This window comes from Carcharhinus amblyrhynchos, chromosome 15, assembly GCF_965287045.1.
Source record: "Carcharhinus amblyrhynchos chromosome 15, sCarAmb.v2.hapA, whole genome shotgun sequence".
NCBI lineage: Eukaryota > Metazoa > Chordata > Chondrichthyes > Carcharhiniformes > Carcharhinidae > Carcharhinus > Carcharhinus amblyrhynchos.
The window spans coordinates 72240519-72465237 of NC_137338.1; the positions used below are offsets into that span (position 1 = coordinate 72240519).

Below are 224719 nucleotides of genomic sequence, written 5' to 3' on the forward strand. Positions count from 1 at the left end.
ATTTGACCGTCACCCTCCACTCCAAAAAGCAAGCATTTGCCATGACTCATTGCTTTCGGTCCTTGAGTCAGTTTTTTTTATCCGATTGCACGCTAGCCTTCCTATTTCATTAGCCTCAGTTTTATTAATCAGTCGTTTATTTAGTATTTTGTCAAAAGCTTTTTAAAAAATCCATCCAGACACTATCCACCAGCTTCCCTTCTCTGTTACTTCACCAAAAAATCCAATTAGATTTATCAAGCATGATCTGCCTTTTACAAACCCTTATTGGCTCTCCAAATGCCTGTTGATTCTTTTTTCCCCCAATTAAGGATTCCCAAACCTTGTGTAATCTTGTAAAGTGAATTTTAAAAGAATTCCTAGCCTCTGACCTATTCGTGTAGCCACAGTACTTAAATGGCTAGTCCATTTCAATTTCTGGTCAATGGTAACCCCCAGGATGCTGACTTAATTGTAATGCCATTGAATATCAAAGGAAGATGATTGGGTTCTCTTTTGTTGGAGATGGCCATTACTTGACACTGGTGAAGTGTGAATGTTACTTTCCATTGATCAGCCCAACCTTGAATGTTCTGCTGTTCTCATTGCCTATGGACATGGACTGCTTCAGTATCTGGAGAGTTGTGAATGGCATTGAAGATTCAGCAAACATCCCCACTTCTGCCTTTATGAGAGGCTGCCGCTGATGAAGCAGTTGAAGATGGTTGGGCCTATATCGGACACTGCTGAGCAATATGTGTCCTCTTCAGGCTGTAAGAGGGAGTTTCGAATAACCTGGGACAAAGAAATAACAGATCAGAGTGAATAGAGTATAGAAGAAGTCACAAATATGGAATATGGGTTATAAAGATGCTGTTTATGTAGAGACACATTTAGATATGTATTTTTGAATATTCTGTATTAAAGCATATACCTTGGTCAATAGCACAATGGTTTAAGGCATGATGAGACATAGTCAAGTAAAAGGAACCACATTCCTTGGAACAATACAGCTATTGAGTGAAGGAAAAGGCAATTCTTATTCTTCAGATGGCCCTAATAGAATATTCACTGGCCTAGGACAGTGCTAGAGATCTCAGGCAGTTCGAATGAATAGGTCAGGTCAGAAAGACTAGAGACTGTGAGAGACACTCAAAAGTCCACAACTAACATATTCCCTTGCTATCAGAGGGTAAATGTTATTGGCCAAAGTAAATAATCCATATTAATAATTGCCTCATACCTGGCTGATGTGAGCAAAGGACTGGGCAAATAGCTTTTGAAAATTGTACAATTGTAACAAGCTGAAATTACATTACTTTGTGATTTAGAACTGCCCTAAATCTCTCTCCTTTCGTGGACCAAACTTAGGAAATAAAGAAACATGTTTAGCCACAATGCTGTTTCCGTGAGTCTGTTAGCCGAGCCATAATTAAAAGGGGGAATCGCTCAAGTGAAAGCCAGCTCCATACTAAGTCTCTGAAAAAGCTCCCACACAAACTCGTCTTGCCAATGAGACATGCCTCCTCTTCCCTCCTACCAAACTGCAATCCAAGAACTTCACTGTTCCCATGTTAGGTGATATTGATAATGGTTCTCTTTCCTCAGTCACCATCCCTCTTCTCCAAATAAGTTAACGTCACCTGCTTTTAATATATTCTAATCCATTTTCCAGCACTTGGCCTGTAGACTTGATTGCTATGGCTTTTCAAATGCTCATCTAAATGCTTCTTAAATGTTGTGATTTCAGGCAGTGACTTTCAGATCCTATCAAGGTTTTTCTCAAATCTTGTGCCCCTTGGTTATTGACTCCTCTACCAAGGGAAAAGGCTTATTCCTATCCATGTCCCTTGTGATTTTGTATACCTCAATCAGGACTCCCCTCAGCTTTCTCTGCTGGTAGGCGTTTGGCCCTTGACTCACAATAGAAAACCTGGATCATATGTGATGATGTGGAGATGCCAGCATTGGACTGAGGTAAGCACAGGTTAAAGTCCAACAGGTATTTTTGATACCACAAGCTTTCAGAGCACTGCCCCTTCATCAGGTGAGTGGAAGTTGTGTTCACAAATGGGGCATATAGACACAAACTCAACTTACAAGATAATGGTTGGAATGCAGGTCTTTACAGGTAATCATGTCTTAAAAGTATAGACAGTGTGAATGGAGAGAGAGCCAAGCACAGGTTAAAGAGATGTGTATTTCTCCAGCCAGGACAGTTAATGAGATTTTGCAAGCCCAGGCAAGTCGTGGGGGTTACAGATAGTGTGACATGAGCCCAAGATCCTGGTTGAGGCTGTCCTTGTGTGCGGAACTTGGCTATCAGTCTGTGCTCAGAGATCCTGCGTTGTCATGAAGGCCACCTTGGAGAACGCTGACCCGAAGATCAGAGGCTGAATGCCCATGACTACTGAAGTATCCCCCGACAGGAAGAACGTAAGAACTAGGAGCAGGAGTAGGCCATCAGGCCCCTTGAGCTTGCTCTATCATTCAATAAGATCATGGCTGATCTTTTTGTGGACTTTCAGTTCCACTTACCCACCCACTCGCCATAACCCTTAATTCCTTTACTGTTCAAAAAATTATTTACCCTTGCCTTAAAATCATTTAATGAGGTAGCCTCAACTGCTTCACTGGGCAGGGAATTGCACAGATTCACAACCTTTTGTGTGAAGAAATTCCTCTTCAACTCAGTCCTAAATCTGCTCCCCCTATTTTGAGGCTATGCCCCCTAGTTCTAGTCTCACTTGCCAGTGGAAACAACTTTCCAGCTTCTATTGTTCTCTTCTTAATCTTATGTTTTTATAAGATCTTCCCTTGTTCTTCTGAATTCCAATGAGTATAGCCCCAGTCTACTCAGTCTTTCCTCATAAGCCAACACCCTCAACTCTGGAATCAACCTGGTGAATCTCTTCTGCACCCCCTCCAGTGCCAGTATATCCTTTCTCAAAAAGGAATCCAAAACTGCACACAGGTGTGGCCTCATCAGCACCTTATACAGCTGCAACATAATCTTGCTGTTTTTAAACTCTATCCCTCTAGCAATGAAGGACAAAATTCCATTTGCCTTCTTAATTACCTGCTGCACCTGCAAACCAACTCCTTGGAAGGAAACATTCTTGCCTGGTGATTGTCAAGTGGTGTTCATTCATCCGTTGTTGTAGTGTTTGCATAGCCTCCCCAGTGTACCATGTCTTGGGACATCCTTTCCTGCAGCGCATCAGGTAGACAACATTGGCCGCACAAACAACTGCACAACCTCAACAGACCATTGTCCACAGCAAACGACCCAGCCTTCATGAGAACAGTGACCACGACACACACAACTCTGCCACAGCAACCTCTGCAAGATGTGCCAGATCATTGACACAGAGGTCACCATCTCATGTAAGAACACCATTTATCAAGTACACGGTATATACTCTTGCAACTCAGCCAACATTTTCTACTCGATATGCGGCAGGAAACAATTTCCTGAGACATAGTCCATTGGGGAGACCATGCAGACTCTGACAACAGATGAATGAACACCGCTCAATAATCACCAGGCAGGAGTGTTCCCTTTCTGTCGGGGAACATTTCAGCAGTCACGAGCATTCAGCCTCTGATCTTCGGATAAGCATTCTTCAAGGCAGTCTTCACAACACGACAACGCAGGATCGCTGAGCAGAAGCTGATAGCCAAGTTCCACACACGTGAGGATGGCTTCAACCAGGATCTTGGGTTCTTGTCACACTATTTGTAACCCCCACGACTTGCCTGGGCTTGTAAAATCTCACTAACTGTCCTGGCTGGAGACAATACACATCTCTTTAACCTGTGCTTGGCCCTCTCTCCACCCACATTGTCTGTACCTTTTAAGACTTGATTACCTATAAAGACTTGCATTCCAACCATTATCTTGTAAATTGAATTTGTGTCTTTATATGTCCTGTTTGTGAACATAATTCCCACTCACCTGATGAAGCTGCAATGCTCTGAAAGTTTGTGGTTCCAAGTAAATCTATTGGACTTTCACTTGGTGTTGTGAGACTTCTTACTTGCCTGGGATGCCCACAGCATTAGTAGCAATCACAACGTTGCTTAGAGCAGTAATAGGAGATGCTGCTTTTACCCACACCATAGCATGGAATACTGAGGTCACTGGTGTCATGGGCAGATAACCCACTTTGTCCACAGAGACTGGAACCGAATTTGGGTCCCTGGCACTGTGAGGCAGCCATGCTAATTACTGTGCTGCCCACCCACTTAGATCATTAAGTAATGGCCCCCAAGCATAGTGTGGATGGAGCAGTGGAGTACCTGTAGTACCATTGATTCACCACGTTTTATTTTGAATGCTCTGTGTTGTACAGTAAAAAGTCTGACAACACCAGGTTTTAGTCCAACCGATTTATTTGATAGTAAACGCACAAGCTTTCGAGGTTTCCCTCTTCGTCAGGTGAATGGAGAGTTCTGGCCTCAGACAGAGCATATAAAGCACAGACAGTTTAGAGATTACTGATTAGAATGCGAATCTTTACACCTAACCTGCTGTTCAAGTCCTAAAGTGGCTGACAATGTGTGTGGAAGGAGCACTGATCACAGGATAAAGAGATGTGTATTGTCTCCAGACAGCACAGTGGGTGAGGTTTTGCAAACCCAGGCAAGTCACGGGGGTTACAGATAGTGTGACATGAACCCAAGATCCCTGTTGAGACCGTCCTCATGTGTGTGGAACTTGGCTATCAGTCTCTGCTCAGCGACTCTGCGCTGTCGTGTGTTGTGAAGGCCGCCTTGGAGACTATGAAGAGAGACTAAATAGACTGGGTCTGTACTCATTGGAGTTTAGAAGGATGAAGGGGGATCTTATAGCGACGTATAAGATAATGAAAGGGATGGATAGGATAGAGGTAGAGAGATTCTTCCCGCTCAGAAAGGACAGCAGGACTAGAGGGCACAGCCTCAAGATAAGGGGGGGGGAGCAGTTTAGAACGGAGTTGAGGAGGAACTTCTTCACTCAAAGGGTGGTGAATCTCTGGAATTCTCTGCCCGTTGAAGTGGTGGAGGCTACCTTGCTAAATATATTTAAGACACGGGTAGATAGGTTTTTGACAGACAAGGGAATTAAGGGTTATGGGGAGAAAGCGGGAAAGTGGAACTGAGCCACTTCAGATCAGCCATGATCTTATTGAATGGCGGGGCAGGCTCGAAGGGCTAGATGGCCTACTCCTGCTCCTATTTCTTATGTTCTAAGTTCGCGTCTACAGTCAGGACCTGGGAAAATCACAAATGCCATCTTCATTAAGTCTCCTTGTCTTATCATTGTTATGAAAATTAAACCTTAAAGCCATCATTAATGCACACTATTTAAGATATTCAAAAAATGGCAACAGCTAGAGGCTTTACCTCTCACCAGCCCATTTTTGAGTTAAAAGGTTGTTGGTTCAAATCCTAATCCAGAGATTTAAGAACATAACCCAAACTGACACTCCAGTGCAGTACTGTGGGGGTGTTGCACTGTCAGAGGTGCGATCTGGATGAGGCAGCAAACTGAGTCTCTGTCTACCATCTCAGATGGACACAAAAGACCCCAGGCCTACATTAACCCCTCCATAACACTCAAAACAGCTGATCTGCTCATATCTCATTGTATGTGATACATTTCAGTTCTGTTTGCTTTATTATGATATTGCCTGCACTTAAAGTATTACATTGGCACTAAGGCACTGTGCAAGTTACTTCTGAGGTCGTGAAGCATGTTACATAAATGCAAGTACATTTTTCAAATACTTTCTAAAGAAGTAAAATCCCTGTCAGCTTTTGAAATTTTTCTCTATTTCACTATATGTGCACCTTTGTCTAATTTTCTTTTTACTAAAATTGGTTCATAGCCATAAAAATGATACAGGGCAGAAAGAGACCATTCAGCCCATCTTGCCCGTGCCAGTCCATAGTCTTGCAGCTTACAGGACTTAAGGTGCAGGTCCAGATACTTTTTAAATGAGTTTAACGTCTCTGTCCACACCACCAACTCAGGCAATGAATTCCAGCCACCCACCACGCTCTGCATTTAAAATGTTTTTCCTCATATTCCCTCTAATCCTTCTACTATTTAGTTTGAATCTATGACCCTTGGTTTTTGAACTTTCCGCCAAGGGAAAAATGTCTACTCCATCTCTGCCCCTCACACTTATGTATGTCTCAATCAACTATAGTCTCTGCTGGGAATTTGGATTAGAATTCAGGCAAAGCATCTGTCAAGATTGATTGATTTAGAGAATAGAAATTCACATTTTAAAAATTAATTATCAGCTTGGTGAAAGACGCTCTTTGGTTAGCCTGAAACTTGGTGGTCTTCCAGTACAAGTTGTCCCTGATCAAGTGTTGCAGACATACTGAGGAACACACTGGAGGGGGGCAGCTGCAGCTTTGACGCAGTGGGAGAAGGTCCCTGTCTTAAGACCATTCAGCTACAGTGAACTGAGGGGAGTGGAATTGTATAGAACCACCATAGACTGCGTGACACATAGTAAATCATGGTGGCAGGGTGGTTAGCATTGCTGCCTCACAGCGCCAGGGACTCGGGTTTAATTCCGGCCTTGGGTAACTGTCTTTGCAGAGTTTGCACATTCTCCCCAAGTCTGCATGGGTTTTCTCCGGATGCTCCAGTTTCGTCCCACGCTCCAAAAATGTGCAAGTTAGGTTGATTGACCGTGCTAAATTGCCCCTTAGTGTCGGGGACATGGCAGGGTAAATACATGGGGTTACAGGATAGGGCCTGGATGCGATTGTTATTGATACAGGTTCAATGGGCTGAATGGCCTCCTTCTGCACTGTAGGCATTCTATGATAAATATTACATGTATCACAATTGTATTGAAAGACCTCAGAGTGAAACTTGATTTATGTAGACAACTTTAATACCTTTGCACCCCTTGTAATGACTATTTTGAAATATCTGTAACATTTCTTTTACTATATTGAAGCATCTGAGTGCAACATGAGCTATGTAGAGAACCTGGATATTATTCCATTCTGTGTGATGGCCATTTTGAAATGTTTGTAAAGTTCTTTCAGATATTTTATGAATAAAATATCTTGCCACACAATCACCTGAGGGCCAGGACTGAACCCATGTCCCTGGTGCTGTGAGTGGCAGTGTCACCCGATGGGTGGGATGGTCCATTCTTTTGGCCAGGGTAGTGACAGCTGTAGAGGAACCCTCACCTAGGAGGGCCCTAACTGGCCAATACGAAGAGATGCAAAAGGGTCGGAGGTGAAGCCCTTAGCTTTTAGTTGAGCTGTGAGTTAAGGGAAAACAGCACCACATTTCCAAGGACACAAACAGGTTAGGGCTCACACAAAAACAAGACCTGGAGGCAGTGGGACCGGCAGCTCAAGTATTTGGTAGTCAGAAGAGTGCATTGAGGCAGCTAATAGGAACAGTTTGGCACACTTTACTTTTTGTGTTATGGGGTGTGTTATGAAAACAAATTGAAGTCTGATTTAGTATAAACAGTATTTTGTTTGTTTACTTAGTGTTTGTACAATAAGTCACCTTGATGGTCTATGCTTGACTTCCTCTCTCCTGAGCGCTGATCAGATTGACTCTTACATGATAGGGCGGCGAATGAGATTTGTGGGATTACAGTGTCCAATTCGTATAATAAGATATTTTATAGTTACGGAATAGGTAACAAAATTAAATGATATATTGGGTAACCCAAGTTAATTCCTGGTCATTGGAGATGTGAGGTCCACTTTCAGGAGAGAACAAGGATGTTGAAACTTGGAAAGTATCTTTGCAGGTCATTCATTTGTAAGTCTCCCAAACATGCTAATTCTCTCTTTTGAGTTTGGCTCACTTTGATCTAAAGGCACAGGCAGTTTGATGCGGGAGTGACTGTAGGACAACCTTACATGTAAACATCCATCCCTCTCATTTATTCTCCTGTCTTCCTCCTTCCTCTTAGGAAGGTTGTCTTCCTCTGAGGAAAGTTGTCTGTGAGAATATCCCTGGGGAGATTGTACTTAACCACATAGAGGGAGGTGATGGCCTAGTGGTGTTATCACTAGACTATTAATCCAGAAACTCAGCTAATGTTCTGGGGATCAATGTTCAAATCCCACCACAGCAGAATATGGAACCTGAATTCAATAAAAATATCTGGAATTAAGAATCTGCTGATGACCATTATCGATTGTCAGAAAAACCCAACTGGTTCACTAACATCCTTTAGGGAAGGAAATCTGCCATCCTGACCTAGTCTGGCCTACTTGTGACTCCAGAACCACAGCAATGTTGTTGACTCTCAAATGGCCTAGCAAGCCATTCATTTCAAGTGCAATAAATGCTGGCCAGCCAGCGATGCCTGTGTCCCACAAACGTATCTTAAAAAAAGGACATCAAGAAATCGGCCAAGGAAATACCAGGACTGATCTGTGTGCCCCTTTCATTTTTCAATGTGAACAAATTTCAAGTGGGTTTGATTTTGGTGCCACATTCCCAAGGGGAACTTGCAAAATGGACCATGTTTTGTCATGAAAAGTGGCATCAGGTTTTAATGGACTTGCAGTTACTCAGAGACTTCCCATGGAGTTGTGTGCTGCAAATTGCTGTCAATGAGATATCCAAACAGCACATTGCCCTTTACAGGGCGTCTGGAATGTGTATGAACTGGGCAAGCATTTTTGTACTCTTCTGAACCAATCAGATTGAAGAATCATTACTGAGCAGCATAGAGACTGAATCACGAAATATGAGTTAGAGTATGGAATTCCAAGTCAAATCTGACAGAGAAAATAAAATTGAGGGTAAATGCAAGATCTGATTGAGAGCTAAAGTGATGAAGAAAAAATCTTTACAGTGTTTAAAATTTGTAGCCATAATTAAAATCTGAAGGAATGAGATTCCACATTTGCAAAAGCTAATTCTCATTGCCAGAGGAGTTGTCTAGCAGTAATTAAGACGTAGTATTTAAGTAAGGTTAAAACAATGGAAAAACCCTAACTTCCCTTGGAGTTTAGTCTGTATCAATGATGTCAGTACAGAAATGTCATGTATGTGAACAAGTCAAGATGTCATTTTCTTTATTCTTACGGTTCATCGCAGACAGCAACTTCCAATATTCTTGTTTAACATATGTGTTTAATTCCTCCTAGATTGTACATGAAGGATCTGAAATCTGAACGTGACAAGTGACTAAGCCAAGGAGAATGGAAGAGGAAAAGCTGAGACTAGATGTACGAATGGTCAATTTTAGTATTTGACTGAACATTTAAATTTGGCATGCAAGCTGCAGGACATAAAATGAAGCAGGGGAGACAATGGCCTAGTGGTATTATCACTAAGTTATTAATACAGAAACTCAGCTGTTCTGAGGACCCAGGTTCAAATCCCACAATAGCAAATGGTGGAATTTGAATTCAGTGAAAAGAAAATCTGTAATTAAGAACCTACTGATGACCATTAAACTGTTGTCAATTATATGGTTCACTCATGTCCTTTAGGAAAGGAAATATGCTGTCCTTATCTGGTCTGGCCTACATGTGACTCCAGAGCCACAGCATTGCGGTTGACCCTCAACTGCCCTCGGACATCTAGGGATGGGCAATAAACGCTGGCCAGCCAGCAATGCCCATGTCCCATGAATGTATTTTTAAAAAAAGCTCATTTGAGGCTACAAGATCAGCCTGGGGAAATGACCAGAAAGGTAAATGGAGTAGGAGAGTGGGAGCAGATGCTAACTAGTGGGGTTCCTCAGGGGCAGTGGCCCAGGTTATTTTTTTGTTATCCCTGCTCCTCCAGACCTACAAGAACATTTCAACTCTTAGCTTTGACTGAAGCTCTTTGGTTTTGTCGTGCATGGAACCGGTCATAGAGCATGGAGCAGGATCTGACCAGTTCTGACCTAAAATGGCAATTACTATCCTAATTACGTGATGAGACCCTATGTTGCATACAGAAGGGGGCACATTGTCTGGAACATATGGGTGCTTTGACACTCAAGAGTTGGGCCTCCTTTAAAATGATGCCAGCCACAATGCCCCTGATAACAGGGCAGTGAAGTGACCAACTCCATTTTAATGCCATTGTGTCCCCTGAAAACCAGGCATAGGGTGGTGAACAGCAACTACGGAGCATCTGAAATAATTGGTGTCACCTTTCTTCCCCCCAGCCCCCCTCAAGTGATGCATTTTCTGGCGACAGAGTTGACTCGCTATTGGCTGCTGGCAGGATCTTCCAATCCTGCTGATGTCTGCAACACCTTGTGTAGTTCACCCATCCCACTGATGGGGAACCTGCTGTGGAGGGTGGAAAGGGTGTCGCTTTTGGCAGAACTGGAACATCCCAGTTGGACTGGAACATCCAGGGTGGAGGGCAGGGAAGGGCTGGAAAACCCCACCAGTTTGTTGTACGTCTGCTTGAGATTCAGGTAATTTGTGGGTTGACTTTCTCCGTAGTAAAGAACAGTCGGCCATTACGTTGTCGGAAGATCTTCTGTAAATTTTGCCTTCTAAGTTGACACAATCTCTATTTCTCACAGGACTCATGCAGCTGGATTAGCTCACAGAGTGCATTTTTTAAGAGACAGATCAGCATTTCTGCAGCTGCCTCTGGGTTGTCACTGTTGTGAATTACTTTCGGCATGTCCAGCAAGTACAGTTGTGCATTTTTGTGACTGCACGAAAAAGAAACCCCAAGTTCATGTGCAGTAGACTGAGGGGGGATTTTAATCTCAGTGGTTAATTGTCTTGCGGTGGAATTATACGAAGCACCACAGAATGACTTATGTTTGTCAGGTTAATAGCTAGGTGGGATCAATGGACTGAATGGCCTCCTTTTGCACTGTGGGGTCTATGATTCTATTCTAATCCTCCATTTCCCAAATTCCCCGGCGTAGTAAGACCGTGTCAATCAAAACACCAAGTGTTAAACACAAAAGATTTCTCTGCTTAAATTGCAGGATCTATGATGTCGAGCAAGTCACCCTCATGTTTGAATGACACATTTCCTGAGGTCAATGAGGTATTCACTCATGTTGAATCTATAGGGATCACTGAACACCTCTAGCCTCTTGAGCAACACAATTTCATTGCCCACCTCTGGCATTCACGCCATTAGCTTCCTGGACCTCAAGCTCTGGAATTTCATCACGAAACATCTCCACCTTTTTTCATTTCCATCCTCCTTAAGATGCTCCATTGTCCATGCCAGCCTGATGACATCCAGGTTTCTAATCCCACCTCCCTGCACCTGACCCATAGCCCTGCAGCTTACAGCACTTCAGGTGCAGTCCAGGTACTTTTTAAAATAATTTAGGGTCTCTGCCTCCACCACCAACCCTGGCAACGAATTTCAGACACACACATTACTCTGCGTAAAAAAAAACATTCTCCCTCATGTCCTTTCTACACTTTCTTCCACTTATCTTGAATCTATTACCCCTGGTTCTAGGATTCTCGATGTGGATATGCCGGCGTTGGACTGGGGTAAACACAGTAAAAAGTCTGACAACACCAGGTGTAAGTCCAACCGATTTATTTGATAGTAAACTCACTAGCTTTCGAGGTTTCCCTCTTCTTCAGGTGAATGGAGAGTTCTGGCCTCAGACAGAGCATATAAAGCACAGACAGTTTACAGATTACTGATTAGAATGCGAATCTTAAAGATTCAGATTTAAAGTTGTCAGACTTTTTACTCTAGGATTCTCCCCCAAGGGAAACAATTTTATCCCGTCTACTCCATATCTTTCCCTCACAATTTTGTACATCGCAATCAAATCACCTCTCAGCTGCCTTTGTTCCAAGGAAAATGACTGCAACCTATCCAGTCTCTCCTCTTAGCTACATTTTTCGAGCTTTGGCAACATTCTTGTAAACCTCCTCTGCAGAGCAATTACATCCTTCCTGTAACAGTGACCAGAATTGCAAACAATACTCCAGTTGTGGTCTCACCAGTATTTTATATAATTCCAACATTAGATTCTTACTTTTGTATTCTAGGTTTCTGCCAATGAAGGAGATTATTTCATGTGCCTTCATTACAACCTTATCTACTTGAACTGCTGCCTTTAGGGACTAGCTTACTTGTACACCAAGATCTCTCACTTTATCTATCCTTCAAAGTATTTATTCCTATTTATTGTGTATTCCCTATAACTGTTTGACCTTCCTATATGTATTACCACACATATCTGTTTTAAAATCCATCTGTCACTTTACTACCCAATCCATCTACCCATCTATAGCTTTTTGGAGATCATAGCTATCCTCTACAGTATCCACTACTCGGCCGATTTTTGTGACATCTGCAAATTTCCCAATCGTGCCTGCCAAGTTCATGTCCAAGTCGTTAATATATAACACAAACAATATGGGTTCCAACACTCAGCCCTGTGGAACACCACTTGAAATAACTTTCCATTCGCAAGGGCATCCGCCAACAATCACTCTTTGTTTCCTGTTACTAAGCCAACCTTTTAATCAGTTTGCCACCTTACCATGTATTCCATGAACTTATACTTTTCTGATCAATCTGCCATGTGGGACCTTGTCAAACGGCTTGCTAAAATCCATGTGCACAACATCCTGTCCACTATCTTCATAATAATATTCTCTGAAAGCATATCTTAAATTTCTAAGGCGAGATCTAGGGTGGATTTGAAATGGCACTTCAGTTGAATGGGAGTACATGATCACTGGGAGTGTTGTTGCTAACTGGGGAATCTGCCCCATTGTCAGTCATAGGAACTTGGAAGTTGCTCAACAATAAAATCTCGTTCACCTCTTGTCCTAATAATAGCATGATACAAGGATAATGGAGTTGTTTGTTCATCACAGCAACCATAATCATAGCAAATAATCTCTACCAGGTAATCTAAAATAAACACAAACATGGCATGATGTAAACCCCAGCAGTGGAGAACAATGGGAACCACACATCCAAGCACTGTACTCTTACCCTAGAGTCCCAACATGAAAAGAGGCCTTGCAGCTCATCATAACTGTACTGGCTCTTTGAAAGAACTGTCCAATTAGTTCTACCGCCAACTATTTCTCCCAATGCCTTGCAAATGTTTTTGTTTACGTTATAAAAGTTGAATTTTCTTTGTATATTCCAGTTAAATCTGCTTCCACCATTCTTTCAGGTATTGCATTTCAGATCATCATAACTCACTGTGTAAAATGGAAAGGTTTCTTCATGTTGCCTCTGGTTCTTTGGCCGATCATTTTAAATCACCCACTGGTTTCTGTCCCTTCTGCCATTGGAAACCGTTTCTCCTCATTTACTCCATAAAAACTTTTTGTGATTTTGAACACCTCGAACACCTTGGGACAACTCCAATTTCTCCATTCTTTCAAAGTAACTGGAGTCCCTCATCACAGGCACTGAGGCTGTGACATCCTTCCTGAAGTGTGGTGTCCAGAATTGAACAATTCTCCTTCAGGGGCCTTAACCAATGTTTAGTAAAGGTTTAGCATAATGTCATATCTTTGTGCTTTATTTATAAAGCCAAGGATCCCTATGCATTTTTTAAAACCTCTAACTGTCTTGCTATCTTCAAAGACTTGCAAATGTATACTGCAGGTCTCTATATTGCTGCACCCTCTTTGTACAATTTATTTTATATTGCCTCTTCTCATTCAAATGTATCCATAAAACCATAGAATCTGCAGAGTGCAGCAAGAGGCCATCCGACCTCTCGTGTCTGCACCACCTCTCCAAAAGAGCATCCCACCCAGGCCCTCCCCTCCTTCCTATCTTGTAACTCCCCACATTTACCATGTCTAATCCACCTAAACTACACATCTTTGGACATCAAGGGACAACTTAGCATGGCCAACTTAACTAGCATGCACATCTTCAGACTGGGTGAACAGCCAGAGAAACCTGAGAACATGCAAACTCCACACAGACAGTTACCCAGGGTCAGAATCAATCCCAGGTCCTTGGCACTGTCAGGCAGCAGTAATAACCACTATGCCACCTACTTCACACTTTGCTGTATTACCTTTCATCCGTTCTGTGTCTGCCCAGTTCACCAGCCTGCTGTGTCCGACTGAAGTCTACAACAATCCTCCAGCTAAATTCTGTCATTTTGCAAATGATTTCAGGGAAAATGTTAAAAGGAAGATAATCAAAGCTTCAGATTGGGTACAATTTATTATACTAAAACATAAAGGACCAGATGTTGTCATGGTAATGAACTGTAACGATCCCTGTTGAGACAGATAACTTTTTTTTGCGGAGATAATTTTGCTGGTGACCAGCAGAAATAACCACAGGCCTAGATTTCACATTTTAAGATTTTCACTATGTATAAAAAAAATCAACATGAATCAAACATTATGCAACAGACAACTAATGCATCAACCTAAAGAAAAGATATTTACTTATTAACTAATTAACTCAACCAAAATTATTCTTTCAATTATTTTTGCTGTTCACCACACTCCTAGCAAATGGTTAGCAATGTCTCCTTTAATTTAAGGTGAAGCAGGATGTACTGAATGGGGTGGTGGTAATTATAGAACTCTGCTCACAAAAAGCCCAATGTAATCCAAATTAAACATCAAGTGACGGTGTTCACACCTTGAGACAGAAAGAGGGACAGCTGCCTTTTGGTTTTTGTTTAACAGCTAAGCAGAATGCTTGTAAAAGTTCGTTTTCTTTTGAAAGGAAGAGAACAGAACTGATGGGATCTTTCAAGATTAAAGGAGCAAGGAGTTGCCAAGGTGTTTCAAGATGGTTATTCAGCTGGCTTACCTCTTCCTGCTATGCCAGGTTGATTCTTTTGATGTCATAGGAAAATCATTCCACTTATTTGGAATATCCCAGCACCAGCTTTCACCAGCAAGGCTCACCTTGGCAACTCCTTGTTCCTTTAATCTTGAAATATCCCATCAGTTCTGTTCTCTTCTTTTCAAAAAGAAAACGAACTTTTACAAGCATTCTGCTTAGCTGTTAAACAAAAACCAAAAGGCAGCTGTCCCTCTTTCTGTCTCAAGGTGTGAACACCGTCACTTGATGTTTAATTTGGATTACATTGGGCTTTTTGTGAGCAGAGTTCTATAATTACCACCATCCCATTCAGTACATTCTGCTTCACCTTAAATTAGAGGAGACATTTTAATACATAACCGTCTTGAAAAGTTCCACATTCATAACAGCCATAAAAGTAACATTTACCATCATTCCACCACTGAAATTGACAGAAAGTTCAGAAGTCTGCACATGCAAAGAATAATCTGGAAATTCGGAGATTGTTGTTGGGGATCCAACATTTCTCCAGAGGAGGTGCTGTTGAGGACTACCTAAACAAGCAGTGAACTCATGAAAACTTTCACTTGTAAGCTGTTAGTCTTGCTGTAAAATTGAAAAAATTACTGCTTTCTGCATGTTTTTAATCACAGATTGACACCATAGTTACAATGAAATACCTTCAGTGACCTCAGAAAGCTAATTTTATGGGCAGAACTCTGGCTATTTGCTAGTGATAGATTCGCTCATACCATTAGTAGTGCCCCCACTGCCATTGGTTTCCAGTGGTGTGGAGTGGCTACAATGAGAAATCCCATTGACAGCGGTGAGATCAGAAGATATCCCATCCCACCGCTAGCAAACGCCCCGCTGCCAAGAAACCCACTGATTGGGGGGCAAAGAGAATTCTGGCCTATATTTTCTAAAATGTTCATTTCTACATGGTGATGCAATAAACATATTTTATATACATTTTTAAAGGCTGTTTATATTATTCTAAATCCAAACATAATAACTTGTTTTGCTCTCTGAAAATGTAAAGTAAAAGTGAAGGATAAACTTTCTACCTCTTTGTGAGGATAGTTCAGTATGATTGGCTGCTGGATGCTTGGAGCTCCTTTGATTTGGTGCCAAATTTAAATTGCTGTTGGGAATTGGAAAATCAAAGTCTAACAGATTGCAGTTTAAGAGCTGCTTTATTTGGGGAGGTGATGGCCTAGTGGTATTATAAGAACATAAGAAATAGGAGCAGGAGTAGGCCATCTAGCCCTTTGAGCCTGCCCCACCATTCAATAAGATCATGGCTGATCTGAAGTGGATCAGTTCCACTTTCCTGCTCTCTCCCCATAACCCTTAATTCCCTTGTCTGTCAAAAACCTATCTACCCATGACTTAAATATATTTAGTGAGGTAGCCTCCAATACTTCAACGGGCAGAGAATTCCAGAGATTCACCACCCTTTGAGTGAAGAAGTTCCTCCTCAACTCCGATCTAAACTGCCCCCCCACCTTATCTTGAGGCTGTGTCCTCTAGTCCTGCTATCCTTTCTAAGCGGGAAGAATCTCTCTACCTCTACCCTTTCCATCCCTTCCATTATCTTATACGTCTCTATAAGATCCCCCCTCAACCTTCTAAACTCTAACGAGTACAGACCCAGTCTATTTAGTCTCTCTTCATAGTCCAACCCCCTCATCTCCGGTATCAGCCTAGTGAACTCCTCTGCACTCCCTCCAAGGCCAATATAACCTTGCACAAGTGCGGCGACCAAAACTGCACACAGTACTCCAGCTGCGGCCTCGCCAGTACCCTGTACAGTTGCAGTTATTGCTAGACAATTAATCCAGAAATTCAGCTAATATTCTGAGGACCCAGGTTCAAATCCTGCTACGTCAGATGATGGAATTTGAATTCAATAAAAAAAACCTGGAATTAAGAATCTACTGATGACCATGAAACCATTATTGGAAAAACCCATCTTGTTCACTAATGTCCTTTAGGGAAAGAAATCTGCTGTCCTTATCTTGTCTGGCCCACATAAACTCCAGAGCCACAGCAGTGTGGTTAACTCTCAACTGCCCTCCAAGGGCAGTTAGGAATGGACAATAAATGCAGGCCAGCCAGCGATGCCTATGTCCCACAAATAAAAAAAAAGCAGCAAGAGCCATTCCTTCACCAGTCATTGCAAAATCTAGACCATCGTGTGAACGTTGTAATCAACTTTGAACTTCTTGTTCAGCAAGAGATTGTGTGTCACTGACTATATTCCTTGTAATTACCTTCTGGGACCATACTACTGGAGGGGTTGAGTTTCATCCACCTTGGGGCTGAGAACATATCAGAAGCGTCCTCCACTGGTTCAGTTTCAGGGCGCAGAGTATATTGCCTTTGTTTGAATCTGTGACTTTGAGAGGCTAGGGCAATGAGATGGTGCCTGTGATCACTGTGACATTCTGCTGGTTTGCAGCCAATACCTATTGTGTTGCTGACTGTATCTGCTGATGTATCACTCAAGCTGAATGTTTCCACCAATTTGTTGGAGGACCGATCAAATGACATCCATCACCTTTGCAAACCTTCTTTTACTGGATGCCAGCAGTCTTGCTGCAGGACCGCTCAGCAAACTGACCCTATCTCAGATTGCAACAAGAGTTTGGAAACATCACCCCCACTAGATGGGTTACATTTCTCATGCAGAAATTGACTCTTTTGCGGTGCCTTTTGTTCCCCACTTTAAAAATGATGGGAGGGACCGGAGTCTAGTATTCTTGCCCATTCCCAGTGACAGCAGTTTACATCAGCGTGGGATGAGGACGTAGGTCAGGAGCATATATGCTACTGTAGCCAGATGTAGCCAGAACCAGTGAGAAATGGGCAGTTCTGAACTTCCACAGCTTTGACCGAGTCAGGTCAGTTTTGAGGGCAACATGATTCACATCAGTGCAGAGGCCTCATTGTGGTTCAGAATGGGAATTCATGTGAAAGGTAAGTTCAAAAGGTGCTGCCAGGTTCACTGGCCATGATGAAATTCTACATCATAAGTTATATGTGATTCTAATACAGTGGCTGATGATAAAGCTATGTTTTGAAAAGGAAAGTGACCATTAAATATTGTGGCTGTCAGGTGTCACTTCTGACATCTCGTAAGCTGTCAAGGGACTGAAGAGCATTATAAAAATGGAAAAGTGCTGTAGAGTACATTATCAACTAGATGAAATTTTTTTTGCATTATACAATAGTCAAATTCAGAGATGGTGTGAAATACCCCCAAAAATCTTTATTCCCTTGGTGTTCAGCTCAGCCATCTTTTTGGCTGTTCCAAGGTTTTGACAGATGGCTATATTTTCAAAGTCTTTGAAAGTCATTTCAGCCACTGAAGGCTTTAATGGATTACATTTGTTGACTCAGTTGTTCAGTGGCATGTCATTATGAATGCTGGGTGAATGATTTTTAGGGGAACTTCCAGGTGATGGTGCTCCCAGGCCCTTGTCTTTCTAGGTTATAGCACTTGCAAATTTGGAAGGTGATGTTGAAGAAGCCTTGGTAAGTTGCTGCAATGCATTTTGTAGACGGTGCACATGATTGCCACTATATGTCGGTGATGGAGGGAGTGAAGGTGATAGATAGGTTGCCAATTAAGCAGGGCTACTTTGTCCTCGATGGTGTTGAGCTTCTTGAATGTTGTTAGACTGTGCTCATTCAGGCAAATGGAGAGTATTCCATTACACACCTGACATGTCCCTTGTAGATGGTGGACAGGATTTGGAGAGTCAGGAAGGGAGTTACTGCAGAATTCTCAGTCTTTGACATGCTTTGGTAGTCACAGTATTGATATGGCTAGTCCCATTCAGTTTCAGGTCAGTGGTAACCATCAAGATGTTGGTAGTGGGGATTCAGCACTGGTAATGTCATTGAATATCAAGCAGTAATGGTTAGATTCTCTCTTTTTGGAGATGGTCGTTGCATGGCACTTGTGTAGCATGAATGGTGCTTGCAACTTATCATCCCAAATCGGACTGTTGTCCAGCTCATGCTGCAAATGAACGCACATTCCTTCAGTATCTGACGAACTGTGAATGGTGAACATTGCACAATCATCAGCAAACATTCCTACTTCTGACCTGCTGATGGAGGGAAAGTAAATCACATTGTTCCACTGAACATATTTTTTTAATATGTGGGTGTCACTGGATAAGCTAGCATTTATTACTAATCCCTCATTTAACCTTTGAGAAAGTGATGGTGAGCTGGCTTCTTAAACCACTGCAGTCCATATGGTGTAGTTTCACCACAATGCTGTTTGGAAGGGAATTCCAAGATTTTGATCCAGCAACAGTGAACAATGATATCTCCAAATCAGGACATAGTGGTCTTTATCTAATTAATAACATAGAATATACCATTGTATAATCATATTAAAATTACATCCATATTTTTAAAACCACAGAACTTAGACCCCTCAAATAAAAGAGATAACCATAAGATTGCTGGAATTCTTGGCCTGGATCAGGAATGCATTTATCTGCAACATTCAGAGTTACACTGGTCTTTATCTTTTCTTTGAGTGGTCTAGGAACACACACAGTGTCTTTATTAACATCTTAAACAATGGTTTCCAACCATGGTCCATCTTGCAACAGCACAGAAGGAAAGGATCTGTGTTCTTGCAAAAGCAAAAGCACAGAAATCATTTAGAAGTCCATGTGCAAAACATTAGAACTGTGACATTATTAAACAACGGTTGCAGTTAATTACAAAACTGCAGTCACAAAACCATCTAATAGAATCTTCTCTTGTGGGTTGGCAAGAATGCTGACTTGGCTTGTATAGCAACTTATTGCAATATTTTAAATGAACACAATGGAAACAGACAGAATCCTTTTGCCTGTAGATTCTGTTTTCAAGTATTATCTGTAATGTTCAGCAAAAAGAACAGTAGTATGGAAACATGGAACTCAAGGGCAGAGGTTCAACTATGTGCGAGCAGAGATCCAATGCGGAGGGTGTCAGAAAATTCAGATGGAGGAGTCTTGCCTCTGCCACGTTTTCAGAGGTCCAGGTTTAGCCTTGGTAATACTCTTACCTTGAAGTCAGGATGTCATAGGTTCACTTCCTTCTCCAGAGATTTGAGCACAAAATCTAGGCTGACATTCAAGGGCAGTACTGAGGTGAGCGTAGCACTCTCGGAAATATCACCTTTTGCATGAGGTGTTAAATCAGATGGATGTAATGGATGCCACGGCTCTATTCAAAGGAAAACAAAGACATCCTCCCTGGTGTTCTGACCGATAATCTCCCAAACAACATAAGATAGATTCTCAATGTCTGTATGTGGAACCTTGCTGTACTTGGGCCTGTACTCATTGGAGTTTAGAAGGCTGAGGGGGGATCTTTGGAGACTTACAAGATGATGATGGGGCCAGATAGGGTAGAGATAGAGAGATTCTTTCCACTTAGAAAGGAAACCAGAACTAGAGGGCACAGCCTCAAAATAAGTCGGAGGTGGGGACAGTTTAGAACAGAGTTGAGGAGGAACTTATTCTCTCAGAGGGTGGTGAATCTCTGGAATTCTGTGCCCATTGAAGTGGTGGAGGCTACCTTGTTGAATATGTTTAAGTGACCGGTAGATAGATTTCTGATCGATAAGGGAATTAAGGGTTATGGGGAGCAGGCAGTTAAGTGGAACTCATCCACTACAGATCAGCCATGATCTTATTGAATGGCGGCGCAGGCTCAAAGGGCTGGATGGCCTACTCCTGCTCCTATTTCTTATGTTCTCATGCTGTATTAAACTGGCTTCGCCCATTCTAATCTATCCAGTCGTAACCAGAGAATATCTTGCAATGGTTTCCCTTCCTGTAGTGTTACTGTGGGAATCCATCCATGAACACCTAATACTTTCTAATCACATTGTCATTCTATGACATCCAAAAACATGTCAGATCCTACATGAACGTTGATGACACCCAACTCAACCTCACTCTCAACCCCTGCACTGCATCGGATTTGTCAAGCTGGTTGTTCAATATCCCAGCATTGAATGAGCCAATATGTCCTCCAATGGTCAGGTTGAAGCGATTGCATTAATCTCTCATGACAAACCCTGTTCCCTAGCCACCAACTCCATCCCCCTAATCAGGCCTGTGTCTCAGCCTGAGCCAGATTATTCCCAACCTCAACATTGTATTTGACTGAGCTCAGCTTCCAAATCAATTTCCAATCATTACAGAGGTCACCTCCATAATATAACCCATTTTAGTCCCTGCTTCAGCTCATCTCTTTCTGAAACCCTTATCCATTTAGTTGTTACCTCCACACTTGACCATTCCAATGTCCTCCACTTCCACCTGCCATAAACTTGGGTACATCTGAAACTTTGCTGCCCCTATCCTGACTTACACCAAACCCTGTTCACCTATTATTCCTGATCCCGTGAACTGAGATTGACATACTCAGTTCAGTATAATTTACTTCTTTGTTTTAAAACCTGTTCACGCCTTCACCTCTCACTATCTCTGTAACCATCGTCAGCCTTACAACGCTCTGAGAATGCCACACTCCTCCATTTTTTTTTGTACATCCCTACTTTACATCACCCCAGTATTGTTGACTGTGTCTTCACGTGTCAGGGCTCAAAACCCTAATTCTTGCTCCAAAACTCTCTGCGTGGATCCCTCTCTCTCCTCCATGTCAAAATTTAACAAGACCTGTACAATGTCCAAGTTTGGACTGACAACTGGCATATAACATTGCCTGGCACTTGTGTGGCATGAATGAGCATCTCCAATAACAGAGGATCTAACCATCGCCCCTTGACATTCAATGGCATTACCATTACTGGAATCCCCAAAAGTTTCTATGTTTCTCTTGAGGCCAAGATGTCTGATTTCAAGAAGAAATTTTCTATAGCGCCAGGGGCTAAAGAGATCAAGAAATGTAATGCGAAGGAGGGAATCAGGATATTGAATTCAATGATCAGCCATGATCAAAATGAGTGGCGGAGCAGGCACGAAGGGCAGAATGGCTTACTTCTGTTTCTATGTTTCTATCAACATGCTGGGGGTTACCACTGACCAGAAACTGACTAACCATATAAATACTATGGCTACAAGAGCAGGTTAGAGGCCAGGAATCCTGTGGCATTTAACTCACCTCCTGTCTCCCCAAGTTTGTCCACCATCTACAAGGCACAAATCAGCAATGTGATGGAATGTTCTCCACTTGTCTGGAAGAATGCAGTTCCTACAACACTCAGGAAGCTTAACACCATCCAGTGCAAAGCAGCCTGCTTGATTGGTATCCCTTCCACAAGCATTCACTCCCTCCACCACTGACACACAGTGGCAACAGTGTGTACCTTCTACAAGATGCACTGCAGGAACTCACCAAGTTTCCTTAGACAGCACCTTTCAAAGGGAATAGATACTTGGGAACACTACCACTTGACAATTTCCCTCCAAGCCACTCCTAACTTCAAAATATGTCACTGTCCCTGGTCAAAATCCTAGAACTCCCTCCGTAACAGCACTGTGGGTGTGCCTACACCAGTTAAAGTTTATGTATTAGTCACAAGTAAGGCTTACATTAACACTGCAATGAAGTCACTGTGAAACTTCCCTAGTCACTACAGTCCGGCACCTGTTCAGGCTCAATGCATCTAACCAGCACGTCTTTCAGAATGTGGGAGGAAACTGGAGGACCCAAAGGAAACCCGGGCAGACAATGCAGACTCCACACAGACAGTGACCAAAGCCAGGAATTGAACCCAGGTCCCTGGCATTGTGAAACAGCAGTGCTAACTACTGTGCTACCGTGCCGCCACATGGACTTGCAGCAGTTCAAAATGGTAGCTCACTACTACTTTCTCAAAGGCAATTAGAGATGGGTAATAAATGCTGGCCCCTAGCAGTGGTGTCCACATCCCCGTGAATGAAAAGAATAAATATTAAGATGCTCAGGAAAACCTTTTTGACCCAGCATTTAGTCACTTGTCCTAATAACTCCTTATGTGGCTTGTGGTCGAAATCTGTCTGTGAAAGGCTTTGAGAGGGTTTACTACATTAAAGGCCATACATAAATGCGAATGCTGTGGTCCCTAATTTACAATATTGACTACACTTCAAAAAGTATTTGATTGGCAGTGAAGTATTTTAGTGATTCCTATTGTGCAATGCAAACAAAAGTCTTTCTTCCTTTAGATAATGAGCCAATCACCACACCAGATGTGATTCCTGGGGCAAACTTCCTTGCAAAAACTTCCAAATATTCTCTGCCCCCATTTGTAAATACATCCTTGATCCTGAGCTTTCTAAATAGTGGCATTGGATATAAAAGCAAGGAGGTTATACTGAATTTTTATGAAACACTGTTTAGGGGTTAGAGGAAACTTACTAGAATTGAACCAGGAATGCGGGACTTTGCTTATGTGTAGGAATTGGAGAGGCTGGGTTTGTTCTCTTTGGAACAGAGAAGATTAATGGGAGATTTAATAGTGGTATTCAGAATTATAAAGGGCTTTGATGCAGTAGATGGGAAGAAAGTGTTTCCACTGCCAGGAATGTCAATGATTAGAGAATACAGATTTAAGATAAGTGGCACATGAACTGGTGGCAACATGAAAAACCATTCTTTGGCACAGTGGAGTTAAGATGCTTTGGAATGGACTACCTGAAAAAGTGGTGGAAACAGATTCAATAGTAACGCAGATTAGTTTGCAGATTAGTAGAAGGGGATTAGAGTTATAATTCAAAAGGAAAACATTGGAACATTCGGGAAAAGGAGAATAGATTTAACTGGTTTGCTTTTTCAAAAAGCCATCACAGGCACCTTGGGCTGAATGGCCTCCAACGTTTCTTTGATTCTCAGCTGTCCATCCAACCTTCTTGGCCTGGGATAGGAAAGAGGGGCAATAAAACAGGCATGAGTGCCTACCAAGGAAGGTTACAGCTAAAAGAAAATGTCAGTTTGTGCAATTATAATTTCCCTTCCATATTTCTATTTTCAGTGTGGTCACAGCTTCACACAAAGCTCAACTTTTCACAAAGGGTGGTTAACTATATAAACTGAACATATTGTTTGCGAGGAGACTTTTTTCCTGCAACGGCGTTAGGTGATAAAATGCAGATAGGAACATAAATTTCAGCACGGTTTTATGGGCGCGGATATAAATCACATTTTACGGCCAATAAGGTGCTTTTTGAAGAATTTTGGGATGCCCTGAGGTTGTGAAAGGAGTCACATAAATACAAGTCTGTCTTCCTTTCTCTAGATGATAAAGCCTAGCACCAAACCAATGGTGTGGCTGGGCCAAGCATTCTTGCTTGAAACCAGCTTGATGCCAGTGGACAATTCTTCGCTGAGCTTTTTGACATGGGTAAGTCAGAAACACTAAGAAGCTGGAGCTTCTTCATTAACCCAAGTGTGGTAGTGATCTCTCTGTGCAATGAGTACAAACTGGATGCAAAGCCGCTATAAAAATGGCATCGGTATTCCAACCAAAACATTTACACCAGTACTCCAAACATTTGATCTCAGAAATATTTCCTGCCGTGTGAACTTGGAAGAGGCCTTTCTACTTTAAATATATTGAGCTGTGTAATTGTGTTGTCTTGACAGTTATCTAAATTACCTCAGACAAATAAGTCAACATGGACCTCTGGAGAGTTGGGTCAGGTTCTTGCTAATTTATGTAGCTCTGGCAAACATGGAAATGTAACTGAGATTTTACGTTTAGACCAGTAAGGTGTGTCTCTTTCACTTGCAGAAATCTAACAGTGAGTCACAGGGTATGGGAGAAGAGTTACAAATTGACTATAAAACATAAGTGGGTCATAATATGTCATCCTTCACGCTGCTGGTCAGTGACTGGTAGAGTCTGAGAGAATTCAGTTAAAAGGCTGTCCAGGGATTTAGCATTTGGTCAGATGGATGGAGATTGCAGTATTAAATCTAGCCAGGCTGTGACAGGTAAATAACTGGGGAAAAGTGTCATAATTAAAGAAGGGTGGACTGTCAGAACCTGAAACAATCTCGAGCTCCAATGAAGAATTGCTGGAGAGAGTACACAGTTGGCGTCGTGAAGCTAAATTCTGAGGTAGTTTGGCTCCACTAACACGAAGGTCATTGCAAAATGGTTTCTGCTCCACAACTACTCTGGGAGTTGTAAGACTCTGAGCCACATTGCTTGGCAGCTTATGGGAGATAAGAATACAATGCCAAACCTAGTTCTAAAAGCGTAAGTGCTCGAGGGCTGATCCTTAAATTTGTTTGTGACGCATTGAAATGTTTGGAGAGTGCAGATGTTCACGTACACATTGTTGAAATAAAGATTGTCCCTTCCTTATGCCATTTCTCAACAACTGGAGCCATGGACTATAAACAAGGGAACTACATGACTTGAATTAATACTATAGCTGTTCATTTCAGATCAATAGCTGCATCATTGGTATACTACATTCAAACTTGGTCTCATTATGTTGAATCAGCACTTTGCTAAAAAAAAGACTAATTTATTCAATTAGATACTTTATGAAGCTGGCTAGAAAGTAGATTTCATGATGTGTGATTATTTGTACCTATTAACACCATAGACATGGATTCAGCACAAATCATCTGGCTTGTGCTCGGACCTAAGCAGACATCCCAAAAATTTCTGGCTGCAGTGATTTGGCTGAAGGGTTTAAATGGCCACCTCAAACTTTCACTCTTCTGGTATGTGTTGGCTTTAAGCACAAGTCTATGTAACAGGACACCAAGAAAAGCAAATTCCATTCAGTATCACAATGCAGATTTGCGCAGCTGAGCATTAAGTACAAAAGTTAAATGTTAATTTCTGTCTTTGACACATTTGCAACCATTGTCCTAAAATGAAATAATAGAGGAAGCAGCTTCACATTGCACTCAGTCTCCATCATTCTGTACCTTCTGTCAACATTTCTTTTTGTTGTATGATTGCCTGGTTTATTCTGTTGTCCCTTCTTGAAAAGAACTACTCTACTAGCTATTGTCTAATCCCCATATTATCAATGTGTATATTGTGGGAAGGTAATCTGGTGTTGGTGCCGTTTGCTCCCTGAGTTTTTCAGTTTGATTCCCTGTTTGGATCACTGTCGCTGTGGAGATTGCGCATTCTCCCCGTCTGTGTGGGTTTCCTCCGGATGCTCCAGTTTCCTCCCACATTCTGAAAGATACACTGATTAGGTGCACTGACCTGAACAGGTGCCAGACTGTGGTGACTAGGGCAATTTCACCGTATTGCAGTGTTAATGAAAGGCTTACTTCTGACTAATAAATAAACTTTTACTTTAACAGTCTCAGGTAAGTGCCATCAGGGCCCAATGCTAATTGACACACAGTAACAAGCACATCATAGCATTGCTTCATAGCAGAATAAGATTCTTGGGCCACAAATAAGTGCATATTGGGACCCCAAGAGTTACATGGTATAAAAATCACCTGGGAAACTTTAAGCTTGATCAATTCCAGCTAGAACGGTTAACAAATGGCCATCACCTGCTATGATGCAAGTTACCTCGGTAACTATCCAACATGGGTCAGATCCAGAGCAGAGTTCAAAACACAGCTGTGATATACCCAAGCTGCAACTTCACTTTTACAAGTGTTTGTAGGTGATGATGCTTGAGCTTCCTTTAAAGCTTATTTACCCAGACCTGTGCAAATGAGACTCACCTTGAACTGTGTTCAAAATCCTTCTCAGTTACCTGGGGAAAAGATGCTATTTTGTCAAGATGCCTTGAACATTAAATAATTATGCTTTATTCTGTGTTTGGACCCACAAAAGCCCCACCAAGTAGATAGTACAAACTGCAGCCATGGGGCACAGGTATTGGAGGAGTTGGTATGACAGTATAGTAACCAGGATGATAATTAAACTTTTTTCCCTCTTACGCCATACTCTAGCTATACAATGATTATCTTTCAGTAACCAGCCCTTCGGCTTTGCTCGAATCAATAAAAATAGACTTCATTTACAGGGCAGTAGGCAATACCAGAGACATAATTGAACATAAATTCAATGCTCTGCAATTTTCTACCCTGATGAGCAAAGTTCAGGATGTTCTTGAACATACAGCAAGAAATAACAACAAAGGGAGGAGGCAGGGCGGAGGGAATCAATCATTCTTAGAATTGGAAGAAATGACCCAAAAGAAGTTTACTCAAACTCTGATATGATCTCCATTTAGCCAAGATTGAATAAACCATTGAAATAATCTAGCTGCCACATCAAGAAATTCCATTTTTGGCATCAGGCTCACTAGAACTTCTGTATTTTTATGCAACAGGAGAAAAAGTGAACTCTGCACCCTGGGTTTTGATGCTCCAATCAAAGTTGTAATGGGCTCAAAAGAAACATATGAATTGAGAAGCCGATGACTTGGATGTATTTTTCTTCTGGAATATAAATGACACAAGAAGCCACTGCCTTCAGAGGGGTTCTGTAAATGGTCAAATGGTTTCTGCTGCTGTATACAAACACAAGATATCTGTAACAAGTAGCACTTCATAACATCACTTCTAAAAATCAGCTTTGCCTGAATCACTTTCAAAAAGAGGAAGATCTTAAATCAAGGATTAAATCGATAACAGGGTCTTATCAGGTAAATAGGCTGGGGGTGGGGGGGGGTCAGAGAAGCAAAAGGCCACTAACATCTTCATTGGGCTTGAATTTTGTCATCATCCCACTGTGGTCTCCCACTATTACTCCCAGTCTGTCCTGTTAATATTGCACCAAATGATTTGACCCTTAAAATGATAATGGGTATATCTCAGTTACAGCAGCTGTCAATGCAAGAGGCAAGAGTGGCTTGCATCTTAAGAAAAGCAGAAGAATCTCTCGGCATTACAGTGGACACGTGGAATATTGTCACAGTGACCTCCTGAGAGCTGGATCCCAAGATAAAACAAAATGGACAAATTTGGACAGGTATTAAGCACCGCAACTAAGCCAACTGTGAAAAATATGCACTGAAAATGTCATGGGGAATTCTCCTTTAAGGCCACAGTAAATTAGGCAAGATCCCCCTCAGTTTCTTTTTCATACATGAATGTGACTTAAATGGAAAATACAGATATTCTACTCAAGACTCAACAGTTCATGATCTCTCCAATCTACATTGGACACTGATTTCAATCACTGCTACTCAAACTTCAGTCTTACCAAGAATTCAACTGATTGTGCTTTTTACTTGCACCTTCCTGAATCTTTCAGCATGTAGTCATATTGGCTAATAATTAGGGTTTGTCTTTAGCAAAAATTGCACAAACATCTCTCTCAAGTTTTTCAATGCTGCTGCACTTGGTTCAGTTCTACACCCAGAGTCTAAGCACTTTAGTGATGTCTTATAACAATCGCGAAACAGCAGAAGATGAGGAAGATTATTAGAACCAATTTCTAATTTTGGATAAATCACTCAACTTCTCACAATGTCACGTTTAGATTTGTTCCTTCCCGCAGAGTTCGGGAAGTCGCAGACTTTAACTGGAGAGGGGAAAATATTTGCAGGCTCTAACATGGAAATGATGTGAGCTGCTGGACTACCTGACCTATGAACCATCAGACCAGGAGGCAGCTCATTGGAAAGTGGGCAAAAAGAAACAATTGCAAAATACCGAGGAGGGTCAAAATCTGAAATAAAAATCAGAAATTCTCAGCAGCTCTGGCAGCATCAATGGAGAGAAAAAGAGAGCTAACATTTCAGTTCAGTAACCATTCAGCATTTCAGTACAGTAACTGTTCATCCATCTCCACAGACCTGCTGAGACACAGCTTGAAAACATGTCCTGTACCACTTGGTAAGCATGCATTTCAGCTCCAGGGTGAAAGGGAAGCTTTTAATATTTGGAACCAAATTTTGGCAGCGTGCACATTTTTAAATAATTTCAAATTAGGCATGAGGTTGTGGGGGGAGAGGCGAAAGGCTGAGTGCTAACAAGAAGCTCTCTGAATGTAGTTTGATTGGGCATGGGTGAAGGGTCCCTGCCCTTTAGCATAAAATTCTAACTGGGTTTCCCCAACCACTTTGCTACTCTCAACACCATTGTTTAGGGTGTATGGGGGAGAAAGGGTATGTGTATGGGGTGTTGGTGTGTATGTGGGGGGTGGGAGGGGAGGTTTGTGTGTGTGTGTGTGTGTGTGGGGGTGGTGAATGGGGGTTGGTGTGTGTATGTGTGCGTGCGCGCATGGGGTTGGGAAGGTTGTATGTGTGTGGGGGGCGCGGGGGGATGTTGGTGTGTGTTTAGGGGATGGGAGGTTGTGAGAGTGTTTTGGGGGGGGGGCTGGTGTGTGTGTGTGTGTGTGTCAGAGTGTGAGAGAGAGAGAGGTGGGAGTGGGCAGGCGTCATGTCCAATAGCTGCTTCTCTCCTGACGTTATTCTGTGCATTGTTCACAGGAATCGACAAAAAGATGATTTTGACACCAAAGAAATATTAAACTTCACACTTTCATAAAATGAACAATAAAAGAGAGAGATTGCACTCAAAACATTAATCACTTAAAAATGTCAACTGCTTCCCTATACCAAACTTTGTGTACATTTCGAAGAAGTTGACAAGTAAACGATTTGACACCAGATGGCCACAAAAAATTTGCCAGTTTCATTTATTAGAAATAAATCCATTCTTTTCCATTCATTTAAAATTTTGAGAAATATTGCAAGTCTACAATGATTCATACAATTATCTCGTTTCTGCCAGGATTTTTTTCCCCAAGTGTCCACGTTTGGCTTGATCATCTTTCTTCGCACATAGCTTGTGGTAACTCCCAAATTTCATCATCCACAACAGGCAGTGCCGTTTGAGGCCCCTCTGCTGCCCAAACTGATTCTGTGTTTGCCGGGGATGTTGTGGGTCCTCCAACAATCTCTTCAGCTTCAGGGTTGTCAACAGTGTGTACTTCGAGTTCAGGTGCCTGTATTTCAAGTCCGTGTGTCTCACTGCATTCTGCAGTTTGTGTGTGTGCATGCTCTGCCCCTTCACATGAAATGACTCTAGGGGCAGGGGTGGCTGCAGTTCCATTTTGTTCAAGGCCCAGAAACTTGTTTTCTATGATGTACCGAACGCACTGCAAGATTACATTTCTTTCATGTCGTATGTCACGGGCCAGCAACTGTAACAAAAGAAAAAGATTGCAAACAGTGGTGCTTCACCAAAAATACCCCATTTTAAAAAAGATATATTAAAGGGTTAGCAAAATGATAAATCTCCAATAAGCTAAAGTCCTCTGGTGTCTGGTACTTCTCCCTGAAACTGCTTTCTGACACTACAATGGGTGTTATTTTAAATACCCACCCCTCTATTTTAATATTTACATAAGATATGTGGAAGATGTCAGCATTGGAGAAGGGAACAGACCACCACTTTTGACACATCATCAATCATTGTAAAGCAATTCAGAATTTTGTCCCCACCACATATATTAAAGCCTACTCCAGCCTGCATTGGTGTGCGTTGTTACAGTTAGTTATCTTTGCTGCAGGCCCATTCAGCCAGTAAACTGTAGTTGTTAGACAGTGTTATAATAAACATCTTCCTATTTGAATGTATATACTGATGTCTTTAGTGGGTACGAGCATGTGCAAGTGATGTTATTGGTAGCATGGGCTTTTGCGGGTCTAGTTTTGCCACGAGGGACCTGTGTAACTTACTGCTCCAGTTTTGAGTCCATGTTGTGCTGTATTTCAATATTTCTGTCAATAAAGATTGAATATCACACACTTTCAACTATTTTTTGTGACCAAGTGACTACAGCAGGTAACTGCCCCTAATTACACACAGCTTTGGACTGTAGGCTAATAGCCACTGAATTGAGATTGCCAAAGCTTATTTGACTTGGGAGCATAATAGGCATATATCACTCTCAGGTAGATGCAACACCAATCTACAGATGAACGGACTATGTTTTAATCCATTGAACCATCCACATTGGAATCTTTTGAAGGTTTCTGAATGAAATATTTTCTGTGCAATATTAGCTCCAACTGTCCTATCTAATATATACAAATGTATCAAAAATGTGTCTAAATTTGCACTGTATTAATCTACCCTCGCCAATCCAATATTTCACTCTCAGATGTGGTCTAAGGTCACGTTTTCATTTTTTTTAAATACAAGTCTCAAGGAAGATGAAACAATCTCCGAAACTCACTACATCAACAGGTACAGTCGCTGAGTGACGGCTAAAGATGGTGAAGTTTTTGGGGAGCGCAGATCTATGCATGTATCTGAACAAACACTTCGTTACCAGGAGAACCACATGCCCCACTCGACAACAAATGGTTTCACTTTCCCCCGACTGGAGAGTTCGGACTAGACACCTCTTGTACTCCATCAATAGGCATCCTTCTACCAATGCACTTTCCAGCTTACTGCCCATCCTGAAACAACTAACGCAAAAGGACTTCTCTATGGATGTGTAAATTTGGTTAGTAACAAATGAGTCGCTCAATGAATGGTATGGAGATAACAGATCAAGAGTTTTGAGCCCAATCTGTAAGAGTTAACTGACCTCAGGTGAGACTGCTCAAACAGCCTCTGGGTTAAGGGAGGGGGAAAAAAAAAATCAGTAAAAAGAGGGAAAGAGAAAAATGGAATGAAAAAAAATTGCCAAAATATTTTGCAGCACTTTCACACACAGTTAACGTGATCTTTTAATAGTTTTGTTCAGTGAATTGCTTTAAAACTTCTATCAAATGAAGAACATACAAAATTTATTTTAAATATAACTATGAGGAATCAGAAAGCAGTAAACACAGAAAGGCTCTCACCATTTCAAGCAGGGTTGGCCGACGTATTAATGGCTGTTGGAAAGTTCTCCTTCCTTGTGTGTCACGACCTCTGCCTTGACCTCTTCTTCCACCCCTGGGACTGAACTGGTTATGTGATTTTGAGTTCAGAATTCTGCCTGCACATTCTTTAATTTCCTGCTCATTTGAACTCCTCGGGGCAGATCCCAGTAAGACTCTGTTTTCTTCCACAGCTTTGCTAACAGCCTGGATGGGAATTTCTAACAGAAATAAAGCAAATATTAGGTGCCAAGTTCTAACATTGCATCATTTTGATAGTGTGAAAAAAGGTAACGATTTTAAACCTCAAAACATTGCAATGCTGTGAAGCTGAGGGCCATAGGCTTGACAGGTACAGTATTCCAATATTAAGAACCATTCAAGTATCCATTCAGTCTCCAGCTTTGGCACTCAAGTACCACATTTCTCTTTTTTTTTTGTTTTTATCCCAATTCAATCAAATCAAGTTCAATTCAGAGTCTCAACAAGTTGAGACATTCCCGATCCAAGCTGATTGGAGTAGGCATAGCTCCTCCTCCAAAGGCTTGATCTTATTTACATCTTAGCCAAAAGGCTGAGATGCCGTTCTTAAAAAATTGCTTCAAACAAAGCTGAAATGTAACCTAATGACTTTAATCAAACACAGCATGTCAATACTATACTAGATCTTAGCCAAAAGACCAAGAAGCGATTCACTAGGTAGGGCTCAACTGACCTTCAGTGAAGTGTTCTCTGTTTTTACAGAGATCATAAAGACTGTGAAACCCACACAACTACCTGCTTCAGATAGGAATTGGATAACGTGAGGCAACTGCAAGCAATTCTATCTCAGCCGATATGGCTTTATCCTAACAATTTGACACAGTTCAGCAGCTTACAAAAGCCAAAATTGTGAATCTCTGAGGAAAATGTCCTCAGCCAAGGGATACCCATGTGAAACTTGTGGGTTATCAAAGACAAAGAAGGATCACAAGTCATATTTCTGGACGGCAGTAAGAATTGTAATTTCCATACATAACCATCAGGCTGTCAGTCTGAGCTGGGTGGACAGCCAGATGAAAAGATGAAAGAACACTGTGCTAACCTAGAGTGACATTGTCATTATGGAGTTAGTTCAAAGAAATGAAATCTACATAGATGCATCTACTCTTAAATCTGACAATTTCATTTAACATGATGACAGATCTTAAAAAAAAAACAAAGCTGGAGCTTTCTTCCCGAGGAGAAGAAAAAATGCCATTTATTCAGATTTACCCTCTGGCCGCTGGTCGCTTTCACTGTCAGACGAGCTGCTGTAATTGGCCATCAGTGAGCTCAGGCCTGATGTTATCTGCTTTGGCACAACGATGATTTTTGCTTGTTCAGCGTCAACTTGGCCCTCGTCTTTGTCAGACTCTGCAAGGCCAAACACAACCTTTCATCACTTTCACATTTTGAGCCAAAATCCAACTCCAGGCAGGCAGTTCCCCCAACAGGGGGTTGTGCAAGCTGACAGCCAGAGAACTGTACATAATTGATCCAGTCAGTCTGGCAAAGAACTCTTTCCAAAATGACTCCTCACAACATGAATTAATTCAAAGACCCTTAACTCAGTGGACTGATAGTTTCTCTTTCCCACATGCAAGACATTCAGTAAATACTAAACAGAGAAGATTTGAAAACAGCGTTGGGCCTTGGTAACTGGAGCCTGACAGATTGCCCAGGCTGCTATGATCCCTTTAGCCAGAGAGCTGAATCGCACCACATCTGAAGTTCCAGATACTGCTGACTTGGTGAGTGGTGAGAGGAAACCACAAAACACAAAATCAGGGTATTCCATTCTTCAATGTGAACTCACTGGCAGTTCAATCATCTTGAGCAATATTGCAATGGGTGGGGAGGTCCACAACTGACTTCAGCGTCCCTGTGGTTCCCAAAGAATGGGGAGGGTTGTATTTTATATGTTCACTGAAGTACCAGGGTATGGGGAAGGAGGACCTGACTTGTCTATGGTTCTCCCTCACCGCCCCTCCAACCCCACTCATAGTCCACAGGCATAAGGAAACTAGTAATAAAAGGCTTCTAGCACCAGGAAAACTCTGCCCCAAGCGTACCAACATCTTTAAAAGGTGGGGGGAGAGAATTAATAACCCAGAACTCCTAACATAGGAGACATTATTTACAACACAAAACTGCATTGTAAATCCATGAATAATTCATCCAAACATATGAATAATTTGTTAAAAAGAATGGTATGCAGGAACATCACCTGACCAAATTATGTTTTATTAGCAAACGAAAAGGATCTGACACTGAAGTAGCTTCAAAAGAGGAAAAGCTGGGTTACATGTTGAAATCTCAGCACAGAAACCACTGGTCAATGTCGATGTTGTCCATGAGCCTCCTCCCACCCTGCTTCATCTCAACCCTCTCAGCCAAGAAAATACCAGAAACATGTAATAGGTCAGCATCTCGGAACAGAAAAGGACAAATTAACGTTTCAGACATTGGATAAAGGGCCCACCCAAGAAACGTTAGCTTGCCACCTTTCTTCAAAGGCACTGACTGACCCATTTCCAACATTTTGTATCTTTTTTAAAAAATTCCCATCACACATGAAGTGGACAATGGGAAGGAATTCTCCTCTGAAAGTACAAAAAGAAAAGCAATTCCCGACAAAACAGCTAAACTGTAAAATCATTCACAGCTGGGATGCCAAGGCTGCTCTGTAGGAGGCCTAATGGAGATGCAGAAACACTGGCAAGCATCCTGGACTCTTCAGCCGCCAGCTGACTTGCCATTCGGATCACGTCTTGCCACTGGTTCCCTTGTTGAGCTGACAGCAAAAGCATGTTTATTTTAAATATAATCGCATTTCCTGCACAACCTATCGCTGTTAACATAAAGCGCCAAGATGATGCCGGGCACAGTTAGCTGCCATTACCACAGAGAACTATCTTAAATTGGCCACTTGCTCAGGTTTCACAGAAGGCTGAACTTTTCATATAAAAGGATAAATATCAAATTATCAAATATTCCTCTTGACATCTACAAAACTAAAATGATGACACTACTATTTTTCCTACAGGATGACCCAAGTAGATAACAGATTTTTAAAATATTAAATACAAGTAACACTTGTGGTTAAATTTGTAATTGTAATTACAAGGTGCTGCTATGGTTACAAGACAGTTTGCCTTTATCCAGGTCCATGCCCTTGCAATTTATGTCAAAACGGCAACAAACGCAACAGCCAAATTTGTAAACTGCAAAGTCCCACAAGCAGCTAATGAGATGAATGCCCACACCAATCTGTCATGGTGCTGTTGGCTGGTGAATGAACGAAGCTGTTGTCACCTCCAAATGCCAGACTGTTTCAATGCTTTCCTGAACAGCTTACCGTCTTACACAGTGTCTGGAAACATCACTCACCCAATATTCTGCTGCCTGTAACCTACCCAGTGAACAATGAAAAAGATTGAATTGGGTACAGAAGTTGGCAAATTCAGCTTTCCACCTTTAATCAGATCATGGCTGATCTCTCCCTGGTTTCAAATCCATCTCCCCACCTATTCCCCATATCCTCTTATCCTTTTTTAAAATTAGAAATATATCTATCTCCTTCTTGAAACCATTCAACGACTCAGACTCCAATGTGCTATAGGGCAGCGAGTTTCACAAATTCACCACCCTCTGACAAAACAGAACTTTGTAAGAAGTCTCACAACACCAAGTTAAAGTCCAACAGGTTTATTTAGTAGCACAAGCCACTAGTTTGTGAACTGAAATCCCACTCACCTGATGAAGGGGAGTGCTCCGAAAGCTGCGGCTTGTGCTACCAAGTAAACCTGTTGGACTTTAACCTGGTGTTGTGAGACTTCTTCCTGTGTTTACCTCAGTCCAACGCCGGCATCTCCACATAAGAGAACTCAGCAGAAGTAGTTCCTCCTCTTCTCAGTTTCAAATCTACCTTCTCTCAACCTATACCTGTGACCTCCTCCTTGAGGTTGCCCCATAAAAGAAAACTTTTGGTCTACATTATCAATTCCTTTTAAAATTTTATAAACCTCGATCAGATCCCCTCTCATCCTTCTAAACTCCAGCCAGCATAAGCCCAAACTGTTTAATCTCTCCTCGTACGTCAACCCTTTCATCCCCGAAGACAAATTTTGATAGCTAGGAAATATGTTAACATCAGACGAAAAGTGCGACCAAGAAATGAGACGAAGGATTGGAATGGCCAAAGATGCATTTCTGAAAATGGAAAGGATAACAAACACCACAACATTAGTCATGAAATCAAAGCTGAAAATCCTGGAATGCTACTTTGTACTATTTGTGACATACAGAAGTGAGTGGTAGATGACCAATGAAGCAATGAGGCAGTTGAGTTGTAGTGTTTGAGACGAGTAACGAAGATATATTGGACAGGTCAGGCCACCAATGAAGAAGTGCTGTAGAGATTAAAAGACCTCTGCTGACTAAAGTTGGGAAAAGACAGTTGGAATTTCTTGGGCACGTAATAAAGAATCGTGACTTAGAAAGTCTGATGCTGATGGGAAAGATCGATAGTAAATGAGATTGGAATAGAGAAAGAATAATCTTTCTAAAAAGCCTTGCAAACTGGATGAATGTACTGCCAGAAAAGATGGTCCATGGCTCTAAGGTAAGGTTAACATGGACTCCATGATTGCCAATGCCCTCTTTGAGCATGGTACCTGAAGGGAGAGTTCCAAACCTATAGCTAGTCCTGCTCACGCATACTTAAGGACCTACGTTGTGCCGATACCTTTTGTAGAAACGCTCTTTATGCTCCTGGTAAAATTCACACATTTGGTCTCATGATATTCTGGTGGCAACTGAGCACAGACCAGGTCACAAACCTTGCTATAGTTGCCATTAATGGTACTGACCCTTGCTGGCTTTCCTCATCTTTTCAATCACATTAAAATTTGGTCAGAATCAGGATTCTTTAACATCCTGATAAAGAACCAGTAGGATCAGCGGTCTTGGTTGTGATTTGAACCTAAGCCCCAACGAATGATGGTGGTGCATAAAAATTGAGTGTAACCCAGCTGACTGCCATGTCGTTAGTGGCTTTATTGAGGCACTGAAGAAAACACAAGTCAGTGAAGTGACTGACATTACATTCAAAACGCTTATTTATTAGATTTAAAACTAAAATATTCTAATCAGGTTTGATACGGCTGCTAACACCAGGGAGTCAGAAAGACAGTACACATTCTATCCAAAGATCTTCAAAATGATGTAATTTAAAGATCAGTAGGGGCCAATATTTATCCTTCAACCAATATTACAAAAATAATTTATCTGGTTAATTTATCTCATTGCCATTTGTGGGACCTTGTTGTGCTTGAAATTGGCTAGGGTGTTCCTTGCAGTGATCACAATTCAAAAATACTTAATTAGTGGCAAACCATTTTGGGATGTCATTGGGCTTTGTGATGGATGCTATATAAATTTAATTCTATCCTGAAAATGTCCCACAATTACCACAGATAAACACATTCAGGAGTCTCAAACTCATACCTGCATCATTTTGTGCCAATATGCCGAGAGGGTCCACGTCTTTCCCACAAGCTTCCTGCTTTTCTGCTCCTTTATTGCATGTCCCGTTGGGCTGGGTGGGATGAGCCTGCTCCCTTGCATTTTGTTCTTCCTGCGGGCCACCAGGCCTTCCAATGTGACCTTCTTGTTCTACTTCAAACTTCCTGCAAAAACTTCTTCTGTGCCTTTTCCATTTTCCCTTCATTTTGCTGGCAAGAAAGGATTACTAGAAACAAGCTATCACTGCCCTGTAATCCATAATTCAACAACAAAAAGAAAACACCACACCAGTCTACAGCTGCAGAGCAAAGACCAGAGCTTGCCAAGTTCAACACACTTAAACCCCTAACTGTGGCTTGAAAGATAAAAGAAGAATATGACACTTCACTGTAATTAAAAAGGTCACCCAAGAAACCAAAGAAAATTGTACTAAAGATCACCTCTGAACAATTTTCTTTAACATATAGATAGATACTTGCCGGATAACACATTGTAATTCGCCACATATATGTTGATCTGTGACCTAGCTTAATTGCACACAAGCAATTGTTAAAAAAAATACAACCCCTGACCCTCTTGGAATGCTCTGTGAAATATTACTAATGAGACCAGCACGTCCAAGGTACACACCATCATTGTATATTTAATGCTACTGCTCCATCATTTGTCAAAATCCTGGAACTCCCTCCTTAATAGCACTGTGGGAGCCTTTGCAGCCCATGGACACAACAGTTCAAGGTGGTAGCTCATTAATACCATCCCAAGGGCAACCATGGGTGGGCTACAAATACCAACTTTGCCAGCTGCAATCACATCCCAAGAATGAATTAAAAGTGATATCTAAATATACATTGAGTTAATCAAAACAAGTCCGTGTGTGTAATATTGCAACTGACACATCTTACTCTGACTATTCAATAACATTCACTTATCTCTTGGAACTCAGTATTCAATCTCAACCAGAACAGCAGGGGTGCCCACAATGAACAAACATGATGTTTGCTGCAGTACTGCACAAGATATAACAGCCAATTGCATCTGTAAACTCAAGTACAATGGAACGCTTGATGGGTCTTGGTATTACTTGCAGTGGAAATACAACTACAAAATTCTAATGTAATTTCACTTGCACTTTTGGGAAAATGGCAGTGTAATTAGTCACTGAGATTCAGCACTTTATCTCAAGGTTACACAGTGGGGTGAAAACCCATCAGCCAAGGCTCTTGCTCCTGATCACTCCAAAGTTAGTGCAATGGCATCCAGTGAGACAGTTTAGGCACACTGTGATGGCTTCCATGGCCCAACCGGCTGAACACACTCAGCACCAAGGCTCAGCATCAGCCACATGTGCGAACCCCAGTACGGCAGGCAGGTAAGTAGGATTTTCTACATTCAGCAAGACTCAGAAGGGGGAAAGAAAGCCCAGAATGGACACTTACTCAAACTGCTGTGTTTGCAGCACCTCTCCTCGTTGCATTTTGTCTTGACACATTTTCCTCTTTCTTGCTATATTTTCCAAAGTTGGAAAGTTCCTGAAAGATAATAACACCACAATTGCCTTAACAGCCATTTAATAAAAGATCCATGTTCAGCCTTTCAACCGGTTTCGCTGCAACTCCACAATCACACTGCGACACTAAAAATTCAACCGTCACTCACGCCAGAAAGTTAAGAGACTGCTCCACTCGGATACTGGAGTGTGCTGATCATAAAGCAGAAACTACACTAGAGTAGCATAAAGTGTCACATCTTCCTCTCTAGTTGAAAAGGCCTTTCTTGACATCAAGCTGATATGAACCTGTGCCCAGGTGAAGAAACCTTCAGCTGAAATCCTGGGAGAACATTACCTGTCGAGGTCATATAAATCTGAAATGAATGTAATTCATTCATGTAGATACTGTACCTGTGGTTCAGTGCGGTGGGTATCACTGCCCCACTCCAGAGACTTGAGCACAAAATCTAGGTTGACTCTCCCAATACAGTGCTGAAGGACTGCAGCATTGTCAGAAGCTGTGTCTTTTGGTTGAGAGGTGCACATGGCATTATTTTGAATATGACCATTGAAGTTCTCCTGTGATCCTGGCTGATATTTACTCCTCAGCCTACATTTAAAAAGAGATTATCGTATTGCTGCTTGTGCAATCTGAGTGTGTGCAAATTGGCTGTCACTTTTCTCGTCACATCAGTGCTTACACTTTAAAAACTGGTTATGAATCACTTTAGCAAATCCTGAGTTTACCATAGCTCTTTCTAAATGCATGTCTAAGAGAACTCTAGAAAAATCAAGATTTTCCTATCAATTTAAACAGTAATAATTGCAGTATTTACATGATGGCACTGCGGCACAGTGATTAGCACTGTTGCCCCACAGCGCCAGGGACCCAGGTTCAATTCCAGTCTTAGGTGACTGTGTGGAGTCTGCACTTTCTCCCATGTCTGAGTAGGTTTCTTCTGGGTTTTTTTTGTTTCCTCCCAGGGCCCAAAGATACGCAGGTTAGGTGGACTGGCCATACTAAATTGCTCCCTAGTGTCCAAACATGTGTAGGTTAGGTGGATTAGCTATGATAAATGTGTGGAGTTATGGGGATAAGGCGAGGGAAAAGGTCCTGGGTAAGATATTCTGTCGCAGAGTTGGTGCAGACCCGAGTTGGGCCAAATGGCCTCCATCTGCACTGTAGGATTCTATGATTCTAAAATAGATTGTGATATCTCAGGATCAGAGTTAAGGAAGGTTCCAAACTGCCCCCTTAAATTCACTGAACTGTATCTTTTGATAGCCAGCTGCTGGAAAACTGTCCCATGCAATCCACTCTGGCATTTTGACGAAGAGTCCATTCGGCCCAGCTAACTCATCCTTTTACAGAAAAATTTAATATTCTCCATTCATCTCGATTGACTCAAAAGAGTTTAGAAGTGAGGGGGTGGGGCCTGGTGTCAAGGTGTCAACCTGGTTTCCATCTTGGTAACACCTCCACATTTCTCAAACTCTGGTCTCCTGGCTTGCATCCGCTGAAGCTATTTACATAGCAGCACCTGGGCATTGCGAATCAGGCTCATGAGTCTAAAAATAGCTTTGCGTAATGTGTTCAAACCAAATTATACACGCAGTGAAAACTAGTTGTGTGCATAAACACAGGTAGCAACAAAGCAGTGCGCAAAACTGTGCTTTTTAAAAACTTCAGTCACTGCTTCTTTAATATGTCCTCTTCGGGATATTTTTCCAAAAAGGCACATCTTGGAAGGGCTCCAAGAATTAAACTAAGAAAGTCTAAGCAAGACGAAGGGATCCCGCTTTCCAATTACAGTAAAAGTTCAATTGATACAACATAGACAACAATTGTTACCTTTATTAATTATCTAATAATAAGAGTACTGGAGAGAGCTCAGTCGGAGCTTGAAAGTGCCACTCGCTATATTTTCACATATAAATTGATGTCACGGGTGATATTCCAAATGGTTTATGGGACTATGCATTAATAATGATTTGTAAAGATCACATCAACTGATGGTCGAATTCCTGGCTTATATGAGGTGACACTATAATTGATCTTAAAGTCATCAGGTTGGAAGAGGGAATGAAGTCAGGAAGGGCTTCCAATTTCAATCACTATTGTGACCCTGTCCAGAAATTGAACACACATGCGCATATAAAAATTACAGGTTAATTGCTCACTGTGATACCTCCTCTTTTGCTAAATATCCCATTGATATGCAGAATTTAGGCTAAAACAAGAAGAATGATGTTTGAGCAAGGTGGTGGTATTGCATCGTGACATAAAAGCCGATGTTGAGTTGGTGAGGAGGAAATAGTGAACAAAATAACTATAAGTCTATGGCTACAGAGCATGGGGTTTACCACTGAGGTGGGCATGGATTATGCTGGCGCCAGTATATAATCTAAATGATTTAAAAACAAAGAGATCACATGTCAGAATAATCAGGCTTCCATTTGCCAATATAAGTGTGGCATTGGTTCAATAACTTTTGAGCCACATATAGAACAGGACAAAATTCAGTCCACACTGGAAGCCAATAATCTGGCAGTTGAACAAACTAACCGAAGTTATCATGAAGAGATGACCACTTGAAAAGGAGTTAGTACAATTCAGAAAGAGACAAATTTGGAAAATGATTCCACTTGTACTCGCAATAGAATTACATCACGGGAGGCGGCATTTAGGTCCATCTCCAGAACCAGTTCTTCTATTGGTGCTGTCAAATCTAATTCCATTTCCCTGCCCATCTTTTATATATTTTTTTTAAATACCTCAATTTCTGTATCGGGTGATTTGGTCTCCACTTCACTTGCCATGTCTCAATTATTCTCTCTGTGTAAAAAAAATTTTCCCACTTTGCCCACTTAGTTCTGAGCCTCTTAGGAAGATTGTTTTACAGACAGCTTGTAGTCACGCACTGCCTGATCCCCTACTAGGTTTGATATGAGACCTCTCTCATGGACAAACAGCATGATGTTATTTTTCAATAAGTAGTAACAGAACAGAACACTTCACAACAAGATGTCACGAGGGATGACACTGATGGAAGAATGCACACAATTTGACAAGTCCTTCCCAATCACAAATTAATAACTTCTTTTAATGGGTAATTTTTGGGGAAGCAATGAGCTCAGGCACATTCCACTAGCTTGTCAGGTCGCTCTGGCAAACAAAGAGAACAAAACCAGGTGTGTAACACATTCCTTGAGGTTTCATGAGGGAACAATCGAGTAGAGGGTACAGTCCTATGCACATCACTCTTTGCAAGGTGCTCCAAAATTGAGACTGCTTTTTAGAGAGTGATTTGAAGTTAACAGAAAATCTGCATGCTCCCTCAAGTGCTCACCGTGTGTAAGTATCAAAATCATTTAAACCATGCTGGCTGAAAGCAGGCAGTTCAACACAAACTGAGCACACACACATACCCAAAGCACAAAAAAAAAGATTCTCAGTTGCAACACTTTTGGTTCTGAGCTGGGAGGTCAGGTTTCAAGCCTCGCTCCAAGTCTGTTGAGCTTTGTTGGCAGTGTGTATGAGATGCTACCTTTTGGAGGAAATGATCCCAAAGGGGTTATTCGAAAAGAAGTGTGCTCCTCAAGTGGCTCAGCGAAAATTATTTTTTCAACCAACCCTCACCAAAACAGAATAAGTAGTTATATCTTTACACTTTGTGGGATTTTGGTGTGTACAAATTGGCTGCGTTATAATAGTGACTTCACTTCAAAACTATCTTATTTTATGTGCAGCACATGGGAATGTCTCAAGAACACGATAAAATACTATTAAAATAGAGCAGCTGTTACAGAACCTAATTAGAAACTAGGCACTGGTCTTTAGTGCAACATAACCAAGTCTAAGGTGAAGATATGACGGACAGAAGGGCTTTCATACTTTCTTCTAGATTGAAATGTGTAAACAATCAGGATCTAACAAGATCTGACTGTTACGTTATGGTGCACCAGGGCATTGTGGCTTTTGTCTCCATTCTTTGGTCTAGCAGGACCTGGAGAAGAATCTGGAGATCATAGCAAACATTCAAATAAGGCTGACCGCAGAACACCCATCAGGGTCAGAGTGCAAATGGCGGGTGGGTATGCCGTCACTAAGTTATTGTTCCTCCAAACTCTGCTTGCTTGACCCTTCCAAATTACAAGTACCCAATCTGGCACATTCCTCCTCCTGCCTACGTCCCAGTGCCTTCAGCTCAACTCTCCTACTCAAAACGCATTCTTTTCAACAATAACAAAGGGACTTTACAAAACTGTGGAAACTCCTCACTTCAGTCAGTCTTCCCAACCTCACGCAGTCAGCACATTTTTCAAGCTCAAACATAAACTCTTTCATCAAGCCAGAAAATCTAGACCTAAGCCTGTTTCTTCCAATGATGATATTCACTGAAGAAAGCCTTGCTTACAGCACAGGCAGTGCACCTTAATTTCTGATGTTAAGGCACAAAGTCACATGAACAACAGCTCACCTCTTTCTCTCCTCACGCCATTTGGTAATTTCCTCTGGTGTATCTAGCTGAATTTTTCTTGCTCCTGGCCCGTGTGCCTGTGCACAAAAAGTAAACAAAGAATAGACTACATTTTATAACAAGTATCCAAGTTACTCTCTCAGAACAACGCAACAGATTGAAAAACACCAAAATTGAGTGCAAGTTCTCAAACATTTCCATCTGTGGACCACTTAGGCAGGGATAAAGATCCCAGGAAGCCCGGTCCAACCTCATCTGCTTTCGTTTGCAACTGCAAAAGAACAATCAAAATTGATGGAAGAATGGAACTGCTTTTAATGAGAGGTCAATGAGGTGACATCTGGTTCCAAACTGCAGACCGTCAGTCTCATTAAAGCTAAATAGTGCACATGCTGGAAATCTGAAATAAAAACCAAAAAATACTGAGGAAACTCAGCCGGTCTGGCAGCATCTGTGGTGAAAGAAACAGAGTTAACATTTCGAGTCAGTGTGACTTCTTCAAAGCTTCAGTCCTATTTTGGGTTCTATATTCAGCCAGTTTGTCCTCTTTATTTTTAGCCATACTGTGTTCAAAATCTGAGCTTGCAGTTTTATGTTGCAACAGTATCATAAATCTTGTTTATAAGACTACATTGTTATTGCTCACACTTGTGACAATTTGGGCCACATATGAGGGAGCTGGTCTAGGTAATGTAGTGTTGTGCGGATGGTGGGAGTGAGAGTTCTGGCTTGCTCTCTTTTACGGCTTTGATCGCGATATTGCACGTCAGTGACTTGTGCATTGGACCAGCCCGTGGGCAGCCAGGGTCACCATGGGCTGCACTTTGAGGACCACTGCAATAAACCACTGTTTTAACCCTTCAAGCAACACATCATTTAATAGTTTAACCACAACTGGGACTAGCTTAATGGTAAAAACTGGGTTGCATGGACAAGTTGGGCCAGAGGACCTGTTTCCACGCTATAAACTTTGATATCTCTAATAGATTAAGCACAACACTTACATTTCTCACGTGAATCCGAACCAGCTTCTCATGGGCACTGAAATTGCAGTCCTTCACTTTGCACTGGCAGAAACAGACAGAAAAATCTGAGTTAATAACATTCAACCTCATCAACTGTCATTCCTATCCACTAAGGTCATGCTGCTGTGCCCTCGATACTAAAACCACAAGATGGATTCACTCTCCTTTTCATTTAATAAAACTAGTATTTTCCCCTTTATTGTCTATTTACTGCTGTTAAAGTATCTCCAATCAAAATCACCAAACCAAGCAGGGGACTTCTCAGAGGTCCTGGCAATGTATCCCTCACCCAACATTATTGGGATTGATTTCTGGTCATTTAGCTGACTCGCTGTTTCAGGAAGTGTGCAATTTCCAAACTGGCTATTGCATTTCCCTACATTACAACAGTGTCCACAAATCAAGAGCTAGCAAGTTACAATTAACTCCTTGGTTATGTTTCCACATTGTTCATTGAAGTTCAACACAGGAATTGGTCCAAATGCTGCTATTTGTATTTTCACAATACAGTCAGATTGAGATTTTAGAAGAATGAGGGGGGGATCTTATAGAAACGTATAAAATTATGAAGGGAATAAATAAGATAGAAGCAGGGAGGTTGTTTCCACTGGAAATCAGAAGTAGGGGGCATAGCCTCAAAATAAGGAGAAGCAGATTTGGGGCTGAATTCAGGAGGAACTTCTTCACCCAAAGGGTTGTGAATCTGTGGAATTCCCTGCCAGTGAAGCAGGGTCAAAGACAGATAAATTTTTGAACAGTAAAGGAATTAAGGGTTATGATGAGAGGGTGGGTAAGTGGAGCTCAATCCACAAAAAGATCAGCCATAATCTTATTGAATGGCTGAGCTGGCTCGAGGGGCCAGATGGCCTACTCCTGCTCTAGTTCTTAAGTAGACCAAGATTATGAGTAATAAAATATCAGAAATGCATCAATTTAAAATTCAGCTGACATTTGCATTTCAATAACTAAATGCAGCAGAGGCAGTAATGCTGTACCAGGACTCTTGAACAGAGCTCATTACAGAAAGATTCCATAGCGTTTCTAAAAGCAATCACGCTAGGTTTAAAAAAGCTTATATCCTTACATTCACAGTCTATAATCAATGAATAGGATGTGGGTCCAAATGCAATATTTCCAAGTTTGCCAACATGAATGCGAGTTGCAAGGAGGATACAAAGAGGTTTCAAGAGGACTCAGACAAAGTGAGCGGGCAGGAACATAACACATGGAATAGGGTGTGGAAAAATGTGAAGTCGCCCTTTAGGGTAGAAAAACCAAGAGAGCTGTTCTTAAATAGTGAGAGTTTAGAAAGTGTTGGTGTCCAAAGGGATCTGGGGGCCCTTGTTCACAAGTCACTGAAAGTTAACATGCAGGTGTAACAAGCAACCAGGAATGGTAGGTTGATCTTTATTGTAAGAGGATTTGAGTGCAGAGGTAAAGATGTCCTGCAGTTGTATAGAGCTTTGCTGAGATGCACCTGCTGTATCGTGTAGTTTGAGCCTTCTTAACCAAGGAAGGACATACTTGCCACAGAGGGAATGCAACAAAAGTTCATAATACTGAATCCTGGGGATAGTGGGATTGTCCTGTGAGGAGAGATTAAGGAGAGTGTGCCTTAATGCTCTGAAGTTTACAAGAAAGACGGCAATCTCACTGAAACTTACAAAATTCTTAGAGTTTGACAAGGTAGATGCAGGAAGGATGTTTCCCCTAGCTGGTGGTCTAGGGTACACAGGTTCAGAATAAGAGGCAGGCCGCTTAGGGAAAGATGAGAAGGAATTTCTTCACTGAAGGTGGTATATCTTTGAAATTCTCTACTCCAGGCAGCCGTGGAAGCTCAATCATTATGTACAAGACAGGAGATTGATAGATTTATAGATATTAAAGACATCAAGGGATATGAGGATAGTGCAGGAAAATGGCATTAAAGATCAGCCTTGATCTGTTTGACTGGTGGAATGATCTACTCCTATTTTTAAAAAAAATCTCATGATTTTACTGGAAACAACGCATGCTTATTGCATTTGGCTCATGTCAGTCAATACAAGAGATATGTGCCATGACAGTAATGCTCTCATCTCTGGTTCAGAAGATCAAGAGTTAAAATCCTACTCCAGGGCTTTGAGCACATGATCTCAGCCTCCTACCACTGAGAATGTACTGCATTGTCAGATGAGTCTAAACCTCTGCAGATTAAAAAGATCTTATACGCTATTCTGATAAGAGCAGGGGAGTTCTCAATGATATCCTGGCAAATATTTATCCTTCACTGAAAATGATTTCCTGGTCATTTATCTCAATAGCTGTTTTAGAAAGTATGCTGTATCCAAACTGGCTGCTGCATTTCCCTACATTACAACAGTGTCTACACATCAAAGGACTTCATTGCCAACAAAGAGCTTTAAAGCACCCTGCAGTCACGGAAGTTACTGTATAAATCAGAGTTTGTTTGCGATATCAATGCTCTTGATTGTTGAAACCGCTGATTCAGCAACGCTAAAATTTGTCTTCAACCCAATCCTCTCTAAAAGTTGTCACAAACTTTCAAATGAGATCATCCTGCGTGACGTCACTGCCCTTTAGATACTCCATTTACATGATGCTTTTGGAATTTAACCAAACCATTGAGGGCTGTAATAACATGACAAAGTCCTTAACCAAGGCATCCCTACAGCAGCTACTCCACGGAATCACTCACATAGCTTCCAAATTGGAAACACGAGGGAAACGAAATGTGTCATTTATTTCCAACAAGGAGCTCTTACTTTCAAAACTTATGAACAAATTTGATACTCATTATTACAGAGGTTTACAGCATAGAAACAGGCCCTTTGGCCCAACTTGTCCATGCCACCCTTTTTTTTTTTTAAAACCCCTAAACTAATCCCAATTGCCCACATTTGGTCCATATCCCTCTATACCCATCGTACCCATGTAACTATCTAAATGTTTAAAAGACAAAGTTGTACCCGCCTCCACTACTACCTACTTGTTCCAGACACTCACCACCATGTGTGAAAAAAATTGCCCCTCTGGACACTTTTGTATCTCTCCTCTCTCACCTTAAACCTATGCCCTCTAGTTTTAGACTCCCCTACCTTTGGGAAAAGATATTGACTATCTAGCTGATCTATGCCCCTCATTATTTTATAGACCTCTATAAGATCACCCCTCTGGAGTCTACACTCCAGAGAAAAAAGTCCCAGTCTATCCAGCTTCTCCTTATAACTCAATCCATCAAGTCCCAGTAGCATCTTAGTAAATCTTTTCTGCACTCTTTCTAGTTTAATAATATCCTTTCTATAATAGGATGTCCAGAATTGCACATAGTATTCCAAGTGTGGCCTTACCAACGTATTGTACAACTTCAACAAGACATTCCAACTCCTGCATTCAACGTCTGACCCTTGAAACCAAGCGTGCCGAATGCCTTCTTCACCACTCTGTCCACCTGTGTCCACTTTCAAGGAGCTATGAATATGCACTCCTAGATATCTTTGTTCCGTAACTCTCCCTAACACATTACCATTAACTGGGTAAGTCTTGCCCTGGTTCAATCTATGAAAATGCATCACCTCGCATTCGTCTAAATTAAACTCCATCTGCCAATTGTCAGCCCACTGGCCCAATTGATCAAGATCCCATTGCAATTGGAGATAATGTTACATACTATTACAGCGTCCCCGATTGAAACACATTCCAATATGCCTCCAGAAGCATTTTATAACTTCCAGGTTGCAGTTGACAAGCAGTGGATATGAATTATTATTCAGACAAAACTGCAATACTTCCATTTAATATACAGGCACATTATGCACACAATTTGGAACATTTTCAGTTAATGTACAGGTATTTTACCATGACACCTGGTAGATTTCTTTAAAGCACAAAGATTTTTTCGTGCAACGTGTACTGCATTAAAAGGCCAAATTGTGGACTATATTTTCTTGGGCAGGGATGATACTGTCCTTTGAGTCCGCATTGGTATTGTAACTGAATGTGGAGATGCCGGCGTTGGACTGGGGTAAACACAGTAAGAAGTCTCACAACACTAGGTTAAAGTCCAACCAGTTTATTTGGTAGCAAAAGCCACTAGCTTTCGGAGCGCTGCTCCTTCCTCAGGTAAGTGGGAGTTCTGTTCACAAACACAATTTACAAAATAATGGACAATGGTTCCTGAAGGTTGGGTAGTTTGCTGAGGACAATGGTCTGCAGCAAACTACCCAGCCTTCAGGAGAACAGTGACCACGACACCACACAACCCTGCCACAGCAACCTCTGCAAGACGTGCCAGATCATCGACACAGATGCCATCATCTCACATGAGAACATGATCCTCCAGGTACACAGTACACACACCTGCAACTCGGCCAACATTGTCTACCTGATACGCTGCAGGAAAGGATGTCCCGAGGCATGGTACACTGGGGAGACCATGCAGACACGACGACAACGGATGAATGAATACCACTCAACAATCACCAGACAAGACTGTTCTCTTCCTGTTGGGGAATACTTCAGCGGTCACGGGCATTCGGCCTCTGAACTTCAGGTAAGCATTCTCCAAGGCGGCCTTCACGACACACAACGCAGAGTCGCTGAGCAGAGACTGATAGCCAAGTTTCGCACACGTGAGGACAGCCTCAACCAGGATCTTGGGTTCATGTCACGCTATCTTTTACCCCCACGACTTGCCTGGACTTGCAAAATCCCACTAACTGTCCTGGCTGGAGACAATACACATCTCTTTAACCTGTGCTTAATGCTCTCTCCACTCACACTGTCTGTACCTTTAAAACATGATTATCTGTAAAGACTCACATTCCAACCATTATTTTGTAAATTGAATTTGTGTCTTTATATGCCCTGTTTGTGAAGAGAACTCCCACTTACCTGACAAAGGAGCAGCGCTCCAAAAGCTTGTGGCTTTTGCTAACAAAACCTGTTGGACTTTAACCTGGTGTTGTGAGACTTCTTACTGTAACTGAAAGCATACCAAAACACGGTTTTGTGCAGAATTTACAGCTGAGAAACAGGCCATTTGGCCCCACTGACCTATGCCAGTGTTTATGCTCCTCCAACCTCATGACAGTAACTCTCCATTCTTTTTTCCCATCACAATTTTGCTTTATTTTCATCATCAACCTCAGCGCTGAATGTTAATGATCCTTCAATTCTGAGACATCGAAGTAGATTCTACTACTACAACTACTACAACAGGAAAAACACATGAAATTGTCACTCGGGTCAATAGATTAACAATAGTCAAACTATTTGGAGGGCAAATGGATGCGTTTCCACACAATTGTGAATAGATCTGAAAACTTCTATTTAACCTGTGATCTTTGAACAAACCTTGTGACTAGCACAAAAATGGCTGAGATCCCAGCTCCACCTTCAGCTGGAATACATTATGTTTTGATTTTCACACAAAGACAACATTTATTTGTAAATAAGGATGTAAAGATTAGACAGACTGGCCATGGTAAATGCGCAGAGTTATGGGGATAGGACACAGGGGAGAGTGTGGGTGGGATGCTGTTTCAGAGAGTTGGTGCAGACTCAATAGGCTGAATGGTCTCTTTTTGCACTGTAGGGATTCTATTGTAGAATATGGACGAATAGGAGGACTAGGGACTGGCCCACAAATCATTCCACAATGTAGAAATGGTCACACAGTGAGATCAGTCACACTGGGGCAACAACACTGCCTCAGTGTCAGGGACCCAGGTTTGATGCCCAGCTTGGGTCACTATTTTGCGGAGTCTTCACATTCTCCCTGTGTCTGTGTGGGTTTCCTTTGGACACTCCGGTTTCTTCTCTCAGTCCAAACATGTGCGGGTTAGGTGGACTGGCCATGCTAAATTGCCCCCTAGTGTCAGTGAGACTAGCTAGGGTAAATGCATGGGGTTAAGTGGATGGAGCCTGGATGGGATTGTGGTCAGTGCAGATTCGATGGGCCGAATGGCCTCCTTCTGTACTGTATGATTTTGTGAGGGCAGCCTTGTTGGCAGAGCTGGACAGGGTTTGAAGCTGTGAGTGGAGGTGCGAGTATAACTACAGCAAGTAACTTTGTCCTTTAGGCGTCATGAGTGGAGCCACCATCTCAAACTGAGAAACATTCTCTCAGAATATAACTGATTGGATATTCTCAGCTCAGTTCAACGTACAAGAAATAGCAGGAATCAGCCATTTGATCCTTCCAACCTGCTCCAACATTCAGTGTGATCATGGTTGGTCTGACTGCGGCCTCAACTCCACTTTACTGCCTCTCTCCATAACCCTCATTTCCCTTGTAGATTAGTCATCTGTGTAATAATTGGTACATGCAGCAAACCTCCACAAGCACATTTTTTATGTGCAAGTAAAATCAATCGATTTAAAAAACAAGTTTCCAAATCAATGGTTCACGTGTGAAGCTGGAACACAGTTTTATGCATTTAGCTCCTCTTTTTAAAACTATTGCATTTACATAACCAGGTAGTTCTCATAACATGGTAAAAATATCTGGCCAGCGGGAGCCTGTCCGTCTTTTCCTGCTAAGCTGTCTTTTATTTCAATGTTCTTTATGGCAGCTTTTTGTCCTATAGGTGACATAGTGGTTAGCACTGCTGCCTCACAGCTCTATTTGATTCTTGGCTTGAGTCGCTGCGTGTGTGGAGTTTGCACATTTTCCCCTACCTGCGTGGGTTTCCTCCAGATGCTCTGGTTTCCTCCCACATTCTGAAAGACGTGTTGGTTAGGTGTATTAAATCATACTAAATTGTCCCTCAGAGTATACAAACAGGTGCTGGAGTGTGACGACTAGGGGATTTTTACAGTAACTTCATTACAGTGTTAATGTAATCCTACTTCTGACACAAATAAATAAACTTTAAAAACTTTATTGTATACCCTCTATGATATATTACTGAAGTATCTTGTTGTACCTATGTCACTCTTAATTACAGACAAATTTATTCTGAAAAAAATGAGTATTGGAACTACTGTGACAGTCAAGTGAGTTGGAGACATGGTGAGGCTCACAGTAAACAGACTATTTTACAGCAAAGTCTACGTACCCAGCGCACACAACATATTTAGACAGTCACTCAAATAAAAGCAGAATACTGCGGATGACAGAAATCTGAAATGTGAAAGGAAAATGCTGGATAAATTCAGCAGGTCTGGCAGCATCTGTGGAATGATTTAGAGTTAATATTTCAAGACCAAATGACCCTTCTACAGAACAGTTCTGTCAAAGGCTCATTTAGATCTGAAACGTTAACTCTGTTTCTCTCCACAGGTGCTGTCAGACCTACTGACTTTATTCAGCATTTCCTTTTTCACTTCTTTTTAAATAGTCTCCAGGAATGGATCGAGCAGAACTCGAGTGAAAACAAAGGCAAGTCTCCTGATAAGAGCAAGATTATTCCTCCAGCAAAACACAGTGGGTGGAAGAGAGTTTATAATATAAACAACGTGATGGGGGCCTATCCACTCATTTCCATTGTGGCAACACTTATATAAAGCCTTGGGCCTTGGCAAAGTTATTCTATAAACCTGCCTACGACACTCTTGCCAAACGAATGGCTCCCAGACTTCACTTTCACAGCAGATCACAAAGAAATAAGTGAAAAGTAACCGAAGCTGGGTGTAAACGTGGGAAAGCTTAAAATGAAACAATGATCATGCAGTTAGCTTTCTCTCTTACAGACACAATGCAAGCTTAAATTGCTGTGTCTCATCTCTTTCTCACTCTGTCTATAATTGACTTGTCAATTAAACAAAGTTGTAGTTCTCAGCTGCAAACTGAAACCAGCATTCATTTCAAGAGCCCAAGAGAATGACATCATGTAACCTAAAAAAACATAGATCAATGTTATATTTTACCTTTCAGGGTTTCTGGCCTTATAAAACAGTGCATGCTCTAACTTGTCACAAGTAATAATAGAGGAATTCACTAATGAAAGCCTTGCACTCATAGGCAGATCACCCTAGCTTTGGATGATAGCATAAAATGTTATCTTGAATCATCCATAGACAGTGCAGCAGGTTGGTTAGATTAAACTTGGCAACACATCCCCATTGCCACTTCCTTGTCAAAGCAAGTGCCATGAAGCTGTTCTCCTTCAGAAATTCCCAGGTAGAGATGTATGGGCCAGCACACTAGGCAACTGCGGACAGTCTGCTTTGGACATCTCGTCATTCACCGTTCTTCATTTCTCATCTTTTAATTAACTCCTCCATGTACAAAAGTGAAGGGAAACAACAAAGAACAGAGAAGGCATTTGGGTAACGATTTAGGAAGGGGCAGAACATACAACTGTAAGATTGCACCACCAGATGAAGCCAAAAAAGATTAAAAAGAAAAGCTGAAGGCCCTATATCTGAGTGTACATAATATTGATAACAAAAGGAATGAATCATTGGCACAGATAGAAATAAGTCTGTATGACTTAAGGCATTACAGAAATATGGGTGAAAGATGACCAAGGATGGCACCTGAATATTGAAGGTTTTTTGGCATATTGAAACCACAGGAAGCTAGCAAAAGGTGGCAGGACTATTCTGTTAATTAATTAATGCTATTAGATCAACACTGAGAGAAGACCTTAGCTTGAAAGAGCAAGATGAAGAAACAGTTTGGGTAAAATAGTTAAGGCTAGAAAATCACTTGTGGAGTAGCTTATAGGCCCCTCAGTAGTAGTTACATTGTAGGACAGAGCATACATGAAGAAATAAATGGGGTTTGTAAGAAAGGGGTGCTTACAAGTGGTGATGTGTCCATGAGCTTGCTCTTATACACATGGTTGCTATTGATTTAGGTGCTTGTTCAAATGAGTTTTGACAAATTGCTGCAGTGCATCTTGTAGATGGTACTGTGGCTTAGTGTCAGGTTTTGTTTTATAATTCCATTGTGAAATGCCTTAGGATGTTTTATTACATTCAACATAGAATATAAATATTTGTAGGGGTTGACAGGCAGCAGTTCATCTTCCTAGTTATCTACTCAGTGTATGTCATGTGTGGGGCCTATACTTCAACATTTCAATTAAAACACAAGCTGCACAAGCGCAGTTCCAGAATTTTTTCCTGGGAATGGACTGTATCATGTGGAATTTTGTCCTTACAAAAGGAGTAGTGAGAGACTAGACTTACAGCCAGTGTGCACTGCTGATGGATAAAGTGCATGTTTAAGATAGTGGATGCAATGCTAATCAAGCGGGCTGCTTGCCCTGCATGGATCAAGCTAATTAACTTTGGACTTGATGGGAATCCTTTGGAGGCCTCACAATCAAATAGTGAAACTGAGAATACAGCACTTTTGGTTATCGTGGACTTGCCCAGGTAGATCTGACAGGTCTGGCACATCAGAAATAATCACTATCAAACTTTGTTGCCATGCAAGAAAGAGCGATTTGTGCAATTATTCTGTCGCTGAACTTTGCAATATGCTGTCAGTTTCAAGACGCCACAATTCAGCATTAATAACCTTCTAGCCCTCCCCAAATTGTACGTTTTATCTCTTGGAAGGAGGTCCGTGCCTGTAATTTATCTTAGCGAAGTGTAGTTCTCTCTTTTCAGGCATTCAGTGCCAGAGTCAAACACTCCCAACACAAAGGATTAATCAGCCAGATACAGAGCGAAGCATTCTGCACTCCAGGTCAAAACTGTAGTTCAACCTTAACTTCAGAAAAGCTCTCTCTTTCTGCACAAGTGCAGCATGTTTCCTCTAATTTCCACACCAATGTTGAAGCAGGTCTGAAAGACATTATACCCATTTTGCACTATTTGCCAAGCTTGTGTAATCCTTAAAAGAGCCCCCCCCAAGCTTGTGTAATCGGCCTATATCCACTTGGATCGGGATTGAAGTTTCCCAAATGGCAGCAGGCAGAGGAGGATAGTTTCATCCCATCAGCCTGTGCAGTCGGGTCCCTGAGGTGAAAGATCAGTGTCCAACCCTGCCCTCAGAACCTAAATCAGGGGAAACTGAAAACTTGAGTACTTGAAACGTTTCTGGTTCAGGTGACTACAGCTTGTCTTACAAGGTCATTTGGACAAAACCCCCATATTCCATCGTGCAGGGCACTGTACAGGTACCTGTGGACACCTGGCCCAACCTGATACACTCTCACCTGGGTGTGCTGAGACAAGTGCTCGTTGTATTTCTCCTGGTTTTTGAATCCTCGGTCACAGGTGTCGCAGTAGTGCATGTACACTGGCTCCTTTTTCATTTTCTGTCATTGGAAATCAAATCAGAAAAATAAACGAGTTCAGTGCCTCACTCCATAATACAACATGATGACAACAAATCATTGCAGAGTTTGTCAGTTCAACCTCATGGCTCGTATTAGTCCTCCCATAAATGGGTAATGAAAATCACTGCTAATTACTGGAAAATTAAACAACCAAAGTAAAGCTACAGACTCTGGAATCCTGAACACTATAATAATTTACAGCAATGTTATTTTGTGTACTATACATCCCCTCACGTTAAAACGGACAACAGGGGGAGATGATCACCTCGAAATTTAGTTTCCCCCCCGCCACCCTTTTTACCTTCAGGCTACTCAGCTAACCACGGGGAAGGGGCAACAAACCTCCTTGCAATACTGAAAGCAACTCATGCTTGATTTAGTTGGTAGTAATTGCATATCTCAGAGTCAAACAGTTGAATGTTAAAAGCCCCACTTAAACAAAAGAATTAACACCTCAGTGAAAGCCTAAGGCTGCTGCACCATCACAGATGCAATCATGCAGATGTTAAACCAAAATCCATCTCCCTGTTAGTACACAATCCTCAATTCAAAGAGGAAGAGATGAGTGTTCCTGGTCAACATAACTCTTGCCACTAACAAGGCCAAAAACATTTTAGCTGCTAATTCATGTTTGTGGGACCTTTGCTTTGGCTGTCACAGCAGCCTACGTAGAAACAGAGAGTGCACTGCAAAGGTAATTCACTGAGAAAGGTCCTGAGGATGTGAAAATCACCAAACAAATGCAAGTTCTTCCTTATTTACTGTCCTGTATTGTTTTGGCCAATTGGATGGGCTTCAAGGCAAATCCAAACACACAAGGAAGAAAGGCATCACTCATTCCTAAAAACAAATAACCTACGCAAACATGCTGCAGGGTATAGCAAAGTTGAGATGTGAAATATCAATATTACCTTGTGTTTTCTGAAATCATACTGGTTGGTATTTGGAGACCATTGGGTTGAAGCTTGCTGGTTAGGCCACTTCTGATCATGGTTACCTGGTTTGATTTACAAATAGGTGGGATGGGGAGGTGAGGGGGGGGGGGAGTGGTATTGGGGGTCAAAGAGATAATAAAAATAGTTAGGCCCCTATATTGGTATGAACACAGCTGTAATAAATCCAAAACTCAAGCCAACCATGATAATGGATTCTTCAATAAAGTATGATGTGAAGACGCCAATGTTGGACTGGGGTGGATACAGTAAGAGATTCACCTGACGAAGGAGCACTGCTCCAAAAGTTTCCAAATAGACCTGTTGGACTTTAGTCTGGTGTTGTGAGACTTCTTACTGTCTTCAATAAAGCAGCTTGGTTAATAGGATCCACTGCACACAGAGTAGAAATCACGAACTTATTGTTGGAGGTTCAATCACATCTACTCTGAATCTTTAAATAAATATTCTCGTGGACAAAAGTGGAGGAGGGGTTTTATGATTTTTGAGAGTTGCTTGTTTCATGTTTTATCATTTCTGCACACCCAGGCCAGGAGCTATCAATCATTCCTCACTTTGTGGTGGTCAAAATTTGCACCTGACAGTATTGGCTCAGAAGATTTTGGATTTAAAGATTTTGGAACAATCCATGTGCTCGTTCAACTGCGTAAATGATTTGAAACCGTGCAGGTGCGTTTTATTACTGCCACAGTTGTGACAAGACACGAAAACCATTACCCGTTAAAACCAAGTGACAAATGCTTGGACGCTCCTGTTATGTTGCCCATTTGACAGTGTTGTGCACATACAGCTTGTGTACACTTCACTTTTACATCATTCGCACCTCACCAATCACATTCACTGCATCCAATAGATCACAAAGAAGAATGTTTATTTTCAAAGCCACATTATTGAAGAAATATGTGCAGATCTGTGGCATTGCTCAGTCAGAGGAGAGAAAGAGGGAAAGTGACAAAAAGAGCACATATGAAAAAATATGCTTTTTACGCAAGATATATACTTCAGATAGAGCTTCTATAACAACAAAATACTGTGGATGCTGGAAATTAGAAATAAAGAGAGAAAATGCTGGATGGACTCAGGAGATCAGACAGCATCTGTGGAGAAAGAAATGGAATTAATGCTTTGGGTCCTTATGACTCTTCTTTAGAGCTGCTCAGACAGCATTAAAGGATGCATGGGGGGGTGAAAACACTACGGTAACTAAGCATGATGCTACAGGAAGTGTACACTCTCAGCAAAACATCTACAGAATCAAATGTAGATTAGATGTGTGTCAATCTATTACATACGGGTTGATATACTTCATTGTGAACAACAAATAACTACCTAACCCAGTAACTGGAAGAAGCACTCTGATCCAAGGGCTGTTAATATTTAGAAACAACTTATTCAAACGTCCCTTGTCCCTTTTAATGCAAGAACAGCAGCTTTAATTGTGGAGAGTTTCCATTAATCTACTGAATTATAATCAAAAATTAGCCACTATTAAATAAACATTCCTGAGTCCAGGATCTGAAGGATCCCTGTGCAGAGACTGTAATTGCTTGCTCCAATTTAAAGGCACTGGTTTATGGAGAGGTGACTATTGAGTGCAGTGTGAATCAGTTGATTCGAAGCCTTCTGTGACCAGTGGGAGTCAGAATGGATAGACTGCCTTTTAAAGACAGTTTTAATGACTATTATTTGGAATTCTTGCTTCCAGGTGTTATTTTGCTTAGGCTGTCCATTCAGCATTCAGCCTTTGGTGGTGTCCTCCCTCTGTGGGACATGGATAGTCTGTGTAGTTTCTAGTCTAAACAAGAAATTTCTAGTCTAAACAAGAAACATTTACATCTTAACACCAGCACACAAACTCCATCCAGCAGATAGAATAACTTGGGTCCAGATGTTACCACCTGCTTAAGTGCAACACATGTGGCACTTGCATAGGATGAGCTCCTGACAAGGCTGATCTTGGTCCTGACTTAGCCCCACAAGCACAGCTGCCTTTGACCACAGGCCCATGTGTGGTTTTATTTATAAGTGCCTGGTTGATCAGGGAATTACACCACCTGGGGTCAACTAACACGCTCGTGCATGCACAGACACTTCAGTCACAGAATGGTTTTTTGCAAACAACATTGTTTACAAAAGCAAAGAAAAGCTAATCCTACACAAATATATTTCTTCAACATACTGGACATAATTTCCAACTGCAACCTAACTAAAGGGTGTGCATATGTTTAGCGTAACCACGTTGCTTTTGTACTCAAATACTCTTTTACAAAATCTAGGATCAAATATATGCTTTTAAAGGGAAGAGTTTCATTAATTTATCACGTGAACTCCTGTATCTGAACTTGCAAGATTCACTGCTGCTTTAACATTTTAGCTTTTAGTCAGTGTTCTCTCCAATATGCAAACTTTGTCCCCTTCTATCAGACCTATCCACTAAATCATGCGCCTGTTCGGGTACACCGAGGGAGAATTTAGCTTGGCTGATGCATCTAACCAGCATGTTTTTCGGACTGTGGGAGGAAACTCACACAGACACAGGAAAAAAGTGCAGACTCTACAGATATTGATCCAAGCTGGGAATCAAACCTGGGTCCCTGGCAGCCGTGTTAACCACTTTGCCGTCATGCTGCCTCATTTCATTTGGCTGGGGAAGCAGTGCAAAGTTTAACAATTGATTCAAAGGCTTCAATTGACTCAGCATAGTCATGATGCCACCAGAACGGATCTCAGTGCAGAAGTTCGGCATGTGAGCAATGGTCTGATTTGGATGGTCTCATCATAATTTGTTCCTCATGTTCCATTTGTGGAGTAACTGGCCACATCTGCCTGGCTCGTCTTCAAGCGGTTGAAGGATGTCCAGATTTTCCATGGAACGTTGAAATCTGGCACTTCACCACTCGGGTCAGTTAGCAGATTGCAGTTTATGAGCTTTGTACTCAAACAGCAGGTGTGCCATCACGAATTGAGGTTGTCATCAGTTTGCAGGGTCGTTGTGTGTGTCCCTGCAGGAGCCAAGGGATTGCAAACAGGTGAGAGAATCTTTTGACAGTGTTTCATTAACTGTTAGCCTGATACAGAAGTTTTTTAAAAAATTCAAGGCTTGATATCAGCATCACTGGAAAAGTCAGCATTAATTGCCCATTCCTAACCAGCCTCAAGGAATTGGTGGTGAGCCTCCCTGAAAACAACTGACTGGCTTGCTGGGTCACTTCAGAGGACAACCTGGTATCATTTACATTGCGGCATTGGAGTCACGTACAAGCCAGACTGGGGAAGAATGACAGATTTCCTTCCCCAAAGAACATTAGTGAACCAGATGAGATTTTGCAACAGTCCAGTAGTTGTATGGTCATTATTACTGAAATTAGCTTTTAAATCCAGATTCAATTTAAATTCCCCAGCTGCTGTGTGAGGTTTGCACTCAGTCAGGAAGAGTGATCCAGATACTCGAGATTACTAGTCTGGTAATTTGACCACTTTGATACTGTATCCCTAAATCCAGATCATGTATACAAGAGAGCAATGAGTCCTGGAGGACGTCATTGTTGATGTGGAAACCAAGATAGAGTCCATATTCTCAACTTGCGCTAAGGACGCAGACCAGCTGCAAAACTCTGCCAAGCAGATGAGACAAAGGAACTACACCATCTACCTGCACACCAAGAACAGAAAACTTGAGAAACTCAGCATCACCACCAGCAGCAACCAAACCTCCCCCGGTACCACAGTAGAAAACAGTACCACAGCAGGGAAGTCCATCGTCAACTTGTTGTACTACACACTTCAATCAGATGAAATTGAAGAAGTTCTCAGCCGAGGGCTCAATTTCTGGCCCACCACCAAAATAGACCCCATCAGTCTCACAGCAGACACAGAGGAATTCATTAGGCAAATAAGGCTGCAGGAGTCCTTCCACAAACCCCAAGAGGCCAACAGCGAACACAATGAGACAGCCAATGAATCGGAACAGCCGACAGAGGAGATCCACTGTGCAGCAATCGAAGAGGAAAGAGTCGAATTGGACTCCTCTGGAAGGCTGCTGCCCTCGACTCGACACGTATGCCCTAGCCATCAGGATGTGCGTCAACACCAAATTCATCAGCCGAGCTCACAAGACATCCCCGAGCATCGCACAATGCAAAGCCATCCATGCTCTCAAGACCAACCGCAACATTGTCATCAAACCAGCAGACAAAGGAGGGGCCATCGTCATACTGAACAGAACGGATTACTGTAAAGAAGTATACCGTCAACTGAACAACGGGGAACACTACAGACAGTCACCTGAAGATCCGACCAAAGAACACACCCATCAACTCAACAGACTGATCAAGACCTTTGATCCGGACCTTCAGAGCACCCTCCATACTCTTATTCCACGTACTCCCCACATTGGAGATTTCTACTGCCTCCCGAAGATACACAAGTTCAGTGGGACCCTGTGTGAGAACCTCTCCAACTACGTTGAGGGCATCCTGAAACCCATTGTACAAAGAATCCCCAGCTTTTGTCGCAACACTACGGACTTCCTACAGAAACTCAGCACACATGGAGCAGTTGAACCCGGAGCGCTCCTTGTCATAATGGATGTCTCGGCACTCTGCAGCAGCATCCCCCATTGACTATGGTATTGCTTCAACTGCCTCAAGTCAACGCCGACAATTGCCAGTTTCCACATGCAATTTTACAACTCATCCTCTTCATCCTGGACCACAATGTCTTCACCTTAAACAACCAGTTCTTCATCTAGACACACAGAACAGCCATGGGAACCAAATTCGCACCTCAGTATGCCAACATCTTCATGCACAGGTTCGAACAAGACCTCTTCACCACACAGGACCTTCAACCGATGCTATATACTCGATACATCTATGACATTGTTCACCATGAGTCCAATGGAAGAAAGTCACTGAAACAAATATATGATGACATCAACAAGCTCCATCCCACCATCAGACTCACCATGGACTACTTTCCGGAATCGGTTGCATTCTTGGACACACGCTTCTCCATCAAGGACGGTCACCTCAGCACTCCACTGTACCACAAGCCCATGGATAACCTCACAATGCTCCACTTTTTCAGCTTCCACCCTAAAGACATTAAAGAAGCCATCTCCTACGGACACACAGGATCTGCTCAGGTCACCGCCAGATGCTGAAAGATGCCCTCGTAAGAACAGGATATGGCGCTCGACTCATCGATCGACAGTTTTGATGTGCTATAGTGAAAAATTGCACAACTTCCTCAGAAGACAAACACAGGATATGGCGGACAAAGTACCCTTTGTTGTCCAGTAGTTCCGCAGAGTGGAGAAGCAATGACATCTTCTCCAGAGCCTTCAACATGTCATTGATGAAGACGAACATCTCGTCAAGGCCATTCCCACACCCCACTTCTTGCCTTCAAACAACTGCACAACCTCAAATAGATCACTGTTCACAGCAAACTACCCAGCCTTCAGGAGAGCAGTGACCACAGCACCATACAACCCTGCTATAGCTGGATCATCGACACGGATGCCATCATCTCATGTTCAGAACATTATCCACCACGTGCACAGTACATACGCTTGCAACACAGCCAATGTTGTCCATCTGATACGCTGCAGGAAAGGATGTTGCGAGGCATGGTACATTGGGGAGACTGTGCAGATGCTACGACAAATGGATGACTGAACACCGCTCAACAATCACCAAGCAAGAGTGTTCTCTTCCAGTTGGGGAACATTTCAGCAGTCACGGGCATTCGGCCTCTGATCTTTGGGTATGCATTCTACAAGGCGGCCTTCATGATACACGACAATGCAGAGTCTCTGAGCAGAGACTGATAGCCAAGCTCCGCACACATGAGGACGGCCTCAACCAGGATCTTGGGTTCATGTCACGCTATCTGTAACCCTCACGATTTGCCTGGGCTTGCAAAATCTTACTAACTGCCCTGTCTGGAGACAATACACAGCTCCTTAACCTTTGCTCAATGCTCTCTCCATTCACATTGTCTGTATATTTAAGACTTAATTACCTGTAAAGACTTGCATTCCAACCATTATTTTGTAAATGGAGTTTGTACAAAGAACAAAAACAGCCTGGGAAACAGGCCCTTCAGCCCAATGAGCCCGCGCCGCCATTTTAATATTACCAGTCCCCCCCTCCACCCATGACCCCTATCTACTGTTTTTATTGGCAATCCACATTGAGAGAAACTAACTTAGGGACAATTCATTCCTATCAGCCTAATAGCACATCTTTGGGGTATGGGAGGAAACCGGAGCACCCAGAGAAAACCCACGCAAGCACAGGGAGAATGCGCAAACTCCCACAGACACTGGCCCAAATCCACATGTCTGCACAGCAAACAGTGATAGTCACTGAGCTGTCATGTTGCCCAGCATCTGGTCCAGTTTAAGCACACACTAACGACATGAAGCACTAGGCCAATCTCGAACATTCAAGAGCAGCCCCAAGTACGACCCATTGTGTGTATGCCCCTCGTTGGACAACATGGCGGACTGACTTAAAACCTGTGAATTAAAAGAGAAAAAACCTTATTATCATCCCAAATCCTTTTCCATTACCAGGGTCGTCCCACTGTTTATGAACTTTATTTAAAACAATCTCCTATATCCTCCCATCTCCAACCCACTCATGTGCCTAAGTTACTCTTAAACAAATCTAGCGTGCCTGCCTCCACCACCTTACTTGGCAGAGCATTCCATACCCCCACTACCCTCTGTGTGAAAAACCTCCCTCTAATATCTGTTATACCTCTCCCCCCTCAAATCCTTATCCTTATATGCCCTGTTTGTGAGCAGAACTCTCAATTACCTGACAAAGGAGCAGCGCTCCAAAAGCTAGTGGCTTTTGCTACCAAATAAACCTGTTGGACTTTAACCTGGTGTTCAGACTTATTACAATGTCATTGTTGACAGTATTGCACCTGGGATATAATTGTCTCCTGTGGTTCCCAGCACACTTTTCTAAACTACCATGAGTGTCAAACTTTTCTGCAATAAAATAATGGATGTTAACTGTGGAAGTACAGGTGGGTGGAGGTGTGAGAAGGTTACTGGTGACCATAAGGGCAGGAATGGGCAGGGGGATGGTTTGAAGCAAGACTTCCAATTTACCTTGTTGGAATCATATAGAATGCCTACAGTACAGAAGGAGGCCATTTGGCCCATCAGGTCTGCACTGACTGTCCAACAGAACATCTTATCGGGCCAAGCCCCTCCCCCACCCTATCGTCATAATCCCATGTATTTACTTTGTTAATCCCCCTAATTTACACATCTTGGGACACAAAAGGCAAATTTGGCCAATCCACTTAACCTGCAAGCCTTTGGAATGTGGGAGGAAACCAAGCACCTGGAGGAAACCCACTCAGAGACGGGGAGAACGTGCAACTCAACACAGTCACCCAAAGCTGAAATCAAACCCAAGTCCCAGACGCTGTGGGGCAGCAGTGCTAATCATTGTGCCACCGTGCTGCTCAGTTGCAGAATCACAACATTGTCATCTCTCAACTGGGCAGCTCATAAACACGCAGTCCCATTCAAACTTGCTCGTGCTGTCCAAAAATTACGGGGACCCCTTAAGGGATGAGGGACAGTCATTGATAACACGGGAGATTTGGTCAGACACATATATCTCTTTCTCACAGAAACATAACTCCAATTCATATGTTACCCTGGGGGTGGCTGATGTGCTGCCAGGCCTGTAACCAGGATGAGTGCTGCTGCTGCTGCTGCTGTTGTTGCTGTTGCTGGGCCCCCATCCCCCAGGGCGGCCGCCACCAGGGCGTCGCACCCCCATTCCACAGAGGTGGCTGCCATGTCACAGGCGGTGGCGGCGGCAAGAAAACCGGAGGCCGCAGCGCTTGAAAGGGAGGGTTGAAAACTGGTGGCGGGTAATATCCCTGCTGATCCATCCTGACCCAAGCCAGCGAGCTGTTCAAAGTTACCGTCGCGCCAACCCTTCAGCCATGTGCCGGCGCTTTCTTTAGGCGTCACGCCGCGCCCGCATCGCCAGCCTCCCAGGCGTAGGGGGCGCAGCACTGGGAGGACCAGGGCGTAGACTTAGGTGCACACCATCTTGCGGCTCGCCGACGGTCATTGTTGTGAGTGAAGCAGAAGTGAAGCTGTCAGCGTCTCCGAGCCGATGTCGGTTTTAAACGAGAATCCAATAAGTACTGATTTTATTGTCTGTTAAATTGTAAATGTCGTTGGCGGTTGGTGACACTTCAGCGGCCGCGGCTCGGAGGGGGAGGGCAGAGGGGAGTGCGGGAAGCTGCAGTGCGCCATGTCGGAGGAGGAGGCGCCGATGATCGGGCCCGCGCTGCCGCCCGGCTACCGGACAGCGCGAGGACACCAGGAGCTCGGGGACAGGCGGCCCCCCGCGGCCCTGGACCACACAGGTGGGCGCGCATTCCCCCCGCCTCCCCCCTCATCCCGGCGCCGCAGCGTTCTGACCGGGAGCCCCCCCTCCCCCCCCCCCCCCCCCCCAGCCACCCCCAGCCATCCCTCCCCCACCCCCAGCCATCCCTCCGGGCCCCCCCCACCGCACCGCGAAACCTCGAGGATCCCCCACCCCCCATCCCGGAACCCCGAGGATCCCCCACCCCGGAGCCCCGAGGATCCCCCACCCCGGAACCCCCAGGATCCCCCACCCCGGAACCCCGAGGATCCCCCACCCCGGAACCCCGAGGATCCCCCACCCCGGAACCCCGAGGATCCCCCACCCCCCGGAACCCCGAGGATCCCCCACCCCCCGGAACCCCGAGGATCCCCCACCCCCCGGAACCCCGAGGATCCCCCACCCCCCGGAACCCCGAGGATCCCCCACCCCCCGGAACCCCGAGGATCCCCCACCCCCCGGAACCCCGAGGATCCCCCACCCCCCGGAACCCCGAGGATCCCCCACCCCCCGGAACCCCGAGGATCCCCCACCCCCCGGAACCCCGAGGATCCCCCACCCCCCGGAACCCCGAGGATCCCCCACCCCCCGGAACCCCGAGGATCCCCCACCCCCCGGAACCCCGAGGATCCCCCACCCCCCGGAACCCCGAGGATCCCCCACCCCCCGGAACCCCCAGGATCCCCCACCCCCCGGAACCCCGAGGATCCCCCACCCCCCGGAACCCCGAGGATCCCCCACCCCCCGGAACCCCGAGGATCCCCCACCCCCCGGAACCCCGAGGATCCCCCACCCCCCGGAACCCCGAGGATCCCCCACCCCCCGGAACCCCGAGGATCCCCCACCCCCCGGAACCCCGAGGATCCCCCACCCCCCGGAACCCCGAGGATCCCCCACCCCCCGGAACCCCGAGGATCCCCCACCCCCCGGAACCCCGAGGATCCCCCACCCCCCGGAACCCCGAGGATCCCCCACCCCCCGGAACCCCCAGGATCCCCCACCCCCCGGAACCCCGAGGATCCCCCACCCCCCGGAACCCCCAGGATCCCCCACCCCCCGGAACCCCCAGGATCCCCCACCCCCCGGAACCCCCAGGATCCCCCACCCCCCGGAACCCCGAGGATCCCCCACCCCCCGGAACCCCGAGGATCCCCCACCCCCCGGAACCCCGAGGATCCCCCACCCCCCGGAACCCCGAGGATCCCCCACCCCCCGGAACCCCGAGGATCCCCCACCCCCCGGAACCCCGAGGATCCCCCACCCCCCGGAACCCCGAGGATCCCCCACCCCCCGGAACCCCGAGGATCCCCCACCCCCCGGAACCCCGAGGATCCCCCACCCCCCGGAACCCCGAGGATCCCCCACCCCCCGGAACCCCGAGGATCCCCCACCCCCCGGAACCCCGAGGATCCCCCACCCCCCGGAACCCCGAGGATCCCCCACCCCCCGGAACCCCGAGGATCCCCCACCCCCCGGAACCCCCAGGATCCCCCACCCCCCGGAACCCCGAGGATCCCCCACCCCCCGGAACCCCGAGGATCCCCCACCCCCCGGAACCCCGAGGATCCCCCACCCCCCGGAACCCCGAGGATCCCCCACCCCCCGGAACCCCGAGGATCCCCCACCCCCCGGAACCCCGAGGATCCCCCACCCCCCGGAACCCCGAGGATCCCCCACCCCCCGGAACCCCGAGGATCCCCCACCCCCCGGAACCCCGAGGATCCCCCACCCCCCGGAACCCCGAGGATCCCCCACCCCCCGGAACCCCGAGGATCCCCCACCCCCCGGAACCCCGAGGATCCCCCACCCCCCGGAACCCCGAGGATCCCCCACCCCCCGGAACCCCGAGGATCCCCCACCCCCCGGAACCCCGAGGATCCCCCACCCCCCGGAACCCCGAGGATCCCCCACCCCCCGGAACCCCGAGGATCCCCCACCCCCCGGAACCCCGAGGATCCCCCACCCCCCGGAACCCCGAGGATCCCCCACCCCCCGGAACCCCGAGGATCCCCCACCCCCCGGAACCCCGAGGATCCCCCACCCCCCGGAACCCCGAGGATCCCCCACCCCCCGGAACCCCGAGGATCCCCCACCCCCCGGAACCCCGAGGATCCCCCACCCCCCGGAACCCCCAGGACCCCCCCCCCCCCCCCCATCTCTAGAACCTTGAGTATCCCGTTATTGTCTTATCTACCAGTTCCCTTTCGAATGTTATTGTTCAATCCAGCATCTTTTCAGACAGAAGATTGTGTTCTTTGGTTACAGGCCCTCCAGTGAGTGGAAGCAGTTGAGTTATACAGTACAGAAGCGGCCCTTCAGCCCATCAAGTCTGCACTGACAAAGCTACACTAAATCCACATCAATCCCACTTTGCAGCACTTGGCCCATCGTGTTGAGTGTTACGACATTTCAAATGTTCAGCTCCAGGCAACATCCTGGTGAATCTCCTCTCCAGTGCAGTTGCATTTTTTCTATAGTGAGGCGACCAGACCTGCACATGGTACTCCAGTTGTGGCCTCACCAAAGTTTCTCCCTATCTGTTCAGCCCTTACAGGTGTTAATCCTGGGCGTAACCCTGTATATTTCCTAATAGGTGGGTATTAGGCACCAAGGCAATGTTGAATGAAGACATCAATTTTCTTTGCCGAACAAACTTTAAAGATTTCAGTAGATTATAACAACAATCTGACAGCCTTGTGAGTCATTTCTATTTCTACTGACTTTCTATTTTCAGGACCTTAAACTTATATGATCAAATGATATTTGAACATGAGTTCTTTGAATTATTGACATAGTCATTCCACTACCAAACCCTGTTAAGCCCTAGTAAATAGCCTTTGATAAAGAAAATTTGCTCATCCATTTTATCTTTTCTTCTGGGTTCTTTTTCCTGTTAGGCTGCTAGAAAAGTCAGGTAAGTTGCTGGTCACAAGTATAGGTGCGAGGTTTGAACCTCCAACTTTAGGAGTAAGAACTCTGGGGTCACTGATGGCTATACTTAATTACAATATTTTATCCTGGTATATGAGGGTATTCTTTGTTTCAACATTATGTTTCAACAGTTGCAGGACCAGCATTGCCGCCAGGATTTCAGGCAAGCAAGAGCTCAGACGGTTCGGGTGATGAGGAAGGCAGTATTCACTGCACTGACGAGAGGCAGCAAAGCTCACCGCTGGAATTGAGGAAATCTGTTGACTCATCTATTGAGGAATGTAATGGCAAGGCAGGAGTCAGGTAAACATGTGCTGATTGATCAAGAGATCTGACTATGTTGGTTGTGCATGCTTATTCATAGCAGACTCCATTGAGTTTGTGGCAATGGTGCTGTTGCCTATGTTGATTGTATGGTTATGGCCCTTCGCAGTGGCAATGCCGATTGTGTAGTGGGTTTTTTGTTCATTCGTGGATTGTGGACTTTTCCAGTAAGGCCATGCCTAGAGAAGATGGTGAGCTACCTTTTTTAATCACTCCAGTACAAGTTCCAGGATTTTGACCCAGTGACAGTGAAGGAACAGCAATATTGTTCCATGTCAAGATGGTGTATGGCTTAGAGGGGAATATGCAAATGGTGGTGTTCCCATCCTGCTGCTCTTGTCTTTCTAAGTGATAAAGGTTGCAGGTTTGGAAGGTGCTGTTGAAGCAGACTCAGTGAGTTACAGCAATGGATGTAATGTAGATGATAAAAACTGCTGCCGCTGTGTGCTGATGGTGGATGGGAAGACCGGTCATGTGGACTGTTTTGTCCTCGATGGTGTTGAGCTTCCTGTGTTTTTGGAATTGCATTCATACAGGCAAGTGGAGAATATTCCGTCGCATTCCTGACTTGTGCCTTGTAGGTGGATGCAGTTTGGGGAATTAGGGGCTGCTCTTTGCAGAATCACCAGCCTCTGACCTGCTGTTGTAGCCACAGTATTTATATGGCTGGTCCTGTTGCTTTCTGGTTAATTCCCCCAAAATTTCATTGTAAGGGGTTCAGCATTTGTAATGCCATTAAATGTCAAGGAGAAATGGTTAGATTCTCCCTTTTCGGAGATGGTCATTGCCTGTCTGTTGTGTGGTGCGAATGTTACCACTTGCTATTTGTCAGCCCAAGCCTGGATTGTCCAGGTTTTGCTGCATATGATATCTGAACAGCTTCATCACCTGGAAAGTTGCAAATTAAACTGAACATTGCGCAACCAGTATCCCCGCCTCTAAGCTTATGTTAGAAGGAAGATCATTGATAAAGCAGCTAAAGATGGTTGGGCTTAGGGCACTTCCCTGAGGAACTCCTGGCACTGAACTGATTGATCTCTAGAAGCCAATTTCTGTTAGTATGACTCATAACAGTGGAGTGTTTTGCCCCTGATTCCCACCGACTCCAGTTTTCTGAGGGCTCATTAATGCCCCACTTGGTCAAATATTCCCTTTTATGTCAAGGCAGTCATCCTCAACTCATCTCTTGTGTTCAGCTCTTTGGTTCAAATATGAACAAAAGGCTGTAATGAGATTGGGGCCTGGTGGTCTTGGTAGAACCCAATCTGAGCTTCGGTGTTCAGAACCATAAAATCCCTACAATGCAGAAGACAGCCATTTGGCCCATTGAGGCTATACTGACAACAATCCCACCCAGTCCCTATCCCCATAACCCCAAGTATTTACTTTGCTAATCCCCCTAACACTAAGGGGCACTTTATCATGGCCAATCAACCTAACCCGCACATCTTTGGGCTTGTGAGAGGAAATCAGAGCACTTGGAGGAAACCCACATAGACATGGGGAGAGGATGCAAACTCTGCATAGACAATGACCCAAACCGGAAATTGAACCTGAATCCTGGCACTGTGAGACAGCAGTGCTATGCACTTTGCCATTGTGTTGCTGTACTGTTGTCAGCTGTCCCTCAGTTTGAGGATAACATTGACTCGGGGTCATGAGTTTTTGCCATGGATCTTCAAGTACTGAACAGGCTGAATCTTGACCTGCAGATCTTTGGACACATGGAGCAGTATATCCTGCAAGGTAGTGGGCTCTGGATGCAGGATTTGCTTCCTTTTTCTTTCCTTCCCTCCTGCTGCTGTGCACCATTATTTAAGGCACTTGAACTCTAAGAGTGATGCAACTTGATGAACTAGTTGTTGGTAGCACAGTGAATGTCATTTCCATCACTTGATTATCGAGAATAAACAGATGGGAGTTGGACTTGTTCTGCTTTTTGTGTACAGGTAATTTTCCACATTGGTGGGTAGATACCAGTGTTGTAGATGTTGAAACAGCTTGGCTAGTGCCTCAGCAAGTTCTGGAGCATGAGTCTTCAGTACTATTCCCTCACTATTGACAGGGCTCATAACCTGTGCGGTATCCAGTGCCTTTAGCTGTTTATTGATTTCTGTGGAGTGAGTTGAATTGGCTGAAGACTGACATCTGTGATGCTGAGGACCTCTGGAGGAGGCCAAGCTGAATCATCCGCTTGGTTGCAAATACCCTTGTCTTTTGTACTGATGTGTTGGGCCCCACTATCATTGAGGATGGGGATCTTCCTCCAGTGAGTTGTTGAATTTTCCATCACCATTCACAACTGGATGAGCAGAGCTTAGATTTGATCTGTGCATTGTGGGATTGCAGAGTTCTGTCCAAAGCATGTTCTTTCTACTATTTAACATATAGTCTTGTGTGGTAGGTTCATCAGTTTGGTATCTCTTTTCCAAATAAGTCTGGTGCTGCTCCTGGCGTGTTCTGCTACATTATTCAATCCCTTGGCTTGGTGACAATAGTGGAGTGAGGAATATGCTGGATATTGAGGTCACAGGTTGTGTGATGGAATAATTTCTCCTTCAGCCAATGGCTCAGTGTGCCTGGTGGATGCACAATTTTGAGTTGCTGGATCTGTTCAAAGTCCGTCCTGTTTAGCACGGCAGTAGTGCCACACAGCACAATGGAAGATGCCCTCCGGAGGGAAAAAAAGAACGATTTATATAGGACCACTGGATGTCTCAAAGCTCTTCATAGCCAAGGGGGACCTTTGGAAGCCTAGTCACAGTTGTAATGTTGGAAATAGGTTCGCCAAATTATGCTGAGCAAGCTCTCACAAACAACAGTGTAGTGAGCACTTAATCTGTATTTATGTGATATTAAGGGATAAATGTAAAAGGGATAACTCCCACCCTTCTTTGAAATACTACCTTGAGATCTCACCGAACAAGCAAATGGGCCCATGGTTTAATATCACATCTGGAATGCAGCGCCTCCGACAATGTAGCTCTTCCTCGGCACTGTGCTCGAGTGTCAATGTAAATTTTTGTGCTGAAGTCTGGAGAGGAACATGAATCTGCAACCTTAGAGTTCAGAGGCAAGAGTGCTATTCACTGAACCATGGCTGACACACAAAACTACTGTTCTTGGTCCTTACTAAGACCACCATGGATAGTTGCATCTGCTATAAGTAGATAGGTCTAGTTGGTATTTCCCTACTTGTTGGTTCTCTCACTACTTGTCACGGGCGTAGTCTAGCAAATATGTTCCTCAGGGCTTGCGCAGCTTGGTCAGTTACAGTGATATTGTCAGTGGCAATAGATGTGGAAGATGGTAATCAGCAAGAGATTTGCTTGCCAATGTTTGACCTGGCTGATCATACCGTCTGCAGGGAGATGGGTTGAGCGTGTGGGGCTGACGGCTCTTTGGGGCCGGAAGCGCTTTGGGGCTGTGGGTGTGCGGGGCTGACGGTTCTGCGTGTGTTATGTGGCTGATTTCATGGTGATGTTGTCTTTTTTCTCTTAATCAGCAAGCAACCTGCTGTTCCCCAGGACGAAGATGATGATGATGGGGACGATGGATTTTTTGGTCCTGCTCTTCCCCCAGGTTTTCCAAAACGAGAGCAATCGCCTGAACGGTAATCATAGAATCATAGAATCTATAATATAATATAATAGGTAAAAGGGATATAATGTGCCTGTATATTAAATGGAAGTATTGCAGTTGTTGTCTGAATAATAATTCATATCCACTGCTTGTCAACCGCAACCTGGAAGTTATAAAATGCTTCTGGAGGCATATTGGAATGTGTTTCAATCGGGGACACTGTAATAGTACATAATGTTATCTCCAATCGCAATGGGATCTTGATCATTTGGGCCAGTGGGCTGACGAATGGCAGATGGAGTTTAATTTAGACAAATGTGAGGTGATGCATTTTCATAGATTGAACCAGGGCAAGACTTACTCAGTTAATGGTAATGTGTTAGGGAGAGTTACAGAACAAAGATATCTAGTGGTACATGTTCATAGCTCCTTGAAAGTGGAGTCACAGGTGGACAGAGTGGCGAAGAAGGCATTCGGCATGCTTGGTTTCAAGGGTCAAACATTGAATACAGGAGTTGGAATGTCTTGTTGAAGTTGTACAAGACGTTGGTAAGGCCACACTTGGAATACTATGTGCAATTCTGGTCATCCTATTATAGAAAGGATATTATTAAACTAGAAAGAGTGCAGAAAAGATTTACTAAGATACTACTGGAACTTGATGGATTGAGTTATAAGGAGAGGCTGGATAGACTGGGACTTTCTTCTCTGGAGTGTAGGAGGCTGAGGGGTGATGTTATGGAGGTCTATAAAATAATGAGAGGCATAGATCAGCTATCATAGAACCCTACAGTGCAGAAAGAGGCCCTTCGGCCCATCGAGTTTGCACCGAACACAATCCCACCCAGGCCCTACCCCCATATCCCTACATATTAAACCCACTAATCCCTCTAACTTACGCATCCCTGGAAACTGAGGGGCAATTTCTTAGCATGGCCAATCAACCTAACCCCCACATCTTTGGACTGTGGGAGGAAACCTGAGTACCCGGAGGAAACCCCCAAGCAGACACGAGGAGAATGTGCAAACTGCACACAGACAGTGACCCGAGCCGGGAATCGAACCCAGGACCCTGGAGCTGTGAAGCAGCAGTGCTGCTGTGCCGCTTAGATAGTCAATATCTTTTCCCAAAGATAGGGGAGTCTAAAACTAGAGGGCATAGGTTTAAGGTGAGAGAGGAGAGATACAAAAGTGTCCAGAGGGGCAATCTTTTCACACATGGTGGTGAGTGTCTGGAATAAGTAGGTAGTAGTAGAGGCGGGTACAATTTTGTCTTTTAAACATTTAGATAGTTACATGGGTACGATGGGCATAGAGGGATATGGGCCAAATGTGGGCAATTGGGATTAGCTTAGGGGTTTTAAAAAAAAGGTGGCATAGACAAGTTGGGCCAAAGGGCCTGTTTCTATGCTGTAAACCTCTATATATCATTAAAGAAGCTGTTATTTTGCTCTTGTTTTTCAGATTCAGTTCATTATCTCTCAGACACTGCAATCTTTCTGCCACCAGAGGCCCCCAACACCAACTTTCTTGTATTTCCACGAGCTTCCAGATCCAAATCTGACAGGCTGGAAGGTTGAATCTTTTTGGGTCATTTCTGACTCTGGTGTATCAACATTCATATCACAAAGCAGGCAATGATTTTAAAAATGGCCTATCCTAACTCAGGATCTGTGTCTCAGATTGAAAGAAAAACAGTCTTTGATTCAAATAACAGCTTTCTAAACTTGGGACACCTCAAAGCACTTCTTTGCATTGAATATTATCTGTCACTGATCTACCCAATCTCCCAACATGTTTATATCCTTTTGAAGTTCAAGACTATTCTTATCACACTTAACAATGTTTCCGATCTTTGTATCATTCGCAAGTTTTAAAATCATGCCCTGCACGCCACAGTCTAAGTTATAAAGATATATCAGGGAGAGCAAAGGTCCCATCACTGGCCCCTTGGAGAACTCCGTTTCAAATCTTCCTCCAATCTGAAAAACAACCATTTATCACTGCTCTTTGTTTCCTCTCATTTAGCTAATTTCTTATCTGAGTATTTATTTCCCTTTTATTCTTTCAGCTAGAATTTTTCTCACATGTTGCAAATTTTTTTTAACTTTAGGCCTTTTATAGGCCCTGCACTACCACCTGGATTCAATCGGTCAGAAAAAGAAAGAGAAGCAGCTATCCCCTCAAATATGAGCATATTGGTAAGTAGGATTTAAGAAACCTGTCCCTCTTGGATATTTTTAATGTTGCTGCTGGTTTGATATTACTTGTCACCAACCGAATTACAGGAATCTCCTATTGCATTTAATACGTTACTACGCTCTCCGAGCAAATCGTTCTTGCTTTTCCTTAGATCTACTTTACTATAGTTTCTTCTGAAGAAACTTTAAGCAGATTGGTGAAAGTGAGGAGAGAGCAAGGGGCAGTAAGGGGAATTCATTTCTCTCTGATTTCCACCCATCCTGCTTTGTGTGGAGTGGAGGTTGACCTTGTACAGAGGGAAAAACAGTGTTTGTCTGGAGCTGATCCCATGCTATCTTTGTAGCAATGTCAGAGACTTAGGATGGAGGCTGAGATGCAGTGGAGATGTGAGACCAAATTGGAGAAAATTATGAAACCTGTGAAAGCAGGTGAGAATGTAAATTAAGACTCAATTCCTGTATTCTCTTTCCTTTCTTATTAAGCCCAATTGGGTATGACTGAGAGAAAACCTTCTAATACTGTGCCAGAAAGAGTATTCTGAATGATAATTGCAGACTAGCTGTCCAACCACACAGGCCTCACCTCTGTTCAATCCCGTGGTCATTGGCTGTCCATGTACATGCTTTTTCCAGCAGAAATCAGTTGACGGTGACCATTATAAAAAAGTCTCATTGTAAGGCTTCGTTGATGCTGAGGTTTGATTGGGACAGCACTCTCCTGATGCATAGCAAAGGGTGTAAGCAAAACGCTAGCTTTGGACTGTTGTGGTACAAAGTTGGTTAGGAGTTCAGCTGGCACTGTCGCACTTTGTTTTGCTTGGAATAGGTATTGAAATTTACATAGCATCTTAACATGATACTTGTGGTCTGCTTTCATCAAAGAAAATCTGCATGTACCTCAGTTCCTGCATTTTGGGAATATAATGGGACACATGCATCTCTGTTGGGTAGACTAGCGAGCACAAGATCACTTTTTTTTCCCCCTTTAAAATTTTTTTCTCACCATCTGCCACAGGTCCAGATGGCAGTTGTGGCTTCAGGGCTCAGTCAGTAGTGGTGCTGTGGTGCCACTCTTGGTGTGGGGCATTGAAGACCCCATGCAGAGTACAAAGCTCTTGCTATTCTTGCGTCTGCCAAATATGTTCAATGTGGTAACATCAGCTGAGGGACTACAAAGGTTCGTAATTAGCAGGAGGTTCCCTTATCCATGAGGCATCATGGGATCCAGAATCAAATTGATTCTGCATAAGGCTTCAAAGCAAACCACCCTCACCACCCCTTTCGTCAATACCCTGTCACTTGTTATCAACAGAAACATGTATGTAACAACCTAACTTTGTGTCTTCCCACATCTTGGTGTTTTACAGTGTGAAAAAGAGGACAGTGATGAGGAGGCCCTGATCGGTCCGATGCCCTCAACAGGCGTGGTTGAAAACAATGTAGCAGCAGATATTGAACGCAGAGCGAACAGAATGAAAGAAAAGCTGATCTCTGGTGATTTGGTAAGAGAACAACTGCTTCCCACAGTTACTGCATGGGCCATAGATATTTGTTTCCCATAAACTGTGTCATTTCATGTTGCATGCTGCATAACAAAAAACAGCATTTCTTCTGGCAACCTCCTTGGCTGGCACAGTGGTTAACACTGTTGCCTCACAGCACCAGGGACCCGGGTTCGATTCTGGCTTCGGGTGACTGTGTGGAGTTTGCACGTTCTCTCTGGATCAGCGTGGGTTTCCTTCCACACTTCAAAGATGTGCAGTTTAGGTGGATTGGCCATGCTAAATTGCCCCTTAGTGTCCAAAAATGTGCAGGTTCGATGAATTAGGGAAATGTATAGGGTTACAGGGTTAGGGCGAGGAGAGGGCCTGGGTAAGCTCCTGCATCAGAGAGTCAGTGCAGAATGGCCTCTGCGCTGTAGGGATTCTGTGATTCCCTGGGATCAGTGAATTCTGCTGGTACAGAACCAGACCTGAGAACTTGGTAAAATTGTATTTAAAAGTAAGATGTGCTTTGATTGGAGAATTCAGCTGTCTAAAACTAACCTTTCCACATTTCATTAGCATGGAGAAATTTCTTATTTCATTCTGCCCTGTTCTGGTCTCAATGTGTGTTGGACAAGGCTTTGCATTTCTGTCTTCAGGTGGAGATCATTTGCTTCATCCAAGTTCTAAGATTTTCCTCCATCTTTTCTCACTATTTTTATCTGTCAGGATGATGCACAGAAACAGGTCAGAGAATGCTGGATGACTGAGCTTCCACCAGTCTTACAAAACATCGGCTTGGGTGCCAGAACGTTTAAGAGACGTGCAAACGGAGAGTCATCTGACCGCTCCATATGGACGGATACTCCAGCTGACAAAGAACGGAAAGCTCAGGTAAAGCCACAGTGTATTCAATTGCTGGCTTGCTCATGCTAGATTTGAATGGCTCTGTCAGTAGCATTGGATTCCTGAGTTCACAACAACAACAGGCAGTCCCAACAGAATGTTACAAAGAGAGCCTCACAGGAAATAATACTTTGATGCTGAGAGGAAACGAATGCAATTTTTAAGTATTTTACAGGAACCTGTTTTCAATTTCAGAAAATGGCCAAACCTCAACTCTATTACCAACAGCAAAGACCTTGCTGTTAATTTTGAGTCAGCAAATGTTGCAAAATTGGGCAGAGTAATTGTAAATTGGGAAGTAGGAAGTTAGAATTTGGTGCAAAATTGTAAAATGCAAGTACGTAGAGAACCCAAACTGAAACATTTATATTGAAAGGCCAAGCAGCAGTTTTTACCAAGACAACAGGCTTTTTAATTTAGCCAATCAATTTGAATCAGACACTTAGATAGCAAAAACCTATTAAATTTAAATCTGATTGTTTTGACAACCTAGGACCAATCCTGTTGTGGGAAATATTGATATGTCATCACAGGTATAAAAGTTGGAGGCAGTGGGACAAAGAGAGTAGAGCAACTGCCAACTGCCAGAGCTAATAGCTCACAGCTCTCAGTTTTCACCTCTCTCTCTCTGTCTCCCACAAGAGAGAGGGAGAATTGTTGGCTCTCATAGCTTCATCTATATCTTAGAGAAAGCACCATCTAGATAGCAAAGGTACCAAAGAAGAAAGAAGCTCCAGACACAAGAATCAACAGGGAAAGCCCAGAATATTCCACAAGACACAAAACCTAGTTGTAATTTAGAGAATGACTAAACTCTGTTTTTGTTAATGAGTGGGATTTGTATTTATTAGAATCTTGTTTTATTTGGGAATAGTTAATAGTTAGAAGAGATTTATTTGGTTTGTTAATACTTTAGTTAATTTTCTCACTGTTAGTTAGATAAATACATTGTTACATGTTGATTTTAGAGAGTGTCAGGGATTTATTTTTATTTAACCACTAGGATTTGCTGAAGAGCAGGTCAGACCACTTCTTACAGATTATAGGGCAAGGTATTCCTTTGTGGGTGTTTTGATGTTAATTCTCAGAGGGGGGGATAGCTTCTGCTTTATAACATAGGATTCTCCTGGGAGCTATTAGTTATAGCTAACTATGTAAACCAGGATGGCAGCAATTTATTATATTGTAGGATGATGGGATGGCGTGCGGGTGCTTCAGTCATTGATTCACCTGCCTGTCCTGATTGAAATGAAATTTATTTTCAAAGTAAAATGGAATGCAGCTGAATAGCAATGTTCAGAAAATCCAGTGTTCAGCAAAGCTGATTCAGTAATAACTTTCAAAGGGGAAGTTTTGGGATGTGTAGGGCAATAGGATCAATTGGATGGTTCCATGCAAGAGCCCTCAGAGTGACTGAATGGCCTCCTGTATTGTATCAGTCATTGGAGCACGTGACAGCAAAAACTTGAAGTTGCTGGAGAATTGAATCCATGCCCACTTCACATATGTAGTGATGGTATTACTTTGATACTACTCCACATTGCATTAATGGAAATTGTGAGATTGTTCCAAAATTGTATATTGATATTCTCCTGTGCAATCCACAAACATATGTTAGTTGAATGCGGTTTGCTGTAAGCTGGAGTGAAGTGAGGTATATCTGTGTACATCTTGTCCCCTGAGGAAGCAAAGTGACAAGCTCATAAGGCAGCTTCTTATTCACTGTACTAAGAGATCCAGCTAGATGACCCAAGCTGAGCTGCAGACCATAAAAGACCTTGCAACTTCAGATACTGTGCTGAGGTTGTATACAAGATCTGATCTCAATATAGAGGGAGGGTGCACATGAAAGACAGAATGAGAGGAGGGGTGGGCAAGGACGACAGTGCGCAAAGGGAGGGAGCCCAAGAACAGCAGTGTGCAGGGGGAGGGGGCCCAAGAACAGCAGTGTGTATTGGGAGGGGGCCCAAGAACTGCAGCGCGCGAGGGGAGGGGGTGCAAGAACAGCAGTGTGCAGGGGGAGGGGGTGCAAGAACAGCAGTGTGCAGGGGGAAGGGGCCCAAGAACTGCAGCGCGAGAGGAGTGGGTGCAAGAACAGCAGCGTGCAGGGGGAGGGGGTCCAAGAACAGCAGTGTGCAAGGAGAGAGTGGGCATGAACAGCAGGGGATGGGGCGCAAGAACTGAACAACATGAGAGGACAGGATTGGTGACCCTGATCTAGGGTTGGCATTGAGTGTCTGCATGAACTGGGTCAAATTTTCAAGGGAAAGTTGCCTCTGTCAGTGGGTGGAACACAGTGCAAATTTTAGAACTTCCAATGAGTTACACTGTTAGACGAAACCAGAGCTGACTGTGTCATTGCCATCGAAGATCTCTTTAACATGCCTGGGCCTGCATTATCAAATGGAGCCACAGGTGCTAGAAAGACACTTGTGGTGGTGGCGGTGGGTGCATGTGGACTCCGGGCAGGGCAGACTCAATATGGCACTATTGTGAGAGTAGGTGGTGCCCAGGGGTAATGTCCCTCACTAAGAAGAGGGGAACGAAAAATAAATCAAATCATCCTTGTGATGAAACAAGGAGAGCCCTGGAGAGATGTTGGATTACATTTCTTTCCCTGTTTGTTTTAAAGGCAGCTGGCATTAAATGAGGACTAATTTTAGATTCAGGTCTGCAGCTTTTTGGTGTGAATATTGGGGTAAGACTAATACAAGAGGTTTTTTCAGAGTTTGCACTTCATAGCTTATTCACTCAGGAGCTTGAGGGTCATCCTAGCTGCTGGTGCAAGGTAACATGCTTTGACTGAAGTGAGTATTTGACAGCATTTGTGAGCAATGAGTTAAAGGCAGAGCAGGTCATATTGCAAACGGTCTATTTACTCAACAGAGCCTATTTAAATAAAGGTTCCGTAAAGTGCAACAAACCAAACACACAACCAAAACCTCAGATATTAGCAGGATTATTTCTCCAGCAAGATGCAGAGTGGCGGTTAATTACTTAACAGTACTTTCGTTAGCAGTTCAGCTGTGATTGAAAAGGGAATCATCCTCCCATTTCCATTCTGGTTGGAAGTTTTGGTGTCCTGATGCAGAGCCACATCTGATTGTTTTTAGCTTTTCATTGTGATCTTTTTTAAACTGTTTCCTCTGAGGAGATTATTGCCTGTGTAATTGGTGTCACCTGTATTTGCTTTCTCAGGAAACATCGAAAGCCAAAGACTCCCCTTCAAAAGAAGCTGAGCGGCCCAGTCTCTCTGAAAGAGATAAACGGATGGCCAAAGAAGTGGCATCATACAATGTAGGCAGTTTGTTTTACATCTAAAAATAATGCTATATGTGCAAAATCGTTGAAGATTATAACAGTTTTTTTTTTAAACTCTGCCTCCCATTCAAATAATGTGGCCCAAAACAGAACTGCTACTTCTGAGGAAATTCAATTATAAGTTCTATTTTTTAACTTCATTCTGAAGAGGAAAGGTTTGGAGTGAATTATACTTTCAAGAATAGTTAGGGCACTCATGTCATTGACTTGCATGAGAGTAGATTGATGGGTGACTCAGGGATATTCTAAGAATCAGTTCATTGATTGCTATTGACACTCGGTGAAATGGACTGCGGGGGGAGGCTGACAAAATCATTTCTTCAACTTTTAGTCTTTCCTCCAAATCATTGCACCATTCTTGGTATAGCCTGAGTCCATGTTCTGGTAGGATGTTTCCCCTCAGATTAGTCCTTTCATTTTGAGCAAGGTGTAAACACATAGTAAAGCTACGACCACCGTTGGTATGAATTCCTCGCCTGGTGGGGCATCAAAGCACCACCCTTTAGTGGTGCTTTAATGCCCCACCACTCAAAGCACCACTAAAGAGGCTTTGAGTGGTGGGGCATCTTGGTTTCCTTCATCAGCAGTCCCAGTGGCTAGAATGTCTATGGTAAGAAGGACTGTGCTCATGTGTCAGGAATAGCAACTAATCTTGTTGTTGTGATCCCAAGGAATCTAGACGATCGGAGTCCCTCCTCGATATGCATAGCAAAAAGTTGAAGAGAAAAGCAGAAGCTGAGAAGGACAAACATCAGGAACGACGGGCATTTGACCGTGAGCAGGATCTGCAAGTTCACCGGTTTGATGAAGCCCAGAAGAAAGCCTTAATCAAGAAGTCGAAGGAGCTGAACACCAGATTTTCACATGGAAAAAGCAACATGTTTCTGTAAAAATAGAAAAAGGATAACTGTCAAATTGCAGATTCAGAGCAACTGCAGTCAGTCTATAGTTTAACTCTGCTGTAATATTTCTGTATTGTAACTACAATAATTCAAACTGATGTGTTGTATGAATAGCAGGTCTCTTGTTATAAAATATTCTTTGTTTAATTTTGATTAATTTGAATAAAGGTGGAACAGTTTTATTTATGTTTTGTAGGAAGTTCTTCTTCGCCACTTTGTTTTTGTTCTGTGGTTAAGGCTGGATACAAAGTCAAAAGGTGAAACTTGCAGCAGGGTACTTCCTCAGCCAGCAAGCCCATCCCAATGATGTGCAAACTGAGTGCATGTGCAGTGATACTGTCAGAGGAACAGAAGTAGGCCCCTCAGGCCTGTGGCACGAATCACTTAGATCCTAGTTGATCTGCACCTCAATTCCATTTACCTGACAACTCCATGTTCCTCCACAACCTTACCTAATAAATTTCTCCTTTCAATCTCCAATAGTCTAGCATCTTCAGTCTTTGGGGAGAACGTCACAATTTTTTCAATGGTAGAATACACCTGCTGGAGTTGACATTCAGTACAGTTTGCCAGTCCCTTAGTATGGGGCAGAATAACTGCAATGGATGAAACCATGTTAATGATGGCCTGTCCACCTGGGTTTTTCTGATGTCCATGGCTTGAATGAATTTACCCCTTTGTCCTCCCAGATTTTGGAGGTGCAACAGTAGCACTGGCACTGAAGCTGTATCAGAACTACCCTCCTGATGAAAAACAAGACTTCCGGAGCTCAGACTGCTGGTCACAGCCACCTTTTGAAGGCAGGTCTCAGAAATACTGACAGTGCCATGTAGGTGGGAAAAGAGAGATAGAGGCTTACAGCATGTAAACAGGCCCTTCAGCTCAACTTGTCCATGCCGCCCTTTTTTAAAACCCCTAAGCTAATCCCAATTGCCCACATTTGGCCCATATCTATCTATACCCATTGTACCCATGTAACAAAATGCTTTTTAAAAGATAAAATTGAACCCGCCTCTGCTACTACCTCCAGCAGCTCGTTCCAGACACTCATTGCCGTTCTCAACACTTTTGTATCTTTCTCCTCTCATCTTAAACCTGTGCCTTCTAGTTTAGACTCCCCTATCTTTGGGAAAAGATATTGATTATCTACCTTGTCTATGCCCCTCATTATTTTATAGAACTCTATAAGATCACCCCTCAGCCTCCTACGCTCCAGAGAAAGAAGTCCCAGTCTACTCAGGCTCTCCTTATAACTCAATCCATCAATCCCGGTAGCATTCTAATCTTTTCTGCACTCATTCTAGTTTAATAATATCCTTTCTATAATAGGGTGACCAGAATTGCACACAGTATTCCAAGTGTTGCCTTACCAATGTCTTGTACAACTTCAACAAGACGTCCCAATTCCTGTATTCAATGTTCTGACCGATGAAACCGAGCATTCCGAATGCCTTCTTCACCACTCTGTCCACCTGTGACTCTACTTTCAAGGAGCTATGAACATGTACCCCGAGATCGCTTTGTTCTGTAACTCTCCCTAATACTGTACCATTAACTAAGTAAGTCCTGCCCTGGTTCAATCTACCAAAATGCATCACCTCACATTTGTCTAAATTAAACTCCATCTGCCACTCATCAGCCCACTGGTCTAATTGATCAACATCCCGTTGCAACTGGAGATAACTTTCTTCACTGTCCACTATGCCACCAATCTTGGTAGCATCTACAAACTTATTATCCATGCCCTCTACATTCTCATCCAAATCATTAGTATAAATGACAAGTAACAGTGGGCCCAGCACTGATCCCTGAGGCACACTGCTAGTCACAGGCCCCCAGTTTGAAAAACAATTCTCTACAGCCACCCTCTGGTTTCTGTCAAGAAGCCAATTTTGTATCCATTTAGATAGCTCATCCTGAATCCTGTGAGATTTAACTTTATGCCACAATCTGCTGTGTGTTACCTTGTCAAAGGCCTTGCTAAAGTCCATGTCGACAACATCAACTGCACTGCTTTCATCTACCTTGTTACCCCTTCAAAAAACTCAGTTAAATTTGTGAGTCATGATTTTCCACTCACAAAGCCAAGCTGACAGTCCTTAGTCAGTCTTTGCATTTCTAAATGCTTGTAGATCCTGTTTCTCAAAATACCTTCCAACAATTTATCCACTACAGATGTGAGGTTCACTGGCCTGTAGATCCCAGACTTTTTCCTGCAGCCCTTTTTAAACACAAGCACAGCATTTGCCACTCTCCAATCTTCCGGCACCTCACCTGTGACTTTTGATGATTCAAATATCTCGGCTAGGGAACCTCCAATTTCCTCCCTAATCTCCCACAATGTCCTGGGATATACCTTATCAAGTCCCGCAGATTTATCGAACTTGGTACACTTTAAGACTTCCAGACAGATACTAAGGCTGCTACTAATGGGAAAACTGAGCAACTAGACTATGTTTTCTGTGTTGTGGTCCCTAATGTTTCTGTGGAAAAAGTCCCCCCAACACCATATACATACACACGCACACGCACAAACATGTTATAGTGAATAAACACACTGATGTGGAATCAGATCTTCAGCCTGTGCTGAATTAGCTAATGGCTACTCAGAGTGGCTTGGAGTAGGAAAGGTGCCATCTAATGTTGAATAGCTTTCCAACACACTAGGCTCACGCAAGATTGCCACATCAAAATAGGGCTTCATCTATTATGGCACCGATGGTCAACTGCTTCAGGAGGGAAAAGCAGAATAATGTGGATGCTGGAAATCTGAAATAAAACAGAAAATGTTGGAAATAATTAGCAGATTCCAGCAGCATTCGTGGAGAAGGAAACAGTTTGCATTTTAGATCTGTGAAGCAACTGTGGAAAGTGGTAACGTCACCAACTTGAAACATTAACTCTGTTTCTCTCCACAAATGCTGCCATAACCAGCTGAGTATTTTCAACATTTTTTATTTTTGCTTCAAGAGGGGTTGGACAAGAGAAAAGAAGAAAATAGTATATCCTGATAGTTATAATATCAGATGAGTGTCCCAGAATTCATGAGTTCTCCAGGGCAATTTGGTTGAGCAACAAATGCGGATCTCTGATATCTCATGAGAAGAAAAGTAGCTCAAGTGCCACCATGACAAGTTGTTAAAATTGAAATCAAAACTAATAGGTTGTGAGTTGGCCAGATTCTTCTCAATATCTAACCAGTTCAGTGATGCTGTTTAGAAAAGTGATTCTGCCTCCTCTATGATTATATGTTGTGATACCAAAACCCCCAAAGCAACAAGGCTATAAACTCTCACAAATATCACTCTTACTCCACTACAGATGCAAATAAAAATATAGAGGAGAGCAAATGAATGTTCTAAGGTGCTTAACAAGGAAGAATCAAATAAAATTCAGTTAAAAAAGGAGTTAGGACAGATGATGGCTAACTATAGGCTGGCTAGCTTAACTTCTGTAGTCGGAAAAATGCTTGAATCAATCATCAAGGAAGAAATAGTGAGACATCTGGATATAAATTTTCACATTGGGAAGACACAGCATGGGTTCATAAAGGACAGGTCCTGTTTGACTAATTTGGTGGAATTCTTTAAGAACATTATGTGTACAGTGGACAATGGGGAATCTGTGGATGTGATGTATCTGGATTTTCAGAAGACATTTGACAAGGTGCCACACCAAAGGCTGTTGCATAAGATAAAGGTGCATGATGTTACGGGTAAAGTATTAGCATGGATAGAGGATTAGTTAACTAACAGAAAGCAAAGAATGGGGGTAGGATGGGTGTTTTTCTGATTGGTGATCAGTGACTAATGATGTGTCTCAGGGATCAGTATTGGGACCACAATTGTTTACAATTTATGTAGATGATTTGGAATTGGGAAACAAGTGTAGTGTGTCAAAATTTGCAGATGACACTAAGATGAGTGGCAGAGCAAAGTATTCAGAGGACACTAAAAGTCCGCAAAGGGACATAGATAGTTTAAGGGTCTGGCATTTGGAGTGCAATGTTGGTAAATGTGAGGTCATCCATTTTGGTAGGAATAACTGCAAAATGGACTATTGGTTAAATGTTAAAAAATTGCAGCGTGCTGCTGTGTAGAGGGACAGCGGTGTCCTTGTAGCATGAATCACAAGAAGTTGGTTTGTAGGTACAGCAGGTAATTAAGAAGCAAATGGAATGTTGTCCTTCATTGCTAGAGGGATAGAGTTTAAAAACAGTGAGGTTATGTTGCAGCTATATAAAGTGCTGGTGAGGCCATACCTGGAGCACTATGTACAGTTTTGGTCTCCTTACTTGAGAAAGGATATAATTGCACTGGAGGGGATACAGAGGAGATCCACTAGGTTGATTCTGGAGTTGAGATGGTTGGCTTATGAGGAGAGACTGAGTAGATTGGGGCTATACTCATTGGAATTCAGAAGAATGAGGGGAGATCTTATAGAAACATATAAAATTATGAAGGGAATAGATAAAATAGAAGAAGAGAAGTTGTTTTCATTGATGCAACTAGAACTAGGCCTCAAAGTAAGGTGGAGCAGATTTAGGACTGAGTTGAGGAGGAATTTCTTCATACAAAGGGTTGTGAATCTGTGGAATTCTCTGCCCAGTGAAGCAATTGAGGCTACGTCATTGGGTGTTTTTAAGGCAAGGATAGATACATTTTTGAACAGTTAAAAAATTAAGGGTTATGATGAGTCGGTGGGCAAATGGAGCGGAGTCCATGAAAATATCAACCATGATCTTATTGAATAGCGGGGCAGGCTTGAGATGCCAGATGGCCTATTCCTGCTCCTAGTTCTTTTGTTCCTATGTGACCTAAAGTTTGGTTAAAGAGACATGTCTTACCACAGAATCCCTTCATGCAGAAAGAAGCTGTTCAGTCCATTTGGTACGCATTTACTCTCTGAAAAAGAATCCCTTCCAGCCACTTGCCTGCCCCTCCCCTCCCAGCCCTTTCCTCCACCCTATCCCTGTAACTCCAAGCATTTACCATGGCTGATCCACCTACCTGACACATCTTGGGACATTAAAGGGTAATTTAGCATGGCTAATTCATTTAACCTGCACACCTTTGAGCTGTGGAAGGCAAACTGAAGCACAAGGAGGAAACCCACGCAGTCACGGGCAGAAAGTGCAAACTCCACATAGTCACCCAAGGCTGGAATCAAATCCAGGTCCCTGGTGCTGTGAGGCAGCAATGCTAACCACTGTTCGGTGTCCACAGGAACATGTTAAAGTAGGAGATTCGGGAAGGGAATTCCAGAACCTAAGAATTTGCACTTTTGTTGTGTTGGTATCATAGACTTATTCAGCCAACATTTATATGGGCAGTTATGATAGGTGGTGTTGGATACGCTAGGCATGACCTGTTGAAATGGCAGATCCAGGCAGCTTGAAAGCTTCAGAGCAGTTACTTATTATAATAACGTCATGGAGGTTGGTGTAACTAGTACTAGTGATGAGGATGGAGTGTGTAGGTGAGTGTGTGTCTGCCCCAGTGGCAGGATGGCACATTTTGAGAAAGGCGTTGCTGCGATTGGTCCCCGCGGCCACCGTGCTGCAGAGGCTGCTGGGTAGCGGCGCGAGCGGCGATGAGCGAGCGCGGGGAGCTGGATCTGACCGGAGTCAAACTCAACACCGGCGTCTGGCTGGTCAAGGTGCGTCAGCAGGCCCAGGCCGCCGAGACCCCGACCCCGACCCGGGATCCCGACACCCCCCCACCCGGAACCGGGACCCCGACACCCCCCCCCCCCACCCGGACCGGGACCCCGACCCCAGCCCCCACCCGGAACCGGGACCCCGACACCCCCCCCCCTCAGCCCGGGATCCCGACACCCCCACGCCCCAATCCGGGACCCTGACCCCCCCTCCCCAGCCTGGGACCCCGACCCCCCCCCCAAACCCCCATACTCCCACCCAGCCTGGGACCCTGACCCTGCCCCTAACCCAATCCGCCCGGGGACCCCGAACCCAACCCACCCGGGACCCCAACCCCAACCCCAACCCACCCAGGACCCCAACCCCAACCCAATTGGGGACCCCAACCCCAACCCAATTGGGGACCCCAACCCCAATGCCCAACCCACCTGGGGACCCCAGAGAGGGGACCAGTGAGAGAGAGAGGGTGAAGAGGGATCCCTATGGGCAGGGCAGGGAGAGATAGTGGGGGTGGGATGGTGGAGGGTTGAATAGGGTGAGGGGTCGTCCCCATCTCTCCAGTGGGATGAGGTGTTGGTGGCACTATGTGGGGAGTTCGGGAATGCGCCGAGGGTTGAATCGTGTGCTGCCGGTTCAAGGCGAAGCTGTGGGGTGATGCAGGGGGCTGGATTAATGGCTGGTGTCCCAGTAAGGGTAGAGGTTGAGCTCCAATAGAGTAGGACGGTTGGATGAAGGTCAAGTAGGGATAGGTGTTCGTGGGGCTCCAATAGGATATAGGGGTTGAAGCTGGTGGGCTTTGGGAGCCTTGTCGGTAGGCTTGGGGTTTGATGGGGCATATGGGGGTTAGGGTGGGTGTATGGCAGTGTGAGAAGAGGCTGGTTGGTTGATTGATGGGTGGGACTCCAATAGAGCGAATGGATGGGGGCATTTGGGAGAGTGGTTAGGGACTTTTTGGACAATTGGATGGTTAGGAATAAGAATTTGGTTGTAGCTTTTAGGGGATGCTTTGGACCCAGGTAGGCTGCAGGGGTCATGAGGGTTAGTCAAGCTTCCAATATGGCAAAAGGGTTTGTGGGCCTAGGGGACAGAGACTCTGTGGGTGTTTGCATAGGTAAGAGATAGGTAGCAGGGTATGGGGCTCAGTGGGAAGGGGGTGGGGACAGTGTTGAGGTACCTTGGGGTTGGGCCCTCCAATTGAGGGAAGGGGTGGAGGTTAGACCATCCAGTAAGCAGGGGAGAGGGTTTTCAGATATCCCAAAGGTGGACGTGAGCTGCCCAGTAGGGATTGGGCTGTGGATTGGCTGGGGCCCCAACAAGCATTAGGTGTTGGGCTCCAATTGCAGAGGAGATAGGGGACCGTCAGTATGGGGAGTGGTTGGGGTACATAGTGGAAAGGGTAGGGGTTGGAGAGGAACCCGTGGGGAGAGGTGTTAGGGAATGCAGTTTGCAGGGGTGGGTGCGTGGCTGGGTGTGGGGGGTGCAATAGATGCTAGGGGTTACATGTGTGCCCATAATAGGGCACAAAGCTTAGGCCCACGTGTATAGTTGGGGAGCTGGCTTGTGTAGGAGTGAGGGTAGGTAGGTGTGGGTGCCCCCATTGTGGGAAGGGGTTACAGGGAAGACCTTGGGATGGGGCAGGGAATCAGGGGACAATGTGGGGGAGGCTTCATTGGGAGAAATCATGAGGATGAGGAGAAGGGGACCATAGGTGAATGAGGGAGGGGGGTTTGGAGAGGAAGCATTGCCGATTGCAGGTAAATGAGAACTACATAGAGATGGAACATGGAAACACCATGTTTCTGATCAGTCCATATTAGTGCGTACCCTCCACTTGAGCAGCAATCCGAACTCCTCGACTTCCAATCAATTATCAAACCAATCCTTAAGCAGTGAGATGTGCTGTTGTTCAGTTGCTGATTTTGGTATCACATTGCACAAACTCAATGATCTGTGTAAAAATTTTTCTTCAACTCTCTTCCATTTCATCTTGTATCTACCTTTTCATGTTATTGACGTTTTTGTCCTTTCCGGTTATTCTGTCCCATACGTTCATAATTTGAAACATCAAAGGCCTATGTAGCTCCATAATGTTCTCTGTTCCAAGAACAATTACCCCAAATCTTCAGGAACAATCAACTGAGTCTGTTGAGGCTGCCCCACAATTATGATGGCTGGGGGACCATGACCAGATAATTCCTATTCCGCTTTACCAATCCTCTCAGCATCCAGCTTGGAAGAGACAAAAAACAAAATAAAAACTCTAGTGTCAGAAGGGATGTGGAAAATTCCTTTCTGACTCTTGAAGGTGATCAAAACCAGTCAACATAAGCTGTTCAATGTGATGTTAACTTAAATCACTTGTGTTCCATAAGATGCAATTTCTGCCCCATTTTGGAACCATCCAGCTGCCTTATGAAAGGGATCCAGAAAGTGCACAAGCCAGTGCACTCTGGTGAAAGTGGAACGACCTAACACCTGAAATGAACAGAAAACACTGGAAATATTCAGCAATCTCTGTGGACATTGAAACAAAGTTAATGTTTCAAGTCTGTGACCTCACAGCAAAATTAATATTATAACATTCAGCCCGTTTCTATTTTTGCAACTTTTGCATTGATAATTCTGGTCCTTCTGCCATCTGTAAAAGTGAAATAATTTATGATTGGGTACACGATCTGGCCCACTTATTTTATAAATCTTTTTCATATATCCTCAATGGGACCGGGCACTGAAACTAACATTGAGACCAAGGTGAAAGATCTGCGGATGACCATTCCTCTTCTGATGGCTTTGGCTGTAGTATCCTTCCTTTGGCTTGTCCACTTTTATGAAAATTGAATTTCCAACCTAAGCGAACAATTCCTGACTTTATGGAGTTATTGAAGATAGGCTGAGTGACTCACAGACACCTGCGCCATCTCTTTAACAGCTCTTGGGTCAGTGTCATCTGACTTGGAATCCAATCCATTTTGAGATTTACCTTTTTTTAGATGACATCCTTATTTATGTAATGAGATACTATTTCTAATTTATCTGCTGTACATCCCACAGCATGAACTGAAACACATATGTGGGAATCACTGAAATCATTTAATGGCGTGGCACAGAGTTTTTCAATCTGTCCTGAACTGATTTTCAGTGGTATTATAACATCATTAACTCTTGAGATAACTGGGAAGGCTTTTTATTTGTGCACAACTTTCTTTTCCAAAGATCTTAATTTTTCCAGTGGAGATATTTATCCGTGTTCTCCTACGAACTATGTTCCTTAAGTCTGTAAATTGCTTCCTGCTCAAGCCTAATTTGCCTGTCTGTATTTCTCGGTCTTTTTAAAGGTGGGACCGAATTCTTTTCCTTTTAAGATCATGCGTACTTTATTTTATCTTAGACTGTTTTTGAAAACATGCCATCCATTTATAATAATAAAAGCAAACTACTGCAGATGCCAGAAATTTGAAATAGAAACAGAAAGTGCTGGATAAACTCGGCAACCCTGGCAGCATCTGTGGAGAGAGCAACAGAGTTAACATTTTGAGTCCATTTAACTCTTCAGAACATGCATTTGGCCAAACAGGTTGATTATCAGCCTGTAAGTCTGATGATAGCTCTGAAGAAGAAGCATAGCGACTTGAAACATTTTTGCTTTGCATCTTAGAACATAGAGCAGTACAGCACAGTACAGGCCCTTCGGCCCTCAATGTTGTATAATAAATTATACCATATCTTGCATAATAAATTATTGAGTTGGGCCCAGCTAACTTATATGTGGAGAATATGGGAGCATATACCGCAGCTTCATGGAGCAAGATGGGCTTGTGCCCTATTGACAGTCTGTCAGGTCAGACTTGAGTTATCCCATCACCTTCTGTAGCTGTTAGGGGAGGGATGTGTCTACCTGTGATTGGCCCCCAAGCTGATAATCTGTGTTTAGTCAGAGGGTGACATTTTGCTCAAGATGTGACATTTTGCTGCATACAGTTGGAAAATAACAGTAGCAGTCTTTTCTGCTGTGATGCTGTTTGAATGCTTTAACATCACTCTACCTTTATCATTGGAGTTCAAAACAAACATAGATTTCTGGAGGTTTTATAAGAAACATGGCCAGGTACTGACGACTTGCCATCTCTGCAGTGTATGGGAAATGCTTTCATGCAGACAGCTCCCTGCTGTACTGCACGACAGCAATCAATTTTTTCTCTGCCAAGACTACGGTCTATGTTATAACTGGTAGCTCCTCTTTGTGGATCTGTTGGGTAGCTGTCTCTGAATGCTTGTTCTTTTGTCAGGAACACTTAAAAGATCTTGAGAACCTGTCCTCTAGGAACATCTGAGAGGAAGACTGGCCTTGCTCAGGCTGCTCCTTTTCCAATCCTATTTTGTCACATTTGCTGCTTAATACTTAATGTTATGGATAGGAGAGGGATTAATTTAAATATCAGTAATTTCTCCTCTCATTACCATCTGTAAATGAAAGCTGCTTTGATTTATTTCCCTCTATAAGTGGTAGTGTACCCCCTAGGGTTTTGTGTGATCCAATTTTTTATTAATAACCCCACAGCAAACTTGAGATAGGATGAACTCAATTTCAAGTTTACGGATGACACAACTTGGAAATATTGTAAACTGTGAAGAGAACAGTGTAGAACTTCAAAAGGACAATATCAAGTTGGCAGTTTGAGCAGATAGGTGGCAGATAAGTTCAGTGTGGACAAATGTAAGGTGATGCATTTTGATTATAAAAAACTCAACAAGAGGGCACAGATTTTAAGTGACAGGTTCAATCAAGGCATTCAAGAAGGCATAGATGATTACTCAAATTGAAAAATTGTGCAGGGATACAGGGGAATGGCAGTAAGTCATGATGCCCATTTGGAGAGCTGGTGCAGACACAATAAATAGGCCAAATTGTCGTCATCTGCGTGGCAGCAATTTTGTGATTGAAAGGATTAGTTTATTTGCACATACTCAAAATGCGGAAAGAAGGTTGCATTATGGCCTCCACGCTTGGACAGTAAAGAGAGAGATAGACAAAAGTATAGACACCAATATGAAAATAATGGTTTGACTTGATTTATTATTGTCACATATATATTAGCATACAGAAAAAAGCATGTTTTTTGCGCATTTCCTGACAAAGCATACTGCACTTAGAGAAGGAAGGGAGAGAGTGCATAACTAGTGTTACAGTCATAGCTAGGGTATAGAGAAAGATCAGCTTAATATAAGGTAGCTTCATTCAAAAGTCTGGCAGCAAGAAAGAAGCTGTTTTTGAGTTGGTTGATACATGATCTCGGACTTTTGTATCGTTTTCCTGATGGAAGAGAATATGTCTGGAGTACATGGGATCCTTGATTATGCTGGCTGCTTTTCCGAGGCAGCTGGAATTGTAGATTGAGTCCATGGATGGGAGGCTTGTTGTGTGATGGGACTGGGCTATGTTCACAAACATTTGTAATTTCTTGGGGTCTTGATCAGAGCAGGAACCATACCAAGCTGTTATACATCTGAAAAGTATACTTTCAATGGTGCATCTGTAAAACTTGGTGAGAGTCGTAGCGGACTTTTGTCTGAGAAAGTAGTGGTATTGAATGGCTTTCTTAAATATAGCATCGGCGTATGGAGGGACCAGGACAGGTTGTTAGTGATCTGGACACCTAGAAGCTTGAAGCTGTCAACCATTTCCACTTCATCCCTGTTGATGTAGACAGAAGCATGTCCGCCATTACGCTTCCTGAAGTTGATGACTATCTCCTTCATTTTACTGACATTCAGGGAGAAATTATTGCCGTTGCACCATTGCACCCGATGAGCTTTTCTCTGTACTCTGTCTCATCGTTGTTCGAAGTCCAACCCAGTGTGGTGGTGTCATCAGCAAAAATTGAGTTGCAGTGGACTTTGGCCACATAGTCAAAGGTCTATCAGGAGTGTAGTAAGGGGCTGAAGACACAGCTTTGTGGGGCACTGGTGTTGAGGATAATTGTGGCAGAGGTGTCATTGCCTATCCTTACTGATTGTGCGGTCTGTGGGTTAGGAAGTGTAGGATCCAGTCATAGAGGGAGGAGCTGAGCCCTAGGCTATGGAGTCTAGAGATGAGTTTGGTAGAAATAATGGTGTTGAGGGCTGAGCAGTAGTCGATAAGTAGGAGTTTTTGTTATCCAGGTGTTCTAGGGTTGAGTGTAGGGTCAGTGAGATGGTGCCTGCTGTGGACCTGTTGTGCCAGTAGGCAAACTGTCATTGATCCAGGCAATCTGGGAGGCCGGAGTTGATCCATGCCATGACTAACCTTTCAAAGCTGTTAAAATGTCAGAACCACTGTGTGATAGTCATTAAGACATGCTGCCTGGCTTTTCTTTGGTACAGGGATGATTCAAATCCAGAATCAAAGTCCAATGACTTGTTCACAGAGGTCAGTGAAAACCAATATGATAGAATTCTCATGTTGAGATGGGCATGAAGTTTTGTAGGCAATGGTGCCAGAACTTCCTAGAGAACCCCAGTGTAGATGGGGCCAGATGTTCCATCTGTCTCCTTGTTTGTGAGGCTGCTGAACACATGATTTTTATCATGTGCTGAGTTGAATAGGTCAGTCTGTTTTCTTGAGCTATTCAGCTCAGTAAGGCAATATTAACGTGTTCAACAAACCAGAGGCCTATGTCACATGACCTTGCACATCCAGCCTCCCTCAAAGGATGTGTATCCATCGTTTGGAACGTGGCTGGGTATCAAAGATTGCTAAATGTCAGCCGTTGTGAATTGAAAGAAAGGTTGCAAGGCCTTTTGTCTCAGCAGACTATCAATTTCTTGGCCAACTTGGGTTATTAAATGCAGGTTGCCTTTGTATAGCTCTCTTTGAAGTCCACAGTTGGTTGTTGGTGGCTCCTCAGAGATAACAAAGAGTTTCTTTGAAACTGCAACATGACTACTTTTGTTCAGGGGTCATAGACAGACATAGGTTCAGCCATTTTAAGAATCTTCTGTTTTAAAATTTACAATGGGGATCTCCCTCTGGTTCTCAGAATCATCCAACTTGGGGGACATTATTGATTCAATATTGACAGAAATACCAAACATCATCTATTTCTTGGATTTGTCCATTCTGCCACTGTTAGGTGATGAAATACATGGAGAGGCCTACAATTAAGGCAGTTAAAGAGTTTTGCAACTTTCAGAAGTTCATGGCATGCAGCGTTATTTTGTACACACTCTGCTGCTGTCCATCTTCTAATATAATGTTTTAGTTCTTAAAACTTGGGTTATGAATACTTATGAACCAATTAAATATTTCTTCTATCTGTAAATGATAAATTACTTTAGTGGCTGCTTTCTGAAATTGTTGGGGGCGTGAAGTGGAGGAGTACACAAAGTGCAGTTGTTTTCTAATGTGTACCTGTTTTGACACACTGTGCTTGTTCTGTGATGAACAGCAATCTATTTACTGCCAGCTCTGTAACTGAGAATACAACTCTTTTGAAATAGTTTTAAGATTTTTGATCATGTGATATATAGCAACTTGATTAAATTCCTTCCTGGTAGCTGTACTTCTGGATTGTGCAAGATCAGCCATGTACAATCCAGTATATTTAAGATCACAGGACAAAGTATCTTGGTGAGCATATACTTTTATCATTTCCCTTAATTGCAAATACCTTACTTGACTCAACTACTTCATGTGATAGTGAGTTCTATATTCAAACCATTTTCTGGGTAAGTAATTTATTTTATCTTTCCTAATGGATTTATCAGTATTTATGGCCCCTAGTTTTGAACTTGCCAAAAATGGAAATATCTTTTCAGCATCTACCCTTTTAAACCCCTTCGTAATTTTAAAGATCTCCATCAGGTTACCTTTCTAGAGAAAAGATCCACAACTTGATCAATCTGGCCTGCTATGTAAATTTTCCTTTGATATCATCCTTGTAAACCTTTTTACACCTTCTCAAATGCCTCTTGATCCTCTTTGTAATACCAAGACCAGATCTGTATTTCTAAACATGGTCTTACGAAAGTAAATTTAACCTAACTGTTTATAAATTCTAATTTTCTAGAAATAAATCCCAGTACTTTGCAGTCTTCAAAACTTCGCTGGGAGCTTTTAATGACCTGGAGGCTAGCGTATGCAGCCGAAAGCCACCTCACATTTATTTGTTTTGTTAGCCATTCTCCATTTAAATAGGCTTGGGGTTTCTGTAGTGCTTTCTGAAGAAGTGAGACACTGTTGAATGAAATTTGTTTATTCCCATCTAATTTTTGTCTCCATGTCACATCTTAGTTATTTGAGGCTTTCCACATCTTTATCTTTAGCTGTCTTTCCATGATGCCATTTTTTACAGTGGAGAAAGTAGAATAGGCAGGCCCCAAGAACTACCTCAGTGAGTAAAGGGACTGAACCTGCACGGTGTAAATCAGTAGCATCGATGTAAACTATCACACTCTTAACCATCTGGACAGTGCCATCTATCCTTGGCCTATTAAAATAAAGATGCTGAAGCAAAATTAAAATTTGTTTAACTATATGAAACAAAATGTAAATGCTGGAATGTAGATGTTTTAACACATTTTCATCTTATTGGGGATGCCAGCATAGTACAATGCAACAAAGGATTCAACCACATTAACTGAAGTGTTGAAGCATAGAATTGCAAAAACTGGCCGTGTGTCCCAAGACATTTGGGAACGTTTTGCCTCAAATGAGCCGTTTTGTCTTGTTCTTTTTCTTTGTAGTAGAGCCCCACAGGGCACTTCCTTTCAGTGGTATGTTGCACAGCAAATCAAGAATTATCTGATTAAACCAAAACCTTCCTATAAAATGGTTCTCGTAGGTTCCATCCAGAGACTGATTTGCATTAAAGCCATGCCTTTTATTTCAATGATTTGGCTTTTTTCTGATTAGGAACTCCATTTTTGACTTTATTCAGTTGCTTCAGTTCCTTATTGGGTAATGTCTTTACCTTGACGCCAGGCTGAGTCATCTACCAGTAGTATTGTCCCTCTCCATACAGTGGCGCTGGTTGAATGATTACTGGAAAGGAATCCAGAAATGAGTTTTATTTTGTGTGTTAGAAATACTGCTGGGTGAATGAAGATGAGGGAATTATAGACTACACCATAACAATTAAACTATAAAACTCATCATGCCTGTTTTACAGCATTCTGGAGTGTTTTGGAACTCAAGCCACTTTTACTGAGATGCCTGGGGCTAGTGTGTAGCTTCCGCGTTATGCTACAGGTGTTCTTATAGCCCGTAGAGCCAATTTCATTTGTCTATGTATCTGACTGCTAACTTGCAGTCAGAGAATTTACGGCATTAATGTTTTATCAGCTGTCCTTTTGTATTTTTTCATTTTTCTTTATTTCAATCTTTTAACAGTTATTACAAGCTCGGTTTCTATTTGTCTGACACTGTGTTTTAATAATCCATAGCTTTGGAATACCAGGTACACCATTGGGCTTGCTTGGCTATCCTTTGCCTGTACGTGGTCTGCCTGGATCTGATGTTATTTTACCTTGTATTTTGTTCTATTTAATATTTATTAAGGTACCAGCAAATCTCTTTGGTTGCTCATAGTGAGTTTTATCTTGTTATACACAATATATTTTCAGGACCACTGATTAAATTATGTGGTCTATGAATTAGAAGCTGGGAGATTAAGGTGCAAAAAGATCCAATGATGATTGGCACTTGGGTAAAGCTTGAATGTTTCTTAATTATGTATCTTGTGCACACAACACAGACATTACATATAATGTATTCACTTTATAAATATAGAACCATAGAATCCCTACAGCGCAGAAAGAGGCCATTTGGCCCATTGACTTTCCACTGACTTTCCAACAGAGCGTCTTTCCCAGGCCTTCACCCATCCCCATAACCCTGCTAATTCCCTTAACCTGCATATCTTTGGATTGTGGGAGGAAACCCATGCAGACACAGGAAGAACTTGCAAACTCCAAACAGTCACCTAAGGCTGGAATCGATCCCGAGCACTGGCACTGTGAGGCAACAGTACTGTACTAATGTATAAATATTTTTGTTTATATATAATTCAGTATCTAATTGTTCATCTATTTATAAATGTATATAATTATATCTATTTTGATTCTTATCCACACCACTTGCTATCTCTACTTACAAAGCATCATATCCTCAAATTATCATGTGCAGTGCAATGGGTGATTGGTAACAGCTTTGTTATACAACACCCTTACTGTCAGGAGATGTGTCAATGTGCCTCAGATGTAAAGAGAATAAGCGCTATGTCATGAGGCATGACCAACATCTTGGTCAAAAAGCTGGGTTTTAATGAGGTCTGAGGGGGGAGTGAGATAGAGGGGCTCATGGAAGGTATTCATAGTATTGGCGCCACCATGTGGCTGATGGCATAGCTGCCCACTGTGAGGAGAAAGGAATGGGTGTGCAGAGGTCAGAAAAGCAGATAATCTGGAGTAGGTTGTAAGAATGGAGGAGTGTAGAGTTATGGAGGTCAAAGGCTATGGTAATCACAAGATTGAAAACTTTAAATTTCAGACAGTCTATGCCCACTAGCCAATGTATATAAGTGAAAATGGGTGTGATGAAAAGTGGAACTTGGTGTGGCATGTTACACAGGCATTTTAGCTGAGCTTAAGTTGAGGCAGAGACCAGACAGGAGCACAGTGCAATGACTGAGCCTGGAGGGGGTGAAAAGGAAAGAAGTGTTTGTGTCATGACCTGTGGCAGGGAGAAAAGCAGGATTTGAGGTAGAATTGAGGACCATCCAACTCCAACCAGTGTGCCGTGTTTGTGAATAGCCAGTTTAACAAGACAGTCGCCCGGAAAGTGGACCATTTTGGTGATGAGGGTACAGATGTATACTCTGCAGCAGTCATTGCTGTGCACACTCTTCTTAGTCATACTAGATGAGATTCTTTCAAATTTCTGTCATATTTCAACTTCAGTAGTTCTAATTTTGTATTCACAACAGGTATACACTATACCAATCAACCCATAGTTGCCAGGAATGAAAATCAATCTGTTCAGGGGAGCCATAAAATATATGTAGATAGTCAATGCAATAATCATAAAATGAAATAAGAAAAGCAAAATAATAAAATAGCTCAAAATACTTTTTGGAGATCTTCTACTGCTCGGCCTTCCAGCTCAAAATATTGCATCAAATTTTAAAGAAAGTGAACTTATATTTATTTTCCATAACATGATTGATATTGTCTGTTCCTGAGAACATTCATTAAATTTCTACTTGGAAGGCACAGCCTTGAATTTGCCATCAATATTATCCGACAGAGCTATTAGTTTGTCGGCTGTGGGAATTTATCAACTAGTCAGGGGCTGCAACCCTCGGGATATCACAATGCATATCAAGATGCATTAATGTGGCAGTAGGCAGACTGTGCCTTCCCAGAGTAGTAACAGGGTTTCTTCAGCTTTGTTTTTTGCAAATGATTTGAAACTATTGCTTAATTTTTAATGATGTGGAGATGCCGGCGTTGGGCTGGGGTAAACACAGTAAGAAGTCTCGCAATACCAGGTTAAAGTCGCAAACGCCACTAGCTTCTGAAGCGCTGTTCCTTCATCAAGTGACTGGAATTTCAGTTCACAAACAGGGCATATAAATACACAAACTCAATTTACAAAATAATGGTTGGAATATGAGCCTTTACAGGTAATCAAGTCTTAAAGATACAGACAATGTGAGTGGAGAGAGGTTAAGCACAGGTTAAAGAGGCGTGTATTGTCTCCAGCCAGGACAGTTAGTGAGATTTTGCAAGCCCAGGCAAGTCGTGGGAGTTACAGATGGTGTGACATGAACCCAAGATCCCAGTCGAGGCCGTCCTCATGTATGTGGAACTTGGCTATCAGTCTCTGCTCAGCGACTCTGCGTTGTCATGTGTCATGAAGGCCGCCTTGTAGAACGCTTACCTGAAGATCAAAGGCTGAATGCCCATGACCGCTGAAGTGTTCCCCAACAGGAAGAGAACACAGTTGCCTAGTGATTGTTGAGCCATGTTCGTTCATCCATTGTCGTGTCATCTGCATGGTCTCCCCAATGTACTATGCCTCAGGACATTCTTTCCTGCAGTGTATCAGGTAGACAACGTTGGCCGAGTTGCCAGTATATGTACCGTGTGCTGGTGGATGGTACTCTCACGTGAGATGATGGCATCCATGTCGATGATTTGGCACGTCCTGCATAGGTTGCTATGGTAGGGTTGTGTGGTGTTGTGGTCACTGTTCCCCTGAAGGCTGGGTAGTTTGCTGCGGACAGTGGTCTGTTTGAGGTTGTGCAGTTGTTTGAAGGCAAGAAGTGGGGATGTAGGGATGGCCTTGGCGAGATGTTCATCTTCATTAATGACACCTTGAAGGCTCTAGAGAAGATGTCGTAGCTTCTCCACTCCAGGGGAGTACTGGACGACAAAGGGTACTCTGTCCACCGTGTCCCGTGTTTGTCTTCTGAGGAGGTCGGTGTGGTTATTCGCTGTGGCGTGCCAGAACTGTCGATCGATGAGTCGAGCACCATATCCTGTTCTTATGAGGGCATCTTTCAGTGTCTGGAAGTGTCTGTTGTGATCCTCTTCATCTGAGCAGATCCTGTGTATACGGAGGGCTTGTCTGTCAGGGATGGCTTCTTTAATGTGTTTAGGGTGGAAGCTGGGGAAGTGGAGCATCGTGAGGTTGTCTGTGGGCTTTTGGTACAGTGAAGTGCTGAGGTGACCGTCCTTGATGGAGATACGTGTGTCCAAGAATGCAACCGATTCTGGACAGTAGTCCATGGTGAGTCTGATGGTGGGATGGAACGTTGACATCATCATATAGTTGTTTTACTGATTGTTCACTATGAGTCCAAAGGAAGAAAATGTCATCAATGTATGTAGTGTATAGCATTGTTGAAGGTCCTGTGTGGTGAAGAGGTCTTGTTTGAACCTGTGCATGAAGATGTTGGCATGTTGAGGTGTGAATTTGGTCCACATGGCTGTTCTGTGCGTCTGGACGAAGAACTGGTTGTTGAAGTTGAAGACATTGTGGTCCAGGATGAAGCGGATGAATTGTAAAATTGCATCTGGAAGCTGGCAGTTGTCGGCGTTGAGTGCTAAGGCAGTTGCAGCAACACCATAGTCGTGGGGGATGCTGGTGTAGAGTGCAGAGACATCCATTGTGACGAGGAGTGCTCCTGGTTCAACTGCTCCTTGTGTGCTGAGTTTCTGTAGGAAGTCCGTAGTGTCACGACAAAAGCTGGGGATTCTTTGTACAATGAGTTTCAGGATGCCCACAGCGTAGTTGGAGAAGTTCTCACACACGGCCCCATTACTCCATAAGATGGGATGGCCTGGTGTATTTGCCTTGTGTATCTTCAGGCGGCAGTAGAGAGCTCCAACGTGGGGAGTAAGTGGGAAGAGAGCATGGAGGGTACTCTGAAGGTCCAGATCAAAGGTCTTGATCAGTCTGTTGAGTTGATGGGTGTGTTCTTTGGTCGGATCTGCGGGTAACAGTCTGTAGTGTTCCTTGTTGTTCAGTTGTCAGTACACTTCTTTGCAGTAATCCGTTCTGTTCAGTATGATGAAGGCCCCTCCTTTGTCTGCTGGTTTGATGACAGTGTTGCAGTTGGTCTTGAGACCAATGTTGTGTTGTGCTTGGGTGATGTTCGGGGCTGTCTTGTGAGTGCAGCTGATCAATCTGGCATTGACATGCCTCCTGACGGCTTGAGCATACATGGCAAGTTGAGGGCAGTGACCTTCCAGTTGCTGCACTGCAGATCTCTCTGTCAGCTATTCTGGTTCATTGGTTGTCTCGTTGTGTTCAGTGTTGGGCTCTTGGGGTTTGTGGAAGAACTCCTGCAGCCTCATTTGTCTGATGAATTCCTCTACATCTGTTGCGAGACTGATGGGGTCTATTTTGGTGGTGGGGCAGAAATTGAGCCCTTGGCTAAGAACTTCGATTTCATCTGGTTGAAGTGTGTAATCCGACAAGTTGACAATGGATTTCCCTGCAGTGATACTGTTTTCTAGTGTGGTTCCAGGGTAGGCACGTGCCACAGCAAAAAACTGCACTGACCTCCTCAGACGTGGTGGACAGAGTACTCTTCGTTATCCGGTGCATCCCTGGAGCAGAGAAGCTACGACATCTTCTTCAGAGCCTTCAACATGTCATTGATGAAAACGAACATCTCGCCTAAGGCCACCCCCACTTCTTGCCTTCAAACAACCACACAACCTCAAACAGACCATTGTCCGCAGCAAACTACAAAGCCTTCAGGAGAGCAGTGAACACGACACCATACAACTCTGCCACGGCGACCTCTGCAAAACCTGCCGGCTCATCAACACGGATGCCATCAGCTCATGTGAGAACACCGTCCGCCAGGCACACGGTACTTACACTTGCAACTCAGCCAATGTTGTCTACCTGATATGCTGCAGGAAAGTATGTCCCGAGGCAGGGTACATTGGGAAGACCATGGAGACGCTGTGACAACGGATGAATGACCACTGCTTGATAATCACCAGGCAAGAATGTTCTCTTCCTATTGGGGAACACTTCAGAGGTCACAGGCATTCGGCCTTTGATCTTTGGGTAAGTGTTCTCCAAGGTGGCCATCATTACACACGACAGCGCAGAGTCGCTGAGCAGAGACTGATAGCCATGTTCTGCACAGCCTCAACCGGGATCTTGGGCTCATGTCACACTATCTGTAACCCTCAACTTGCCTGGACTTGCAAAATCTCTCTAACTGTCCTGGCTGGAGACAGTACATATCTCTTTAACCTGTGCTTAACCCTCTCTCCAATCACATTGTCTGTACCTGTAAGACTTGATTACTTGTAAAGACTTGCATTCCCAATCATTATTTTGTAAATTAAGTTTGTATCTTTATATGCCCTGTTTGTGAACTGAAGTCCCACTCACTTGATGAAGGAGCAGCACTTCGAAAGCTAGTGGCTTTTGCTACCAAATAAACCTGTTGGTGTTGTGCAACTTACTTAATTTTTAATCACAGGACAAGGCAAGTAGATGATTAGAAAATCTATGCTTCTGTTTATTTTGAGAACTTTGACCATGGAGAAATTGAATTATGTGTTTGCTCATTATATAATGGTTGGTTATTTTTTGTCGTAAATGATTTGAAAAACTGAATGTATTTTAGATTTCTTGAGCTGAAGGTTAGTGCGAAAGATGTAACTTTTTTTATTTTAGAAAATCTGACTCCGAGAGACTAGCAAATAGAATAGCAGCTCTGAAGAAAAGCCAAGTGGACTTGAAACATTAACTGTTTCTCTCTCCACAGATGCTGCCAGACCTGCTGAATTTTTCCAGCATTTTCTGTTCTTGTTCTAGCAGGACTTTATTTTTATTTAGATTAAAATGTTTTTTCGCAAACACTAAGGGCGCAATCTTACGACCTCCTCCTGCCCATCATTCAGAGGCACGAGGTGATATAATTGGCGCAGAGGTGGAAAATCAGAAACGTGCCCGGTTTCTTCCTTTCTCCAATCGTACTGCACCAGTAAAATGGATGCAAAGCCAATTTCAATATTAATAAAATTATTCACATGTCATTGGTGAGAATCAGACGCTATTTTCTAGGCTCACCTGCATTTACCTCCTCGCCAGTTGAGCTTCTCAATGACGAGAATCACAACTGGTCTCCACCAGTGGAGATCAGATGTAATGGCCTCACCAGGGAGACCTGAGGCCATTGAAGTCCTCCAGTGGTCGGGACAGGGCTGGGTAGTGCCACCCTGGCAGTGCCTGCCGGGCACCAAAACTGCCATGGCAGTGCTGAGGGGTGGGGCTATGATGGGATGAGAGTAGGGAAGTTCGGCAAACTGGAGGATGATTGGTGGGGGGAAAGGGGGAACTCTGCTGATGGCGGGGTGGGGGGTGATCGGTGGGGGGTAGGTGAATCTCTGCAGGGGTTGTGATTGGCAATAGGAGTGGTGATTCTGTGGGGATCAGTGGGGTGGGAGAGGGATTGATATCCATGGGTTGGTTTGCTGGGGAGGTGGAGCAGGAGATCTCCCAGATCACTAGAGATTGGGTTGCCTGTGCAGTGACGCTCCAAGAAGTCTGCAGCCGGCTTCACCGGCATGCTTAAACTTCCGGGAAACCCCCCCCTTCTTGTTCAAATGTCCACCATCTTTCACTTACCCCTGCATCTGCATGATAATAATGAAAAACATGGTTTGATTTTAATTTAACAAAAATTTGTACACGTATGTTGCTATGTGTTTATTTACTGTTAATGTTTAATGCACAAACTTATTTTCCAAGAATGAAATAAAAACGTTTCTTTCACTGTTTTGTGGAAATGTCTCTCAAATTTATTTAAAATTGTCTCAGATTGGGATCCCTTCCACATTTCCTAATACTAACCGGTATGATTCTTAATGAGATGTCACTGAATGCAGGAATCCTGTGATAGCTCTGCATCCCCCACCCACCTCTGTGCTGAAAAGACAAGAGCACAACCTCCACCAATGGGACCCCTATTTGGATCTGCTGGATCTCAGGGTCGCCCACCAAGACTGCCTAATCTTAGGATACCCCTCTTTTGTTGCTAACTACTGGCATCTCTTTCCCCACATCCTATCCCACCCCTCCCAACCTATGTTTGCATAATTCTCAGACCCACTTCAATGCTGCCAAACTCCCAGGATTCTCATTGCATCATGTAAAACCCTGGAGCTATTATCTCAATGTTACCAAAACCGAGAACCCAGTCCATTACTGTCTGATTTGCCCCCCGCCGTGTGGCTAGAAATCAGACTTCTGCCAGCAGCATGAAACATCCTGCCTGCTGTCTTGTTGCTTGAAAACAAATGAGAGAAAATGGTGTGCATGTGTACATAGGTAGATGTTCACGAGCACTGATTTAAAGTTTTTGTGGAAATACGGGCTGAACCATGGAGTTCAAATTCCAAAAGTAAAAATTGCAGAATAACATATAATAGGAATGTAATCAATCGTTGTAAACAAATTGGGCACGATCTTACCAACCTGCTGCGTTGGTCAGTTGGCTTGGCAAGCCAAGAAGCAGCCAGGCACCAAACGCCATCTCCCCTGCCCTGTTTTGCCAGCAGGATTGGCTTTGCGCCCAGAAAGGGTGCAAAGTCAATTTAAATACTAATGTCATGATTAGCATGATGTCACATCCAGCACAGCAGTTTCCGGCCTCATGGGTGCTTACCCAGAATCACTCGTGGCCCCTATCAGCGGAGACTAGGAACTGTGGCCACACTGGAGGGATCGGAGGCCATTGAAACCCAGGTGGTGGAGGGTGCGTAGCTGGGCAGTGCCAGCCTGGCTGTGCTCACCAGGCACCTGGGCTGTGCCCACCAGGATATGGGCAATGCCAAGGCTATGCAGCCTGAGGGTGGTGTGGGGCTCTGACCCTGGGGAGCTCTGTGGGGGCGGAGGGGGTAGTATGCAAAGGGTTGATTGGCAAATGGAAACTGGCAGATGGGGGTTAATCAGCATGGGGGGTAGGCATGGAGATGTCATGACATGGTTGGTGCCGGCAATCTGTTTTGCTGTGGGGGAGGGGGCTGTCATGGGTCTTGGTGCTGGCAATCTGTTTTGTGGTGGGGATGGGGGTGGTTTGGGGTGATGTGAGCTCTACCAGGAAACTGGGAGATTGGGGCACCCTGCACAGTAGTGCCCAAGTGCTCTGAAGACAGCTTCATTAGCTACAACTCTCTGCTACTGGCATGTATCTGCTGTCAAAAAGTTGACAGTGTGGGATGATTGCACTGCCAAATTCACTGAAAAAACCGGAGTGAAACACTCTGGTACGCAAACTTTATGACACACAGAATTTTTTGGTGAAATTGCACCCATTATTTTTCACGTGGCGTAACATCCCCCCTTTTTATAAAACAGTGTGTTCATAGTATGGCAGTTGCAAACTTAGTTCTTACAGTCAATTGTGTTTTGAACACCTTGCATTGTTCATTTCCGTTTGTTTCTTATTTTCATCGTGGATTGATAGTGCACGCAGTATTAACTTACTAAACTCATATGCTTTGAAAATTAGATGTGACTTGACTGATTAATTATCTGATCTGTTTGGATTTTGGTCATAACTAATAAAACTGGTCAGTAACTAGTTGCTTTTTTAAGATAGGTTTGTATTATCCAAAATATTACCTGAGATACCTTCAGTTCACTTAACTATTGGGGAAAAAAATATATGGATGTGTTATGATCCAGAAAAATCCACAGTATGTTAGATGCAAATGCAAGTTCTCAAACATCTTTTTTCAAATAATATTCAATGATAAGGCCCTAAAACGGAGTTATGCACAGTCGTTGGAGGAAAAAAGTTAGCTTTTCATTTTAAAACAACTGTTATTTTGCAAATCACTTTTTGTCTTTTAAAATAACTCTTTACATGATGGTTGACCTGATGTTTTTGAAATTTGGCTTTTCTTACTCGTATTGACTCCCTCAGCATTCATGCTCTTAGTTGTCCTCTTAATTACCTTCCAGCATCTTGCTACCTCCTTCGATTTCAGTTTTTCACCTTGTTGTGCTCTGTAACAGATTTTAATTCTCTGCCTCTGAAGAGGAAGTTAACTAAAACAATAATCATATATACAACCCACAGTGCAGAAAGAGGCCCTTCGGCCCATCGAGTCTACACCAAACACAATCCCACCCAGGCCCTACCCCTATATCCCTACATATTATACCCACTAATCCCTCTAATCTACTCATCCCTGGACACTAAGGGGCAATTTCTTAACATGGCCAATCAACCTAACCCGCACATCTTTGGAGTGTGGGAGGAAACTGAAGCGCCTGGAGGAAACCCACGATAATGTTCAAATCACCTGGCTAGCACCAGTCAGAAATATAGAAACGTACTCAAACGTTGTTTTATGTGTTTTACCTTTCTATTAAAATTGATGGTCAGTGACTGTTTGTATTTCACATTTCTTTAGGTCCCTAAATACCTTTCTCAGCAATGGGCTAAGGCAACTGGAAGAGGTGAAGTAGGAAAGATAAGGATAGCCAAGTAAGTGAGCTTTGTCTTGTTGCAATATAGCTTTCCGAGAATGATAAATGTATATTTCTAAAATGATAAACTGATGAGCATTAACTCATCTGTTTCCTCTCTCTCTGTCTCTCTAACAGGAATCAAGGGAAAACAGAGGTAAGAAAATGCAATGAAGCAAATAGCATGATGGGAATAAACCTAGGGTTCTTGTATTGAGTCTGAATGGCAATTAAATTTAGAAATGCATACACCCCCAATGTTTACTTAATAACAATTAAAAATTTGTGGTCTTAAACCTTCACCTGAATAGAATAATAATGTACAATTCATGAAATGCCCCTAACAGCATGACATTCTAACTTGCCATGAGTAATGCTATGAGATAAACATCTGGCAGTATATACTATTTCATCTAGTAATTAAATGTCTTACAGTACAAATATGAGCATCATTATGACTCTCTGATTCTCATGACTGATATGGAAATACTAATCATAAACCTCTCCATTATATCTAAATGCCAGAGTTAGAGATTAAGTTTCTTAATCTTTTTTTTAGTTTTTGTGGGAAAAAAACCCATGAAATTGTTGCTGACAACTTTTTTTTTCAAACATGCTCAAGTGGAAATTGGTAGAATTTGCTTCATACATTCAGATGTTGTTTGATACTGAGGTAGTAGAGTTGAGAAGATTTCCTTCACAGGACAGGCTGGGCTGTTCTCTTTAGCAAAGAGAAGCCCTCATTGATGTCTTCAGAATTATGAATGGGTTGGGCTGTAGAGAGAATGTTTCCACTTGTGGGAGAATCTGAAACTAGGAGCCATAAATACACAGTAGAAACTAATAAGCACAATGGGGAAATCAACAGAATTATCTTTACTCAGAGTGGTTAGAATGTGGAACTCACCACCACAGGAAGTGGTTGAAGTAAATAGCTTTCAACAGAAAATTAGAAGAGTAAATTAGAGAAGGGGAAATAAATAACTGAAAGGGTGAGATGAGGGAGATGGTATTGGAGGAGCCTCCTGTGGAGTATAAATACCAACAGAAGCTTATTTTTTTTTCATTAGTGTGACAAGTAGGCTTATATTAACACTGCAATGAAGTTACTGTGAAAATCCCCAAGTTGACACACTCCGACGCCTGTTTGGATACACTGAGGGAGAATTTAGCATGGCCAGTGCACCGAACCAGCGTGTCTTTTGGACTGTGGAAGGAAAGTGAAGCATCCAGAGGAAACTCACGCAGACTCAGGGAGAATGTGCAGACTCCACACAGACAGTGACCCAAGCTGGGAATTGAACCCAGGTCCTGGCACTGTGAGGCAGCAGTGCTAACACCACTGTGCCACCCATTAATTAGGCCGAATAACCTCTTCTGTGTTGCAAATTCCATTTAATAGCTAATTCTGCTTTTTAACCGTTATTGTTGGAGATTGCCTTGTAACTTATTTTAAAAATACACATTTTAAGAATGATTCAGAATGGGTTATCATACTGTTTCTTCCTGTAAGCCTATTCTCCATTTCAGCCAGTTTCTGGGCTGCAGAAGTGCAATTTTGTTGCAGTTTTTAACATGCAGGTGATGTGGCTATGCTTTGCTTCAGAACCAAAGGCGGGTAGGGTCTTTATAGTGGATACCGTAAAAGAAACAAAGTTATCTTGTCACGCCTAATTTCACAATGCTTCGCAAAGTGAAGACTAAAACACAGACCACAGTAATGAAAGAATAATTAGAGGAGGGAGTCCTTCCAGCCATACTGATGTGCACGTTGGTAGCTGGCTCCGGAGCAGTGGGATTGGTTGACAAGGGAGTTGATCAACACTTTAAAAATTATTGAATTTATAACTTGCATCTTGTATTTTACAGGGTTAACACATAGGGCCACACACAAAAGTTCAGAATAGATAAATTGTCATGTAGGGATTCCACAACATACTGGATCCTTAGCCCCACAAAATAGTTGTCTGAAGTGTAAACTTTTATTCACCCTGCAGCTATTGCCTTGGGTCATGCACATCCTTTCCATTGTCAAAATATGTCTATATGGTGACTGATTGTATGTAGTTAAATGAAAGATAGCTGCTTACTGCTTATGTTTTTAGATAGCTGCTGGGATGGTCGCAATATACCTTTGCGTAAATGGAGGGATACGCCTCAACTTGAATGACAGATTCAATTGACAGCCAGATTTGAGATCTCAGAGAAGGAAATGATCCCTTTTTTGGCTGGTGATCTGTTATGATAACTTGGAGGTCAGAGGCATGCCTATACAGAGTTATATAAATTGTATTTCAGCCAAAGTCCTGCTACTCGCAACAAGTCCACCACCCCTGACTCCTAGAGTCCACATTCTCCTGTTTTAAAATTCTCATCCTCATGTTTAAATCCCTTTGAGGACTTGATGGCTCAATGGTTAGCATTGCTGCCTCACAGCACCAGGGACCCAGGTTCAATTCCAACCTTGGATGACTGTGTCAGTGTGGAGTTTGTATGTTCTCCCTGTGCCTACATGGGTTTCCTCTGGGTGCACCAATTTCCTCCCACAGTCCAAAGATGTGCAGTTTAGGTGCATTGTCCGTGCTAAGTTGTCCCTTAGCATGCAAAGATGTGTAAGTTAGGGGGAGTAGCGGGGTAAAGACGTGGGGTTTCTGGGATAGGGGCTGGGTAGGATACTCTGTTGGAGAGTCAGTGCAGACTCGATGGCTGAATGGCATTGTAGCAATTCCAAGCTTCTATAACTCATCGCTCCCTAACTTGAACCCCCTCCAGCCCTTACAACATTGCAAGATCTTTGTGTTGCTCAAATTCTATGCATTCTCACCCGCTTCAACCCACCATTGGCGACCCTCCATAAACCTCTCTGTCTTTCCACCTCTCTCCTTCATTAAGTCCACTCTTGAAAACTTACCTCACCAATACTTTTGCTCATTATCAGTGTTTGATTATTTCTCTGAACTACTTGGGATGTTTAACTATATTAAAGCTACTACGTGAATACATGAATATTTCACGCAGCAGCAGAATTTCTACAGCTAGTGTTTGAGTATCTTGATTGTTTTTAAATTTTATGCCAGGCCAACCCTGAGAGGATTAACCAGATTGAGACTGTAGAGGGTAAACTTCTCTTTAAAATTTCAGGCATAGAAGTAAATGGCCAATATTAGCCAGATGGTAGAGGAATATCATAGAATCCCTATAGTGCAGAAGGAGACCATTTGGCCCATCAAGCCTGCATTAACCGCAATCCTACCGAGGCCTATACCCATAATCCCCCCTTATTTACTCTGCTAATCCCCATACTACTAGGGTTAATTTAACATGGCCAATCAACCTAACCTGCACATCTTTGGACTGTGGCAGGAAACCGGAGCACTTGAAGGAACCCATGCAGACAAGGGGAGAGCATGCAAACTTCACACAGACATCCACCAAAGGCCGGAATTGAACCCGCGTCCCTGGTGCTGTGAGGCATCAGTGCTTGCCACCGTGTGCGCCGGGATATATTTTTCACTTTTGTAAACAGTTTCCTATTCATTCACCTAATTTATGTAAATAAAACCAGTTTTTAGTCTGGAGACTGAATTTTGGTCCAGCAGGTCTGTGTATTCAGTTTACCTTTTAGCATAGAAATGAATCTCTTGGCAATCTGTAATATATTTCCACAACTGGCAAGAGGGGACATATTGATGCAGTGTATTATAATTGGACTTGTAATCCAGAGACTCGAGGTAATGCAGATGCTGAAATTTCAATTCAATGAAGAGTCTAATGACCATGAAACCATTGTCAATCATTGTAAAAACTCATCTGGTTCATTGATGCCCTTTAGGGAAGGCAATCTGCCATCTTTACCCTGATCCGTGATGCCAGACCCACAACAATGCAGTTGACTCTTAAATGCCCTCTGAAATGTTATAGCAAGCCACTTAGTTCAAGGATAATAGGGATGGACAATAAATGCATAGCTCTGATTTCCACAACTCCACAATAGGTTGTTGTAGTGTCAGCTTCCTGGCCCTAAGCTCTAAATTCCCTTCTGAAGCCTCTTCATCTCTCCTCATAAAATCTACTTTGACCAAGTTTTTGGCTACTTATCCCACATAGTTCACTGTTAAATTGTGTTTGTTATTCACTCCTGTGAAGCACCCTAGAGTGTTCTGTTGCATTAAAATCTCTATATAAATGCAATTTGGTGTTAGTTGCTGGTTCAGCTTGTGGCAGAAACCCTGAGCGATACTGAATCTAAGGAGGCATTTTCCATTGAAACGCAAATTGTCGCCTGCTCATTCTCTCTATTAGAAAGATGACAGAAAGTCTGAAAAAAAGTCAAAGCCCTTAAAAGCAGAAGAAAATTAATGTCATCTGTTCATCCACAATGTTGTAGCATGATTCACTGATTCCAAACTTGAAAGTTGGCACAGATTTTAAAACTAAAGGTTAAATAGTCAAAACAAGGGAAACTCTCTTCTTTTTGACCAGCCTGAATAGCCCAGTCGAAGCTATTTTCTATGTCTTGCAGCACCATTTATGTATAACTTCCAAAAAAATCTGGTGTAACATCTGCTAAAACCAATCTTAGTAGCATGAGCTGTCCAGTTTAATTATCATTTATGCATTTTTAATGGCTAAATGAACTGTATAAATTCAAATTCTTTGAATTTTGGTTTGATGTGCTTTAATTTCCCAAATGCAGTGAGCACACTTTGTTTTAGGATTTAAATTGTCTATCAGCAAAATGTAAGAAATTATTAATCCCCTTGCAAGAAGAATATGAAAAAAAAAGTCTGGGTTGCTTTAGCCCTCAGCATCAGTAACTCTAAACGGACATTTGAGGTCAAGCAGCATTGGCCAAAGATTTAGCTGTGCTGCTCCCAGTTTGAAATAACAGAATAGGATTGAAAACCATCCACAAAATCAGGGCATTAATGTGGAGAGCGATAAAAGCTGTCTTACTCTCTTAATGTAATAATGCTGCATACATCATTTAACTTTCCTCTCTTATAAACCTTAAAATAGCTCCAAGCTGGTGTCAAGTCCAGCTTTATTGGATGAAGCTTTTCCAAAACCATGCCTAATGCGACATATGAACAAGGAGCAGGAGTAGACTACTTGGCCCCTTGAGCCTGCTCTGCCATTTTGTAAGATCATAGCTGATTTGATAGTAACTGCAAATCTATATCCTTAATAACCTATCATCCCCTTGCTTACCAAGAATCTAACCACCTCTGCCTTAAAATTGTTCAAAAACTCTCTTTCCATCACCTTGTCGAGAAGAGCTCCAGAGACTCATGACCCTCAGAGAAAGAGATTTCACCTCATCTCTGTTTTAAATGGATGGCCTCTTATTTATAAACAGTGAATCCCAACTTCTGAATTTTCCCACAAGAAGAAACATCCTCTCCACATTCACACGATCAAGACCCTTCAGGATGTTAACTATTTCAATCAAGTTGCCTCTTACTCTTGTAAACTCCAGTGGGTACAAGCCTAACCTGTCCAACCTTTCCTCATAAGTCAACCCTTGCCCATTCCAGGTATTAGCCTGGTAAATCTTCTCTGAACTGCTTCCAAAGCATTTACATCTCCTTAAATAAGGAGACCAGTTCTATACATAGTACTCCAGATGTGGTCTCACTAGTGTTCTATATAAATTAAGCACTTTGGTATTCAGTTCCACTTGCAATAAATTATAGCATTCTATTAGCTTTCCTAATTACTTGCTGGTGATCAGGAAATTACCAGCTGCATGCTAGCCTTTTGCGATTCATGCACTAAGACACCTAGATTGAACTGTACCCAGAGCTCTGCAATCTCATCATTTAGATAATATGCTTCTCCTTTAATCTTCCTGCCAAAATAGATAATTTTATATTTTCCTACATTACATTCCATTTGCCATATCTTTGCCCACCCACTTAATCTATTTCCTTTTGTAACCTCCTTATGAACTCTCCACAGCTTACTTTTCTACCTATCTTTCTTTGTGCTATCAGCAAATTTGGCAACCATCCCATCCATCTCCTCACCAAATTATTGATATAAATTGTAACAGTTAAGGCCCCAGCACAGATCGCTATGGCACACCACTTGTTACATCTTGCCAACCTGAAAACCAACAATTTATGTCCACTTTCTGCTTCCTGTTCGCCAGCCAATTTTCTCTTCATGCCAATGTGTTACCCAATGACCATGAACTTTTAATTTTCTGCAATAACCTTTTCTTTGTGGTACTTTATCAAACGCCTTCTCGAAATCTAAGTATGTCACATTTGATGGTTCCCCTTTGTCCACTGCACACATTACTTACTTAAAGAACTCCAATAAGTTGGTTAAATGTGATTTCCCTTTCGCAAAACCATGTTGACTCTGTCTGATTGTCTTGAACATATCCAAGTGCCTTGCTATAATTTCTTCAATAATGGCTTTTAACATTTTCCCTCTGGCAAATGTGAAGCTGACTGGCTTGTAGTTTCCTTCTTTCTGTTTCCTTCCTTTTTTGAAGATTGGAATTACCATTTGCTATCTTCAAATCTAATGGGATCTTCAAATCTAATGGGACCTTCACTGAATCTAGTATGTTTCAGAAAATTAAAACCAATGTATCAAATATCTCATTAGCGACTTCTTTCAAGACCGTAGGATGAAGTCCAAAAGGACCCTGGTACTTGTCAGCCCACAGCTCCAACAATTTACTCAGTACCACTTCTGTGGTGATTTTCTGTGGTGACTTTAATTTTCTTCAGTCTTCCCTCCTTCTACTTGCTGTTTTATCACTATTTTTGAATTCCTATTCTATGGTTTTACTTATGGAGCTATTTCTATGGTGAAGATTTGCAAAATACATGTTAAATTCACCTGCTATCTCCTTGTTTTCCATTATTAATTATTCAGACTCATTTCTATAGGACCAACACTCACTTTGCCAACTTTGTTTCTTTTAAAAATACTTTTGAAAACTCTTATGTTTTCTTTTTATATTTCTGGGTAGCTTTCTCTTGTGCTCTCATTTTTCCCTCCTTATTAATCTTTCAATCATCCTTTACTATTCCTTATATACCATCCAACCTTTTGACCTTCCACCTGTCTTTGTAATGTCTCCATGCTTTCTGATGACTAAAAGAACCACTTCCAATTAGGAATACTCTGTTGCCAGATCTGAACTAAGGTTAAATTATGTTTGAAGATAAAATGGCAAATTAGTAGTCTGTAAGTAAAATGGTACAGTCTTGTAATATTTTATGATTTAATTGAACGGCTTTGTCATGGGTTAATAATGATTAAAAGAGATCTTCCAGTACATCTTAGTTTATCCAACTGGAAAGAGCCTGAAGCCTCTCCTTTGGAACATCCAAAACTTTCGGATGATTCAAGGGTTTTCATACCACTGCTCCATCCTGAGTCTATCCAGGATCTGTGTTCAAAGAAAAGTTTCCTGATATGAATCCAAAAGTTATCTTTTAATGCTTTGAACTTGTGCTCCTTGTCCCATTTTGGTAATTATATTTTAAATAATCTTCTGCATTTACGTTTTCCATATTGTTAAGTACCACCTTCAGCTCTAAGGTCATCTCTCTGATGCTTCCTGTCCAGAAGGAATCAGGAAAACACAGAATGATGTGGCACAAAAGACAGTCATTTGTCTTGTTACGTTTCTGCCAACTCTGAAAAGGTTATCCAATTAGTCCCATTGCCCTTTCCTTTCCCCCTGCCATTTTTTCCCTTCCAAGTATTTAATAATTCCTCCTTGGAAGTTCTTGTACCACTCTTTCAGATAGTGCATTCCAGATCATCATGACTTGCTGTGTTTAAAAAAAAATCTCTCTGGTCCAAATTTATCTAGAGTTAGTTCATAACTTAAGCCTTCAAAGGGGATTAGTTCCATTCAATACAGCCTGTCTTTAAATGGCAAAAGAAGTTTTTCGGCACAGCACTATGTTTGTCATCACACCAACTTTTAAGGTTTTTATTTTAATTCAAAGTAAGGCAATGTTATGATGGTTTTGCGAAATCTCACAGTTGCCAGGATTTTGCATGTGGAAAATATAAAAGAACAACATATGGCAGCCAAATTGTATTTTCCACATGGAACTATGGAAAGAAAAGAAACCAAACTGCTATGCTCCATGACCATACTTAGGATTATATGATTCTGTCTTGGCTTTCAGTAAAGAGACAGAGCTTACATTCATCTTGTTTATAGCTCGCTGTACACTGATTTTCACAATTGCCATTTTGTATCGTCTGCAAGATAGCTTCTGAATTCATTTACTAATTTGTCAGTGTTTTTCACCATATGATGGAGATATAATCCATTGAATTCCATCATGAATTAATAGGCTGGGAAAAAGTGCTTGAATAAATCCTGAACAGCATGACAAATAGCTTAGTTGTACCCAAGATACTGGATTGAGGATATGGCTGAGAGAGAGATTAATTATCAAGACTGCAGTTAGAAAACGGACTGTCGAGTAGAATTAGCATGAGGAAATCCTGATTTATGCAAAGAATATGCATAAATTATTATATGCCTTTTCTTTCTTGTCACTATTGTGCTATTTGCTTCACCTTGTCTATTCCGATTCCTTTACTACTTTTTTTTGTTAATGTCTCTTAAATTCTCTATCAGCATCTGTTCACTTGTGTGTGCACTTTGAAGTTGCATACCAAGCAGTCAGCTGCATTTTAAAATGTAGCACCCACATATCAGGCCTGATTGCATTCAGCCCCTCACACCAACACTAGTTGGTTTATCCAGAATTTGCTAAACCCATTGCGAAACTTGTGGCTTTCTTTGTTTGGTGACCAGTGCTTCTCGGCCTTTTGGCTAAGATCAAGTGTAGTATCAACATGCTGCACTTGGTTGAAGTCATTAGGTTACATTTCAACTTCATTTGAAACAATTTTTTAAAACGGTATCTCGGCCTTTTGGCTAAGATGCAAATTAGATCAAGCCGTGGAGGAGGAGCTACACCTACTCTAATCAGCTTGGATCATGTAGATCAAGCCCAAGACTGGAGGTGAGAGCTTGGATTGGGAATGTCCCAACTTGTTGGAACTCTAAATTGGCTTTAATTTGACTTGATTGGATTGGAATAAAGTAAACAACAAAAAAAATGTAGTATTGACATGCTGTGCTTGGTTGAAGTCATTAGGTTACATTTTAATTTGAAGCAATTTTTCAAAGCGGCATCTCGACCTTTTGGCTAAGATGCAAATGAGATCATGCCTTGGAGGAGGAGCAATGCCTACTCCAATCAGTTTGGATCATGTAGATCAAGCCCAAGACAGCGTGGATCAGGAATGTCTTAACTTGTTGAGACACTGAATTGGACTTGATCTGATTGAATTGGAATAAAAATAAAAAAAAATTGGTATTAAAAGCAGATATTTTACAGGGAATTAAGTTTCCAATTACATTGTCAAAATATTAATGGATCATAAAAGCAACAACCTGAGGTATATTTTAAATTCAATCGTTACACTATGATAAAGATAAACTTCCAACTTCATATCAAAATAAGAAAATCTTTTTTTTAAACTCCATGTGGCCTTTCTGTTTGCTGGCGTTGTTCATTCCTTCATTTTTGCATCACCCAATCTAAATTCAGCCTCTCCTGCTCATTCCCAGCCTCCTTGAATATTCAATTTAGATTCATGTTTTGTGGTTAGAATTCCAGATTCTAACCACCCTCTATGTAAAGATTTTTTTCTAAAAACACCTTTAATTTTTTTATGGTCGCAAGTTTGTAGCTTCTAGCTACAATCTTGCAGACAGTGGAAACAACCTATTCCATTTACCTCAGAGACCTTGATAATCAAGATCTCTGTTGCGTGTATGCCTTAATCTTTTCATCTACTGAAAGAAGCCCTAACTTAAGGTTTTCTACATATCAGTAGGCAGACTGGTTAAAATATTAAAAGCTAGCAAATTAGTCATTGTTTTAGTCAGCTTTATGTGCAAGACTGGCTTCTATGCTACAAGTAGCTTGCATGGCTGTGTGTCTGGAGTTTTTGGGTGCAGAAGCCAAAGATATATTTTATGTAAGGCAAGGAAGCAGATAGGTCCCCCTGAGTCACCATCTTGTTTCTGTGCCTTCTATGGGTGAAGTATAATGCCACACATTTTATACATTCCCAGCTCCATTTCTGATGAGCATGTTGCAAAGGGGTGTCTGGTAGTTATTTAAAGCACATGTTAGGGTGTGGAACTCTCACCTCAAGTAACTGCTTAACTCTGGGTGTACATTTGCAAGATTAAGTTATCTTATTCTTGTTGGTCACTCACTTGCATGTGAGATCTGGTGCATATTGCATTTTGAATAATCAGGTTGAAAAAAGGGACGTTAGTGTAACTTTGAACTGAGCAATGTGGAAATCAATTTGCATTTGTCCAAACTAAAGACAACAGACCATTGGAGTGTCACCTACCTCTGTCATGTTTAAAAATTAAACATGCAACATTGAATTGAAGGGATACAGAAGAACATCATTTTCTCAGTAATTGCTGTAGCGGAATGCTGATCCTCATCATTCAATTACAATTTTGGTTCCAATTACTTGCAACCTTGTTTTTTTTTGGCTGTAATATTGAAATATTAAGAAAAAGTCATAAACTGTTCTGCTGTTTGCCTGTGCAGTTCCCAACTCTGTATTGGCTTTCATACCTTATTTGGTCTGCTAATGGGACACCTCAGTCTAGAGCCATAGCAGCATTGAAGGTGTTTCCCTACTCTTTCATATCTGTTGCATTGTGTCCTTGCAACAGTTTTGCTTCCGATAGTATTTGATACCTAGATGATTGGAAAATGTTTCTCTGCGACTTGTCTTTATTTTTGGCTTTGGAATATTTTCCTTACTTTTCCTTAGCGAATGTTTTATTCAATACAATCAATTGTGCCCACAGTTGGTACCTTTTAAACAGCTATTAAAGGCTGACACTTTTAATGAAAGGTACAGAGTGATTTTAAAATGTTGCTTTCTTACCAGTTTATTGAAACAGTGCAGACAATTGTGATTTCCTATGTCAAATGCTAACCATTGTTTGAATCATGTGGCTCCATTTGCGCAGTGCTGCGGGACCTGTGAAATTGTAGCAGCTGACTTGGCTATTTTTATCCCCCAGGTTTCCTTTACTTTAAACGAGGAGCTTGCAAGCATCCAAAATGCCAGTGGAAAAGGTGCACCAATTAGTGCACCCAGGGAGCACCCGTTCACAATGCAGAGTGTTGGAGGACAGACATTGTCTGTTTTTACAGAAGGGCCATCAGGTGAGCACTAAAATATGGAAATATATCAGATGATTTATTTGTATTGTTAATGTTGGCTGATGAAGCCCCACTTCTCATTAATGAGCTAAATAAAAGCTGTAGCAGAGTTTGTGACTGTGACCTGGGAACAAAGTTCTTACTGTTTTAATTATGTACAGTAAACACTTCTAAGAACTTGATGCTGATTCCTTGTTGGGAACACCATGGGGACACCACCTTGGGTCGCAATCTTTCTGTTTTTATCTGAAGGAGAAAAAAGTTGAACTCCAATTTTAATGTGCAATGCAAGCACGGCAAAATCCAGAAATTACTTGGACAGTTGTGAGAATAGAACAGTGCTAGCTTTTGGTTTAAATGTGGACAGATTCAGATTTTACAGATTATTATAATGACTTCAATAAAGGGGCTTTCGGGTGATAGATTTATGGTTTAAACAGAAAAGTTGTGGAGTGGCAAAATCAGCAGAAGAAACAGAATTGTGAATCTGTCTTCCTTGCCCAATTTTCTGATCTTCAGGCCTACATTACTTGTTCTTTTCCATGTTCCAGATAGCACAGTTGAACTTTGCATCACGTGTTCCAATTTCAATGTAACAAATGCTCATCTCCATTTAGAGCATTTATATTCCCCTGCAGAATAATGAAGGGGCTAATTTGTAAAGGATATCTGATAATACTGCCATTGTTTGATGGGGATGGGAAGTCCTGGACAATTCCAGAGATTGGGAGCATTCTTGAATATCTTGAGGAAAGTCGAGACCAAATGCAGTTTTGAAGTGAAATGGGGTTGGAGTCCAGGCAGTAATTAGACTTTGGTGGAACTAAATAATCCTGCCCCCTTAAAAAGGACAGAGGATACAACTTCAAAAATATAATAAAAGCAAAATACTATAAAGGCTGGAAGTCAGAAATAAAAACGGAAATGCTGGAAAAACTCAGCAGATCTAGCAGATTCTGTGGAGAAGGAATGTTTCAAATCAAAATGTTGACTCTGTTTTCCTCTCTCTCCACAGAATCTGTGTTTCTCCAGAATTTTCTGTTTTTATTTTATAAATATAATTCCATTATAAATTCTTACATCCACATTCAAAACAGAATTTCCTACATAAACTTGTTATGCTATCAGTACATTGCCTTTCCATTAAGACAAAGATGTACAAGTTAGCTAAGACCAGCAGTGACAGATAGTTTTCATTTGGTTGCCTTATGAGGAAAGGTTGGACAAGCTGGCCTGTTTCTCCTGGAGCTTAGAAGACTGAGGGGTGACTTGATTGAAGTATATAAGATCCTGAATGGTCTTGACAAGGTGGACGTGAAAAGGATGTTTCCCTTGTGTGTTAGTCAATAACTAGCGGTCACTGTTTTAAAATTAGGGGTTGCCCTTTTCTCTGAGGATTGTGCAACTTTGGAATTCTGCGTTAGAAGGCAGTGGAAGTGGGGTCACTGAATATTTTTTAAGGCAGAGATAGGTAGATTCTAGTTCAGGAGTCACAGAAGTTGATGGAAATGTGGAACTCCAAACACAAACTGATCAGCCCTGATCTCAACAAATGGTGGAGAAGGCTCGCGGGGCCAAATGACCTACTTCTCCTCTTTCAAACATTAGTATTTCAAACATGGACATAGGCATTTGTAACAAGCAAAGTTAGTTGTAAGTGCATGCAGATGTAAGTTTTTTTTGAGCTATTACTCAGCTTTGCACATATTGCAGAGATGAAAGTTGTTGTGGTGGAGGTGATGAGAGATCAGGAGCCTAGTTCAGAGCTGGATGGGAATGCTGGTGTTGCAAGAACTCTAATTTAGCCTGAGGCCATGATCAGGAATAGAGATGGTGAAGGAACAGTATTGGTAGTGGGGGCAGAAGATAATGGCTTCCATTATCCCAGTGATTAATGGAGATTAACATGAGCTATCTGACAGTAGATTTAGTGGAAACATCAGGACAAGGGGAGAGAGGGCACAGAATGCACCCTTGAGTAAGGGTCTTCAATATCCATCACCAAGAGTGGTGAGGGAACCAGTAAGGGGGGGGTGGAATGTATTTTACCTCAACCTGCTTGCCGCAAATGCATCTGTCCATGATAGTATTTGTAGGAGTGACTACCGTGTCGTCCTTGTGGAGTCAAAGTCCCATCTTCACATGGACAATACCACCATTGTGTTGTGTGGTACTACCACCGTGCTAAGAACATAAGAAATAGAAGCAGGAGTAGGCCATGTAGCCCTTCGAGCCTGCCCCGCCATTCAATAAGATCATGGCTGATCTGAAGTGGCTCAGTTACACTTTCCCGCTTTCTCCCCATAACCCTTAATTCCCTTGCCTACCAAAAACCTATCTACCTGTGTCTTAAATATATTTAGCAAGGTAGCCTCTACCACATCAACAGGCAGAGAATTCCAGAGATTCACCACCCTTTGAGTGAAGAAGTTCCTCTTCAACTCCGTTCTAAACTGCCTCCCCCTTATCTTGAGGCTGTGCCCTCTAGTCCTGCTGTCCTTTCTGAGCGGGAAGAATCTCTCTACCTCTACCCTATCCATCCCCTTCATTATCTTATACGTCTCTATAAGATCCCCCCTCATCCTTCTAAATTCCAACGAGTACAAACCCAGTCTATTCAGCCTCTCTTCATAGTTCAACCCCCTCATCTCCGGTATCAGCCTAGTGAACCTCCTCTGCACTCCCTCCAAGGCCAAAATATCCTTGCGCAAGTGCGGCGACCAAAACTGCACACAGTACTCCAGCTGCGGCCTCACCAGTGCCCTGTACAGTTGCAGCAAGACCTCCCTGCTTTTATATTCAATCCCCTCGCTATAAAGGCCAGCATCCCATCTGCCTTCCTAATCACCTGCTGCACCCACAGGCTGTGTTTTTGCAACTCATGCACAAGGACCCCCAGGTCCCTCTGCACCGTAGTATGCTGCAGCTTTTCGCCCTTTAAATAGTAGCCCCTCCTACTATTATTCTTGCCAAAGTGGATAACCTCACACTTGCTAACATTGTACTCCATCTGCCAGGTCCTCGCCCACATGCTTAGCCGATCTAGATTCCTCTGCAGACTTCCCACACCCTCCGCACAATTTGCTTTTCCAATTATCTTTGTGTCATCAGCAAATTTCGACACCCTACACTCAGCCCCCTCCTCCAAGTCATCTATATAAATGGTAAATAGCTGAGGCCCCAGCACCAATCCCTGGGGCACTCCACTAGTCACCAACCGCCAATCCAAATAGCACCCATTGATACCAACGAAGTGGGATAGAGTTCAGACTGATCCAGCAACACAAGTCTGGCATCCATAAGATAATGTAGGCCATCAGCAGCAGCAGAATTGTATACAACCACAATCTGTAACCTCATGGCCCAGCATATCCATTACCACCAAGCAGGGGATAAAGAATTCCAGGGCATGGCAGGAGCAACACCAGGCACACCTAAGAATGAGTTATCAATGAAGTTACAGCACAGGACTATTTGCATGCCAAACAGCATAAGCAGCCAGTGATGGACAGAGTTAAATGATGCCATACCGAATGGATCAGATCCAAGCTGTACAGTCCTGCCAAATGCAGGTGAATGGTGTTGGACAATTTAACAACTCACTAGAGGAGGAGGCTCCATAAATATCTCCATCCTCAGTGATAGAGGAACCCAGAATATCAGTTCAAAAGATAAGGCTGAAGCATTTTCAGCCATCTTCAGTCAGAGTGCTGAGTGGATGATCTATCTTGGCCTCTTCTGAAGATCCCCAGCATCACAGATGTCAGTCTTCAACCAATTTGATGCACCCCACATGACATCAAGAAATGATTAAAGGATATTGCAACGGTTACGAGCCCTGACAATATTCAGACAATAGTACTGAAGATGTATGTTCTAGAACATGCCTAGTCAAGCTGTTCCAGTACAGCTACAACACTGGCATCTACCCGGCAATGTAGAAAATTGCCTAGGTATGTTGTGTAAACAAAGCAGGACAAATCCAGCAGACTAGTTATCACCCTGTCAGCCTATTCTCACTCAGTAAAGTAATGGAAGGGGTCGTCAACATTTCTATCAAGCGACACTTACTTACCAATAATCTGCTCACTGACACTCAGTTAATGTTCTGCCAAGGCCACTCAGCTGCTGACTTCATTAGTTTTGCTTCAATTATGGACCAAAGAGCCGAATTCCAGAATTGAGGTGACAGTGACTATTTGGCACCCCATCCAGAAACATTCACTCCCCTCATCACCAACACAGTGGCGGTAGTGTGTGTCATCTATATGATGTATTGTAGGAACTCACCAAGCTGCCTCAGACAGCATCTTCCAAATCCATGACCAGTACTATTTAAAAGGACAAGGGGAGCAGACATATGGGAACATCAACACCTGGAAGTTCCCCTCCAAACCACCCACCATCCTGATTTGATAACATTTTGCCATGCCTTCAGTGTCGCTGGGTCAAGAAGGCAGCTCACCATCACCTTCTTGATGGTAGTTAAGGATGGGCAATAAATGCTGGCCCATCCAGCAATGCCCACATCCCAAGAATGATTTAAAAGTAATTGAACTTGGAGGAATAATCCTTACCTCATTCTTACTTCATGTCCTGAAATCTCTTTGTGTCTCCTTATTATTCTATCTCTTTGTTTCTGTCCCTTTCCCTTTTTCCTTGCTTGACTGCTCTGGCTCTCTCTCCTTCTGTTTCACACTTGTTCTTTTTTATATCAGTCAAAAATATTTGTCAAATGGTTTTCCGGGAGGTTTACATGATAGCTCTTTCCCCCACCTCCCCACTGTAGTCACTACCTCTATTCCTTCACAATGAATATGGCCTTTTATCCACAACAGTCCAGTCAGGCCAAATCCTACATGGTTTAGGTCTTGGGTCCCAGCAGAGAAATAACAGCATTCCATGATATACGTCGATCTGTCTGACTAATGAATTTATGAAGTTTATAGTTCAATTCCTGCCAATGTCCTACTACTCATTTGAAGAATTATCCAAGTATAACCTAATTTGTCTTTTGAAAGGGGCATCTGAACATAGGAGCAAGAGTAGGCCGTACAATCCCTGGAGCCTGCTCCACCATTCAACTAGATCATGGCTGATTATCTACCTCAACACCATTTTCCTGCATGATGCCCATTTTGTGTGATGTCATTAGTATCTAGGGATTTATCAATCAATCTCTTGTCTTGAACATACTTAATGATGAAGCCTCCACAGCCCTCTAAGGGTAGAGAATCACTGTCTTCTGAATGAAGAAATTCCTCCTCATCTCAGTCCTAAATAACTTGCCCCTGATTTTGGGATTGTCTCCTTTGGTTCCAAACTCCTGACTGTGTGTTCTTGGTTGCCTTTGAAGATTATCAACAAATAGATAGGAGTAAAACAGTGCTGTGCAGCAGCCCTGGACAGGCACCAGAATGTGGTGACTAGAGGATTTTCACAGTAACCTCATTGCAGTGTTAACGTAAGCCTACTTGTGATACCAATACTTAAACTTAAAATCTTCATTGCCTTGGCTCATGATTTTATGCTGTCCTGCCTTGACTGATTGACAAAAGAGAAATACTGAGACGTTCTAACGCAGTCTGGTCTGGTCACATGTCTGCTTGGTTAATGTACCAAACCAATGGCGAACTTGATTTCTGTATACAGATATCTTTCTTCCCATGCATTTTCTTTCACTCGTATTCAAATGTAGTGGAGGAGGAGGTTGAAATAATGAATGTTGGAAAAGACGATGAATTGATTGTAAGAATTCTAGGAACATTGAGGACCGTGAACAGGATTCACCTATTATGTCCAAGCTGCCTTCATCACAACTCTAGGACCCAGACTTGCCGCTGAGCTGCTGTTAGGCCTGCTTGTGGATCTGTACCCAATATGTATCAGTTTGTCCAAAATTGAATGCAAACCAATCCTTTTACAATACCAATCATATTCAGAGTCCTGTGTACACATTGCAAAATAAGACTGATACATCAGGAATTATCATGTGTTGTTCTCTGGAAATATTCTAAGTTTCTGAACAATTTAGTGCTGGCAGAAATGTCTGAACTGCAGCCTATTTGTCGATTTCTTTCTTGCTGATATGTTCTGTTTGAATTTGGGGCTCTAAGTTTGAAAAATACTGTTCTTAGAGCTTTGGGATTAATGGTGGCGAAATCTTGAATTAACACATCAAGATTTGTTAGCATTACATAAGAACATAAGAAATAGGAGCAGGAGTAGGCCACCTAGCCCTTCGAGCCTGCCGCGCCTTCAATAAGATCATGGCTGATCTGTCGTGGCTCAGTTCCACATTCCCGCCCTCTCCCCATAACCCTTAATCCCCTCGCTTATCAAAAACCCATCAACTCGCGTCTTAAAAATATTTAGCGAGGCAGCCTCCACCACTTCAACGGGCAGAGAATTCCAGAGGTTCACCACCCTTTGAGTGAAGAAGTTCCTCCTCAACTCCGTTCTAAACCGCGCCCCCCCCCCTTTATCTTGAGGCTGTGCCCCCTAGTCCTACTGTCCTTTCTGAGCAGGAAGAGTCTCTCCACCTCTATCCTATCCATCCCATTCATCATCTTATATGTCTCAATGAGATCTCCCCTCATTCTTCTCAACTCTAACGAGTACAAGCCTAGTTTATTCAGCCTCTCCTCATAGTTCAACCCCCTCAACTCCGGTATCAGCCTAGTAAACCTCCTCTGCACTCCCTCCAAGGCCAAAATATCCTTGCGTAAGTGTGGCGACCAAAACTGCACACAGTACTCCAGCTGTGGCCTCACCAATGCCCTATACAGCTGCAGCAAGACCTCCCTACTTTTATATTCAATCCCCCTCGCTATGAAGGCCAGCATCCCATTTGCCTTCCTGACCACCTGCTGCACCTGCAAGCTGGGTTTTTGCGACTCATGCACAAGGACCCCAAAGTCCCTCTGCACCGTCGCCTGCTGCAGTTTTTCGTCACGTAAGTAATAGTCCTTCCTACCATTATTCCTACCAAAGTGGACCACCTCACACTTGCCAACATTAAATTCCATTTGCCATTTCTTGGCCCATTCGCCCAGCCTATCTAGATCCTTCTGCAGACTCTCCACACCCTCCGCGCAATTTGCCGTTCCACCAATCTTGGTGTCATCAGCAAATTTCGACACCATACACTCGGTTCCCTCCTCCAGATCATCTATATAAATGGTAAATAGCTGAGGCCCCAGCACCGACCCCTGGGGCACTCCACTAGTCACCAACTGCCAATCCGAATAGCACCCATTAACCCCCACTCTCTGCCTCCTATTTGACAACCAATCCTCTATCCACGCTAACACCCTACCCCCAACTCCATGCCCCCTTACCTTCTGCAATAACCTCTTGTGAGGTACCTTGTCAAATTACAATGGGAAGTATATATAAACTAAAAGGAACAAGGGTTAAAATTTATATAAGCTCCCCCTCCTCCTTGATTCCATGATATTCAACTTTGCAACCCATTAAAAACAAGAAATGCGCCTGTGCCATTGAATTGTAAGTGGTTGCCAAAATGACGCAGCAGTGTTAACATTTGCTTGGGTATGAGGCTGGAAATTGACGGTAGCAACTCTGGCTGTGTTTCTTAAGTTTTGCTCCATTGGTGGTATTGCCTGCCAGTTTTGTCCTTATGACATCAATGAATGTGCTTCAGAAATAATCCATTAGTTGTAAGTCACTTTGGGGTGTCCTGAGGACTTGAGGTGCTATATAAATTCATGTTGTTAATTTGAATAATAATATGCTTTAATAGACACACAATCTCTTATCAACAGATGAAAAAGTGAATGTATTCGCACCCATTCTGCATGATGATTTTTTTTGTTTTGTAATGAATTTGAGCTTTTATTTGTTTGTTTGTTGGTTAGGACATGTAAATTGAAGTTATTCTGTTGCTGATTTACAACTTCTACACTGTTTTGCTTTCTTTGATTTTTAAGGCTCAGTGCTTAAGATGCTGAAGCTATTTACTAAAATGACTAAATAAACTTCAGACATTGGTGAAAATGTTTTCAAATAATTAAAAATATATTTTAAAGGGTCTTTGCATTTCCTAGTTAAACACCACAGCCTCCTTCATATCTCTCCTTCCCACTTGATCTTTGTCTTTTGATGTAACAGGAATACATCAGGGTGAAGCTGATGAATTTCTAACAGTGTGCATTTAATTTAGCATTGCTGTTTCTGTTTGTTGTGAATTGCTATTTTATAGACCTATCCAGTCTCTCTCCCATTTCTTCATTGGAACTGATGTGTGCCAGCCCTGGTCTGCAAGGTGTAATAATGAGCATTTGCAGAAGGCAGATGAAGGCGTTGAGCCAAGGTGAATGCTTAGCAGGGCTTGAAATGGAGCTGTCAATGTGAATATTGTTAAACACTTAGAACTGAGGAAACCAGAACTAATATGTTGTTACAATTGCATTGCCCTTGTTTGTGGAAATACAGAAAATAGGACCACGAGTAGGCCATTCAACCCCTTAGCCTGCTCTGTCATTCAATATGAACATGGTGGATCCTCTATCTTAACGCCATATACCCTCTTTCTCCCCATACCCCTTGATACCTTTAGTGTATAGAGCTCGGTGAGGTGCTGAACGAATACTTTTTTTGTGTTTTCTAAGGAGAGAGGCCATGTTTTTGAGGATGAGAGCGTGATATAGGCTGATAGGATGGAGGAGGTAAATGTTCTGAGGGAAGATGTATTAGCAATTTTGAAAAACCTGAGGGTTGATAAGTCCCCTGGGCCAGATGGGATACATCCGATGATACGTTGGGTGGCAAGGGTTGAGATTGCGGAGCCTTTAGCTTTGATCTTTGGTTCCTCACTGTCCATGGGTATTGTGCCAGAGGACTGAAGAGTGGCGAATGTTGTTCCTCTCTTCACGAAAGGAAAGAGGAATTATAGGCCAGTTAGTCTTACTTCGATGGCTGGTAAATTAATGGAAAGGGTCCTGAGAGATAGGATTTATGACCATTTGGAAAGATGCAGCTTAATCCGGGATAATCAACATGGTTTCGTGAGGGGTAAGTCCTGTCTCTTAAATTTGATTGAATTCTTTGAAGAAGTAACTAAGTATGTAGATGAAGGTAGAGCAGTTGATGTTGTATACATGGATTTTAGTAAGGCATTTGATAAGGTTCCCCATGGTAGGCTCACAAGGAGGTGTGGGATAGAAGGAAATTAGGCCGATTGGATAAGTAGCTGGCTGTCTCGTAGAAGACAGAGGGTGGTGGTGGAAGGAAAATGTTCAGACTGGAGGCCAGTTACCAGCATTGTACCACAGGGGTGGTCCTCTGCTTTTTGTGATTTTTACCAATGACTTGGAAGAGGGAGCTGAAGGGTGGGTTTTGCAGATGACACCAAGATTGGTGGAGTAGTGGATAAGGCAGGCTGCAAAGAGACATTGATAGGGTGCAGAGCTGGGCTGAAAAGTGGCAGATGGAGTTTAACCCTGATGAGTGTGAGGTGATTTGTTTTGGTAGGACAAACTTGAATGCGGATTACAGAGTCAACGGCAGGGTTCTGAGGAATGTGGAGGAACAGAGAGATCTTGGGGTTCATATCCATAGATCTCTGAGGGTTGTCACTCAAGTGAATAGAACCGTGAAGGAGGCTTATATTGTGTTAGCGTTTATTAACAGGGCGTTTTGAGTTTAAGAGCCGTGGGGTTATGCTGCAACTATACTGGATGTTGGTGAGATCGCATTTGGAATATTGTGTTCAGTTCTGGTCACTTCACTATAAGAAAGATGTGGAAGTATTGGAGAGAGTGCAGAGGAGATTTACCAGGATACTGCCTGGTTTGGAGGTAGGTCTTATGAGGAAAGGTTGAGGGAGCTGGGGCTTTTCTGTTTAGAGCAGAGGAGGATGAGGGGTGACTTAGAGGTTTATAAGATGATGAGGGGGATTGATAGAGTAGACGTGCAGAGACTATTTCTTCAGATGGATGTAGCTGTTGCTAGGGGGCATAACTATAAGATTCATGGTGGGAGATACAGGAGGGATGTCGGAGGTAGATTCTTCACTCAGAGAGTGGTTGGGGTGTGGAATAGACTGCCTGCTGTGATAGTGGAGTTGGACACTTTATGAACTTTCAAGTGGTTATTGGATAGGCACATGGAGCACGCCAGAATTATAGGGAGTGGGATAGCTTGATCTTGGGATTGGACATAGCTCAGCACAACATTGAGGGCCGAAGGGCCTGCACTGTGCTGTAATGTTCTATGTTCTATTTTCTATGTCTAGAATTATCTATTTCTTTCTTAAATGTATTCAGTGACTTGACCTGCACAGCCTTCTGTGGTAGAGAATTCCCCTCATCTTAGCCTTAAATGGCCTATCCTGTATCCTAAGACTGTGACCCCTTATTCCTAGGCCTCTCCAGCTAGAGGAAACGTCATTTCTGCATCCAGTCTGTCCAGGCTTGTCAGAATTTTATGTTTCAATTAGATCCCCTCTCATTCTTCTAAACTCCAGCGAATACTGGCCTAGTTGACCTAATCTCGCCTCATAATGCCATCCCAGAAATCAGGCTGGTGAGCCTTCACTGCACTTCCATTGTGGCAAATATGCCCTTTTCTTGGGCATATTTGCCACAATAATGCTCTATTGTGCGCATATTATTCCTGGTGTGGTCTCAGTAAGACCTTGTACAGCTACAGTAAGACATCCTTTTTCCTGTACTTAAGTCCTTTTGCAATGAAGGTCAAGTAAGCATTTTCTTCCTAATTGCTGACTACACTGCAAGCCTGCTTTCAGCACTAGTATATAAGGACATGCAAGTTCTTTTGTATGCCAACTTTCCCCAATCTATCACCATTTAAATAATGCTTCACCATTCTGCTTATCTTACCAAAGTAGCTAACTTCACACTTGCCTTCTATTGCATCCGCCATGTATTTACCCACTCACTCAACTTGTCTAAATCGCCTTGAAGCTCTTTACAGCTCCCTTACCACTCTCACTCCCACCAGTTTAGTGTTGACAGCAAATGTGCATGTATCAATTTCTTACATTTTAAAAAATTGCTTCTCAAGACTCCTTTGACATTGTCTGCATTCCTCTGATGCTGCAGATCTAAATATTGAATTCAAATGCTTGGAATTATAAAATCGTGGTTATCTGTTTAAATGAACTAGTTAATAGAGAGCTCTGTGCATGTGTTGTGCCCGGTATCTAAAATAACAGCGCTAAACAATGATGTCATGTGAAAATGTTAGTTTATGATCTGTGTATTAGATGCAGAGTGTAACTTTGACTCACTCTGATAACACTGTAGTGCCAAGTTCCTGATAATTCCTATACAAATGAAAAATTAGTGCAAATTGTGGAAGTGCCACATCCAATACAAGTTAAATTGGAAAAAAACCCACAATTAGGACCTAATACTGTTTTTACCTGTTGTAGTGCCTGATGTAGCCTTGTTCTTCACTGTAGCCAGGTTGCATTCCATTTGCCAATGCTCTGCCCACTGAACCATTGATATCCTCCTGCAGTCCACGACTGAACACAGCTCAACAATCACCAGGCAAGATTGTTCCCTTCCTGTTGGCGAACACTTCAGTGGTTACGGGCATTCGGCCTCTGATCTTGGGGTAAACATTCTCCAAGATGACCTTCATGACATACGACAGTGCAGAGTCGCTGAGCGGAAACATAGCCAAGTTCCGCACATGAGAATGGCCTCAACCGGGATCTTGGGTTCATGTCACACCATCTGTAACCCCCATGACTTGCCTGGGCTTGCAACATCGCACTTACTGTCCTGTCTGGAGACAATACACATCGCTTTAACCTATGCTTAATGTTATCATTAAGCATAGGTTAAAGGTAGGCATAAGGCAGGGAATTATAGGCCGGTTAGTTTAACGTCTGTTGTAGGAAAAATGCTTGAATCCGTCATCAAAGAGGAAATAGCGAGGCATCTTGAGAAGAATTGAGAAGACACAGCACGGATTCGTTAAGGGGAAGTCGTGTCTGACAAATTTATTAGAATTCTATGAGGATGTGTCTAGTGCAGTGGATAGAGGGGAACCGGTGGATGTGGTCTTTCTTGATTTTCAGAAGGTGTTTGATAAGGTGCCGCACAAAAGGTTGTTACAGAAGGTTAGGGGGCACGGAGTTGGGGGTAAGGTGTTAGCGTGGATAGGGGATTGGCTGTCAAATAGGAGGCAGAGAGTGGGTGTCAATGGGTGCTATTCGGATTGGCGGTTGGTGACTAGTGGAGTGCCCCAGGGATCGGTGCTGGGGCCTCAGCTGTTTACCATTTATATAGATGATCTGGAGGAGGGAGCCGAGTGTAAGGTGTCGAAATTTGCTGATGACACAAAGATAAGTGGAACAGCAAATTGTGCGGAGGGTGTAGAAAGTCTGCAGAGGGATCTAGATAGGCTGAGCGAGTGGGCGAGGACCTGGCAGATGGAATACAATGTTGGCAAGTGTGAGGTTATCCACTTTGATAGGAATAATAGTAGGAAGGACTTCTACTTACAGGGAGAAAAGCTGCAGCATGCTACGGTGCAGAGGGACCTCGGGGGTCCTTGTGCATGAGTCGCAAAAACCCAGCCTACAGGTGCAGCAGGTGGTCAGGAAGGCAAATGGGATGCTGGCCTTCATAGCAAGGGGGATTGGATATAAAAGTAGGGAGGCCTTGCTGCAACTGTATAGGGCACTAGTGAGGCCGCAGCTGGAGTACTGTGTGCGGTTTTGGTCGCCGCACTTGCGCAAGGATATTTTGGCCTTAGAGGGAGTGCAGCGGAGGTTCACTAGACTGATACCGGAGTTGAGGGGGTTGTGCTATGAAGAGAGGCTGAATAGACTGGGCTTGTACTCATTAGAGTTTAGAAGGATGAGGGGGGATCTTATTGAGACGTATAAGATGATAAAAAGGATGGATAGGGTGGAGGTGGAGAGGCTCTTCCCGCTCAGTAAGGACAGCAGGACTAGAGGGCACAGCCTCAAGATAAGTGGGGGGGCAGTTTAGAACAGAATTGAGGAGGAACTTCTTCACTCAAAGGGTGGTGAATCTCTGGAATTCTCTGCCCGTTGATGTGGTGGAGGCTACCTCGCTAAATACATTTAAGACACAGGTAGATAGGTTTTTGGTAGGCGAGGGGATTAAGGGTTATGGGGAGAAAGCGGGAAAGTGGAACTGAGCCACTTCAGATCAGCCATGATCTTATTGAATGGCGGGGCAGGCTCGAAGGGCTAGATGGCCTACTCCTGCTCCTATTTCTTATGTTCTTATCACCACTCACATTGTCTACACCTTTAAGACTTGGTTAGGTGTAAAGACTTGCATTCTAATCAGTATTCTGTAAACTGCGTGTGCCTTTATATGCTCTGTTTGTGATCAGAACTCCCCACTCACCTGACAAAGGAGCAGCTTTCCAAAAGCTAGTGGCGTTTACTACCAAATAAACCTGTTGGACTTTAACCTGGTGTTGTGAGACTTCTTACTGTCTTTACTCCAGTTCAATGCTGGCATCTCTACATCATGAACCCCACTGGAAGCAGACTTCCAGACATAGAGACATTCCTCTGTCATCACCTTCCTGCTTTCTTGCCTCTCAGTTATGGATTCAATGTGCCACTGAGCCTTGGATCCCATGGGCCTTTACTTTCTTGATGATATGACATAACAATTTTATTTGCTCGAATACCATGTTTTTGGAAGGTGTGCCTGGGGAATACAAAATGCTGTTTTTGTGTATTGGCAATGTACCATCTGCTGGCCAGACCCCATGAACAGCTTTGGCACCCGAGGGTGAATAGTTGTGCACAGAGGAGGTTGATTATAACTGGAAGAAGGGAACATGATGTGCAACAGAATGTGATCACAAATGAAGAGCTCTTGCTGACATTGACGTTGTATAAATTGTTTTGACAATGGTAGTTTGGACCTGATGGCATTAAAGCAAAGAGAAGTGAAAATCCCTGAAACCGAGTCAAATAATTTGGACTTTATTTCCCGTTTAGAGTGTACAAGTCTTGTGTCTGACATTGAAACCATTTTGCAGCAACATTAACCTTCTAGTTTGAATGGACCATTAAATACTTCCTTTTGGTGCTGTTTGTGTATTAAACATAATTAATTGATCTTAACTGATGGAGTTTTGGACCTCAAGTTTAGGCCAAGAGTATATAAGAAGAGTCAAGTATAGGGGAATAAAGGCATGGATAAGAAATTTTTAAGACGCGGGTTGATGGGTTTTTGATAAGAGAGGGGATTAAGGGTTATGGCGAGAGGGCGGGAAAGTGGAACTGAGCCACGACAGATCAGCCATGATCTTATTGAATGGCGGGGCAGGCTCGAAGGGCTAGATGGCCTACTCCTGCTCCTATTTCTTATGTTCTTAAAGTGGGAATGCTATGAAGGGCAGTTAGGGATGGGTAACAAATACTCTTCTTGCCAGCAACGCCCAAACCTCATGAAAGAGAAAAGTAGAAATAGACCGTTTTGGCCATGGTGCAAATCTGTGATTAAAAGCTTGGCTCAGATTTGTTATTGACGTTGCAAACTGTCTTATTTGTGCTCAGACAGTTGCCAATCGAGAAGGTTGGATTCCGTGTCTAGGGAATAGATTTTTTGGTGGAGTCAAAAGATGATGGCTTTAGTCTTCCCAGTATTTAGGTGGAGGGAATTGCTGTTCATTCATTATTGCATGTTGGACAAGCAGTCTGACAATTTCAAGATGCTGAAGGATTTGAGAGAGGTGGTGGCGAGGTAGAGCTGGTATGCAGTCGCTAGTCCATATGGAAACTAAAATATTTTAAGATGATGTTGCCATGAGGTACATGTAGACGGGGAATAGGAGGCAAAGATAGAACTGGACAAACAATCCAGGAGTCTTCAAGAACAAGGGAGGTTATACTTCTGCCCGATCTGAAGTACTGTGTACAATATTGTTGGTCTGACTTAAGGAAAAATGTCGTTGTCTTAGAAGTAGTTCTGAGAAGGCTGACTAGATGAATACCTGGAGTAGGCGAGAGTTTAGAAGAATAAGAGGCAACTTGATTGCAATACAGAAGATCCTGAGGGGTACTTACAGGGTGGACGTGGAGAGAATGTTTCCTCTTGTGGGAGAATCTAGAACTAGGGGGTCACTGTTTAAAAATAAGGTTTTGCCTATTTAAAATAGATGCAAAGAATTTCTTTTCCCTGAAGATTATGGGTCTTTGGAACTCTCTTCTCCAAAAGGAGGTGAAGGCAGAGCCTTTGAATAGTTTTAAGGCAGAGCTGGATATTTTCTTTCTAAGCAAGGTGTTGGCAGGAATGTGAAGTTGAGGTTAATATCAGATCATCCAAGATTATTTGGAATGGTGGAGTAGGCTTGAAAGGCCAAATGGCCTACTCCTCCGAATTTGTATGTTTGTATGGACTCATTCTCTGGATGGCAAAGTTCAAATCCCAACACTGAAGTACAGGATCTTAAATTCAATTGGTTAATAAATCTGGAATAAAATGATAATGAAATTGTCATAAAATACCACTTGGCAGAAAATCTGTCAGCCTTACCTCATCTGGCCCACACATGTCTCCAGATCCACAGCAGTGCGGGTGATTCTTAGCTGCTTCTGTAATGGCCAAGCAGGCCACTTAGTTGTATCATCCTGCTACAAAAAAGGAATTGTGCATGTACCTACACCACATGGGCAGCAAGGAACTTGGAGGAAGTTTGATGCTGTGGGTTAAAGGAAGGGAGGGAAATGGCAGAGGCAGCGGATAAGATTGCCTCAGTCTCGATGACAAGGAAATCCATGAACTCCTCGCACTGGTTGAAGGAGGAAGTAGTGGAGTGGAGGTCAAGAAGGCAGTTTGCAGTAGAGAAGAGAAACCAGAAGTTAACTTTGCATTCCAGGATGACCTTAGAATGTGAACAATTTTAGCAGATGAGAACTGGACCCAACAGTGCTTTCTGATGGTCAGTTTTCCTCATTATCCACTTAAGAATGTTTCCCTTAGATTTAAGGAATTGGGGATGAGATTTGAGGAACAGCCAGGTTGAGAGAATATAATGGTTTTAATCAGGACCAGGGCATCAAAGATAGCGGTGAGGGTGCAGTTGAGCAGATACCTAGCTGCAGGAATGACACAATGAACAGAAGACCAAAGGCTGGACAGCTGGGATTTTGAAAGAGTAGTTCTAAGTGAACTCAGGGAGTTGCTTTCCTAAAGAGATACAGCAGGAAGTAGGGCTTGGAAGGGAAGTGGGATGTAGGTGATGTAATGACGTAATTAGAAATAACTTTACCTGTGATTGGCTCTATGATGTGTGATGAGAAGCTCAAGGGGATGACTGTGAATATGGTTCAGGAGTTTACATGGAGGAGGGGGGAAGAAGACAGAGACCAAATTTTGCCAGGGCCTGAGTCTTGACAATTGAAACTAGCAGTTAACTAAATGAAGGAGAAGGTGCACCCAGTTTTAGAAATGGGGACATGTCAATGTGATCAGTTGAAGAATATATCTATCTGTGCAGGACTGAGCTCCCTAAGAAGCTGACAGAGTAGGAACCATCTTGAAAACTTCAGTATCAAATGTTTCCTTAGTTACTGAAGCAGTCTATGAAGCAAGACCTGACTAGTAGCCATACTTGGGCTGATAAATAGTAAGAATTGTTTGTGCTACACATGGGCCAGGCAATGATCATCTCCAACAAGAGACTGTCAAAACTCCCACTATTAACATCTTGAAACCACCATTGTCCAGAAACTTAACTCAGATAGCCACATAAGTTCTGTGGCTACTGGAGTAGGTCAAGAACTAGATATTTTGCAGCAAATGGACTCACCTCTAGTTCCCCGAGATGCCTGTCCACCACCTACAAGTTAAGAGTTTGATAGAACATTCTCCACTTGTCTGGATGGTTACAGCTGCTACAACACTCAAGAAACTCAGCATCATCAAATAATCCACTTTATATCCACCCTTCCACTATCTCGAATATCCATTCCCTCCACCAACTGTGGACCATGGCTGCAGTGTGAATTATCAACAGGAAGTACTGTGTCAGGTCGTTGAGGCTTCTTGAACAGCATTTCCCAATCCTGTAACTCCCACTATCTCTACCTTCTCCACCAAGTCACACATCATCCCTACAAGGACATGTACCAGTGTTTCTTCATAGCTGTGTCAAATCCAGTGAATCCCTACCATAACAGCACCTTAGGTGTACCTGCATCACATGAAGCAGTTCAAGAAGGCAGCTCATCATCATCTATCTGCTCAAGGAAAACAAACGATCAATAAATGTTGACCTCACTAGTGACAGTCATCCTGATAAAGCAAATATCTTAAAAATGAAATGCTCTGGACCTTTTGCTGCATCAGTGTTCAGCAGAAATTGGGGTCAAGTTTCTGACAGTCCAAATATTGCTTTTAGAGAAGACAGGTTATATTTGTGGAAAATATTGCACTTGATATTTTAACCATTATTCTTTCTATGTGGTCAGACTAAATCTGCAGAGTTTACAAAGTGGTTATGATCAGAATTGGTAATGTTTATGTAGATTGGGTATATTTTCCTTTATGGAACTTTTTTATTTTATATTTTTTCAGTCATCACAGAAATACTTTTCTTTTATCTTGCATAGGACAGTCAGAAGAGAAATCTGATGGCAACAGTGGTAAGTGTAATATTTACATTTTCATCACTTTCACTTAGTGGCTGAAACCAAAAACAATTAATGAAAACATTTTAATTTGTGGTTTAGTTTTTCATTTTTGTAAGTTTTGTTAATAAGAGATTGAATAAGGGTTGAATAAATGGGGTCAATTCCATGCAAAATACAGTTGATCTTGTTTCTTTGAATTAATTGTATTGGACTCTGTCTGAGAACAAAATTCATAAAATGGTGCCCTAGGAAGGGCAATTCTGGTCCATCAAGATGCTTTACAACAAACTCGCCGGAGTTCATAATTGTGGTTGCAGTACACTGGCATCTGTTGGGTTGGAAGACAGTAGTGAGATTGAGACTTGCTGGAATCACTTTTGTGGGCTCACTAGTGGTCAGCTCGAATCCCTTTGAAAGGGCTTGCAGATCGCTCGCCCAACCTTTTAGTAAGGTGAACACAAGGGAAAAGCAATCATGAGAAGCCAAAGCTTGCAATTCATAGAATGCCTAGAGTACAGAATGAGACCATTTGGCCCATAAAGTTTGCACCAACTCTCTGACATAGTATCTTAACCAGGCCCTATCCCCGTAACCCCACTAATCCCCCTAACTTACACATCTTAGGACACTAAGGGGCAATTTAACATGGCCAATTCACCAAACCTGTACATCCGTAGACTGTGGGAGGAAACCCACACAGACAAGGAGAGAATGTGCAAACTCCACACAGTCACCCAAGGGCCGGAATTGAACCCAGGTTCCTGGCACTGTGGGGTAGCAGTGCTAATCGCTGTGTCACCCACAATTGACAAGTACGTTTGCTTATTGCTTGAATTCAACTCTAGAAGTTGGGTTTCAGTGTTAAACAGAACTTGCGCTTCAGTTATAAGGATCCTGTTTGGAAAGCTTGAGCACTTTCAGACTGAATCTTATTTTACGTGTGTGGAGTTGACATGTGAGCTTATTATTGGGGGCATAGTTTTTTTTTAAAGAGATTAATTTATATAGCACCTTAGCAAATGTTGCAAATGTTTCAATGTGCAATTAATTCATTTTGATATAGAGTGACTATTATGTGATAAAGATGGAACTCAATTTGCAAAATCCGCAAAATCAAACTAAACCGATCAGCTAATATGTTTTGGTGATGGCTTGGGGGAGTTTTACTCTTCAATCCATTGTAGAGTACCTGACCTGAGATGTCTGCTTCTGTTAAATGGAAAGATATTTAATTATCCAGCTCTGAATTTCTTCACTTTAATGAGGCATAAAATTAAAAGAAAGAGTAACCACTTCTACTACTCACGTTTGTCACAATTATCCTGTTTAATGATGATTACAGTTGAGTTACTGAAGGTATCACAGTATTTTACACCATATCCACTTGCATTAATATAGCAGATTTAAGGTAATGAAACACTCCAAAGCACTTCACAGACACAAATGAATAGATGCCAAGCTAACAAGAGAGGAAAATTTTTGTTGAATAATGGGTTTTAAACAGATGTTTAATAATGGAACAGTGGAGTTGTCTGGGGAGAAATTTCTGCGTAGGAATAGACTGGAGCACCTGTTGGCTTCACCAAGAGTGGTGGTGGGGGGGGAGGGGGGGGGGCAAGGGGGCAGGGGAGAGGGGAGAGGGGAGGAGGGGGTGGAGGGGGGAGGGCGGGCGGGGTGGGTGCGTGGAATTGGGAGAAGGGAACACTGATGTAGGTAGACAGAGATGTACGATTGGAGGGACTTGCTTGGAGCTAGGATAGGATGAGGCCATAAGGCTGTTGATGGACAAAGATAAGAATTTTAAATTTGTGTTCATATGTGTGTAGGTGGTGAAAGTCACTGAGGAGAGGTGAGCAGGCATTTGGGGCAATATCTAAGCAGCATAGTTTTGAACAAGTTGGATTTTATGGAGAGAAGCAAATGGGAGGCCAGCAAGAACACCATATGAGAAGTCCAGTCTGGAAGTGACAGAGTTCCTTTTGTGACAGGGTGAAGTAAGTAATGTTGTAGAGGGGGAAGTAAACGAACTAGGTATAGTTGCACTGTGGTGTGCAAATATCAGTCCTCAGCCAAATGGGAATGTGGGGATGTGAATGATCTATTTGAGCTTGAGTAATGGCAGGACCAGCAGTTTGTAATGGGAGGCAAAAAGCGATAGCGTTGGTCTTTCTAATGTTGAACTGGAGAAAATTATACCATCCAAGACTCGCTGTCAGATAAACCGTGTGACAGGACAGCGTGCTTGTGGCAAAACATGTATTATAGAATTATAATTGTACAGTTCACTTCCTCAGAGTTAGGAAACATTGAAGTTGAAGGAACAAGGGTCTTGGCTAATTTCCTTTTTTAAAAAATGCTCAAATTCCAGATTAAACTTTACCTGATTTTACTGAATGTGCAATATGTTTGTGCCTTTACATATGTAATTTCTGTTCATCGATGCACATCAAAATGACAGAAATGTAGAGAGAAAGCAAGTGTGTAGCAGGCAGATTTCTAAATTATTCACTCTTATAAAGGAACCTTCTCAAAAAATGTGGGATAAGCCATAGCAATCTGCAAATACTTCCCTGCTAGGACTTTGCGTAAGTTGATTGAAGCAATGGGTAAAATGTACATGCAATAATTAAAGAATAAAGGAAACGTATTAACACTGCAGAGGATCAATTGGAGAAAAATGGAATCTGGAATACATTAGAAGCTGAAACTATTATATGACTGGTAATTGTATTGAGAATTGCATTAATGTTTTAGAGTGAATGGAATTCACAATCAAACTGATCTACAATCCTCCAGAGTGACATTCTGGTATTTTAGAAAATTAATGTCTATTCCTTTGGCATCTTTACTGACGCTATCCTGCTGATAGATTCGCTGTGTTCCAACTGCTGACCCTAGCAAATTCTTGCCCTTTCAATGCTCGCCCTCCTGATATTTATCTCCTCCCTGTTTATATGTTCACTTTCCTGGCCTCACCATTTACTTTTTCTCCTGTTTTGGTTTCCTCTGTCCTTACTGCTCGTTCTCCTGGTTCCTGCCAAGAGTGAAAATGAAGTACTCAGGATATTATGTATGAAGAAATAATTCAATACTGGAGAAACTAATGGGACTTCAAGTTGTCAAAACCTCTGGACTTGACATCCTGCATCCTAGTGTTTTAAGAGGCACAATGATAGTGGATGTATTGTTTTTCGAGCAGTGTCTCTGAATTTGAAGGTAGGAAAACAGCAGTCAAGAGAGGAAGGAAAAAATGGGGAACCGTGGCTAATTAGCTTGACATCAATAGTAGCGAAAATGGGGACGTGATAACTGAGGCCTTAACAAATATTATGTGACTGGGAGAGTCAACATGTCTTCATGAAAGGAAAATGTTTGTGAAAAATTTGTGTTTTCACTTCACCAGATCATCACCTCACTTTTTGATATCAGCTTGGTGACCACAAGACTTAGGGGCAGAAATAGGCCGTTCGGCCCATCAAGTCTGCTCCCCCATTCAATGAGATCATAAGCATCAACTCCACTTTTTCACCGTATCCCCACAACCCTCGATTCCCTTACTGATTAAAAATTTATCTCTCGCAGTCTTGAATATACTTAGTGCCCGGTCTCCACAGCTCTCTGCGGTGAAGAATTTCACAAATGATGATCCTGAATGATTCATACCATGCAGGATATGCTGAGTCACAAAGTTACAGATAATGATGAAATATAATTTTGTTACAGCTGATGACCCACAGTGCCTCAACAATATCCAGATTTGAGCTGCTAGCTCTGTCCCCTTAAGCACAATAGTATTGCCACTGTTGAGGGTGTCCTCAGTGTGATGACACGACTTGGTTTCTATAATGAGTGTGCATTGGTCATTCATACCAAAATTGTCATAGACAATCTGTAAGAGGTAGATTGGTCAAGTAGGTTTTTCCGTCTTGTTGATAACCCCACCATCTACTTCAGGCCTAGTCTGACAGATTTGTTTTTAGGATTCAGCCATCTCGATTACTGGTGGTCCTATTGACAATCAAGTCCCTAACCCAGAGTACATTCTGTACCTTTGCTACCCTCTGTGCTTCATCCAAGTGGTGTTCAAAATGGAGGACCACTTGTTCATCAGCCAAGCGGGCATGGTAGGTGGTAATGTGCAGGGGGTTTTCTTGCCCATGTTTTACCTAATGCCATGAGGCTTCATGCAGTCTGGAGTCAATGTAGAAAAATCCAGTTGCCACTCCTTCCTGACTGTGTTATCATCTCTGGTGAATCTATCCTGCCGATGGAACAGGACATACCAAGAATGGTGATGTAGGAGTCTGGGACTTCGGCTGTTAAGGTATGATTTGATTAATATGACTATGTCAGGCTATTGCTTTACTAGTGTGGATCACGTTAATGGACAGAAAACAGAATATGAATAAATGAATAACTTTGTGTTGGTAAACTGGAACAAGCAAGTTTCAGTACATGAGCCTCAGTTATTTACAATCTAAATCATTAACTTAGATGTGGGAACCAAGTGTAAGTTTGCTAACAATACAAAGTGAGGTGGAAAAGTAAACAGTGGGAGAACGCAGGGACTGCAGTAGAATATAAACAGGTTGGGTAAGTGGACTTATCTCCAGTGTATAGCAAATGGAATATAAAAGAGGATGAGTGTTAAGTTACGTGGAGTATTGTGTGCAACTTTGATGTCCTTACTTCTTTGGAAGGAATGCTCAAAAGTGCACTGTACTGTTTCTGTTTTAGCATTAGACTAAATTCCGGGATGAGGGGATTGTCCTATAAGGTGAACTTGAGCGGACTGTTAAATTCCATAAAACTTGTTGAAGGGTAGAACTAGAATCAATCTTCGCATGATTTTGTAAGCATTTATTTACAGGATTCCATATTACAAGCAAGCACCTCCTAACCCAACAACGACAGTTTCATAAGCAAAATACTGCGATTGCTGAAATCTGAAGCAAAAACAGAAAATGCTGGACATACTCAGCAGGCCTGGCATCATCTGTGGAGAGAGAACCAGAGTTAATGTTTCAGAGCCATGGATTCCCCACAGTGCAGAAAGAGGCCATCTGGCCCATCAAATCTGCACAGATTCTCCAAAAGAGCACATCACCCAGCCTCTCCCCTCCGCCCTATCTCTGTAACTCCACACCTTTACCACCTAACCTATGCACCTTTGGGAACTAAGGGGCAATTTATTATGGCCAGTCCACCTTACCTGCACATCTTCCTGTGAGAGGAAGCTAGAGCATCCAGAGCAAACCCACATAGACATGGAGAGAATGTACAAACTCGACATACAGTCAGCCAAAGCCAGAATTGAACCCGGGTCCCTGGCGCTGTGAGGCAGCAGAGCTAACCACTGTGTCGCCGCCGAACAGTGACCATACATCAGACTAGGAAAGGTTAGAGATATAATAGATTTTAAGTAGATGAAATGGGAGAACATGGAAGAAGAACCAAGGAGGGAGATCAGTGACAGAATCAAAATGAGTTGTAATGGGACAAGTAAAGAAATAAAAGATATGGAAGGAGGTGGGAATGGCAGAACCATGAACAGCTGCTGTCCTGAAAGCCAACTAAAAGATAAACGAGATTAAGACCAAAACATGCAAAGAAAATGAACTAAAATAGAGGCAGAGGTTATGATCTGAAACTTCTGAACTTGAGATCAGAAGGTGTAAAGTGCAGAATCAGAAGATGAGGTGCTGTACCATAAATTTGCATTGAGCATCATTGGGATACTACATTAGGCCAAGGACAGAGATGCAAAGTGGAGAATTAAAGTGGCAAGTCACCAGAAGCTGAGGATCACCCTTGCACACGGAATGGAAGTATTCCACAAAGTGGTCACCTAATCTGCTCTTGGTATCCCCAGTGTATGCAGAGTGCATTATGAGCGATGAATACAATATACCAAATTGAATGAAGTACACACAAATCACTATTTCATCTGAAAGGTGTCCTTGGGGCCTTTCGGCACCACTATTTCAGTCTGCCACTATTTATGGAGGCAGAAACGAATCCTCAGTTAATGTCCATAACCTGCAATCAATTAAACTCAGTGAATGTGCGATTCTCATAGAATAGACCTATTTTTCCCAGAATTTAGAGAGGCTTTTCATACTAGGGCAGATGCTGAGAGGATGTTTCTCCTCGATTCAGAGTTGAGAACAGGACATCCCCAGTCTTGGAATAAGGGGGCAGCCATTTAGGATATTTTGGACTGAGAGATTTCTTCACTCAAAGCATTTTGATTCTTTGGAATTCAGTGCACAGAGGAGTATGGATGCTCAGTTGTTGACTATATTCAAGACAAGTTTGTTTTGGTGCAGGATTAAAGGATGATTGACCTTGTTGTGCTCTTATTTCTTGTGTTCTTTTGTAATGCTGTCTCTTCTGGCTTCTGTCTCCCGTTACTCTCTCTCTTTCTCTCTCAACCTCCATCACTGCCCCTCATTTCTCTTCCTGCTGTGTGCCCCATCGAGCCATGATTTCTTAGACTTTGTCTCTGCTCTTGATCCTGATTCCTGTTCCTGCCAATGCTCCCCTTCAATCTCTGCTGAATTCTTTATGCAGTAGCTGCACAACCTCCCAGGTTCTGTCTCATGCTAATGCCTCTGTCACTGCCGTTCCTGATATTTGCCACAACCTTCATCCCCAGTTTCAATGATACCCACATTTTCTTCCAGTTCCCTGCTCATGTAGATGGTATAAGATGTGGGGCAGCATGAATAGAAAGCTGGATGACAAATGGGAAGCAAAGAGTTAGGGGAAATGTGTGTTGCTCAGAGGCCAGCAGGATTGGGACACAATAGCATTTGTTTCTTTCTCAGTGCAAGTATAAATGATTCGCCTTGGGCATAAAAAGTATGACCTCAATATTCTGACACCACGAAAATAAGAGAGTTGACAAACTGAGGACGACTATAAAAGACTTTTGAGGAATACATTAGATACATTTTATTGTGGTTAAAAGCGGGGGAATGTACTTTAGGAATATGCATTAAACAGGGAGGGTTTGGTTGGTTAAGACAAAAAATCTACCACTGTTTTGGGTTTTATTAAGAGGAGTATTGAACACAAGAGGATTGAAGTAATGATAAATTTGTGCAAAACACTGATTAGGTGATAGGTTACTGTGTGATGGTTTGATTGCACCATTTTCAAAAGGACATTTAAGTCACTGATAGTTTAGGACATAATTCCACAAGGCCTAAAACTATAGTTACAGGACGGATTTGAAGTGCTGGAATAGATCCACTTTTGGAGCTGAGAAGGATGAGAACGATTTAATAATTTTCTGAAAATTGGCGTATTTTGAAGGGGAAATACCTTCTTCTCTGGTTGGAGAATCATACAGTTCAGATTGAGTGTGTTTCGGACAGGTCATTACACACAGGTTTGTTGGATAATGGAATTCTTTTCACACTGTAGTTTAGGCAGAGACCATTGTATCCTTTAAGGGAAAATTGTATGATTATTTAAAGCAGGGAAGCTTCAGGATAATGGGGAGAGAGCTATTCTGTGGAATTAGTTTTGGAATGATGTGGTAAAGAGCTGGCACAAATGCAATGAGTTAAGTGAGTGAATGCTGGAACCTTCTATGGGTCTGTGGTGTTTACTGATCCTTATGGTTCCTCTTGGATCTCTACTCCCACTGACATTTGTTTTTTAGTCCAAATGCTTACTTTCACTGACACTTACTGTTCCTTCTGGATCCCTACTCCCACTGATGTTTGTTCTCTAACCCAAACACCCACTTTCACTGACACTGTTCTTCCTGGGTCTCCACTCCCACTAATACTTGCTTTTCTCCTTTCTTTGGAATGCTGAACCTCCTAATACAGCAAGATATTAAAATTCTGATTCAACAAGCCATAAAGCTTGACATGCTAATGTTCGACAAAATGAATTACATAAACTCATGTTTCATTTTAAAAGCAAACAGCATTTAATAGATTGTATCATAATGCTGTATGAACAATAACTGGGTACTGTTTTATAACATTTATGTGGGCAGTAACAACAAATGTGAAATACTGTCCCTGCTTTAATGTCATAATGTTTATGTGACTCTTTAACCTGACTTGTTTTTTGCCATTAATGTTATGATGTACTACATAAAGAATACTGATAGATTGAAACTTTTTTGAAGTATTTGAAAGTTTGATACAGTTAGTGCCGTAGAGTCATAGAATTTTATAGCATGGAAACAGGCCCTTTGGCCCAACTTGTCCATACTGCCCTTTTTTTTAAAACCTCTAAACTCGCCCCCATTGCCCGTGTTTGGCCCATGTCCCTCTATACCAACCTTATCAGTGTAACTATCTAAATGCTTTCTAAAAGACAAAGTTGTATCTGTTTCTACTACTACCTCTGATAGCTTGTTCCAGTAAGAAGTCTCACAACACCAGGTTAAAGTCCAACAGGTTCATTTGGTAGCAAAAGCCACTAGTTTTTGGAGCATTGCTCCTTTGCCAGGTAAGTGGGAGTTCTGTTCAGAAACAGGGCATATAAAGACACAAACTCAAATTACAAAATAATGGTTTGAATGCTTGTTGCAGACCGGAGATGTGCAGGTTAGATGGACTGGCCGTGCTGAATTTCCCTTAGTGGCAGAGGGACTATCTAGGGTAAATGCATGGGGTTATGGGGATAGGGCCCAGGTGGGATTGTTGTCGGTGCAAACACGATAGGCTGAATGGCCTCCTTCTGCACTGTAAGATTCTATGATCAGACACTCACCACATTCTGTGTGAAAAAGTTGCCCCTCTGGACCCTTTTGTATCTCTCCCCTATGCCCTTTAGTTTTATACTCTCCTACTTTTGGAAAATGGTGTTGACTATCTATTTATCTATGCCCTTCATTATTTTATAGACCTCTATAAGGTCACCCCTAAGCCTCCTACGCTACAGGGGAAAAAATCCCAGTCTATCCAGCCAGTCCTTATAATCCAAACCATCAAATCCCAGTAGCATCCTAGTAAATCTTATCTGCACTCTTTTTAATTTAATAATATATTTTCTATAATAGGGCTGAGAACTGTACTAGTGTGGCCGTACTAATATCTTGTACAACTTCAACAAGCGTTCCAACTCATGTGTTCAATGTTCTGATCAATGAAACCAAACATGCTGAATGCCTTCTTCACCATCCTATCCACCTGTGACTCAATTTCAAGGAGCTGTGAACCTGTACCCCTAAATCTGCTTGTTCTGTAACTCTCTGAATGCACTACCATTAGCTGAGTAAGCCCTGCCCTGGTTTGCTCTACCAAAATGCATCACCTTGCCTTTATCTAAATTAACCTCCAATCATCAGCCCACTGGCCCAATTGATCAAGATCCTGTTGTAATCCTAAATAACCTTCTTCACTGTCCACTACGCCACCAATCTTGGTGTTATCTGCAACCCTTCTAACCATGCCTCCTAAGCTCTTAGACAGTTACATGGGTAAGATGTCTAAGAATGAATGCAGAAACTTAACTCTTCCGCTGATTTCCAGAGCATAACCACACTACTCACTGTACTCCTGGGTAAAACAAATCATTTTGTTTTCATTTTGAAAAGTGCTGCAGTGGCAGTGGTGTGACTCAAAGATTTACCCAGTCTCCAGCTTGGGAATCATAGATTTTAAATAATGTGATTTTAGTTTCCCGGCTAGAAATGACAAATGCCAGGAAACCTGCTGAGAGATTCCAGGAAAGAATAAAATCTGGTGAGGCTGTGAAAAATGCACTAATTTTATTTTTGTAGGGCAAGCCTAACTTGTTGAGGGGCATGGTAATTTACACTTTTTTTAACTTGGGTCTTATGTGCGATAACTTAGAGATTGACTAGTATGCGGCTTGTGCAGAAACATCTGGATTACTGTGTGGCTTAGAGTGAACACTGATTGAGAGTCAGGATTATAACATTTCTGAGATGGGGAGGGCAGAAGAAGGCAATAGTTGAAAGAGGTTATTCCTCTGTGTGTTGCTAATTGGTTGGGCGGTAGGAGATGGAGAATAGGATAAATGGCTTATTCTTGGGTTGCTGGGATATGGTGTCATGTTCCCTAGCGATCAGCCCTGGAACTTCAGTTTTTCTTATCAATGATGGATACTTGAATAAAATATTGTGCGACCAGATTTGCTGACAACAGTTGGGGTTAGGAGGCACAGTGAGTTGTGTGACTAGGAGGAAGACATTACAAGGAAACTTGGATTGAGTAGCAAAACTATGGTAAATGGCAGCCCGTATGGACAGATGTCAAGTCGTCCACTTTGTATTTGAGAAAGAAAAATCCAAAATACTTAGTTTATGGTGGAAAGAGCGTTGGAGGAGTGAAGAAATTATGGTGTCCATGTACCCTAAAACTAATATACAACCTTTGTCTCAAGATGTTAGAACACAAAACTTGAGTTAACAATGTTTTGCTCAGACCCCATTGGCAACATTATGTTTTGTCTTTGGATCCTGGATATCAGAAAGGATATCTTGGTCCTGGATGAGATGCAGTGTAAATTCATCAGAATCATACTTGCTCTTAGGTGGACCTAACAGTGCTGTTAGGCAGGGATTAAATTATGAAGCCAAATTGCATAAATATGGCCTGCATTCCCTTGAGTTTAGAAAGAAAGAACTGGTGTTTATAAAAAAAAACTTTTCACAACGATAGGATATATCAAAGTGCTTTAGAATTAACAATGTATTTTTGAAGTGGAAAAATATTTTGAACTGTCGTACCGTACGTGTTTCTTAATTCATTCATGGGAGGCTAAATTATTGAATAAATGCATTTCTAGATTCTAAAGATGTCAAAGGGTATGAGGAGAATGTTAGAGTATGCCAGTGAGATGCCAGGATCAATCATAGTCATATTAAATAGTGGAGAAAGCTTGAAGGGCTGTGCATATTTTTGCTGTGGCTGTTGCTGACTTTACTAGCATTTATTGCCCATTCCTAATTGCCTTTGAGGAGATGGTGATGAGCTGCCATCTTGAACCACTGTACTCCATGTGACGTAGGTGCCCCCACAGTGCTGTTAGGCAGGGAGTTCTAAGATTTTGATCCAGCAACAGTGAAAAAATGGCTGGGTGTTGAGTGGATAGGAGGGGAACTTCCTGGAGGTGGTGGTCTTCCTGTGTGCACAGCAGTGAGATAGGCCCAAGATAATCTATTTTAGTGATATTGTTTGAGGGATAAATATTGTCCAGAACACTTGGGAGAACTCTCCTGCTTTTCGTCGAAATTGTGACGTGATTTATTTTTAAAGCCTATCTGAGTGGGCAGAAACGTTGGTTTAATATCTCATCCAAAAGGCAGCATCTCGGGTCATGCAGCACTCCCTGAATACTGCATTGGAGTGTGAGTCTAGATAACACAATAAGTCTCTAGATTTGAACTGGAAGCCAAACTACTGATTCTGAATTGAGAGCCACTGAGCTATGCTTGACACCATAAGGTTCAGGTGGTTATCCAGCTGAGATACTAGAACAAGTGAAGTATCCAGCCAAGTAACCTACTGTAAGGAAAAGCTACTTCCTTTTGGCGTGGTGATCCAAACTGGGGGCCGTAATCTTAAAATGTGCACATCTGAAAATGTCACCAATGACACTGATTGTATGATACTTATTTAAATGGAAATACGTCTTTTAAAAAAATGATACGAGATAAGCAGAACATCAGCAGAAGTTTAAAAATCAAAACAAGGGTAACATAGGAAACGAACTAGCAAAGACACCAAGATCTTTATAAATTTTATCCCTGTAAATTAAGGCAACTATAGCCTTTGTTTTAAAGAAAAAAATTATAGAATCAACTTAAGAGACCAAATGGCGCGTTATAGAAAATTACCCAGTCAAATTGTTTAAACAAAGCACATTACTAGTTGATTTAATGCATTATCTTTCTCCTTAGTTTCTAAATTTTTTCCTTCTTGAAAACAATTTAAAAGCAACAGAATATTTGGTTTTAAAATCTTTATTGCTTTATACTCATTAAATACATGGCATGCTGAACACAACTGCTTAAATACCTTAGTTGCATTTGACAATATGGTCTTATTTTTGCAATTATAAATATATAATTCATAGATGTAGGTTACAATTTATCATATTTCCTACCAGAAAGTCTCATTACCAAGACCAAAAGAACAAAGGATAAAACTGTTAAATACAGGTTATTTTTCTGTCTTTAGAATTGTTTATATCTAAGCTATTGTCTCCCCTCCATCTTCTCCCCAGTAAAAAGACATATGGGAAACTTGCTGTTGACTTGTCACCAAGCTGTTTTATAAGGAATTGTTGGCAAATACATAGAGATGGCTTCTTCTGGCATGTTTTCCTTCCTTATGTTGAATGATCTGACCTGTGTTAGGTGCTTCCCCATAGTGACATGACTGGGATTTGACATTCAGTGTTGACAATTGAAGATGCTCCTCAGCATTCTGTGGCACCATATGTGAAAAATGCATTGATGGGGAGGGGGCATTTGAAATCATTCCAGAGTAACAGGAGATGGTTTGGTGATCATTTAAATTTGGGAATGCACCATACAAATGTATATCAGTCAACCTGAACCAAACCATTTTAAAATGAGCTTGCACACATTGCAATTATTTCATGATCATTTAATAGCTCCCAAAGTTAGCAGCTTGCAATGAATTCAGCCTCATGCCAATAGAAAGAATTTGAATGCATGACTGATGATGGATCATGGCAATTAAACAATAACATTCTGATGCACAAATTTACATTTGGTCGTTTGTTTTGTTTTAAATTCAGCATGGATTCTTTTCTGTCGAGATTTAAACATCCACAGGCATATCAGCCTATTGTGGCTGTGCCAGCAATCCAGAACTAATTTTGCTTTCTCCATCTATATAATCTGTAACTGATGAAAGTGTTTCGCATTTTAGGTGCTTTGTTGTGTGTTGTTACTCAGAACCTTATAGGGTAGAGCTGTGTAGTATGGTATTAACTTGCATACATATCAAAAATGAATACATTGTCTAAGAATTTCATGCTAGAGAAAGAAAGAAACCTATGTTAAAGGAAATTACTATACATATTCCAAGATTGAGACTATGGAACAGTTTTAAAATTGTTTTATTTTCCTGTACAGAATATTACAATAATACACAAGGATCTAAATAACTTACTCATTGTAAATTCATAATCAGCAAAGCAAGTAAATTACAAATGGAATTGATATGATGAACAAGATGCTTATAGGCAGATTGAAGAGATTATAATGTAATCAGGTGATTAAATTCTCTTTTATGATTTAGTGATGCATAGCACATATCATTATATTAATCTACCAAGCAGCCTATTTTGCTGTTTCATTTTTGTGATATGATAGTTGCAAAACCGTCCTTTGTAACTCAAGTGTTTATTATTGTGGTGTGCAGCTCACTTCTGTATCACTTGTAAAGCAAGATTTACTTTAGAAAATGAAGTGCATCACTTTGAACAATTGACCCTTTGGAGCTGTCCAAGCTGGTTAGTAACTTGAAGTCGCTCTTTAATGCCATCATGACAGTCTCAAACTTTAGGGTCTCCAGAGTGCATATAAAGGTGTTGTCTTCCTTCAGAACAAGCCGTGCACCACTTTCTGACTTAATGAAATACTTAAACTGGATGGCATGTGATGACAGTACAAATTCCTCAGGAAATCCATCTAGACGGCTTTTTGACACTTGAATAATGCGTGATTTGATCCTTGTTATGAAATCTGAAGAATTGCAGTAGATTCGGAGGCCGTGAGAGCGGTCATGGCTGTCAGTGATTTCTAAGAATGTGGCTTCAGAGCCCTCCCGCACAGTTGCAGACTTGGTTTTCAGAGCATCTGTCAGAGGTTTTATTTGGTAGAATTCAGCTTCCCGTGCCAAAAGTTGAATTTCTTGAAATCCTTCTGGTAAGAGAAGTTCACCGTTTCGTAGGAAGTTAAGGACATGCCTGAACAGTGAGCCATCACGATCTATGAAGCAGTTTCCATCAGCGTCAACAGTACTCTGAATTTTGCCATTTATCAAAGCTTCTGGTAAGGAATCTGCATACTTGGTTAAAGTGCGTCTCTGTGTTGTATAGAGGTGCCCACCAACATTAATGGTGATCACAGCTGCTTTGCAGTTCTTGCCTTTTTGAAAGCCTTCTGTAATGTTGCATTTTCCATCACAGTCGGTTTCTTTTTTATTGATCTTCCCTTCCATTCCACAAGTCTTGATATTAATTAGGCTGTGCGGGGTTGCATTTGCTGGTCGTTAAGATCACCTGTATACAGTGCAGTAGGAATAATGAAACAGTAATGTTGGCAGGATTTCATAAAATGTCAGCACTATTTCACAGTAAACGGCATTTCAACTTCGCACAAAGTGAGTTTGCAGCAATTTAATTTGATACCAAAATTTGCCCTCCGCTCTCTCAAAGTAGAAGTGGAGTTACTACTTGAATTAAAGCTGAGTGACTTTTTTTTCAAACATAAGCATGAGGTTTTATCAGAATTGAATTTGCTTGGAAGGTGTTCTGCAGTCTGTCATGAGATTTGCTGTTCACTGGGAAGGAATTAATGTTGATGTAGATGTTATTTGTGTGCGCAAGTCACTGACCTGTATTTTTCTTACACATTAGTTGCTGACTATGTGATTTTCCAATAGCTTGGGCTACAAAATGGAGCGAATCTCACTCATTAATGCAGACAAATTGTTTTAAAATGATTCACTTACGAAGCAACAATTTTGTTTTTGTGGAAGGCCTCCAATGCCTCTAAAGTATCTGAAAAATTAAATAGTTAGACGCTATAGTTTTAGCATGAGTCATTTGTCGATCAGTTTCCATGAGCCTTGGGAAGAACTAGAGTTCATATGAATAAATTGAAAACTCTGATCACCTTTTTGGTTTTCAAATGAGGAAATACATACTTCGCAACAGTCGTTCCATTTTATTTGTCCCAGTCTACATAAGTGAAACTGGTTTAATTATTGAATTGAATATACTGTTTTTGTGACTGCAACTTCCATTTATTTAGCAGTTAACATCCTGTACAAGTGGTACTTTTTGTTCTAAAATGGCTGGCAACAATTTATTATTCTCTTGGTGCACAAAGTTATGAACAGGATAAAATATTTTGATCCAATGATTTCAGAAGTGTTTGTACCATTTAAGATATTCTAATCTGTTCCCGGAACTGCAGTCTTGTTTAAAAGCTTTGCTTGCAGTATTTTCTATAATGCCTGCAAACTGGATTATTGACTAATTTAGCTACTCCTCCAAAGAATTTAAATCAACTTATGACATGTCACTTAATTTGTTCTAAATTGATCCTGACATCTTGCTGCCTCTAAGTGCTTCACATTTCTCTTTCTGCCAACTGGTCTATAATTCTTTTAGAATCATAAAATCGTAGAATTCCTTTACTCATGTCTTGTTGCTTTTTCACTGGCTGTTGGAAAATCTGAAATTAAGATTACACTGACGTGGTGTGTGGGTAACCCCCAATAAGGTACTGGCACAAAAGATGTCAACCAGAGCACTGATGCTGTGAAAGCAGCATCCATTTACATCAGGGATTTGAAAGGCAGGAAGCACTCATTTTCCAAATATCCAATAATTCCAGAATTTGTGGGGATTCATCCCTTACTTCAATATTTTCATAAGTAAGAGAGCGGATACATTTCATAGATTATGAACCAACAGCACCCAAGAGTTAACTTGATACTAGGGCCCAAATTTTCAGGGAGTAGTGGAGACCCCACGACTCAGCCAAAGTGGTAATAGGACTGTGGATCCAGAAGAGCTGCCTCTGGTAGACTCTATTTTTGCCATTAGGGAAAAGGGAATGGGATGTGATTCTCACACAGCCTGCTGTGTGTTTGGTTGGAAAGAATCGGTGCTTGCAATTTCAACTGCTGTTTACATTATAGCATTATATACATTATAGCATTAGTCCTGCTGGACCTGTTTGACTGCTTCCAACTCACATTATTATCACAGTTTGGTAGGGGTGGGGCGGGGAGGGGGAGGGGTGCTGTAAGTTTGCATTTTGATAGGTCCAAGAGGTTATTAAAGGATTAGCTGGTTTTGAATACAGGGCAGGCAGGGCAATGAATACAAATGTTTGTTTTTATAAGGGATTAAAAATTAAAGGAGATTTAAATGTATTGAACGGGCTATTATCAATGACAGTTTTATGTAGTGAAGTCTGTATTAGTTACTTCGAACTTTATCTTAGCACGTCCCCTGAGGTTTGCCATGATGAATATTGAGTGAGTTAGCATAGAGAGTGTAAGTACCACTTGTACAGGATGGTGTGTTTTGGGAAATTGGTTTGGTATATGTTGGCATTGAAGCTGTTAGAGGACCATAGAAATGTGCAAGAATTCCTGGGTTGATAAGTTGGTAAAGGGACTACAAGTGGAAGTCCATGAGTGGAAGGGTCATTGGTTGACCTGAGTTGGCATGAAATTAATGTAAGGGTGCTTTGTGACCATGGAGAATTGGTGGAGAAGCATAGAATAGCAGGGTTGATATGAGGGTCCATGGAAGAGTGGATAGAGAGGCATAAGTTTGCATAGAAGGCATGAAAGGCCAGTGGGAGGTGAGTAGAGGGGCATAAATTTGCACTGAAGCAATGTGAGGCGGGGTTAGATCATGGGGTGAATAGGGGACTGGAGTTGACCTGGTGGGTATGAAGGACCATAGGTTGGCCTGGAGGGTATAAAGGGCCATGGGGCTGGGTGGAAGGGGGCGTGCATTAACATGGGTGGAAAGTGGGTCTGTTTCTTTCAAGGAAAGTGATGATCCAGGTATTTTCTTGACTCTGAAAATCTGGATCTCGTTCTTTCACTGGATAAGTCAAAAGGGGCATGTTGAAAAAGCCTATGATAGCTGCTGTTTTCCCACAAATGATAAGCTGATATCAGAAACACATGGGATGGAAGCATACAGCCAAGAATTTTAATGGACAGGAATGCACAAACAGAAACCCCAGATCAGATGGTGATGGGTGACTAGCTTTAAAATAACTTATTTATGTTAGAACAGTGAACCAAGATTTCATCAGGCATTTGCCACCTGTCGTGGTTGATAAAAATTTGAGACATATGGGTACTGACCATACATGTAATGTATTTCAATGCAGACAGGAAGAATTTGGTGCAAATAATCATTTATAAAGATGATCTTGAATAGTTTTTGTGGACATTCAATTTTAATTAATTTTTTGGAGGGAGTGCTTTAGTCTTGATAAACTTGAAGAACCATTTGGAAAAATAGGAGTCAGTTTAATGTTTGTGACTGCGTTCAAGTTTGGTTCATTTAGTCAACAAGCAGCCTTGGTGGTTTTGAGTACCTTTGAAACAGTGTAACCCAGCAGTTGCTCAATAATGTAAGTTAGGGAAGGATGGCCTATTATGACATACAACACATTATATGGGAGGTAGAAAATGGCCACTGGAAAAGGAAGATTAAAAATGTGCACCACAAGCCCGAACTAGCACAGTGTAGAGGAAAATAGAGTTGCTTTGATGTGGCAGATATACTGTTTGTATTTTGTTCCATTCTAAGAACATTGATGTTGCTAGCAATGCCAGATATTATTGCTTGTTTCCCTTATTTCCATTGAGAAGGTTGTAGTGAACTGCCTGCCTTCTTGAGTCATTGAATCCATATGGCGAAGGTCCTCCCACAGTGATAGTTAGGTAGGGAGTTCCATGATTTTGACCTAGCATTCATGAAAGACTAATGATATTGATGTCTAACTAGATTTAGAGAACATCACAGAATTACAGACTTATTATAGTGAAGAAGGAAGCCATCTAGCCCATCCTGTCTGCACTGGCTCTCCCAATAAGCAATCTTGCTTTTGCCCCATAATCCTGCAGATTCTTCCTTTTCAGATAACTATCAAATTTCCTTTTGAATATGCAGTCCCTTGTTTATTCTTGACATTTTTGAAAATAAAAAAATTCTGCAGAATTGTTTCTGCGACTGTTTTGACATGCACAAATGGAATATAAAATGAATTGACATTTGATTAATGCATTTAAAATATTGGTTGATGGTGCTTTAGTGGCAATCAGAGAATTTCTTTAATGCCAGTGGAATTGTTGTGCTTTTTTCTTTACAGAAGAGAAGACTTTGAGGTGACCTGATAGAGATCTTTAAAGTTATGGTGGGGTTGCATAAATGTAAATAGAATGTTTCCCTTTGTGGAAGGCTCCTAAACTAAGGACCTTTAAATGTAAGGTAGTCAGTAACGGATCAAATTGGGAATTGAGGAGAAATTTCTTTACTCAGAACGCAAGAAATAGGAGCCATTTGAGTCTGATCTGCCTCAACAGTATTTTCCCAGAAAGTGGAGCTTGTCACCACAGGAAATAATTGCGGTAAACAGATTTTATGTTTTCAAAACAAAACTAGGCATTATAAAAAAATAATTATGTGGTGGAAAGCTTAAATGAGTTAGATAAATGGGGGGAGATTCTTGTACAAACACCAGCATGATATAATACGTATTCCATCCCATGCTTGACTTCCTCCTTCTAGAAGGTGGAGAGGCTTCGGGGAGTCAGACGATGAGCCTTCCACCACAGAATACCCAGCTTTTGACCTTCTCTCGTAGTCAGGGCTTTTTCGTGGCTCTTGCGGTTAAATTTCTGATCAATGACCTCCCCCAGACAATAGTGAGGGATTCAATGATGACAGCATCATTGACTTTCAGGTTGAAGATAGTGATTGTCTGTTGTGGCACAAATGTTTCTTGCTGTTTGCAAATTGGCTGCCGTGTTTATCTCCATTATAGCAGCAACTAAACTTTAAAAGCTCTCTTTTGCCTGTAAATAACGTCGAGACATCCTGAGGATGTGAAAGCACGTGCTCTTTTCTTGCCTCTGGGATGAGATGAAAATTGAGTCATTTTTAATTGGTGCCCTACTTGATCCCTGCTAATGGCCTGACTGAATCTTTGTAATTGGTTAGATTTATGTAAAATGCCTTGTACCAAATTACATATCACAAAGTAAAGAAAATGCTAAACGGTGCCGATATCACAATTATTTTTCCTAACCTCCAATAAATCAACTAAGGTATGGTTCAGTGAATATGAGTATGTCTGGCTGTTGTCGCTTGACTATTAAGTGGACTGCTTTCCCAATCTAGGTTCAAGTCATAGAATTGGCAAATGAAGCATGCAGATTTGGCAATCACCTTATTTGATCTTGTTACTCATTGATATCTTGTATGTACAATCCTATGCATGTTTCACCCTTGACTTGTTGTAACCTATAATTTACCGGAGACTTGGTTCCAGAACAGTGCACAGGCAACCTTTTCCAGCCCTCTTTTAATCGTCTAATTCTGAAGGTTAGCTTTCCTCATAAATACAAAATGCTCCTTAGATAGCACAAACATCAGAGTAATTCTGGTTACTAACTTATATTAGGACCAGGAACCTCAAGGTATTATTATGAAGTCAGACCCCGACAATTGTTCTATTTAGGCATAAATGTAAGGACAGGATGTTTCACTCCAGGTACAGTTTTATTGAGAAACCAGGGAGCTTTAATTTATGAGGAAAGCTAACCTTCAGAATTTTATTGACAAACCAGGGAGCTTTAATCAAACCAAATTTTATTTAGCAACATGTATTAGTGATAACAAATTAATTAGCTTAACTTTGTCAGTCGAACATTACTTAAACATGACAAGATACAATCCTAAACTGCTAACCTACAAAGTTGTCCTCATAAATAAATGGGGACCGTTAATTAAAAGGTCAGTCAAAGGAACACAAGTTCAAGGTGAGGAGCAGGAGATTCAGGGGAATGAGAGGAAAAACCTTTTTACCCAGAGGGTGGTGACGGTCTGGAATGCACTGCCTGGAAGAGTGGTAGCGGCAAGTTGCCTCACATCCTTTAAAAAGTACCTGCATGAGCACTTGACATGTTTAACAAGGCTGTTGACCTCTGCTGGTAAATGGGATCCGGTAGGTAGGTTAGGTGTTTCTGAGGTGTCCATGCAGACTCAATAGTCCGAAGGACCTCATCTACACTGAGAGATTCTGCAACTTGAACTTATATTGGGAAAGCTGTCCACTTAATAGTCAAGTGACAACAATATGACGTATTCATATTCATTGAATTGTACCTTTTAGCTGACGTTTCAGACCAGCAATGTCCTGTTCCATTGGCAGCATAGACTCAGCAGAGGTGGCAGTGGCACAAAACATAAGGTCAAATGTAGGCAAGTAAACTTCCTATGATTACCACCTATCACCCTTCCTCACCTGATAAGTCCATGCTCCTCCATGTTGAACACTACTAGGCAGAGGTTAACGAGGGCACAGAATTTACTCTGGGTGGTGGCTTGATAGCATCACTATTGACTGAACTGGTTGAGTTCTGAAGGACAAAATTGCCACACTGGGCCTGCAAGCAGGTTGGTGAGAAAACCAACAAAAGGAAAAAACCTATTTGACCTCATCCACACTAATCTGGTTACTGCAGATGCACCTTGCCGTGTTAGTATCGGTAGGAATAACCATCACACAATCCTTGTGAAAATGAAGTCTCAAAGATACTCTCCATCATGTAGTATTGCACTATCATGTTAAATAGAAAAGATTCAGAACATATTTAGTAGCTGAAAACTGAGCATCAGTGAGGCATTGCAGTAGAATTGTATTCAGCTACGATCTGTAAACTCATGGCCCACCACATCCCTCAGCTGACCATTACCATCAAGCTAGGAGATCAACCTGAAGTGCAGAAAAACATGTCAGGAACAGTTATATGTAAAACTGAGGTACCAACCTGGTCATACTACAGCACAGGACTGCATACATACTGAGACAGAGCTAAGCAATCCTGAGAACCAGTGAATCACATCAAAGCTCTTCTGTCCTGTCACAGCCAGTCAAAAATGCTGGTGGACAATTGCCAAAGAGGGCACTTGGTGAATGGTGCTGTCCTCACTGATGGTAAAGGCAGCATTTGAATGCAAGAGACAAAACTAAAACATTTGAAAACCCCTTCAGTCAAAAGTGCCAAATAGATGATCCATTCAGCCTCCTCCTAAGAACTCCACCATCATGGAAATTGATCTTCAGCCAGTTCCATTCCCTTAAGAAGCAGCTGAATACACTGCATACAGTGATGGCTATATGGAAATTGCCAACATCCTGGCTGAAGAATTGTTCTCCAGAAATAGCCACACGTCTCGTTTACTGTTCTATTAGAGCAACAACACTGGCATCTACCCGACAATGTGGAATATTATTAGCGATGGCCTATACATAAAAACCAGGAAGCATTCAAACCAGATCATTGCTGTTCTATCATTCCACTCTTGCTCATCAGCAGAACGATGTAAGGTTTCGCCGATAATGCTATAATGTTTAACCTGCTCACCAATGCTAAGTTTAAGTTCTACCTTTGACACTTCATTCCAGTCTTTGTTGCAGCCTTGGTTTAAACATGGATGATGAGAGACTGAATACAGAGGGAAGGTGAGAATAATTTCCTTGACATCAAGGCAACATTTGACAGAATGTGGCATCAAGGAACCTGAGCTAAATAAAAGTCAGTGGTAATCGGGGAAATCTCTCAAGAACTGGAGTCATACTTAGCACAAAGAAAGATGATTGTGATTGCTTGGAGGCCAATCCTTTCAGTACTAGGTCAGATTCCTCAGGGCAGTAGCCTAACATTCAAGAAGGTGAACACAATCCAGGGCAAAGCAGCCAGTTTGATCAGGACCCATTCAACTTTCTACCCACACATTCTTCATCATCGGTGTACCTCAAACAACACACTAAGTTTTCTTCAGCACTACCTCCCAAACCGGCAATCATTTACCACTAGAAGGGCATTAGCAGCAGGTGCATGAGAACACTACCAGATGCAAATTCTCTTCTAATTCCTACCAAACAGCACTATGGGATATCTACACCACATGCACTACAGCGATTCAAGAAGGCGGCTTCACCACAGTTTTGTCAAGCTCTGTTCGTCATCTAATGGCAATGTAGGGTGTCTGGCCAGAACAAAATAGATAATGATGTGATGCTCACACAGTTGTATAACCTGTCCACACCTGATGTAAATGTTCATGGTTTGTGGTATCAGGGATTGCCTGCAGAAGTGAACCAAGCCAGGGTTTGAGCCTGGAAGGAAAATATTTGGAGGTGAGCTGAGATGTGAATTAAATAAGAAGGATCAATAAAGGAATCGGTTTCAGTCTACTTGTGAAATACAATGTAGTAATTTTTACAATGCTGCTTAAAGATATCTATGTTGGGCATTATCAGGAGACGGAACTTCTCTCAGCTTTTTCCATTCTTCCATTTGATTAATATTTTGCTTGCAGCCTTTGACAAATCAGTGTAAGTGGTTTTCGTGCTAATATTTTCTTGTGGGCATTTCTGAAGAAAACTGAGAGAATTTGGTTAAATTTGTTTTATGGATTAAAGCCTACATATCTTTTCAGCTCCTGGGTTTTGCAATTTTGTAGATTTGTTTCTCGCATTTTGTGAAGTGCCAACGAAAATCAGTATTCAAAGATTCTTTGGAGACAATTGGCTTACAGCTGCTCATGTTTATTTAGTAGCTATTCTGAACTGATTTTGTGATATTTAATGCTTGGTTACGGGGTCTTTTTATATTGCTGTGGTATTTCATTTGAAGATGGGAAAAGAGAATCTTTCTGTTTTACACCTTTTCAACTGTAATAAATCAGTTTTTTTGAGAGGGAGAGTCTCGTTGCAAGCTCACCTTTCATTCCTTACATTTCCCCAACCTCTGTTCTACCAATTGTTACTCATCATTGCGTTGATAATCTGGTTGAAATTTCCATTTGATAAACATTCTGCTCTAGTCTAAAGGGAATATACTTTAAAGTCTCTGTCTGCATTTCCAGATGGCTGAGACATATTCAGCAATTCCCCACTTTGCCTTGAACCAGGCAGGCAAAGAACAGTGACTGCTCTCTTGTAATAGAGTGCAAAGTTAGATTTAAGTCACCCAACCCATTACCAAAGCATTGGATTAAAGGAATGGAGGATAATTGTTCCCCGTCAGCTTATTGCTTCTGGTTTTGAAAAGGAGCTTTTGTTAAAGAAGGCTGTGTCGTTTCATACATCCTGATGGTAATCTGGGACCTGTGAAGTTCTGATGTTCTGAATTTTAGCGATGTTCTTCAATGCTGTGTGTGATTCTTCAGTGCTCATTTTTATTTTCCTTTCTTCCATCTCAAGAAAAGCTAACGTTTGAAGGAGTTGTGGTTCAGCGTGCAGAATGTAGACCAGCTGTCAATGAATCTTACATGAGGTTAAAAAGGTCAGTAGTAACTTTGGTAGCAAAGCAACATTTTGTTTAAATTCGCTGTTTGACACCCTACAGTCCCCAGTACATTAAGTGGTTCTGACTTGATGCAGACCCAGTCATACATTGCTTATGTCGTGAAATTGTAAACTAATTTATCGTCTGTGTATCTATATTAGCCTTTCACCAAAATACTGTGATGTGCTACTTGTGACTCCCTACTTTTACAGAGAAAAAAACAGTTTTCACCCTGACATCATTTTTCAAAGGCATTGTGTGATTATTAAGCGATGATCCTCCAATGGAAACTGCCACTGACTCCCTTTATCTTGAATGCTTTCAAATAAGTTGCCAAAAAGGGGAAGGACTGACATTGTACCTGAGGAAAAGATCAGGGTTAGTTTGGTCACTCCAGTGACCCACCTGAATAACATGGCAACATCCTGAGCATTCATTGAGTTGAAAAGCTAACTCTCTGGGGCCAGTTTTCAGCTGTTCGGGCAGGAGTTTTTAATTGTATGGGTCTCACGTCCACAATGGCGTGTTTGTGACTGGTAGGTTGACTTGACTCTAACTTTCAAACAAATGAAGTACAGAAAAGTTCAAATTATCTCAATTAATGTAACATGATTGAAAAGACAGAATGGAAACCAAGTAAGCATGAGGGAATAGGGGAATACAGAAAGTGCAAGATTGTGTTTACTACGATGATGTTTGTACTCCGATATCTCCTTGTTCAGAGGTGGAATGGTCTTGTTGGGAGGAAGATTAAAACAACATTGAAAGTTATCCTTTTATTGTCTATGGTGTCATTAATGGGTTATTATTATATAGAAAATAGGAACATTGCTTTGTTGTGTATTTCTGTTCAGATATCCCTCTTTGCAAACAAGGTGAATTTAAATCTCAGTATCTTTAAGGGGGAGGCTGTTTTTAAAATGAGAAATGATTAAAGTTAATGATGTTTCATTGCATAGTGTTCCGATGTCCCTGTAATGACATTGGCCGGGGAGGAAAGAAGGTGAGGGAGAGAAGAGAGTGTTGAGCAGAGGCAAGGGATATTATGCTGAGCAAAGGAATACTGAATTACACAGACTGAGATTTGTCATTTTTAACTGCCACGCTGGAACCCTATGGGAGAAAACCTGTCATCTTGGCACCATTAAAGGTGTGGAGAAAATCAACTAGGTGGAAGATATTGAAATTCATTTTCACAATTTGTGTTTCCACATGCTGCTCCTGATCATTATCAGATGGATATTGTCCTTCACTTCCAAGTGAAAACGTCAAAAGTCTGCTGAACAGCGTGCTTCCTTAAGCATTTTACTGCTAAACCTCCACCTGGACTGAGCCATACAGACATCATAGCAATGGTAAAGCAGGCTGGAATATACCTGTCACGTGCTCCTGGTTTAAGCGATTTTAAGTAATCGCATGTTAAACAGAACTGTGGCAAACTCACCCTTTTCATGTTCGAGATACTCGATTAAAGAATACTACCTCTGTATATGTTAATGTTCAGCTTTTCTTTTAACATTATATAATTCTTTCCAATCCCTGCATTCTTCCCACAAGGTTCACTCATAGATTACTCTTGGATCCAACTCTCTAAAGCCGTTGATGATACAATAGGTTAAATTGCTCAATAACACTATTTACTCACTAAAGAGATAAAACTGCCAGTAAGTGAAAAATATTGCATGTAGAAAAAGTGGTGTATGGTGTTAAATGAGAAGGGATCTCATCAAAACATGTATGATTCTGAGATGATTCAACAGGGTTGATGCAGAGAGGCTGTCTCCCCTTACTGAAGCCACACGCTTGAGATATAGGCACAGTCTCAGGGTAAGAGCTATCCTAATTCATACTGAGATGAGGAGAGGTTTCTTCAGTCAGAAGGTTGTGAATCTTTAGAATTCTTAGAGTAATTCAAGACATGAGTTGATAAATCATTTGAGCTTTATGGGAATTGTGGATATGGAGGTAGTACAGAAAAGTGGAATTGATGTTGAAGATTAGCCATGGTCTTATTGAATAGTGGAACAACTTCAAGGGACCAAATGGCCTATTCCTTACCCTATTTCCAACGTTTTTTATTGTATGAGGTGTCAAAATGGCTAAGGATGGAGCTAAAACGACTAAACCCAGCACTGCACAACCAATGCAGAACAACAAACCACTCAGACAGAACAATGAAATATTGTGCAACAACAGCTACTTTTGTTCACTGAAATATGGATGGCATTCTCCTCAGCACTGTGCCCTAAGAGACACTTTAACCTCATGATCTTTGTTGAGCTAGCTGACTTCAATCTTGGTTTCAGTTGCAGTCCAATAATCGCCTATTGTGTTGAATGAAGGGGGAGAGATTTTTAAAAATCAGCCATGGTTGCTAGACCTTCGCTGTAAACTGTGCATGTATGGACATCTTGTCACATTCAGACAATCTGCTGATTTTGGAGTGGTGTCACACAAGAAAAATGCTCTCTCGAGTGAGGCAGTGTGCATCAGCCAAAATAAGTGATTTAACAGATGGGGAGAAAACTGGAAGAAATAACCTTATTGTCGAAGAATGTATTGATTTTAAGGCTTGTGAAAATTAGAATGCACAAATTGTCTATTCCTCAGTGGAAGTGCGTGACTACTGGTGCATGTTTTTTTATTGTGAAAATCGTGAAATGTGCCTGGCACGGACAGGCTTGATTGATGAAATTACCCAGCTAAAGCATTTAAGAACGTAGTCTCTTTATAAAAGATAACCTTATCCACACCAACAAACTCCCCAGAGTGCTGACCTTTGCAGGCAAAGGTTCCTGAATGTTAATTATTCAGCATTATTAACGTTAATTATTCTATGTTTTTAAATGCACCCTATAGCTGCCAAAAGCTCAAAAATGATTTTTGTCATTACTGTCAGAATGATAAGCAGCTTTAATAAAGGGTTGGATATTCTCCTATTGTAAAAGCACCGTGATGCTTTTCCAATCCCTTCAATGCTCAGCTGAATCCTGCGAATCCAGGTAAAATATATATGGAATTAATACAAGTTCTGACTGACTCATTTGTAATGATGAATTCAAAACAGTACACCGGGTGATGGGGATGATCTTTGTATCAAGGCTTTTTCACCCTTGCATTGAATGTAACAGCAGGCAGACTGGTTAATAGCTTATTTTTATTTTCGATTTTAGATCTCAATTGCCTGTAAAATTTAACTGGAATTGCTCCGATGTCTGGCATTAACTGTTTCTTTCTGTAACGTTACAGTTTGGTGAATAACTTTCTCTTTCTCTACTATTCTAAAAGTAAGCAGAACCACATGTGTCAGACACGAATCTTAACAGATAATCATTTAGTAATGTGACCCTGGTGTTTGCAGTAGAACTGAGGCAGAGATGCCGAATGCTTAAGATGGCTGCAGTTCAAGTGCTGCTGTCAACATCCAATTCCTTTCAGATAAATAGGAGGAATTGCTGTTCAGTTTCAACAATTTGATATTCAGTGCTGACTTTCAGTTGATTTATAAATATCTGTGCAGGTTGTTTTGTTTGAATTACTCTGCCGGGGGAGAGAAGTTGGTGAACGAGACGGTTGCTATTGAGCTGCATTAACTACTGGTTAGCGATTCCATCTGTGCTGCAATGAATTGAGTTCCCTGCCATGGTTGAGCTCAGTAACTCCTCCAAGCGAGTACACACTGCACCATCAAAACAAAAAATAAAGAGCACAGGGCAAGAAATAAAGGATGCTGACATTAATAACTCACTTTTTAAAGAAGTGATACCGGCGGTGGAAGTGACTCTCTTGAAGCATATAGCAGAAATCAAGATGTGATCATGCACCGTAGAGCCACATTTATAAACAGAATATATCGGCCCAAAAACCACTGCAAGCAGATTGTACAGAGATTGGTAATTTTTGGAGCTTTAGTAAATACTTCAGTATCAAATGAGCAGAAGGATTAGATCCCAGTTATGCTCAGCAGTTAATAATTGATAGTGGGCCAAATAGGTTGCTTAACTTTAAGTCCCTGCTTCTCCAATTTCTAGTAAGCAACATTAGTTGTGAAATTCAGGAGCGGAGATTGAACGAAGCAGTTTTTTCAGAACCTACCTACCTCTGTTTCTTTAACTTTCATTCACACAGGATAACAGGTTTTTCCCCAACAATCTTCTAAATTCAGTGAGCTACTTATTTTTGGCTGCAAAATGTAACTCTCCAATTCGGAAAAAAATCTGTCATCCGAATTCTTGAATCATGAAAAATGATACTGTGCCAACTTCAATCTACAAGTTGCCCAGCGTTTTGAAATAGTTTCCGTTACTGGCCTGTGTAACCCTGAGAGAATTTAAAAGGTTATAAAATCGACTCAACTGTTCACTATAACTCACTGGTGTCATTTGCAGTAGGTTAGGAGCTCAGTGTTCAAAATACCTCCATGTTAGCATTTTAACAAAAAGAGCAGAATTGTACTGAGAGACACGATACCATTGAATTTTATTTGATAGACTTTAGTAAAATATTCAGTACGTCAATGACTGATGAAAGAGGCAAAATATATTTTAAATGTCCTTACCTTTTGGAGCAGAGATCAGTTCTGTTACAACCGATAGTGGTTTGTAGTTTAAGTGGTTGTGCCTTACCAAGGCAGGGCTGTACAGTGAAGAAAAGGAAATGAAGGCTGAGGAGCTGCTGATTGTTGCAGAAGTGTGGTGGCAGTGACTCAGTGTGTCCAGGAGTTGGGTAACTATAAATTATAATCATGAACCCTAGCTACTGAGCACCTACATCAGATCATGGCTGGGGGAAATTAAACTCATTATATATTACTCATTCAAAAATAAAAAAAAAGTGGCAGACTGGAGATGGTATTCAGGAGCTGTTTATCAGCGTGTTCAGTTTAACTCTTGAGTGGCAGGGCTCTAACCACATGATTGAGGAGATGAAGTGTTAGGTTGGGCTCACTGTAGCAGCTTATTACATCTGCCTCCCTCCTCACCATGGCTATAATGTAATCCTTTGGGACTTTTCATGTTAGTTCTTAACCCCAGCATCTCCCCTCCCTTCCTGCAGGCAGTGAGTTTTGTTTTGCTTATGGTCCCTCGAGTGTGAACTCCTTCTATACTTTGCACGAATAGCTCCTTTTTTTGTATGAATTTGGATGGCGGGTATACAAAGGCTGTTTGGCTAGGAAAGACATCACAGCCAATCTTGATTTTTACCCAGTGATCCCTGTCATCATTATTTGTGAAAATACTTCTGGAATTGAATTTTGTTAAGAAATTGTTTCCAATTATAGCTTTCCCCCACTTCACTGCTCCAACTTCTTCATCTCAGCCATTCCAAAAGGAATGAAGGGAGAGAAACTTCAAGTGAATGAACAAAGAGCAGTACAGCACAGGAAACATACTCTTCGGTCCTCCAAGCCTGTGCCGCTCATTGGTCCAACTAGACCATTCGTTTGTATCCCTCCATTCCCAGTCTGCTCATGTGACTATCCAGGTAAGTTTTAAATGATCCCAGTATGTCCACCTCCACCACCCTACTTGGCAGTGCATTCCAGGCCCCTACCGTCCTCTGTGTAAAAAAACGTCCCTCTGATATCTGAGTTATACCTCGCCCCTCTCATCTTGAGCCTGTGACTCCTCATGATCGTCACCTCTGACCTGGGAAAAAGGTTTCCCACTGTTCACCCTATCTATACCCTTCATAATTTTGTACCCTCTATTAGATCTACCCTCATTCTCCGTCTTTCCAGGGAGAACAACCCCAGTTTACCCAATCTCTCCTCATAGCTAAGACCCTCCATGTCAGGCAACATCCTGGTAAACCTCCTCTGCACTCTCTCCAAAGCCTCCATGTCCTTCTGGTAGTGTGGTGACCAGAACTGGACACAGTACTCCAAATGTGGCCTCACCAACGCTCTGTACAGCTGCAACATCAGACTCTAGTTTTTATACTCTATAGCCCGTCCTATAAAGGCAAGCATGCCATGTGCCTTTTTCACCACCTTCTCCACCTGTGCTGCCACCTTCAAGGATTTGTGGACTTGCACATCTAGGTCCCTTTGTGTTTCTATACTGTTGATGGTTCTGCCATTTATTGTATAACTCCCCCCTACATTAGTTCTACCAAAATGCAACACTGTGCATTTATCTGGATTAAATTCCGTCTGCCATTTCTCCACCCAATTTTCAGCCTATCTATATCCTGCTGTATTATCCGACAATGTTCATCGCTAATGAATCTGTCCTTTTTCGGCACACCTGAATTTGGCATTGGCAGAGATCAGGAATAGTGTTATGCACCTCTGACTGCAGTGAGCCACAAAAGGCAATAATTTGAAAAATAAACAGACTGTAGGAATGCATTCAGTCAGTCATTCTCTTTATTTACTGTGTCATCTATAATTCAAAACATCTGATTTGTTTTACCAACATATATACTATGCTGAAATTTCAAAGGAGGTGTTCAAAGCACTGAAATGCAAGAGTAAGCAGATTAAATATTAAATCATTTTCTCAGCTCCTTTCCTCTTCCTCTCCACATTTGTAATGTAATCCATTGGCTTTTTGTTATTTCTTACCTCTGTGCCCCTCCCTTCCAATTATATAGACTAGTTTCTTTAGATTTTAAAAGTCTCATTCTTCTTACCAATTTTCTACTGCATTCACAACAATGTGGGTGTCACTGACAGGGGCAGTATCTATTGCCCATTTTGATTGTCTTTATGTAGATTGTGGTGAGTCGTCTTCCTGAACTGCTGCAGTCCTTGTGTTGTATGTATACCCATAGTACAGTTATAGTTAGGTGTAGGAGTTGATGAATGGTGGTATACTTGCACTTTGCAGGGTTGATTAGGCTGGGTATGTCTTTTGTTGTGATTGATACTGAGGTCATTGCCGGGTTGTCCATCCATTTTTTATTCTTGTCATTCCTCCATAGCAGTTTGATACAGCTGAGAGGCTTGCTAAGCCATTTCACAGGGAGCTTAAGACTCAGCCACATTGCTGTGGGTCTGATCAGATAACAAGGGCAGATTTCCTTCCTTAAAGGACACAAGTGAAGCAGATAAGATTTAATGATGAGCTGAGAGTTTCATAGTCACCATCACAGATACAAGGGGGATTCCATGTTTATTTAGTTAACTGGATTTAAAATCACCAGCTGTTGTGATGAGATCCTGATTATTAGGCTAGTAACATAATTACTACACCACTCTCATAACATTCCATGGCCACATCTCTTCCTATAACCTCATCCAGCCACAAACATCTGATTTTCTCCATTTCTAATCTGTTGTGTATTGCTGATTTTCAACACTCTGGCATTGGTGGCTATGCCTTCAGCTGCCTGAGCTCTGTAATTCCCTTCTAAACTCTCAGCTTCCTTTTCCTTCTTCAAAACATCTGTTAAAATTTGCTTATTGAGACATGGTATCCTAATATCTTCTTTACATGGTTCCATGTCAGATTATTCTTACAAAACTCATCTCCAAACTCTATGGCCTTGGGCTCAGCTCCTTGCACTGTAACTGAATCCTGAACTTTCTAACCCACAGACTGCAATCATTAAGGTTAGGCAGCAACTCTTCCTGCACGATCACCCTCAACACCGGTGCCCTGCAAGGCTTACTACACTCCTTACATAAGTGGCCAAATTCCGCTCCAACTTGATTTTCAGGTTTGCTGATGACACTGCTGTAGTGGGTCGGATCCCAAACAGTGATGAGACAGAGTACAGAAATGAGATAGAAAATCTGATGAAATGGTGCGACGACAATAATCTCTCCCTGAATGTCAATAAAACAAAGGAGATAGTCATCAACTTCAGGAAACATAGTGGAGAACATGCCCCTGTCTACTTCACTGGGAATGAAGTGGAAATGGTCGAGAGCTTCAAGTTTTTAGGTGTCCAGATCACCAACAATCTGTCTTGGTCCCTCACACCAATACTATAGTTAAGAAAGCTCGCCAACGCCTCTACTTTCTCAGGAGATTAAGGAAATTCAGCATGTCTGTTATGACTCTATAATTTTTACAGATTCACCATAGAAAGTATCCTTTCTGGATGCATCATTGCTTGGCATGGCTGCTGCTCTGACCAAAACTGCATGAAACTACAAAGGGTTGTGAATGAAGCCCAGTCCATCATGCAAACCAGCCTCCCATTCATTGACTCTATCTAACTTCATGCTGCCTTGGAAAAGCAGTCAGCATAATCAAGGACCCCGCGCACCCTGGACATACTCTCTTCCACCTTCTTCTGTCAGGAAAAAGATTGAAAAGTCTGAGAACACATACCAACTGATTCAAAAACAGCTTCTTCCCTGTTGCCATGAGACTTTTGAATGGATTTATCTCATATTAAGTTGAAATTCCTCTACTCTCTAGTTATGACCATAACACTATATTCTGAACCCTCTTCTTTCACTCTCCCCTATATACCCTTTGTATGGTATGCTTTGCCTGGATAGTGCGCAAGAAACATTACTTTTCACTATATAACCAATACACATGATAAAATAATAAATCAAATCAAAGATATAGTTTAACTGCACTCTGTTCCACCCTGTTAACAAGAACTGTGTAACTACAGGTTAGGCAGCATATGATGCAAGACCATCAATCTAGAATGTTAATTCTGTTTCTTTCCCCATAGAGGCTGCCAGATCTGCTGAGCTTTTCTAGCATTTCCTGTTTTTATTTGATTTTCAGTATCTGCAGGTACATGTGTTTGTTTATTGATTACGAATAACTAATGCACTGATTTTATCCCCCCCGCCCCCAAAAACCAGGCAGCAAATTGAAGAATCTTCCAAACCATTCCGTCTCTCTCTACAACTGGATAAGGCTGTTACAACAAATTACAAGCCCGTAGCAAACCATCAGTACAACGTAAGTCTGACTTGTTTACTAACTGCATTGAAACATGTTATCATCCCATCAATACCAACAAAAACAAATTTATCATCATTTTTCAAGCGTGAGATTTTTAGCAGAGGAGGTTATTACTGAACAGTGTAGGCTGGTAGGAGGTGTATATTTGTGTGTGGGGAGTTGTACAGTTTACAACAGTGGTGTCTTATCAAAACATGCAATTTTCAATCTCTTGGGTTATGAAGATTGCCTTTGTCTTAACATTAATCTGTTCTATTATATTTTATTAGATCGCCTTTCTACCTGAATGTTAATATAAAGCTGTGGTCTTAAAAGATATTAGAAATATTTATCCTTGTGCAGTCAAAGCAGTTGAAATTGGATTGCTTTACAGTTGGTGTTAGGATAAGCTTGAATAAGGACGGAGAACCCAAAACCGAAGTACACTTTCTCTAGACAGCCCAGAACAGAAAATTTGTCATAAAATAAATAAAAGCAAATTACTACGGATGCTGGAATCCATCAGCTTTGACAAAGGGTCGCCTGGTCTTGAGATGTCAGCTCTTTTCTCTCCTTGCAGATGCTGCCAGATCTGCTGAGATTTCGCAGCATTTTCAGAAAATTTGTCATTCTCGATTTCTCTGAAAGGGTGAGACTGTTTGACTCTTGGAGCATCCTATGCGGGACAGGGTGCCCAGAAATCTGCTCACGGTTGAATAGCCTAATCTCTCACCCTACTGAACTTCTGCCACTGCAGTTTCTGTCCTCTCATCAGGCCCCCTCCAAGCACACCTTGTGCATGAGGTCCATGCCCTGCTCCCTTAACCCTATCCTCACCAAATGCTGCCTACACAACCTCCCTTTCCTGGTCTTGTTTACTGTTGGAAATCAAAATGGGATCCTCATCTTCAGATGTTCAAAATTATCATTGTCAGCCAGTCCTGGAAACAGTACAGCTTTGATCCTTCTGTTGTTGCAAACTTTTGCTCCACTTTCTATCTCCCATTACCCATGCTGTCTTTAAACATACTGTCAGATCAATTTAAATCCTCCACCCTCCCAGACTGCTGCACTACAATCTCTGAGCATGTCCTGTTTACCACCAATAAGACAGACCAACTATAGGTGGTGGCATAGTGATAAACAAAGGGGAGGAAGATGACTTGGAAGTCCTCAACATTGACTCTGGACCCCATGAAGTCTCATCAGGTTAAACATGGGCAAGGACGCTTTCTGTTGAATCAAACCTAATATCCTCCCTCAACTGATGAATTGGTATTCCTTCATGTTGATCACCACTTAGGTAGCAAAGGCACAGAATGTATTCCTGTTGTGGGAAAGGCTTTGTGCGCATCACCACGAGTGGCTCTGTAGCATCTCAAGAAATGGCACAGGTCAAAACCTGAAAGACATATTTGCCAAACTGCACCTGCATCAGGTGATGAAGGAAGCAACAAGAAGGAAAAACCTACTTGACATCATCCTCACCAGTCTACCTGTTGCATGGTATCTATCCATGACCGTATTGGTCGGGGTGGACCACTGCACAATCCATGCTCACACTGAGTCATGTTGAGTGACAATGTCACTGTGCTAAATAGGATAGATTCCAACCTGACCTAACAAATCAAAATGGCATCAGCAGCAGCAGAATTATATTCAAATGCAGTCTATAACCTCATGGCCTGACATATCCCCACTCAACCATAGAATCCTTACATTGCAGAAGGAGGCCATTCGGCCCATCTAGTTTGCACCAACTCTCTAACCGACCATCTTATGCAAGGTCACCGCCCTCCCTTGTCCCCATAACCCCGCGCATTTACCATGGCTAATCCACTTAACCTGTACGTCTTTGGATTGTGGAGGAAACTGGAGTACCTGGAGGAAATCCATGCAGATATGGGAACAATGTGCCAAACCTCACCAAGACAATCACCCAAGGGCAGAATCGAACCTGGATCTCTGGCACTGTGAAGCAGGAGTGCTAACCACTGTGCCACTGTGCTGCACTAATCATTCCCATTGAGAACATAAGAAATAGGAGCAGGAGTAGGCCATCCAGCCCTTCGAGCCTGCCCCGCCATTCAATAAGATCATGGCTGATCTGTCGTGTCTCAGTTCCACGTTCCCGCCCTCTCCCCATAACCCTTAATCCCCTTGCTTATCAAAAACCCATCAACCCGCGTCTTAAAAATATTTAGCGAGGCAGCCTCCACCACCTCAACGGGCAGAGAATTCCAGAGATTCACCACCCTTTGAGTGAAGAAGTTCCTCCTCAACTCCGTTCTAAACCGCCCCCTCCTTTATCTTGAGGCTGTGCCCCCTAGTCCTGCTGTCCTTTCTGAGCGGGAAGAGCCTCTCCACCTCTATCCTATCCATCCCACTCATCATCTTATACGTCTCAATGAGATCTCCCCTCATTCTTCTAAACTCTAACGAGTACAAGCCTAGTTTATTCAGCCTCTCCTCATAGCTCAACCCCCTCAACTCCGGAATCAGCCTAGTAAACCTCCTCTGCACTCCCTCCAAGGCCAAAATATCCTTGCGTAAGTGCGGCGACCAAAACTGCACACAGTACTCCAGCTGTGGCCTCACCAATGCCCTATACAGCTGCAGCAAGACCTCCCTACTTTTATATTCAATCCCCCTCACTATGAAGGCCAGCATCCTATTCGCCTTCCTGACCACCTGCTGCACCTGTAGGCTGGGTTTTTGCGACTCATGCACAAGGACCCCGAGGTCCCTCTGCACCGTCGCCTGCTGCAGTTTTTCGCCCCGTAAGTAATAGTCCTTCCTACCATTATTCCTACCAAAGTGGACCACCTTGCACTTGCCAACATTAAATTCCATTTGCCATTTCCTGGCCCATTCGCCCAGCCTATCTAGATCCTGCTGCAGACTCTCCACACCCTCCACGCTATTTGCCGTTCCACCAATCTTAGTGTCATCAGTAAATTTCGACACCATACACTCGGTTCCCTCCTCCAGATCATCTATATAAATGGTAAATAGCTGAGGCCCCAGCACCGACCCCTGGGGCACTCCACTAGTCACCAACCGCCAATCCGAATAGCACCCATTAACCCCCACTCTCTGCCTCCTATTTGACAACCAATCCTCTATCCACGCTAACACCCTACCCCCAACTCCATGCCCCCTTACCTTCTGCAATAACCTCTTGTGAGGTACCTTGTCAAACGCCTTCTGAAAATCAAGAAAGACTACATCCACCAGCTCTCCTCTATCCACCGCCCTAGACACATCCTCATAGAACTCCAATAAATTTGTCAGACACGACTTCACCTTAACGAAACCGTGCTGCGTCTGCTCTATCAAGCAATTCCCCTCAAGATGCCTCGCTATTTCCTCCTTGATGATGGATTCTAACATTTTACCTACAACAGACGTTAAACTAACCAGCCTATAATTCCCTGCCTTTTGCCTGGCACCCTTCTTAAACAACGGCGTAACATTAGCCGCTTTCCAATCTTCCGGCACTTCCCCGGAATCCAGCGACGTCTGGAAAATAACCACCAAGGCATCCACTATCACCTCCGCCATTTCTTTCAGAACCCTCGGATGCATTCCATCCGGTCCTGGTGACTTGTCCACAATCAGTCCCTCCAATCTGTCGAGCACCATCTCTCTAGTAACAATAATGTCACTGAGACCCTCCAGTCCTACCACCTTTCCATCGCTAACACCCGGCAAATTATTCACGTCTTCCTCCGTGAAGACCGAAACAAAAAAGTTAATCAAGACCTCAGCCATTTCCCCATCCCCTACCACTAAGTCCCCCCTCTCATCCTCTAAGGAGCTGGGGGAACAACCCTGGTTCAATGAGGAGTGCAAGAAGGCATGCCAAGAACAGCACCAGGCATACCTAAAAATGCAATCCAACTAGGTGAGGCTACAAAATAGAACAACGTGCATTTTGAACAGTGGAAGCACCATGCAGTAGACAGAGTTAAGTGACCACACGACCAACAGATCAGACTAAAGTTCTACATTCCAGTTACGTCCAGTTGTGAATGATGGTTAGTTAAACAACTAACTGGAGAAGCTCCATAAACGTCACCATGCTCAGTGATGGAGGAGCCCAGCATATCAGAGCAAAAGACAAGGCTGAAGCATTTGCGGCTACCTTCAGCCAGCAGTGCCAAATGGATGATCCATCTCAACTTCCTCCTAATCTCTCCAACAACACAGTTGTCAGTCTTTAGCCAATTCTGTTCACTCCATGTGACATCAAGAAATGGCTGAAGGTGTTAGATAATGCATGACCCTTGACAATATCCTGGCAATGGTACCAAAGAGTTTTGCTCCAGAACTAGTCATGTCCTAGTCAAGCTGTTCCAGTTTGGCTACAATACTGGCATCTGCCTGGCAATGTGGAAAATTGTCCAGGTATGCCCTATCCACAAAAAGCAGGACAAAGCCAACCTGGTCAACTATTGCTAGTATCAATCATATTGATGGAAGACGTTGTCAACAGTGCTGTCAGGTGGCACTTAAACAGCACTAACTTGTTCACCAATGTTCAGTTTAGATTCAAGAGGGCTACTTGGCCCCTGATCCCATTATAGCTTCAGTCCAAGTGTAGGCTAAAGAGCTGAATTCAGTGTGAAGTGAAGGTGATTTCCCTTGACACCACAGCAGCATTTGATTAAGGAGGCCAAGTTAAAAAGAAGTCAGTGGGAATAAGGGGCAACATTTGGCATTGGGTGGAGTCATACGTTGCACAAAGGAAGACAATTATAGTTGTTGGAGGCCAGTCAGCTTATTCATAAGGGCATTACTGCCGGATTTCTCAGGATACTGTCCTAGGCCCAACCAACTTCAGTTGCTTCACCAATGTCCTTCTCTCCATCGTAATGTCAGATGGATATCTGATGATGATTGCTCTATGTTCAATACCACTCGCAATTCCTTGGTCACTGAAGCAGTCCATGTCTGTATGCAGCAAGATCTGGGCAATGTTCAAGCTTAGACAGATAATTGGCAACATGCATGCCACGTAAGTGCTAGGTGACCATCTGCAGGAAGAGAAAATCAAACCATCTTCCTTTGACATTCAATGGCATTACAATCATTGAATCCCCCCAGTGGGGCTACCATTTAAACACTGGGGCTACAGGAGCAAGTCAGGGGCTGGGAATTCTGTAGTTTGTATTTGACTGGTGAAAATGCGATGGGCTAGGGGCCTTTTTCTGTGCTGTGGACCACTGTGATTCAATTGCTCTAGGAAATACACAAATCACCATAAGTAGCAACATAGGTTAATAAGACCATTAAAAGCAGCAAATCATGAATAAGAACATAAGAACATAAGAATTAGGAGCAGGAGTAGGCCAACTAGCCCTTCGAGCCTGCCCCGCCATTCAATAAGATCATGGCTGATCTGTCGTGGCTCAGATCCACATTCCCGCCCTCTCCCCATAACCCTTAATCCCCTCTCTCATCAAAAACCCATCAACCCACGTCTTAAAAATATTTAGCGAGGCAGCCTCCACCACTTCAACGGGCAGAGAATTCCAGAGATTCACCACCCTTTGAGTGAAGAAGTTCCTCCTCAACTCCGTTCTAAACCGCCCCCCCTTTATCTTGAGGCTGTGCCCCCTAGTCCTACTATCCTTTCTGAGCAGGAAGAGTCTCTCCACCTCTATCCTATCCATCCCATTCATCATCTTATACGTCTCGGTGAGATCTCCCCTCATTCTTCTAAACTCTAACGAGTACAAGCCTAATCTATTCAGCCTCTCCTCATAGCTCAACTCCCTCAACTCCGGCATCAGCCTAGTAAACCTCCTCTGCACTCCCTCCAAGGCTAAAATATCCTTGCGTAAGTACGGCGCCCAAAACTGCACACAGTACTCCAGCTGCGGCCTCACCAATGCCCTATACAGCTGCAGCAAGACCTCCCTACTTTTATATTCAATCCCCCTTGCGATGAAGGCCAGCATCCCATTCGCCTTCCTCACCACCTGCTGCACCTGCAAGCTGGGTTTTTGTGACTCATGCACAAGGACCCCGAGGTCCCTCTGCACCGTCGCCTGCTGCAGTTTTTCTCCACATAAGTAATAATCCTTCCTACCATTATTCCTACCAAAGTGGACCACCTCGCACTTTAGGGCTTTTTCTGGCGGGATGGAAGTGAAAAGTTGCTAAACTTGTATCCACCTTGGTATTTTTTGTGCAGTTCTAGGCGTCATATTCTAAAACGGATAAATAAAGAAGCACTTGAGGGTACAAAAAAAGTAGTGAAAGCAGGGCTGTAAGGTTAAACCTGTCATAGCGAGCAGGCATGGTCTCATTTCTCTGGAAGAGGAAGTTGAGGGGTGAACTAACAAGGATCTTTACTTCTACATAAAGCCTGTACATCATCTACAAGACACAAGTCAGGAGTGTTATGGCATATTCTTTACTTGCCTGGATGAGTACAGTTCCTGTAACTCTCCAGAAGCTTGGCACCAACCAGGACAAAACAGCCTGCTTGATTGGCATCCATTCACCACTTTAAGCATTCATTCCCTTCAGCACAATATATAGTGGGAGCAGTTTGTACCATCTACAAGATACACTGCAGCAATTCACCAAGGTTGCTTCAATAATACCTTCAAGCCTGTGAACTCTACCACCTAGAAGGATAAGAACAGCAGGTGGATGGGAACATCTCCACCTGGAGGTTCCTCTCCAAGCCACTCACCATTCTGAGTTGAAATTATACTGCTGTTCCTTCAGTGTCACAGGGTCAAAATCCTGGAATTCTCTCCCTAACAGTGCTGTGGGTATATATACACTACGGGTGCTCCAGTGGTTCAAGATGGCAGCTCACCACCGCTGCCACCTTAAGGGAAATTAGGGATGGGCAACAAATGCTGGCCTCATCACAGATGTTCACATCATGTGGAAGAATATGGTCAAATTGCATATTCTCACCACTGTCTGAATGAAGGAAGCCTTTTCTGAAATCCCTATTTGGCTTCTTGGTGACTCTTTTAAATTAATGGCCTCATGCTTTGTCCCTCCCCATAAGTGGAAACCTTCTCTGTGTCTAATATCAAAGTTTTTCATAACTTTTAGGATCCTTGTTAGTCCACCCTTCAACTGCAGTGTATCTTGTAGATGGTACAAACTGCTCCCACTATATATTGTGCTGAAGGGAATGAATGCTTAAAGTGGTGAATGGATGCCAATCAAGCAGGCTGTTTTGTCCTGGTTGGTGCCAAGCTTCTGGAGAGTTACAGGAACTGTACTCATCCAGGCAAGTAAAGAATATGCCATAACACTCCTGACTTGTGTCTTGTAGATGATGTACAGGCTTTATGTAGAAGTAAAGATCCTTGTTGGAATGCTGCCGGGATAGTTTCCTGGAACAGTGTGTGTTGGAGCCGACGAGGGAGCGAGCTATCTTGGATCTGGTGCTATGTAATGAGGCGGGTAGAATTAGGGACCTTGAGGTGAAGGATCCTCTTGGAGAGAGTGATCATTGTGTGGTGGAGTTTCTGTTGCAGATGGAGGAGGAGAAAGTGGGTTCCCGGACACGTGTCCTTTGTTTGAATAGAGAGGAGTATGGTAGGATGAGAGAAGAATTGGCGAATGTGGACTGGGGGAGTGCGTTGGAAGGTAGGTCTGCTGAGGAGCAGTGGAGGATCTTTAAGGAGATCTTTCTTGGTGCTCAGCAGAAATTTATTCCGATGGTTAAAAAGGACAGTAGGAAGAGAGGTAATAAGCCGTGGATAACGAAGGAGGTGAAGGAAAGTGTTAAATTAAAAGCGGAGGAATTTAGAGTAGCTAAGAGCAGTGGGCGAGAAGAGGATTGGGAAAGGTTTAAATGTCAACAAAGATTGACAAAAAAGTTGATAAAGGAGGGTAGAAGAAGCTATGAAGCTGGGCTAGCGCTTAATATAAAAAAGGATAGCAAGAGTTTTTATAAATATATAAAAAGGAAGAGGCTGGCTAGGGTGAACGTTGGTCCCTTAGCGGATGAGAAAGGGGACCTAGTGGTAGGGGATGGGGATATGGCTAAGGTCTTGAATAACTTTTTTGTTTCTGTCTTCACGGAGGAGGACGTGAATAATTTGCCGGGTGTTAGCGATGGAAAGGTGGTAGGACTGGAGGGTCTTAATGACATTACTGTTACTCGAGAGGTGGTGCGCGACAGACTGGAGGGGCTGATTGTGGACAAGTCCCCAGGACCGGATGGAATGCATCCGAGGGTTCTGAAAGAAATGGCGGAGGTGATAGTGGATGCCTTGGTGGTTATTTTCCAGACGTCGCTGGATTCCGGGGAAGTGCCGGAGGATTGGAAAACGGCTAATGTTACGCCGTTGTTTAAGAAGGGTGCCAGGCAAAAGGCGGGGAATTACAGGCCGGTTAGTTTAACGTCTGTGGTAGGTAAAATGTTAGAATCCGTCATTAAGGAGGAAATTGCGAGGCATCTTGAAGGGAATTGCTTGATAGGGCAGACGCAACACGGTTTCATTAAAGGGAAGTCGTGTCTGACAAATTTACTGGAGTTCTATGAGGATGTGTCTAGGGCGGTGGATAGAGGAGAGCCGGTGGATGTGGTCTTTCTGGATTTTCAGAAGGCGTTTGATAAGGTACCTCACAAGAGGTTACTGCAGAAGGTCAGAGGACATGGAGTTGGGGGTAGGGTGTTAGCGTGGATAGAGGATTGGTTGTCAAATAGGAGGCAGAGAGTGGGGGTCAATGGGTGCTATTCGGATTGGCGGTTGGTGACTAGTGGGGTGCCCCAGGGGTCGGTGCTGGGGCCTCAGCTATTTACCATTTATATAGATGATCTGGAGGAGGGAACCGAGTGTAGGGTGTCGAAATTTGCTGATGACACCAAGATTGGGGGAAAGGCAAATTGTGCGGAGGGTGTGGAGAGTCTGCAGAAGGATCTAGATAGGCTGGGCGAATGGGCCAGGAAATGGCAAATGGAATTTAATGTTGGCAAGTGTGAGGTGGTCCACTTTGGTAGGAAGAATGGTAGGAAGGACTATTACTTACGTGGCGAAAAACTGCAGCAGGCGACGGTGCAGAGGGACCTCGGGGTCCTTGTGCATGAGTCGCAAAAACCCAGCCTGCAAGTGCAGCAGGTGGTCAGGAAGGCGAATGGGATGCTGGCCTTCATAGCGAGGGGGATTGAATATAAAAGTAGGGAGGTCTTGCTGCAGCTGTATAGGGCATTGGTGAGGCCGCAGCTGGAGTACTGTGTGCAGTTTTGGGCGCCGCACCTGCGCAAGGATATTTTGGCCCTGGAGGGAGTGCAGAGGAGGTTTACTAGGCTGATACCGGAGTTGAGGGGGTTGAGCTATGAGGAGAGGCTGAATAAACTAGGCTTGTACTCGTTAGAGTTTAGAAGAATGAGGGGAGATCTCATTGAGACGTATAAGATGATGAATGGGATGGATAGGATAGAGGTGGAAAGACTCTTCCCGCTCAAAAAAGACAGTAGGACTAGGGGGCACAGCCTCAAGATAAAGGGGGGGCGGTTCAGAACGGAGTTGAGGAGGAACTTCTTCACTCAAAGGGTGGTGAATCTCTGGAATTCTCTGCCCGTTGAAGTGGTGAAGGCTGCCTCGCTAAATATTTTTAAGAAGCGGGTTGATGGGTTTTTGATAAGAGAGGGGATTAAGGGTTATGGGGAGAGGGCGGGAAAGTGGAACTGAGCCACGACAGATCAGCCATGATCTTATTGAATGGCGGGGCAGGCTCGAAGGGCCAGATGGCCTACTCCTGCTCCTATTTCTTATGTTCTTATGTTCTTAGTTCACCCCTCAACTTCCTCTTCCAGAGAAATGAGACCATGCCTGTTCACTATGATAGGTTTAACCTTACAGCCCTGCATTCATTATTTTTTTGTACCCTCAAGTGCTTCTTTATTTATCCTTTTTATAATATGATGCCTAGAACCGCATAGAAAAAACCAAGGTGGACACAAGCTTAACAATTTTCACTTCTATCCCTCTAGAAAAAGCCCTATTCATGATTTGCTGTTTTTAATGATCTTACTAACCTATGTTGCTATTTATGGTGATTTGTATATTTCCTTCAGCAATTGAAAAAGGTCCCTTGGCCCATCGCGTCTGCGCGAGTCAAGTACAAACCATCCAAATATTCTAATCCAATTTTCCAGCACTTGGTCCATGGCTTTGTGTGCCTTGGCATTGCAAATGCACATCTAAGTATTGCTTAAATGCTGTGAGGGTTTCTACCTTTTAGACAGCGAGTTCCAGACTCCCTCCACCCTCTACGTGAAAAAGTTTTTTGTCACATCCCCTCGAAACCATCAAGTTACCCCCCCAGTCTTCCTTGCCCCAAGGAAAACAACCCTAGTCTATCCAATCTTTCTTCAAACTTTCCAGCCCAGGCAACATCCTGGTAAATCTCCTCTATTTGTAATCTCAGACTACTTTGCTCCTGTACCACATTTAGATTCTTCTTTTCTAATTAATATGTGATCTTTTGATTTATCTTTCTATACATGCAGTTGTTGATGTATGCAGTCCAGGCTCAAACATTAAAATGTCAAGATGATTGAAGGATAATGGTGTGCACTGATATCCAGAGAAGCAGAAGCACAGCATGTGTCTTTGGTTGATGAATGAGACCTAATACAGAAAAGAGAGGGAGATTATGTTAGTGTCTGTTTTAAGTTTATTAAGTTGCTTGATTTGCCTGTCTAAGGTATCTTGCATCTTGTCCATACACATTGGATCCGCGCTTACAGAGAAATATTTTAATATATTGTAAGACGTTGGTGCCATCTTGCTGCTGCTTGTTCAAGGAGGATGTTGGGACCCTCATGTGAAGGAATGATGACTATGACTTGGTTGATGGATGGTTATGAGATGCAAGACACTTCTGCATCCAGCAAACCTCAAGCATCAGATTGGTAGATATGGTGAGAGAATGACAACAAGAGGTTTGAATAATAACAAAGGTTGCGGCTCTTTAGACTGCAGATTCCATGTTAGAGGAAAGAGAGGCATGGACAGGGGTGTTTAGGGAACAACTGTTCCCCTTAGTTCCAGGGTCAGTTACGAAGGGACACAAGTTAAAAGTGAGGGGTGGGAGGTTTGGGGAGATTTGAGGGAAAACGTTTTTACTCAGAGGGTGGAATGCGCTGCCTGGAATGTGGTGGAGGCGGGATGCGTCACATCCTTTAAAAAGTACCTGGATGAGTACTTGGCACACCATAACATTCAAGGCTATGGGCCAAATGCTGGCAAGTGGGATTAGGTGGGCAGGTCAGGGCATTTCATGCGTTGGTGCGGACTCAATGGACCGAACAGCCTCTTCTGCACTGTAGTATTCTGTGAAGAGGCAAGCAGTTCAATGAGTTCCAGGACTGCTGCCAAATGCATTAGAGGTGGTCCATCTGAACTATGCACACACTGTCTTCTTACTACTGCAGGCCTTCCACTATCAAGGAAACCTTGGCTGAAAATTTTTAAATATTTGAGTTTAATTTAGCTGATTCCCTCAGTTGAGAGTCAGCTTTTGGATCTCGCTGTCTCTGTCTGTCCCTCAGAAATTGATGCTCTTGTCCTCTCCAATCCTTTATTTGCTAAAATGGGGAGAACCAACAGGGTTTTGAGTATGGAGATGTTACAACTGGGGCATGGTCCTCTTGCACCTAATAATCCAAGTTTCAGTTGGGGTAACTAGGCAGCAATTCCTCATATACTTTCCTGTTACCTCACAATTCAGTTTTTTGCCAGTTGAACTTCTTTCTTCCAACTTCCATCAACTACAAACGTGTTGGTATACCACAGCCTGTGCTCTCACCTTCACTCGATGCTGATCCCCCTTGTTTTCAACTCCTGGCATGTTTTCCTGCTTCTGCAGTCTCCCCAAAGCTCTATGTCCTTGTGGAAACCCTCAGTTTTGCAATGCTTCAATTTCTGCTCCACATTACTGGCTAATTCTTTGGCCTCCTTGCTCTCTGGAACTTGCTTTCTCAGCATCTATCATTTACTGTTTCCCTTTCTATCTTCTGAAGACCTTCCTATGCGGCTCCTTTTCACTCCTTCAGACTTCTCTGTTCCTTCTCCAAAGGACTGGAAGCATGTTAAAGCAACATATTGTAAATCGGAAACTGTTTTGCCATGAAGGTAATCAACAGAGGAGTTTGTTTACCCTTTCACCTGTTTCCCACCATTCAGTTGGCTTAACTCCATTTACCTGCTATTGCCTCGTGTCCCTAATAACCTTGGTTAACAGAAAACTGCTAATCTCAGAATTAACAAGTAACCCAGCAAAAGCTGTCATTAGTGGAAGAGAGCTTCAGATATCTTCTTTTGTGTGTTGAAGTGTTTCCTAGTATCACTCATCCTAGATCTAATTTTTAGATTCTTTTAAAAGAAGTAGATGAGAATCATAATGATACCCTAACTATAACTTTCTAAAGCTCTCCTGACTTGATAACTGTTTCCATAGATTGGAAAATTATTCATATCACTCTGTTATTTGCGAAAGAGAGAGAAAGCCATGGAATTATAGACCAGTTAACCGAGCATTTATTGTCAAGGAATTGCTACCTGTCCAATTAAGGATGGAATGACAGAGAATCGTCAGCTGGTCAGAGAGAGCCAGCAGGGATTCCTAAAGGATAGGTCACGCCTGATAAACGTCACCACATTTTTTTGAGGAAGTAATTGAAGTAGTGGGCAGGAAATGTCTAAAAATGTTATTTGTATGGGCTTCCAAGGTATTCTCAAAAGTGACTCTGAGCTAAAAATGGGGAAGTGGCGGTGTAGTGGTAATGCTATTGAACTAATAATTCAAAGACCCACGCTGATGATCTGGAGACTTAGTTTCAAATCCCACAGTGGCAGCAGATGGAATTATAAAAGTTTCTTTTTATACATCCTTTTGTAGCACTTACTATCTGTTTTGTCACCCCTTGTTGTCCTTTCCTACTTTTTGCATGCATGCAAAAGGGCTTGAGTGGGATTGTGGTCAGTACAGACTCGGGTTGAATGGCCTCCTTCTATACTGTACTGATTCTATGAAATAAGTCACTATGCCTTCACTATATACTTGTCTCATCACCGCATTTATGCAATCATCCACTTCACTGCTTGTATGCATTTTCTTTCCATTTTATCTTGTCTCTTGCCTGTACAGTGACTACATGTCTGTCAAAGCTCTTGCTCCTTCGAGGTGTAAACTGGTGATGTATCACAATTTTAATTTGCATACGTCCTGCTGATTATCTGCAATGGCGATCATGAAACTATCATTGATTGTGAAAACCCACGTGGGTCACTAAGGTACTTTAGTAAAGGAACTCTGCCACCCTTACTGGGTCGAGCCTACATGTGACTCCAGACCCACAGCAATATGGTTATCTCTTAACTGCCCTCTGAAATAACCCAGCAAGCCCCAATTTGAAGCAATTAGTGATGCCCACAAATGAATAAAGAAAGAAACATGAGTGCAACTTATTGACTTGGATCGGAAATTGACTGAGTGACAGGAGGCAGTAGGGATAATGGACAGGGGCTTTAATTGGCAGAATGTGGCTAGAGGTATGTCATAAGAACCTAATATCTGATTATTAACTTCTGTGGAAAGTCTGACACGCGTCAGTCATGGTTCAGTTGGTCGACCTTGAGTCACAAAGTTGCAAGTTTAAGTCTCACTCCAAGACTTGAGCAGAAAATTCAAGATTCACATTCAGCTGCATCACTGAGCAAGCGCTGCACCCTAAGGTGCCATTCCTTCAGATGAGATGTAAATCGAGGCCCCATCTGCTCTGCCAGGTGGATGTAAAGGGTCCTGATGCCCTATTTCAAAGAAGAGCAGGGGTCTTAGTCATGATGTCCTAGCTAATATTCTTCCTTAATTAACTGCTCCAGAACAGACTGTCTGGGCGTTATGGCATTGCTGTCTGAGTGTGCTGCCATGTTTCCTACATCATAACAATGACTATATTTCCAAAAGTACTTCACTGGCTTGAAAAGGTTTTGAGCCCTCTGGTGATCGTGAAAGGTGCTATATAAATGTAAATTTCTTTTCATGCTGATCTTGTCATCCAATGTAAAACTGACACAAAGTAATTAATCAGCATGTCACCATTTCCTTGACAACATCACCATTATCAGTTTTTTGGATGCCCATATTGCTCCTGATCTCACACTTTTTCGTAATGTAATTGTAATTTATTTTTGTTGATTCAGCATTCCTTTCAAATTTCTTTTAGTGCATTCTTCTGCAGCGCTTACTTTCTGTTTTGTCATCTCTTTCCTACTTTTTGCACTTTTGTGTGCTTTTTCTTTCAATTTTATGTTGTCTTTTGCCTGTATAGTGACTACATGGCTGTCAAGGCTGTTGCTCCTTTGAGGTACAAACTGGTGATGTATCACTGATTCTTTTGTGAACACCTCCTGCTGATTATCTGGCATTTTATCCATTATGTGGGTATGCCGGCATTGGACTGGCGTAAACACAGTAAAAAGTCTGACAACACCAGGTTTTAGTCCAACCTATTTATTAAATCCACTTTTTACTGATTTTATCCATTAACAGATTTGCTCAGTTGACTGTCTCTGTCACATCCCGATGACGTTAAGCAGCCTTACATAAATCTAGAATCTTAGCAGCTGCTTCACATTTCTTCCTTTGATCAATGTTAAATGTGATCACATTATGATCACCATTAAATAAATGTTCACACAACATTGGGGCGGCACGGTAGAACAGTGGTTAGCACCGCTGCCTCATAGCGCCTGTGTTCAATTCCAGCCTCGGGTCACTGTCAATGTGGAGTTTGCACATTCCTACCACGTCTGTGTGGGTTTCCTCCACGTGCTCCAGTTTCCTCCCACAGTCCAGAGATATACGGGTTAGGTTGATTGGCCATTCCAAATTGACCCTTAGTGTCAGGGAGATCAGGGTCAATATGTAGGGTTATGAGAATAGGGCTTGAGTGGGATTGTGGTCAGTACAGACTCGGGTCGAATGGCCTCCTTCTATACTGTACGGATTCTATGAAATAAGTCACTATGCCTTCACTATATACTTGTCTCATCACCGCATTTATGCAATCATCCACTTCACTGCTTATACATAACTCCTGCTGCAGTCTTAAATATTTGTATATCTGAATTCAACCCGCAAGTTGCCATTGCATGTTAAGTTCTTGTTAATCTTCTCTCATCAGCAAAGTCATTTCATTCGTAATCACTAAGGCTGCTCCTCCCCTCTACCATTTTTCCTGTCTTTCCTTTGGACTTGTAACTTGGCACAGTTAGTTTCCAGGCCTGACAAACCTGCAGCCATAAAGGTAAAATCACCACTGTCCCAGAGGGATAGAGCTCCCTGGTGGTGATTTAACCTGAAGATCACCACACCTCAGATAAGAAGCAAGGTTGAGAAGGCAGGCCTTCATAGAAACATAGAAATTAAAAACAGGAATAGGCCATTTGGCCCTTCAAGCCTACTCCACCATTCATCTTGATGATGGCTGATCATCGAATTGAATATCCTGACTTCCTCCCCCACCTGCCCCCATATCCCTTGATCCATTTAGCCCCAAGAGCTATATCTAATTTTGTCTTGAAATCAGATGGCATTTTGGCCATAACTATTTTCTGTGGTAGTGAATTCCTCACATTCACTACCCTCTGGGTGAAGAAATTTCTCTTCGCCTCAGTTCTAAGAAGTTTACCCCTTATCCTCAAACTATGATAACCTCAGCCTACTTGAGCAATGGCTACCATGTCAGTATCCTCCGAGTTGAACTTGCACCTGCCATTTACTTAATGTATTCCTCATACATGTGTGCGTTTCTGTCAAGAAAGCTTATTTGGGTCACATATCCTAACCTCCTCTTCTGCTGTAATGTTTTACTGACATACGTCTTATTTCTCACAACTTATTTCACTACTTCACATCTTTTAGTTCTCTCTGTGCCTGTTATGTAGCAGGATTTGACCACAGAACACTACAATAGAGTAGGATTGAAAAACTGGCTTAAGAGTAGCAAAATTAGATGGAGAGACATCAATTCTGAATCATGTTTGGACAATGGACACTATCGAAGAGGTTGAATAAACTATAGCCGGTCAAGCGAGCCGGATTTAATTTTTGTAGAATTCATTTTGTGTCTTTCTCATGATTTTGCAGAATTGATTAATTCGGAAACTTGTAACCTTGGCAAATTGAAAAATGGACCAACATGTGGGTGGCTTTCTTCATGCAGATCAAGTCTCCTTCCTTGGCGCTTATTACCAGTTGGTCAAGACTGATGTGTTTGAACACATTTGTCAAGTAAAAAAACTATAGAAATGTTCCTAAAAGTAAGTCAGTAATCATGCAGGCAGCAAGGTCCAAGTTCCTACTACAATGACAGTAAGGTCATTGCATTTGGCTTCACTGAACCTAACTTGGGGAAGGTGCCTCTCACTCCTTATCACTTATCCTGACAGGGTTGGTGCAGAGCATATCTACGGATATTAGATAAGGACAAGAATTGAATCAGCTGCCTGGCACGGACTGACCACAAGTGAAAAGTAACCAGTTAAGCAAGATATCAGAGAGTGACCAACAACCATAGACAATAATTCTTAGCTTAGTCACATTCTTGGAGATAAAAATAATGGAGGAAAATGAGGTTTAAGAAAACAAAATAAATCTGTTCAAAGTGTGATGGCTTAGGCTCTGCTCAGAGTAGTCTAGTAAAAAGTCTCTCAACACCAGGTTAAAGTCCAATAGGTTTATTTGGTAGCACAAGCCACAAGCTTTCAGAGCGCTCCTCCTTGTGTTACCAAATAAACCTGTTGGACTTCTTACTGTGCTTACCCCAGTCCAACACCAACATTTCCACATCAGAGTAGTCTATCCAAGGTTGTCAATATTGCATTGTTTTGTTGAGCCTGGTTGGAAATTTGCTTTTTCAGCCCTTCATTTGTGGAAAATATATATTTGTGATGGTGCGATTCCTGTCTCATTGTCTGTGTGTTTCCAGCAGCTTGAAAGGCAAGTATCCTGCTTCTGGACGTAGGTGGGGAGGGGAAGATTAGAAGAGTCTCCTTGAAGACCTCATGCATAGTGGTAGTGTGATTGCAGGCCAGTGGGTCATTGGCCAACTGGTCTACTGGTGCAACACTGGAGAATGAATGGATCTGCGTGAATGTGCTGTAAATGTTCAACAGCTTCCTATCATCATCTCATCCAGTTCACTGTTACAACACACGGAAGCAGTAAATCGCTGTTGGTTTCTCTTGTGTTTTACAATGTGTGCAAGCACTCATTCTCGAATATTGTGCTTTTTGTAGATTGAATACGAAAGGAAGAAGAAGGAAGACGGGAAACGTGCCCGCGCAGATCGACAACAAGTACTGGATATGCTGTTTTCGGCCTTTGAGAAACATCAGTACTACAACATCAAGGATCTAGTGGACATCACCAAGCAGCCAGTTGTAAGTATAAGAGAATGCAGCTTAAAGTCCACCAGTGCCATCTGCTGGTTTAAAGCTTATGGCTATTTTGAAGCTTCTTCAGGTGATATTGAGGAAATGAGCTGGAATTAAATCAGGCTTTGATTTAAATGTAATTTGTGTCTTTGCAAATGTGCCAAAAATGTCACTGTGCTGTACACTATTTTAATGATTATAACCTGAAAATTGGGTTTACATTTGTGATAATCTCTTGGGCTATTGAAAGTGCAATTGCAAAGCTGCATGATTTGGAAATGTCCTCAGATTGAGCACTTCAGTCTCTGGGAGACCACAGTAAGCCTTTCCGTGTTTCCTTGGAGAGGTACATGACATTGTAATGTAATGCTGGCTGTCAGAGCGTTAACTACCTTAGTCCTATTTCCTAATCAGCATGAATCCTAACGATGAATTGAAGTTACCAAGTGAGGCGTTGAATTTTGTTCAGGCATGTGAAGCTGCCAGCACTCTACTCTCTTGCATGAATTAACAGCGCAAACACAGGGAGATAACTCTCAATCTTATTTTTCCCATCATTAACCTTTTAGAATAAATACCTACTAAATTTGATTGGTGTTGGGGCTGTGCAGAAATGAAATTAAATGACAACTACTAACAGAGAACTGAATTTGCCACCCAATTTATGGGTCTGAATTTACTTCCTAAAACTTTCCAGCTCATTTCCTCAATATCCAGATTTGTGCAGTTGAAATGGTATCCATCAACTTCACTATTAGGGACCAAAGATTATCCAAAAACAAATAATGTTATATACCACACACTTCATAAGAAAGATTCAACTCCAGCAACTGATTTAAATTGTAATTTTACCAGTATCTGGTGGAAGGTTCCTGCTCCAGTCAATGGCGAAGATCAGTACAACAGGACCCAAGTATCTGAGATGAAAATAGCAACAATAACTTGCATTTATACTATGTCTTCAATATAGATGAATCATACAGTAGAGAAAGAAGCCGTTTGGCTCATCAAATTTGTGCTGGCTCTTTTGAAAGAGCAATCCAATCTTTCCCCAGATCTCTGCAATTTCTTCAAGCATTTATTCACTTACATCTTAGAATGCGTGTGGGTAGGTGGAAAACAGAGGTTGAGCCAAGGAAAGAAATTTTGGGAGGGAGAAGAAGATTGGTCACAGAGGGAGGGCCTTAAAAGATGGAGTGGTTTAGAAAGGGCATTTCAGAGCCTAGCCCTAGGCAACTGAAAGCACAGTCGGCAAAAGAATAGGGTCTGCAAAAATGCGGAGATTTGTGAAACAGTGGGCAGGTGGAAAGAAGTGGGTGAATAAAAGGATGAGGAGGTAAAGATCATGAAAGGAATTAATACAGTCAGGATCATTTGACATTTGAGGAAGAAAGGGAGAAACAATGTGCAGGGATACAGGGAAAAGGCAGAAAAATGGCATAAAGTCGTAATGTTCAATTTAGGAGAGTTGGTGCAGGCACAATGGACCAAATGAATTCCTCCCATGCCATCACGATTCTGTGAGACCTGAAGCCAATGTCAGGGCAGGAGCAATGGTGTGGGATAATACATGGCTTAATCCTAATGGATTTAATCTTTAAAGTTAAGAATTCCTGTGTCTCGGGCACTTAAGGACGTTGTTATTTTGTCCATGTTGCATCATACCAGAAAATGTAGGATAAACTACAACTTATCCCTAATATTTGGCTGCAATATATGCACTATTAATCTAAAGGCACTTCAATTCCACTTGGTTGTGTTATTTATATTAACTCATTCAGATGTTTAGTGGAAATAATTTAGAATTATTGGGAACAAACATGTTCTTTGATTCTGTATAATCACAGTATAATTATTTTAAAGTGGAGTCCAAAGCATACATAGAGAGTCCACCAGAATGATTTTCATTCAATGAGTACTAGTGTTTCTAGCACTGAGTCGCAGCCTAGCCTTGGAAGTATCCCTGAATTAATTTGCCACAGCATCTCATTTAGAAGTTAAAAATAAAATGCCTATTATATTGTGTACTGTAGTAGTCATAGTTTTGATTTGTCCTTAAAAATGCTAGTGCTAGTCTAATTTGTTCTTCATGCCTCGCCTTTGTGATGTGAATCACAGCTCAGAGGAAGCCTTCATTCTCATGCGATCTTAGCTCTTCAAGTGGAGCCATTTACTCAAATCCCACTTACCCCTCGCCCCCATATTGTTTTATATTGTATGTCAAATACCAATCCAATTTTTTATATAGTCTGATTTAATAGCTATTAGTAGTGTTGTGTTCCATTTTCCAGTGATCCTTTGTGTGAAAAATCCTGCAAACGTGCCTTTTCCTGGTGATTATCCTGTGTCTATTTCCCACTTGTCGCTCATCTGACAACCAATCAAAATGGTCTTTGTATTCACCCAAATCTTTCTTAATTTTGATGCTGTAACCTGTAATCTGTTTAACCTGTGGTGAAAAAGTCACAGTATTGCAAGCTTTTCTTTATCATTATTAACTGTGATTCCAGATTGCTGTATCTTTTTGGCAGCTCTAGCATGTTTATGATCATGATCTCCATGGCTCATCTTCCTTATCACTGTAACCTCCTCGACCCCCACTTTCTGCATTTCACTGTCTCTTACCTTCTTTGCCCCAGCATTTGAAAGTTACACCTTCTTCCCCTTGCTATGTAATCCTTCCCCTAAGCGATGAGCAACAAAGCTGATCTAGCCAATGACACCAACACTGCATGAAAGAAGTAGTTTTTAAAAAAACCCCTCTCCTTAAAGGTTCTTCTCAAGTCAAGCTTTTGCCAATCCTCTTGATGTCTCATTTGGCTTAACATTTGTTTGTTTTAAAGTTTTTGATCTGTGACTTGGGGTGTTTACCAGTGCAAAAGGTGCTATATAAATGCAAGTTGTAAAATGAAATGCTCAGAACTGCACTCAGTGCTCTCAACTGTGGCCCAAGCAATGTATTGTACAAATTAAGCATAACTTTGCTTTTATTTTTGATGACCCTATATATGAATCCCAGATTCCCACTTGCCATTTCTGATTCAACTAGCATCTTTAAAAGTCTATGCATCTCTCTTTCCTTCCACTCTAAGAAACCAATCATTTAGGATTCACTTTCTTTCATACTTCTATTCCTAAAATGTACTACTACATGTTTCTCTGCATTCAAAAGTAGTGAGACTATTTCTAGATATAGCAGAGCAAGACAAATATAGTGCATGCTGCTGGGTACAATTTATGTTGTGCAGAGGGGTCTAGAGAGCTGGGTTACGGATGGTCTGGACAGATCAGTAAACTCCAGATTGAACCAGTTATCTGACAGTATTCACTCCGCGTGGAATGTAATGTACCTGTTGCTGTGCATTTGGTATTTGATGCTTCGAACCAAAGTTTAGCAGGTAGATGTACCTCTTGATGTAGCTGAATCATACAAACTACTAATGTCTGAGGTTCGATGTCTAATCTTAAGGCATTTTCTTAACTAATTTACCAAATCGTGGCCTTGGCGGCAATAAAGGTGCCATAAATGGTTTTAGTTGGTTTGGTTCCAACTATACTATTTTATGGGAGCTGGGGGGAATGGGAGCTTCCTAAACCTTGACATGTGCCAAACTGCTAAGTTCTTTGAACTTAGATGAGTGGGTGTGCCCGGGTGAGAGGGAGTGTTAATGATTTGATTTCCTTCTGCATCAAATATCCTGCTACCTCTGGGGGTAGGTGAGGTTGGAAGGTTTGCTAATATTAGACCACTACATTGTAGAATTCACAACTTTGGATACACAAGTTAACTGTTTTCCATTCTCCTCCCTTACCCGCAGACCTATCTGAAGGAGATTCTGAGAGAGATCGGTATCTATAATGTAAAAGGGACCCACAAGAATACATGGGAATTAAAACCGGAGTATCGACATTATCAGAGCGAAGACAAGAGTGAATAGAGTAACATGGTGGTAAATACTGCCAAATAAATTATCCAACAGGGGATTTCAAGCAAGTAAGATGTTCCAATGTATCGTTTTGGCCAGTGGTCATTGGGAACTGAGCAAGGCCATATTTGTTTTATTTATCCTTTTCAAAGGCCAGAATATTTTCTGTGGCAACCTGTTTTTAAAGTTGAAGACAAAAACATCCAAAACTAGTTTATGTTTCTACTTGAAAGCAAGCAAATGCTTTGTACCTTTCAAGTATTTTGATGTAGAAAGTTGAATACAGTGGGGAAAAATTTGTACTGTCAATAAAGTGTTGTGATGAAACAATTGAGAAATATTTTAGTGGGTGGTGCTGTTTGATATGTAAGTTGCTGATTTCTTTTCACTAAGCGATAAAAGTAACAAAAGAGCCCTTTCAGGGATTTTTCTCTTTGCTCAAGCGAAGAATAGTATGAGCTTTTGATTTATAGTACAACCAGACATTGTTACAGGAGGTTATGTGCAGTAAAATAAAATTACGTACAGTAAATAATATTGGAACCAGCAAATGGTATCTCAATTTACACTACATGCAACGAGAAACATTTGATATTTTTGCTACTTGATAATTCTAACTTAAAATGCATCAATCACAACGTCTAGGAGTGTATTCTTCTCCCCTCAATAGCTATTTTAATTCCAAATTGACTTGTCACATTCTCTTCTTCCTGTACTCACTGTTGCAAAGTTGGGTAGTGTCATTGTAGAACGGGAGAAAGGAAGTCAGAATTTGGTGTAAAATAGTAAAATGCTGAAGGGGGAAGGGGGGAAGCATTGCATGGTTCCTTTAAAACGTGGTGCCTTTTCTGTTCTTAGTGATTTTTTTAAAAATGCAAGTAAGTAGGCACCCCCAAAACTGATACATTTGCAGTTTTTACCAAGACAGTAGATTTTTGAATTTAGCCAATCAATTTGAATCAGGCACTTAGATACCAAAAACCTATTAAATTTAAGTCTGATGGTTTTGACAACTTAGGAACAATCCTATTGTGAGAAATATTGGTATGTCATCATGGATATAAAGGAAGGGAGCAGTGGGCCAAACAGAAAACAGCTCACAGGTCTCAACTCTCTCGCTCTGTCTCTCTCTCTCTCTCTCTCTCTCTCTTGCTGTCTCTCTCGTTACCTCTCTCCATCTCGCTCTGTGTCTTGCTCTATCTGTCAATTTCGTTCTCTATCTATAGAGAGAGAGAGAAAGATTCATTGGCTCGCACAGATTCATCTGTGTCTTAGAAAAAATACCATCTACATAACAAACGTACCAAAGAAGAAAAAAGTTCCAGGCAGAAGAATCACAGAGAAGGTCCAGAATATTCCAGAAGACCCAAAACCTGGTTGTAATTTGGAGAGTGACTAAATTGTATTTATGTTAATGAGTGGGAATTGTATTTATTGGAACAGCATATCATTAGAATCTTGATTTATTTGGGAATAGTTAACAGAAAGGATTTATTTGGTTTGTTAATAACTTAGTTAATTTGTTCACTGTTAGATAAATAAATTGTTACTTTAGAGTCAGTATCAGGGATTTATTTTTATTTAACCACTAAATTGCTGAAGCGCAGGTCACAACACTTTTTACAGATTATAGGGCGAGGTACTCCTCTTTGAGTGATTCGGTGTTAGTTCTCAGAGGGGGGATCAACCTGCGCTTTATAACACCCACTTCTTGCTGTTTCACCACTGCCTGGCCAGCTTGCAACTCTTGGGTGTCTGAAACAAGAAAGGCACTAGGGTAAGATTGTGGTGAGGGGTGGGGGGAGGAGGTGAAGCTGCATGCTTACATTTCTGCAGCTTGTAACTCAAAGGAATCTGGTGTGAGAGCTAAGTGGGAGGAGGAGGATTGGGTATGAGAGTGCTGTCCTCTTCAGTGGTTGCAATCCCAACACTGGTCATAGCCTCATTCATGACCCCTTAATGATGGTGAGCACCATCTCTTCCCTGGGCTGAGGAAATGCAGCCATGTCTGCTACCTGCTGGTTAGCTGCAGCTGCCTTGCATTATACCCTGTCCACTAAGGACAAGAGAGGGAAGTGCATCAGTGATTGTGTACAATATGGTTAGATGATTATGGTTCTCGTGGTTGAATAACTGCCTACACTGTCATAATAATGAAGGAAAAACACAGAACTATGTCCAGAAATATTGACCTTTAAGGATTTTAAATTTAAAAAGAAATAGACCTAAGCGCATGTGCATACATGTTTACACCGGTGCTGGGGTGATGGAACGTGCGTGACACTGAAGATGAGGCCAACCAGCAGCAGCACCCTTGCAAAAGCTTTTTGTAAGTATTTTTCTCTTGCTCCCTCTCCGCCAAACTCACTGGAATTCCATAACCGGCAATGCACCTGCTCAAGTCAGCGCTACTGTAATCTTGAACTGATGCTGCAGTCAATATTACTGGAAACTTAAATTGCAACAGCAGCAACACTCATCTGTTCCTCTCCAGTCAAGAATTGTTTTGTATACTTTTTAAAACTTACTTTGGAATGAATTCTCCCTTCTAATCTGTATGAATGTATATGCATGTGTTTTACCATTTTCTTTCCTTTCATGGTGAATAAACTCAGCTCGAAGCCTGGTTAAATTAGCTCCTTTTAAAATATATTTATTGGGACATGGAAAAAGTATCCTCAAATTGAGGGATCCTTTTTAGATTAATCTTGTTGCGACCAGCAGACAGGGGTTGAATAAAGAAAGGGAACCCATTCATCTCTCCTCACCCGGGATATAATAAAATGGGGGTATCCCAGCCAGACAGTGATAAGTTACAGGATCATTTGAGGAACCTCCCCTGGGAACTGATTTTAACCAACAGTGAAGGCTGTGAGCTAGGTGTGTGTGAGGCCTGAAAGCAGTGAGATTGATGTGAGTGAAGCAGGGCTGATGAATTGAGCAGTGACTCACGGTAGTCTTTCAGGTGTAAAGTTATGACACATGAAGGTAAATTCACTGACTGTCACAGTGCATGTGAGATCAATGAACATTATGCAGCACTGCATCCTGGTCTTGCTGCAGCTGTATAGGGCATTGGTGAGGCCGCAACTGGAGTACTGTGTGCATTTTTGGGCGCCGCACCTGCGCAAAGATATTTTGGCCTTGGAGGGAGTGCAGAGGAGGTTTACTAGGCTGATACCGGAGTTGAGGGGGTTGAGCTATGAGGAGAGGCTGAATAAACTGGGCTTGTACTCGTTAGAGTTTAGAAGAATGAGAGGAGATCTCATTGAGACGTATAAGATGATGAATGGGATGGATAGGATAGAGGTGGAAAGACTCTTCCCGCTCAAAAAAGACAATAGGACTAGGGGGCACAGCCTCAAGATAAAAGGGGGGCAGTTTAGAACGGAGTTGAGGAGGAACTTCTTCACTCAAAGGGTGGTGAATCTCTGGAATTCTCTGCCCGTTGAAGTGGTGGAGGCTGCCTCGCTAAATATTTTTAAGAAGCGGGTTGATGGGTTTTTGATAGGAGAGGGGATTAAGGGTTATGGGGAGAGGGCGGGAAAGTGGAACTGAGCAGCGACAGATCAGCCATGATCTTATTAAATGGCGGGGCAGGCTCAAAGGGCTGGATGGCCTACTCCTGCTCCTATTTCTTATGTTCTTATGTTCCTTGTGGCAATTCTGGTGACATTGACAGCTATGGTTAACTGCTCAAATCATTTTCTGAGAGTTTGAATGCTAAGCTGCTGTTTCAGAAAGTCAATACGGACTTGATGGGCCAAATGACTTCCTTCTGCATTGTAGGGATTCTGTGGTTTTAAGTTCATTGATTATTGAGAGAGAAATCTTGGCGAGAACACGCGATGAGCTATCCCTTTTACAAAGAGCGTTGCAGGATTTTTTTTGCACCCTTCTCAGTAACAAGATGGGACCTTAGATTAACATTGTTTCCAAAAGGCACTGCCTCTGTCAGTGCTGCACTCCCTCAGTACAGTACAGAATCAACCTAGTTCAATGTTCTGGAGTGAACTTCCAAGCAAATATCAGGGAAACTCTAGGAGTCACAAATACATTAAGTTAATAAAAATAATGTGAAATTAGGAAACATTCTTGATTCCATGAATTGCGAAAATGTGTTCCTTGCATTACGAGGTTAAAGTAGATAGCATGGATGCATTTAAGGGGAAACGAGAAATATGTAGGGCAAAAATATACAGAAGGTATGCTGATATGGTGCAATGTAATATGGTAGAGGAGGCTTGTATGGAGCATAAGCACAGCATAGACCAGTTGGGCCAAATGCTCTGATGCTGTGTAAATTTTATGTAAAACTTTGACAATACAATTGTCAAATATTTTTATTTCAGATATGCTGGTATGTGACAATGGACAACCCTTACTTATGTATCTGCAAAGTACCGCTCCATCTCTAATTGCCCTTTTTCTGGGCTGTGCATGACTGGGGTGTCTTATTATCCCATTAATTACATTTTAGTTTAATATTTTAGGTTTCATTTGTGATTAGTTTTTGTTTAAAACAGTTCCCCTTTAAGGGGCTGCCCCTTTTACTTTGTCCCTCAATTTGTTTCATTCAGTTTGTTTTTCAACAAGAGCTGAAATGTCACCTTCCCATCTTTCCAAAACCATTCAAATCCTTCAATCAGCACTTGATAAATCACTGAAATTATTCTTATCAAATCTCAAATTATGCCCTGTGTGACCGTGACAACAGTAAAACAATCCCACCATGTTTTGTCTGAAATCTTTGACACTGTTGATTACATTATCCACCTCAAAGACTCTCCACCAGCAACAGCTGGGTAATATGGCATTTGCCTGGCTCCATTCTCTCATGATGTGGGGATGCCAGCGTTGGACTGGGGTTAGCACAGTAAGAAGTCTCACAACACCAAGTTAAAGTCCAAAAGGTCTATTTGGCAGCATAAGCTTTCAGAGCGCTGCTTCTTCATCAGGGGAGTGGGGAGCTGTGTTCACAAACAGGGCATATATATACACAAACTCAATTCACAAAATAATGGTTGGAATGTGAGTCTTTGCAGGTAATCAAGGCTTAAAGGTACAGACAACGTGAGTGGAGAAAGGGTTAAGCACAGGTTAAAGAGATGTATATTATCTCCAACCAGGACAGTTAGTGAAATTTTGCAAGCCCAGCCAAGTCATGAGGGTTACAGTTAGCGTGACATAAGCCGAAGATCCCAGTTGAGGCCATCCTCGTGTGTGGAACTTGACTATCATTTTCTGCTCAGCAATTCAGGGTTGTGTGTCATGAAGGTTGACTTGGAGAATGCTAACCCGAAGATCAGAGGCTGAATACCTGTGACCACTGAAGTGTTCCCCAACAGAAAGAGGACATTCTTGCCTGGTGATTGTTGAGATGTTCATTCATCCATTATTGTAACATCTTAATGATCTCCTCAATATACCATGCTTTGGGACATGCTTTCCTACGGCGCATCAGGTAGACAATGTTGGTCGAGTGCAAGAGTATGTACCATGTACCATGTACCTGGTTGATGGTGTTCTCACATGAGATGATGGCATCCATGTCAATGATCTGGCACATCATGCAGAGGTTGCTGTGGCAGGGTTGTGTGGTGTCGTAGTCATTGTTCTCCTGAAGGCTGGGTAGTTTGCTGCAGAGAATGGCCTGTTTGAGGTTGTGTGGTTGAAGGCAAGAAGTGGGGGTATGGGGATGGCTCTGGAAAAGATGTTGTTCCTTCTCCGCTCTGGGGAAGTACTGAACGACGAAGGGTACTCTGTACGCCGTGTCCCGTGCTTCTGAGGAGGTCTGTGCGGTTTTTTGCTGTGGCGCGTCGGAACTGACTATCAATGAGTTGAGCGCCATATCCTATTCTTATGAGGGTGTCTTTCAGCATCTATAGTATCTGTTGCGATCCTCCTCACCTGAGCAGATCCTGTATATATGGAGGGCTTGTCTGTACGGGATGGCTTCTTTAATGATTGACAGTTGCGATGCGCCACAGCGAAAAACTGCACTGACCTCCTCAGAAGACAAACACAGAACATGGGAAATGGCAGAGTAGCCTTCATTGTCCAGTACTTCCCTGGGGTGGAGAAGCTACGACATCTCTGGAACCTTCAACATGTCATCAATGAAGACGAACATCTTGCCAAGACCATCCCCACACCCCCACTTCTTGCATTTGAACAACTGCACAACCTCAAACAGACCATTGTCTGCAGCAAACTACCCAGCCTTCAGGAGAATATTGACCACGACACCACACGACCCTGCCACAGCAACCTCGGCAAGACATGCTAGATTACCAACATGGATACCATCATCTCACGTGAGAACACCATCCACCAGGTATAAGGTGCGTATTCTTGTGACTCGGCCAACGTTGTCTACCTGACACACTGCAGGAAAGGATGTCCCAAGATATTGGGGAGACCATGCAGACACCACGACAATGGATGAATGAACGCTGCTCAACAATCAGTAGACAGGAATGTTCTCTTCTTGTCGGGGAAAAACTTCAACAGTCTGGGCACTCAGCCTCTGACCTTCAGGTAAGTGTTCTCCAAGGCGGCCTTCACAACACACGACGACGCAGAGTCGCTGAGCAGAGACTGATAGCCAAGTTCCACACACCTGAGGATGGCCTCAACCGGGATCTTGGGTTCACATCACACTGTTTGTAACTCCCACGTCTTGCCTGGGCTTGCAAAATCTCACTAATTGTCTGTCTGGAGATAATACACACCTCCTTAACCTGTGCTTAACGGTCTCTCCACTCAAATTGTCTTTACCTTTAAGACTTGATTAGCTGTAAAGACTCACATCCCAACGAGTTGTAAATTGAGTTTTTATCTATATATGCCCTGCTTGTGAACACAGCTCCTCACTCACCTGATGAAGAAGCGGTGCCGTGAAAGCTTGTGCTACCAACGAAACCTGTTGGACTTTAACCTGGTGTTGTGAGATTGGACTTTAACCTGGTGTTGTGAGACTTCTTACTGTCCATTCTTTCAGTCAGAGTATCACCTGTGATTGGCTTCTTGCCCTCTTTCTGTGTCTCCAAGGATCCATCCTTAGCCTCCCCCAGTTTCTCATCCATATACTGTCCCTTGGCAACATCATCTGAAAACATCGGATGAGTTTGCACATGTGCCATGAAAATGTCCAGCTCTACCCCTCTCTACCTCTCCACTGCCACTGAATACTTAGACTGCTTGCCTGACAATTAAATGACGAGAAGCTTCCGCCTGGCTGTGATTACTGCTGCATAGGAACAATTGCACTTGACGCCCACCCCATCTGCCAACTTATGCCACTTCTCCTACCACTGACATTGTGCAGCCATTGTCCATCTCGGTTGATGCCCGTTTGCTCACTCATTGAAGCTCCTTGTTGCCACTCTCCTGACCCCTTGCAACACTGCTCACCATCTGACTTCTGAGCTCTCACCACCACAGCATGGGAGCTCGCTCTCTCTCTCTCAAGGTATGGAAATGAAATTGTCAGTCAGTTGCAGCTTAAAAGGAAGCCTTTTGGCCTATCGAGTATTTAGACTGATCTTCTAATGTATAATGCGGAATTCTCATTCCCCACAAATTTTATTTTGTTCACTCGTCCATTGAATTTCTTTTTGGAATCATTGATTCATCTCTCCTTCCATTACCCTTGAGAGTTGGGGGTTCCAGAACAGGAATGGGCCATTTGGTTCTTCAATCCTGTTCTGCCGTTTTCTAAAATCGTGGCTGATTTGTAGTCTTCACTTCTCTGCCTGCTACCGCCGCCCCCCCGCCCCCCCCGCCGCCATATACCCGAGATTACCTTGTCCATCAAAAAATCCATCCAGCTCATCCTTAAATAAATTCAATGACCAAACCTCCGCTGCGTTCTAGTAAGAAGTCTCACAACATCTGGTTAAAGTTCAAAGAGTTTATTTGGTATAATAAGCTTTCGAGTGACTCACCTGAGTCACTCGAAAACTTGTGATACCAAATACATCTGTTGGACTTTAACCTGGTGTTGAGAGACTACTCACTGTGCCCACCCCAGTCCAATGCCAGCATCTCCATTACTTTCTCGGGAAGAGAATATCAGATGCTAACGACCCTCTACATACTTCTCTCTGAATTAAAAAGGAGACACCTGCACCATAGGTCACGTAATCCCCGAGGCCTTTGGGGTCAAGCACCTACTTATCCACTCCCTTCATAACCATCTAGGGTTTGTGAAGTCTCAGGAGCAGTCAGTGCCAAACCTGCCAATCACCCATAACATTGTATTTCACCAATTCATCCTGGGAGCCCTCCTCCCAGGTCTTGGGGTCTCAGAATTAGAAAAGGCTATTATTAATATTTCCACTATCATGGAAATAATTAAAACAGCACCATGGATACCTTCTAGGATCTACAGTCGGAAATTCAGTCCCTTTTTAAGCTGGTGCGACAGAACCCCATGGCCCTAGATCTCTCATTAGCAGCGCAGGGGGGAGTGTGCGCCGCAGTGAATGAGACATGCTGTTTCTATGGCAATGAGGATCATAGGATTGAGATAGATAGATATACCATTCAGCAGCAGGTGAATCTTTTGCACTCAGTTGCTCAGGAAAAGCCCTTTGACTGGTCGGCTGGCTCTCTAACCTTGGTGGGTGGTTTGGAGATTTTTTTTAAGACCTTTTCAAGTACTTTATTAGGGGCCTGGCCTTGCTTATCATCTTGTACATGGTTATTCAGCTTGTCACTTGCTGCAACTCTTCTATCTGCTGCCCTTGTGATTTTGTCCGGAGCCCAGCCCCCCATCTCCTTCTGCTCCTCCCAGTCTATGACCGAGGAAGCTGATGCGCATAGATGTAGAAATCATGGAGGACTCATCAGGTTGTCCTTAGAGGACAAAAAGGAAGGAAGTGTGGAAGTTAAAATGTTCAGATTGAAGTTACATAGTTTGGAAGTTAAATTGCACGGAAGTTAAAGTGTTCAAATTAAAGTTTCATGTCTTCTCAGTACAGTAGTGGAAAATGTTTATCAGTTTACTGACCTTCAAAAAGAGTCAATCTGTGCTATTCAACACGAACAGACTAATCTTTATCTGCGCAGGCCCCATAACATTCTGCTTTTCGGCCTTCTCCAGAGGGTGAGTAAGACCAGATTTGTTCATAACAAATACCAAAGGCAAGATATGGGGATATGTAATGCAAATGAAGGATTAGTAGAAGTCAGTTTTTAATCGAATGAGAAAGGGCAAAAAGCCAGGATTTAATTGGCAAATATGTATGCAAATGAAGGATTAGTAAAATTGCTTGTTTCTGATTTGCTATAATTGATTATAATTGCCAAGTTATTTGTTTGTAACTTCAGAAACACTTGCAGGACAACTGCAAGCTGGCTTCTCTTTGTGCACAAATCATTAAAGGCCTTGCATTGCATGCATGGCATCTAGTGCTAATTGTACTCAAGTCGACTAAGACTGCCTAAGGTTGCTGGTACCCAGGATCTCTGACAACCCCTTCATCCAAGAAAGTTGTGAACCTTCTCTGAACTACCTGTGATGCAATTATATCCTTTTTCAAACTTTCTTACGCATCTTTGAAAAACTCCAGCAGAGTCTTTTGCAGATGATACCAAAGACACAGGTCTCTGAAAAACTCCAATAGAGTCTCTTGCTGATGATACCAGAGACCTGTGTACTATGCTGGCTTTCAAATGAGAGATTTCTCTTTATTAATTACAGCTCAACAAATACAAAGAACTTACAGAGATGGGCATTCAGGTTGAAGACGCACTCTTTATTTTACAGGCCTGGTCCACATGGCACAGTGGCATGAATCAATGAGTGGCACAGTGGTTAGTACTGCTGCCTCACAGTGCCAGGGACCCAGGTTTGATTCCCAGTTTGGGTCATTGTCAGTGTGGACATTCTTCCCATGTCTGCATGGGTTTCCTCCTTCAGTTTCAGTTTCCTTCCAAAGGACGAATTGGTTATGTCGATTGACCATGCTAAATTCTCCCTCAGTGTACCCGAACAGGCACTGGAGTGTGGCAACTAGGGGATTTTCACAGTAACTTCACAGTTAATGTAAGTCTACTTGTGACACTACTAAATAAACTTTAAAATCATTTGTCTGCCTACTCTGTTCATCCTGACTGGATGAGCCAATCATGTTAGTATGAATATTTTACCTTGACCAATAACATTCTACTCTCTACTTACGTCCATAGGGTCTGGAAGGTTTTGCCTGTTGTCTCCTAGCAATCTCAATACATATGTCTGGAAAGTTCTTTCCCACTGTCTCTTAGCAATCCTAAGTATGCAAGTCCATAAACTTCAGAAGTTCCTTTTTTCACTGTCTAGTGAGCAATTCTTTATCGGGAAAATTTGTTTCACTATTCACTTGTCAGTCTGAGATTGCTGGAATTATCTGAGATGCACAATGCTAAGAGAGTCTCTACGTCACTTAGTGGCTGTATTGTTTTCAAGGAATGTGGTTCTTCTTACTCAGCTATATCCCACCATGCCTTGGGGCAGTATATAGTTGGCCAAGGTATACAGAATATTCAAAAATGCATGTTTGAACTCTCTAACAGTAGTTATGTGTGTTCCTATGCAACAGTATCTTTGTAACTCCAGTTACTTTGTACTTTTTCCATACTAGATTCACTCTAAATTAGTTTTATCTAAATCTATTAGTCTTTTAATCATAAATTATCCTAAACCCCTCAAGCAGACCCATTTATCTACACTCTGCTTCCTGTTAGCTAAGCAATCCTTTGTTCATGCTAATATATTACCCCTTTGTCATGTGCTCTTGTATAATAACCTTTGATGCGGCACCTTATTAAATGCCTCTTGGGAAAACCAAACACAACACATCTACAGGTTTTCCACACATCTACCTTGCTTGTTACTTCCTCAAAGAATTCTATCAAATTAGTTGAACACAATTTCCCTTTCACAAAACCATGTTGACTCTGCCTGATCCCATTATGATTTTTTAAAGTATCCTGCTATAATCTCCTTAATAATGGATTCTAGGTATTTCCCTATGACAAACATTAGGCTAATTGACCTATTGTTTCCTGCTTTCTGTCTCCCTCCTTTCTTGAATAAACATGTTGCATTTGCTACTTTCCAATCTGCCAGAACCCTTCCAGAATTGCAGGAATTTTGGAAGATTATTACTATTTACCCAAGGATGCAGGCTATCTGGACCTGGGGACATGTTAGCCTTTAGATCTAATATTTTTCCCAATTTCTTTCCCTGGTGCTTGTGATCGTTTTCAGTTTCTCCCTTTCACCTTTTGATTTCAATAATCTTTACAAGGTTTTCTACAGTGAAAACACACAAAACACCTGTCCAATGATTCTGTTATTTTCCTGTTTTCAATTAACAGATCCCCACCCTCTCCCTTTAGTTGCTTTTCCCTGATTTAAATACCTGAAAAGCTCTTGCTATCTGTTTTTATATTACCAGCAATTTGTCTCTCATACTCTAATTTCTCCCTTTGTTTTAGTCATTCTTTGCTAGCTGTTAAAATCTGTTAAATCCCTTGACATACCACTGATTTTTGCAGATTTGCTGTTTTTCAATTTGATACTATCCTTAACTTCCTTATTTAAGCATTATGAAACATCTTTCTCAGACTTTCTTTCTCAGTGGAACAAATCCTTGCTGAGGGTTACCAAATAAAAACTCATTAAAAAGCCTGTAAGCTACATTTCTACTGTTCTATCTTTTAGACTAGTTTCCCAGTTCACTTTAGGTAGCTCCACCTTCATATCCTTATAATTACCTTTATTTAGGTTTAAAACACCAGACTTAGACCCACACTTCTCCCCTTCAAACTGAATGTGAAATTGTATCTGTTATATAGTGGCACTTCTGGCATCGTCAGAGAGTTTAGGCTGTCAGGAAAAGAAGGTATTTATTAATAAAGAGAGAAACTCGGTTCAGGTATTTGCAGCCTTCATAGTGAGAGGATTTGAGAATAAGGATATGGATGTTTTGCTGCAATTGTATAGGGCATTGGTGAGGCCAAACCTGGCATATTGTGTGCAGTTTTGGTGTCCTTATCTGAGAAAGGATGTCCTGGGATGGCAGGTCTGTCATATGAGGAGAGATTAAGTTGGTTGTATTCACTGGAGTGAAAGGGGACCTCATAGACATTTATAAAATTCTACCAGGGCTAGACAAGGTAGATTCTGGAAGAATGTTCCCAATGGTGGGGGAGTCCAGAACTAGGGATCGCAATTTGAGTATAAGGGGCAAACCTCTTAGACGAGAAATTTCTTCACCCAGAGGGTGATGAATGTGTGGAATTGACAATCACAGAATGTAGTTGAGGCCAAAACGTTGTCTGATTTCAAGAAATTAGATGTAGCACTTGGGCCTAAAGGGATCAACAGATAGGGGCGGGAGGAGGGATCAGGATATTGAAATCGATGATCAGCCACGATCAAAATGAATGGCAGAGCAGGCTTGATGGGCCGAATGGCCTACTCCTGCTTCTAGTTTCTAGGCTGCCTTGGAACATGCTAGTATTTCCTTTTCTCGTATTTGATCATTTGTTTTTGAAAATTCCACCACCTTTAAAGCAGTTCATTTTAGATTATAATTTTCTGTATATTAGTGGACGGAGTGAAAGGGCAGCATGGTGGCACAGTGGTTAGCACTGCTGCCTCAGCGCCAGGAAGACAGGTCACTGTCTGCATGGAGTTTGTATGTTTTCCACATGGATTTTCTCCAGGTTCTCCAAGTTCCTCCCACAGTCCAAGGTAAATATGTGGGTTAATGGGGATAGATTGGGACTGTTGATGGTTCAGGCCCGATGGGCCAAATGGCCTCCTGTGTACTGTAGGGGTTCTATGATTGACGTAGCAGTGTTTCTGAAGTTAATAAAATTAGAATATAGCAATGCAAGCCTCAATGGCACACTTCTGAATAGTGTGCCAGAACGGATGGGGTGAACATCTGTGAAAATGCTAGGACATATTGAGAAAGTGGTTAGTGTTAGAAATAGAGAGGCAGCAGTGCTAATCACTGCGCCACCAACTGTTAGCTTCATGTTAAGGTACATGAACGTCTATAGGTTTCAGTTTCGCTTTAAACATGGCCCGCTCTAGTTTTTACGACATAAAAGCTGTTGTTTTGCAACAAGAAGCCCACACTGAAAAGCAGAAGCAGTTAAAGTTTAGTTTGAACCAGGAAACCCAGCAGAAAGCAATTCTTGCAGAAACTGCCAGAAAGCAAGTCCCTGAAGGTAAAGACTAGAAAATTCCAGAAGCTGGGGAATGAAAAGCGAGGTCCCAGGAAGACTGAAGTCAAAGGGGACAAAGAATAAGAAGTTGAATAAGGCCTTGTTCAATGAGGCTAAAGAAAGGGACAGAAAGAGGTGCCCAGTTAAAGACAGAATTGTAAAGTGCAGACGAAGAGAAGTCCAAGAGTAAGAAGAAACCTTAAGGTGACACCTTAATGTAGACTGAAGTAGTGTTCTGTTGACGTGGCAGGGTACCTGAGAGCTTACGTGGAAACTTGAAAGTACATCGTAAACTAAATAGGGTGTGCCTGACTACATTTGGCCAATTGGTTTACATGGACTGTATATACTTACTGAGAACAAAAGTTTAAGATATATTCTGCAGCTTGTGTTACTGGTACAACTCTCTGGGAACGAATAGCTGGGGTGAAGTAGTAATGTATATTAGTTAATCTTTTGTTTAATAAATGCTTTATTTATTAAAAGTTAATTGGCTGCATTCATTCATGTCTCAGAACAAAAAATAAATCTATCAAACTGGGATCGTAACAATAGCAAACTGAACTTAGATTCTGAGTATTGAAACAGGGTTTTAATCTGATCCTTTAGTTGTGGCCTAACAAACCTTGAATATTGTATTCAGTTCTGGTTGCCACTTGTTAGGAAGGCTGTGATGATCCTTGAACAGATAAAGATTTGCCAGAATGGTTCCAGGGATGGAGAATTTTTAGCTGTAAGTGGATACAGCTCTCAAAGTAAAGGCACATGCCAATGGCCTCCTATCTATTACAGCTTTATCTTTCTAACTTGGTCAATTCCCTTGCACCGAAAAACCTTTTGGTTCAGGAACTGCCTCCCCCTACAGGCAATTTTAGTACCTCATTCCATGCCTTGAATGCAGCTTCAGGGATTGAACGTTGCCCCTTTGATCAAGTGTACCACGACCATCAGCCAGTATTTGTCTTTCAAGGGATTGAATGGGTTTGATTTTAGTAATGATAGTATTATATGTGATCAGATGATTTATATTTTAAAGTTCACAATGTATTTAACTGAAGGAGAAAATATTAAACTTCTAATAACCCAAGAAAGAAGTCTCACACCAGGTTAAAGTCCAACAGGTTTATTTGTCTTTTTTTACATCCACAGGTGATTCGGTCCTCCTTGTTGGCCAACAAAGGGCATACATGCGGTGGGTCATGCGAGACCTGCTCTTGGATGTTGCTTCGAGAGTTGCTTAGTGCTTCATGTTGTTAGTGTACACTTAAACTGGACCAACTGACAGGCAACACGACAGCTTAGTGTCCATCACTGTTTGCTGTGCAGATACATGGACCTGGGTCGGATCTCTGACTTGGGTTGGTGTCTGTGGGCATTTGCACATTCTCCCTGTACTTGCATGGGTTTTCTCCAGGTGCTCCGGTTTCCTCCCACACCCCAAAAACATGCTTTTAGACTGATTGGTGTTAACAAATTGTCCCTAAATTAGACCTCCCTTAATCTGGCATACATATAATTCTCTAAATTTGCACACCTTTATTGTGGAGTCCAAGAGGTGTAGACAAAAGTCGTAGGTAGGAGGAGGATTGGAATGAGGCATTCACTGAATGTTACAATGGGTGGTGTGGGCTTGTAGGGCCGAAGGGCCTGTTTCCTGTGTGGTTCTTTGTTTATGTCCATATCATTCCAACCACCACAGCACGTGCAAGGTAAGTGAGAGAGTACAGAGTTTATCCATGATCTGCATAGCTGGTTGGCAAGTGGTGAACTTGATTTCAACATTTCTGACAGCACCCAAGTAGAAAATAGAGCTGTTTTGAGAGGATCATCCTGACTCAAAACATTGGCTGTGTTCTCTCCCCACAAATGCTGTCAGACCTGCTGAGGTTTTCCAATATTTTGTTTGTTTCAGATTCCAGCAGTCACAGTACTTTGCCTTTATCTTACTTGAACATTGCTGCTGTACATGAGTCTTTGAAAGCTCTGACCACACCAAATGCAAATTGGTTGCACCCTGCATTATGGTAATGGAATAAATATCTGGTGTGGCAGTCACTTGAGAAATGGATGCTGACAGGTGCATTACCCACTGAACAGAAAAGTGAAAGTAGTCACAAGTGCCTAGTAATGGAACTTATAGGGCTGTAAAATCAGGTTTTCATTCAGTTTAATGGTTGAGAGAACACAGATTAGCAGAAGAGATTTGTCTTATTGGAACACATTAAGACTTTTCAAAGTGAATTATAGCCCGTGAAGCACTTTAATTTCCTAATTAGAAGTGACTACATTTAGAGTACAGATGGTTTCAATATTTAGCCTTCTTAGTGCCTATTAATATCACTTGCTAAGGATTACCAAAGCAGTGTCCTTAAAGGTTTAGATCACAGCTGCAAAACTAAGCAGTCCCTCATACAGCAAGTAAGGAAACTGTCTTTACATCTACATATCTCCACTGGGTTTCTTTTAATCTAACATTTGGAATTTACATCTTATTGCTAGAATGAGATACCATATGGTCACAATGGCAGAAATATCTTACTATACAGCATCTTATCCAACTGTCACATCCAGTAGTGTAAGTCAATTTCAATTTGCTGAACAAATAGTGTTTTCTGCTGATCTTCAGGTAAGTATTCTCCAAGGTGGCCTTCACAACACCTGACAGCACAAAGTTACTGAGTGGAGACTGATAGCCAAGTTCTGCACACACAGACAGCCTCAACCAGGATCTGGGGTTTACGTTGCACTCTGTAACCCCCCATGACTTGCCTGGGCTTTTAAAATCTCACTGTCCTATCTGGAGACAATAGGTATCTCTTTAGTATTTGCATAGGTTATCTCCACTCATTGTCTGCATCTTTAAACACTTGAATAGCAGATTAGCTGCAAAGACTTGCATTCTAATCAGTATTCTGTAAAGTGTGTCTTTATATGCCTTTCTCTGATCAGAACCTTCCACACACCTGGTGAAGGAACACCATTTCTGAAAGCTTGTGGGATTACTATCAAAAACTTATCAGACTTCAACCTGGTGTTGAGAGACTTCTTACAATCTTTTAAAATCATTCTGCCATTTCTGCAAGATTAAAATTCTTGCTCTGCACCCTATCCTTTCCCCTATGTACTTAAAACACACTGTTTGTGTCTGTATAGTGTTCAAGAAAAAATACTTTCCTCCATCTGAGTAAATAAGGGGTGTTACAAGGATAGGGCTTGGGTTGGATTGATTCAGTGCTGGATTGATGGGCCAAATGGCTTCCTGCTGCACCATAGGGATTCCACATATCCCAGTACATGACAATAATAAATCAAATTAAAATCTTTGCTGCTTTCTTCCTTCAGCCTTTACACCAAAAGATTGTATCCTGACTTCAAGTATTATCTCAACGTTCTCCCATCAATTCACTGCTTGCATGTATAAAATCACTTTCCTGGCTGTTCCCAAGTATGGGGCCTCAGGTTCAATGGTTACAGACCTGAAAGGCTATGGCAATTACAACTTTAGCCATCCACCACCAGATCTGGCTGCATCACAATCAGGTCTGCTCCGGTGTTCCCACCTACCACCTTGTTCTCTGATCATTTACAGAATGCCACTTGGATTAGTTTTGGTGCAAGTTTGGCAGGGTGAAAAACTGGTAGGTTTCAAAGCCAAAAATTGCATCTTGTGACTGAAATAATCTCTCAATCTACTTAGAATCAGAATCCTAGTGCCAGCACTAACAATCCCATCCTATCCCCACTTACCCTGCTAATCCCCCAACACTAATTTAGCATGGCTAGTCTAACCTTCAGATCTTTGGACTGTGGAAGGAAACAAGAGTACTGGAGAACACCTATGCAGATATGGGGCAAATGTACAAACTCCAACATCACCCAAGGCCAGAATTGAACCCAGGTCCCAGGTGCTGTGAGGCAGCAATGCTAACCAATCATTTGATATCACCATCCTCCAACAGCTGTTATCTAGTGTTATGGGACTGCTAATTCATCTATGCAGCAACATCTGAAGATGGTCACATGCAGTGAAGACAGCACAACCCATCACAATGACATCATAAGAAATAGGAGCAGGAGTAGGCCATCTAGCCCTTCGAGCCTGCCCTGCCCTTCAATAAGATCATGGCTGATCTGTTGAGGCTCAGTTCTGCTTTCCCACCCTCTCCCTACAACCCTTAATCCCCTTGCCTATCAAAAACCTATCTACCCACGTCTTAAATATATTTAGTGAGGCAGCCGCCACCACTTCAATGGGCAGAGAATTCCAGACATTCACCACCCTTTGAGTAAAGAAGTTCCTCCACAAATCCATTCTAAACTGCCCCCCCCCCCCCCTTCTTATCTTGAGGCTATGCCCGCTAGTCCTACTGTCCTTTGAGCAGGAAGAGCCTCTCCACCTCTATCCTATCCATCCCATTCATCATCTTATATGTCTCAATGAGATCTCCCCTCATTCTTCTAAACTCTTAACGAGTACAAGCCTAGTTTATTCAGCCTCTCCTCATAGTTCAACCCCCTCAACTCTGGTACCAGCCTAGGAAACCTCCTCTGCACTCCCTCCAAGGCCAAAATATCCTTGCATAAGTGCAGCGACCAAAACTGCACACAGTACTCCAGCTGCAGCCTCACCAGTCCCTGTACAGTTGCAGCAAGACCTCCCTACTTTTATATTCAATCCCCCTCGCTATGAAGGCCAGCATCCCATTCGCCTTCCTGACCACCTGCAGACTGGGTTTTTGCAACTCATGCACAAGGACCCCGAGGTCCCTCTGCATCGTTGCCTGCTGCAGTTTTTCACCATGCAAGTAATAGTCCTTCCTACCATTATTCTTAGCAAAGTGGACAACTTCATACTTGCTAACATTAAATTCCATTTGCCATTTCCTGGCCCATTCGCCCAGCCTATCTAGATCCTTCTGCAGACTTTCCACACCCTCCACACAATTTGCCGTTCCACCAATCTTGGTGTCATCAGCAAATTTCAACACCATACACTCAGTTCCCTCCTCCAGATTGTCTGTATAAATGGTAAATAGCTGAGGCCCCAGCACCAATCCCTGGGGCACTCCACTAGTCACCAACCGCCAATCCTAATAGCACCCATTGACCCCCACTCTCTGCCTATTTGACAGCCAATCCCCTATCCACGCTAACACCCTACCCCCAACTCCATGTCCCCTAACCTTCTGTAATAACCTCTTGTGCGGCACCTTCTGAAAATCAAGAAACACCACATCTACCGGCTCTCCTCTATCCACCGCCCTAGACACATCCTCATAGAACTCCAAAAAATTCGTCAGACACAACTTTCCCTTAACGAAACCATGCTGTGTCTGCTCTATCAAACAATTCTCCTCAAGATGCCTTGCTATTTTCTCCTTGATCACAGATTCTAGCATTTTACCTACAACAGACGTTAAACTAACCGGCCTGTAATTCCCTGCCACCCTTCTTAAACAACGGCGTAACATTAGCCGTTTTCCAATCTTCTGGCACTTCCCCACAATCCAGCGAGGTTTGGAAAATAATCATCAAGGCATCCACTATCACCTCCATTTCTTTCAGAACCCTTGAATGCGTTCCATCCAGTCCTGGGGACTTGTCCACAATCAGTCCCTCCAGTCTGTCTAGCACTGCCTCTCGAGTAACAACGTCATTCAGGCCCTCCACTCCTACCATCTTTCCATCACTAACACCCAGCAAACTATTCACATCCTCCTCCGTGAAGACCGAAACAAAAAAGTTATTCAAGGCCTCAGCCATTTCCCCATCCCCTACCACTAAGTCCCCCCTCATCCTCTAAGGGTCCAACGCTCACCCTAGTCAGCCTCTTCCTTTTTATATGTTTATAAAAACTCTTAATATAAAAGATAGTAAGCGCTAGCCCAGCTTCATACTTTATCCTACCCTTCTTTATCAACTTCATTTTTTGTTGATATTTAAACCTCTCCCAATCCTCTTCTCGCCCACTACTCTTAGCTACTCTAAACGCATCCGCTTTTAATACTCTCCTTTACCTCCTTCGTTATCCACGGCTGATTATCTCTCCTCCTACGATCCTTTTTAACCATTGGAATAAATTTCTGCTGAGCACCAAGAAAGATCTCCTTAAAGATCCTCCACTGTTCCTCAGCAGACCTACCTTCCAATGTGCTCCCCCAATCAACATTTGCCAATTCTCTCTCACCCTATCATACTCCCCTCTGTTCAAACAAAGGACACAGGTCCGGGAACCCACTTTCTCCTCCTCCATCTGCATCAGAAATTCCACCATACAACGATCACTCTTCCCAAGAGGATCCTTCACCACAAGGTCCCTAATTCTACCTGCCTCATTACATAACACCAGATCCAAGATAGCTCACTCCCTCGTCAGCTCCAAAACACTGTTCAAGGAAACTATCCTGGCAGCATTCCAAGAACTCTTCCCCAAGCCCACTGCGTCCAGCATGGGTCAACCAATCAATATGTAGATTGAAATCCCCCATGATTATCGCCGTTCCGTTCCTGCACGCCACATTTATTTGCACATTAATAGCCCACCCCACCTCCAGATCATTATTTGGGGGCCATAGATGACACCCACCAGCATCTTCCTCCCTTTGCTGTTCCTAATCTCCACCCACAATGATTCCACTTTCTGCTCTTTGGCTCCTATATCATCCCTTACTACCACCCTGATGCTATCCTTAATCAGCAGAGCTACACCCCCCCCCTTTTTCCCCCCGCCTATCCTTCCTAAACACTTGATACCCCTGTACATTCAGCTCCCAGTCCCTGTCACCCTGCAGTCACATCTCTAATGCCCACCAGCTCATTCACTTTATTCCAAATGCTTCGTGCATTCAGATAAAGTGCCTTCATCCCAGCCTTCATCATTGTTGCAAAATGATCAGATTGCTCCAACATTGGATCTGTGGGGCAGATTTTGGAGCCAATGGGGGAGGGAAGAGTAAGGGTCACCACATGAACTAGAACAGCCCACCATTTTACACAAAGCTGCCAATCATATAACTTGTCTGATGCACCACTGAACTTGCACTTAACCCAATTGTTCCACCATTTGGACAATAAATGCCAATTTCATTTAACTGGATATCAAGAAAGGTCTTGTTTTTAGTCAGCCAGATTGATTGTCCAACTTGTACTAAAATTACAAACACTGAAGCAATTGTCTTGATCCCTGCTTCAAACTCCATTCCTCTTCCTCACAATCAGATCTAACGAAAAGGGATTGGTTTAGGTTAGTGGGTCATTGTTTTTTAACTGGTTGGCGCAACATCGTGGGCCGAAGGGCCTGTTCTGCGCTGTAATGTTCTAACCAGTGTTTACAACCTTGGTACCACATTTGATCCCAAAATGTGCTTCCAATCACATACTCAAAGCAGCAGCAAGACTGCTGAATTCTGCTTCCGAAACCCTCCATGCCTTTTCTAGACTATTCCAGCACACTCCAGTTGTCTCCTAAACTTAACAAGTCCAGTTCACCTATCCTGTGCTTGCTGACCTACACTGGCTCCTGTTCAGGCAACACCTATCTCTTCAATGCTCTGTAAATCTCCTGCATTGGTGTGCCTAGGTGCACCCCAAGACCGAAAATATTGCTACTCTCTACAATATCTTCTCTTCACTCTTCAATCAAGGTTCTTTGGAATCTGATCCAATATGTAGCCCTGTTTTATAATGTTCCTATGAAGCATCAAGACATTTTATAACAAACCATAATACAAACGTATCTTTTGGTCAAGAGTTAGGCTGGACTTGCAACATTAGCTGTTTCTCCATAGATGTTGCTAAACCTGAGTTTTCCCAGCACTTTCTGATTGAGGTTTCAAGTATTGTTTTTACTAATAAATATATTGATTTCAAATCAACATGCTTCATTTTAAGAATTCATGGAAGGATTTGAGTGAATAGGAAAGCATCAAATGTCTTAACCACCTTTATACCAGCTAATACTATGATTTGACCTCCAAGACTGCAGCATTATATATGACTGGTGGGGGCTTAAAGGAGGCCTTTAAGTCTGTAAAGAGTTTCAAATCTGCAAAATTCTCAGACAGGAAGTCCCTGAAGCCAAGGCAAGCTCCTGGGAAAGTAGTGAATTCAGTTTATTATTTATTGAATTCAGTTTTGCATCATGCCATAGAAGGATCTGAAATCCACATTTATGGCAGATGGAGACCAGTCAGCCCACCATATCCATGATATCCAACCTAATTGGAATTCAACCAGTAAATGCAGATCAAACTTGCTTGACTGTCCTCAATCAAGCACAAAACAGCTATTTGCTTATTTTAGTCAAGTTTATGGCCTAGTGGATTTGGTGCTAAAAAGCTATGTGGACCATCGTCTCATGGGTTTTTTTTAAAAGAAGAGTCCTTGTGCTTCCTATTATGCCAGGATTATTGGCCCAGCTTTCATATACATCACACTGACACTTCTTACATTTTAAGATTTATTAAAGATTGACTTTTGCAGGGCTTCTGCATTGTTAGATGCAGTCTAAAATTCACAACTCACTTGAAATTTGGACAACAGCATGTTAGGACATATTTGGTGAACCACACAACCATCTTGCAACAGCATCAGACAAACTCAACATCTTATTTGTCCAGGCATACTATACTTACCCTCTTCTGAATCACTGCTAGTTCTGTGAAGATTCTTTAAGGCTCTCATTTGACATTTCAATTGCTGAGGCCACGATAAGAACTACTGCTTTGGTGATCTAGTCTATGCCATTAAAGCAGCTCAGATGCAATGAAGACTCATTTCAAGCCACTGCAAACTCTATTGCATAGTCCACCATCTGCCTCTTTGTTGCCTCTCATCAATGAGAATCAGAGACATTTAGGGGATTAATGCACTTTATTACAACTTAATGTTAAAACAATGCTTCCATTTCCGATCATGAATCAGCTCAGTGATACCAGTCCAACTTTATTGCAGGTAAAATGGTGAGCAGCAGGCCATTAGGATTGATGAATTCAACATGATGAACTGCAGGCAGCAGATTTACTGCAAGAAAGCAGAAACCCAATGTCAGTATGTATAACATCATCAGGAGTTTACATCTGATATTCAAGATAAACAGCCAATGCCCCTTACTAATAACATGGTTCAAGCTAATTGAAAATCAGTATTCTCTGAACAAAATGTCCACCCTCATTCAATCTGAATTGCCACAGGAAAGCAATCAGAAAGTTAGAGGGAAACTTTATCTCGCATCTGAATGCAAACCAAAAAGTCTGGATTTTACTTCTGGTCTATCAGTAGATGCATATACCAATACAGAATTGATTGCAAGGATACAGCATGGAACCTCAAAACTGTTGGTGAAACTCCAAATTGGATTGGATGGTTTCACAGTTCATGAAGTTGCCACACTATTAAATATGGTAAGGGTGGCAAAGTAAATTAGTTAGCCATGTGTCATTTCAACACAAGCCAATATTTGCAGGAATCCAAGTGATTTTGTAGATAAGTAAACAGAGCATTATCAACACAAGATGGCCATTTGTTGAAATTCATATCAAATGTTTAAAACCAAGAGTGAGAGTGTAATTTACTGTCTAAGACTATTTGAAGGACAAGCTGAATAACTAGTGAACAACTCTGCTGTATTACAATGACAGAAACCAGAGGGGTAATAGGTAATTTATCTACCACAATGTGTTGATTCAGCATCTCTTCCCAGCCATACAGCTGAAAATTCCAAGCACTCTAACAATGATTTACTGAGGACACCAGCAATTTCAAATGAACAATGTGAAAGACTGGCAGAACAAAGAATTGCTCCTACCCCTCTCCCATATGGCCACTACCCCTTGATATTCAGTTTTGCTCTGAGCACTAACCCCTGTTCCCTCGTTAACAGGTTTTATTTTACCTTTTGTCACTATTATCACTCCAGTCCTTAATGGCACCATTGTCTTTTGTGAATTACACCTTTGGTCTGACCCATACTGCCCCTTCTCCTCCACCCACCTACTATAATTTGTCATATTTTCACTCTTCACTTCAAGAAGTTTCTCTCCACAAATGCTACTAGACCTGCTGAGTTTTATCTAGCCTTTCCTGTTTTTACTTCACATTTCCAACATCCACAGTATTTTGCATTTATTCAAAGACAAATGCTGTCCAATGCAACTTGCAATGTGGAGATGCTGGCATTGGACTGGGTAAACACAGTAAAAAGTCTTGGAACACCAGGTTGAAGTCCAACAGGTTTATTTGATAGCAAATAAATCTATTGGACTTTAACCTGATGATGTAAGACAACTTCCACAGCACCTCAACCTTTCAGCTGGAACTCAGCATCTTCAACTCTAGCAGCAGAGCTGGAACCCCAGCCTTCAAGGTGCCACTCCATTTCCCTCTCCCATTTTGTTGGGTCTTGGTTTGGCTATCGACTTCAGGCATTGATGTGTTGAGACCAAGGAACAGCAACTAAATATTAAGGCCAAACCACATTCTTAGCCTCATTTCACTTGTAATTCCAACCTGCAAAAGTGTGACAAATTCTTTAGTAGTATCTGGCAATTATTGGTACTCACGCATTTTTCAATTTCCAAACCATCCTTGAAGAAAACCATGTATGGAGTAATACCATCTTCACGATAGTTTAACAATCCAACCATGCCATCGTGGTTCATACTCTCACCTAAGAAAAACTAGACAAAATTTCCAGAGTTCAATACTTGGGACTCTGACATTAGAAAAAGTCTTGACTTTAATGATTATAGACAATCCTTCAGCTTCACACTGATACTCATTCTTGCACTACACATCACATGTCTAGATTACAGCAGAAATTCAAGTTCCTCATCCATTTTGCATTTGCATGTTTCAGTTGTGTGATTAAACTATTGAAGAGGCCAGAATTAATACCCAACAAGCAAATAACATGCACCCGCCCCAATTATCAAGCACTTTAGTATAGACCCAAGGTGTTTGTTTAATGGATATTAACTCTGCTTCACAGTACTGTCAAAGATTAGCTATGAAAACTTTCATTACCTGATAGTTTACAAAATTGGATAGAATCTCTGAAATAACTGCCTGGGCATTGTCTGTGAAAGCCTTCACTCCTTCTGGATTTCGTTCCTCTATTCTTTTTTTCAGGCTATAGGTGAAGATAAAAATATGCAAAATTCATTTGTGCCAATGAGCCTAAATATATCTGGATTCTAGATTTATTTAACAATCTAAAATTATATGTTACTCTAGAATTACTAGCATGTTCACATGAAGCATGTTGGAACAATCTCTACCACGAAGTTGCTATTTTGAGGCATGGCTACAAAACAGCCTGGGCTTGCAACTAAATATACCATGCTATATAGCATGCTGACAATCAGTGAAATCACTTCCATGCAAGAGCATAATAAAAGGCTAATAGATAGTAGCAATTTAATACCACATTAGTAATTTTACCTGAGTAACGAGCCAGATTTAGTTAACGTGACAAAGGAAAACAGGATGTTTTAGTCAAGAATCACAAGCAAGGGAAATTCTAAATTTAGCTGACCACAATATAACATGAATCACAAATGATCAACTGAGTGTGTATCCTTAGGGTCCAAGTCAAGTTAAGATAAAAGACAGAACAAAAGAAAAAGGCATACAAACATGCAATCATGTCCAGGAAAATGGGATAGATAAAAAAAGAAATGGCAAGGATCACAAAAAGGCAGAGGAAAACTTAAAAGGATCTGGAACAAAATCTTTTGCAATGGAAAATGTGAGCTCCTTGACGGTCATGGCAATACTGTCAGTGAGAATAAAGCAGCTTACATGTTGAATGACGATTTTACTTTAGTACTTACAGCAGTGTTGTCCTGCACCAAAAGTCCCACTCTGTCCCTATCCCCTTAATACAACATTTACCCTGCTAATTTCCCTGACACGAAGGGGAAATTTAGCATGGCCAATCAATCCAAACGCTTATGGAGATTGATCACTAGTTTCCACAAGTCTATTAAAAACTTTTTCACACAGCAAGTGGTTCAAATCTAGAATGCAGTGCCTGGAAGTGCAGTAGAGGCAGCTTCAATTGTGGCATTCAAGGGAGTGAGATGATTTTTTGAATAGAAACAAAGTGCAGCAGTATAGGGAAACAGCAGAGGAATGTCCCTGACCAAGTGATCTCCTGTACCATAATTCAGAGATGAGGTTTTTAGCTGAAGTTGATGGAATGAAGGCTAATTATTGACCTGGTCAGAAGATTGGCTGAACAAACAACAGGGATAAGAGATGGTGGCTCTAACATACAAGATGCAAGATTAATGCTGGGCCATAACCTATTCACTATTTCTGATGGGTATCAAGTCACACATCCAAATTTGCTACTAACACAGGGTAAACAGCACTGTAAAAAAAACTTAATACCACATTGGTAACTTTACCTAATGAGTAGTGAGCCACTGGGGACAATTCCTACTTGGATAATAAGCTTTAGGAAGCTTCAGAAAATAATCAAAACGATTAATGGAATATTGGTTTTCATAAATATTCAGGTCAGGCCCCTTATACAGCCAATCTCCATTGCTGGAGAGTCAGTACAAAGACCCTATGCACACAAAGACAAGTCCCCTCTACAGACTAAATAAATGGCAGATTAGTCAGTTCAAAGTCAGTAATCAAGAAGGTTATTGCTCAGCTTCATGGATTTGCATTGGCTAATATATTTACCAGATCATCAGACTGCCAAAATTAGGCAGAGTAAATTGAATGTATACTTTAGAGCATGAGTAATCTCACTGAAATTTACAAAGGGGTCTGATAGAATAGACAGATTGGCTCCGTAACACAGGATCACAGTACCAGGAAAGAAGTTTAATGATGCAAGCTTCAAATAAAGAAATGTACTTACTCACTCAGTCCTGACACTCAAATTCAGCGCAGATGGAATTTGATAGAGAAGTGTGCTTTGGCAGAAGGAAGAGAGACAGGGGCTGTATGTGCATTGATCTTTCAGTGACTGCACAGAGTGGTTAGAAAAGTCTATGGCCACTTAAGTTAGAGCCACTGAGTACAAGAGCAGGGAAGTTATGTTGAACCTTTACAAGGTATTAGAATATTACATCCAACATGGCCACCACATCTTTAGGAAGGGTGTCAAGGTCCTTGAGCAGGTGCAAAGATGATTTACTATAGTGCCAGCTAGTGTTAGGTTCAACAAACTGGGTTTGATCTCCTTGGAGTAGAGATTTAATTGAGAACAGCACAGTTGCAAAATGATAAGCACTGCTGCTTCTCAGCACCAGGGACCTGTGTTAAATTCCAGCCTCAGGTGACTTGTCTGTATTGAGTTAGCACATTCTCCACATGTCTATGTGGGATTCCCCACACTCCAAAGGTGTGGGGGGTCAGATTGATTGGCCATGCTATTGTCCCTTATGTCAAGGGATTAGCAGGGTAATCCATGGGGTTAAGGCCTGGGTGGCACTGTGTCAGCATGGTTAGATGGGCCAAATGGCCTCCATCTGCACTTAGGATTCTATGGAAGGTAGAGAAGGTTTCTTTTTTTAAAGTAGTTGGTGCCTGGACTAATGGGCATAGACTTAAGGTAATGGGCAAGAGATAAAGGAAGTATGAGCAAAAACTTGCATGCTGGGAGTGATAATGACCTGGAACTTGGTATAATTGGTTTCAAAATGAAATTGAATGGACAGGGAAAAATTATGCAGGGTTAGAGATTTGGGGGAGGGGTGGTAGCAGCAAGACTGACTGGATCAGTCTACAGGGCTGACAGATTCATTCGAGAGAATGACCGTGGCCAAGAGAGTAAACAAACTACAGCTATATTTCTGGAATTTAGCAAGTTGTAGCTTCATTTGATCTGGTCAGGGGATTTAATCCAGAGGATTAAGATCATAATTAAAATTAGGAAAGTGCGGTGGAGGAACACAAACTCTGATTTATAATTTATTAATTATAAATCTGAAAGCAACAGATTGCTGTTGACCAAAGTCAGCCATGGTCTCATTAACCAGTTCAGTCAGAACAAATGCTAGGAGACTGTAGCAAAATAGCTCAAACCCAGATTTCTGCACAATAATCAAAGCTAAAAATTTTTTAGCTGTCAAAGCATCACAAGCCACAAAAGCTTACAGTAATCCATTTAAAGTTTTAGCTCAGGTGAAGGACAATTTCTAATTCCCATCTACAACACAATCATGCAGGTCGAGATCTCAGATAGAGATACATGTCCAGTGCATCACATTTCAATCACAGGTGCTTTGTTGAGATGCAGAATGAACCAGTCATCTTCCAATCAATTAGTCAATTACAACTGAACTTCCAGCCAGCCAGAAAAAACTATAGTCCAATTTGACGAACTCAGCAATGCAACAAAGTAACAGAGCCAGCCTTTTACTCACCATTTCATATATTCCTTTATGTAAGATCTGTAGCTGGATTTTGCAAAGCTGACTTCCCGCAGATTGTGGTTCAATACAATGTCAACGCCACGGACAGTTGAAGACTCAGCCTGTTCACCAGGACATTCTTGGGAAGCATTGCCACCAATTAAAGAGTCATCAATCGATCCTTCAGTTCTGGAAATAACCTTGCAAAGAAAACATGGCAGATATTAGCACATAACAGGATGTTATTCAGGTCTCCACAAGTTCATCTCTCAACAGCACACCTAATTGACTGCAAACTTGATCACAGCCTGATATCTGACCCAAGTCCCAGGTTTCTACATTCTACAGAAAACCAGGACAATTCAGCCACCTGATGACAGAAGATTGGCCACATGCTCCACAATAGTGAGGACAGCTGTAATTGTGACTGGTCATCCTAATCAGACCACTGCCCACATATAGAACTTCGACCCAGAAAGATTCATTCCTGGTGGTTTCACAACTATTCACAGTGCCCATTGAAACCAGAGTGTGGCTTGTTAACCTTGACATCAAATTTGTATATAACTTCTCCCAGTCATGTGTATAAAAACCCATTTGTACACTGCAGCTTGGTCACAACATCAAACTCTAACCAGGAAACAACTGGTCCAAATAGATCAGAGATGGGGTGGGTGAAGAATCCCAGGGCAGACCCTCACTGAGTCAGAATAATCTGAATCTTAGCATATGACTGAAGAGACCTAGGAGGGTAAAATCTCAGACAAAGGCAAATTAAATCTTCCAAAATTACTAGTACCAAAAGAAAACTGTACTGCATCATAGAAACCTTGTATCAACTGTTGAACTGCAAGAACCCCTTTCTTACCCTTTTCAAGGAGCTAACCCCAATGACAAATAAGGCTGAGGAACTTAATACAGGATCCATCATAGGGTTCTCAAGAGATAACTAGATGGGGACATGCTGCAAGTTACATTTAAAAGAGGGAAAAAAACCACAGGCCATAGCCTGGCATTAACAACTGGAACCTATTATTTAGGAACACAATGTGCTTAAAACCATAATATGATCAAACTTAACATGGTTGTATGAAAGGGAAGATTATGTTTGCCATATTCATTACATTTTAATAGGGTAGATAAAAGTGAATCAGTTGATGCAGAACACCTAGATTTCCAACAGGCATTCAGTAACATGCCACACAGTGATAAAAACAAGATAAGGACTCATGGTTTTAGCATGGACAGAGGATCAGTGAATGATCAGACTGCTAAGAGGTGTGATGAACAGAACATTTTTAAATTGCTAGTGGAGTGCCAAAAATTCAGAGGCCTTTTACAATCTTTATCAATGACTTAGATGTGGAGTAATGATCTACATTTGCTGGCAAAGTTAGGCATGAATGTAATCGATTCTCAAAGTTCGTCATCCCTGGAAAAGATTGAACAGCTTAGGCCTATAGACACTGGAGTTTTGAAGAATGAGATCTAATGGAGGTATACAAGATGCTAAAGGGGATTGAAAGGTGGAGGTAGAGTGGACATATCCCCTTGTGGTACATTCTAGAACAAGCTGTCTTGGTTTTAAAACAGAAGTGAGGAATTACTTCACTCAAATGGGTCAAATCTGTTGAATTCCCTACTGACGTGCAGTGGGCGCCAGAACACAAAACAAATAAGATTTTAGTAGTTGTTTGAAGGGTTACGGGGAGCAGGCAGGAGGGTGAAAATGAGATCAGCCATGATCACATTAAATGGCACAGCAAGCCTGAGGGGCTGAGCAAAAAGGTTGTAAAGATAAAAGATAAACTAATTGAGTGGACAAGGTGGCAAATGAAGTACAAAGAAGTATGAAACTAAAAGAGAAAATGCTGGGAAATCTTAGCAAGTCTGACATCATCTGCAAGGACAGAAGAGATGACATTTTGAGTCCAGATGATTCTCTGTCAAAGGTTTGACAAAGGGTCATCTGAACTCAAAACATCAGCTCTCCTTACAGATGCTACCAGACCTGCTGAGATTTGTCAGCAATTTCTCTTTTGGTTTCAGATGCCAGCATCCACAACAATTTGCTTTTATACAAAAAAGTGAGGTTATTCATTTTTGTAGTTCATATAGAAAAACAAATTTAGTCTTCAAAGGCACAAACATTGTAAACGTTGATGCTCAAAGGGATTTGGTTGCATATGAACAAGGAAAACAGCATTTGCAATTGCAAGCAATGAGGAAGGCGAAGGGATTGCAAAGAGATTGGACACATGAACAAGGCATCTTGCTACAACTGCACAAGGCTTTGGTGTGAACACACTTGTTATATATAGCTTTGGGTTCCAAACTTGTGGAAGGGTATACTTGTATTGAAGGCAGTGTAGCAAAGGTTCTCAGGATGAAAGGGCTATCCATTGATCAATTTAAGAACACGAGGTGACCTAATTGAAACATACAATAGTGCCAAAGGCCTTGACAAATATAGACAATACTTGTCTTTTGCTGGGGAACATGGTAGGAGGCAGTGACTCAGGATAAGAAGGCTTTAGGGATCAGTGCAGAAATCTTTGGAATTTGCTTTGGATGGCAGGAGTAATTCCATTCATGTACACATTTAAAGGTAGACGCAAGACAGATATTGGAAATACAGTTAAAGTGGCCACAAGGCTGATGAGTAGCCCTGAGTATAATAAACACTTGAGCAGTCTCAACAGGCCTCATGGTCTACCCCACCTATTTCTGCATCCTGCTGTACAGATTTGAGGCAACATGGTGGCACAATGGTTAGCACCAAGGACTCAAGTTTGAATCCAGCCTTAGGTGACTGTGTGGAATTTGTACATTCCTGTCTGCATGATTTCCACCAGATGCTCGTTTCTTCCCACAATCCAAAGACGTGTGGGTTAGGTGCATTGAACTAAAAAATAGGAGGAGTAGGCCATCTAGCCCTTCGAGCCTGCCCCGCCATTCAATAAGATCATGGCTGATCTGTCGAGGCTCAGTTCCACTTTCCCGCCCTCTCCCCATAACCCTTAATCCCCTTGCCTATCAAAAACCTATCTACCCACGTCTTAAAAATATTTAGCGAGGCAGCCTCCACCACTTCAACGGGCAGAGAATTCCAGAGATTCACCACCCTTTGAGTGAAGAAGTTCCTCCTCAACTCCCTTCTAAACTCCCCCCCGCCCTTATCTTGAGGCTGTGCCCCCTAGTCCTACTGTCCTTTCTGAGCAGGAAGAGCCTCTCCACCTCTATCCTATCCATCCCATTCATCATCATATATGTCTCAATGAGATCTCCCCTCATTCTTCTAAACTCCAACTAGTACAAGCCTAGTTTATTCAGCCTCTCCTCATAGTTCAACCCCCTCAACTCCGGTATCAGCCTAGTAAACCTCCTCTGCACTCCCTCCAAGGCCAAAATATCCTTGCGCAAGTGTGGCGACCAAAACTGCACACAGTACTCCAGCTGCAGCCTCACCAGTGCCCTGTACAGTTGCAGCAAGACCTCCCTACTTTTATATTCAATCCCCCTCACTATGAAGGCCAGCATCCCATTTGCCTTCCTGACCACCTGCTGCACCTGCAGGCTGGGTTTTTGCGACTTATGCACAAGGACCCCAAGGTCCCTCTGCACCATTGCATGCTGCAGTTTTTTGCCACGTAAGTAATAGTCCTTCCTACCATTATTCCTACCAAAGTGGACAACTTCACACTTGCCAACATTAAATTCCATTTGCCATTTCCTGGCCCATTCGCCCAGCCTATCTAGATCCTTCTGCAGACTTTCCACACCCTCCACACAATTTGCCGTTCCACCAATCTTGGTGTCATCAGCAAATTTCAACACCATACACTCGGTTCCCTCCTCCAGATCATCTGTATAAATGGTAAATAGCTGAGGCCCCAGCACTGATCCCTGGGGCACTTCACTAGTCACCAACCGCCAATCCTAATAGCACCCATTGACCCCACTCTCTGCCTCCTATTTGACAGCCAATCCCCTATCCACGCTAACATCCTACCCCCAACTCCATGCCCCCAACCTTCTGTAATAACCTCTGGTGTAGCACCATATCAAACGCCTTCTGAAAATCAAGAAACACCACATCTACCGGCTCTCCTCTATCCACCGCCCTAGACACAACCTCAGAACTTCAATAAATTCGTCAGACACGACTTCCCCTTAACGAAACCATGCTGCGTCTGCTCTATCAAACAATTCTCAAGGTGCCTTGCTATTTTCTCCTTGATCACGGATTCTAGCATTTTACCTACAACAGACATTAAACTAACCGGCCTATAATTCCCTGCCTTTTGCCTGCCACCCTTCTTAAACAACGGCGTAACATTAGCCGTTTTCCAATCTTCTGGGACTTCCCCGGAATCCAGCGAGGTTTGGAAAATAATCAAGGCATCCACTATCACCTCCGCCATTTCTTTCAGAACCCTTGGATGCATTCCATCCGGTCCTGGGGACTTGTCCACAATCAGTCCCTCCAGTCTGTCTAGCACTGCCTCTTGAGTAACAATAATGTCATTCAGGCCCTCCACTCCTACCATCTTCCCATCGCTAACACCCGGCAAACTATTCACGTCCTCCTCCGTGAAGGCCAAAACAAAAAAGTTATTCAAGGCCTCAGCCATTTCCCCATCCCCTACCACTAAGCCCCCCCCTCATCGTCTAAGGGTCCAACGTTCACCCTAGTCAGCTTCTTCCTTTTTATACATTTATAAAAACTCTTACTATCCTTTTTTATATTTAGCACTAGCCCAGCTTCATTGTTGATCCTACCCTTCTTATCAACTTCTTCGTCATTCTTTGTTGATATTTAAACCTCTCCCAATCCTCTTCTCACCCTTCTTAGCTACTCTAAACGCATCCGCTTTTAATTTAATACTCTCCTTTACCTCCTTCGTTATCCACGGCTGATTATCTCTCCTCCTATGATCCTTTTTAACCATCGGAATAAATTTCTGCTGAGCACCAAGAAAGATCTCCTTAAAGATCCTCCACTGTTCCTCAGCAGACCTACCTTCCAATGTTGATTGGCGGAGCACATTTGCCAATTCTCTCTCATCCTATCGTACTCCCCTCTGTTCAAACAAAGGACACAGGTCCGGGAACCCACTTTCTCCTCCTCCATCTGCATCAGAAATTCCACCATACAACGATCACTCTTCCCAAGAGGATCCTTCACCACAAGGTCCCTAATTCTACCTGCCTCATTACATAACACCAGATCAAAGATAGCTCGCTCCCACGTTGGCTCCAACACACTGTTCAAGGAAACTATCCCGGCAGCATTCCAAGAACTCTTCCCCAAGCCCACCGCGTCCAGCATGGGTCAACCAATCAATATGTAGATTGAAATCCCCCATGATTATCGCCGTTCCATTCCTGCACGCCACATTTATTTGTGCATTAATAGCCCACCCCACCTCCAGATCATTATTTGGGGGCCTATAGATGACACCCACCAGCGTCTTCCTCCCTTTGCTGTTCCTAATCTCCACCCACAACAATTCCACTTTCTGCTCTTTGGCTCCTATATCATCCCTTACTACCACCCTGATGCTATCCTTAATCAGCAGAGCTACGTGCCACTGCCCCCCCCACTTCTTCCTCCCACCTATCCTTCCTAAACACTTGATACTCCTGTACATTCAGCTCCCAGTCCCTGTCACCCTGCAGCCACATCTCTGTAATGGCCACCAGATCATATCCATTTGTGTTGATCTGCGCCACCAGCTCATTCACTTTATTCCGAATACTTCGTGCATTCAGATAAAGTGCCTTCATCCCAGCCTTCACCTGGACCCTATTTGCAGGAACACCACCAACCTTACTCATATCCCCTACTCCCTTTACTATTGGGACATCCTTGGCCTCTTCCCGTACCTGTACCCTCTCCTTTACTTTAGACCCTGTAATTTCACCTACCCTCGTGCCCTCCCCCCTCCCAATTAGTTTAAAGCCCTATCTACACAATTCACCAGGACTCTGGTCCCAGCATGGTTCAGACCAACCCCATCCCACCTGAACAGGTCCACCTACACAATACTGGTGCCAATGCCCCACAAATTCAAACCCATTCCTCCCACATCAATCCCTGAGCCACCCATTCACTTTCTTAATCTTATCAATCCTACGCCCGTCTGCACACGGTTCAGGCAGTAGTCCAGAGATAACCACCTTGTCGGTTCTACTTTTTAATTCCATTCCCAGCTTTTCATACCCCCCCCCCCCCCCCCCCAGATCCTCAGTTCGCATTTTGCCTACGTCATTGGCACCCACATGTACTACAACGACCGGATTCTCACCCTCCCACTCCAGGTTCCTCTGCAGCCCAGATGTGACATCCTGGACCCGAGCACCAGGCAGACAACACACCCTTCTGTGCTCTTTGTCATCGTGACAAAGGACAGTGTCAATACCCTTAACCACACTACCCCAATTACCACTACATTCCTTTTCACCTTCTCTTTGTCTATGTCCTGTGTCTGCATCACTGTACCGTGTACAGTTTGCTCACCAACCTCACCGCCCTCATTCTCATCCACACTGGAAGCAAGAACCTCAAACCTGTTATGCAGATTGAGGCTGAGGCATTTGGTCCCCACCCTCCTTCCTCTCAGCAGCCCCCTCTTGTTCCTGACCCTTAGAGTTAGCCGGTCTAGAGGGTGTGGATGTCTCTTGCACCCCATGATCAATGGCACCCTCCCTCCCCCTGATCAGCCTCAGTGTCTGTAGCTCAGAGGCCAGCTCATCTACTTTGAGCTGTAGCTCCTCCAGCGACCTGCACTTACTGCAGACATAATCACTGGGAAGGACCCTGGGGTCCACCAGCTCCCACATCATACAGAAACAGCACATCACATGCCCCTCCATTATTCCCTTTAGTACTACTGAACACCGTTTTCAACTCAAACTTACCTGGCCCTTTGATCCTAAGCCCTAGCAGCTCACTCTGCTTCCCTCTCACTCCGCTGCCCACAGCGGGCCTCCTTTTAAACCTAGCGTGGTTTAAAAGACTGCTTACCCACAAATCCCTGCTATCCACTCCCTTTGAATTAGAATTTGAAGTAAACACAAAAAGCCTGCAAAAATGCTTTTAAATGAATCTAACAGTTTTAAGGTAGGCATCGGCTAAGCTTAAATACAACTTTGTCTATGTAGGCTGGGAGGGGCAACAGGGTAAAAGATGCAGATACAAGGCTAGGGTCTGGGTGGGATTCTGAGTCACTATAGACTCAACAGGCCAAATGGCCACCTTTGGCACTGCACAGATGCCAAGATTTATAATCATGTAAGGGGAAGGGTTATCTGTTTGGGTCCATTGGCAGCAGCAGCCGCCTCATTAAAGAGGAGCCCCAATTTAAAGATTCCCACTCCTACACATAGACACAAAATCCAAAGATTGAGGTGCAGTAGTTAGCACTGCTGCCTCACAGCACCAGAAACCTGGATTCAAATCCAGCCATGGGTGACTATGTAGTTTGCATGCTCTCCTGATGCCTGTGTGTGTGTTTCCCCCTCAGTGTCCCAGGGTGTAGGTTAAATGGATTGGCCATAGTAAATGTGCAGAGATAGGGTAGAGGAAGAGGAATTGGGTAAGATACTCTTTGGAAGAGCTGGATGGGCCCAATGGCCTCTTACTATAATAGTACAGATTCTATGGTTAATTGTGCCCCAAAGAGATCTGACAACACCAGGTTAAGTACAACCGATTTATTTGATCGTAAACTCAAGCATCATAAACTTGTGAGTTTACGATCAGATAAATCGGTTGGACTTAACCTGGTGTTGTCAGATTTCTTACTGTGTTTACCCCAGTCCAACACCGGCACCCCCACATCATGACCCCAAAGATAAGCTGGCGAGGTGAGGGGGTAGGGCGTGCACAGAGTGGCCCTCCATGGGGTGGAATAGGGAACCCAATACTGAAAGCCAACATCATCATTTTAAAGGCTACCCAACTTGCCGGGACTCCGGGAGAACTCGGCCTGGAAGCGGGCGCCGATAGCCCCGCCCCTTCGGTCACCACGGGGACCTTTGTCCACGTCACAGCGTTCCATTTCCCCCCCCTCCTCCCCCGCCATGCGTGCCAGCGGCCTCGCTCGAGCCTCACCTTCCCCTCCACCTCGTAGGTGATACCCTTGGCGCCTTCCTTGATCTTGTAGATGTCGGAGAACATCTCGTCGCCTGAGGGAGAAAAGAGAATCATCGTTCAGCGGAGGCGGAAGTTGTAAAGTGTCAGCTCCTCCCCCCCCCCTGCCCGGCGCAGTGTGTTTCCCCACACTGCGGGCCTGACGCTGCCCCGGGCCAGGGTGTCCCGAGGCCTAGTTCCAACAGGCTTTCCACAACAATCGACAGCCGCTCACTGCTAGCTTCCACCGCAATGCCGACCAACCGGGCTCTGCCGCTCACAGCCTACCTCCACCGCAGCGAAGATCCCGCTCCCTCTCCACCCCTCCCAGCGGGGAAACCAAGCTTCTTACCGGAGATGATACACTTGTAAAGCTTCATTTCGAAGCAGACAGCGACTAACCCCACCAACAGCAGCCGTGTGGAGCGGAGAGGAAAAAGGGCGAGTCCTTCCGCTCGCCGCCCTTATATATACGCCGGCACACTGACGTCAACACGAGATTACACGCAAGAGGCACGCACATTCCAGTGACGTACGGGCGAGCCCTCCCCGGGTCCCCCCACGGCAACTTTATTGACATCCGCTCACAAAGTCTGCACTGGGGAGAATGCGCTTGAGGTCAAAACATTGAATGTTTTCAAGAAGGAGTTAGCTATAACTCTCGAGGCAGAGGGGACCAAAGAATTTTAGGGGAAGGTAGGATCAGGCTATTCAGTTGGATGATCAGGCAATGATTATAATAGATTGTGGAACAAGCTGGAAGGGCTGCATAGCCTACTCCTGCTCCTATTTTCTATAAATAACAGACCCAAACTAGAAACAGATTAAAATTCAAATGTCATCATTGACTGGGTAGGATGTGGATGAGGCTCAATGTCAGTGTGAATCTTCTGCGGGAACAGAAGCTGGAAGACTGAGTGTATTGAAACTAGTGGGAGAATTTATTTTCAGCTCCCAACCTAAATTGGGAAATTTGATCTATTTCACTTCCAATTTCCAATCTACTCACACATTCACATGGTCTATCTCTGATTCTCCCATTCTTGACTTCTTTCCCTTTCTATCAACCAATTTCCATTATAAGCCCACTGAGTGTCACAACTATCTTTATCACACTTCTTCACACCCAACTTCCCGTAGGGAGTCAATTCCATCAAGTTTCTCCACTTTCGCTGCATCTGATGATGCACTCTTCCATCTGTCTTCCCTTATCCTCAACCAAGGATTCCCATTTCCCCCCATTCCATGATTGCCAGACCCCTTGATTGTTTCCATTCCATTTTCCACCCTTTTGCTCTCGCCACTTGCCTGCCTTCCCAGACCAAGATGTGCTTCCCTTGAATTTACCTTCCATCCCACTAACCTCGACACCCAACAGATCATCCACTTCCATTTCAACCATGTCCAGTATGATGCCACCACCAAATATATTAATCCACCTATCCCATTTCACTATTCCAAAGGGCACAATTCCCTCCCTGACCTCCTGGCCCTTTTGCACTGCCCCCCAACCATGCTTTTCCCATGACACCTTAACATGCAAAGCAGGAAATGCAACACCTTACACTTTTTCTGATTGTCCAAAGTCTCAAACATTTGTATTTCTTTTTAGTGGATTGTATTTGCTGTATACAAGCAATGCCCTCTATAACTGAGGAACCCAAACACAGATTGGTTAACAGCTTTACAGAACACCCCTGCTCAATTCACAAGCATAACCGCAGACTTCCGGTCACCTTTCAGTTTGATTTTCCATCTTATTTCCAGTCTGACCTTTCCGATCTTGTTTTCCTACACTATTCCAATGAAGCTCAACCTAAGCTCAAGCAACAGCACCTCATCTTTCGATCAGGTATTTTACAACCTTTCATTATTCAGCTTAGCAATTTCAGGTCTTAACCACTGCTTTTTTAAATTTTTGGACAGCAGTTGTCAGTGGTGATTCTGCCAATCCCATTTACACTTTCCTAGCTTTTAATTCTTTCCCTGTGTCATTACCAAATCCTTTCAACTTGCAACATTGTCCATTTAGTCATTTAATCTCTCCTCTTAACACTCAATCACAGATATCAACTGCTCGCAATGCTCTAAATGCCAATACTCTAGTTGCCAGTGCTCTAGTGTCAGTGATGCCCTAGGCGCCAGTGCTGTCAGTGGCAGTGCTGTTCTTGGTGCCAATGCACTCGGTACCAATGGTGCTCTTGGTGTCAGTGGTGCTCTAGGTGCCAGTGCTTGAGGTACCAGTGTTATTGGTGTCAGTGCTCACAGTGTTAGGGCTGCTCACGGTACAGGTGCTCTACTGTCAGGTCTGCTATCGGTGCCAGTGCTCTTGGTGCCCGGTGCCAATCCTCCCAGTATCAGCGCTGCTGTCAGTGCCAGTGCTCATGTCAGGATCACTCTCGGTGCCGGGGTGGCCAATGCTCCGGATGCAAGTACTCCCAGTGTCAGGACAGCTCTCGGTGAAAGTGCTCTCCCTGCCAGTGCTCTTGGTACCAGTGCTCAGTGTCAGGACTGCTCAGTGCCAGTGCTCACAGTGTCAGTGCTCTCAGTGCTGGAGCTG

General features: G+C 42.6%; 5 protein-coding genes and 2 non-coding genes across 10 annotated transcripts; 3 read left to right on the plus strand and 4 right to left on the minus strand.

Moving 5' to 3' along the window:
- Positions 1-29096: 29096 nt before the first annotated feature.
- On the minus strand, positions 29097-63272 carry nufip1 (nuclear FMR1 interacting protein 1). The gene is made up of 10 exons (XM_080204180.1): positions 62952-63272; positions 55219-55304; positions 54185-54286; positions 44046-44108; positions 43042-43118; positions 38508-38600; positions 37051-37277; positions 32776-32916; positions 31504-31742; positions 29097-29846 (listed from the first exon to the last, which is right to left on the minus strand). The coding sequence occupies exons 1-10, from the start codon at positions 63190-63192 to the stop codon at positions 29469-29471; spliced, it is 1647 nt and encodes a 548-aa protein (XP_080060306.1). The 5' UTR covers positions 63193-63272; the 3' UTR covers positions 29097-29468.
- A 76-nt stretch (positions 63273-63348) lies between these two features.
- gpalpp1 (GPALPP motifs containing 1) lies at positions 63349-79510 on the plus strand. 2 transcript variants are annotated; one of them, XM_080204181.1, is made up of 8 exons: positions 63349-63678; positions 66740-66911; positions 70438-70545; positions 72628-72715; positions 74083-74217; positions 74929-75093; positions 78304-78402; positions 79098-79510. In XM_080204181.1, exons 1-8 carry the CDS (start codon positions 63564-63566, stop codon positions 79314-79316), a joined length of 1101 nt encoding a protein of 366 aa, XP_080060307.1. In that variant the 5' UTR covers positions 63349-63563; the 3' UTR covers positions 79317-79510. The 2 variants fall into 2 exon arrangements, with proteins under 2 accessions (XP_080060307.1, XP_080060308.1); XM_080204182.1 differs by having other exon boundaries at positions 63366-63450.
- A 5383-nt stretch (positions 79511-84893) lies between these two features.
- gtf2f2a (general transcription factor IIF, polypeptide 2a) lies at positions 84894-186744 on the plus strand. The gene is made up of 9 exons (XM_080204183.1): positions 84894-84986; positions 103924-103997; positions 104117-104135; positions 115104-115248; positions 132854-132886; positions 156108-156189; positions 164972-165071; positions 182351-182494; positions 186307-186744. The coding sequence occupies exons 1-9, from the start codon at positions 84921-84923 to the stop codon at positions 186424-186426; spliced, it is 783 nt and encodes a 260-aa protein (XP_080060309.1). The 5' UTR covers positions 84894-84920; the 3' UTR covers positions 186427-186744.
- On the plus strand, positions 112786-112977 carry LOC145353550 (U2 spliceosomal RNA). The gene has a single exon (XR_013888722.1). It is a non-coding gene; the product is annotated as a U2 spliceosomal RNA (small nuclear RNA).
- Positions 144750-160835, minus strand: kctd4 (potassium channel tetramerization domain containing 4). 3 transcript variants are annotated; one of them, XM_080204184.1, is made up of 2 exons: positions 160751-160835; positions 144750-147130 (listed from the first exon to the last, which is right to left on the minus strand). In XM_080204184.1, exon 2 carries the CDS (start codon positions 147067-147069, stop codon positions 146299-146301), a length of 771 nt encoding a protein of 256 aa, XP_080060310.1. In that variant the 5' UTR covers positions 147070-147130; positions 160751-160835; the 3' UTR covers positions 144750-146298. The 3 variants fall into 3 exon arrangements, with proteins under 3 accessions (XP_080060310.1, XP_080060311.1, XP_080060312.1); XM_080204185.1 differs by lacking the exon at positions 160751-160835 and adding an exon at positions 160292-160637; XM_080204186.1 differs by lacking the exon at positions 160751-160835 and adding an exon at positions 159941-160266.
- A 21755-nt stretch (positions 186745-208499) lies between the features above and the next one.
- Positions 208500-222641, minus strand: tpt1 (tumor protein, translationally-controlled 1). Its single transcript, XM_080204187.1, has 6 exons — positions 222512-222641; positions 222142-222215; positions 214035-214222; positions 210670-210775; positions 210207-210323; positions 208500-208668 (listed from the first exon to the last, which is right to left on the minus strand). The coding sequence occupies exons 1-6, from the start codon at positions 222537-222539 to the stop codon at positions 208666-208668; spliced, it is 516 nt and encodes a 171-aa protein (XP_080060313.1). The 5' UTR covers positions 222540-222641; the 3' UTR covers positions 208500-208665.
- LOC145353531 (small nucleolar RNA SNORA31) lies at positions 208804-208932 on the minus strand. Its single transcript, XR_013888710.1, has one exon. It is a non-coding gene; the product is annotated as a small nucleolar RNA SNORA31 (small nucleolar RNA).
- Positions 222642-224719: the final 2078 nt, after the last annotated feature.

Coding starts and splice junctions, on each gene's coding strand:
- nufip1 (XM_080204180.1), bottom strand. CDS start 63,192: ATGGATCAGCAGGGATATTACCCGCCACCAGTTTTCAACCCTCCCTTT. Junction 55,305..62,951: donor GCACATCAGCCACCCCCAGG/GTAACATATGAA, acceptor AAATCAAACCAG/GTAACCATGATCAGAAGTGG. Junction 29,847..31,503: donor GGCCAACCCTGCTTGAAATG/GTGAGAGCCTTT, acceptor CTTTTGTTACAG/TTGCTGGCCCGTGACATACG.
- gpalpp1 (XM_080204181.1), top strand. CDS start 63,564: ATGTCGGAGGAGGAGGCGCCGATGATCGGGCCCGCGCTGCCGCCCGGC. Junction 63,679..66,739: donor CGCGGCCCTGGACCACACAG/GTGGGCGCGCAT, acceptor ATGTTTCAACAG/TTGCAGGACCAGCATTGCCG. Junction 66,912..70,437: donor AATGGCAAGGCAGGAGTCAG/GTAAACATGTGC, acceptor TCTCTTAATCAG/CAAGCAACCTGCTGTTCCCC.
- gtf2f2a (XM_080204183.1), top strand. CDS start 84,921: ATGAGCGAGCGCGGGGAGCTGGATCTGACCGGAGTCAAACTCAACACC. Junction 115,249..132,853: donor TTTTACAGAAGGGCCATCAG/GTGAGCACTAAA, acceptor TATCTTGCATAG/GACAGTCAGAAGAGAAATCT. Junction 165,072..182,350: donor TAGCAAACCATCAGTACAAC/GTAAGTCTGACT, acceptor TGCTTTTTGTAG/ATTGAATACGAAAGGAAGAA.
- kctd4 (XM_080204184.1), bottom strand. CDS start 147,069: ATGGAAGGGAAGATCAATAAAAAAGAAACCGACTGTGATGGAAAATGC.
- tpt1 (XM_080204187.1), bottom strand. CDS start 222,539: ATGAAGCTTTACAAGTGTATCATCTCCG. Junction 222,216..222,511: donor TTACAAGTGTATCATCTCCG/GTAAGAAGCTTG, acceptor TTTCTCCCTCAG/GCGACGAGATGTTCTCCGAC. Junction 210,776..214,034: donor ATAAAGGAATATATGAAATG/GTGAGTAAAAGG, acceptor CTTCACCTATAG/CCTGAAAAAAAGAATAGAGG.